Source organism: Natrix helvetica (assembly GCF_964273705.1).
Source record: "Natrix helvetica genome assembly, chromosome: 4".
Taxonomy (NCBI): Eukaryota; Metazoa; Chordata; class Lepidosauria; order Squamata; family Natricidae; genus Natrix; species Natrix helvetica.
This window is the reverse complement of record NC_138550.1, coordinates 88,708,522-88,996,879: the sequence shown is the minus strand read 5'-3', so window position 1 is coordinate 88,996,879 and position 288,358 is coordinate 88,708,522. Positions and strand designations below refer to the sequence as shown.

The 288,358-nt window shown below is 38.4% G+C and overlaps 1 protein-coding gene across 1 annotated transcript; it reads left to right on the top strand.

The window, feature by feature from the left end:
• Positions 1-93,312: 93,312 nt before the first annotated feature.
• On the top strand, positions 93,313-249,112 carry CDH9 (cadherin 9). Its single transcript, XM_081952082.1, has 12 exons — positions 93,313-93,583; positions 145,526-145,853; positions 171,175-171,469; positions 197,846-197,965; positions 199,401-199,568; positions 208,482-208,669; positions 214,007-214,260; positions 229,224-229,360; positions 231,749-231,870; positions 240,594-240,711; positions 240,808-241,059; positions 247,926-249,112. The coding sequence occupies exons 2-12, from the start codon at positions 145,626-145,628 to the stop codon at positions 248,414-248,416; spliced, it is 2,373 nt and encodes a 790-aa protein (XP_081808208.1). The 5' UTR covers positions 93,313-93,583; positions 145,526-145,625; the 3' UTR covers positions 248,417-249,112.
• Positions 249,113-288,358: the final 39,246 nt, after the last annotated feature.

The window sequence follows — 288,358 nt, the reverse complement described above, 5'->3', positions numbered from 1 at the left end:
GAAATAGAAGTAAACTCATATTAGAAACGAAGGCTTGGTGAAGGTTGTGAATGGACACTAAAGGACCAGGCAGGAAAGATTTAAAATGGCTAAACCAGCTTTATATTTTTCTTATCTTAAACAGTTTTTTTTCAAAAACATGGACTGAAATATTTATTATTAATATTTTAGAAAGGATCCACTCAATGGATAAACTTTCAGAAGATAATGAGAAAAACTTTAAAATACTTTTTCCTGACATTAGAGTTTGAAGATATGAAAGACAATAAAATTGAGATTATCAAAATTGGGATATAAAAGACAAATCAAGGAAAGTATTGGGACATGGAAGAGCTGCAAGAAGAAAACCTGGAAGATGCCTCTTTATGGGATTTATCAAATGGGCTTGTTCAAGATTTGAAGACTCCTCTTGAATGCCAAAAAATGATAAACTATCAAATCTGGCAATGCCATTGAATGATTTAAAGTCAAGATTGTGAAAACCAAAAAGAAAGAGCGTAAAGCTGGATTATTTTATTCAAGGATAAATTATATGTCTGATATTTCTGGTAACTCCTAATAAGTGTTTTGCTGAATTAGGATTGAAAAACACGATCATTTCTGAATTAATTATAGATAAATTTAGGCTATCAGAATATTTTTATTGCTTTAAAAAAGGGTCAAAAGTTAGCATATTAGCTTATGCACAGTGCGATAAAGTTTGGAAGCCACTTATTTGTGATGGTCTTTGTTGCCTTTTTGCTTTTCTACTTTTCTCTTTTTTGCCTTTTTTGCCTACACCTTCTGAATGTTTCTTTCTTTTTTTTGATCTAGTATAGTTTGAATTAGTTTGTATTATGTTGATTAAAAACTTTAATAAAATTATTAACCAAGAGGGGGGGGGAGCATATTGCCTTATAGTTGGCACTGTCTGCAATTCTCACCAGCTAATCATGCGTGAGGAGCTTTATTCTTTATTTTAAAAGGTTGGCAGCTAGTGCAGTTATAATGCCACAGCTTGGAATTATTTTGTGTTAAATTGTATTTTCCACTGAAATACTCCTGTGGGCGTCAATAGGATAATTGACCAAATATAATTCTCATTGCCCTTTGGCCTGCATCTATCTCAGTTAGACAGTTCTAGTCTCTTTATCAGCTTAGATTGCTGTTGCTCTCGCTCCAGGGTAGGAGCTGCTTCCCCTTGGTGTAAAGGTGATTTTTTTGTGATTGATATTGTTGCATATGGCAGCTGGCCCATAGCAATGTACTTCAGCACTTCCTATGATGTGTTTGTGTACAAAATGTATAATTCATGCATCCTTGTTACATTGTATGTTCTGTGATTATTATTTCCCTTGATATTTTAATTGCACTTTGATCATCTACTTACTGGTATGAAAGTAGAACGAATAATCAATAAATAAATGCATTCATTTTTATATGTAATTACTAGAAAAATCTATCGAGTTGTTATGCTAATAGTGGAATTCCTGAAAAAAAAGAAGATCAAATCATAATAAAGAGAAAGAATGGGTGAGAGAGGGGAATAGCAATAATAGAGTGCCCATTTTTCAGTTTATAAAGTTTTATTTGGAACTCCCAAGTTTATAGCTGAATTAAGCTTTGGGAAAATTATAAATATTGTATTATGCCAGTTGAAGACTATAACATGAGCTTTCATAATCAGTTTATGGCATCATTGTACAGCAGAGAAGTATCTAATATGCTTTGCTGATAGAAATTTTCACCATGTGTAAAAAGAAAAAAAAATATGTCAAAATCTCTGAATGCATCCACTGTCATGTGCTGCAAAGTATACCATATCAGCATCCCATGTCAGTTCAAAAACTCATTTCCTACTTGCCAATTTACAGTTTAAATATACATGTGAACATACTATAGATAGTCCTTGACTTGCAACCATTTGGATTACGAACATTATGACACTGCTGAAATACTACCGATTATCGCACTTTAAAAAAATCACAGTATTCTGGTGGTCACATGATAAAAATTGGGTTCTTGGCAATTGGTGTATATTGATAATGGTTGAAGCACCCCTGGGTCATGTGATCACCATTTGCAACCTTCACGGGGAGCTTCTGACAAGCAAAATCAATGGGGGAAATTGGATTCATTTAATGACTTAACAACTAAAGCAAGAGAGTTTGTAAACTTGTACACAAGCGTAACCTACTGAAGATCTTGGTTTTTTTTAAATTTCCAAATGTGGAATCTTCTGCCTTTGAAAATGGCCCCAGGGAGCAATAGGAATGAGATAGGAGGGATATGACCTGAGAATTTAACTTCAAATGGAAGAAAGAAAAATATTCCATGATCCTGATCTCAAGGAAATAAGATTCTCTTGTTAAAGATTTGTTAAGAATTAATTTTTGTGACATCCTTTCACAGAACAAGCTTGGTTTTCTGAGCCTTCTTTAATGGATTTTGGAAGCAACAGACACAAATATTATTCTCTTATTCTCTCTCTCTCTCTCTCTCTCTCTCTCTCTCTCTCTCTCTCTCTCTCTCACACACACACACACACACACACACACACACACACACTCACACACACACACACACACACACACACAATGGGAACATTTCAATGTTTCCAAAGTAAATTATATGTATTTACATAAATTATATCACAATGTAAATTACCTAATTACAAAACTGGAATAAACTGATGCGCATAATGCATTCTGGATTTAATAGACATCAACCCCTTTTTAAAAAAATGGTTCATGAAACCAAGATTTTACTGTACTTTGTGTTATCCCAAATCTTCTCTTTCTATACTCAATAAAATTTAAAAGCATTGCCCTTATGTCTTGAGGTGTAATTGAGTGTCAAATAAAGTAGCACTAATAATTTAATATTAACTGTGGTTAAACAAGCTTGAACATTAACTATTTCACTATTAATATTCATAGCTCAATTAAAACAGATACTGATTATAGCTCAGGTAAGTGCACATATCCCTATATATATAGTACATGAAGAATAGCTCTTACTATTTTCATTAATAATGTAATAAATTAAAAATGAAATTATAGAAAGTTAGAAAATGTGGGTAAATAGGATGACATTCATATTGTGCCATACTTTCAGAGATATTTTTATAAAATTACTTACTGTTGTTATGTGACATCAACCAGAAGTGTCCCTAGAAGGCAAAATCACGAAACTGCAACTCACATTTTTACCATGTTATTTGGGGAATTCACTGAAGAAAGCAATTATGTTTGGAAGAGTTAGTGGTAAAAGGAAACCAGGCTACCAAAGAACACAGTGGCTGAACACCATCAAAACAGGAAGATCATAGAGAACCTCAAAGAAATGATACAAGATTGGAAGATTTGGAGAGACTGGTCCATAGACTCACAAAGTGTTGGACTTGATTGAATGGATATCATCATCATCATCAGCATCAGCATCTGATATCAGAGAAATGATCAAAGATGTATAAGTCAACTTTGGAAATATGAAAAACATACAGAGACATGTTACTATGCATTGTGGACTTTTGAAAAACCCATTGGATACAACTATACACAAAGTTGCAAAGAATTATAAGACATAAACTTAGAAAAGACTCATGGAAGGGATATTTTATACAGGATAACTGCCACAAGTTTATTCTATTCACAACAGTGGAGGGATACTGAAATTTTCACAATGGAGGAATGAATTGTGAAGATATCACAATTGACAGAATTGGCAAAGCTACCTTCTTGGCCAGGGACAAAACTAGAAGTACTTTTATTAAAAAACTGGAAATTGTTTATACATTTTTAAGGACATAGAAGTTGTGGATACAATTCAAATAGAGCTCATGTCATTATTGGGTAATTGTTTAATTGCTTTTTTTAAAAAGAATAATTGTTATTATTTTGGATGTAAACTGCCTCCAATCGTTTGTGAAATTGGATAGACAAATAATTGTAGTGTGTGATGTGGTGTGTAGGCTTATGAATGCATATAGCATTTTATAAACTATACACATTGGCCATTTATTATTAAGTTCTTTATTAATCAATTCTCAATACAGATTTTTTGAGTACAAGATGGGTGGCAAATAAATTTTCTAAATAAATCAATAAACACAATGTAAAGCAATGGCAAAGAAGAATCATATCTTTCACCATTGTCCTTTGGAAATTTAAATTTCAGCTTGGAATCTAGAATTATCCAAGTAAAAAAAACTTAAAATATAACATGTATCTAGTATATTACTTTTTGTAAATGTACAATTGATGTAGCTGGAATATTTAGCTCTTGTAATAAATCATTTCGTATATTTGATATTCTGCCTTATGCTCCAATAAGTATAGGACTTTGCAAGATTGTTTCTATTTTGAACATTATTTCTTTTGTTATTGTTATTAGTGTAACAGATCCATTGTAAAATAGTATAGTCTTTATTGTCATTGTACAAAATAAATACAACAAAAATGTATTTCTTCCAGTTCTTCATTTAAGAATAGAGAATAATATAGTACAGGGTTGCAGATAAATATTTTTCACCTTCCCTGTTTATAGATAAGAGAACACACTTCCTCAAAGTCAGAGAGCTGCTTAACCACTACTCCATACTGCTTCTTCATACTGATTCTCCTAAGAGGTCAATATTCATCCAAAGGGGTCGTTAGGCCTATATCCATTATACTTGTTGTTATTATTAGTCATAGTACTATTAATTAAAGTAGCATTTATTATATTATTTTCATATAATAAATATTGTGGGGAGGGTGTTTATGAACAACTTGCAACTTCATGCAGTCATCAATGAGCTGAAGAATTTGGGGACTGCTGTCCCACACACATATTGCATTATAATGATATTACTGAGACAGTATTATATCAAAGATGAACATACTAAACAATTCACTTTTTTGATTTTAAAAGAAGGTTTAAAAAGGTTAATTAAAAATAAATGATTCTATGTGTCTGAAATGCTTTCTATGTATCATCTTTTGTTTGTAACACCTTGGCAATTTGTCTCCATGATGTGGCAGATGTATGTTAAGACAAGGACCATGCTGTGGTGTTAATCAAAAGACGGAGGTCCAGCTGAGAGTTAGTGTAATTACATTGGGACAGTTATCGCTTTTAGAACTCTCTCTACTCCTTCAGCTGACATAATAGCAAATATGATGCTAATTGAAAAGAAGAAGACAAAGGAAGCACGCAGGTGTTACTTGTTTCAGTTTACTATGTATTTCAATGTTAGATGGATTTTGTTTATTGATCTTGATAACTGAACAGAAATTCAATCTTTGAGAGCATCACCTTCTAGAACCTGCAATTTACGCATATCCCTTTAAGCGTTTTAATCTTCAAATGTGATTTAAAAAGAGAGAAAGACAAACTGAAATGAAGGGTTCACATCACTTCTCCACATGTAACTATTTTATCTTTATGTATAACTGACTAATTTCTAAGGTTTATTTTTCTCTACGATACCAGAACCATATTTTTGTATCAGCACTTTGTGGGAACGGTAGTTCAATTGAAGGGGTGTGGCTGAAAAGTTTAACACTTACTTACATAAAGTGTTAGACTAGGAATATATGTGCATGTATGGTATGTCTATTTGCAATCTATATAGCTATCCTTAAGTAAATTCCTTTAACATAAATTCTGTTCCATGTAGCAATAACAATAGCACTTAGACTTATATACCACTTCACGGTGCTTTACAGCCCTCTCTAAGTGGTTTTACAAAATGAAGACCCAACAATCTGGGTCTTCATTTTACTGACCTTGGAAGGATGGAAGACTGAGTCTATCTTGAGCCGATGAGACTCGAACTGATGAACTGCTGGCAACCAGTAGTTAGCAAAAGTAGCCGGCAGTACTGCATTCTAACCACTGTGCCACTATGGCTCAGTGGTGCAATGATCAAAATACATATTATGTATTTTGGATGCTGGGCGGTAGATCTTGAACTGTTGTTGAGTAGACAATTTGCCTGAAATAAAAATGAACAGTAAGGTCTCTGGTCTTTTACTAATCATTGCATCGCCCCCCCCCCCCAAAGTCTCACTCACTAGCCAATTTGCTTTTGCCCTTTTGCCCACCATAGAATGCCCCCAAATAGCTCAGCAAAATTGGAGCAAAGTTAGTTGACTTCTAGGCAGCTTGACCCCAAAAGTTGTAATGATTTCCCTTCTCATTAAGGCAAAAATAATTAGTAATAGTTCATAAGAAGAGGCAGGTTGTTAGGTTGTAGCACGTTTCCAAATTTAAAATGGTCTCATATTTTTAATTTTTAGGCTGCATCTTAAGTACAAAATTATTTTTTGCATGCCTTCTAGCCAACCTGGCTGATTGTTCTCATGTCCCATAGGCATGATCTTTAGCCTTGTTGCCTAATGGAGGTGCAGTTCAGCACATCTGTTAAACAGCTCAGTTGTAAAAAAAAAAAAACTACTGTAATTTACTACAAACTAGATTAATTAATGCTGCTCATTTTTTATCTTTCCCAAAGCATTTGAATACATTTTTACGAGTTTATTCTAAATTATCATAACTTGTAGCCATAACTTATTCATAAAAATTAAATATACGTTGGAGATTAAACACTTCATTTTCAATGACTAAGTTAAAACAGATATAAATCTAGATACAAATAAATAAAATCTCTAAATTTTCAAGACATTTCAACAAGTCAGCTAAAACCAAGTTGTATTTTCCCCATCAGTACAATTAGACATCACATTATTCTTATGTGTCAGTGCCTATTCAATTAGTACATCAGAATGAGAAATAAATCTTTGACTGTTTAAACTAGCACATAAAACAAAACTTTAAGAAAAAACAATAAAAGCATCACTGATCGATGCTAACCATCAAAGCTTTCTCAGATTGACTTGAAAGTACTCTAAAGTCTCATCTAACTACATAACAGAGGTGGCATTCTGCCGAATCACCTGGTTCGGGCTAACTGGTAGTGGCGGCATGGGAGGCAGACATTATCATGGATGCTCGGCACATGTGCAGATGTGCTCCATGCACTCCAAACCGGTAGTGAAGGTTAAAGCATTTCATCCCTGTTACAGAAGCTTCATTGACACATAAGAAACTGCTCAACAAATTTCTGAATTATCTACCCATAAGCATTTGTAGCTCAGCTACTAACTGGAAAAGGATTAGTCAAAAGGAAACAATGTGTTTCCACTGCTGATACTCTAAAACAGCTTAATTTCCATTACCTTCTGCCTTCTATTCCTTGAGGGTACCTGTGACAGGGGATCATCAAAATCTTCACTACTATTTTGCTACACATTTAGGTTTCTCATCTTCTCATGTCATCTGCTAGAGACTGATTCTACTTATCTCCTTAACGCCTCACAACAGCTTTGAAATATCCCTATCCAGAGGAGTGTAAATCACAGAATGTGAGTCCTGGAGATATTTTGATGATCAGCTCGTATAATCCACAGACCAGTGCAGGAATTCATTGCTATAGAATACTTGACAAAAGATTCTCCAGCTTCTGTTTAAAAGATTTTCCATGAAGGAGATTCCATCATCTTTTTTTTTTATATTAAGAAATGTACTTCCTTGTAAATTAAATCTGCTTTTTCTTGACCTGTACTTCTGGGGAAAGCCTGAATAATTCAGTTTACTTTCTCATAACATTATTTCAGATACTTGAAAACAGTTAGAGCTCCCCATAGTCTTCTCTTCTTCTAGTGAAACACATCCAACTTATCCATCCATTCCTCATAGATTTTCCTTTTACATCATTTATCATCTTGATTACACATCTTCATCCAGGCTTCATTTTTTTCATTGTCCTTACTAAAATGTGGTGGTCAGTATGTGATGTGCAAATATTCTAAAGTTTATCTGACCCAATGCAGTATTAATAGGGACAGTAAGGCTGCAGTAAAGCTACTTATTAGTTAACTACATAAATGTTTTGGCAGTTCCTTAGTTGATTTCCTCTAAGAGAAATATCCCAAATATGCTTTGTATTTTCATTCGATGGGAAATTTTGTAATATATATTGGCAATCAAAACCCCACTCAAGCAAGATAGCATTTTTTTTGTCAGGGTTCTGACCAATGCCCTAATTCGATGTGGGCGAATCTTTTTGGAAGCAAGTGTTGAAACAGAACCACATGTGTCCGGGGGAGCACCAGAAACCAGAAGAGCAGCTCCCCACATGTGCATGCTGAAAAGCTGAGCTTCCAGTTTCTGGCATGTGCATGCACGCCAGTCACCTGGTCTTCTGGCCTCTGGCATGAATGCATGTGCAAAGAGCATGGTCAGTGAGCATGTGCATATTAGATCACAGAAGAACAACAGGCAACAGCTGGCATACCCGGAGAGATGGCTATGTATGCCACCTCTGGCAAGCATGAAATAGGGTCACCATCATTGCCCTAATTAAATCATGAACCTCAAGCCAAGTTTCAAAAGAAATCCAGTTATTTATTAGTTCATGTTGGCACGATCCAAGTGAAACCAACTCTGACCTCACTTAATTCGTGCCTTGGCTCTGATCCTGTTTACCCCTTCCCCCAAGGTGTGTTATCAATCACATTCCCCAACGAAGCAATTTCACGGGTTGTAGAAGTCACTGTGGGTCCCCCTGGAGATGACCTTGATGTTGCCACTGGAATGTGCTTTATTTTGACTGAAATGCAAGTTCCTCGATTCAACTGCGAGCTGGGTTTTCCCATCCCCCTGCCTATGGCAACTCGAGAGCAGGTCAGGAATTCTTTGCGAGTTGACAGTTTTCATGTTTTCCAAACAAAAAGTAGAACTGAGGAACTGAACAGATTTTTCACACAGTAAACATCCATGTACACAAAAATGTTTAAAAAGTTAAATATCTTGCTAAATCTATAATTTTGTCCTGAAAAAAAGGATTTTGATAAATTGTTCTGCTAGGAAATATGGCACGAGACGAATAACTTCAACTGTATTAATCAAATCACATTTTTCTTTGTTATAGGCAACATGTTTGATCTTCCAATGTCAAGCATGTAAATAAAGCAGTTCAATTCCATTATCTGAGCCATAATGATGTAACAACCCCTCCCCCCACCAAAGTAGCTAGTATAGTAGGCCCACAAGATGAGATAACCTATTTCAAGTTCAAGTTACAGTGGTTTTAGGATTCAAATTTAAGGTTCAAACTTTAAGGCCCCTGAATTTTTAATTCTTCCTATTTGGCCAAAAAATTATATTTTTAATGTTTTAACAAGAGGTGGGATTAATAAATAAATGCAAAATAAAACTCATCCAGACCTTATCTATTCTTTGGAAGGAGATCCCCAGAAAAGATGAATACAGTTAGTCTGAAAAAAATATTGGACCCTTCCCTTTGCTGTTTCTAGCCTTGTTCTATCTTAAACAATGCAACAAACTGGCTCCTACAACTGACTTTAGTCCTTATAAAAAGAATTGAATAAATAAAAATCTGTACAGGGACAACCAAAACCTTAGACCCAATTCATGCTTGTTCATTATTTTACTGTTGTGCCAATTTAACAATTGAAGTTTATATATTGTTATATCTTAATATAGGTAATATATTAATATAGGTTCCTGTGGATTTTATTTTATAATAGGTCTTAATATAGCTCCCTGTGGATTTTATTCTGCAAGTCATTGCTAACTATAGGGGGCAGTGCTCACCTCTGCTTTGAGGCCATTGAGCCAGTGCTGTCCAAAGTTATTTCCATGTTCATATGGCCAGCATGATATCATGGAGCATTGTTATCTTCCCATTGAAATGGTATCTATTTATCTACTCGCATTTGCATGCTTTTGAACTCCTAGGTAGGCAGGACCAAGGAAGACAGGAGCTCACCCCATTGCATGGAGTTCAAGTCTCGAACCTAGGCTGCTGGCTTTCTGGCTGATGAGCCCAGCATCTTTAACTGCTGAGCCACCACGGTGTCCTATTTTAATGTAACTAATAAAAATGATTACACAATGATTACAGGATATGTGTGTGTGTGTGTGTGTGTGTGTGTGTGTGTGTGTAGATATGCCTCTGTTTTTCTCTCCTATACAGAAATATTTTTAGGTCTTGAGGCTATTTGACAGAGTTATTGGAGAAACATGCAGACAAATTGCAAAGAAAAAAATGAAATAAAATTTAATAAGGAACTCTTACTCAGCTTTCATCGTAAAACAGATATTTCTCAAGTGCAGATTATAAACTATTTGGCTTTTTAAAAATAGTATTAAATACTATTAGTTGAACACTTTAATAATAAAATCTGAAAAAAAAATCTGAACAAGAATAAATGCAAATCATAAGCTTCCTAGTTTTATATTTGTAATTACAATAGTATCAGAGTTACTGCTATTATATAAAATTGGTTCATTAGAAGTATGGAAACCTTACTCTAGGCTAAAGATATTTAAATATATTCCAGAAAGAGTGCAGCTGTTATCACTATGTTCAACACATGGATGATTTCCACCTACCTGCCTCAACAGTTTTTGTATGGAACACTGTAACTCCTAAAAGACTAAGATGTTTTTACAAGGAAAGAATATCTACCTCATTCCTAGCATTACCAATGTTAGTGGCAGGAACAAGAAAGCTCTTTTCTCAGCAGCATCTTTCCATGAACTGAAATTACTCTTCCTAATCCCAATAACATGACAATTGGACTTTAAATGATATACTAATGGAATTTCTAACTATTATGGAATGTCTGCTAGTGGGCACTAGAAGGTGTGTCTTCTCAGCCATACCCCCTGACATTCTCGTGTCATAGTTGAGAATGACACCAACTCTGCTGGTCTTGAAAACATAAATTTGTGCTCAGTAGTAGACCCCTAAGGGTGTGAAGGACTCTGTTTCCTGGCCATTTTGATACCTATGGTGATTTTCTTCAGCTTTTGTGTATATGTGAATACTACATCCAGTTTTAGTCACCATGATATGAAAAAAGATGTTGAGACTCTAGAAAGAGTACAGAGAAGAGCAACAAGATGATTAGGGAACTGGAGGCCAAAACATATGAAGAACAATTACTAGAATTGGGTAGGTCTAGTTTAATTAAAAGAAGGACCAGGGGTGACAGAATAGCAATGTTTGAATATTTGAGGGCTGCCATAAAGAAGAGGAAGTCAACCTATTCTCCAAAGCACTTGAAGGCATGACAAGAAGATAGGAATGGGAATTAATTAAGGAGAGAAGCAACCTAGAACTAAGGACAAATTTCTTGACTGTTAGAACAATTAATCAGTGAAACAACTTGCCTTCAGAAGTTATGGATGATCCAAGACTGAAGGTTTTTTTTAAGAATGGGACAATGATTTGTCTGAAATGGTATAGGTTTTCCTACTTGAGCAGGGGGTTAGACTAAAAGACCTCCAATGTCCTTTCCAACTCTGTTATTTTTTATTCTGTCATTCTATTATATGTAATTTGTATTACATTATAATTGTTTTTATAATTATTCACCACCCAGGGTCACTTGTTTGACACAGCAACTATATAAATTGAATAATGAAATAAATATTTCAAGGAGATCAGCATGTATGTATCAAGTTTTATAACACCCAATAATTTTTTTAAAGAGAAATTCCTAAGATTTTTGGATTGATAGATTTTTTTCCTACTGAGAAGATTATTGTCAGTGATAAGATTTACACTTGAATTGAGCTCTTTGATATTCAAATAATATTGAAAAGATATTTACATTACAATTCTTAGAAGGTTATCTCTTCTCAATTGCATGAATGTCAAAAACGACAGAAAAAGAAATACAGTACCAAAATGATAAACATCTCTCTTTCTCCTTATCTTATTCAAAACGTTCCCTCTGAACCTTCAAAAATATAAGCCATCCTTTTTAAAACTGCAAAAGGGACTTTACAAAAATCAACAACAGTGTGTAGGTAAATAACAATTTAAAATCTTTATTTCAGTGCAAGAAAGGAATGAGCTCATTCTTGTTTAATAGTACTCAAGGTTTTGATTACCAATCTCCCTGCCCTCCCCAGATTTAGCAGAAGTTCTTAAGTAGATCATTATTTAAATCAGACCTGTTTTCTTAGGGGGTGAGATATTTTTAGTTATTACTATATAGAAATACACAATTTATAATATGCAATTTCTAGTAATATATTTTTGTGGTTCCTTCCCAATTCGATAATTTCTATCAAGTGAGTGGATTGTAAAGTTTTAATGTAACACATGCAAATGAGCAACTGCATACAATCTGCCAACTATCAAAGTGAAAACTCTGAGAAAATAACATCTTCTGTTTCTATGACTTAACAATTATACAGTGTAAGGACATAAATGAAATCATTAGCATTATTAGATTCTCTCCAAATGCTCAGAAGGAATAGATGCTGAAATGTTTTCTTACTTTATTCTTGAATTGACAAAACAAAACAACACATATATTGCAGGCAGTTTGCCCCGGTAAGATGCTCTGGAGGGCCTACCCGCCCGCCCCCCTAACTTGCACAGAGTGTACAGCACCTGAGCAATGCTCCACCGAGCAACTGGAGCATCGCAGAGGTGTCGTGGAGCATCGCAGGAGGTAAGAATGCATGCATGTGCTGTGCGCGTGTGAAGAATGTTGCTTCATACTGGGAAAAAAAAATATTTGTTGTATTCCCAGTGATTCAGATCAATGTCACTTCTATAAAACATAGATATTTTTGGAAATGTCCTCAAAAATCCTAACTTGAGTGAAACTTTCTCCGCTTGTTTTTCCAAATTAGTACTACTCTGTTTCCCTGAAAATAAGACCTCTGGATAATAAACCCAATCAGGCTTTTGAGTGCATGCACTAAAATAAGCCCTACCCCAAAAAATAAGCCCTCCCTGAAAATATTGCAACATAGCAGCAACCATGAGGTTACCACGCTCACCATCTCCTGCACCTGAAAAATAATAAGACCCCCCCCCAAAAAAAATAAGCACAAGCGCTTATTTTGGGGGTCAAAAGAAAATAAGACCCTGACTTATTTTTGTGGAAACACGATAACCATTGATTGATGTATAGCAAGTATCATTATACATTAGATGCCAAAAGATGGCTTAACAGATTAATTTAATTTGATAATATTTCTTTTCTTTAATATAATCAAAGCATATTCAATGGATATAATAGAGGTAATTTTTTCCCATTCAATATTTTTTATTTTTTTTATTCAAATTATATATATTATAGGAACAAAGAGTTGTCTGGGTCCTTTCTTTTACATTCTCTCATTTACATAGTACTTTTTACATCATAGTTTTTTTTTCACTTTCTGCCAAATTATTCTCTTCCATTATTTTTCATCTTTATGGTTATTTTTTCTTAATACATAAACAATATGTTCAACTGCCCCTTCAAAGTTACCCCAAATTTTCCTTTCTTATTTTCTCCATTGGTATATTTGCTATAAACAGCATACATTCTTAATAGAGGTAAATTTGAAGGTTTTTTTTTGTTTTTTACCTTTGAACTTTTACGTCATAACACAACTACTTTTTGTAGTTATCTCTTGTCAGCAAGAGCTCTTAAATAAGTGAAGAAAGAAGCTGAACTCTTTTTGAATAGGCAATGCTGTTTGCATCCCATTTTTAATTTGAAATGTCAAAAATATCACATAAAGGTCTTTTTAATAAGTGCCTTTTGGACATCTAAGAAGTCTAGTAAAAGAGCTCAAGTTTAGTTCACTTATTAAATTAAACAATAAATTAAATCCATTTATTAAAGTGATTGTGACACCCAGGGATTCTTCATGTCATCGGAGAAATCTGATTTTAAAAACTAATTGTTTAATTACCAATTTTACTATATCATGGGCTAACGTATTTAAAGATGTGACTGCTCAAAGCAGATGCAGGAGAAAGAAATAGAAAAGAACAAATTGCTTGAGATCTAGAGTTCCGGTACCATGTGAATAAAAACAAATACAAGCATGCTTAATTATATGGGAATTAATTTCAGATAAATCAAAATATAAATGCAAATGCAATCTTCAATTTGTTTGCATATTTTTCTTTTTTAAAAAAAATCTATCTAGAACTCATACATGCTTAGTAGTTTCCAAAGAAACTATAATTACTCCTAAGTTTACAAAAAATGCTTATCAAATAATGAAACCAACTTTGAGTTGTATTAAATAAGATGGCTTTGCAGCAATCTGTAATTTTGAATAGATTAACTATGCCAAATGTCAGAAAAAAATGATTTCAGAAGATATAGGTGATACTATCAATGCATTGTCAACTTAAAGGAACCTAAATAGACTTCTTTGGCATCGAGGGACAGGTGGCTTTATCTACAGTAGTCTCATTAATTTAAGCAAGAGAAAAGATTAACAATACTTTTAGCTATGAATGCGCCAAAATAATGTAGTTTGGAAATCATGTTACATTTGAATGCATGAAATATTTCCTAAGATTTAAGGGAATTAAATGTGTTTCTATTGCAAATAATCTTTCCCATGTGTTAATTAGATATTTCTCTTGGCAAAGGATGTTATATCTGAATACATCTGTCACATAATCATAATAAGCTTATGCTACACAATACTAATTTTATTGTGCAATCTGACCAACTGTGGAAGGATTTCTTTCTATGGAAAATATTTAGGGCTACTAGATTGGTTTACTATTAGACAATAGACTCAAGAACCTGATTCAGAATGTATTTACTGTGTGTAAAATCAGTATTGCGCCAAATATTTTCACTGATAACAAAAGGCATCTAGGACATGCACTATAACTAAGTAATGTATTGTTCTTTGAATTAGGAAGAAGGATGGTTTCATGAAAATATTCTGAATCTTCTTGAGGAAAGTCACTTGGCTCTCTACTTGGGACAATTGAAAGAATGAATTTAGATGATCATGTAAACATGCACTCATGGTTCCAGAAGAAACAGAAGCATCCTCCGCCCAGAGTTTCCACACTTGCAGCTATCTTTTCTTAGGTTTATTCATCACTTTCAATTTGAACTGTTTCATTATTGTTCTCCATCTAAAAGTGGTCCATTGCACGTCTGGGATTTGCAGCTGCTACACAATAAGAAATCTCAGTTCTTGCATTTGCTAATTTTGGAGGCCTAACAACATGACTTGTTCATATCTACAGACTCCTTTCCTCTCTGTCATTTGATGGAATTCAGTATGATTATGAGGCAGTTGCCAGTACATATGCCACCTTGAAAAATTATGACTTTTTATCACTTCCTTTTGCATTGTGCTTTGAAAATGAAGAATTAGTTAAGGCATGCCATATAGCAGTGAAGGCGAACCTATGGCATGCGTGCCACAGGTGGCATGAGGAGCCATTTGTCAGGGCACGCGAGGCGCTTCCCTGTCAGCTGGCCAGCGCCCATGCAGCGCGCACACGCGCGCTGGCCAGCTGAGTTCACCGTTTTTAAAAGCCATTTTAAAACCAAAATCATTTCCAGTTTGCTCGGAGGATCATTTTAAGCATTCTGAAGGCTTCAGGGAAGCCTCCAGATGGTCCCTGAAGCCTCCAGAGGGCCTCCAGGGGGGTGGGGGAGGCTCTTTTCGCCCTCCCCAGGCTCCTATAAAGCCTCTGGAGCCTGGGGAGGGTGAGAAAAGCATGTAAAAATGGGGGGGGGTCGCGCCTGTTGTGCGTGCATGCACACTGGGGGGGGGGTCATGCATTGCATTATGGGCGTGGCACGCCTGCACACGACCCCCCTGCGCTCCCCCCACTTGTGGCACGCAAGCCACAAAAGGTTCGCCATCGCTGCCATATAGTATCCTGCTTCATGGTTTCGTTATTCATTAGGCATTCAATACTGAACAATTTTCAAGTTAGAGCTTAATAACAAAGTGAGTGTGTGCTTTGATGTAGAGTGGCTCAGACTCAATCCTTGGTTACAATCCATCTCAAAGTAGAGATGAAAAACTCATTTCTGAAATCATAGAGAGGAACTGCCCAGTAGTACTATTAAATCTACACTAGATGGACCAATTGCTTGACTCTGTGGAAAGCATTTTCCTTATTTCTTTTTATTGCTGTAAAGTCTGCATTATTCTGAAGGCATGCTATGTCAGGAAACTAATTAGGAGTAGAGTTTGGTATAACCTAATATGCAATTGTTCATCTCCTGATTATACTAATATAAGGGGATAAAACTGAGGATTTATATTAGAACCTGCTTACTTAGAAGTAAATCCCATTGAACACATGGAATTTACTTTTGAGTAACGTATTAGGTTATATTTCTCCTTCAAAAACTGTAAAATCTTAGTTCAGATTAGTATTTGACTATTGCAGTGTTTTCTGATATCAGCAGCTTCCAGATTTGTGGATTTCAAGTCCCAGAACTCTCAGTAATAGCCATGCTGTTTAGAAAATTATGACAACTGAGTCCAAACATCTGGAGTTGCTAAGGCTGGGAAACTATTACATTCAAACGGTTACTAAAAATTAACATTAGTCAACTATTTATTTAAAAAATACATTCCACATTTTTATTGGATAGAAGTTCGCAAGATGGAGAAAAGCATCATTCAATATATTAGTACAAAATAGGAAATTATTATATTGGTGTTTGCTATGTAGGCATCTTATCCTAATACAGTAGAACAATAGGAAGACAATTCCCAAACTGCAGACTTGACTCTTAAATGGAAATGAATTGCCATCTAAAACATTTACATTGGTGTCAGGGTCAGTCTGTATCTTAGTTAATATATTTCTGTCTTGACAATCTTAAGCTTCAGCCACATTTAATCAATTAAAGACCTTGGACACAAATTCAGAACTTGTCATATTGATTGTAGGGTAAGAATAAAAGAGAACTCAGTAATATCCACTTACTTCATTTATATCCACTTTACTATCCCGAATCTCTAAGGACTGGCTTATTGGAACTGAATGTTTACATGGTTTTTAAAAGTATCTATATGCTACAGTCATTTGCATGCATTTGCATGCACACACAGATTCTTCAATATAACTAAAGTATATTTTATCTATATAGAAATTGGAATTGCCTAGTGACAATTGAATATGTAAAAGAAAGTTACTGCAAAGTACTTCAAAGTTATAGGAAAGTTTTGTCAGGAATTAGATCTCTGATGATAGCATCACAGATGTAAAAATCCTAAATATAGAAATGTGAACCAGGCTCACTATTATGGTAATCTGCAAGTATAAAAGTTAGTGAAATAGTGAGGCAGAATCAGAAGTCCTGCATTGTTTATAGGAGGTTGAGTTTTTAATACCAGAAATCCATTTTTTTTCCTACATGGAAAATTGCAATCTAAAATCAGTTTGCAGCACTTTCAAAGTTAATAATAGGACCAACAGATGCAAAAACTGAATGATAAATGTTCATTTGGAGATCTTGCTGAAATGAAATAAATCTTCTCCCTGTATCTCCTGACACATGATGAAATATCTCTCATATCCTTTCCGCTTAATATTAACAGAAATGAATGGTTTTTTTTTTTTACAACCTTCAGCAGTGAAATGGACTTCTAATGGTTAAATTTTCCAAGCCACTGATGCCTTAATCCAGTAGTAGTTGACATAACCAGATGAGTTGAACCCGTTTTATTATGCAATCCCTATTCAATATGTACTGCATTTTACCCAGAATGATTTCTACTGTAAAATAATTTAATTTCTTTTTGCTTTAAGCTATACTGGAACAAATTCACAATAGTCCCTGTTAAGTCATTAGTCACAGTATAAATGTCAGTGGTATAAATGACTGTCAAATTGCTTGAATGTGAAAGAAAAATGCATGTATAATAATGCAACATTGCACATTCGAGAACACTATCTCTTTTTCAGCAGGAACCAGTAAATAGAATTCAGACCATCTCATTTCACTCCTGGTGAATTTACACAATTGTAAACTGGTTACCTAGTAACTAATCCAGCAATGCTGAGTCTAGGTTTTATCCACTTAATTTTTTCTGTTTTATATCTTTCTTTCTATCTTTCTTTCTTTCTTTCTTTCTTTCTTTCTTTCTTTCTTTCTTTCTTTCTTTCTTTCTTTCTTTCTTTCCTTCTTTCCTTCTTTCCTTCCTTCATTCTTCCTTCCTTCCTTCCTTTCTCTCTCTCTCTCTCTCTCTCTCATTTGTCCTCTTTCTTTCTTTCTTTCTTTCTTTCTTTCCTTCTTTCCTTCCTTCATTCTTCCTTTCTCTCTCTCTCTCTCTCTCTCTCTCTCTCTCTCTCTCTCTCTCTCTCTCTCTCTCTCTCTCTCTCTCTCTCTCTCTCTCTCTCTCTCATTTGTCTTCTTTCTTTCTTTCTTTCTTTCTTTCTTTCTTTCTTTCTTTCTTTCTTTCTTTCTTTCTTTCTTTCTTTCTCTTCTTAAAGAAATTGATCTGAGTGCTGTAGTTGGCTGCTTCTGGTAAAACAATTATTCTTTTGTAAAATATATTTCCCTTGCCAGCATATTTCAGAGCCACTCATAGTTATACCACTAGTATAGTTCAGAATTATACATAACATCAGCTGATATTTATTTTGCTCTAAAAAGGGGACAAGGATAGATAACCATAAACCATAGCCTTTGTGAAAGATGTGTTTTGCAAATGTCTGCTTGGAATCAAATGCATTTTTTTAAAAAAAAGACATTCCACTATTTTAACTAGTTTTGAATTATAAATGTGAAATACATATCTATAAGGGCCACCACCAAAGTAGCATTCTCCATGAATATCCCTTGATAATATACTAGAATGAATATGTGCATTAGCGCTTGGCTGGCATTTATGCAGACTAAAAAAAAAATGTGTGTATCAGTGGCAAAGGAATGGCATGCTTCTATTTTATCCTTCTTATGTTTGTTTTGTGTCAGTTCACATTTTTATATCAATCTTGGTGTAGCTATTTTATTAACTACATAATTTATATAGAACTGTTGCAGGAACTGGGTATGTCTAGTTTAATGAAAAGAAGGACTAGAGGAGACATGATAGCATTGTTCCAATATCTCAGAGGTTGCCACAAAGAAGAGGGAGTCAAACTATTCTCCAAAGCACCTGAGGGCAGAACAAGAAGCAATGGGTGGAAACTAATCAAGGAGAGAAGCAACTTAGAACTGAGGAGAAATTTCCTGACAGTTAGAACAATTAATCAGTGGAACAGCTTTCCTTCAGAAGTTGTGAATACCCCAACACTGGAAGTCTTTAAGAAGATGTTGGATAGCCATTTGTCTGAAATGGTATAGGGCAGTGATGGCGAACCTTTTTTGGCTCACGTGCCACAAGTGGGGGGAGTGCAGGGGGGTCATGTGCGGGTGTGCCGCACCCATAATGCAACCCGCGACCCCTCTCCCAGTGCGCATGCGCACACAACGCGCGACCTCCACCATTTTTACATGCTTTTTTCGCCCTCCCCAGGCTCCAGAGGCTTTATAGGAGCCTGGGGAGGGCAAAAAGAGCCTCCCTGCCCCCCCGGAGGCCCTCCGGAGGCTTCAGGGACCGTCCGGAGCCTTCCCTGAAGCCTTCAAAACGGTTAAATCCATCCTCCGAGCAAACCGGAAGTGACTTCCGGGTTGCTTGGAGGGTCGTTTTAAGCGCTCCGAAGGCGTCATGGAAGCCTCCGGACGGTCCCTGAAGCCTTCTGAACGTTTAAAACGACCCTCCGAGCTCTTTTCACCCTCCCCAGGCTCCTATAAAGCCTCTGGAGCCTGGGGAAGGTGAAGAATAGCTTTTAAAAAGGTGAACTCAGCTGGCCAGCACCCGTATGCACGCTGGCCAGCTGACAGGGCAGCACCTCGCGTGCCCTGACAAATGGCTCTGTGTGCCACTTGTGGCACGCGTGCCATAGGTTCGCCATCACTGGTATAGGGTTTCCTGCCTAGGCGGGGGGGGGGGAGGGGTTGGACTAGAAGACCTCCAAGATCTCTTCCAACTCTGCTATTGTATTGTATTGTATTATAGCTATATAGTTATTAGGACTTTTTATTGTGTGCTTATTTTTTCAGTACTTTGTCATAATGTTATTGGCTGCTTTGTGTGCATTTCCAAGAGAAAAAAAAAGTGGAATGGATTCTTAGAATCATAGAACTGTAGAGCTGGAATGGAGCACATGGATCAATCTGCAAGAACACCAATTAATCAATTTATGAGTGGCGCCTACCCAGACTCCTCCAAAACAAAAAATGGTACAGGGAGAGAAAACCCACAAACTCTTCTCTTCTTCTTCTTGTGCCATATCCATCATCAGATGTTGGTGATCATGTTGGCAATCCTATTTTTGTCAACAGCCGCATGAAAAAGTGCTGCTGAGTTTTGTCCAAACCAGTCCCTTAAGTTTTGAAGCCATGATGTTCTCCTTCTGCCTGGACTTCATTTGCCTTCAATCTTTCTCTGGAGGATTAAGTGAAGGATGCCGTATTTTTCCGGGTGTTGTATCACATGTCCAAAATATTCTAACTTTTGCTTTTTAATGGCTTTGATGATTTCCCTTTGCTTTCCCAGGCAGATTTTCCACAAAATCCTCATTTGTGATTTTGTCAACCCATCTTATGCATAACAACCATCTGTAAATCCACATTTCAAATGCTTTTAGTCTCTTCAAGTGGTTTTATGTCAGAGACCAACTCTCTACTCCAAAGAGGAGGATAGAAAAGATGTAACAACCCCCATAAACAGTTTCAATGTTAGACAGATCTTACTGAAATGATGTTTCCCCTTATGTTTCAATCCAATCTAGTAGCTGAAAATAACATCTACAGGTAGTCCTCAACTTATGACCGCAATTGAGCCCACAATTATTGTTGAGGGAATTTGGCTTCCCCTTTGACTTTGCTTGTCAGAAGATTGGAAAAGGGCATCACATGACCCAGGGACACTGCCACCATAATAAATGTGAGTCAGTTGTCAAGCATCCAAATGTAAATTGTGAAATTGTGGAGATGCTGCAACAGTCATAAGTGTCAATAATGGCCATAAGTCACTTTTTTCAGTGCTGCTGTAATGTTGAATGGTCACTAAGCAAATTGTTGTAAGTTGAGGACTACCTCTATTTATTCTGCTCCTGATTTCTGAGTCATGGAGACTAATTCTTGATCAGCTTTCATCTAGCTTCTTTTTATGTAAGTGGACACTGCTGTATTATGTAAATGTCTCAATCACTGATACTATAATACCTTCATTATAATGCCTAACGTTGTTTCCTATAGCACATTGTTATTATAATATCTTTCGTTTTCATTCATTTGGAAATGAAAGCCAAATAGCTTTCTTCCTAGCACCTTGATCATATTGTAATCAACTCTTGGACAGACAATAGCTGAAAGAGAGCTCTGCCTCTAACTGCAAATCTAGATAATCGGGATAGTTAGTGACACTGTGGTGAGAATTCGCAGCTCACATTCTTGAATGAAATAGTTCAATATCTAATAATGGCACAGAAGTACATGTAGTCTATTATGATGTATCTTCTTCTTCATCATTGTGGTCTTCCAGCGGCCTGTGGAGCCGGCATCACAGTCGGACAGCAAGGAGGTTGCGGGGGGAACATGAGCCAGTCCTGGAGTCTGTGGAAGGCTCAGACAAGGGCTCTGAGTTCAAAGCCATCTTGAAGTTATATGCTGCCCCCGGAGCCTCCAGAGTCAGACATCAGCGAGGTAGAGGAACAGGCTCCCACTATTCCCAATGCAAGTATGCGCAGACCTGCCAGAAGGCAAGAACAGTTAAGATAAAAGGGACGACTCAGGAGTAAGGCTTAGAAGTGATTTATCTTCAGAGAGAAAACAAATGCTCTGATTCTTACAAGTCCAAACAACAGTTTAAGAAACCAGGTTTTATTCTACATAAGTAGTTCCTGCTTGTCTTTGCAATGTCTTTCCAAAGGATACCAGGAGCAGCAGAGTGACTATATTTTCCAGTCAAAGTTTAAAACCCATTTGTTCAGCTTCAGTTATGTTTAGTGACAGCAATATGTATCTCTTGCTCGTGACATGAATACATGAAGGATACACTGTGGAGTTGGACAAAATTGCCTTGTACGGTAAATCTATATTCTCTTTCTCCATCTTTTTCCTACGGCAGTCAATACACTAATGGCAGTAATAAATAAGGCAATATTGTTGCCTTACTAAATCAAGGAAATGATTATATGATGTTAACATATTTAACCCACCTCCTACTCCTTACCAAATGGTACAGAAATAAAATGTCAGTGATGAATAATTAATGTGAAGTTAATTATCTTGATTTGTTTATGTATAAAATATACAAGGACACTGAGGTTTGAGTTTAAAAAGGCAATTTGATGATACAATTGCTTTTAAGGCTGTAATGGGACATTTCTTCTTTTGACGCTGAGTAAAGTTTTGCTGAAAACTTGGGGAAAAAGTACAGGGCAATATAACATTTCTTTTATGGAGTTGTAAAAGTGATGTTGTAAAAGTATTAACCAAATATGTTTTAACTGAGATCTGTTAGTCTCATTTTTGAAATGTGATGTCTCATCTGGAAGAATTCAAAGTAACCAATAATCACCATATCAAAACCTTTCACTTACTCTTTGATTTTCCATGCCTGGCATAGGGTTAAGTTCAGGGGTGAAATCACCTTACCTTCACTACCAGTTCGCAAAGGTGAGTGTGCGCATGTGCATAGGGTCAAAAATGGGACATGATGTTACCTGGCTGGGTGGATAGAGCCAGCTACCGAGCATGCCTGGTAAGGTAAGTAAAACAGGGAGGGGGGAATCCGCTGTGCCACTCGATTTAGATTAGCAAGAAAGCAGGATTCTTGCTAATATAAATCATGGGTCACTGCTGATCGTCAGAAATACCGGTTCACTTAGGAGGCAGGGCTGATGTCGCTACAAGATGACATGCAATCTTGGGGCTCCAGGATAGCTGTCGATATCTCTGCTGCTGGATGGTCCTTTTTGGACCTAAATCCTCCTACAGAGATGGTGATAGAGAAGGGCACATCCTTCTGATCTCAGGGGCATTGCAAAGCCCCTGATTGATCCAGGAGAAGCTATGTTTTCTGGCTACAAGAGAAGCAGCCATTGAAGCTGCACAATGTTGGGATAGCCCCCTACAATGGAAGCAGAGCAGCAGAGAGAGAGTGTCAAAACTGGTGAGAAAAAAATTAGTATTGGAGAAGAGAATACTCAAAAAGACTTAGAGAAAAATTAAAATTGAAGACATTAAAATTAGAGTGTTATCTTTTTTTTCTTAACTTCGTTTTCTTTTTTTGGATGGAATTCTTACAATGCCTCTTACTTTTTAAATTGGACTGGTCTTTTTTTTCCTTCTTCTTCTAATTTTCCTCACTTTTTGTATCTGTGGAGCAAGAATATATTTCTTTTTGGAACATCTGGGTGGATTTTACCTTTTAAACATTTTTTTCTCTCAAGTCCAGAACAAAGAAAAGGGTAAAAGTAGAAGAAAAAGAAGTAACACTGCCACTTAGAGGCTGGAGGCTTGGAAACACTAATTCCTATGAACATTTGACTTATATTTTATATCTCAAAGTCTTTGATTTTGTTTATTGAAAGGAACAGTGGGAAGAGCACAATTTGTTTATACAGGTGCTCTTTTGGAGTATTATCAGTAGCTGGACTGGAGTAAAGAGAAAGCCTAGACTTGAAAGATTATAGTGAATTTGTGTGAAATCTAGCAATAAGCCTTGGATGGTTCAGTGGCAGTGCTTACAACCTGGAAAAATGGCACAACATGAAGAAGAAAAGGAATTAACATTGCAAAATATTATGCTAGAAATTCAAACAATACTAATAAGTACAGAGAATGTTGAAAAGAGTCTTGAGATTATAAAACAAAGAACAGAAAGAATGGTGGGAAGAGTTAAGAATATTTACAAAATGATGATGAAAATTGAAGATAGAGTTTTTAAAAAATCCAGAAAAACATGAACAAAGTGATAAGAAAATTGTTGTCTTTGACAGCAAACCGAGAGTGGAGGGAGATGATACGTGTGGAATATTGAAAGGAGAGGTCTCTATCTCAGACCTCAAAACATGGAAGAAGAAAAGGGAGAAAATCTGGCAGAAAGAATGAGAGTAGTTTTGGCAGAAGCACAAGTGATAACCAAAGGCAAGCTGATTGAAGGAACAGATGGAGGGTTTTGAGTTCTTAAAAGATATGCAATGAACAACAAGTTGCCAAGAGAAGTTCACGTGAGATTTATCAAGAAAATAAATAGAATACAGATTTTACAAATGGCAAGAGATATTGGATGGCATTACTACTGGAAGGATACAGGATGATGAAATGAAATGTTACAATAAAAATTAAGTTAAACTTAGTTAAATTTTAGTTATAGTTCAATAAAAGATTAACAATTAAAATAATGCACTTATATACAATAGATTGATAATATGAAATTTTATATAAACTGTAAGTGAGAATATAAAGATGTAATACCATTGGATGATTTAAGGATGATGTAATGAAATGCCATAATATAAATCTATTCTAAATTTAGCATGCTTCACATAAAAGGGATGCAATAATAGTTATATTCAATGAATGTTTAATAATTATAATGTATACATATATTAGTTCGATGATATGAATAAAGGGATGTGCTGAAATGAGTAAATTGACATATGAAATTAGAGTGCAAGAAGATAAACAATTTTATAGGATATGGGATTTATTTTATCAGTGGTTAGATTTAAAAAAAAACATGGAACTGAAAATTATTAGAGAATGTTACCAATACCAAAATAATAATAATGATTTAGAATAGGATACAAAAATACTTTAGCATTGGATATATTGAAGATGATGTAATGAATTATGATAACATAAATGAACCCATATTTAGAATACCTCATTTAAAATGAAGAAATAATAGTGAAAGTCAAATAAATGAAGCACTATAATAATGCATATAAATATAGCCGATTGATAATATGTGACTTTATATAACGTTTAAGTGATGATTATAGAAAGGATGCACAAAATCTTGTAACCAATTGACACACTGTACATAATGGAAGATGTTTTTATGTTATATGTCTTGTCTGTCAATGTTTGTTTAAAAATATAAAATTATATTTTTTAAAAAAAGAAATATTGGTTCACCTGAACCAGAAACATTTTTTTACTACCAGTTTGGGTGAACTAGTAGCATTTCACTCCTGGTTAAGTTCATAGTTTTCTAAATTTAGGAAGATGTTAAAGCCTTAAATATTGATCATGTTCCTACCTCCAGCTATTCATGCTATCTTGTTTAATTTTTGTTTGCTATGTTTGAAGATCTTCTGCCCTCCCCTAGTTTATTTTCCTTTTACTAGTGCTTGATGAACATTATTTATAGTTCTGCATTTATGGAATGACACAAACAGTCAGAAATCATATACTAGTCGTGTTAATATTGGAATATTATAAAGTCAGACATACAGGCTAATCTCAGTTAATGTAAATCAAATCCATTTACTACGAGGGCACAATTTTTATACTTGTCTCATGAACAGCAAAAAAATCACATTTTCAAATGTTTTTTAATATTAAGTTTAAATGACTTCTGTGGAAATTGAATCCATTGCAAACATTCTCTCTCACTCTCTTGCTCTCTCTCTTTCATGCACATATACCAGACATACAATTCTCCTTCTACATAACTTCTTTTAATTGCATCCTTTCCTTCTAACAGCCATTGTCCTTTGTCATTATCCTTTGATCCCTGTGGCAAATCCTTTTCCTGAACTATATTAACCAAATATTGTGAAGCCCTGAAGGCTTTAATATAGACTTAATTTTTGCTCAGTCTTTCCTACATCAGCACAGTCTAACACAGCTGACAATAGCTTTGTATTGTGATCAGGAATGATCTTATTTACTTGGTGCAATTTTTTTTTCCACAAACACTATATTTCCATATTCATTTTTTCCTGCCATATTTGTCTCTACTGCTAATGCTAACCTGGCAGTCAAGTAGTGGTAGACTAATCTACTCATTCACTCATTTCATTTTACTAACATTTATGGGAAATAAATGTTTACATTTCAAGATCAAATCTGGGTTGATTACTGGGACCAGAGGTTTACTCTTTTGTGTTTTTGGACTTGTGCTGGAACCTATTGTCTGGGAACTTCTCTCCACTAGAATATTTCTCTTTGGACTATTCTGTGAGTTGTATTTATGTGGTTCCTTCCTACTAGTTGAATGGTGTGCTGATGGCTGGTGATTGGCTGTTGTTTCCTTGTGCTACCAAACCATTGATTCCTAAGTACCTGATAAGCTAGTGATAAATGAGCACTCCTGTTGACTGACAAGGGGCCATTTTCCAGCTTCAATTATTTCTCTGGCTATCTTTGTACCTGCGTGGCCAACAATCTTAGTAGCTATGAAATTGAATATGTGTCTTTGTACATTGCAATGTGAGGCTACCAATGAGTTCAGGTCTCCTCAATTGCTTGTTTTCTTGCAATCTGGTGGTTAGCTCCTTGCCATCTGTCCTACATAATTACAGGGGAAGTCCATGCAGGAGATCCAGTAGATTACATTAGAAGTATCTCTCACTATAAGCAATCTTTCCAATGTATGCTTTGCCCTCATATGGTAGCCTCTGGGCAGTGTGCGATGGGAGGATTTTATATTTCATTTCACAGTGCAGTTTATTTCCATTTTGCTAAAATTTTGTGTACAAATTAATACACTATGGTATTTCAGAAGCTCCAAGTTTATCAGGTTCCATATCAGTTGCTTTTTTTGATTCTCATTCAAAGGTCAAGGCACAGTCTATCATGAGCACTGTCTCAGAAGCAGAGTCTTTGAGATATATGTTGACGTGGCATTCAAAAGATTCCACTATTGTGGCACTTTAATTAACATCTCAGTGGCCTACCTTCACAGGGACACTTACATCATTTATTACATAATTTACTGCAGAAAATTCCTTTTGCTTGCTAGCAAACATCCTGCAGTAAAGTGCTCTCTGGAGAAATTTAAATTACAGTGGTAACTCCACACATAGTGGCTTAAACTGCTCAGCACAGCTGTTTTATCGCAGGTCATTTGCAGATGCACTTCTCAGAATAAGATGTACAATAAATTCTACTAGGTTGAGTGATGACAAGAAGGAGGTGGGTGGATGGGTATCCTTCCAGCCATGTTCTACTATGTCTACCTGTTCTGTTGCTTGTAATGCAGCAATAGGCTGGCTTGTTTAAGGATGCAAAAAATCTTTTGTGAGGATGAAGTTGTTTTATTTTATTATGCTTTTATTTGTTATCCACACAGAGTCATTGGGAGTTGGGTGGTGTACAAAGTAATTAAATAAACAAATAAATAAAAATGTTTCTCAGAGATTCCTCTCATGCCATCAAGATTCTTTTCCTTTAGGGTTATTTTAGGAGAAGTGCCTTCATTTTCTCTAGAGGCACGCAAGGTTTTTCTTAAAAATTATGATGTTAAATAAAAAGTCTCTGAATTTCCTTTGATATGGCTTAACTGAGGAAACAATGCACATAATGCCCTAGTATAACTTGCATTCTTTGCCATTATAAATAATGTAAATGAAATAAAGAATAAAACACTTGATGTGATGTATCCTACTGGAATGTTGGCAAACATTGGAGCAATGCTATCTTCCTTAGATAGTTTTGCATTATTAGCACTATTTTAAGAGCTGTGGTGGCACAGTGGTTAGAGTGCAGTACTGTAAACTACTTCTGCTGACTGCCAGCTGCCTGCAATTTGGCAGTTCAAATCTCACCAGGCTTAAGGTTGACTCAGCCGCCCATCTTTCTGAGGTCAGTAAAAGGTGGACCTAGATTGTTGGGTGCAATATGCTGAATCTGTAAACCACTTAGAGAGGGCTGTAAAGCACTGTGAAGCAGTATATAAGTCTAAGTGCTATTGTTATTACTATCCTAATCTTTGAATTATATGGGTTAAGGCCATATATGTGGCCATGACCAAATAAGAAGGAAGAATTGCTGTATAAATTAAAATAATCTGGAAATTTGGCCAATAAATATACCTTGAATCTCCCATGAAGGAATATAATCACATTCAGAACCCTATAAATTTACACTCCAGATTTGTAATTCTGCTGCATTTTCATTGCATCCTTTTCTCATATGGTAGTTTCCAAGGCTGCTGGTTATAAAGCTGACAGAAATCATTGAGGAAAATCACTCAGATGGTAGGTCTAAAACTGAGATGATGAGCTGCAGATGCTTGTCAGCTCATATGCCCAATGATTCATAGCATCGCCCACAGCACATCCTAAACTAATTGTCATTCATCATAAAAAGATCTCCAGTGGTCATAGATGGTAAGAGAAGAAGCATCAGGTAGCTCAGAGCCCTGTTGGTCTCTGTCAGCCAGTTCTAACAGAGGTTACTGTTTAATCTCCACTCAGTGATGTTATTTGTATTGCTGTCACATGTGTAATTAAAAAAAAATACAACCCCTTCAGAGATTTCAGAACCTAAAAAAGGAGCATTAAACCAGCTTTTAAGCAGACACAGCCTTTTTTTCCCATCTAGATCAGATGTGTCAAACTCACATCATCAAAGTGGTGTCACATGATGTATCAGTACTGTTTTCCCCTTTGCTAAATCAGGTGTGGGCATGGCCAGCACATGATACATCTGGCCCATGGGCCAGGAGCTTGACAAGCCTGATCTAGATACTTTGAGATTTCACTTATTTTACTTATTCATTTAATTTTTCTCATTACTTTCCCAGACCTCAGGACACTACAAGAGGAGTTACCCCACTCCTCAACTTAAACTCAAAACTGTGAGTTAAAGATAAATCAGGGGCACAACTTTATTGATTTTACACACCCAAACAAGAATTTATGATGGAACAACCTGCCATAGTATAAAGCTTTTGTGCTTGTTTAGACAGCTTTCCTTGTTAAGATTTTCTGAATCTGATATCCCTCAGATGTGTTACAGCTAAAATATTAGTCCGATCCAAAACATAATGAATAAATATAGACTCTCCTAGTTCAGGATGCTAAGCCTAATAAAACATCTCTCTCCATAATTTAATGTGGATTGGATACATTCCTGAGAACCTCTCAAACTTTTGTTTGTTTTATATCCCTGTAAATCTGTCTCATAGGTGCTGGATTTTATTATTAAACAGTCATTGATACCTTATCCTCTGGTTCATATTCACCCAATCCTAGTCAACACATAAGACCAGTACCTTTAATTATACCTGAAAGAACAGAATGCACTAGGCAAATATACTTATTGGCTTGGATAATTTGAGAAGATCTAAATGAAAGTGTGAATTCTAAATAGCAATCAGTTTATGATGCACTAATCTCTACATGGGTCAGGAAGTGTAAAGTGGTTCTCGTTTGAAACACACACACACACACTCACCCTACCATCTATGTAATGTGTCAGTGTCTGGCATTCAAAACAAGCTACTATGACAAGTTTTTTTCAATAAACCACATAGAAAAGAAGTAATTGTGTGTTAGAGTTACTTGTTATTGCAATATTAAGATAGGCAAACCTGAGATGCCAATTAAGGTAACGGTTCCCCTTGCACATATGTGCTAGTTGTTCCTGACTCTAGGAGGCAGTGCTCATCTCTGTTTCAAAGCCGAAGAGCCAGTGCTGTCTGAAGACATCTCCGTGGTCATGTGTTTGACATGACTAAATGCCGAAGGAACATAGAATGCTGTTACCTTCCCACCAAAGGTTGTCCCTGTTGTTTTATTTGCATTTTTACATGCTTTTGAACTGCTAGGTTGGCAGAAGCTGGGACAATTAACGGGAGCTCACTCCGTTACGCAGCACTAGGGATTCGAACTGCCGATCTTTCTGATTGACAAGCTCAGCAACTGAGCCACCACATCCCTTCTGAGATGCCCATATATCAGGGGTGGCGAACAAGTTCAACAAAAAGAGCCAAAATTTTAAACTGTGAGAGTCAGAGAGCCACACCACGCAGTGACCTGCCAAAACAGACCCGGAAGCAATGTTCCCTCTAAATTTTTTTCGATGTGAGCAGAAAAGTATAGTGTTTGAGCGGCACATTTTCATGCCTGAGCACCCGAATTTTTTTCACAGATGTCACCTAAGACAACAACGAAATCAGTATTATTTGAAACTCAAAGTTATGTTTCTTCAAGGTACCCGCTTAATTCAAAGTGTTATATAATATCAGTATCACTTAACAACGCTCCTGCTTAGCAACCAAAATGTTGGTTCAGAAACTCTGGCATTTGAAGCACGCAACTCTTAAAGCTGTCAAGTTACAAGACCCTTGCACCCCTAACCCTTTAGGGAAAAAAACCCCCAGGGGTCTTCAAACCTGACAGCTTTAACACTTGTGGACTTCAACTCCCAGAATTCCTCCTCCAGTCATGTTGCAGCGACGTCATCTGCGTGGATCTGCTCCATCTTTGCTTTCTTCATTGTGGGCAGGGCTTCTGCTGAAGATACCGACGAGTACGAGTTGCCACCAGAATAACTGCTGCTACCTCCTCCTCCTCCTCCTCCTCCTCCTCCTCCTCCTCCTCCTCCTCCTCCTCCAACAGAATCACCAGATTTGCTCCTGAGCTCAGCGCTGGGTTACCTCTGCCCCCTCCCCCTCCTCCGTGCTTTTGAGGAGCCATGAGGCTTTTTTTCCCCTGCTCCCCCCCGCCTTCCTACTGGCTCCTGCAGCCTCATGGCTCCTCAAAAGCACGGCGGAGGAGGAGGAGGGGGCAGGGGTAACCCAGTGCTGACTGAGCTCAGCTGCTCCGAGCGGAGGGGAGGCGCCGCTGCCACGCGCGGAGATGCCGGCTGGAGCTTTGGCGGCTTCATCTCAGCCGCAGCGCCGGGCGGCAAATCCGGCAGTGCTGCCTGTTAGAGGAGGATGAGGAGGAGGTGGCAGCAGTTCTTCCGGTGGCGGTGGTGGCTTTGGGGCTTCACAACTAGCCTCAGTCGCCCCGTGCTCCTCAAAGCAAGTCTGGGGAAGTCCTTTGCAGGCAGCCCGTTCTAGCTGCCTGCAAAGGACCTCCCCAGCTTCTGAAAGGGAGCGCGCGATCCGAGCCACAGTATACTAAATAATGATAAGAGGCAAAGAGCCTCATTTATTTTGGCCGGGAGCCGCATGCGGCTCGCGAGCCGCGTGTTCGCCACCCCTGCCATAGATCATGCTGAATAATTTGTCTAAATAGGAGCTGGAATCCAGGATTTTCTAATTTAAATCTAAATATTATACCACAAAATTAGATATAATTTTAGAATAAATATCCTGTTGCTCCAAATGAAGAGAAATATATTACTTAAAATTGATGGTAGGGAAAACGTTTCACTGGTTACTAGATTAAAGATCTATAGTTTCAAAATCAGGAAAAATATTTTCAGAATTTTCTCACTTCATTTTCACTCTTAAAAATGAAAATATTCAAATACAGAATCTACCATATTTGTTCTGAAATAATATATTGCAGCAACTAGATATATGAGACGGAGCTTTCATTTGTCAATACTAGATGAATCTTGATTTAAATTTCATGAAGCAAACAGCAAATTTGTACATCCAATATATCAGTTTTCAACTGACAGTTCCACTGAAGTCATTGCTGCAAATCTTAAGACCTGTCAACAATCACAAAGCTTTCAAATTTTATTTTCTAATGTAGAATTGTGCCCACAAATCATAAAATACCCCACTACCAGTTAGAACTTAGTGAAATTCTGTAGCGTCCTCTGATCTTTCATCTTTAAAATGAATCTTAATTTTCTATGCCCATCTGTCAATTCTGAAGAAATCTGTATGAGGAAGTTTGGAAAATTCATTTTTAAGAACTCAAGAAATGTAAGAAATACTATATGGTTTTCAAAAAAACAATAAAGAAATTGGCTAGCTTATCAAGACTTGTTAGAATAGAAACACTGAGAATATAAGATGAAATCAAGAGAGCAACTGGCTGCAGATATTTTAGTTTTCAATTACTTTTGTAAGATGCTTAAGCTAAAAATTTAAGGTGATAATGGGACATTTGGAACTGAGCTGCCAAAGAGAAACTTTGAAGTTGAGCTATGTGAAAATGATGAACAAGTAATTAATAAATGTATATCCTTTGATTGAAATTTGAAACAGAAGAATAAGTGAAAGACTGTGTGATAAAATGGGCTAAGAACTTTGGATACATTGCTCTGTTGAAACAGTGGGAAAATATTTGGCTAAAAGGACTGAATTTACATTATTATATAACCTGAAAGAGAATTTTTATAAAATGATATACCAACTCTAGAAAAAAAAATCAGAATATATAAAGGTACTTCAAATTTATGTTGGAAATCATTTTTTCTTTCATTTTTAAAGATCAAAATTTAATTGAAAAGAGAATTTTCTTGCTGGGATTAATGGCTTACCAATTAGAAAAGAGCCGTGGAAAATTATTTTTTGTAAATGATTATTGCGATGAAACTATTATATGAATAGAAATAGAAAGGCTCTGAAATATCCACAATGGATAAATGGTTGATGAAGACGGCAGAACTAGAAGAGATGACAGAATTAACTCAGTTGATTAGAGAAATCTAATCAACAACTAATTTTACCAATGACTGGAAACCCCTTAGGGACTTCTTGCCAGGAGAGAGTGAGAGAGAGGAAGAGAGAGGGAGAAAGGAAGAGGGAGGTTGGATACAGGGAGAAAGAGAGAGGGATAGGAGAGCTGGAGAGGGGAAGAGAGCAAGAAAAGGATATAGAAGAGGGAGAGAGGGAGAAAGGGAGAGGGGAAAGGGAGAGGAGAAAGGGAAAGGGGAAGAGAGGGAAGGAGGAAGAGAGGAAGAGAGAAAGAAATGAGCTGGTGTTTTATGGGTTTGAAGATTAGAAAGGGTAGCTCAGAAAGCTTTCTGTCTTGCCTCATAGCATACAGTCCCCTCTGAAGTATAGGATAGTAAATTAAAAAAAAGTTATAGGGACTGAAGTCTCTGCCCCTGTGATTCTGGAGACATGGAAACTAAAGAACATATTCTTCTCAGCTGCTCATTTTATAGAGACAGTCAAACCAGATACATACCTCCTCTGATTATTAAATATCTTGGTTGCCTAGATTCAGCCTATGTTTAGATGTCTTTGACTGCAATACATTGAAGTGAATCCTCTACTGGGGACGCTTGAAAAAAATTTCAGAAGAATGTGTGGCTTATGGAAAGAAGGAAATTATGATGTAACCTTACATTAGAGAGAAAGAAGGCAAAATATAAATGTAGTCATAACTTCTATTGAGAAAATCAGAAGCTGTTTCTTTATAATATTTCACTTTATTTACTTTTTTTCTTTTTTCACTATTTACTGTGTTTTCTTTATTTTCTTTATTTTTTATGGTTTTGTTTTGTTAACAATTTCTTCAGTAAAAATTATGGAGAGAGAGGGTGGGGAAGGAAGAAGAGAGAGAGAGAGACCGCAATAACCACAACATGGGATTTTTTGGGGAGGGCTTAGTTGAATTTGCAATTGAAGATTTGTCTTCTCTTTGATATTTTTGTATCTTATTTGAGTTCTTTTAAGATCCACACCTCCTACCTGATTCTGACTAACACTATAGAAGTGCGCAAATATGTTCCTTTCTTAATTTAAGTTTACCATATGGATAAACATATTGCTATACAGTGTAAAACAGGTTCATTAGCACTGGGATAAATTTTAAACAATTCATTGGATATAAGAAAGCCAGGTTCTAACTAAGTTGGAATAAGTGTGATATACACTTCTCTGGACCCAACTGAGCTAGCTAACTACCGTCCCGTCTCCAACCTTCCCTTTTTAGCGAAGGTTGTAGAGAGTGTGGTGGCGCAACAGTTCCCACGTCACCTGGAGGAAATTGATTATCTAGACCCGTGCCAGTCCGGCTTCCGGCCCGGTCACAGCACAGAGACGGCCTTGGTCGCGTTGGTGGATGATCTCTGGAGGGCCAGGGATAGGGGTTGTTCCTCTATCCTGGTCCTATTAGACCTCTCAGCAGCTTTTGATACCATCGACCATGGTATCCTATTGCGCCGGCTGGAGGGGCTGGGGGTGAGGGGCACTGTTTTGCAGTGGTTCTGCTCCTACCTCTCCGACCGGACGCAACGCGTGTTGGCAGGGGAGCAGAGGTCGACCCTGAGGCTGCTCACTTGTGGGGTGCCGCAGGGGTCGGTCCTCTCGCCTCTCCTGTTCAACACATATATGAAGCCGCTGGGTGAGATCATTCGTGGTTTTGGGGTTGGATACCATCTGTACGCTGATGATACGCAGCTGTACATCTCCACCCCGAACCACTCCAACGAGGCCATCGAAATGATGTCCCGGTGCTTGGAAGCCGTATGGGTCTGGATGGGAGGCAACAGACTCAAGCTCAACCCCTCCAAGACAGAGTGGCTGTGGCTACCGGCGCCCCGGTTCAACCAGTGGACTCCATCGCTGGCCATTGGGGGCGAGCAACTGGCCCCCGTGGAGCGGGCGCGCAATTTGGGCATCCTCCTAGATGCCCGGCTGTCGTTGGATGACCATGTGGCAGCCGTGGCGAGGGGGGCGTTCCACCAGGTTCGCCTGGTGCGCCAATTGCGCCCCCTATTGGACCAGGACGCCCTTCGCACAGTCACTCATGCACTGATGATGTCCCGTCTGGACTACTGCAACGCTCTCTACATGGGGCTCCCCTTGAGATGCACCCGGAGACTACAGCTGGTCCAGAATGCGGCCGCGCGGGCAATTATGGGGAGTACTAGATACTCCCATGTAACACCTCTCCTGCGTGAGCTGCACTGGCTCCCTGTGGTCTACCGGATGCATTTCAAGGTGTTGATTACCATCTTTAAAGCACTCCACGGCACAGGACCTAGTTACCTGCGGGATCGCATCCTACCCCATACATCCCTGCGACCAATCCGCTCTCACAGAGAGGGACTCCTCCGGGTGCCATCCACTAAGCAATGTCAGTGGGCGGTGCCCAGGAGTAGGGCCTTCTCTGTGAGGGGCCCAGCCCTCTGGAATGACCTCCCCCCCGATATTAGGACTACCATCGATCTCCGCTCCTTCTGCAAGAAACTCAAGACCCACCTGTTCCAACTAGCCGGCCTGGCCCAATTATAGTTTTATCCTCTAATCCTCCTGGCAGTTATTTTAAATTTTAGGGTAGTTTTTAATGTTATTTTAATTCTATTATTACTGTGTAGATTTTATGAAATTGGTTTTGTGAGTTTTTATGCCTCCTCCATGTAACATGTAATATGTAATATGTCTATGTAAATGTATATGTCCATGACGTTTTGACCTTTGATTGTACACCGCCCTGAGTCCCTTTGGGGAGAGGAAGCGGTTTATAAATCAAATCAAATCAAATCAAATACAGTTTAGAAAACTGAAGATTTGGAGATCACTTCCGGTCGCCGGAGGCAACGGACATTGCCGTCCACTGCTCGTCTGTCCGGTGGGCTCCTTTTAGGAGCACAGGGGGTCTTGGAGGGACCACCTGCGGTAGGGCGGCTTGCTAGACCCGCCGGAAGCAGCAGCAGCCATTAGGGGGGTCTCCAGTCTCGCCCCAGGAGCCGGGGAGTGAAGGGGGGCACATAGTGCAGCTGTCAGCTGTCTGCGCCTTCGCCGAATGGATTCCGGAAGGAAATAATTAATCAGAAGTTGCAGTAGAAGTGTTGGAGGTGAGAACTTTGCCCTAATCTCTTTTAACACCATTTAATTGATGAACAACAGCTTTTTGCAAGTTGTGGATTCAATCTATTTTAAGTTGCAAGATTGGAGGTTTTTTTTTTTTTTACCCCCCTCAGTTAAAGCGGCATTTGGATTATCTCTCGATCTCAGAATGGAGTGTTGAATTACCCCACTTGTGCTAACTATGAGAAAGATTTACATCACAATTGCAAGAAGTGATTCCTGAGCTGTTTTAAAAGCCTTATGGAAAGTTTGGATGCTTTGCTTCCTGGTTCCCTGTGAAAGGGGGAGCCAAGATGGCCCACTTCCGTCTTTTTCTCCACTCTTAAAAATGAAATTGGCCTTTTGAAACTACCTTTGAAGGAATTTCCAGCTTTATATTACTATTACCTCCCGAAGGTCTCCTGGAGCCCCCCTGTTTTGTGGTCCTTTTGGATTTGGATTATTTGATTTTCTTCTTCTGGCTTGGAACTGTGACTAAGGATTAACAGTCACTTCTGGGCTTGTCTGCCTCCTCGGCATCACCCAGCTGCGCATTCCACAGATGTCATTTCTTTTGTATAAGACTTACACTTATCTCTGAACTTAACAAATGGGGCCTAAAAAACCACCGCCGGGTAAGGCAGCTTCGGCACCCACCTCTTCTACATCCAGCCCAATGACCCAACAGACAAAAATTTCATCATTCTTACAACAAGAAGGGGCTGGGGAGAGTTCAAAGGACTTATCAGTTACCCAAATGTTCCAGGCTATTATGAAGGGACAAGAAGAACTGAAAAAATAGTTGACATATTTTACAGAACAACTCAGAGATGTACAGCAGCAAACAACAGAAAATAAACAGAGGGTTGGTGTACTGGAGGAGGGCATGGTTGGGTTGAGGGAGGAGGTGAAGGCAACTCAGAAGGGGAATAGAGAATTGGAAAACTGCATGGTAAAGATGGAACTTGAAAGACTGTCCCTTTTTCTCAGATTCCAGAACCTACCAGAGACAGAAGATGAAAATCTTAAGGATACTATGTGTACAATCTTAGCAGAATACATTAAGAGAGATAAAGAACAGATGTGGTGGGATATCGATCTGGTTTATAGAATCAATTCAGAATATGCCAGAACACATAATGTTCCAAGGGAAGTCCATTTCTTAGGAAGACCACGAGGGATGAGGTTTTTGGAGCCCAAAAGGGGGGGGGGACCACTAAATATAAAGATAAATAAATTGCCATTCTTAAACAAATTCCCAAAAAAAAAAAAAAAATAAGAGATAAGAGGAGGAAGTATTCCTCCTTATCAAAGAAATTATATAATAAAGGAGTTTGCTTTAGATGGTTATTGCCAGAAGGAATGTTGATCTTTTGGGAGGGAAACAGAATTAGAATCAATTCAGTTGTGGAGGCAGAGGCCTTCATGAAAAAACACAGTCTCCTCCTAGAGGACGAAACCATAAGAGGTAGTGAAAAAGGTGATAATACACAAGATATGAGGGAGGGAGGGGCTGTGGCTCTGCCAGAGGATAGGGGGGAGGGAGCAATATTGGAAAGGCTCAGGTCACAAAAATAAATGTATTTGAAATATTATTGTAACTGTTGATATATTAGAAAGTGGTAAAAGAGATGATTGAACATATGGTTGATACAATGTATAACAAGATGCTTCTTTTTGCTTATCTTTTATTTTTTGTTTTCCTTTCTGTAAAAGTTGTGAGATTTGGAGAGATTTCTACTTTCAGCACGAAGTAGCTGCCAAAATTTTTTGTATATCCACCAACCCTTCCCTATAAATGTTTAAAAACCAATAAAATTCTTATATAAAAAAAAGAAAACTGAAGATTCAGATTTAAGTATACTGGGATATGGGAAAGTCACTGGATAACTTTTTGAAAGTCATTTTTTTCTCTGTCCAGCCTATCACCCTAGTTGTTGTTGCTGTGATTAAAATTATTGCATGTGATGCCTTACTCTTATAGCAGGAGTGCAAAAAGTACAGTCCGGGACCTTCTTTGGGACCCCATCCCAAAAGTTGTGCCTCTTGGCACAAAGTTGGGCTTTAAGAAGCCAAAAGAGTGGCATAAACCATTCAGAATTTTTAGGCTACTTTACCCCTCAACAGTCCTGGACCTACTATCACAAATGGAGGCTCACATATTTTGGGCATGTGATCTTCAACATTTTGTATAAACCTGGCAAAGTCTATCCTAGAGGAAATATTGGAAATAAATAGGAAAATATTTAGATTCTATATTTGAGTATTTCTCATATAATTTCTGTTCAGTCAATACTACTTATTAGAATAATGCATGAAAGAAGTGTTCCAAGGCACTTTTGGGGGCCCATGTACTATCTTCATTATCAGTGCTTTCTCCTGAGCCTTGGAGTAGACAGGCGGTTTTTATGGTATGTGCAGATCATAGGATCTGGATCTCAATTCAAAGTCAAACAAAAACAGGTTGTTTCCCTTGGATAGATACAGAGATATGCAAATTTTACTCAGACCCTAAATCTTAAATGAGCGTGCACACATCCAATCTGAATGGATTCAAAACTATTGGAGTTTTGAATTGTCTTCAAGAAGTGGCTGTTTTCTGGTCTAGGACTGAATAAATACCAATTTGACAGAATCAAAGCTATAATCTGCAGCTGACTGAAAAATTTGGTCAAAACATACACAGGAAACTAGCAGGAAATCATATGTCTCTGTCTAGACTGGGAGGAGGAGGAGAAAGAGGAGGAGAATGACAAACCACTTTGTACTGTTGTCCAGAAAACATGCATGGACACGCCTCTGACATTATCAGGACCTGAGGATCTCTTTGCTTTTTAATGAAATTTGCAAGCCAATGTGACTTTCTTGAAAGGAACATGCCTGACTAATTTTAATGACATACCTAATCAAATTTAGGGAGAACATAATTTCCCAAACTTAAAATCAACTAGTATTTATTTCCAGAAATACTCTTCCAGATCTAGATGATTTATCTGTTCTTCAGAAGAGAGGCACTCTGTGCCCTGCAGAATTTGCAGTATTTCTGTTATGGGCCACTTGCATCCAGAATGCACATATTGCCTTATACAGTTTTCCTTACATGTCCTCTTTCTACTAAGTCTTCATTCAAAAATAAATCTGCCATCATATCACACTGAGAACAAATCATAAACACGAGCATCCAACAACATTTATATAAACTACTTCCCATTAAGCCACATAATACAGATTTTAGACAACACACTTGGAATGTGTACTTCCTACAAGTGTTGAAATGAATGAGCAGCCCTTGCTAAATGAAAATGCAATACTTTGAATTCTATCCATAGTGAAGACATTATAAGAATGCTGTTATTTTTTTTTTTGAAAGCCCTACTCTCAACTGTTTTCACTATGATTATGCTTGCATTGAATTTAATCTAGTAACAATGTACAATATACCGGGGTGCATCTAGTTTTTGAAACCAAAACTTAAAACTGTTTTGCAAATCAGGATTTTGAGGCAAACTTGAACTTGTGTTCAAAATGATTATAACTGCTCTGTGTCATTTCTCTTCAACAAGGTAAGGAATTTGGTCACAGGGACTATGTAGGGATAATGAAGAAATACTTCATCTAGTACATGATCTTGGCTATATGTTGGATGTTCTGGACTATATAGACATTTAGAGAATTGAAAAAATGTGTACTTATTTTTACTGAAGTTTTGGGGTTTGTATGTCATGGTAGTGATAGTAGATGATAAAATAGAATTCTTTACCTAGTCCTAGGAATGGAAGATAAATGTTTCCTGAAACAGCAAGATAAAACCCAGAGAGGTGCATCTAATTTTATTAAAACAAATTTCTACTTGCATAGTTTGATTTTTCCACAAATCTGATCCACGGAGACCCTGACATTTCAGGGATAATTTGAGCAACCTGTGGAGGATGAACAGGAAAGTGGTGGCAGATGTTATTCCTTCAGCAGAGGAATACAATTGGATACAACCCACATGATTCTTAATGTTGCTTTATTTGGTCCCACAACATAAACAACTTAATTATTTAATGAAGTGTGAGAAGAATTGTAGCAAATTAAAGAGCATGAACATTTTCCAGCTTTACCTTTGGACAAAATGTTCCCTTTCTAGCATTGTTCCCTAATTATTAGGATCATGAGCCTTCCTGTTCAATAATCAAGAATGAAAATCATTATTTTCTTTTTAATTGTTATTTTTTTTAAAGAAATAGAACCCGGTAAATCATAATTGTTTATTAATGCTGCATGAGATTAAATGAGCCCTGCTGTACTTCAGCTCTATTTTCATGGTCTTTGGGCAGCTGCTTCACAAAGCATCATTAATGAAGCATGAGAATGTCATGTTGCTTGGTCATCCAACTGGAGATATGTTTCACCCAATGGCAATTTTGTTTTTCCCTGTGCTTAAAACCCAGGGGGTTCTATGTGCTACCAGCTTATTAAATGCACAATGCAGATACAGTTTTTTGGTCTCCTTTCAATAGCATAAAAATCATCATCCTGTTTGTAAGAGTGACAGCTTGCAGTAAAGTGCTAGCTTATGAAATGAGAGTATAGAGTCATGCACTGTGAAGAGGAGGGAGAAAATACTGTAAAATTTAGAGTTTTGTAACACCTGTTATTCAAAAAGTTTTAAGACAGTACTAATACCAGAATTTTCTCTCTCTCAGCTAAGAAGTCAATAGTGCAAACAATTATATTTTATAACTAGTTAGTGCCAGATGGCTTCATAAAGAGTTTTTAACAATGTTGTGGTACAGTTTTCTATATAAATATAGATGTGCATACAATTGTCAGTTATATATTTTTTTAAAAAATAAAGCTCATGTTTTTTTTAAAGCTTTAAAATTTGAAGCTTTTAGCTAAAGATCCCTTCTCTTTATTACCAGAAATCTCTTGATATTATCCTACAGGTATTGTATATTGATGGCATGTTACACAAATACCATAAAAACCTGACCAAAAAACCCCCCATGATTGCTGTTTTACACATGTGAAGACTAATATTGGATAGAACAAAAAAGAATGGAGGCTTTTAGAGAATGGAATTCAAAAGTGAGGATGGTATACAATCCCCTTCACTGTTTAATAAAATATTCACTTTCACTTGTATCGTTACTCTTCCAAAAAAGAAAAGAAAAGAAAAAGAAAACATTACTAAAACTGTTCAACCTTCTAGCATGAAATGTAAAAAGAATTCTAAGTGGTTATCATAGCTTTCTATCAACTTGGGAAAAACAAATTAATCAAAATGAGCTACTGTTTATTTTATTTTATTTTAACAACCCTGTAATTCTTGGCATCGGGTTGCAGTCGGGGTGACTGAACAGAGCTCAGTCACTCCGAATGGCAGGATGCCCTTCCTGATGCCTATGTGGAATTCGCAGTAGACAGTTAGTTATTCTGCCCAGAGAAATATATACCTCTATCTAGTATTGAACCCACAATCACTTGATTGTGAGGTGAGAGCTCCACCTCTAAATCATTGCACTGCTTGAGCTACTGTTTGTTTAATCAGGGCCAAACAAACTTTGACCTTCTTGGTATTGTAAAATTACATCTCCCAATATCCAGTATCACTGGCAAAGCCAGCTTTTGGAATATGACTCAATAATTGTAAAGCCACAAGATCATTATCCTTGATTTAGTTCAATAGATGCCAAAGATTTGAAAAATGTACCTCATTCTCTGGGAAATATGCAACCTTGAAGGAAATTAAAAATCTGAGAAGTATCTATTTAAGAAGGATTTACTATAGAAGCATATTTCTTGCATCATGTTTTGTTTACAAATGAAGTTTAGAATATTGGTTGAAATGTTCCATTTCTTTATCCAGAGGGAATATTTTTTATCAATTATCTATAGACATTTTGCTATACCAATTTTACGTAATATCAAAGAGATTTCAACTATGGTGTGCGTGTGGTAGAGGTAAATAATTCAATATTGCAAATAGAAATGGAAAAAGTCCATAATGAATATTTATTCTGTTTGAAAAAGGTACGTTAAGGTATAAATAATTACATTTTAATGGATTACATATAGTTTATACATTTAAATTTTAATCACTGTGATGTGTTTGTTTTTGAGAAGCAGGGTAGAGGAATAAGCATATACCTGAACAACTGAGGTCATTCAAGAATCACAGAGATTTTTTTTTAATTACTTTAAAGTAATGTAGGTTTCAAATAATATAATTGAAATAAAGAAAACCTCACTAGTGAAATGTTCCACATTCTTTCCACAAATAGTTTTACATTATCCAATTAGTCTGATAATGTTTAGCTTTATATAACACAATTTTTAATCACAGAGACTAATTATTTTCCAGCTTTCTGAATTGTGAAACCATCTTAACATTAATTTGTCCAGTAATGATCATGTTCTTGGATATCTTAGCATCAATATATGCAGATATATTTTATGATAATCACAATATTATGCTGCATCAGCATTGTCTATAGCTACAAATAATATAGAACCCTGAAAAGATCTTCCCCTTACAGCACATTAGTTATGAGTCTTTACTTCAATTAATTTGTTGCAGCAGATTATTGTTCTCGGGAATCCACCCATGTGCAATGGTACCTTTTCTGAAGAGCTCTCTATATTATTTTCTTTAACAAATGTGCTCTAATGTTAATGACACAAACCAATGGCAAGGCATGAAAGCAGACTGAAAGGTTTGGAAGTGAACTGAACATTTTTTTCACCTGCATTATTCTTTCAAATTCAGGTAGTCCTCAACTTATGATCACAATTGAGCTTAACATTTATGTTGCTAAGTGGTACATTGGTTGAGTTTTGCCACATTTTATGTCCTTTCTTACCAAAGTTAAGTGAATCATTTCAGTTGTTAACCGCTAAGTGAATCTGGCTTCCACATAATAATAAATAATAATAAATATTTATTTCTTAGCCGCACCCTCTCCCGAAGGACTCGGGGCGGCGTACAATGAAACATATGAAATAAATATGTGGACAAAACAAACATATAGCAGAGACATATACCGAGACATACACAAGGAGGAGGTCGGCTGATAAATAAAACAATTAAAATACAGTATTTAAAAACCCCTAGATAATTAAATATAATTAAAATACCCAGTAAAAACCCGTCAGGAGCGATATGGTTAGATCAAAGTTGAGCCAGGCCAGCTGCTTGGAATAGGTGGGTCTTAAGCTTAATACGAAAGGAGCGGAGGTCAGAGGTATTCCTAATATCCGGAGGGAGGTCATTCCACAGGGCTGGGCCCGCCACAGAGAAGGCTCTATTCCTAGGCGCCGCCCCCCGACACTGTCTAGTGGACGGCACCTGGAGGAGGCCCTCTTTGTGCGAGCGGATTGGTCGCAGGGATGTATGGGGCAGAATACGATCCTGCAAGTAACTAGGTCCTGAGCCATGGAGCGCTTTAAAGATTATTATCAAAACCTTGAAACGCACCCGATAGACCACAGGAAGCCAGTGCAGCTCGCGCAGGAACGGTGTCACATGGGAGTACCTAGTACTCCCCATAATTACCCGCGCGGCTGCGTTCTGGACCAACTGTAGCCTCCGGGTGCATTTCAAGGGAAGCCCCATGTAGAGAGCGTTACAGTAGTCCAAGCGGGACGTCACCAGCGCATGAGTGACTGTGCGTAAAGCGTCCCGGTCCAGTAGGGGGCACAATTGGCGCACCAGGCGAACCTGGTGGAACGCCCCCCTTGCCACGGCTGTCACATGGTCATCCATGGACAGCCGGGCATCCAGGAGGACGCCCAAATTGCGCGCCCGCTCCACGGGGGCAAGTTGAATGCCCCCAATGGCCAATGATGGAATTAATTGGCTGAACCGGGGAGCTGGTACCCACAGCCACTCCGTCTTGGAGGGGTTGAGCTTGAGTCGGTTGTCATCCATCCAGATCCGTACGGCTTCCACACACCAGGACATCACTTCGATGGCCTCGTTGGGGTGGTTCGGGGTGGAAAAGTACAGCTGAGTATCATCAGCGTACAGATGGTATCCCACCCCAAAACCACGGATGATCTCACCCAGCGGCTTCATATATGTGTTGAAGAGGAGTGGCGAGAGGACCGACCCCTGTGGCACCCCACAAGTAAGGGGGCGTAGGGTCGACCTCTCTTCTCCTGCCAACACACGCTGCGTCCGGTCAGAAAGGTAGGAGCTGAACCACCGCAAAACGGTGCCCCGGACCCCCAACCCCTCCAGCCGGCGCAGCAGGTTACCATGGTCGATGGTATCAAAAGCCACCGAGAGGTCTAATAGGACCAGGATAGAGGAACAACCTCTGTCTCTGGCCCTCCAGAGATCATCCACCAACGCGACCAAGGCCGTCTCCGTGCTGTGACCGGGGCGGAAGCCGGACTGGCGCGGGTCTAGATAATCATTTTCCTCCAGATGTCGTGGAAACTGGTAGGCCACGACACTCTCTACAACCTTCGCCAAAAAGGGAAGGTTGGAGACAGGACGATAATTGGCCAGCTCCAAAGGGTCCAGGGAAGGCTTCTTGAGCAGGGGTCTCACCACCGCCTCTTTCAAGGCGGCCGGGAGAGACCCCTCGCTCAGCGAAGCATTCACTAGGCCCAGGAGCCAGTCTCGTGTAACCTCCCAGGATGCCAGTACAAGCCAGGAGGGGCACGGGTCCAATAAACATGTGGTGGGTCGCAGTCGTCCACGCAATCTGTCCAAATCCTCGATGGCAACCAAGTCAAACTCCTCCCAGATCGATACCTCAAGACTCGCCATGGACGTCTCCATTGGATCACTGACAGGAACCCAATCTTTCCGGATTTGAGCGATTTTATCCTGCAGATATTTACCAAATTCCTCTGCCCTACTCTGTAGGGGGGCCTCCCGCGGCCTCTGAAACAAGAGGGAGCGGGACACCCGAAACAGGGCGGCAGGGCGGTTCTCCGCGGATGCAATGAGAGTGGCACAATATTGGCATTTGGCCACTCTCAATGCCACAAGGTACGTCCTTAAATGGGCTCGTGCCTGTGTTCGATCAAATTCGGAGCGAGAGGATCTCCAACGACTCTCTAGACGTCTCTTGCGGCACTTCATCACCCTTAGCTCCTCGGTAAACCAAGGGGCTAGGGTGGATCGTTGCCGCCGGAGAGGCCGCAAAGGCGCCACCCGGTTCAAGGCCCCGGCAGTTGCATTATTCCACGCATAGTTGCATTATTCCACATTGACTTTGTTGGTCAGAAGGTGATCACTTAACCCCCGGAGCACTGCAATGACCATCAATATGAGCCCATTGTCAAGTGCTTAAATTTGGATCCATAGTGCCACAACAATCATGAGTGTGAAAAATGGTCATAAGTCACTTTTTTCAGTGTTGCTGTAACTCTGAATGGACACTAAACAAGCTGCTGTAAATCAAGGACTACCTGGATTTAAAAGGAAAGTTAAGTGTTTTAAAATATAATGATTGTTTTACATTGTTGAGAAATATTTGAAAATATTTTAAATTAATTAGGAATATATATGGACAATGTCTTCCATCTCCAACTCCTGCTATGCTACTCCATTGTAGCAGAAGAGACAGGGGGGATGTTTCTAAGCAAAGAAAACTGAAATCACATGTCCAAGAATATACACTCCCATCAGAATCATCCAGAATGCATAGATAGCTAAAACAAGCAGTAATATAGAAAGATGCGTAAGTAGATGATTACTATACATTTCATATTCTAAGTGAGGATGCAATAGCAAATCATTCTTATGATTTATCAATAAAACCACACGGATATCAAATGATTGATAATGCGGCAATGGAGATGAACATCTCTGAGGCCGTAAATAAATTGTTCGAGGAGACCCTCGTCAAGATCAGAAAATTCACAAGGGATGCCCGCTGCTCTGAGCGCAGCCATGTAATGGCTGATGGATTGGCCCTCAGTTTGGATGCAGTGGCAGAAAAATTGGTGCCGCACAAAACGGGAGGGAGCCGGCTCATAATGAGTCTTGAGCTTGGCCATCAGAACGTCCCACAGCATAGTGTGGACTGGTGTTGGGGCAGATAGAGCCCGTGCGGTGGCGAACATCTCCGGGCCGCAATAGTTGAGGAAGATGCCTCTCTTCCTGTCAAGCGTGAGGCTAGTCAGATCGTGTGCGAGAAGGAAACATTCGAAGCGCTCGATGAACGCTTCCCAGGATTCGGCCTCAGAGCGAAAAGGAGAAAACAGTGTAGAGGTAGAGGTGTAGAGGTAGCCATTGGATATGGTAGTTGTAGGTCAGTTTCGCCAGTCCTTGTCACCAGTTTTAATTTCTGAAGCAATGAATACGAGGAGGCTGCTGAACCTTAACTATTTATTAAAGACAGGAACAGAACAACGATAACCTGGCTGACAGCTATTTATACTGACAGCTGTCAGACCAGTAACCAATAGAATAACAGGATTTATCCTGCCGAAAGTCAGAGCGGCTGGGCCAATCAGAGGGGAGCTGGGACAGCGCCACCTGCTGGTGAATGCTCTTGGTACACAACAGCAATAGCAAATCATTCTTATGATTTATCAATAAAACCACATGGATATCAAATGATTGATAATGTTGTGCCAAGTAATGGTCCCTTAAGGTCGGATGGCTACTGAGGAAGAGTTTGGAATCCAGTGTGATGAAATTAAATTGGGACATCTATTTGCCAATGTTGGAATCTGGGAATATAAGAAGCATGAACATGGAAAAGTTCCAACAATTAAATGAATGAAGTCCACATCGATAACTTGGCATTAGGGAATTGAGATGGACTGGAACTGGAAACTTTCAATCAGAAGATTGCTTCTGCTTACTACTCAGGTTGTGAAAAATGAGTAAAGTGTGTTGTTTTGAAGAGGCTGAACCATTTTATGATCAAGTTTGATTTCAACTTGACAAAAATGCAATGTTTGTGCTGCTTCTAGTGAAAATGTGGACTAGTCAATATTAAGGACAGAAAAGAAATAGAACCATATGGCCTAGGGAACTAAAATGATGCAGGACAATGCATGATGAATTTGTATCAATTCAAATACTTCTTTGCTATAACAGGTCTTCAAACAAACATATTGATAATTCTATGCATGGACATCAACGGATGGAATATATTACAGTAAATCAAACTGTCTATATTATTGCTAAAAGAGGTCAAGGAGTAGTTACAGCATCAAAGACCTGACCAGGAACTGACTGTGGAATAGATAGGTCATATGTAAGTTCCAAATTAAGCTAAAGCAGGAGAAGAAAGCAAATCAATTTCCACTATATGATACTTAGCATAACCACCATTTTCAAGAAGAACATCAGGAATCACTTTGAGGTCCTGAACATTATTGATCAGCAACCAGAATAACTGTGAAATCAACCTAAGTAGGTAATTAAGGAGGAATATGAAATAGAGTGGCAAAATTCAAGACACAGGAAAAGACAGAGTGTATGTCAGAACTAATGCTGGGAATTCCCAGGAAGACAAGGAGACGTCAAAAGCTAAAAGGACAAAAATCTCAGACACACTTAACAAAGAGTTTAAGTTAGCTATTAGAAGAGACAAAAACAATATTACAGCATTTGTAAAGATATCAAAGATTAAAATGTACATGGGAAAAACAATGAGAATTTTCCAAAAGACCTCTGAACTCAGAAAGAGGTTTCAACATCAAATTGGTAAATTAAAAGATACTGAATAATAATTGATTCAAAATGGAAGGAGAATGCTGACATTTTGTACAATAAAGACAATCAACATCCAAGATATTGTAGGTACAAGTATAAATATTTATAAGAACATCTGGTATTGGTGGATGGAGTTTGGGCAGCATTCGATTTACTACCAAGTCAGAAAGCTACAGAAATCGGACTTCTGCTTCCGGGTCCAAATGGCGACGGACGTGTTGTCCGCCGTTCGCTTTCCCGGTGGGTTCCGAAAGGAACACAGGAGACTCTGGATGGGTCTCCTGCCAAAGGGCGGCTTGCTGGGGCACCCCGCAATCGGCGGCGGCCAGTGGGGGCACTTTTCCAGCCTCGCCTAGGTGCCGGGGAGCAGAGGGGGGCGAGTGACTTTGCCCTTTCGCCGAACGGCTCCGGAGGGTTTCAAAACACCAGGAAAAGTGCGGCTGGGGACTGGAGGTGTGGATCCTCCTGGTGCTCTCTATCTACTTAGAAGAAAACCAGCAGACATTCGTAAGTCTGTGTGTTTCGGCTTTTGGAATGTAAATTAGAGGGTGGTGGTTTTTCTATTACCCCCACCTCGGGCTAAGTGGCATTTAAATGAACTCTCTTGAAGAAAGAAAATAAAGGCTTGATTTGTCACTTGAGACAGTAAATAGAGAATGACTTCTCACAATTGCTGGAAGTGATTTCGGAGCCGATTTTCTAAAAAGGAAAAAAAAACTTTTTCTGACTTTTTTCCCTGCGGAAGGGAGGGCCAAGATGGCGCCCGCCCTCCTTCCTTTGTCTACATATGAATGAAGTCTGTCCTTTGAAACTACTCCGAAAGAGAAAATAAAGAAAGTGGATTGTCTGTTTTACTCTCTCGAAGGGAAACTGGGACTTCTTCCTGATGTGGCTCTTCTGAACTATGGTTATTTGAACTTTCCTCTTGGAGTATTTCTCTCTTGGAACTGTAAATTGGGTGCCTTTGTTCTTGTTTGTCCTTTGGAGACCAGTGTAGCTGCGAAATCCCCGGACACCACATTCTCTGGAAAAGACTTGCATCTCTGAATCTAAGTAAATGGCTTCATGGAAACCACCGACGGGCAAGTCCCACTCAGCACCCTCATCTGCCGCCCCCAGCCCCACAACACAACAGACTAAGATTACTTCAATGTTGCAGAAAGGAGGGCTGGAGAGGAATCAAAAGAACTATCTGTTACTGAAATGTTTAAAGAATTTATGAGGGGGCAAAATGAACTAAGAAAAGAAATGGCAGAGATTAAAGAAGAACTCAGAGAGGTTAAAGAACATATAGCTGGAAATAAACAGAGAATCTTGGCGCTAGAGGAAGGAGCGACAGAACTGGGGGAAGAAATTAAAACAATACGCAAGGGAAACATAGACATGGAAAATTTTCAGACAAAAATAGAATTTGAAAGAATGTCCTTTTTTCTTAGATTCCAAAACCTACCAGAGATAGAAAATGAAGATCTTAAAGATATTATGAGTACAATCTTAGCAGACTATTAAGAGAGACAAAAAACAATTATGGTGGGATATGGATCTAGTATATAGGATAAATTCAGCATATGCTAGAAGTCATAATGTTCCAAGGGAGATACATGTTAAATTTGTCAGGAGATCCACAAGGGGTGCTTGCGGCCCAAAGGGAGTGACCATTGATATATAAAGAGGAAGAGATCACCATTCTTAAACAGATCCCAAAAAAATAAGAGAAAGAAGGAGGAAATATTCCTCCTTATAAAAAAAAAAATTATATAATAAAGGGGTCTGGTTTCGATGGCTGTTACCAGAGGGGATGTTGGTCTTCTGGAAGGGAAATAGGATTAGAATTAATACAGTTCAGGAGGCGGAAGCCTTCATTAAAAAGAATATTTCCCTCCCAGAGGAGGAATTTAGTGGGAGTAGTGAAAATGACAGCAAGATGCGAGTTGGGACGGAGGGGGGGAGGCCTCTTCTGGGGGCAGGGAAGAAGGAGCAATTTCAAAAAGGCTCAGATCACAAAAATAGAGGTATTTGGAACAATAGCAATTGGTGATATTTTAGAAAGTGACAAATAAAAATGTAAAAACACATGATTGATAATATAGAGTAAGATCTGCTCTGCTGCTTTCTTTTATATTTGTTTTTTGAGATTGTTAAATCTGTGAGTACCCTGGAGGGATCTCCACCTCCAGTGTGGAAGCTGCCAAAATTTTGTATATCCCCTTACCTTTCCCTATACATTAAAAAAACCAATAAAACTTTGTAAAAAAAAAAAAGAAAGCTACAGAAATCTTTGGAGTATCTACAAAAATATGGTGAGCAACAGAAAAGAATCAGTAAAATCAGTAACAAAGATGCAGCAGCAACTCTGGCGAATGACACGTTGGCCAAGAGGCTGGAAGAAAACAATCTGTACACCTTAGCAAAGAAAGGAGACTTAATAGAATGTGCAAACTATTGTACAATATTCTTAATTTTATATGCTAGCAAAATAATGCTTAATATCATTTAATAACAAACACGTAAAGCTACATTAAAAGTGGGAACCTCATCATTTTTATGCAACAACTGTACATCAAACAGAAGTCATTACATAAACACTACATAGTACAAAGAGATTCTAGGTTGAAGAAGGAGTGAGAAAAGGCTGCATACTCACTCCTTGTTTATTCAATTTATTTGCAAAATATATCCCAAGGGAAGTAAGATTGGAAGAAGATGATTGAGGCTTTAAAATTAGAGGAGGAAACATCAATAACTTGTGATATGCTAATGATACTTCTCTGCTGAAAATGCAAATGATCTGCAAGGTCTAGCAATGAAAGTGAAGGAGCACAGTGGGGAAAAACAGGAGTAAAATTGAATGTTAAGAAGGCTGAATTAATCACAACATATATAGTAACCAGCAACAGAAATAAAAGTGAAGAGATTGAAGAGGTGGATAGCTGATGCCTTTAAGACCTGACTATCAACAGCAGTAAGGAACAAGCAGTCAAGAAACATGCACTTGTTAGGTCATCAATTAAAGTCTTGTAAAAATATTCAGATACCATGATGTGTCTATTTCTACAAAGATCTTGATCGTGTAATCCATGGTATTCCCTGTGACATTTTATGGAAGCAAGGATGAACTTGGAGAAAACTTCTGAGAACATCATGGATAGCCAAGTGAAAAAAAATGAACAAAATCAATGCTGAATTCTCATTCAAGACACAGATGACCAAACTCAAATGGCCATACTTTAAATGCATTATGTGAAGACCTAGCTCTCTAAGAAAGTCACTAGTGCTTTGAAAAGGTGAAAGGAAATAGAAGAGAATGAGCAGCAACAAGGTTGACAGACAATTACAATAGCAATAGGAACACTGGCTGGAAGAGGTGAAGGAAAAGGTTTAGAACAGTTCATCTTGGATAAAATATATGTAGTCACTAAGACTTGGCACTGAGTTGATAGTACATAACCAACCAATGCTTTATGTATTTGATTTGAGATGTTAATCTAAGTTAGGGTGAATATCCCCTATAGAACTAACCTTTGGGTAAGATTAGATATTTTCTTTTACATGCTGTATTAAATCTGTAATATACCAAGTCCAGAACATCTCAAGAAATGCTTCTCTTAAAAGAATCACAGAAAACCTTTCTCTGATTTCCTTTTTGCTTCACAAATAACATCTGTGAACATTAATGATGGAAACTTCTCTTTTGTAGTGATCAGAATGTAAAACAATCTTCAAAGATATAAATGCTCATAACTTTTCAGCAAGCAGAAAAAGCAATTTCATTTCTGTGGGTTGTTCTTGGAGGCTACACTTCATAAAGCTTCTGGCTTCTCCAGTGGTTTTTCAACTTTGCCAGGATATCTCTCTGATGTTGCTGCTTTAAACATTTGTGTTTTTATTTGGATGCATTAATTGCCCACTTGCTTGGGGTTTGTTTTGCTCAGACGTTTTAAGACATAAATGGGTGCAGCTATAACATAGCACATTTAGCATCAATCTTTCACTTAAGTTTTAACTATGTTTTTAAGTCCCTATTACACTTCTGGGACAAACTGGGCCAGTGGCTGCTTACTATATTTTGAACTCCTTCCAAATATTCAACTACATATTAAGGAGGCAGGGACAGACTCTGTAATGAAACGCTGCCTGTATACACTTATGCAAGAGTCTGAATTTTGTTCTCTTGAAGAAGCACAATCTGCAATCAGCAGAAGAAATCTTTTCACACCTCAGCTAATATTGTGAAGGTAAATCTTCCAAATGTACTCATGCATGGGTAAGACAGAATTTGAAAATAATAATGTTTCTTAAAAAAGCAGTCTGGTAAATAATAGGCTACATCAGCATTCTTTACACAATGAAATCTTTCTTGCAATAACTTCATTACATGAGACAATTCAACAAACCCAATCCCACTTAATAGGGATTGTACACCCATAATATTATCTATAAAGAAAGATAGTATTAACAATCTCAATGCTGTCTTATTTAGTACAGATAATAAAAAAAATCCTGAAACTCTGTTTAAAATGAAGCCTGGGTAGCATCTGCTTCAGACTTCAGTTTAATTGATGCTAAAAATCTCAGGAGATCTGCCATTTCCACAATTGTTCCTCACTGAGGTATGTGTAGAAAAGCCATATCACACGGTATTTTTTATTTTCCAGTAACACATTATTTATGGAACCAAATAGAAAAGCATCATGGTATTTCTCCTAGGCAAGTCTGCATTCTCTCATGATATTGATTTTGAAATGCCAGAGCTTCTGTACATTCATTTCAGGTAGCAATTGTTGTTTCTGCAGTTTCACTTCATGGTTGCAATATCAGGACATTAAACAGATGTGCTGGTATATACATTTAATATAGAAGGAAATAGAAATAAAAGACATTTTGGAAAGCAGCTGTGAAAGATGAGAAGGACACAAAAAGAAGGAGCTGATGATCTACAGTTAATTAAAAGGCTCAGCAATGAATGACAAAGATTTACATATCAGTTATAGGTTGAGAAAACGGAAAAATGTGTTGGTTCCCATTGTAATGTAAATGCACTTGAGCTTGTACACAGCACTTCCAAAATTTCCATACAAATAATACATTTCAACCATAAAATTTATCTTATCTGGACGTAAAAATCAAGGTCATCAAAGCAAAGAGAAAACTTTCTGTGGCTCTTTGTTGCCATCTAGTACTAACCCAGATTTTTGCAGCCAATATGTGGACGTTTTATTCTATAGCCCTACTTTTGTCTTACAAAGATTATAATGTAGTTTGCATAAAAACCAACAATTAATGCTAAAAAGATATTAGGAAAATTACTTGAAAAAAGTTAGCAATAAACATATTGGATCAAAACAGTGCAAAAGAAGCAAAAGAAAGGCTAAATATATTCAAGATAAAATGGCTTATCTCCCATTTTTAATATATGTTATTAGTCACATTAAAACTAAAGTGCTAATTAGGCAAAAGGTATTTCTTGCCCATTTCTCTTCTTTGCCATGTATCTATTCCCTATTGTTGTTGTCCCAAGAATCAGCTCCAAAGACTCTACCAAGTCTCTAGATTAAATTGTTGAGTGCCGGTGTTGAAACAAGGGAAGAAAGGCAGGATAAAATGTGCTCCGCTGAGGAATACTCTTCCAACTGCAGATGGGCTGTCTTTATATAGCATTCATTCAGTGACTGCTCAAACTTGCGATGATGCAGAATAAATCGTGGTTGTGACCAGTCCTCAAATTCTGGCTATCCCTACAATCAATTGATCATGATCTGGGAACTCAGCACTGTTTTTGACTGAGGTAGGGTCCCACAATACATGATCACAATTTGTGACCTTCCCTCTTAGCTTCCCACAAACAAAGACCATGGGGAAGTCGGCAAGAAGTCAAAAATCACGATCACATGACATTCTTGCTTACTGATCATGTGGTCCTCATTTAACAATGATATCTGGTGACTGCTAGAATTGCTATTGCTCAGTGCAAGGCCATGTGACATTGCACCAGAGGTGATATTCAGCCAGTTCTGACAGATTCTGGAGAACCAGTAACGGAAATCTTGAGTAGTTTGGAGAATCAGCAAATAGGCTGCCCCTACCCCCCACTGCCTCCCAGCTGACCTTCTTTTGTTGCACTGAATAGGAGAATGGAGCTGGAAAGCAGGTAAGTGGGGTGGAGAGGGAGTGGGGATTTTGCAGTATCTTTCCCCTACCATGCCCACAAAACCACACCCACAAAGCCATGCCATGCCCACAAAGTCACACCCATAGAACTGGTAGTAAAAAAAAAATTAACCCAACCATTGCATTGCACTCTATGACAGCATCACTTTGCAACTGAAATTCCAGTGCCAAATAGCTTTTGTTAAGTGAAGACTATATATATAAGGAGGCGAGCCTGTGGCTTAGTGGCTAAGACTCCTGCCTAAGATATAATACAGCCCAGGTTCAAATCCCAGTAAGGATATGGCTAGCTGATGAGAGCTAATTAGCTCGAAATAGATCTATACTAGTCTCCCTTTATTTATTTATCAGTACAAATACAACATATATATATATATATATATATATATAGATAGATAGATAGATAGATAGATAGATAGATAGATAGATAGATAGATAGATAGATAGATAGATAGATAGATTATATATATATATATGTTTTCGTAGATTTTCATGGGTGTAGGTATGCTGGTTTTGTTGTATTCGGGTCTTTTCCCGTGTAAGGTTGAATACAACAAAGAATACAACAAAACCAGCATACCTACACCCGTGAAAATCTACGAAAACATATATATATACCATAACTGTATACCATAACTGTAGATAAGCTTCCCTAATAGTTTGATCACCATCAATGTTTTGCTTGACCCTATGCTGGAGATGTTAGCAAGAAAATCAGAAAGAAATTAATTGTATAGCAGTGCTGAAAGACTGGAAACACAAGAAAAAGGCCTGAATTATTGCTTGGATTCTTTGCATTCAAAGAAAGGAATAGCTACAGAATTTCAATTGCCTCAGTGATGGCTGGCTGATTCTGCAAGATAATGTATTATCAGTGAAGAAATGGCTTCAGAAATGGCTGAGTCAGAGGAATAGTGTAGGGCACTTTAAAAGGATTCCTATTATTTTAAATAGGAACAGAGGAAGCAAAGGAGAATAAAGGTAAAGAACCATGTCTATGGAGATTCTCCATCATCCAGGTCATGGTTGTCATAAAGGTGCTTTTCCAAAAGGCAACTGGGCTTTCTTGGGTTTTTTCCTTGAAATTTTTCCTTCTCATCCAAGAAGCTTCTCCAGTTCATTTAAAGGTTCTTGAACTGAAGGAGCTTCTTGAATAAGAAGATAAATGTTTGCGAGGAAAACAAACAAACAAGAAAAACACTTTTGGTAGAAGAACCATCACGAGGAAAGTAAAGGTATTTCTTTTTTCACTTTGCTTATGCACGTAAAATATCTGTTAAGTCCTTTGGAAAGAAATGTTACAGAGGACATATATAGCCAGATCAATACAAAGTTCTACTGTTGACTTTAAAGTTCTGAATGACCTAAAATCTGCAATCTGTCAAAACAAAATAATCTGAATCATAAAAGTACTATCAAGGGTTGTTGTTTTTTGTCCCATTGATAAATAAAAGATTGATGGAATCCAGGTATAGAGCCTTGTCAACTGAGTATTGTAAACTTTCTCTTTGTGGAAATCTGTCAACCACTATTTTCCCATTTTAGATGCAGATTGGAAAATCTTTTTATTCCACTCAATGGAATACAATTTATCACTGAGTCCATACTTTTTGCTGAGTTTTTATATCATTTATTTTTTCTGAGTTTTGATGTGCTGTTTGTTGAATAATTTTACACTGTTGGGAGTTTTATAATTTTATTTTTTGCCATACTTTCTTTATTGTCTAGAAGCCATCTTACACTTTTAAGCAGAATAAGCAGCAGCAAAAGGCCAATGTTATGATACTTTGCCCATAGATGGAAGCCATTAACAGAATAATTCAATTCTCTTTTCACCGAAACATGTTGTTGACATTCTTATTCTGTCATTCTGAGTTTCTGAAGTCTGCAAGAAGAAGAAAAGAATGAAGAAAATATATCCAACAAACAGTTTTGTACAGAAAATTCAATTCAATCTTGTGCTTGATTGAAAATTGTACCCTGGTCTAATGGGGGGAGAAATGTACAGTTTTGCTTTTTTCTTCTTCCCTAAAACCTTATCTTTTCAGCTAATCATGAGACCACCAGACAACTTTTTAACAGCTTGTATAATGTCTGAATTGCTTACTTGTAAAAGGCACTGTAAATTAGACTCAGAATCACAAACTGATCAGCTGTCAGGCTTGCTACATTTTCTGATGTGGGAAAATCGGAGGGGGAATTATATGGAGTATAGGAGATATATAGTCTAAATAACATTCCTTTCTCAGAGAGTCAAGGACACCTTGCCCTGCACTGGAGTGGCATGACTGGGAGGCATCTCCAGTTGGGACTGTGCCTAATTGGACCATGTGATGGACATGTGGGTGCTGGGTAGGGGCTTGGACTTTGTTTTGAGTGGGGAAAACCTGGAAGCTTTCAGATTTGGGTTTTCCCAGATGTACCAATATGACATCTTTAATAAAATGGCCAAATCTGCCTGGTCAGGATTTTTTTTCCCCTTGTCATTTATTTATTATTTTAAATTATTTTTATTTTTTTAAAATTTCTGTCGGATTTTGGATATGTGTTTATCCCAAGCCTGTTTATACTCAGTTACTGATAATTGACCCACTACCTCCGCTAGAAGTTGATTCCAAATTTCTACTACTCTTTCTGTGAAGTAATACTTTCTAACATTATTTTTAAACTTCCCTCCTGTCAGTTTGAGGTTATGCCCCATGTTCTTAAGTTTTGCTTAATAGTGAAAATACTGCCTTCTAGAACCTTATTCACATGCTTAATATATTTAATGGTTTCAATCATGTCCCTCCCGCTTTTCCCTTCTGTCTTCCAGGCTGGACATATACACTTTCTTCAATCTCTTCTGATACATTTTGTCCCTCAGACTTTGTGTCATTTTTGTTGCCCATCTCTGAAAATTTAAGTGCATAGGGTTCAAGCTTCTGGAAGGAATAATACCATGTAAAACCAAATCCAGTTAGAACTATCTCTATCCAATATCTGTAAGAACATAATGAGAAGAGTTAAAGGACAATGAGGTTTCAGTGTGCATCCTGTGGCTTTCACATGTGAGTGTGTGCAGAGGAATATATTTAATGAACACTTAAAGAAAAAATAATTGAAATGGTAATCATGGTGCTTGTGATAACCACATATTTGATTATAGAATGTTTCCACATTAATGTTTGGCACCTTTAAATCAAATATTTCTTAAAAACATAAACTGTTATAGTGAACCTGTCCTTCACTCCTGCCACCTTTCTCTGGCCTTCTCATTCTGAAATCTTCATCACAATATTGGAAGCAGCCAAGGAATGCAATGCTTGTTATGATCTAGAGACTAAAACTGAATGCTTCCAGAAAGTTTTTGACAATCGGGTTATGAACTCTATGAAATTAAATATGGCTCTAAAGATACAGCTGTTAAGCCCTGCAACCAGTCAAAGCCAAGCAAAATAAAAGAATATAAATTTCCAGATAATTCATAATGAATTAAACATTCACCTTTTGAATATAGCTTTTATTATCTTTAAAAAATATAATTACATTTGTGTGTTGGGAGATCATTGTACTGTATTTGAAAGTAATAATTATGTTTGGAATGTGAAAAATAAACAGTACATAATGTATTGCATAAATACATGTAATATAGTGTGCACAGTTTCAAAAAAAGCTTTTGAAAAAGCTACAATGGGGAAAGAATGTTTTGGCCTGGGGAGAACTCAATTAATCCTTCCATGATTTAATTATTTTCTCTATTTCTTTCTAATTTGTTGCCCTGAATTGCAGACCTTGTGGGGTCTATAAGCTAGTAAGTTTGCTTTTGAAGAAAAGTAGCAAGGCAAGGAAACAGTTAAACCTCTTCTGACATTTTCTGATTTATTCTGCAACACAAAATGAATTACAATAACGTGTTGTTAGATAACATGTTGTTAAAATTTTTAGTCTTTATTGGGAAAGTTTGAAAGGGTTTATTGAATTTAAGCATGTAAGCTTTGGTTGTGCTAACCAGAATCAGGGCAGAGACCTAAGTAATTTCCTCACCTACTCTATATTCTACTAGATTTATCTTTGTCACAAGAGCAAGGTAGAATATTTGTGCATTGTGCCACAAGGATAACCTTAACCTTTGTTTAATGACTATCCACATCTATCACTGAAAAGCAGAAAACAAAACTTGACTAAACCTTTATTCCTACAGTTGCATGTCTATGGAGATTCTCAATCATCCAACTGAAGAAGCTTCTTGGATGAGAAACAAAACAATTTCAAAGAAAAAAAAACAGGAAAGTCCTGTTGTCTTCTTGAAAAGCATCTTTGGGATTTACAGCTGTATATTGCAGCTGTCCATTTTTTCCCCTGTGCTGTACTCTAATCAAGCACAAAAGACGTATGAGAACTTTCTAACATTGTGTATGAGCCATTCCTAATAAAAGGCCAATACATGCATTTGTAGTTTCAAGCACCACCAATTTTGAAATATGCACATAACCAGATAAACAACAATCCCTAAAATAATGATATGCTACCAACAGCAAAGACATAAGACTAATATCAATAAACCTCCAAGTTTATTTTAATAAATTGGATTATTCCTCCAAGTCATCCAGTTATAAGACAACTAATCATGCTTTTAATAAACAGAAAGAAAAAGAAATAACTCTCTAAATACTTATTAAAATGGGATTATGCTCACCTGGTTGAGTTGCTTGGCATTTTAAGTTGTTCTGACAGTTATAGGAATTTTATATCAGAGCCAAGATTTTTATACTATTCCCAGCTATGGGCTAGCATAAGTGCATATATGCGTAGAAAATTAGGAAGGGATTTGCCTTAAAAATAAAAGCACTTTAGCTTTCCCAGTTACCTTATTTTGAAAAGCTGTAATAGAAGAGGGGCTACTGATGTACAAACATTGCTCCCAATTACTTTATTACACATTTTAGGGTTGGGTGGAGAGGAGAGGGAAGAATCATATACTGGCTTTAGGGATTAGCTCTGTTGAATGCACATATTTAGATGCAAACGCTAAAGCTATGGGCATAAAAAGCTTCTGGTTATGTCAGCAATAGCTGGAAAAGGGCAGAAGGCTAGAGACAAATAGCTTAGGTGGTTAATAGAGGCTATATGTTAGGTGAACAGTCAATGCTTTAAATAGACATTTCTATGTGTGGGCAGAGCTCCATTCTATACTGCTGCTATTGCCTCACCTGATGCTTGCTCTGGAACTCTGCACACATACATGTATATCCATGTATGTGCTTGTGTGTTAAATAACCAGGGACATTGTATTAAAAGTCTCTGGTAAAAGTGTCATGGTAGAGATATTTCCTAACAACTGATTGGCAATTTCTCAGATATAACTGAGAAGACGTATTAAAGGTAACATAGCTGAACTTCTCTCTAATCAGATGGATTACTACTCTGTCAAGTTCTTAAGCAGTTATGCAAAAAAAACCACCTCCTGAGAGCAATGCCTGTTGCTAGTCCGTATGCAATCAGATCTGCATCAATTGAATTATACTGAAGGTCAGTGAATGTCAAGCTTTTTTGGACTTTCCCTCTTCTTTGGTCTACTTCATTCCACAGACTGTAATTTAATTTTGCTACACTACAGGACTCTTTGGTATATGAAATGTGGATGGTTGCCATAAATCACCACAACATTACAAATGGAATTTGAATGAAACATACAGCTACTCTATCAACTGAAGGTTCACAATATTAAAAAAAGGTAAGTGGGGATGGAGTTAGCTATAGTTATCAGTGTAACTCCCACATTGAACCTCAAATTGCTTATTTAGTTATATAATTTTATTTATCCCTGTGTGAAGATTTAACATTACCACACCATCATTCCCCAATCCTCAGACACCAACCAACCATCTTCAGATGATCATCATATCAATTGCGTATTGAAAGACTTGATAGCTGAATGAGTATTCTGAACAAATATATCCTGACATTATGTGTAAACATATTCAATGGCACGTACAGCAAATATGTGTTTAACTGAAGGCTGAGCTACTTATCTTTCTTATTCTCTGGCTCTGGATATGCATCCCATTCCAAATCTATGGGTATCTGAAGGAAATAAAGAGATTCAAGTAAAGACCATTAGGCCATGTGCAGGGATTTTCCTCTGCATGTCTTCAAAATACTGACAATACGCTGCAGTGCAGTTTTACTGAAAGTGGCTTTTAACACTGAAATCTAGAAAACACAGCTTCATTGCAAAATCAGCTTTTTCTTGTATCCCTATGTAAATGAACCAGGGATCAGGGGAGCAATACAAAACAGAATAATCATAATCAACGAAATTAAATACATAGGTTTGCAACATGTTGAGCATTTGGCTTCGTGCTCACTTTTCCCACCTTTGATCCTGATGCTAGATTCAATCACTGTCCTCTAAAGTCATCTTTTATTATTTTAAATCTATTTATAACCCTTCAGCATCAAGCATCCTGATCACCTCTGTCAAGACAAAATAGAATCTGAAGTTGAGCAGATACAAAACACAAATAAACGCATTGCAAGGCAAATTATATCAACTTGACTTGTCATGAAAATCAGCCTAATTAATTTAATTCAGAAAACAGATTTTTTTTCACATCTTGCAAAATAGTCCAATTGAAGTGCATTCAATCATACAATCTGAGAATTTTAAATGCTTTACCGTGGTTACTGGGAGTTGGTACTAATAACATGTACATATCTTCAGAAACTTGAACATATGAAGACACCAACTGATTTACTCTATTCTTGTTTAGAAGCAGTGGTGGGATTTACTTACCTTTCTTATCAGTTCGCAAATGCACTCGCATGCGCAGAAGATCATGCATTACATGTGACTGGTGGGCGGAGCCTCCCACAGTTGCCACTACTGGTTCACCCAAACTGGAGAGGACTGGCTGAATACCACCTTTGGGTAGAAGGAGTTATTTTATTAAGAAAGATAAACTTTTTCCAATTTTCCCACTTGTTTATGTCATTTCTATATCAGTGAAACAAACAAACTTGAATAATTGACTATATTATTTATAGTGTTGTGTGCATTTTGTATGTACTAATACAATTTTTTTGCAAATATTTATTTTGCAATCTAACACAGTTTTCTATCTGAATTTCTTTACAAATGTAATCTTTTAAGGCACATTTCTATGCATGCAACCCACTGCAATATTCGAAGAATGAGCCTGAAACTTAATTTCATACTTGATTGCATATTGATTAAAAAGTATAAAATTAGATAATTTTGTTGTAAAATCCAAGCCACAGCATTTACCTTCCCAAGCTATAGATAGTTTTGATCTTCTTACAATACATGGTAGAATGTAAATTTATTTTATTTAAATAAAGCATTTAAATAAATATGTATAAATATAAGAAATAGGCAAGATAGATTAAAAAATAATATTGACTAGGAATGCTTCTTCCTCTAAGAAACTGCACTTAGTCCCCTCTCTCCCCCCGCATTGATAATCCCTTAGCAAAATTTGAGGCATTGTGATATTGGGCAGGATTAAATTTAATGAAATGTTCTATTTCCTTTTCTCCTATTTTAAAAATTCACTTATTTATGTAAATATCACCATGTTGAAATGATTTATTTGTTTGGTCTCTTCCTACATTTCTAGATAGATACCTTTATCAATAGATAGACCAAATAAAGTTAAATGATATTATCAGTCCAGTTTAAGATTTTGTAAATGTAGTTCTTCTATTCTCTCCTCTCCTCTCCTCTCTTCTCTTCTACCACAGAATGAATGTTGGTTGCACTAGATGGCTACAGATCTAACTACTTCCATCCTTCCTTCCTTCCTTCCTTCCTTCCTTCCTTCCTTCCTTCCTTCCTTCCTTCCTTCCTTCCCTCTCTCCCTCCCTCTTTCTTTCTTTCTTTCTTTCTTTCTTTCTTTCTTTCTTTCTTTCTTTCTTTCAAAAAACAAAACAAAAAACCAGCTGCCAAATCTCCATCTGGGCTTGAGGATGCTCTAGGGAAGATATTTGTTTTCCTTCCATCTGTGGTACCCAATAAGAACAATATCCAATTCTCTAAGTATGAGTATAATAGAACACTTTATTATTTGAAATGGAAAAACAGAACCAATTCTATATAGCAGTACTTCTTAACCTTTGCAACTTTAAGATGGGCAAATTTCAACACTTTGGATTTGACGTCCACCCATCTTAAAGTTACTAAGGCTAAAAAACGCTGCTATATGGAAAGTGTATCACAGAGATATAAGAATAACTTTAAACCACAATAATTCAGATAGATGCATCTCATTTTGTTCTGGAAGGAGACTTTCTCAAGCCAGTTTGTAGTCAACATGCTAAGCCATTTCCTTAAATGTGGAGTGAGCTTAGAAGCATGATATGTATTTAAACAAGCCAACTCACTTCTTTACCTTGCAAAATGTCCATAGCAACTGATTTTGCCAAATCTGATAGGGCAGTTTCTTTCACTTTCCTCTTGGTAGCTTGATTGCTCTAGGCACTTGTCCATCCCAGCCCATTTAAATACAAATCCACTTGCATTTGTTGGCCCTTCAATCCACAACTATTAGCAATAGCACTTAGATTTATATACTGCCCAATAGTGCTTTTACAGCACTCTCAGAGCAGTTTACAATGTCAGCATATTGTCTCCAACAATCTGGGTTCTCACTTAACCAACCTCAGAAGGATGGAAGGCTGACACAACCTTGAGTCCCATTAGGATCAAACTCCTGGCTGAGGACAGAGTTTGCCTGAAATACTGCATTCTAAGCACTGTGCCACCAGGACTCCTCTTTCATCCATTTTCTTCATTACTCCTTTCTGTCACAGTCCTACTTTGAGAGATTTATTTAAAAATTAATAGAATAGGTATTTTACCTCTTTCTTCACACTTGCTAACTAAATCCCAGCTCTTCTTTTTATTGTACATTTTGTTGAATCAAGATCTCTTGACTGACCCATTTAAAATCTAGTTGTTAACATGCCTGGAGGGATAATTGAAATAATCACAACTATAAACATTATGTGGATAACCGAGTAGATTTTTCACCTCTTCCTCCCTTTTTACCCATTTTCTAAATAAGTCTCAGCTCTTGTTTTTAATCATATCTTCAATTGGATCAAGGTCTCTTGACAGACTCATTTAAAAATCTAGTTGTTGACATACTTGGAAGAATAATGGAAATATTATAGTTATAAACATTATATTGATTATACTGCAAAGACTTACAAATGCTTAACATTTAGAGCTGTAACACATTGCTTTATATGGCACAATGCTTTTTCTGCAAAGAGACAAACAAATCAATACATCACGCATAACTTCCCTGAACTACTAGCTACTTTTGATTCAAGAAGAACAAGGAGAAAAACTGAAGAGTTCAATGAAAGATAAGGACTTTACAAAGTCAAACAAGCAAATATGTTCCATTTGGATGGTTACTGAAGACAATTGTTGATTTTATAAGTTAACAATTTTTGTCATTGCCTATGTCTTGGAGTCTGGAAGACAGTAAGCAATGTTCCAAACAATGTGATGAAAACAAGCATAATTGGACTGGCTGATTTTATTTTTATTTATTTTGTTTATTTAAGAAAATTTATATGGCTGCCCAACTCACTCTCAGTAACTCCAGGCAAATTCTTTGAATAAAAAAACAATAAAAAAGCAATAACCCCTCATCCCTACTGTAACAACAATCATCACCATATATATATCCAAGTCTAAGAATGACTTACTTATGTGTGCTGTTATGAGTCTGTGTGTTTGCGACAAACTTAATGAATGATACAGTTTGAAGGAGAGATCAAGGCCATTCTATACAATCCAACACTCATTACAGGAATCGAAGTTAAAACATGCCAGAAAGATGTCTAAGGTCCCTATCTGATCACATATAGTGAGACTAAGTCCACTGTCTCCCCTGATAATTAATTTTAGTGTCAAATTCATTATAGAGTTTGTTTTCTAATATTAAATTGGAATCTGCCTTTCTGTAGACTAAATCCATTATTTTATGTCTCCTGAAATAATAGAGGCCTCAACCTTCTTTTGATCCATTTTTAGGTATTGAAAAGTAATACCATTTCTCCCTAAAGTCATTTTCCCCAACATTAAATAAACATCTCCTCATAACACATAGTTTCCAATTTGCTGATCATTCTTGTCACCTTTCTTTGTACCTATTTTAGAATAGAATAGAATTCTTTATTGGCCAAGTGTAAATTACACACACAAGGAATTTGTCTCAAATTTTGCTTTTTTCTTCTTCTAAATTATCAGGTATACCATCCAGTTTTCTGTAATAAAACTACAAAATTAATGAACAAGGAATTAACAAGGTAGAAATGGAAAATGAAACTCAATGGGGTAAAGGCACAAAGAGAGCAGAGAGGAAAAAAGGGAAACGACATCCGAAAAAGAGATTAGCCAAAAATGAGAAATTAGCCAAAAATGTTCTCCGTTTTCACAACCTGCAGCAATTTTTCTATACTTTGGTTCACATAATCATTCAAACTTCATTCTTCTTCTTCTACAGTTTGATGGATTTACAATAGCCCTCTGCCCCCTATTTTTCTTGGCAGGAACAACCTGTTGATGTCATTTCGTGGATGTAAAACGTGGTACATATTCAAAAGTTTGTGTGTTTTCCGGTCCAAATTTTCCAGTTCAGCCAAAGTCCAATTGATGATTCCAGCTGAGTAGCGTATCACTGGAACTGTCCATGTATTAATGGCTTTAATTATGTTTCCAGCATTCAGCTTTGATTTTAATATTTTGTGGATCCTCCTGACGTATTCCTTTTGCGTTGACTCTTTGATTTTTCCATTCAAGATGTTATCTGTTTCCAATATGCCTAGGTATTTGTAACCATTATCCTTTACTAATTATGATGATGATTATGATGATTGTGATTATGATTATTGTTGTTCATTAAACAGTCACCCAAATGTTTAGACTGGATCACCCATGGACTCCTTCGCCTCCTCTTCCAAATTAGAACAAGAATGGGTTTTTTTTTCATTATGTTTTTACACATACTATTACTTCAAGATGTTGGAGGAGGGGCAGGGTTTTTGGCAAAACAAATAATCCTACAGGCAATTAGTGATTTCTTAATGCTTTCTACATATTTTTTTTACATTTTAGCACTTTTATTTTAAAGTATTTAAAATATTCAGTGTGATTCTATTTATGCACAATACTGACTTAATAAACAGTCATTGTGATTATCTTTACATATAGCATAACATTTTAGGTAAATTGGACTCAGATATTTTAACACTGCTACTATTGCTGTTAATTTGAGTGGAAACAGTGTCATCTCTGGTATTGATTGTAAGATAACTGATTTGTACCAGTAGCACAGACAACAGTTGTATTGGCAAGGAAGATTAAGTGACATAGGCTTTTTTCCTATGCTTAGCTCTGTAAAATGGCTTCATGTTTGCCTGCTTGTGCATGCATTGCTAGTTAAAGCTTTAGATTCCCCCCCCTCTCCAAATAGACAATCTTCTATAGTTGTCCCTATTTATTTGGCCTTTTTTTTACATACTTTAGCTAAAGAGTGTCATGTATTCCTTTATAAGTGCTTTCAAAAGACCAGGCCCTTGACAGGGAGGGCAAGATGGATGAGCTGATGCTCATGATAAGTACTAGGCAAGAAGTATAAACAATAAATATGTGTAATTACAAGGATGAGTAATTGCAATGGAATGCTATGTAAGCTTTTAGAAACCTGAAAACTTGATACAAATTGACAGAGATAATATTTATCTTAGCACATGCTCCCTGATCCAACACCTGGGAAGACTTGATTGATGATGTTCAATTCTTATCCTGACATATGACAATTATTCCAATGTTTGGGTTTCACCCAAGTTGTACAGCCAATCCCCCTCCAGATGCTGTGTTATTTACAACCCCTGCATTTTGTAAAAAAAAGTATAAGAGTTGGCAACCCAAGTACTATGAGTCTCAATTTAGAGTTATTTGGGAAAGGTATTGTGCACTATCTGGAATAAATTGGAGAACCCAGCTACCAAAAGAATATGAGACTTACATATATTGTCGTGTACATGTATTTACACTCCTTTATTTAACCAAGCTATGTCTTGTTATATATATTATATATATTATATATTATATATATATTTGTTTCTTTTCTTTGATCCATCCAAAAATAATAATGGATAGGAAAAAGATGACAGAGATATATAGTGAGAGATATAAACTCAAGCATCTGGACAGTATTTCCTCACCATGAATGATTAAGGAGAGATGAAAACCTCTATTCATTTAGTTTTCCCACACTTTTCTTAAGAGAAAGGATTCTTGCATTACAGTTTGACAGGGTTACATAAAAAATTCACAGATTCCATGAGGATAAATATTTTTGGAATCTTTAAACCTCAGAACAGGTTGTAAACATGTCACTATAGATCTGAAGTTTAGTTCTAAATTTAAGTTTAAGTAAGTTTAAGTGTTGCCAAATTTCTGACACTTCTATATTTGTGGATTTCTCAGTTTCTGCATCTCAAAACTTTCAAGTTCTGTTGATAGTTACCTTAAGAAGAATGGTGAAGAGTTTTTACAGTCATCACTAAATTTTTGTGGAACAAATGTCAGATCAGTATGAAAAACTCATTTCAGTAGAATACCTGTCAGAATTAAAGGGAAACCGAAAAAAATAGTGAAATATTTTTTTTAAAAAAAAAACACCAAAGTTTGCATAGTTTTTAAATTAAAGAGTTGTAGCTTTGCTTACTTCCTTTTAAAGTCTTAGGTTATGAACATGAATGTTAGACAGATTTGATCAATGTAAAATACTCTCATTAGCTTTTCCCAACATATACAGTAGGTTTATTTGAACTAAGTGACTTTCATACTACCTCGTCATTTAAAGAATAGAATAGAATAGAATAGAATAGAATAGAATAGAATAGAATTCTTTATTGGCCAGGTGTGTTTGGACACACAAGGAATTTGTCTTTGGTGCATATGCTCTCAGTGTACATAAAAAGAAAAAATAAGAAAAAAGAGGAAAAATATATTCATCAAGAATCATAAGATACAACATTTAGTGATAGTCAGAGGTTACTAATAATCAATCAAATCATACTAGGAAACAAACAGAACAATATAAATGATAAAAATACAAGCAATATAGTTATAGTCGTAAGTGAGAGGAGATAGGTAATGGGAACGATGAGAATAATAATAGTAATACAGTCTTAGTAAATAGTTTGACAGTGTTGTGGGAATTAGTTATTTAGCAGGGTAATGGCATTTGGGGAAAAATGTTCTTGTGTCTAGTTGTTCTGGTATGTGGTGCTTTATAGCATCATTTCGAGGGTAGAAATTATTATGTCCAGGATGTGAGGGGTCTGTAGATACTTTCACATTCCTTTGCATCTGCAGTTCTTCCTCTTAGAAGCAAAATCATCCCTTCACCTTTAATGGAAATGTTATCTCCACACTTCCTCATTCATAAAAGTAATACACTTCTATTTGTAAATGATTCTGAAATGCTGTGGGTATTATTGTGTACCTGCTACATTTCAATACTTTACTAAACCAGTGGGAAGGTGATTACCTAACAGGTTAATGATTACCATGAGTGATTTATAGTAAAGCATGGGAATGATTGCATCATGTCAGAGCACATTGTGTATGGAGTTTCAAAGTTTTGGGCAACCTCAATTAAAAAAAAAACCAATTGACTGATCTCTGCTAGAGATTTTGGGTGTTGGTACCAGTCAAAATACATAGTATTTGGTTAATATACTTCTTAAACATCTACAGGACATGTGTCAAACTCACAATGACACATTGTCATCATGTGATGTATCAAAACTTTTTCCCCTTCACTAAAATGGGCATGGGTATGGCCAGCATTTGACGCATTCAGTCTGCGGGTTGCGAATTTCACACCTATATTATATATTACACACACACACACACACACACACACACACACACACACACATTATAATCCACATAATCTATGAAATATCAGATGACATATGAACACCATGTAATGAAGTGTATGAGTGATGAATCTAGTGATTTGTTTATTAAACATATGGCCCTGTCTGTGAGTAGTATTACTCTGACAATTATGAATCTAATTCCACAATAGTCAGTGGAATTAGTAACAAGGCATTGATTGCTGCATGTTATTTAAAAGTTACTCTAAACTATTGGATAATGGAAAGCACAGAGTGTTTCAGGGCAGACATATATGTCCTGTCAGACCTCTGAATTAGTTAATTGAAGGTTTCATCATGAATTTAATGACAACATGCTTGTTTTAATCAGAGGTACTGGAATCTGAGAAATTTCTTTCAACTAATTAGTAGAGGATGGCCCACATTCTTCCTTAATTCAATCAGTAGCATCAGGATATAAATAATAGTAATTACATCTCTTTTTCTGAAAGTTCCAGTAGCATTTCTTGCAGCTGTTTTGCATTCCCACATACATACACATACACACACACATGTAGACACACACCAAGAAATATATAATAGAGTAACAGAACACTACTATTTCTAAGCACCTGTATTATGGGCCAGGGAACTTCCTGGTGTTGTATATTGTATAAGAATTTATTCTTGGACCTTCCAACTCTGGTCCAACTTTCTAACTACTGAAAGATTAGAATTTATGACTGTTTCTCTACCAGAAGAATCTAAAGAGGGCCAGATATTTAGACCAAATGAGGGCATATCTAGATCAAGAAAATTTATAAAAGGACAAAGAAGGAATGTACTAAATTTTATTCCAAAAGCTGAAGCTTTTATGTTCATATTTAATTGCTATTCCATGAGTAAGATTTAAAATATATGGAAATTAGTTCTAAATCTTTTAAAGTCATATTTAGAAATGCTTTTTCTCTGCCCTTGAGAGGAAAAACCCAGAGATTTTTATATTCCATTCTAAGACTTATTTTAGAAGCTGCTTCAAATTTTGGTATTGCATATCTATCTATCTATGAGGGGTGGGTTCTGCCTGACTTTACTGCCCATTCGCTCATGTGCTTGTTCTGCACATGTGTAGAACTAAAAAATAAGATGGCAGCACCGACGGTGGCAACCAGTTTAGGGCCATGGCAGCGACCCAGGCCGCCATACCACTATAAGTTCGGCCGAACTGGTTCGAACTGGTAGGAACACACCACTGCTATCTATCTATCTATCTATCTATCTATCTATCTATCTATCTATCTATCTATCTATCTATCTATCTATCTTTCTATCTATCTATCTATCTATCATCATCTATCTATCATCCATCCATCCATCCATCCATCCATCCATCCATCCATCCATCCATCCATCCATCTATATATCTATCTATCTATCTATCTATCTATCTATCTATCTATCTATCTATCTATCTATCTATCTACCTATCTATCTGTCTATCAGGGGTGGGTTCCTGCCACTTATAACCTCTTCTATAGAAGAGGTTCCACAAATCTACAGTGTTCTTTAGAACCAGTTCCAGCTCCCTCCCCCCACCTGTCCGCACATCATCAAGATGAAGAGTGAGAGGAGGAATTCTGGGAGTTGAAGTCCACAGGTCTTAAAGCTGACAAGTTTGAATGCCTCTGGGTTTTTTTTCTAAAGGATTAGGGGTGCAAGGGTCTTGTAACTTGACAGCTTTAAGACTTGCATGCTTCAATGCCAGAGTTCCCGAGCCAACATGACTGGAGGAGGAATTCTGGGAGTTGAAGTCTACAAGTCTTAAAGCTGTCAAGTTTGAAAACCCCTGGTCTTTTTTCTAAAGGGTTAGGGGTGTAAGGGTCATGTAACTTGACAGCTTTAAGACTTGTATGCTTCAAATGCCAGAGTTTCTGAGCCAACATTTTGGCTGCTAAGCAAGAGCATTGTTAAGTGAGTTTCACCACATTTTACAAGTTGGCCATGCCCATCCAGTCACATGACTGGCAAGCCACCCTACATGGTCAGCAAGCCACTCCCATCCGGTCACATGGCTGCGAAGTCACTCCCACAAAGAAGGCCACATCTACAGAAGAGGTTGCAAAAAAATTTGAAATCCACCACTGCTTTCTATCTATCCATTTTTATCTATCCTATCTACAAATATAAAAGGATTTTTACCCAAATTAATTTTGGAAGAAATGTGTGGGTGGAAAGACAAAACAAAGTATAACTGTTATTCTTCAGTTTATAAAAGTAAATTTGCCTTTTTCATAGGCAAGAATAAATTCATAGGTAAGAATTAAAAGTAATCCATTGCATATAAACAATCAACACATTTTGTTTGTATTTCTTACATTTTAAGAAACAAACCTCATGTGGGATGAGTTCCCCACAACATGCATACCTTGCATTTTGACTGGAATAATATCATGCTAGTTTATATGGACATGTGCCCTTCTTTTAAGTATCTGAAGAGCCTTGAACAATTCAATTTTTGAGATAAATACAGTCTTATGTCCAAGGTCCCAGTGTGATGTTGTGGGAACAAACAGTGTTTTAGCTGTCTTCTGTTCCTTGGCTTTGTACATAAGAAACAAAAACCTCTGTAAGTTTTTGAGGCTTTGGTGGGTCACTTGAGACACTTTGGATTGGAGCAGTATATAACGTAAGTAAATAAATACGTCAATGGACAATACTGTTCATTTCATTAGTGTCTACTTGTTATATTTATATCCTTCCTTTTCTTGCAAGGCTCAAGGAGGCTTGCAAGATAATCTCCCTTTCAATTTATCCCCACAATCCTATTAGATAGACAGGGTTGAGAGAGGGAAATTGTCTCAAAGTCACCCAGTGGGCTTCTATGGCTTAAATTGGATTTGAACCCAAGCCTCCCCAGCCCTTACTACACATACTAATTAGTGCAACACACATATTCTACATATACTTCACTGATCAATTTCAGGTTCTGCTCAGCTCAGGATTCCCCCCCCCCTTTTAACAAAAAAGTATACCTAAATGTTCTTTAATATATTCATTTGCACAAACATTTCCTAATGTATACTTTTATTCACACATTTCCTGGATAATGATGATGATAAGTAATATTGCCATAATAAAGGGAATTTACCTCCCCTGTTTATAAAAGTAATGATTATTTTTGTCTTTTTTTAATTGCAAACTAGGTCAGTTATTCTACTGTTTTAAGTGCAGACTTGGTATGCATCTACATTTTGAGATTGTTGTTATTTTCTTACACATCCAGCAGGTCTGAAATTTGTATATTTATTTCAGTTTTATTATGCACTATACTTCTTATCCTATGGTATTGCCAACTACATTTTATTTTATCTGCTTTGGAACTGCTTCAGAATGAGCCAATGCACCAAGTTAGATAACTGTAAACAACTGCTAGGTAATTGATATAGATACAGGAATTGAAGAGATAGATAGGTAAAGGTAAAGGTTCCCCTCACATACAGTATATTCATTCCCAACTCTAGGGGGAGGTGCTCATCTCTGTTTCAAAGCTGAAGAACCAGCAGTATCCAAACACATCTCCATAGTCATGTGGCCGGAATGACTAAACACCGAAGGGGAATGGAATGCTCTTACCTTCGCATCAAAGGTGGTTCCTATTTTTCTACTTGCATTTTTACATGCTTTCAAACTGCTAGGTTGGTAGAAGCTGGGACAAGTAACAGAAGCTCACTCTGTTACGCGGCGCTAGGGATTCGAACCACCGAACTGCTGGCCTTTTTCAATGACAAGCTCATCATTTTAGCCACTGAGCCATTGTGTCCCAAGAGATATAGGAGTTTCTAATTTTCTGATGCCATCTAGAGACTCTCCAGATTCTTGCAGCTCAGACCTACTTACCTTTCATAATGACACACAACAGTATTGTGATCATAATGCCACAGAACAGCAGACAATGCTAGACAGAAGTTCCCTGAAGAGTCTGAAAGCTTGGAGGACAAAATATCTGATCCCCATGACCGACCCAGATTGGATCCTGCAGTATTATGGTATGATCCTCTGGATGGGACACAAAAAGATATACTAGAAACCTTTGTCAGTATGCTTCAGCACATATTATTATGTATGCATCATTTTGTAAACTCTTGACTTTGTATTATTTTAAAATCAATTGGATGTTATGATTAAAGTATCAAGCTAGAAACTAGGAAATTATAAAACCAGGTTAAAACTTGGGACTATTAACCAGGAAATCATCAGACCATAAATTTTAATTTTGTCTTAGACACAACTTTGTGACCTTGGGCCAGTCCATTTTTCTGAGCCCTGGGAAGAAGAAAGCAATGACATACCCCTTCCAAAATCTTGTCCAAAAATTGCAGGGTAACTAGTTACTAAGAGTCAATAGGGACTCAAAGGCATACATAGACAAGCCACATAGGGTCTATGGGATTGGGCAACTATAATACATTTAGATAAATAAAATGAAATAGTAATAAAATGAAATAAAATAATATAAGATACTTATCTTCTTTTTTAACCTACCTTGCTGACACCCCTGGTGCATATGTAATGACTGTGGAAAACCTAGTGAGAAATATTGCTAGTCCGTAGTGGAATTTCTGACATTAATTTCTGACACCTGGAAGAGCTGCTGGAGCTCTTCCTGGAATTACCATTGAATTGCCTGAATTCATCTGAATTTCATCTGAGACAGGTACTGTAAGCTTCCACCAAATGTTGTTGAATGGGGAGAGCCCAGTGTTTTATCTAGAATGTGGATAGGGAATACACGGAGATCTCGTTTTTCCCTAGTTTAAAGCTTTAAATAAATGGCTCCAGTTTTCCTTTTGCAAATGATTTGAAAGTATATGATCCTAGTGCAAATTCATCATTGGACTAGCAATGAGTTAAAGGTGTTCATTTTATTCACTGAAACAAGATGAATATTGGGTGGAACAAGATAGCAGAAGCAAGTTAAAGATGGCCTAAATTTACATATGTATAAGGGCTGACACTCACTTGTCAGCAAAACAAACCAACTAGAGCGGCAGAGAAAGTGGCCAAAGGTAGAGCTACACAACTGAAGAAAAGCAGGTCTCAAATCATGCAATGTGAGTCACACCATGCTTCTGCCTATACGTTCCCTGCCTACTTTGTTCTAGTTCAGGGGTCTGCAACCTTAAACATTCAAAGAGCCATTTGGACCCATTCCCCACAGAAAGCACACACACCAGGAGCCACAAAACCTGGGTAGGTGTGGCCAACTTGATGCCACTCAATCCCACCTAGTCACATGACCCCTAGCCACAAAACAATTCTCTCTCTCTATGTCTCTCACCCCATCTCCGTATCCTCCCCCTCTCTCACCCCCTCTATTTTTCTCTCCCTCTTTCCCCCTCTTTCTGTATCTGTGTCTGTCCCTCTCCTTATCTTCCCCTCTCTCCCCCTCTCCTCTCCCCCCACTCTGTCTGTCTCTCTCCATATGTCTCTCTCTCTCTCCCTATCTTCCTCTCTCTCTCTCTCCTCTCTTTGTGTATCACTCTATGTATCTCTGTCTCTCAACCCCTCTCTGTGTATCACTCTGTATGTGTCTATGTCTCTATCTCACTCTCTCACCCCATGTATCACTCTGATGTGTCTCTCTATGTTTCTCTCTCACCCCCTTTCTGTGTATCACTCTGTGTGTCTCTCTATGTCTGTTTCCCACCCCCTCTCTGGCTGAGGAATGATTGCCAGCAGTAGCGGAGGCTTCCCTTTGGGCGACCATCCTCCTCTTTCTCCCCTCCTTCTCATCACATGGCCATCTGGCTGGCTGTGTCTGAGCTGGGAGTATGCACACATGTGGGAAGACCATCCTCAAGTGAGCACCAAAGTGCAGGAAAGGCACATGCAGGGCAGACAGCTACTCACTTGAGGGTCTCCCCGTGTATGTGCACACTCCTGGCTCAGACACTGTTGGCCAGGGGGGTCACAAGATGAGAGGGGGAGGAGGGTAACTGGAGAGTGAGGGAGCAAAGCGGCCCTGTGCCTGCCTTTGTGCCACATTTACACATAAGGCAGCCTTCGCTTCCTGCCGCTTTGGGCTGGAATCCAAAAAAGAAATAAAACAGGCGATGGTCAGGGCCAATGGGCCTGTAAGACTTTATTCAAAGTTGACTTGAAATTCCCACAAATCCAGACAGCCTTAACAGGCGTGAGATAGGGGTTTCCCAGGGAGCGTGGTCTGCTGGCTCTAAAATGCCCTGGGAGACCTATTTGTCAAGTTCAGCATCTACCCTCCCCCGTAGTGCTAAAGGGATGTGCCTCGCCTTGAGGCGAATTGGTGCCACCTGGGGATTGAGGCTGAGGGAAATGGGAGTACCTTTATAGGAGCCCAAAGAGTCATTGAAAACATCAGCAAACTCACTCATTAGTGAGGAGAATAGATCCCCTTGGCCCAGAGAATGGATCCCCTCAATAATAAACCTCAGGGCCCTGAACCAATCCATCCCTAGAAGTGAAGCTAAAGGCTGGGACACTACAATCAAGGGTAGTTGACCCTTGAAAGTTCCATATTGCACATTAAATTGTCCACAACCCAAGATGGGGATGGCATTGCCTTAGTAGTCACGGAGACGGCAAGGACAGGAAACGAGATGGTCTCAGCGAACAGAAGGTAGAATCTTCTGGAGAGTCTGCCATGACACGATGGTCTTAGTGGAGCCCGTGTCCAATTCCATCTCACATTCATGGCCTTCGATCAAGACAACGAGATGGATCTTCGAATGGCCCCGCCGAGTAACAGAGGTGGAGCTCACAGACCATTCATCAAACTCGCAAGCATTTTCAGATAGGCAGTCACTATCGTTGTGGGCAGAGTAGACGCTGTCACTGTGGCGGGCCATGGGCTGGTGGGTAGCCAGGGTAGAACAGGGCAATGGAACCCTACAAACAGCGGCCAAATGCCCCTTCTTGCCGCAACAGTGGCAGATTGCAGCCATAAACTTGCACTGTGAGCGGAGGTGTTTGCCGCCACAGCTGAGGCAATTTTTTCCACTCCCGGGTTGAGATTGCGGAGGCCAGGCCGTTGTCCTGAGGCGGCTGACACCAGAGGCTCCCTCAGAGACAATATCGTCACCCCCATTCTGGTGGTGCACAGAGGACAGCTGGACAGACGGGGCATAACCCTGCTAGAACTTCTGCAGGATGGAAGTCGTGTGCTCAGCCATCTCTGAGGCTCATGCTTTGTCCATGGCCAGGGTAAGGGTCAATTCAGACCGGGACAGAAAATGCAATCACATGTCCCGAATGCCATAAATAAACTGCTCTAACAGGGCTTCCTTCAAATCAGAAAATTCACAGTGCACCACCGATGCCTATAGGGAAGCAATGTAATGGTTGACGGATTGGTCTTCCCGCTGTAGGCACTGGCAGAAAGCATGACACCGGGCAAAACAGGAGGGAGCGGGGGCATAGTGCCCCTTCAACCTGTTCAACAGAACCTTCCAGGTAACAGCATGCACTGGGGTCAGTGCAACTAGAGCACGGGCGGTCGCGAACATCTCAGACCTGCAGAAACTCAAAACAATTTCCCTTTTCCTGTCAGGGGAGAGGTCAGCTATATCTTGCGCCTGCAGGAAACATTCAAAATGCTCAAGGAAAGCATCCCATGATTTGCAGTCAGGGCTATACTCAGCGAACAAACATGTGGTCGAGAATCCAGCCATCCTCATCACCAATGCTTTGTTCGCAAGCTGAGGTACACAGATGCTGTGATGCAGTTGAACAGTTTATTTAACAGACCAACATCAGAACTATGAACAACAAACAGGGGCCACCTGACAGCTATTTATATGGCAGCTGTCAGGCAGGCAGCCAATCCGGGGCTGCAATTCACGTGCCTTTCGACAGGCGCACTTGAACCAATCAGTGAAGCCTGAGCGGAATTGGCCCGACTCAGGTCGTAAGTCCTCGGATTCGCTTAATAACTGAGGCAAGAAAGGTCATAAAATGGGGCAAAACTTAATTAACAAATGTATCACTTAATAACAAAACCTTTGGGCTCAGTTGCAGTGGTAAGTCAAGAATGACAATTCTTTAGACTTCATTCAAAACCAAAAACCAAAACCAAAATATTGCATTCATTTTATTGAGTTGCTCCAAATGACAAAGAGCAATTCATTGACAGTCATGTCCGTCCATCTATCTAGCATGTATCTATCCAGTGGTGAAATTCATTTTTTCCCCTACCGGTTCTGTGGGCGTGGCTTTGGTGGGGACGTCATGTGACTGAGTGGGCATGGTCAACTTTACGTCATCCACAGCAGCCCACCAAGTCACTCCCACAAAGCCATGTCCATAGAACCGACAGAAAAGTCAGCCAGTCAAGTCTTCTAACATTGAACCTGGCTGCTTCTCACCTCCTTCTCGTGTTTCTTCTGTGTGTATGCACCCGAGAAGGAGGAGGGAAGCAACCATGTTGAATGCTCCATCAGAGAGAAGCCAAACTTTTCTCCCTCTTCACAGCGGAGGGGCTCACAAGGCAGCCACCAACCCCACACATGCACCTTATTGTCTTCAGATGCCACTCATGGCTGGACCTGGCCAGGAGAATGGCAGCAGCCAGAGGGATGATGTTGCAGCGGAGCTGCTCAGAAGGTAGCTGAAAATGACTGCTGGCAGCTGCAGGTTTCTGAGTGCAAAAGGTGGCCGAGCCTCGCTGTATCCCCACACACACACCAAGGCGCGAAGTAGGTGAGTGAGGCAGGCAGAAAACAGGCAGATCCTCATTTTACTGATCTCAGAAGGATGGAAGGTTGAGTCAACCTTGAGCTGGTCAAGATAAAACTCCTGGGCAAAGTTAGCCTGCAATGCTGCATTCTGCCACCACAGCTAACTGATACAGGCAAAAGCAAAATTAAATGTTAAGAATTAAGTTCATTTTTGAGAATCCATTATTTCTATTGTTATAGGAAACAACAAAGTTTTGCCATTAACCATAATTACACTAATCTGTTCTCTAGTCGAGTTTGTCTTTAATTGAAGATTTGGGAATCATCTCCTAAAAGATTGAAGCTACAGAGACTTACCCTTCTACCGGCTGGGCCTTTGCAAATACATGTTATAAGTTGAAGCAATCAACATTTTAATAGGGATTGCATCCCTATATTCATCTGTCCATATCCTATCCACAAAGAAAGTAAAAAGACCATGAAGAAACGTCATGTTTTTAAAATATATTTTACATTTTCCTGCCATCGATTGCTTTGGTGTTTCTTCACTTCCTTCCAACCTTGTGTCACTCCATGGAAATGGAAGCCTGATCTAAATCAGATCTGTGTACAACATGCATCTAAGTATAGCTACCCTCTCTTGCTAGTGCACTTCTTAAATGGAAGATTCAATGAATTGATCTTTCAGCTCTTAAGAAGGCTACTGAGAGTTTAAAATAGAGATGGCTAACCTCTGGCTGACAATATTGCAAATATGGCAAATTTGCCCCAGCCTTGCTAATCAAATTCAGCAGCAACTACGGACATTTGAGGAAAGGGTTGGGTATGACAATATCCACCAAAATAAAACATTTATTTTATTTCAAGCTTGCTCAAAAGGGCACAGATTATATTTTTACAAAGTACTGAGGTATTTTTATCCCCAGTATGAAGATTGTGTGAACCTGGCAGCAAGCCCACATTCTAGCACAAACCTTTCCACACCCATGGTGCTGCGATGTCACTTGCAGAAATGAAGCATAACAGGTGCAACTTGTAAAAATTAGATGTGACTCCCAAGCAATTTGGATTGCCTTGTTGCAGAGTAAACTTGAAATGATCCCCCTTTTTCTGTGGGAAGGTTATAAAGCTGCTCAGGGAGAATATAGGCTATTTTCTCCAGTCACAAAGAGTGATTTGTCAAGTTATAGAACTGAATGAAGAGAAGGAGAAAAGGGGGACCTGTGCTAAGCATGCCCAGATCTTTCCTTAAAAGGATGTTCCTCAAGGGACAGGGCTGCAAGGAAATGTTCCTGCAGAGATCCTTCTTCTTATTTCCCTCAATAATAAGTGCAGTTCCGCCTGGCAACAGATAATTCCCTGCTTCAGAAGCAGAAAGAGAAGAGCCAATCTTTTTATGGAGATCTGTGACTAATACCTGTTCATAATTTGGAGCTGATGCATAACATTTTCTCTCTGTGGACATCTGTGCTGAAAGAAAATAGTGGTCCAGGGGAGGAGAAAGAAGAAATATTCTCCTTTGAAAAAGAAGAAAGGGAATGTCAATTTTTGCATAAAAATGTGTGTGTGTGTGTGTGTGTGTGTGTGTGTGCGTGCATGTGTGTAGATACATACACACACATACAGAGATAGATACACAGTCATTTAGGAGTGATGAGTATAACTTAAATATAATTATTGATGGTTTTTGAGTAGAATAAATTTCAAATATAGGAGACATTTTGAGATCCTATCTGCATGAGGGGATCATGCATATAGCACTTTAATGACTACATACTCTACATACATACAATTTTGGGTGTCTGTATATTAGCAATCTATCTATTGACACATACACACACACACACATGTATGAAATGCTCTAGTTTTTGCTACCGTTTTGGAACCGGGAGTGTGTGCATGCGCTCGCTCGCTTCGCTTATATGTGGAGCTTCTGCGCATGTGGAGAACCTCCTGCGCATGTGCAGAGGATCCATGATAATCCTACTCACGAGGGAGGCCACACGTTGGACCTTGTCTTTGTCTCTGGCCAGTGGACGAGTGATCTGGGAATAGGGGATCCAATTATTACTCCCCTGTCATGGTCAGATCACTCACTTCTCCGGCTTGACTTCCCCGGTGCTACCCCCCGCTGCGGGGAGGCGGAACCGGAAGGTATTAGATGGTTCCGCCCCAAGCGCCTGATGGAACCAGATAGGTTCCAGACGGAGCTTGGGCCACCTCCTGTGGACCTGACCCGCCCCCGAGTGGAGGACCTGGTAGACGCATGGAATAGTGCGACTGCCGGGGCCCTAGACCGGGTGGCGCCTTTGCGGCCTCTCCTGCGGCGACGAACCAACCTGGCCCCTTGGTTCACCGAGGAGCTAAGGTTGATGAAACGCCACAAGAGACGCCTAGAGAGTCGTTGGAGATCCTCCCGTTCCGAATTTGACCGAGCACAGGCACGAGCCTATTTGAGGACGTACCTTGTAGCATTAAGAGCGGCCAAACGTCAATATTGTGCCGCTCTTATTGCGTCCGCAGATAACCGCCCTGCCGCCCTGTTTCGGGTGACTCGCTCCCTCTTGTTTGAGAGACCGCGGGAAGCCCCTTTACAGGGCAGAGCAGAGGAGTTTGGGAAATATCTACAGGACAAAGTCGCTCAAATCCGGATGGGATGGGCCCCTTTCAGTGGTCCAGCTGAGACGCCCGCGGCGAGTCTTGAGGGACCGCTTTGGGAGGAGTTTGACTCGGTTGCCATCGAGGATTTGGACAGGTTGCGTGGACGTCTGCGACCTACCACATGTTTATTGGACCCGTGTCCCTCCTGGCTTGTACTGGCATCCTGGGAGGTTACACGCGACTGGCTCCTGGGCCTAGTGAACGCTTCGTTGGGTGAGGGGCTTCTACCGACCGCCTTGAAAGAGGCGGTGGTGAGGCCCCTGCTCAAGAAGCCTTCCCTGGACCCAATGGACCTAGTCAATTATTGTCCAGTCTCCAACCTTCCTTTTTTAGCGAAGGTTGTAGAGAGTGTGGTAGCACAACAGTTCCCACGTCACCTGGAGGAGAATGATTATCTAGACCCGTGCCAGTCCGGCTTCCGACCCGGGCACAGCACGGAGACGGCCTTGGTCGCATTGGTTGATGATCTCTGGAGGGCCAGAGATAGGGGCTGTTCCTCTATCCTGGTCCTATTAGATCTCTCGGCGGCGTTCGATACCATCGACCATGGTATCCTGTTGCACCGGCTAGAGGGGCTGGGAGTCAGGGGCACCGTTCTACGGTGGTTTGGCTCCTACCTCTCTGACCGGACGCAACGTGTGTTGGCAGGGGAGCAGAGATCGACCCAGAGGCCACTCACATGTGGGGTACCTCAGGGGTCGGTGCTCTCGCCTCTCCTGTTCAACACATACATGAAACCGCTGGGCGAGATCATCCGTGGTTTTGGGGTGGGATATCATCTGTATGCTGATGATACTCAGCTATACATTTCCACCCCGAACCACCCCAATGAGGCCGTCAAAATGATGTCCCGGTGTTTGGAGGCCGTACGGGTCTGGATGGATGGCAACCGACTAAAACTCAACCCTTCCAAGACGGAGTGGCTGTGGCTTCCGGCCTCCCGGTTCAACCAGTTGCATCCATCTCTGGCCATTGGGGGCGTGCAACTGGCCCCCATGGAGCAGGTGTGCAATTTGGGCGTCCTCCTAGATGCCCGGCTGTCCATGGATGACCATGTAACAGCCGTGGCAAGGGGGGCGTTCCATCAGGTTCACCTGATGCGCCAATTGCGCCCCTTATTGGACCGGGATGCCCTACGCACAGTCACCCATGCGCTAGTGACGTCTCGCCTGGACTACTGCAATGCTCTCTACATGGGGCTTCCCTTGAGATGCACTCGGAGACTACAGTTGGTCCAGAACGCGGCCGCGCGGGTGATTATGGGGAGGACTAGATACTCCCCTGTAACACCTCTCCTGCGCGAGCTGCACTGGCTTCCTGTAGTCTACCGAGTGCGTTTCAAGGTTTTGATTATGATCTTTAAAGCGCTTCATGGCACAGGACCTAGTTACATGCAGGATCGCATCCTGCCCCATACATCCCTATGACCAATCCGCTCACACAGAGAGGGACTTCTTCGGGTGCCGTCCACTAAACAGTGTCGGGGGGCGACACCCAGGAGCAGAGCCTTCTCTGTGATGGGCCCAGCCCTGTGGAATGACCTCCCCCGTGACATCAGGACTACTTCCGATCTCCGCTCCTTCCGTGTACAGCTGAAGACCCACCTCTTTCAATTATCTGGCCTGGCTCAACCGTAAATTTTTCTTACTCCTCCTGACAGTTCTTTTAAATTTTTAAATTTCAAATTGGGTTTTTACAATTGGGGTATTTTAATGGTGACTTTTAATTGTCCAATGTGATGTAATTTGTTACCTCCTCCATGCATGTATGTCCTGTATATATGTATGTTTATGTGTTTGTATATATGTTTTATGTTCTATATGCTCCATTGTACGCCGCCCCGAGTCCTGTCTGGAAAGGGAGCGGCTAATAAATTTAAATTTATTATTATTTATTATTATTAATGTCTGGGTGCGTGGGCAGAGCCTCCCACCACCGCCACTACCAGTACGTCTGGCAGAATACCTTCTGTGTGTGTGTGTGTGTGTGTGTGTGTGTGTGTGTGTAGGTGTGTGTGTACATATATATAGTTCTATAACATACACACACACACACACACACACACACAAATATATATCAATCAATATATGTATATATTGTTCTAAAACTTTCATTAGGTATATATGTACTGAAAAGTTAAAATTGCTGCTTTGTCATTATGTCTTTGTGGAGGCTCACAATGTTCTAATGCACCATTTGGTAATCAAAAAAACTTATTTTAAACCAGCCATAAATTTAGGGAGACAAACCTAATAGCACAGGAACAGGAAATTTTTAGCATAAGCACAATGGGATAGGAACTTTATTATTTAAGGTATTTTGATCTTCTTCGCTTAAAAAAAGCCTCAGTGGCGTAAGACCATAAATATAGGTGCATTTTACATTTGGAAGCGCCACAAATATGTGCTTAAAAACACACTTGAGTGCCTAAGAAGCTGCTGTAGCTTTTATTCAGGCAGCCAGGAGATAAATAAATAAAAGCTGAATTTCATACCCACAAAATATGAAAAATAGTGAAGGACAGCCTTTAGTGTCTTTTTGTTCTTCCTCTGTGTTTGGCAAACCATGTTTCCCTTGCCCTTCAATAACAATTAGCAGCCCATTTAAAAAAACAAGAAAAAAAACTTATTGCCTGATATTTTATTTATTGTATTAAGGATGGATTTCATTAGAGGTGTTTTCCTCTTCTCCATTTATTAGGAAGTTATGAAAAAAAAATGGAGTTAAAGAGATGGTGCCTCAAAATCACTTAGTATGACTCTTTGGAATAGTATACCGGTAGTGGGTGCCTACTGGTTCGGATTGTTTTGGATGAACTGGCAGTGGTTTGGCAGTCTAGGTCACTGGAACTGTCAGTGACCCAGGCCTGGCACACCTCTGAACTGGTTCCCCCGACAGCGCCATAGGCAGCGCCATCTTGTTTTTTGGTTATGAGCATGCACAGAACAATTTTAATTGCATTGCGCCAGGCACACACATGGCACACACCCATACTGCACGCACAGATGCACAGTATGCATGTGAGTAAACTGGCACTAGTGCCTGTCAGAACCCACCCCTAGTATACATACTGCTGATGGTTGATCAGCAACCATGCAAATTGCTAGGAGTGCCTTGCTTTCTTTGTATGTTATTTACCTCTCTCCATATTCAGTATATAAACATGCCAAGAAAACAATCTAAAAAGTTTGATAACATGATTGCCAGTTATAACATATAAAGCCTACACTTAACTTTGCATTGCCTGGAACAGAAGGCATTTGCCACTTTGTGTATTTATGTGAAAGGTACAAATGACGGAGGTGTGGAGAGATGGTACATGCTGAAGGAAGATTGAGATGGCCAGCAAATTTTCCCCTAAGTTAAATCTGCTTTAATTTAGTAAGATATTCTGACTTTAAATGATTTCATTTCATTTTTTTTTAATTTCATGTTTTTAAAATTTAGAAAATTTATATTGCCGCTTTCTCGCACATGGCAACTCAAGGCGGCTTCCATGGATAAAAAATAAACATTAAAAAGAAAAATAATAAAATAATAACCCACCACCCTGGTGACAACACACATTCATACAAGCCATTTAATGGGTTCCGTCCCGCTCTGCATTCCACAGGCACACTGGCAGAACCACACTTTCCTCTACTTCCTTGAGTATCACCAATTCTGTCTCTTGCTATCCACAACCGCGGTGGAGGAAGCTATATTTATGTCCACTTGTAGCATTGAAAAATGCTATACTGTATTGGATCAAATAGAGAGTTGTACTCACACTGAGAGTTGTACTTGGTGACTCAATGACTAAGACACTGAGCTTGTTGATCAGAAAGGTCAGCACTTCGGCAGTTCAAATCCCTATCACCACATAACAGAGTGAACTCCTGTTACTTGTTCCAGTTTCTATCAACCTAGCAGTTCAAAATCATGTAAACATGCAAGTAGAAAAGTAGGAACTATCTTTGGTGGGAAGATAACAGCATTCTGTGTGCTTTCGACATTTAGCCATGCCGGCCGTATGACCACAGACGTCTTCAGACAGTGCTGGCTCTTCGGCTTTGAAATGGAGATGAGCACCGTTCCCTAGAGTCAGGAACGACTAGCATGTATGGACAAGGAGAACCTTTACCTTTACCTTACACACACTGAATTATAGTTCATTCTCAGACCCAGCAGCAAACTTGTGGAACAAAAGGTGAGAATGTAGGATGTTAAGATGCAGAGGGCCAGACAAATGTTGCACTTGCTCAAAGCAACAAATGATTGCATATATCTAAGAAGAAAATGTTTAAAGATCCTCCAAAATGTACCAGGTTGTGAAAAAGTACAGAATTGGTGAATTCATCATTTTGATAAGTTTCTTGAATTTCCTGAGATTATAATGAAGTCTTGATACAGGCCCATTAACAGGACATTGACATTTGCTTCAGGAGTACAAGACAATGCATAGAGCACTTCCTCCTCTATTTTTTCAACATAACAATAAACTGTGGGTAGGCTAGGTTGAGAGAAGTAACTGTTCCAAAGCCAATCCATGAGTTTCTTTGGTTCAAGCAGGGCTGTATTCTATGTTTTCACCACACTAGCACTAGTTAATTTATACATGGATCATGTCTCCTTAAAGATTAAGAAAATGAATAGGGGGGGGGGGATACATAAAGGGATTTATTGTAGAAAAAGACACCATGAAAAAAAAGGTGTATTTCTGTTTTTGTTTTGTTTTTGTTTTTTGTTTTGCAGGCCAGTTCATAAATTAATGTAGAAAGGGACCAATCATATTTTTAGCAAATAAAATGTGAAACTGAACAAACCTAAAACTGATTCCCATTACTCAGAGTAGGGCAATAGGTTCTGTATCTGAAGAATTTATATGCAGATACAACATCAGGAAAACATAATCCTCTAATCTTGTTATTGCAGATCAGATGTTTTAAAGAGAGTCTAAATATTTATTAATATTCTCAAACGTATTTGAATAATCATGTTTCAGGGTATTAAAATTGCTGAGTTTATGCCCAAAGCAGTCATAATGAAGATAATTTCCAGGTAATAAGCAAAATGGCTTAAAATGTCATTTTGCCTTGTAGCAAAATCCCACTGTTCAGATATGGGAACCAGAAATTCTTATTGAAATTTTTAATATTTGCAACTTTTTTTTTGTTCTGGGAAGAATATAGAGTTAATGATAAAAATGAAAAATCTTTTTACAAGATTGTAGTGGAAAATACAATAATACTGAGAAAATGTGGAAATTATTAAGGGGGAAAATTGCAGTTGATAATTTTATAGTTAACTCACATTTTTTTGATAGAAAAATTGAAATAATAAAACCAACTCTGCTGATTATTAAGGTTTATAATTTGCCTTTTAGCTCTGGGAGTTAGAACAACAATATTTTTATCTATTTTTTTCTCCCTCTAATAATCTATTTCTGTTTCTTGTTTACATATGTGTACATATTTAGAACTACTAGGTACATAGGATGAAACTACTTTCTATTTTTTAAATTGATAAATTAAAATTGATCATTAGTAAAATGTCAATATTGGGCAAAAATTCACTACAAAAGTCAAAGGGAAACCATTCATTTTTGAACCAGAAGAAGGAATTGAGATTTATTTCTAAGATTAAAAAAGGGACTATTATAATATTCAGAAAACTCCTATATTCTACCATGGATAGTTTCTATAGATTCAACAAATCCATTCTACTTAGTTTCTTAGTACTTTGTTCATTTAAAAAAATTGTAATTTGTAAGCAATCAATGCCCCCAACTTGTTCTCAGCAAGTTCTGTGATGTAGTCCTTTCTTGAGACCAACCAATTCATCTTTTTACACATCTCTCTCTGTGTATATTAGTTTTCAGAAATTCTGCAGGGTTTCATCTAGTTATCCAATTATTCACTACAGACAATTTCCAATATGCACGGTAGCTTAATATGTAAGACATTTCTTCCCAAATACTGTATGAAATAGAATGTTATACATATGTGTTTTAATGGGAAGAATCTGCCTTTATAACCATAGATTCTAAGAGCTACAGTGTAGCTATTCTACCAAGGTATCTGCATAAATCTCATTTGATCCATTGCACATATAATAGAGTAGAAGCGTCTCTTGCAATAAATAACAAGGAAGGAATTTATAAGATGCTTTTCGTTCATTAAATTTTCCCAGAAAGAAGAAAACAAAACTTTAAGTCATCCAGGTTGTGAAGTTTTCTTAAGCTTTCAGGGAGTCAGAAATCTAGCACTATAATGTCTCTATATAGTGAACATATTAGCATTTTGATTTGAGTTGGATGTGCTTAAAGCCTTGACCACCTTATTACAAAACTAATTTTGCAGTTCAATCTCCAATTTAGATGCCTTTGAATTTCTTGGAATTTTAATCATCTTCTTTATGACTAACACCCAACTGCACTTCTCTTTGCTACACTGTGCCTTAATAAACCCTAAATATGATTTTAAACAGGTATTTGGTGCCAGTTTATGTTTTGGGGATTGTGATCCAGTAATGCATTTTAAAAGGCTTAGGCCCATGCAGATTAACTAAACTGCCTAACTGTAAGTGTATGTGGTTGTGTGTGCTTTAATTAGCAGACAAGAAAAAAAAACACATTCTTTTTTTCAGACTTGCTCTTATATTTCTGGTAGGTGAGTAAAATAAGATGGTACCATTTAGCAGTTTTCAACTAACATTTATTTTTATTTTTATTGCACATTTTTTCTTTACCTGTCTATATCATATATTTAACAGATCTGTGGCATTATTCAGACAATTAGAATCAATATTGAATACATTATATACATTTTGTAACCCTATGCACATTTCTATTTCTTATTTCTATTGCCTATCCATTCATACCATTTCTCCCATACCACATAGTATTCCAAATCATCATTTTCCTTTAACTCTAAAGTGAGTTTTTTTTTCCATTTCTGCACAATCAATTACTTTTTGGATGACTAATCCCTCTGGAAGAATACTATCTTTCTTCCAATATTGCGCAAAAGCAATCCTTGCCGCCATTATTATGTTTAACATTAAGTACTTTAACTTTCTATTGTTTTTTTTTTTTTTTTGCCCTAATTATCCCCAGGAGAAAAATAATTCTGGATTGAATTCTATCTGACATTTAGTTAATTCCAGCAGCCAATTCTGTATATTCAAACAATATCATGAGTTAAAGAAGATACCTTGTCTCTGCTTGCATTTCCAACATTTTGGGTTTAAATTTGGATACATTTTGGCCAATCTCGCTGGCGCCAAATGCCAATGGTAAAACATCTTATATTGATTTTCCTTATAGGCCATGGATTTTGTGATTCTATACTTTTTGTTCCAATTTTTTTCCCAGTTTTATAATTCTATGTTATGTCCAAAATGTTTGGCCCAGGCAATCATGGGTTCTTTTGCAACCCCTTCTGCCTTTTTTATTAAAAAGCATAAGCTTTTGTGAGCTACCTCTCACTTTGTCCAATTTATGGAGTGAGTAAATTGATGTTGGATTTAAATGGAGAGGTGGAGAGAGAGACAAATAGATTATCAGATCCAAGTTACATGTGAAAGAGATGAAAACTTTGCAGATTAACTACTGTAATATTTAAAAACCTGTTTGTTAAGACTTTTTGAGATACCCTGAATTTTTTTGATATATTGTACAGATATTTCTCATGTTACAGCCATTCATTGAGCAACCATTTGAAGTTATAACAGCACTGAAAAACATGACTTACAGTTGCACTTAAAACCATTGCAGCATCCCCATAGTCATGTGATCAATCAGCATGTATTTATGATGGTTGCAGTTATTCATGACCTTTCCAGCTGGCTTAGCAGTGGAAATTATAATCCTACTTGCGGTCATAAATCAAGAACTACCTGTATTTAAATTTAACAATATTGTATAACAGATTAACAGAGTTGGAAGGGACTTTGTAGGTCATCTAGTCCAACCCTCCACCCAAGCTTAAAATGGTTGTCCACTCTCTTCTTTTAATAACCGCCAGTGTTGGAGCACCCAAAACTTCTGGAGAAAATCCACTGATTAACTATTCTCACTGTCAGGAAATTTATTCTTAGTTCTAGGTTGGTTCTCTCCTTGGCTAGTTTCCATCCATTGCTTCTTGTTCAACCTTCAAGTGCTTTGGAGAATAGGCTGCCTCCTCTTCTTTGCCCCTCAAATATTGGAGGACTGCTACAATGTCATCCTTAGTCCTTCTTTTCACCCAATTCCTGCAATTGTTCTTCCTATCTTTTAGGCTCCAGCCCCCATCTTGGCCATTGTTGGGATGATCTTGCTCAACTCTATTGCTAAAGTTTCTTGTTTCAAAATAACTATGCTGAAATTGCAATAAATATTGTAATAGAGTGATCAAGAACTAGAGTACTAGAGTAGTCTGGGTGGTACAAGTCCTATTATTACTTTACTTTTGCTTAAAGTATTGATGTCATGTTACCACCATTTCTATTCATTCATTCTTTTGCACAAAGTCTGTTCTATTTTTCATATGTAGAATCCAGATGGCACATTTGAATGGTTTGAACTGAGAGCTGTAGGTGACAACCAGTGATGCCACATTGTTCTGTTCTTATGGTCTGTCTTTTAATAGGTCTCCCTGGAAATTGATTTGGTTCTATTGATTTATCTCCTCATCTTACTGGTGGATGGTTCAGCATCTTGAATGCCTGCTTTATTTCTACCAATTAAGCATCTCAGTCAAATGGATCAGAGCAAATGCAATTGTAGTCTGGAAATTCATATTTTTGGTGTTGTGTCCTGAATGGAAGCAGCAAGTATATAGATATGCATGGTAACCTATTAGTAACCTATTGGTGATGCTGTATTGATTGTGAAGTTTTGCTGTGACATCAGGGAAGTGGATTCATCCTCTAGCTAAAATGAGGTTGTTAGTTCATGGAAGTTGTTAAAAACATGATAAAATTGATGAGAGATTCATTTCCATGGATCCAGACGATGAAAATGTTATGAATGAATCTTAATCAGACTCCTCCTGACTTATTGTGATTTAAAAAAAAAAAAAACACCTGCTTTCTGGTATTTCATAGATTTTGCAGCTTTATAGAGACTATCCAATCTATGCCTAAATTAAAATTAAAGAAAAAGGTTACATAGTTCTTCATCACAGTGAACAATCACGTAGGCATCTAAATATTATTTTGTCAGATTATATTTTATTTAATTAGCAATAGTTTGATTTTTCATTAGTTTTCATTAGTTTTCTATCATTTAATAGAAACTTTTTATGCAGATTTCAGTATTTTTAATGATGGAGATGGTAACCAATGGTTGAAGCCTTCTATGAACACATTGTTAATGACTGAGCACTGGGCTTTCTCACAGTTCTTTATTTCAGTTTCAGTTATGTAGTACGTTGAAAAATTTCTAAGAAAAAAGATAGATCCTCCTCCTCCTCTTCCTCCTCCCTCCCTCCCTCCCTCCCTCTCCCTTCATTTGTTGGTAGCAGCAGATCCTGCTGAGGGTTAGTTTCTAGTCTTTTTTGTGTTATAGGATTTCATCAATGTATAGGAAGCAAATATATATGATGATAGATGATGATAGATAGATAGATGATAGATAGATAGATAGATAAATAGATAGATGATAGATAGATAGATAGATAGATAGATAGATAGATAGATAGATAGATAGATAGATGATAGATAGATGCATACAAACAAACAGGATGCAATGGTTTGTGTTCTTGTCTTTCCATGGTACTTTCAGGGGTCTTCCCCAAAACCAAAGTTTAAAAGTGTCAATACTCTTCCTGCCTTGCTTCTTAAAAATCTAACTTTCATTTCATTGGAATGTCACAAGGAATACCGTGGCTTGTATGAATCTGATCTTTGGAGGGATAGGAACATCATGGCATTTTTTCAAAGTCTTCATGGCTGCTCTACTAAATGCTTGTCTGAAATCCTGTACATATAAAAAATATACCACAAGACTGAAAGTTAGGATTACTGCCTCTCTTCCTTCTATATGTCTTCTAAACATTCTTCTCTAAATGGCATTTTTGCTGATTTTAGTAATTTCAATGAGGTTGGTACCTTTTTGAAGTATAATGGACATTCTATACTGAACTCCTGAGTAAGCTTTTTGGAGTTCAGAGGCTTACTAATTGTTCACTGTTGTATATTTTCTTTAATTGCTTGATATGGAAGTGTTATACTACTTTAGACTCTACATCAGAGGTGGGATTCCGCCCGTTCGCCCTGGATCAGGCAAACCAGTAGTGGAGACGTCGGAATGCTCTGCCCAGCCTCCCAGACGCTTCTGCGCATACCAGTTTGCATACAAGCAAACCATTAGTAAAATAAATTGAAACCCACCACTGAGGTTTATAAAGAAGATAGTTTCAGGATTATGCCCCTAAATAAAACCAGGTTGCTGGTCATAAGAAAATACAGAAGCAGTTAAAGCTACATAACAATTAAGACAAAGCAAACCTAAAGAAAGAAACACAACATAAAACCCAAGAGTGCAGGACAGTGTTGGAATAAAAGCAAACCCAAGTAAAACTTTTTAGCACATTTGCCTTATTTTCTCTATTTCCTTCTTTTTCTTACCTCATGGGATTTTCTTCAGCAACACAAATCACCCATGTTTTCCTCTTCTTGATGTTCAGTTACAATAGCTGTGACATTATCACATTGGTATTTTGTTTTTAACAAAACATCTTTTTGATCCATACTTATCGCTTTTATGACAAGTTGCATTTCCTTGTGTTCTTAAGAATGAAAAATTTGTCTGAATATTGTCTCACCTTACTTCAAAAATAGTAAAATATACCTGTATTTTTTTCCTCTTGTTCCTTATATACTACTTACTGTAATATTGTTTAATACAATATTTCTATAAGGAGGAGGACTATATAAATTATGTCTGCTTTATTTCGTCATATACATAGCATCATAAAAGCAGTAGCTAAATTTTCAAGTGAAAAATGCTAGTCTTTAAAACTGTCATTAAATCATGTAGTTATGCTCAGGAATTTTTCCGAATAATCCTCAATATATATAGCATGTCTGTAAAACAGATTGTTCTTGAAAGAAGAAATGTGAGTTTCTGAGACTGACTTTATGGCAGCATCTTCCATTAAGATTACATAATTAATTTGCTTTGGGAATTCTAGTGAGAGGTCCAGTACAAATACTGCCAATTTAAAACAAAGAGAATGGGAACTCCTGACTTACTTACAGCTCTTTTATTGACCCATTAAGAACCAATTAAAATATTGCAAAGCATGGGCTTTCAAATCAAAAACTCTTCCCTGAAACAAGACTATTCATCAAAACTGGGCTTTTCATCAAAACTGCACCAATTAAAACTCATTAAAACTGCACTATGAAAAGAGTGCAAAGAAGAGCAACAAAAATGATTAGAGAGCTGGAGGCTAAAACATATGAAGAATGGTTGCAGGAATTGGATATGTCTATTCTAGTGAAAAAAAAAAGATTTTTCTTTAGAGGAGATATGATGGCAGTGTTCCAATATTCAAGGAGCTGCCACAAAGATGAGGGGGGCAGGGAATTATTTTCCAAAGCATCAGAAGGCAAAACAAGAAGCAATTGATAGAAACTAATCAAAGAGAGAAACAACATAGGAGAAATGTCCTAATAGTGAGAACAATGAACCAGTGGAATGGCTTGCATTCAGAAGTTGTGGGCGTCCCATCATTGGAGGCTTTCAAGAAGAGACTGGACAGCCATTTGTCTTAAATAGTATTGACTCTCCTGCTGAGCTTGGGGTTGGACAAGATGACCTCCAAGGTTCCTTCCAACTCTGTTATTCTACCCTCTATTATAGAAGGAATGAGCAAGCTTAAATGGAAAATAGCTTGATGCCAGTTTTTGTTTTGCTTTGCTTATAGAGATATGTATATTCGTCATCATGTGAAACCAATATTCTGGTGGTTATATTGGATGTATTTGAAGATGCAGTTGCAATTGATGCCATACAGTAGTAGAATGGCAAGCAAAGAAGAGGGTCAGCTAAAATCTAAGTAAAAATAACATCCTCTCAAAAATATCTCCAAATCTTTTGCTGAGATTTCATACAAGACTGTTGAAAGGTTTTTTAAAAAAGGTAATACACTTTGATTGGTGTTTATGAAGACAGGGTTTAAAAAGTTATCTTTGAAATCCACTTGTTCTCTATCCACAATGCATTTGGAATTAAGAAGTAAATACCAGTACAATCTTAATTTTAAGTGCAAGTAAGGATATTGATTGAAATGAAATTTATCTCCAAAGTTGTAATGTAAATATTCTGAAAAAAGGCTTAACTGATTACTTTTTAAAAAATATTTCAAAGAATAATAATAATAATAATAATAATAATAATAATAATAATAATAATAATAATAATAATAATAATAATAATGTTTGTGCAGAATAATATAATGGAAAGTACTCCTCTTCGCCCAAGTTTTATTCTTGAAATTTCTTTTCATTAGGAAGAACAGGGAATTAAATAAAAATATGGATGTATGAATAAATCTGTTTTGACCTGTTATGTTGAATTATACAATTGTGTTGAATAGATGTATTATATCATACTTTCGCTCTAAGCCAGGATAGGTTGATGTCCCATCTCACAATTTTTAACAAGTATTTTTAAGTTTGACTTTGAAATGAGATCATCCTATAGTGATTTACAATGATGTAGTTACATTTTGGCTACTATGCAAGATCATTCTGAACCATCATAAGAGTAGATATTTGATTGAGTCTATGTTGTCTGAAAGATATCTGTCCCAAAATGCAGACATGCCATCTGAAGCAGAATTAATAGACCACTTCCAATTAATTTAAAAGGTGGAGATGTTAGGGAGAATGAAACTATGCCCTTCCCAACAAATATGAAAATCCATTCAAGTTTCAAGACTGCCAGAAAGTCCTACCATATGATATGGAAGTTGACAATACAACTCAGAGCTTGTGCTGAAAATTTTACTTTAAATAATAAGATGTACTATTCCAATATATTATAACATCTCCTAGGTTCTTGGGGAAAGCTTGTTGCAATGAAGGCCAACCCATCTAAAGAACTGGCAGCTACACCAAACAGATAAAGAATAAAAAAAGGCATTGGAAGAATATTTGAAGGACAGTGAAGAAGATGCACTAAAGCTATATATGATGAAGGCTTACTGAGTACTAAAGATAACAAATTTCTCTCAAGGGAGGCCAAATTAAGAATGCTAACAATAATAAAACATAGCAAAGCAATATATTACATGGCCAATACATTAAAAATATTTTTAAAAGCTAGCAAACAAAGCAGATGGCCAGTCCTGGCAATAGTTAAGAGCAGGAAAGTTGACAAAAGAGGCAACAAGGCTAATTCTGGATGCAAAAGACCAATCTTAAGAACAAATGCATAGAAAGCCAGAATTGAGCAGACAGCAACAGGCACCTCTGCAAAGAAGCTGAAGAAACAACGGCATGACAAATTAGCAACAATGGTGAATTGGAAGAACTGCAAGAAATACCATTTGCTTGCAAGAAAAAAATTGTAGGGACTACAAAATAGACAAAGTAATAAGCAATGTAGGTGTTGAAATGCTCTGAGATTTCAGAAGTCAAACAGATAAGCACCTGCCACTGAAGACTCCATCCTTGACAATACTGTCAGTAAGGAAGACGAAAAAGTCTGGATAGTAGATGTGGCAATACCCAGAGACAGCAGAAGAGAAGACAAATCACAAAATATAAAGACCTGCCAATAGAAGTCGAACGACCATGGCAAAAGAAAGCAAAGATAGCATAAAGAGTAATAGGAGCTTTGGGTACAATTCCAAAGCAACTGGAACACCATTTGAACATCGTCAGCATTGACAAATTCACCATCAGTCAATTGCAAAAGCAGCTTTACTTGGAACTGCTTACATCCTGTGATGATACCTTTAACACTATATGCAACAATATTTACCTATTCCACATCCTTGGAAAGGGCTATGACAGGTGGATAAAAATGCCATCTGATTGACTGTTGGGCTTTCTTAAATGTAGGCATTGTGCAAAAGGTACAATCATGAACAAAGGTTTCAATAGGTCAGGTGATTTCATTGAAAACCAAACCTATTCTAAGTTTACAAAATCCACTCCTCTTAGTTTGTAAGAGGATTACTTTTGTCCAGTTAGCATGTTTCCAGTGTTTTAATATCTGGTGCCTCTTTTTTTAAAAAAAAAAATCACAGTGGCATCTTAAATTTTAATATGCTGATTGCAGAGGGCAATGCAACTATGTAAGGTGATGGGTATGTACTCAGTTGACATTAAATCACAGTAAAAGGGACCAGCGTAATCAACAAATCTCCCACACAGCTAATTTACAGACTGCATACATTGGTGTCCCTTATTTCAGGATTGAACATGAAATGAAACTCTTTGATTGAGGTTTCTTTTTAGTAATGAGTAGCTCTTGTCAAAGCCCTCCTGAGTATGCCCTCCTCCTTCATTCACTTGCAAATCACTGGGTGTTTGCTACAGCCAAACCCCCCTCCTCCTCTTTCCCTCCCAACGTCCACATTCCTTCACACCTTCCGCCCCTGTTCCCCAAAGCCTCAGATCCAGCACTGGCTACTGCTTCATCAGTAGCAAGAGCTCTTAGCCTAGGAAGGATGGTGCTTTTTTAAGCAGAGGTTCTGAACCCAAATCAATCAGACCGAGGAGGTTGGGGAGTCTACGGCTTCAGTTTGCTACTTGCTGAAGTTAAAAGTGATGCAGAAGGAGGGAGGCAGGGACAAGGAAAGGGAGTGGGAGAAAGATCGCGAGCGGGGGAGGAAGGTCGGTGTAGACACAGCGTTGGAGCTAAGATCCACAGGCAGATGAGGAACTAAAGCAACCTTGAACAGCGTTAGCTGGAAGTAAAGCTTCAGCCGCTTTCACCAGCAAGAAGGAGGTGAGTGCTCCCTCTCGGTTCGTCTTAGATTCTCGAACAACAGGCTTCATTTGAATGTTAGACACTGTATTTTTTTAATCCCCTCCCCCCCCCTCTTATATTTTTGCGGCGGGATGGAGAGGATGCATGAAGACAGAAATAAAAGGCGTGCGCGGAGAAATGGGTAGTCAGCGACAAGAGCTACTACACATTTTTGAAACTTGAACTCCGATTTAAAGTGTTTCCTTGCGCACTTGCATGCAAATTCACACAGGAAGGACATGCATGGAATCCATTGGACAGTTTGCCAACAGGAATGGAGCTGGATTCATGATGTTGACAGAGCTGTTTTAGCCAAGCGGGATTTTAAACTTCCACTTATTCATTTCTTGCATTCAATATTGCTATAGAGATATTACTTGATCTGCTTAGGGAGCAAGCTATAAATGAACAAATCTTAATAAATTATTAATAAGTAACAAGTCTATATTATTTTAATTAGCCAAATAAGGAAAAGATGTATCTAGTATTTTCTGTAAAATAAAATTAAAATAAAATCATTAATCTGTAAGGACTATAGTTACTTTCAAGGGGCAAAAAAATGGGTTCGTGCTTATTCTGATTTTACAAAACATTTATTAGTTTGACTTGCTTTGCTGGCAGAGTTCAAGCTTCCAAATATCATAGAACTCTGCTTCAGCATTATTTTTGTTCACAGTGAAAGATGGTATGGGTTGAATGCACAGTTGGCAAATTTGAGAGTGGAATAGCTAGGCAAACTTCTTTGCCAACTCATAATCTCCTTCTGGACTAGCAATTCTGATCAACAAAACCCCTGAAAGGAAGTAGGAATTCAGGAAGAATATCCTAATCAAGATATTTCATTTTACGGATCTGACTCATCTGAAAGGGTAATTCACTGACAGTTCTCTCACCAGCAATTTCTGTTTGCTTGGTATTGTTTTCCACCTACATTTTCAGTTATGCATGCCAAGAATTCACAGAACATCCAGATCCTCAACTCTGAAATGATGAATGTGAACTGTAAAGGAAATCAATATTCCTCAATTGTATGGACTGTCTGTGTACTAAACCCATTCATCCTTTGCCAGGTAGATTTAAATAATGGCTCCAAATAGAAATGGACAAGGATCCTGGTATGAGGTAATTTACATTTGTGTTTACCATGTTAGAACTATGAGGGGATCATCTGGGAGTTGATAAAGGACTTGATTTTTACCCCAAAATATCCCATTTATCTTTTTCGCAGAAAGGGAGATCCGCTTTAATTTATGCTGATATATTTTTTTTCTCAAGCACAACTGCTTGTGATTCTATTGATGTTTGGGAATTATGGCACTTTCAGGAGATCTAAGAAGATACTTTTGCTTTTGATGTCGGTAGTATTGTTCAATATGTAAGTTTTAACTTCCTAGCCCAAGGGATGCTTTCAATCTTACATTAAGAATCAACTGTGTAAGTCAGATATTCTTTCATTTTGTTTTATATGTGTACTGTCGTACTTTCAGTAAATGTACATTCTTATCCGCATGTAGACAGTGAAGTGCATTTGAGTGAACAATCCACTGAATATGAAAAAAAGATGATTTCCTCACTATGATGAGCATTTGATTTATGGGGGGGGGGAGTCATAATAGCTGAGCATCAGTTGGATTTTTATGCACATCATTTTCTGAATATCATAGTGATCCCCTATTGAGATCCATCAGTCTAGTGTACATTTCCTCCTGAAGAATTTCCTGACATTCTGAAGCAATACTAAGCTAGTGAAACACCAGTTCCTAAAAATGGGCATATTGACAGTAAACAAATGTGATTTGAGCATGGAACTAGATAAGCTATTGGCAAGCAATACGGTCAGTATTTATTAGAAATAAGGCAAACTTTTATATTCAAAAGCATGTAGGTAGCATGGACTAGGTTAAATGGTCCTACAAACAACATCAAATCCATTGAAGTAGAATAACTTTCAAACAAAGCACACTGTGTTAGTATTTAAAACAGTGCATTATGTGAAAAATGGCTTGATTTTGATTGTTTGCTGGTTCTTTCATTATGGAATAAAAAAATCTGGATTGCAGAGACAAAACAACTTCAGAAAAGCCAATGGAGAGCTTTGTTCTTTGGTTAAGAGATGCAGCACTCCACAGAGTGGCAAAATAAAACCAAGATGAAATCTGAGAATCCCCCCCACCCCTTTCTGCATTTAATCTATTATTTTTGAGGTAGAACATTTGTTTATTCCTTAAATAGTTTTATTACAGATAAGTAGTACAATATTTCACAAGCTTGCAGATGCCTTGTCAAGCTAAACTTAAATTTTGAAAAGGTTGTTAACATGTTTAATTGATTATTCTGAGAACCGAGGAGGCAGAAATTCTGCAGTAAATTAGATCAGCTTGAGAGAGAAAGGAAGGAGGAAAGGATTCTAACAAAACCTGGCATAGAGTTGATGAGTACCAATCACTCAATCCCCTAGAATGATAAACCTGGCAGGTACTAAGTGAAATCATGTGCTGCCATCTCCTGTGAGCCAGGTTCTTTGATATCTAAAGTATCCTTGGCAGATGCCTGTCTGAAATCTTCCAAACAGATTTCACAATATCCCTGTTTAACATATTCTGTTTGAAAGCACTCCCCCCCCCCCCCGTATTTGTAAGATCCGTGAGAGTACTGTACCTACAGGATACCACACTGTGATTACTTGTGTCAAAACAAGGATGCATTCTTTGAAGGAGACTGTATAGTAATATATGGGCAGTTTACCCAGTTGCATCTAACTAAATTGAAACTACAGACCCAAACACTTATTCCAGAATTGATGCTGGACATCAGCAAATAAAATTGACCATCATTAACCAACATCATCTTTTTATTATTATTGAGATTTACCGGTTGAGAGCCAATGGAAAGCTTAGTTGCTTTTTTTGTAGCAATTAATTATTAGCAATTCATTGCTAATGATTATGAAGTGAGTAATTATCATAAAATTTGGTATTGCTCCTTTATATGGGTCTTGTTATGGAGAAAAGGATAGCTTATAGAATATATTTGAACTTATAGTATTATTATATAATATAGTATTATTCATAAGAATTATTTGGTTTTTTAAATGAAAGGAAATTAGCGTTCTTTCACCGGATGAATCTTTTCATGTATATTCTTGAAGCATCTCTATTGAGTTTTTCTACCTTCATTGTGTACTCAAGTTTGGAAAATCCATAACTACAAACTAATAAGTCACATTTTAGGTTCGTGATGTGCCCAGCTTGATAGTTGTGACTCAGAAGATCATAATCCCATAAAATTAAATTAAACAAGCAAACAATGATTCAGTTACCCATGTATAAATATGTCAGGAAAAAAATGCTACAAATTTATACTGGGATTTTCTTGCTTCAAACTGACAGACAGAAACTTTATTTTTATCCTTGACTATTTAATAGTTATACCTGATATGTGTAACACTTCTTATTCTGTATTAATTTTGTAATTTTTATAACACTATCAGCTTTTTGAGACTGTAAATACTTTACCACAAAATGAATTTACAATTTTTTCAGCTTTCTGAGGCTGTTGGGTATGATCATGGTAAATAGTGTAACACATTTCCTGTGAATGAATATTATGCATAATAGACATCATTCTTACTGTCTGAAATAGTGACTTCTGAATAAGCATGCACAAAATCACAGATACACTTTCTTATAAGACATTCCACTGGCAAATTTAGAGTTACCAAATTTCAACTACAGCAATTCAGTCAACGAAAAATGGCTGCAAAAATGACTTTAACCTTCTGCTACTCTCTAGTGGTTGTCTGGGTATTTGCAGCCCAGATCTTTACAAATGTCACAACTTGGTGATCTAGAGATCTGCTTTTAGGAATTTTTTTTTAATGACATCAGAAGCCCCCACTATAAAATTATTCCAGTTTCCTTCTCTTTGTTCCCCCACAATAATGTAAAATGTGTAAAATCTCATCAGAAATATAAATTTGCTTAGGCAAAGACATTGGCAATAGGCAAGTTTATTAGAAGCATCCCAGAGTGTGACATTAGGAAATTGGAGTTAGGAGGAAACCAAACTCCAATGCGCATAAGGGCATGAAATAATAAGAACCTGACTTTTATGAAATGTGCCTGGAAGAAGAAGGAGTGCAGCTGACATTATTTTTCAATCATTCAATAGGTGTTTGATTTCCTCCTCCTCCTCCTCCTCCTCCTCCTCCTCCTCCTCCTCCTCCTCCTCCTCCTCCTCCTCCTCCTCCTCCTCCTCCTCCTCCTCTTCTTCTTCTTCTTCTTCTTCTTCTTCTCTGTCTCTCTCGTTGTATGGCTTGTATGGTCCTCAGTAATGTCTAGAGATGCACAAATACTTGGATATGAATAATGATATCTGAGTGGGGACAGAGAACATTTCACATTCCCTGAAAAGGTTTATGGAGACATTAACATTAAAAAAAAAAAAAACTAAAGCCCATTTTGCTACTAAAGGGCAACACAAAAGCAAGCCAAGGGAAATGAATCACAATTCTGGACCATCAAAATTCTTGGCATCATCAGTATTTAATAAAAAAAAAAATGAAGGGTTCCTTTCCCCTTAGCTGTTTTTTCTTCCCAGCTATTTCCCAATAAAATTGGGTCATTTTGGGTAGCAATTTTGTACAAATTTAAGCAAACTTTAGGAAATGTGTATTAGCTTGAGTTCCTTATCGAACTTCCATAGCACTTTGATCAAGCCTATGATTAAAGCATTTCCAATATTGATCACCCTTTAAAATATTGTCAGTGTTCTTGTAGCAATTCATACAATATATTACATAATTCATTTTATTTATTTATTTATTTATTTATTTATTTAATTTTTTTGAATTGGTGGAATTTTTCCCAACTGCTGCAACTTTTCCCAATAAACATTGCTTTGTGCTCACCTTATATGAGAAAATAAAGGGGAATATATTAAGCTGTAGATACAACCATATTTCGCAAATTCAGTTCTTTCTAAATACAACCATTTCAGAAACTCAGCTTTCTCAGATTTACTCTTATTTCTGAACATATAGTCTTCCCCAAAAAACAAAAGTCCACAACTTTTATGTGAATTTCTAAGCAGAGAATAATGGCAATGCATTCTACTCATTGTTATTCACTTGAGATCATTAGTACTGTTAGAAACAGTCTAACTACTTATAAAGAATTGCCTTGGGATTAGGCTGGAAAGCCACTGTCCAGGAGAAAATACCAACTTGGATATTCAGTGAGATCAACCCATTCTGATTCTAGGTAGAAAGTCTGCAGTTTTTGTTCTGCTACGAATCCCAAGCTAAGGTTTAGCAAGCTCTAACAGAGACTATTGTAAATGATCTAAGACTGGAGGTAGAGGGGTTTAAGAGCTGAACATAAATTCTAATTTGCTTCTTGACTGAAACCTGGATTTTTTTTAAAAAAATGCAGATGTACATAGTATTGCATTTCTAACCAAATAAGACTGATATTTTGAACAAGTAGAATTGAGTGAATCTGTTTGCACATCCATCCTTTCCCACATTTTAGCCACAAATGTATTTCCTTCCTTCCTTCCTTCCTTCCTTCCTTCCTTCCTTCCTTCCTTCCTTCCTTCCTTCCTTCCTTCCTTCCTTCCTTCTCAAAGATTCCATATGTGCATTTTTCTAATGTATGTATATTTTCAAATGTCAACTTTTTGGTCTCTGTATTTTTGGTGCCCACTTTTTGAATAGAGACTTCTATACAAAGACAAATACTCCAAATATATCTGCTGAGTTTAGATAAAAATATTAAAATGTGTACATTTCTAAGCTATTTTCTTATATGTTTTATTGGTTTAAACACATTTCCTTTGTGTATCACTGATTTGGGATGGTTATCTCTGTTGCCCGTGAACTGGTAGTTTGTCCTGACTTTGTATTTGTCCCGACATAGTATTTGTTAACCAGAAAGTAGTTTTGCCCAAAGTTTAAATGCTTTTGTGAATTTGCCTTTTCAAGCTCAGTACAAACAATTTATGCCAAATACTTCTGGAAAGGAGATTTTAGATTTAAGGAAATAAGGTTTGAACTTGGCTAACACTCTAAAGAAAAATACTTTTTATGTGTTAATAATATATACTAATTTGAATTTCTAATTATTCCCACTAACGTAGTATGTGACAACTAAAAGAGAAATCAATTGCTTCATCACATAACAGGGAAACAAATTTATGACTTGACTTTGGAAAGGGATAAAATAATTTGTCCAAAATATACTAATATACGCTTTCTTACTTCCAGTGGTATTTGGGTGGGGAGACTTTAATCTTGAGAGTAGAAGCTGGAATAAGTTGTTTGTATTTATTTTAAAAAGTCATAAAAACACTAAAACTGAGATATGAGCCAGCAGACTAAATTATTTGAAGATGACTAGAAAAAGTAGTATAACAAGCAGAGTCAAGGATACTTTAGCTCAAGTCTATTTACCTTTTTGTACCTATAAGTAAGGAAAAGGAAAAAGAAACTACTTATGAATGAGCCATGGACAGAAAGGAAGAGCTGAGGAGGCTGCATATGCTGTCATGAATACAAGGAGCAAGGAGAGGAACAAAACTCATCTTTGTCAACTCTCTTCTTTCTGTGATCATGAGGAATTGCTTTGGTATCAGAGAGCAGGAAGGTAGCTGCCAATCATTTCCAATCTCCTTCAATAGATAATGAAAGTAGTGAATAGGGAGGAGGTAGGGCATTGTGTGCTTAATATTGCCAGGTTAGATGTGTCTGGAATAGTGGATGAGACAAACCAATTTTAAATCTCTGCAGAGCCTTGAAGCTTCATGAATAGATTTACAGTATGTATAGCATTAATAACCCATCTGCCAGCCTGAAAGGATAACCTTGTCTGTAGGGACACTGTTGTCTGTAACCTAGGCTGTTCAACTTGTGGTTAGCCTAGTTGTACACAATTGTTACTATGCTATCCCCACACCCCCAAAAATAGAGAAATGTTCTTATTCTGTGAAGATTTCTTCCCTCTGTAGTTCGTGGCTCTATTGCTATAAGATAGACATCACAAGGATAGCAATGAATTCTAACCATATTCATAATCACACATGGTTCCTTTTATATAAGCATCCTGGGTTATACCTCTTGCTTACATTGGAATGCAGGGCCAGTGTTGAAACAATTTGGGGTATCATCTTATATATAGCCAGATAAGAATAAAAGATACCTATGGAACTACTTAATTAACACATGAATAATTAACACATTTTTGTGTGTAGGCCTTCAAGACAATGTTGATTCCTGACAACTGCCTGGACAAGACCCTGCAGTTTTCTTGGCAAAATTTCAGAAATGGCTTTCCATTGCCTGTTTTCTAGGGGTGAGGGACAACGATTGACTAATGTCACCCAGCTGGCTTTAAAGGCAGGACTAGAACTCATCGTTCCTGGTTACTAAACTGTCTTAACCACTTCACCAGACTGGTTAATAAATAAGTCCATGAAAATCAAAAGGATTAAACAAAAATCAGCAGCAAGTATGCCACTGCACTTTTTGATATGTGTAGCAGTGATAAACAACAAATATTCAGTTCTATTCATTTTGAAAATTGAAATAAATTGTAGGTAACAAACAGCCAACAAGCACATATTTTATTCTCATGAATAATGCATGCCGTCAGTCTGTGTCAATCAATGAAACATAAATGTGCCTGATTGCTTTATTAGTGTTTGCATTTTTTTAAAAAATGGCATTCATGTTGTCTTTTGCTCCAAAACATAACAAGTATAGTTAATTTATTTACTTTATTCTTTCTTTTCTCTCCTTGTGGCAAGTGGCATATGATTCAGCAGACAAGGACAAGATAAAAAATATAACAACAGTGAATTCATTTAAATCACACACACTCTAAATACACAGTAAATATATTTCTAATTTGTGTGGGCAGATTGGAACTTCTTATTGAAATAAAGACTATCCATTACAAGCTTTTATTTAAATCCCACTTTAGTGGAAGTGTGAATACGTTAAAAAAATATTTCACCAAAGCTTCAGTTGGATACTTTTTCACCACTCTTCTTTATTAAAATACACAAAGAATTAGAAATAACAATTCTCAGTATAGCATCCATAAATACATCCTCATGTTCCAAAACATGTTCCAATACAAGAATGTGTCTCTTATATTTCAGAAGCACTTCGTTTTATTCCCCCCCCCCCCCCCGCATACTGCACTTTCAATTTTGCCCTTTTGTTTTGTGAATCATTCTTCCTTCATTTCTGCAACATCAACAGACAGAAGAGTGGAACAGAGACAATAGAATCTGCTCAGGTTCACATTATCTCCTGTTCAGGTGATCCTGAACATAGACATTGTTCAGTGACACTGTTTCCATTATTAGGTCAAATGCAGTCTTTTTCATATGCACAAAACAAATATTGTAGTCACTCCAGAAACAACCCACATTCTTATTTTAACATTACACTTTAGTTAACGCCATCTGCACTTGCACCTTTCTATTGTTCATGGTCTATGTGTCCCATCCACAGAATCCATCTGAGATAGACAATTTATTCATGAACATTGCTTTAATAATTCTAGCATTCTATCAATATTTTGGCAAGGTTCTTCTCCTAGGGGAAGCCAACACTCCCAGGGAATTTGAATCCTTATTATCATCATTAACCTCTTTATTCATTCAGATCAAACAACCATGGCTTATTCAGCAAAGTTACCAAATATTAACCTTGGCAGATTTTGATGACAATTCACCTGAAAATAAAAATGATTCAATTAAAAACATACAGAGGTTTGCAGCAAATAATCTACATATGAAGATACCATTTAAAATGTATTATCCTCTAAATAACTAATTTCAACCATTCACTGACACCCATATAGTCTGATTATTTACGCTACTTCCCAGCTCAGCAAACTTCTTATCATGGATTTTTGGGCTGCCAGAATATTCTTATATCCCCAATCGTGGTTGTTTTGATGATATTAAATATATCATATAGCATATACAAACACAAAGCACAAAAAAAAAAATTCTAACTGTATTCAATTTCTCTGCTATTACCTGCTGATCAAACATGAAATAAAATGTTCCATTTAATTCAGGAAAAAGTTTCTGTACTTTTTATTCAGGGTGAAATTACATAGGGGAGGCAGTCCTTAGTTAACGGACACTTGTTTAGTGTCCATTTAAGCTTATGGTGGCACTGTAAAAGTAGATTTATGACTGGCCCTCAAACTTACAATTCTTACACAGCTGCATGGTCATATGATCACAATTTAGCTGTCACACATTTATGACAATCTCAGCATCTCTCGGTCCCTTGATTTACAGCTGGCTTTTGACATGCAAAGTCAATGGGAAACCAACAGGAATGAATAACTCACAGTAATATGATGTCATGAATAATGACTTCAGGTGATTTGCTTAATGACAAATTGGAACTGGGTATAGTCACATGATGTTTCATTTAATGACTGCATTGCTTAGTGACAGAGTGGCCAGTCTCAATTGTGGTCATTAAGTTAAGGGATGACTACATATTCTAGTTTTTTCTTCTGTTTGTAAATTTGTTTTGAAAAAAGAATTAAAATTAAGTATTGTTTGTTTGTGAGTTTACAACAGTCTATTTTATGGTACATCTGAACTTTATGGTGCATTTTTTTTTCAGATTTTTCTCCCTATTTGATGGGAGAAATGATTCACAAGAATATTGTATATTTTAATGAAGTTGCTAGGAAAAATAAGAACAATATTGTGTTCAAACATGCTTAAGTGAAAAGAAAAAGAAAAGAACTAAAATAATAATTTTATAAAGCACTTGGCATATTCTATTGAGAGAAATAAGAAAAAGAGGAAACTTTTTACCAACATAATTCAGGTTGTTGTTTAAAAAGAAAACATTGAAATGTTTCATAGTCAGATAACTATGAGCCAGAAACCTTTAAATTAACACCAAAAATAAGAGTATTTATTGTGTGAGGGTTCTTTGCAAGCAGTGGTGGTATTCAAATAATTTAACAACTGGTTCTCTGCCGTAATGATTTCTTCCAACAACCAGTTCACCAAACTGCTCAGAAAGTTAACATCCGGTTCTTCCAAAGTGGTGCAAACTGACTGAATCCCACCACTGTTTGCAAAGTCAGTCATGGACATTTGGTTTGAGTAAGATTTTTCCTTACTGCCAATCTTCTTATGGTAGTCTTTTACCTCACAGCCATTAAAGCAATTAATATAACTATATACATTTTGATATACTAGAGATAGTATGGAGATTTTGATATTATTTGATTAATAATTGAACCTGTTAATAGAATATTTGTATTCTTGATATTGATTGTTGCTTGTGTATTTATTGGATTTTAGAATGGTTCTATTCATTTTTTGACTATCCTGGGATTGATTCTGCAATGCAGGGCAGAATACAACCTGTTGAATACTGTTTTTAGCAGCAGACAAAAAGTTCAGCATCCTTTATTTATGTCATTACATTTTCCCCTTTATTTGATCTGCATATTTACAAAGCATGCATCATTTCTTTGTTAAATATCTTGACTCTTCAGTGTTCATGAACAATCCTCTCGGGTTGAATTGAGTGAATTGCTGGAATACTTTTAACATTCTACTTACTTTATTCTATTTCATATTTATGTCCAACTTTTATTATTTGGGACAGGTTACAGCATAAGAATGCAAGATCAAAATCTTGGTCTTGTCGAGTTTATGCACAGTAACATGTCTGCAATTCTGTGAATTCAGTTTTTAAAAAAATGAGAAGAAAGAGAAAGAAATATGTAGTTTTACTTAAATGGCACTGCATTTTTTCAAGCAGAGATCACAGAAATGTTCCCATTAAGCTAATGTGAATATAAGCATGATGCAATTACAGTACTTTTGAGGAGAAAAAAAATCCTTATAGTTATCACAGCAACTATTTTAGCTAGTATTACACAGCCATATAATTTATGTTCTACGAGATTCTATTGGTAAACAGTGGTTGTCATAAATGTTCACATTCAGAACATGGAATATCTAATCAAATGTCTTCAGAACACTAGTTCCTTAAATGAGTGTTGACACTTCCAAAATGAATAACTACAGAAGCAAAACAACTCTGCTGTTCTTCAGGATGTTAATACTCCTTACGGAGTATGGCAGAATGTATGAATGAAAATTTCTCACAAGTTCCATTTAAAAAACAACAACACATGCTTCTGGTTGTATTAATGAGCCACTTTAAATGAAGGGGTGGGTCCTACTTTCCCTTCATCTCTATCAAAGGGATTAAAAAATACCACATTATATTGCAGTAGATTCTGTTACTTGGCTAAAATCAATTTTGGCTATGTGAATGTTCAAAAGTACAATATCTAAGGCTGATTTGATCATCTTCAAAGAATTATCTAACATTTATATTTTATGTATGTGTTTGTATTGCTAGGGAGACTTTTAAGTACAGAAATCGTATGAGATACGGACACATGCACACACACACACACACACACACACACATATTACACATACAGAAAGAATACAGTAGAGGAAGAAGAAAACAAGTCATTTGCCTGGCCAAATATGGGAAAATCTGACTTTAAAAAAGAAAAAAGGGAGGAAAAATCCAGTGGCACAAAACACTGAAAACCCCAATTGAGTTTCTTTGTTTTGTATTTCAAGTCAGCTCTTCTGATCACTTGGGCAGACTGATATCAGACTAGTCATTATCTGATGGGACCATGAACCTCCACACTGTCTGAACAGACATTCAGGAAAGCAACTAGTAAGGTTTCAGAAGGTAATGAAAGGATGGCATGGAATCCACCAGTTGCTACCAATTTATTCTTTGCCTTTGAACCAGTCTTGATTCTTTGCATTTGCCTGAAAAAAAAATCCCTGCATTTTTCTTGACGTTATATATCGGAAATGATTTGCCCTTGCCATCTTCCTAGGGATGAGACTGAATGATTGGCCAATGTCACCTAGTTGGCTTTATACCTAAGGTAAGAACTAGAATTCATAGTATCTTGATTTCCAGCCTGTTGCCTTGACTGCTACACCAAACTGACACTCACAGTTTGCCCTAAAACTATCCCACATTACATTGTTTAATGACAGCAATACTGTCCAGACTCATAGGTGATCCGCTTTACAGATAGACTGTGGGGCAGTGCTGGAAATATTGCAGTCTTGCCCTCTTGTGTCCAGACCAGGAAAATGAATATTAAGGTGGCAATGAGGAACAGCCAGCAGGATGGAGTCTGGGCAACTGAATGTTTACTGGCCATCTGTCCTTCTTATCGCTGGTATGGAGCTTAGTTCAGCAGATATATTCTCATTGTGCTCAGAGAGAGAAATATCTGCCTCTACCTAGGATCAAACCCACAGCCTCCTGATTGTGAGGCAAGAGTTCTACCTCTAGGCTACCGCACTCTTCCCACACCCAAGAAGTAGGAAAACACCACTTCCAATTTGGAAAACTGAAGATATAGTAGATTAACATTACTCAGAACTGGAGCTGAGGATGAGGTAGTAGTAGTGACATTATGGGAACATACTTCTCAAAAAAGGGTTGTGACACAGTATGCAGGGCATTTACCCAATATAGGCATAATAATGAAACAAGTTTGACTTCAATGCAGTACTTAAATGGTTTGCTATAAGTTTTCTATCTCTTCTTCAGCTTCTCATTTGAATTCTTTGTGATTCTTCTCCATATTCATGAGGGATAAAGCTGCACTGAAAGATTAAATAACTTATTGAGTAATATAAATAAACTAAACCCCAGTAAATACAGAGAAAATAATATCTCATAGCTTCATATGGGGTTATTCTAAATAAAATATTTCAAACTTTTATCTGTGAGAGAAATAGTTATAGAAAACCCAAACACAAGAACAGCAGGGTTGGGAAAAAGTTAACATAAGCTATCCCAAAAGTGCTTTTTCAGGAGGCAACTGGACTTTCTTATTTTTTCTTTGAAGATGTTTCACTTCTCATCCAAGAAGCTTCTTCAGCTCTGCCTGGATGATGGGAAATGGAAGGTTTTATATTCATACAGCTGGTGATTTGCATTCTTTTAGAACAATGATGGCAAACCAGGCAAATCTGGTGTGCATGCGTGCATGGTGATCAGTTGTCCTTTGTATGCGGGGCAGTGCCAAAAACCAGTGTGTGTATGCACACCAGCCAGCTGATTGTCGGGTGCGCATGCATGCCAAAACCCAGAAGTTCAGCTTTTCTGGAACGTGATTCCTTCGCGCGTGCAGCAGTGCCAAAAACCAGCCTGCACATGAACACCAGACAGCTGATTGTTGGGCATGCATGTGCGCTAGAACCCAGGAGTTTGGCATTTCTGAAGCGTGGTCCCCAACAAGTACGTGCATATGCGTGCAATGTTTCTGCATGACCTTTTCGGCACTCAGTGCTGAAAAGGTTGGCCATCACTGTTTTAGAGAGTCGTTGAGGCCACTTGGAGGTTTATCTGTGTCCTCAGGGTCACCTGAGTAGTGCAAATGTGTGTGAAGCCTTCTTGGCTGTGGGTTGTTTTCAGCCCTGTGTCCCTTGACTGTTGAAGACAGGCACAGTCTGTTGGGAATGAGCCTGTGTTGTCTACATCTCAAACTGAAGTGCAAATGGTTCCTGTAGTCTGCAATGTTTTCTGGAAATCCGTTCATACTCCTGCACCATTCAAAGGTATTCATCCCAAAGTGCATAGCTCTCTGTGACCTTAAGACACAAGTAAACCTCCAAGTGGCTCAATGACTCTATAAAAGAATGCAAATAACCAGCTATCTGCAAGGTATATAAATCCTTCCATTTCCCACCATCCAATCAGAGCTGAAGAAGCTTCTCGGATGAGAATTGAAATGCCTTCAAAGAAAAAAAGAAGAAAGTCCAATTGCCTCCTGTAAAAGCACCTTTGGAACCACTATGCCCTGGATGACTGAGAATCTCCATAGACATTTAAAATAAGCTACTTAAGAAAAATTCAAGATTTATCATAATAATTCACTCTTTTGGACTGCACATACATGGAATTCCATAGTATTCAAATACTCTTTCAAGCACACACTAAAATACATATTCTCAGAATTCTAAGCAAGATCAATTATTTATCCAAAGTGGCAAGCAGAGTGAAAAAAAAATTGCATTCATAACTGTGTCTTGTAACGTATAATTATTCTGCAACGGAAATATATGTCTTATATAAAAGTAAATATTCTTTTTTTACTTGCTGCATCGATATAATGTTCTGAGGCAAAAGTAGCTTGTAATAACAACAACAAAAAAAAAAAAAGCCTGGAAAGGGAATAGATGAGAAAATGATATTATAAAGGACACTGTTTTATTTATTTTCAAGTAGATCTGCATATATTTTTTTAAAGAAATAAGCCAGATTAAAAAGTGGTGCATGCCCTGTAAGAGTTTTAAAAGCAGTGAGTAGCTTTTCACACCTATAGGGACAGATACATTACAATGCTTCAAATTAGATTAGAGTTATTTCTACCTCAGAAGCAAAATTTGTCAGCTAGCTTTGGAACACAACTATTCCGGTCTGTGAAATAGAATCAGAACTTTTTAATATCTATATTCTGAAATGCTAGGAAAAATATATATAATAGATTCAGTGTAACTGCTTTTATTTTTTATGAGTGATGAATGGAGTTTCTCCTTGTTGGTTTTTTTTTGGTGTGTGTGTATTTGTTTTTCCAGTCTAGGTTTGGCATCTGTTTCTGATTGCTTACATTCACATGAACATTAGTATATATGTTTATTCTTCTAGAATGCACATTTTTGCACGCTGTTTTATAATGTTTTATGCCCCCCTTCACACACAATTGTATGCATTCTCCCTAATCAGGATTGGGATTCAGCTGGTTCAGACCGGATGCTAATTTTACATCTGGTTCGCTGAGCCGGTCGTTGCAAGGACTGGCTGGCCTTGCCCACTCCACCCCTCCCCTCCCAGGATGTCCATGTGGTCCATTTTGGATGCCAGGTAAGTGTAGGGCCTCTGCAGAGGCTCTGGGACAGTGAAAAACGGGCCTTTTGGAAGTTCCAGGAGTCCAGAAATAGGCCCATTTCTAGCTTCCAGAGCCCAGGGGAAGCCATTTCACCCTCTCAAAGGCTTGAGGAAAGCTTCTGGAGCCTAGGGAGGGTGAGAATGCCCCCACCACCATTATAGTGCAGGAGGCCAAGTATCTCCTACTATTTCTTTATATGGAAAGTTTCCAAGGAGCCTCAAATGTTCCTTGGTCTTTGCTGTAGTCATCAGCTCCAGTTTTGCAGAACTTTTTTCAATTTGCCATGCCTCAGTCCCCAAAATTCAATATTCAGCACATGCTCTGCTTTGCTTTTTAGGTCCACCCCATTACAATTTATAATTGTCATTCTGTTTAACATTTGTGCCATGGTAATATAATAGTTCAAAGTATAGTTCATATGACATTTGTTCTCCAAGAAAAGAAAATATCTATAAATTTATGGTGAAATCATCATTAGTCTGGCAGAATAAGAAGGTATTTAGAAAATCAATTTGGAATAGATTAGCACTGTCCTCAAATATTAATCCTAAGGAGGGTTTTGCCTGCTCATGTATACAATCTGATTAGGTTGGGCCAGTGACGTGCGGTAAGGTTTATGGATGGTGAGGCTGGTGATGTCATCAGCGCAAGCCACGGTCCCCTTCATGTTGACTCAGAAAGGCGGGGAATGGGACCACGTGTGCAGGAGGCTGAAGCTGCCTCAGTCTCCTGCACATGTGGTCCCATTCCCCACCTTCCTGAGTCAACATGAAGGGGACCGTGGCTCGCGCTCCGTGTCCCGCGGCTCACCCTCTGCGGTCCCGCAGCTCGCGCTCCATGGTCGCGGCTCATGCTCCATGGTTCCCTTCATGTTGACTCAGGAAGGCGGGGAATAGGAGCACGTGTGCAGGAGGCTGAAGCTGCCTCAGCCTCCTGCACACGTGGTCCCATTCCCCTCCTTCCTGACTCCTGAGTCAACATGAAGGGGACCACAGAGCGCGCTCCGCAGAATCGTGGCTCACACTCCACAGTCCCCTTCATGTTGACTCATGAAGGCAGGGAATGGGACCACATGTTCAGGAGGGATGCTGAGGCTAGAGGAGCCTCCTGCACATGTGGTCCCATTCCCGGACCACGTGTGCAGAAGGCTCCTCAGCGCCTTTTCCCTTTTCCCTTTTTTATTTTAATGATGAGAGCGGTGAGGCTCTGCCTCCCCTTCCTCCCCTGACTGCACGTCCCTGGGTTGGGCCCCACATACATATCAGGCCTCCCAACTTCTTTCAATATTCTCCATAAACTGTTGTTTCAATCTTTTTACATTCTGTTTTTAGTTTACCTTGATAATTGTCCCTGAACTCAATCTGGTTGTTACAATTATTGTTATAGTTAGCCTTGACAAATTTGAAGAGGCTTCTGGATCCTCTAAAACTTTGCCAATTTTATGAGGATATTTTTTTAATAGTTGTGAAACAATAAGTCCTGATGAGAGCTGCACTAAATATTGTGTGCATTAATAAGTAAACATGTTTTGTGTAGGAAGGGTGAGATTTTGTGGGGTTTCTTATCATAGCAAAAATTCCCAAAATTACAAATTGTTTCCTCAGCAATATAGAAGATTTTTTGCCGGTTTAATGATGGAGAATGAAAGACAGGAGACAGAAAGCGTATTTTTCTACAGTGTAAGAATGTTTGGATTATAAATGTTAGGTTTGTAAATATTAGTAAGCAATCTCTACTTGAAAAATGAACATTGTAAATGTGATCAGATCATCTGATAGCTGGTAAATTGAAAGAAATAGGCAGAAATACTGAAAAAATAATTATGAAATTTGTTTTTATATTGGATTTAATTCTAGGAAATAACTGAAGAATGCTACCTGAATAGTTCTAGAAATTGAAGTACAGACATCTTAAAGTTGCCTGAATTGAGAGGCAAAGGGTCAAAAGCAAAACAGTTTTAAGTCCATGAAAGATGCAACTCATGTTTCATTCTTAAGTATAAGTCAACAGGTTTACAGATTGTCAAATGGCATAATGTTATTGGTGAGAACAGCAATAAGTTACCAGATGCTTTCTAGAAGGTGAAGAAGAGATAGAGGTGACAGCCAGCAGCCAATTGGTAAAAAAGAACATTACACTAGCAAACTGACAGGAGATAGAAATCAAGTTGCTTAGAAAATAGCTAGTAAAAAGTGAATATGGAGTCCATGTTGCTTTCTTGGAGGTGATACAGAAATGGGATGCTTTTCAGCTTCTCCTGGTGGCCTAGATCCCTTCTATGCCCATTGGCCCATACTTTCTGGACCTCAACTTGCTTTGTTCCTGAGCCAAACATTATCTGTCAGGTGCTTTCCTTTCTTAGACAGAAAAAATATTTTCCTTGACATTTAAAAAAATTGAACTCATTATATAAGTATATAAATGATTATATCATTAAAAATTGGCTTTGCAAATTTGGTATCACCAAAATTAATAATTCTCACAATCATAATTACATCTGAACATCTAGAAAGGAGTTGGCTTATAGTCTAAGAAGATCTTATGACACAGGTAGTCCGGTATGGGAAGAAGCTTCAAGTAGATGGGGCTGCAAGGATGATGGGTCTTTTAAAGGGACAAGGAAAGTTTGAGCCTGCACAATTAGTTGAAGATGTTTATTAATTCTACATATTTGGAAGTCCTAAAGTCTGTCTGTCTGTCTGTCTGAAAGTTCTAACTGGTCAGATTTCTCATCAGTTGCACTGTAACAAGTGCTAGATAGAGAAGATTCTTTAAAAAACGCAATTTTATTGTTTTCGCTAAGAAATCTAAATTTACAGGAATATGAGTTCCTTTAAAATAAAAGCACAATTTCAGCAAACAATGAATCACAGTTTTAAAAGCTAAGCTCTCAAAGAACTGAACTATAAGGCCATTAATATAACTAATATAATTTTAACTCTTTTAAAAAAATCAACCAATCTGCTTATAGCAGTCTTTGCCCAGGATGCAATTGAGTATATAAACTGAGGGAATGGGATTGAATTTAAATTATTAGAAGAAATGGTTGATAACATTGAAATGAAATGATAAGTTCAATAGGCATCACCCTTCAATGATGTAAAATTCATCTGATAAAAAGACCTGTTGTCACATGTAATATTATTTTTTTTAAAAAAAGTCTAGAGTTTTCCCCAAACACTTGACCTTTAAACTAGTAATCTTAAATGATTCTTAGCTGAGACTATGGTAAAACAGATAGATGAATGGAGCTGGGCAAATGTTAAGACTGTGGGCTATTTTAAATATGATCACTACAAGATGCTTCAGAATGCACAGGAGCATAAGTTTTCTATTTTTTCCAGCAACTATCCAAAAGCAAGAAAAGGGAATAGATTTGAATCCAAAGCAAAATACTTTACCACTGAAGTCTCTGCATTTAATCTCATGCCATTGGGATGGTGAAAGTGGAATCCTTCCCATTTTTTCCTGCAGACTTGTTTCTAGCAAATAACTGCAGAATGCTAGCTGAAGAATTCTGGAACTTGAAGCCTAGACATCTTAAAGTTCTCCAAATTGAGAAACTCTCTTAAGTGTATCAGACCATTATTGAAATTAATAATGCCACCCATCTCTCTGTGCCATTTATTTTAGCATTTGTCAGGGAGAAAGTTATGGGGTTTATGAAAGATTTTGATCAGTGGTGAGTTCCCATTTTTTTTACTACCGGTTCACTTGTGTATGTGCTCATCTGCCATCCAGGCAGGTGGGCGGAGCCTCCCGCCACCGCCACTACCAGTTCGCCTGATCAGGGCCGAACCGGGAGCAACTCACCTCTGATCTCGATCTCCATAACCTCGAGTAGCAATATTAAAAAAATCAGCTAATGAAGATAAAGGTTGCTACATTAAATAAAAACTTTTCTATATAGGAAATAATAAATTGCAGTGAGAGAAGGTAATAGATTTGTCTGTTATGAGCTCATCTGTTTAGCTAACTTTGTAAACAGAGGATGACATACTTATTTGTGTAGAGATAATATTCTTTACAGCCAAAAGGGATAGAATTGGGGGGGGGGAATTTCCCTTGCTGCATCTCTGTCTGGTTTTGTGAAAAGAAACCAAGTTTGTTCTACAGTTTGCCCTTCTAATTACTCTATAAATATGCAAAAGGCTTTTTGTGGATGTGATCATATTCACACTCACATTTCTGGATGTGATCATATTGCTGTCTTTGGGAGTAGCTGGAGAAGTAGGACCAAGCTTTATAGCAACTAATTAGTTCACCTTCTGCAAAGAAATGACTGTCCTCAGATGCACCATGGCAAAGCTGGTTTTTGGGCTTTCCAAAGGTGTTAAATACACAATAACAAATGACCATGTTGGCTGCTGAGCTGGGTGGAATAAATCCAACTCTAATTTTGTTATCAGAATAAATGGTTAGCAGCTGTTGAAGTTTGGACCATTTTAAAATGCAATGATAATTAAATCATTGGGGAATTATTTCAAAGCAGTTGCTTTGATCTCCATTCTACTGAAGTGGTAAGATTCCCCAGACATCAAATGTACAAAGAAGGGGCATATTAAATGTATGATAGTTTGTTAATCTTTAAAAGGCCTTCATGAGAATTTCTCTATTTAAGTTGATGTTGGTGACTATGTGAATTATTAGAAATTTATCTTCTTTATTCATCTAAATATATCAGTAACAGATGCATAGGTGGTAGCAATTAGGAATCATCTAACTATCCCAGCTACTTTTATAAAGTAAGTAGTGATTGACTTGATTAGTATTTGAAACAAGGACATCTTAGGATTATAGATCCTGTTATTCTGTGCCTTAAAAAAACAAAAATATGATAATGACAAACTATTTTACTAGCATATTAAACATACTACACATTCAAAATAATTTGCTTTCCTACATATTATTATAAAACTCTTTAACACCTATTATTCCTCCATTTGCTGCCACTCAGGAAAAGTAAGAATGGAAACAGACATGACATTTCCCCCCTGAATAATGTACATTTCAATGTGAGGATTGTCATAATTCTCTATTTTCCTCTTTTTAATCTTTCACAAACTGCATCCTTATGTTAAAGATAAAGTGCTTCCTGTAAAATATATACCATTAAATGGAGTTTGGCTCTACTGGCACATGTTCCTTAAAATTAAGGTTTAGCGAGATCCTACATCTAATATGTATAAAGGAAAAACAAAAGGGGGAGAGAATGACATAAATTCTTAGGGTAGAACTTCATAGTGCCTGGAAATTATCCTTGCCTGCCAATAGAGTACTTGGAATATTATCAACGTAGAAGCATTTAGGATTAAGCTCTTCTGGAAGGCCTTGCATAGAAATTACTGGTCAAAATGAAGATCTTCCAGTTGAAAGACCTCAGAAGGCTTGGAATATCACAAGTAAGGCATGATTGCATTTCTCCAACAATTACTTCATTCCAATCTCATCTCCACCTATCTGCTGGCTATTAGAGGGATGGGCTGGCTCCTTCATAGCAGTGATTATGAAACTTAGTAGCCTCTTAGCCAAAGGAAATAACCAAGACTTACATGTCCAAAGGTTACACAATTTTGGGGTTTTAAATCCATTCTAATGCTTCACTTCAGCACAAACAATTGTTTAGAAACCTGACTTTCAGGTCCCAAGGTTCCTGAAACCCTGTTGTTCCAATATCGGAAGCACTTTCTCCTTGTTTAGAAAGGAATGTTATCATTTGTACTTGATGCTCTATGCAATGTTTTCAAGTTGTTTATGATTAGAAGAAGCTCCATAACAATGTTGCCAGTTCATGCAGAACTAATTAAAGACATTACCTTGAGACTTCCTGTAAGTGCCATGATGTGCTACACCTTGCTGAGTTTCAATGGCTAGCAAGATAGCATTTGTGAGGGTAATCAGAGCACATTGGATCTGAGCTAGCATAAAATGTCTGGAACAAAGAGATTGTTGAGATAATCCACATGATTCCAGCAGTCTCTCCTCATGACTAGACCACAAAAACAGCCATTTTTATGATTAATTTATCAGTGGAGTGACTGATAGTCTGGACTATATCAACACCACACTTGCAAAGCAGCCTTTATAAACATAATGTTCTAAAACTTGACTGAATATAAACTTTTTTGGATCATTTTGATGAGTGTTTGTCACTTAGTCAGACAATTATTTACACTGAATTAGGCATCATTACCCACCATTCTTCCCAAGGACATGAGATAGGTATATTTTCTTGTTTGAGGGTGTTAAAGGTATAATCACAGGATATAATCTGTTCCAAGTATATTTGGGATAGGTAAATATCTTTTTCTTCCAGTAGTCCTGCAACTATTGACCCTTCTTGCTCAGTGTTAAGTCTTGCAGCCCATTTGTTACCAGAGGTCAAGATCTGCAATACCTAAATCAGTCCTCGATGAATGGATGACAATTTATCTTATTTGTGAGTTTCTATAAATTAGGAGTCACCATATTTTGGGATAGACGCTCTTCAGGTTTTCTATCCAGGGCTTTCCATTCTGTTTGAATTCAATCCACCATTTCAGCTGTGTATTCAATGCCTGGAATTGCCCAGATGTTAATTGCCTTGATGGTATTTCCTCCACTGAGATTGGACTTTAAGATCATCTTCACTCTTTTGATGTATTCCCTTATAAACTTGTTCTTGACTTTAATGTGTTTGATTCAGCTTGAAGGATGCCCAGATATTTATAGTGATCATCTTCTTCGAAACATGCGATGTCATTTCCATGAGACATGTTGATTTCTATCCATTTTCAATATTGTTTCCCAGTGTTTGATAAGCAGGCATATTTTTCCAGTCCAAACTCTACTGCGATGTCTTAGCTGTATGTATGTACAATGTTGAACAGTGATTCTATTTCAGATGGTATTTTTCCATGCAGCTTTCAGATCATCCCTGTAAAGAAATGGGATAGCCTGGCAGATGTTTTTGGTGTTTGACAGGCATGGCTTGACTTGTTTAGTATTATTGCCAGATGATTCAATGCAGTGACAAAAAATAGTTGTGAAAATGAGTCTCTTTGAAACATATCTCTGTTGACATAAATCTCTTCCATTCAATCGCCTCCTTGCAGTTTGTTGTTAAACTGCTTGAGTGGGTGTAGACCAGTCAAATGTATCAGCAAATTATTTTGCATATTAGAGTGATTAAGACCCTTCAGACTAGCAAGGTTTTATTGTATTCATCTGTTGGGTTTCCACCTCCTTAAAAGACAATGGCATAAGTTTGATTTTAAAAGTTTTTAAAATGCATGATTTTTGGAGTATGCAGCATAAGAGTACTTGATGTATGGATTTCAGAAAATGAATAATAATTAAGAGCCAGAGAGAATTAGAATTATAGTTTTAATAAAAATCACTTATTTGTGCTAAATGGTTTTGAATAATTTTGAATCGTTTAGGAAATATTTTCTCATGAAAAATTTAGATTAAAAAAAATGATAAGGAGATCATGAAAGCTGGGGACACTAGAGCTAGACGATAAAGAAAATGAACATGAAATCCATAGTGCAAACTTTTGAATACCTTTAACCTATGTTTTGGGATGGAATGGATCAAATGCTTGATACAATTGACAGAGCTTGTTCTAATAAAGTTGTAAAACAAGAATGAGCTGCAATATCTATGAAATTAATTTGAAGGGAAATTTAAATATAATACTAATGAATCCATTGAATGACTCATTCACTAAAGGAGCTAAACAGATACTAAAAGAGGAAAGTGATCTGGATACCCCCCTCCCCCTTTCTGGATAGATAAAAAAAACTACACTAAGACTTTTTAGCAGTGACTAAAGGGTAAACGTACCTATTGATACAAAATAAATTGTTGATTATTTGGTCTAACATTCCAAAGCTCCATCCTCCCACCAAGGGAGTCAAGCTGAGAAATGGAGAAAATGGCTGCGACAGGCTGAAACCATTTTGAAGTTGACAAGTATTTTATTACTTTATTTTATCCTTCCTTCCTTTTTTCTTTCTTCTTTCCTTCTTTCCTTCCTCCCCTTCCCTCCTCCCTTCCCTTCCTCCCTTCTCTTCTTTTTCTGTTGATATATTTTGTAATTTCTATGGACTCTTAATAAAAATATTTGAAAATAATATAAAATAATGGCAAATAGCTTAAACATAGAAACATTCTTTTGATATCATAACTTGATATGGTAATACTTACAGTGGCATAGTAGCTAACAACTCACCATTGATCTCAGCAGATTTGTTACATGATCGGATTTTCTACAAAGCTAAACTGAAACTTCAGCCTTCAGTGTTTTTGAAGAATATTTCAGGAAGATACATGGATTCCAATAACAAGGCACATCAAATAACCTCACTGGTATACCTCTTCCAAGAGCACAGTGTTGAATTTGCTCTATGCTAAAGTCCCACAAGCTTGCTATTAGGTAGGACAAAATAGAGCAGTGCAGCACAATGAAAGATTTTACAGCAGCTCCAAGATTGGCCTACATGACCTCCATTGTTGCAAGAATGGAGCACTTTGATTCTTGAATATCAGAAGACCATCTTAGTTCAATTCCTGACATTGTTCTTTTCTCCTTACTATTGCTATGGCTCTAGCAGCAAATACCCAAGATTAGCAGGAGATTTCCAAAGATTGATCTTTTTCTCTGCTCAGAAATCATAGCCCATGTCTTGAATCCATCTCACATAGACTCTTAAAGTAATTTAATTTGTCACTAAAATGTAAGAGGCATCCAATTAAAATTAATTAGAAGAAATAAATAAAATATTTGAGTATTTGGGTACTTACTTGCACTTTTTTATATTAAAATATTCTTTTCAGCATTCTTTTACGCTTGTAAATTTAGAGCTAGGAATAGTTGACGCAAATAATGGTATTTGGGTTATGGTCTTCTAGGTCACTACTAAAGGCAAGGGGGAAAATATTTCTTGAAATATCTCACATGTGCTCAAAGATAGTCAATGTGAATGCAATTGGTTATCATCCTTTATCTGTGTACCAGGTTGCCAGGTTGGCTGGCTGGTTGAACAGACTGATGTATAGGGAGTTTCACTTTTTTCTGATTTTTTGAAAGAGTATGAAATGTACAACTTGTCCATCTGAAGTGTTATGATAAAAGCTTACCACTTGATTCTGGTGATTTTTTCATCTTCACTAATGCAAAAATGCATGTTCAATTTTTAGTTCATTATCCTGGACTTTCAAGATGCAGGGAATACAAATATTCTTATTCAAAGGCTATAACATCAAAATGATGTCAAAAATAGGGGAAAATAGAGTGGTTTAATATATAGATAGACCACAAAGTTTACTACATATAAACTGGCCATGTTACCATTGTAGAACTGTTTACAGTAGATGGTCTCGTCCACAGCAATTGCAGAGCAAGTTGGGAGAAAAAGTGTTCAGTTAAATACAAACATGTAAAATTGCTTTCTGATTATTTAGAAGAGGATATTGAGGATCTATGAAAAGAAAATATTCATGTTCTTATTACCCTAAGAACTAAATTTGGTTTTTTTTTTAATATTCTAGGACAACCTTGGGGAATCATACAATACAATACAATAGCAGAGTTGGAAGGGACCTTGGAGGTCTTCTAGTCCAACCCACTGCCTAGGCAGGAAACCCTATACCGTTTCAGACAAATGGCTACCCAACATTTTAAAGACTTCCAGTGTTGGGGCATTCACAATTTCTGGGGCAAGCTGTTCCACTGATTAATTGTTCTAACTGTCAGGAAATTTCTCCTCAGTTCTAAGTTGCTTCTCTCTTTGATGAGTTTCCACCCATTACTTTTTGTTCTACCCTCAGGTGCCTTGGAGAACAGTTTGACTCCCTCTTCTTTGTGGCAACCCCTGAGATATTGGAACACTGCTATCATGTCTCCCCTAGTCCTTCTTTTCATTAAACTAGACATACCTGGTTCCTGCAACCATTCCTCATATGTTTTAGCCTCCTGTCCCCTAATCATCTTTGTTGCTCTTTTCTGCACTCTTTCTAGAGTCTCCACATCTTTTTTTACATCATGGCGACCAAAACTGAATGCAGTACTTCAAGTATGGCCTTACCAAGGCATTATAAAGTGGTATTAACACTTCACATGATCTTGATTCTATCCCTCTGTTTATGCAGCCTAGAACTGTGTTGGCTTTTTTGGCAGCTGCTGCACACTGCTGGCTCATATTTAAATGATTGTCCACTAGGACTCCATGATTCTTCTCACACTTACTACTATTGAGCAAGGTACTACCTACACTGTACCTGTGCATTTTGTTTTTCTTGCCTAAATGTAAAACCTTACTCTTTTCACCATTGAATTTCATTTTGTTAGATAGTGCCCAATGTTCAAGTTTGTCAAGATCATCACAGATGACAGTGCTTACTAGGGTCATCTTAATTCTTCCATCAAGATTTTTAACAGGGTGGTATTGAGGATAGTAAGATATCATGTCACCTATAGTCCTTCATTAGAGTAGACATAGTGAATTCCTGAAACTGTTCTTCATATGTTTTAGCCTCTAGTACCCTAATCATTTTGGTTGTTCTTCTTTAAGAACAAGATATGGCTAGGAGTTGGTGAGTTAGCCGGGAGAGACCAACTAGAGGTGGCTATGGCGGCGGGTGAGGGAAAGGAAGGTCGCCATTGCCTGGACTTCTGCTGTTTTTTCCATCATACCCTGGCTGCTCCCAACGCCCCTATGCCCCCCCCAGGCCCTGTCAACGCCAGCAGGGGACACCAAACTCTAACTGTAAGTCTCTGTGGACCTCTAGGAAGGAACCACCCTGAACCAGCGCGAATAATCTCGCACTTTTGGGTCACCCTGCCATGGAACATCCTGAACACCTTGAACAATCTCTCACCTTGTGGTCACCTTCGTCGTTTTATGCAATTTTATGTAATTGGGGGTATTCGATCATTCCCACCCCCTTCTTCTCTATCTAAACATTTTAAAATCTCCTTCCTCCCTCTAAGACCCCGACTCATTAGCCATCAATTTTTATGAACTTTTATCAACTTTTTATCAACCTTTATTAGCATCCTGATTCCATTGGACTTTTAACGAACTATTTATTCGAGGTTGGACCTGCTCTGCCTGCGGGAGGCCCCTCTTTCGCAGGTATGGCCCTTGGCGCTCTCAAGGGCCTGCCTTGATGACGGGTTTGTGAACCCCGAGAGGTGGAAGAAACGGAGGCTGAGGGGCTTTTTATCCAGAAGTTTTTTATTGTTATTAAGGGGTTCCAGGGAGGGGGGGTGTGATAACCAGGCCGGGAGAGGCGCCAGTGCCAGTGCCAGACGGACAGGTGAGTCCGGGAAGGAAGTGAGCGGAGCGGGGGGGGAGAGGGAACAAGTGATTCCAATAGAGGGTTGTTTGATTACAACGGTCGCGGGGAGGGGGGATGCGAGGACAAGAGAAGATCACAAGGTCGGTTGGGAGACCGTGGTTGTTGGCTATGCCCAGTCGTTTGCACCAACCCCCGCAACCTAGGTGGCCAGGAACTACAGAGCCCGGGCCTACGGCTGATGCTTTGCAACGCAAGGTCCGTAACCTACAAGGCCCCCCTCATTAATGAGTTGATCTCTGAGGGGGAGCTAGACCTTGCAGGGATAACGGAAACCTGGTTGGGACACGAGGGTGGTTTACCCCTCATGGAAATGTGCCCACCAGGTTTCCGTGCATTCCATCAGCCTCGGGCCCTGGGTAAGGGTGGTGGGGTGGCGGTAGTTATACTGGAAGGTCTAGAGCCGAGGGAGTTCACTGTTCCTCAGATATCCGGGTGTGAGTCCCTCGGTGTGAAATGGGGCCCAGGGAGGCAGTTGGGTTTGCTGATTGTATACTTGGCTCCTCGCTATACATCAGCAGCCCTGCCCGAGCTCCTCGAGCTGATCTCGGAGATGGCGGTTGAGATCCCCAGGCTTGTGGTTATGGGGGATTTCAACCTGCCATCGACGGGAACAGCGTCTGAGGTAGCTCGGGAGTTCATGGCTTCCATGACAGCCATGGGCCTGACCCAGTTAATTCAGGGCCCCACACAGAAGGAGGCCACACATTGGACCTTGTTTTTGTATCTGAGCAGTGGACGAGTGATCTGGGTAGAGGGGATTTTACTGTTACACCCCTGTCATGGTCAGATCACTCAAGTCTCCGGCTTGACTTCCCTGGTGCTACCCCCCACCGCGAGGAGGTGGGACCAGACGGTCCACGCTGGTACCGCCCCAAGCACCTGATGGAGCCGGAAAGGTTCCAGACGGAGCTTGGGCCATTACCTGTAGCCCTGACCCGCGTTCGGTCGGAGGACCTAGCGGCCGCCTGGAATAGGGCGGCGGCTGGGGCCTTGGACCGGGTTGCGACTTTGCTACCTCTCCTGCGGCAGCGACCCACCCGGGCTCCTTGGTATACCGAGGACCTGAGGGTGATGAAGCGCCACAGGAGACGTCTAGAGAGCAGGTGGAGGTCCTCACGCTCCGAATCTGATCGAACACAGGTAAGATCCTACTTGCGGACCTACCTTGTGGCATTAGGGGCGGCCAAACGTAGATATTGTGCCACCCTTATTGTGTCCGTGGATAACCGCCCTGCCGCCCTGTTTAGGGTGACCCGCTCCCTCTTGTCACAGAGGACACAGGGGGCACCCTTACAGGGCAGAGCAGAGGAATTTGGGGAATATCTGCAGGACAAAGTCGCTCAGATCCGGAGAGGATGGGCCCCACTCAGTGGACCAGACGGGCCGCCAACAGCGAGTCTTGTGAGACCATCCTGGGAGGAGTTTGATTCTGTTGCCCCCGAGGATTTAGATAGGTTGCGTGGACGGCTGCGACCCACCACATGTTTAATGGACCCGTGTCCCTCCTGGTTGGTACTGGCATCTTGGGAGGTGACCCGAGGCTGGCTTCTGGGCCTGGTGAATGCCTCATTGGGTGAGGGATCCTTACCAACCGCCTTGAAAGAGGCGGTGGTGAGGCCCTTACTTAAGAGGCCTTCACTCGACCCAATGGAGCTAGCTAATTATCGTCCAGTCTCCAACCTTCCGTTTCTAGCGAAGGTTGTTGAGAATGTGGTGGCACAGCAGTTTCCATGACACCTTGACGAATCCGAGTATCTAGACTCACGCCAGTCCGGCTTCCGACCCGGGCACAGCACAGAGACAGCCTTGGTCGCGTTGGTTGATGATCTCTGGAGGGCCAGAGATAGAGGTTGTTCCTCTATCCTGGTCCTATTAGACCTCTCGGCGGCTTTTGATACCATCGACCATGGTATCCTATTGCGCCGGTTGGAGGGGATAGGAGTCGGAGGTACCATTTTGCGGTGGTTCGGCTCCTACCTCTCCGACCGGAGGCAATGTGTGTTGACAGGGGGACAGAGGTCGACCCCGAGGCCACTCACTTGTGGAGTGCCACAGGGGTCGGTCCTCTCGCCTCTCCTGTTCAACACATATATGAAGCCGCTGGGTGAGATCATCCGTGGTTTTGGGGTTGAGTATCACTTCTATGCTGATGATACTCAGCTGTATATTTCAACTCCAAACCACCCCAACGAGGCTGTCGAAGTGATGTCCCGGTGTTTGGAGGCCGTCGGGGTCTGGATGGGGGACAACAGACTTAAACTCAACCCCTCCAAGACTGAGTGGCTATGGCTACCGGCACCTCGGTTCAGCCAGCTGATCCCATCGCTGGCCATAGGGGGCGAACAATTGCCCCCTGTGGAATGGGCGCGCTATTTGGGCGTCCTCCTTGATGCCCGGCTGTCAATGGATGACCATGTGGCAGCCGTGGCAAGGGGGGCGTTCCACCATGTTCGCCTGGTGCGCCAATTGCGCCCCCTACTGGACCGGGATGCCCTACGCACGGTCACTCATGCGCTGGTGACGTCCCCCCTGGATTACTGCAACGCTCTCTACATGGGGCTGCCCTTGGGACGCGCCCGGAGACTGCAGTTAGTTCAGATTGCAGCCGCGCGGGCTGTGTTGGGGAGTACGAGGTACTCCTACGTAACACCTCTCCTGCGCGAGCTGCACTGGCTGCCTGTGGTTTTCCGGGTGCGTTTCAAGGTGCTGATTACCATCTTTAAAGCGCTCCATGGCACGGGACCTAGTTACTTGCGGGATCGCATCCTCCCACATACATCCCTGCAGCCAATACGCTCACACAGGGAGGGACTTCTCCTGGTGCCGTCCACTAGGCAATGCCAGGGGGCGACACCGAGGAGTAGGGCCTTCTCTGTGATGGGCCCAACCCTCTGGAATGACCTCCCCCCCGACATTAGAACTACTTCTGACCTCCGCTCCTTCTGGCAAAAACTGAAGACCCACCTGTTCCGATTAGCAGGCCTGGCATAATTCAACTGTCCCTCCTGGCAAATGTATTATATCTGGTTATTTTAGGGGTTTTTTAATTTACTGTATTTGTTTTTAGGGTTTGAATTTATTTTATATCTGCTTTGTACAGTTCTTTTAACTGCTTTTTAACCTCCTCCATGTCAATTGTCAACTGTACATATTTAATTTTATTGTATCTTGTTATATTTTGTATGAACTGTACACCGCCCCGAGTCCCTTTCGGGAGAGGGGGTGGTCTAGAAGCATTAAATATTATTATTATTATTGCATCAACAGAAGTGTATCACAGCGGCCAGTTGTTTCGCCGGATTTGGCATTAATTACTAGTCGGGCCCCACCCAGGGACATAGGACGTCGTAACGTATTTTCGTAATATGTGTGTGGATCCAAGCAGTGCAGCCTTTTGCATTTGACTGATGGTGATTTTGTCAATTTTTAACTGTTTTAAATGTAATTCCAGTGCTTTTGGAATAGCACCCAGTATGCCGATTACCACTGGAATTACCACTGCTGGTTTGTGCCATAATCGTTGGATTTCAATTTTTAAGTCCTGGTATTTCGCAATTTTTTCATATTCCTTCTCGGCGACCCTGCTATCACCTGGTATTGCGATGTCTATGATTGTAACCTTATTTTTCTCAACCAGTGTGATGTCTGGTGTATTATGCACCAGTATTTTATCCGTTTGTATGCGAAAATCCCACAAGATCTTGACCATCTGACTCTCGACAACTTTTTCAGGCTTATGTTCCCACCAGTTTGCTGCTGTTTTAATATTATAATTTTTGCACAAATTCCAGTGGATCATTTGTGCCACTGAATTGTGCCGCATTTTATAGTCAGTCTGTGCGATTTTTTTACAGCAGCTGAGTATGTGGTCAACAGTTTCATCAACTTCTTTGCAGAGTCTGCATTTGGCATCATCAGAGGATTTTTCGATTTTGGCCTTAATGGCATTTGTTCGGATAGCTTGTGCTTGCGCAGACAGGATTAGTGACTCTGTTTCTTTCTTTAATGTACCTGCTGTTAACCATAACCAAGTTTTTTCACTGTCCACTTTATCTTTTATTTTTTCCAGAAATTGGCCATGCAATGCTTTGTTCTGCCAACTCTCCATTCTTAATTTTATCACATCTTTTTTGTATTCTTGTTTCGTCTGTTGGGCCTTCAATAGATTTTTGTTCTTTACTTCGATTAATAGATGTTCTTGACTTTCTTTTAAATAATCAGCCAGTGCATGTTTTTCTTCTTCAACTATTTGCTTCACTTGTAATAATCCTCTGCCACCTGATTTTCGGGGCAGGTATAGTCTACCAGTGTCACCACGTGGATGTAAACTGTAGTGCATTGTCATTAGTTTCCTGGTTTTTCGGTCCAAAATGTCCAAATCAGTTTGTGTCCAGTTAACTATACCAGCTGTGTATCTTATAACTGGTATTGCCCAGGTATTTATGGCCTTGATTGTATTTCCACCATTTAATTTAGATTTCAAAATTTTCCTAACTCTGTTGGTGTACTCTCTCCTGACAATAGTTTTTACTTCTCCATGTTTGATGTTATCCAACTGTAAAATGCCTAAGTATTTGTAGGCTTCATTTTCATTGCATTTAATTAGTTGGCCATTGGGCATTTCAATTCCCTCACACGTAGTGATTTTGCCCCTTTTTATGGATACAGTGGCGCATTTTTCCATGCCAAACTGCATTGAAATATCGTTGCTGAATACTCGGACTGTGTTTGTCAGTGATTGGATTTCTATTTCTGACTTTCCATAGAGTTTCAAATCATCCATATATAATAAATGTGAAATTTTTTCAGCTTCTTTGGCTGTTTGGTAGCCTAATTTCATTTTTTTTAAGATTACTGATAGTGGGATCATCGCGATGATGAAGAGAAGCGGTGAAAGTGAATCACCCTGGAAAATTCCTCGCTTGATATTGACCATTCCGTAGTTCTCATTCCCTACTGCCAACTCAGTTCTCCATTGTTTCATCGCCTTTTCAGTGAAGGATGTAATATTTTTACTAATGCCAGTTGTTTCTAAGCATTTTATGATCCAACTATGTGGCAATGAGTCGAATGCTTTTTTATAATTAATCCAGACCATATTCAAGTTCGTTTTTCTTTTCTTACAATTTTCTAATATCATTTTATCAATTAGGAGCTGATCTTTTGTGCCCCTACTCCTTCTTTTGTTGCCTTTTTGCTCTACTGGCAAGATGTTGTTTGTTTCCAAATAATCCATAATGTTATCTGCAATAATGCCTGTGAGTAATTTAAAGGTTGTTGGCAAGCATGTTATTGGTCTGTAGTTTTCAGGTATTGTTCCTTTAGTTGCATCTTTCTGAATCAAGTATGTTTTTCCAGTTGTCAACCATTCATCAATTTGGCCATTTTGTAACATCTCATTCAGTTGCCTGGCCAATATTGCATGTAAACTGGTCAGATATTTGAGCCAGAAACCATGTAATTGGTCCTTTCCAGGTGATGTCCAATTCTTTACTTTTTTTACTCGATTTTTGACCATCTCAGTTGTTATTTCTAATACTTGCATTTGTTTGTTGCCAATGCTTTTCTCAAAGTCATGTATCCACTTTGCTTCCTTATTGTAGTCCTTTGCATTTTCCCACAATTCTTTCCAGAATTCAACTGTGGCCTGCTTTTCTGGTTTTTGACTTTTGGTGTCATCATTCACATTAAGACTTTGATAAAAACGCCGTTGGTCTGATCGAAATTGCTGATTTTGTTTATACTGGATGATTCGTGCCTCATATCTTTCAATTTTCCTAGCTGTTGCTGTTATCTGCTGTTTTACAATCTCTACAGCTTCATTGATGTTTCTTGTATCCAATCTATACCTTCTGATTAGCTGACCTATAATTTTGTTATTTCTAAGCCGTTGCTCACGCATGTTCTTCAAATTGCTAGCATCTGCCCTTAATTTTTTGACTTTTTGTTCCAATCGGATTTTCCACTTTGGCTTTGATGCTTTTTCTGTTGTGTAACTAGGTGCTTTGATTTTAATGCCTAGTTCATTAGTGACTATTGCGGCTGCGCTGTACATTAACTGGTTCGTTTCCAAGATGGATCCCGATTCAATTGTTGAAAGCACTGCATTAACCATTTTCATGATAGGGGCCCAAATTTTCTTAGGCACAGTTTTTAATGATGGTAAACGTTGCCGTTCCTTATTAAGCAGAAAATGCTCCATGATCTTGTCCTTCAATTCTTTTTGTTTCTGAGTTAGTTCATCAGTTGGTTCAGTAATAACTGGTTCTGGTGATAGTGTTGTTATTTCCTCCCCGACAGCTTCTTCTGGGAGTTCTACTACAATGTCTTTAGGTGTGTCTTGAGTATCTGTTATTTCTGCTTGTGATGTTGTTTTCTTAGTTTTGCAATTTGCTTGAATTTCCTCAAGTTCAACTTCACTAAACACTTTATTCCGTGTAATAAATCGCCTTTGATCTGCAAGTCGTTGTTCACTAACATTTGAATCTGGATGTTGTTGTTTCCATAATTCATACATTCGCTTTAAATAACCTCTTTTCCCAGGCTCTGAGTTGTAATAACAGGCCATTATGGCACGGTTTTCATCTGCACTATATTTTTGTTGTTTTGTTGGCTGGTCCACTTGTAGCCCACTTGTCGACGGATGTCCAGGGACCTCAACATCCACCGCGGCCCTTGTTAACCCGCGCGACGACCGATGCGGTATAGAATTTTTATTTGTTTCTTTCACCATGTTATATGGGTTGGCGGATTTTTTTTATGGGGCCAGGTTGCCAACCTGACCCCAACCCTCCTCCTTTCTCATCCAGGCTTGGGACAGGCAACGGCGGAGTTGTTGTTGTTGTTGTTGTTGTTGTTGTTGTTGTTGTTGTTGTTATTATTATTATTATTATTATTATTATTATTATTATTATTATTATTCTCTTAATCTCTTTACTCTGTAATCTCCCAGTAGGTTAGGCAATCACATCACCATCAAGGCTAACAGTCATTGATCCATTGGTCCAAACCTTTTCAGGAGTTAGCCAAGAGGTAACTAGAACAATATCTTACGCTAATGAATTCCAAAGTTTAATTGTGCCTTGGCCTCTGCTTGCTTTGTTTATATTATGGAAACCATATTTAGGTACTCAAGAACATGATATGCACCAGGTCAATTACTAGGATTTTTGTTTATAAAGTCCCTACTAATCCAAGTGCTTATAAAGCCTGTTTTTGAATTGTTTTGTTCTGTGATCCTGTATTCCTTTTTACTGGGTTGGTCGAGACATTTGAATACCAGTTTATTATTTCATAACTGGTATAAAATAGTTTTATGTTGACAGAGAAGAACAAGCAAGGACCTTTTCTATGTATATAAACTGATGGGGTGGCATAACTGTTTCATAGTAAATAGATTATGGGGAAAAAATCCTCCTCCTTCTCTTCCTGGACCATGTATTTATTTATTATTTATCTCTCAATCAAATTGTATGTCACTCAAATCGTTGAAGCAATTTTAGGTTATTTTATTTGAATTACTTCTCTGAATGAATCCTATGACTGACATAGGCAATCCATACATTATTTTACTATTTGCATAGTTTAATTCAAGTCATATATTACAATAACCTTATGATTAAGACTTAAATAGGTATAAGCATCAGAGTTTCTAAACATGTTTGATATGAACTGAATGTAGCATGACAAAGAGCTAACCAGAAAAACTATTTTTCTCTGTAATGCTAAAGCTGCCAGATGCAATAGGAAGATAAGTAAACAAGGGTGATAAATGCACCACAGTGTAATCCTTCAGAATGGAATTTGATCCCCAGATAAAGAAAAATAGAAATGCTCCAACTCAAGCTTTGGCTTCTATTGTCCATTAAATTTCAAGAGATCCAAATTGCATTAAGAATTAAGGGTGCTGTGAATATAGCATTTAATTTAAAAAAGAAATGAAGAGTATGGAAAACAAGGAAAGGAAAGGAGAGAAAAAATCTGGTACCAACAACAATGATTTTTAGATAAGGTCCTTTAAAATGGATCCTATAAAGTAAAACTGTTAAATGATTATGTATGTATGTATGTATGCATGTACTGTATGTATGTATGTATGTATGTATGTATGTACCCTGTTTCCCCGAAAATAAGACCTCCCCGGATAATAAGCCCAATCGGACTTTTGAGTGCATGCAATAAAATAAACCATCCCCTGAAAATAAGTCCTCCCCAAAAATATTCCAACAGAGCAGCAGCCATGAGGTAGCCACACTCACCTCCTCCTGCACCTCAAAAATAATAAGACATCCCTGAAAATAAGGCCAAGTGCTTATTTCAGGGTTCAAAAGAAAATAAGATCCTGTCTTATTTTCGGGGAAACACGGTATGTATGTATGTATGTATGTATCCCATTTGAATAAAAATTGAATGATAATGAGGCACTGTATTGTTTGGTATACAATAATGAACAAACATATGTTTTAGTAAAGAATCCTCCTCCTCCTCCTCCTCCTCCTCCTCCTCCTCCTCCTCCTCCTCCTCCTCCTCCTCCTCCTCTTCTTCTTCTTCTTCTTCTTCTTCTTCTTCTTCTTCTTCTTCTTCTTCTTCTCTTCCTCTTTACTGCTAGATACAAAGTTCTGGCTTTTGCTGCATTAATTGATGTTGTAGTATGTCTTTGGTGTTGTCTTTCCATCTTCTTCTGGGTCTCTCTCATGTTCTTTGACTTTCTTCTCTTTATGTATATGCCTTGTATGTTATAGAATTACAAACATAATTTGCAAAATAATGCTAACTAATAATGCTTATGTTAGTAAGGTTAACACATATCTAATAGAAACTGATTAGCAGAAACTATTTATCCTAAGGAGACATGACCACTTGAGAAGGATAAATAATAATATTAGTTTAGTGAAAACTATCAATGCTTACTATTGACTCTGGGAGTCACAGTGTTTTCTACTTTGCCCTTTTCTTCTCCTTATTTTCCTTCCCACCCCATTTAAGATATTACAATAACTATTCATTATTTCATTCAGCCAGTCTTATTAGATCTTGTTCTCACTAAGAATAATACTTCTGCAAAGGTGAAAAAGACTCTGTTAATGTTCCCAGTTAAAACAGTTAACAACTTCAATCTACAATATTTTAACCGGCTTATAGAAGGAAGAAAAGCATTATGTTTTCATCTCTGGTCTTAGTAAACAAGTAAATAGCAAAAAACTGTATGTGCTAAATGTCAGAGAAATTGTGAGAATGTTAAAGTGCAATTTAACATTATATTTCAAGTTTGGTTCCACTGCAATAAGTGAGTATTGCAGTAAAGTAAATCATATGATTCATTAGGTTTCTCAGTCCATATAGAAATTATGTTTATACTATAATGTAATCTATTGAGTTTGCAATAACATTCCATCTTAAAAACCAATATACATATCTTAATTAAAAAACAAATACTTTAGTGCTAAAAATGCTAATCATCTAAGCCGTTAGCAAGTCACAATCCTTTTGCTCATGGAGAGTCTTGTAAAAAAAATGCAATAACTGCAAAGTGCAATAATGTGAAGCACAATAAAAGGAGGTAGGCTTATATATGGAAGTATAAAATGAACCAATTATTTTCAACAAGAATTATCATGTCTTTTCCTTCTCATTTGTACAGTTTCTTTTTTCTTTTTGTTAGTTTGTTTTTCTTTACAATTGTATTGTTTATCACAAATGCAGGTGATTATACATGTCCCAGGATAATGTTGCAAGATCCAATCTGGATCGATCATAGGGAGTTTTAATCTTCTGAGCTTTCAGACTTATGCTGGTGCCCATTTTCAAGAGTGGGCTTCACGAGTTCAAAAGCTTGGAAGACTGAACATCTGGTCACGGTGATCAACCCAAATTGAATCCTTGTATTGTTTTTATTTCCGAAAACACTTCTTTCATATAAAAAAAAAAATAGATGAAAAAAATACAAACAGCTTCTGTTTCAGCCCTAGGCTACTGCACTCTGTTTAGCTTTTTAGAAATAATGTAAGCATTTTAAGTTTTGGTTTACAATATTCATTTTGCTGTATAACAACTAATTTAAAACGTGTCACCTATTTTCATGTTTTACTTGAATAGATTAATATGTAAAAAAGGGCCAGTTGTTTTACACAATCTTGTTTTGTAGTGGTCTTGACAAAGAATTTTATACGAAACTTATCAGACATTTATATAATCAAATATTTTCACCAGCAATTGAGACTAATGCATTCATCCAAACTGAGCGATGTTGAGAAGGTATAGAAGAAGGCGTAAGTATTTCTTTAAAGTCTAGAATAAAAATTGCATCAGCAACACGAAACAAGTTTAAATGCCCATCAAGGCCAACTTCCATTGTAGAAACTTTGTATGCAATCTTAGAAACAGACCTGCTAGATTGATAGATCAAAACTCTATTTCATCCACAGATAGTACTTGACCTACTGCCGTTTGCTCAGCAATTATGGTAAATTATGATGACACTGAAAAAAAAAATGGTTGAGTCAACCTTGAGCTGGTCAGAATCATACTCCTGGCAGTGGGCAGAGTTAGTTTGCAATACTGCAATTTAACCAATAGGCCACCAAGTCACCAAGGTGTGGCAAAGCCTGTTGAGTACAAGTCAGTGGTGTCAACTGGTGTTTTGTGCAATGTTGCTGGTATGGCTAGTCATGGTGTGGAGAATGAAGTATTTTTTTTTACTGGTAGCACAGGCACTAGAGCTAAGGTAGAGGGCTCTACATCAGGCCCAGCCTCAATGTTGCTTTCACTGAATGCTGCTTTATAGGATGGCCAAAATGGGGGAGGAGATAGGTAGGTGAAGTTACAGTTGTCAGCGTTCCAAATATCATGCAGAATTAAATCATTGTCCAAGGCAAAGTAGTCCTTAAAACTCCAATTTAATAAGACAGGCATGTTGGCATTAAGCTGGTGAAATTTCAACTCTAAGGTACATCCGGTGAATTCCCCAAGTTAAAAGTTCATCATCTATCCCCACACCCCATAATTCATCACATGGTCCAATCTTCATCTTCCACTCTGGCATGTACACCCCTCTTCTTCCGGCCAGGTGTCGAGGTGCGGAGACAAAAGACGACCTTGAGCTTCTAAGAAATCCATAACAATACATTCCACAATCCTACTCCTTTCTATTCCCCCCTCCCAACTACTATACCAATGAAACAGCATAATATGTATGTTTTAATTATGTGGCAGGCCAAAGATCCTAAAAGGAACAGAATTACAGGCCTGACAGGCGGCCTCTCCTCAAGAGAAAAACGTTTCCTGAAAAGAGAATAACATAAATGTTAACTATCAAAATTTAACCACCTCTTCCTTCCCCAGGGGGACCCTTTGGCTTATCAGGGAATTTCTCATGGAATTGCTTCACTAATTTATCTGCTTTCAGATCCCAACTTTTCACCCACGTAGCTTCTGACAAAGGGTATCCCTTCCAATGCACTAAATATTGTAAACGACCTCTATACAGCCTGGAATCTAATATTTTTTTCACTTCATAATGTGTTTCCCCTTCTACCACTACGGGAGGAGGTGGAGTTTGGGTGGATGGTCTCGTGCTAGACTCCCTTACCGGCTTCAATAAGCTACAATGGAATACCGGGTAAATTTTCCCTAAGAGTCTGGGTAGGCTGAGTCGAACTGTAACTGGGTTAATTATCTTTTCTATTGGGAAAGGACCTAGAAATTTTGGACCTAATTTCTTACTAGGCATCTTTAATCTTATGTATTTAGTAGACAAAAAAACTTTGTCCCCCACTCGAAAGGGGGGTTGTAGGGAACGATGTTTATCAGCTTGCTTCTTGTAGGCTTCTGCCGCATCTGTTAGCGCCTTTTTGGTATTCTCCCATCCCTTCTTTAGTGCCTCCAGCCATTCATTCAGGGACATGGATGAGGGAGGTTCCTTAGGTAGTTCAGGCATGGGAACGAATTCCATGCCACTGGTAATCTGGAAAGGAGTTAATCCGGTACTGCTGTGAACCGTATTATTATATGCTACTTCAGCGAAAGGTAGCAAGTCCGACCAATTGTCTTGCTGATAGTCCACATAACACCGGATATACTGTTCCACCATCGCATTGGCCCTCTCTGCTGCCCCATTTGTGCTGGGATGAAATGCTGAGCTGAGTCCCTGCGTGGACCCGATCGATTTTAGGAATTCTCTCCAGAACTTGGCGGTGAATTGAACTCCGCGATCTGAAATGATCCTTTTTGGAACTCCATGTAGGCGATAAATGTGTTTCACAAACATTTTCGCTAATTTCTTTGCGGATGGTAGGCTTGAACAAGCGATAAAGTGTGCTTGCTTGGAAAACAAATCAATAACTGTCCAGATTACTTTATTACCACTGCTATCTGGAAGTTCGACAATGAAGTCCATTGCTATCTCTTCCCATGGTCGGCTAGGGTTGGCCACTTGTTGTAGTAGTCCAGGGGGCTTTCCCGGATGGGTTTTCATTGTTGCACAAGTAGCACAGCTTTTTACATAATCTTCCACCTCCGACCTCATCTTTGGCCACCAAAATTGACGTCTAGCGAGGTGGAGAGTTTTCAGGAATCCGAAATGACCTCCTAGTTTCGCATCATGACTCCGCTGTAGCACTTGCAATCTCATTTCTGCAGGGACGTACAGTTTGGATCCCTTCCAGGCTACGCCATCATTAATCGTTAGGATGTCTTTGTTGTTGTTGAACCATGGGTCTGTCTGGAGGGCTGCTTTCAGTTCGGTTCTCAGTTTATCTTGGCTTCGACTGGTGACTTGAGCTGCCTTTTGGTGAGAAGGAGATATGATGGGGTGGAAAATTTCTTCCTTCTTACTGTCAAACTGGGGTTTTCTCGACAGTGCATCTGCTAATAAGTTCTTCCCTGCGGGGATGTGTTTAATTTCAAATTTGAACCTTTGGAAATATTGGGCCCAACGGACCTGTTTGGGGGATAACTTTCGATGGGCAAGGAGAGTTTCGAGGTTTTTATGATCAGTCCATACCTCGAATGGTATATCCCCCCCTTCCAGGAGATGCCTCCAGGTGAGCATGCTCCATCTGATCGCGAATGCCTCCTTCTCCCAAATGGGCCACCTTCTTTCCGTAGTGGTGAGTTTCTTGGAGATGTAAGCGCATGGTAAGAGGTGGCCTTCTTTATTCTTTTGTAGTAGCACCGCAGCTATCGCGACATCACTGGCATCCGTTTGGATTATGAAAGGTCGCTCTGGATCGGGGTGTTGCAATATGGGTTCTTGGGCAAAGAGCCGTTTTAATTTCTCAAAAGCCTTTTGACAGTCGATTGTCCATTTTAATGGTTGGTTTGCTTTTGGTTTAGTAGGGGAAGGCCCCGTTCTTAATAGGTCAGTCAATGGTAGGGCAATTTCAGCAAAGGTTGGAATAAACTGCCTATAAAAGTTTGCAAATCCAAGGAAGCTTTGTAATTGTTTGCGAGTGCTTGGAGGTTTCCAATCTAACACCGCTTTCACTTTTTCTGGGTCCATTTCTACTCCTTCATTGGAGATACGATATCCCAGATAATCTAGCGAGGTCTTGTGGAATTCACACTTTGACAATTTTGCATAAAGTTTGGCAGCTAGAAGTTTTTTCAGGACTTGCCGTACCAGTTTCACATGTTCTTCCATGGTCTCAGAGAAGATCAAGATGTCATCTAAATAAACGAGTACTCCGCGGTACAGGTGGTCGTGTAGCACTTCATTTATGTACTGCATGAATACTGCGGGTGCTCCTTGTAGTCCGAAAGGCATGACTTTATATTGGAAGCTGCCTAAGGGAGTATTAAAAGCGGTCTTCCACTCATCCCCTTTCCGGATTCGTATACGGTAATACGCCTCTCTCAAATCCAGCTTGGTGAAGATCTTTCCCTTAGCCAAGTGGTTCAACATATCTTTCATGAGAGGGAGGGGATAGGTATTCTTTTCGCATACCGCATTCAAAGCTTGTAAGTCCACACAGAGGCGAACCCCCCCATCTTTCTTTTCCCTGAAGAGCACTGGGGCTGCTACTTTTGATTTTGCTGGTTCAATAAACCCTCTTTTCAAATTGGTGTCGATGTACTTCCTCAATTCTATCATCTCTTTAGGCGTCATAGAGTACATTTTGGGCTTTGGTAAGGTTACCCCAGGTTTGAACTCTATGGCACAATCTGTGGCGCGGTGAGGTGGAAGGTAGTTTCCGTCTTCCTCACTGAACACCTCCGCCAGATCCCAATAGATCTTTGGGACTCGTTGGATTCCCGGAAGTTTAGTGTCTGCTGCGGTTGCTGCAGGTTCTGGATGGGTTGGGCTGTTAGGTTCCAATGTTCCTGGGTGGCCTTTTGGTTCCACTGGTGGTAACGGCCCAAGTCCAATAGTCACCTTTCTAACGCCATCCTCCCACTTTATGGTAGGTTCCCACTTGTCCAACCATGCAAGCCCTAGGATAACTGACTCCTGCATTCCAGGGGCCACGATGAATCTGAGGAACTCATAGTGGCGGCCTATCACCAGTTTTACTAACTCAGTGATCTTTGTAGCCGGAGCTCCCCCAATTAGGGTTCCATCCACTTGCTCAAACGGAATGGGTTGTTTCAGGGGTCTGGTGCGTATACCTAGTTGCTCCACTATTGACATGCTGATTAAGCATCGGGTGCAGCCGGTATCTATAATCACCCCAACTTCCCCTTCTACCCCCGTTTTCGGTATTTGGAGTTTGGCTTTTATTTGGAAGGGGCGGATAGGTGCACTCACCATTGGGTCGTCTTCTGGGTTTCCTTCCCCTTCCTCCTCTGAAGTGTCCAGGGCGTTTTCAGTGGCTCCGCTCTCTGCCCCTGCTGGCTGTTGTGCCAGACGACTTTTTTCTGGGGGTTTTCTGGGGGTTTTCTTGACTGTGCTGGCAGGTGGTTGGCGTGGTTGTGGAACTGGGGCTGGAGCCCAGCATGTAGATGCCCGGTGGCCAAGCTGACCACAACGGTAGCACTTTATTTTGGGGGCCCAGGAACGAGGGGTTGGCGGGAGCTTTTCAGTTTGCTGCCTCTGCATTCGGTGGGCTAACGGTTTTTTTTCAGGGGTTCTGGTACCAGGCTTTGGATAGGTATTAATCTCGTGGTCCAGTATGATTGCAGTGGTGTACCATTCTTGGATACGATCTGGGGTCCCCCTTATGGCACAAGCTTGTTTCAGTTTGGGATCTAAGGCCTTTTTGAACGTATAGACCAATAGTCTCTCTGGCCAGTAACGTAGTCTTCCAGCTATTCTCCGGAATTCCCAAACTAATTCTTTGACCGGCCGACCCCCCTGTCGTAATTCCTGGATCTGGTCTTCAGCATCTACCTGTTGGGCCACATCGTAAAATCGGGCCCGCATCAGTTGGATGAACCCCGTTATGTCATCTAACTCAGTAGCTGCTTCTTCATGGAGTTCCGCTATCCATTGTGCTGCCTCTCCTTCATTCATCCCCTCTGCTATTTCTTGGATCAGTTCTCGATCCGTCAGGTATTGTGGGCCTACTTGGTCAACGTATGCCAACACTCGATTCATAAAGTAAGCTAGTTTGTCTCGGCTGCCATCATAGGTTGCACGGAACCTTGGGGGTGTGGGAGGAGGAGGGGGTGCTTGTGGTTGAACCTGAGCAACCTGTTGGCCTGCTGCTTGGGGTGGTAAGCTTCTTTGTGGGGCCACATCCATCGGTTGGGCAAAAGCCTGCTGAGGCATTGGTGGGGGGGCTGGGCCCTGTGGTGGTCCCATTCCTTGGCTCTGCCTCTGAGCAGCTATTTGGGGTGGCGCCATTGGTTGGGAAGGGGCAGGCGTCCACTGGCATTGAGCCCATCCATGACCCGGGAAGAAAGCCCAACCTGAATTGGCTTGATTGATGGGTCCAGAGCCATCGCTTTGCAGAGGGGGGGAGGTGAAAGTGTTCCAGGCCCCTTTCGGCTGGTTAAGTTTTACTTCCCAACTTTTTTTCACTCCAAGAGGGGAGGGTGCTGATTCGCTGATGGCTGTGTGGAAAGACCCAAGGTCTCCGCTCCACTGCGCAGCAGTTTCTCTGCTGGGGAAGGATAATGTGGGCTTTGCTAGCCTCCACCCGGGTGGTTCTGGGGGCCCCAGGGGTTTTTGTTCACTCACATTTAGGCGTCGGAATTGGTCCTGAAGGCCCATCAAAGACTGGCTGCGTGAGAGTGACTGAGATCTCCATTCATTTGCTCTTCTCCCCATGCTCCAGCCGTCTGTCAGAGTTCCCTTGGGGGGCCCCCCTCCTTCCAGCAGGCATTCCTGAGAAGCAATAAATCCCGAAACTTCCTCTCGCAGGTCTAACTCCGTCTGTGAGGAAAATCTTGGTTTCGGTTCCTTTTCCCTCGCCTCTGCCTGTTGAACTATTTCTTTAGAAGGTGCATAGATAGTCTCGACAAAAATAAGCGATCCATCATCCTTAGCTTTCTCTGCTGCATTCTTTCCCTCCTCCATCTTCACTGAAATTTCGTCCTGCCCAGGGTTGGGTCAGAACTGGGATTCAGTACCCCGATGAAAGAAAAAAATTTATGGGAGAGTTGAAATAATGTCAGCGTTCCAAATATCATGCAGAATTAAATCATTGTCCAAGGCAAAGTAGTCCTTAAAACTCCAATTTAATAAGACAGGCATGTTGGCATTAAGCTGGTGAAATTTCAACTCTAAGGTACATCCGGTGAATTCCCCAAGTTAAAAGTTCATCATCTATCCCCACACCCCATAATTCATCACATGGTCCAATCTTCATCTTCCACTCTGGCATGTACACCCCTCTTCTTCCGGCCAGGTGTCGAGGTGCGGAGACAAAAGACGACCTTGAGCTTCTAAGAAATCCATAACAATACATTCCACAATGCTACTCCTTTCTATTCCCCCCTCCCAACTACTATACCAATGAAACAGCATAATATGTATGTTTTAATTATGTGGCAGGCCAAAGATCCTAAAAGGAACAGAATTACAGGCCTGACAACAGTGTCCTTACAGATGTACATGTTGTGGCCCATATGAGCAGTTGAGGCTTCTCAGAGGTGGCTGTAGCTTTGTGCCACCCTGTGTCCTCTCCCAACAAACTCACACCTAACCTGCATCAGTTTTCCCAAGACCTGTCCTGTGAGGCACCCCCAAATTCCTTACCTGGAACTTTCTCTGCTGCACTTCTCAGTTAACAACAGCAGCTGGAACTGCTAGGATTATAGTTGCTAAGTGAGGTGGTCATGTGACATCTCACTTTATGATCAGATAATTTAGTTACAGAAATTCTGGCCCAATTATGGTTATAACTCAAGGACTACTTATAGTTGCCTGTTTCTCAAATGGTTAAGCGGATGCCTCTGTGTTATTGACTGGCATGTTAGGAAATTTTTGTTTTACACTGCTGTTTATCTCCAAGCAACTGGTACCTAGTGGCATATTGCCTGTAAGATTAAAGATGCAATATGTACTAATGCTGAATAGTGAAAATTGACTTATTTTTTATTTCATTTAATATGGAATTATGTTAATTACTATTCAACAAGACACAGTAAATTCCATATACTATGTAAGCATGGCAGGAGATCCTTTTTTTATATAACAAAAGTTTTATTGGTTTTTTTTCAAATATTTTGGGGAAAAGGGTACATAAATGTGGGGGGGGGGGAATTGACAGCTACATCATACGGAAGGTGGTACTTCCCCGGAATCTTGCATCTCTTTCATATTTTATATATATCAAAATATCATTGTTACATTCATATTAGCAGATATTTTACTCAATTCTTTGACATCTTCAACCATACTTTATATCACTTCTACATTTCATTATATTAGCAATTGCGATATGTTTTTAATTCATTTCTGTGACCTAAGTTTCATTGCTGTCTCCTCTCCCCTGTCTGTTGGCTGAGCCAAGGCTCCTCCCCCCTTCATGTCTTGTGTGCCGTCTCTTGTTTCACCTAGGAGGTCCTTATGTTTTCCCATGAAGGCTTCTGCCTCCACCACTGTGTTAATTCTCACTCTACCCCCTCCCAAAAAAATCAACAAGCCTTCTGGAATTAACCACCGAAACCAGATATTTTTTTCATATAACTTCTTAGTTAGAAAGAAGAATTTCTTCCTCTTATCTCTTATTCTTTTTGGTATCTGTTTCAAAATGATTATTTCTTTGTCCTTATATCTTAGAGGTTCCCCCCTTTGAACTCCTAGAATCTCATCTCTTGTAGTCTTTCTAAAAAACATAACATGTACCTCCCTTGGAACATTGTGTATTCTAGCATATGCTGAATTGATTCTGTATATCAGGTCAATATCCCACCCTAGCTGCTGTTTATCTCTTTTAATATAATCTGCTAGCATTGTTATCATGGTCTCTCTTATGTCTTCACCCTCTGTTTCAGGTATATTTTGAAATCTAAGAAAAAAAGACATCCTTTCAAATTCCCTTTTTTCCATGTAGCTCTCAAATCCAACATTTTTTTTTGTAAAGCCTTCATCTCTTCTCCCACCCCCACAGGACCCTCCTCCAGAGCATTTGTTTTTTGACTATTTTGAAAAGTCTGTTGTTGATTCTGTCTGAGTTCTTCCTTTAAGTCCGCCAGTTGTTTTTTTATTTTGTCCTGTCCCTTTAAGAGTGTCTGAAACATTTGGTGGAACATTTCTTGAGACTGCTGTTCCCCCTCGGGGGCTTTTGGTTGCAGAAAAGAAGTTAATTGCATTTGCGGGGGAACCGGGCTTGAGACAGCAGAAGATGGAGCCGAGGCTGGTTTGGGTGGAGGCTTTTTTGCAGGCATTTCAAAGTTCAGAAAAAGTTATCGCGCTGTCAGGGGGGCCACAAGACAGGCAAAGTCCAGTGTGGGATATCGATCTTCAATAAAGCTCCCCTCTGGTTAAGATCAATTTTTCCCAATCCAAGGAAGAGTTGTACAAGGAGATTCCTCTAGGGCTCACCTGGGTTTTATAATTCCAGCCCAAAAAGTTTTTCAGAGACGACAGTTCATTTGTAACGACAACAGAAACGGGGGAAGAAACGCCATTTTGGCTCAGCCTTTCCCAGGGATCAGAGAAGAGTCATTTAGAAAGTTTCCATTCATAGCTTTTTAGGTCAGCTCACTTTCTTTCTTCCGCAATTGTTAAAAAGGGTCGTTACCCCATTGTTTGAAAGAAGTGAATATCAAAGGTTTTTTTCCCCCCAATTCTCCCTCTCTAGAGAGAGAGAAAGATTGTGTAAAGCCGCTTTTCCGAGGGGGGGGGAGAACAAACCCCCCTCTCCAATCTTAACACTTCACAAAGATCAAAGACTCTTAAGGATGCTGCTAATCCTCATTTACTTGGTTGTTCAAAGAAAGTAAAAAGAAAGACACTGGGGGGGGGAAACCCCCCCCCCCACCGCATTTCTGCTGTTGCCTTCAAGTGGAGCATTTTCTTCCGATCTCCTCCAGACGAAAGCGCGCGTGGCAGGCGCCCCCCCCAAAAGCCTCCCAGTGCCTAGGGCAAAGCTGGCAGCCCCCCTGCAGCCGCCGCTGCTCCAGGGGGCCCCAGCAAGCCGCCCCCTCGGCAGGACGCCCCTACAAGGCATCCCGTGCCCCCCCGTAGATCAGGGGGGGCCACCGGGACGGCGAGCGGCGGACAGCATGTCCGTCGTCCACAGAAACAGGAAGTAGAATCCAGCATGGCAGGAGATCCTTTTATAGCTTTCATTCTTCTGCCAATCATTTTCACTTAATATTCTTGACTCTAATATTGTTAGAAAAAGAGAATTATTTTATTCCCTGTTTAACAGAATTTCTTCCCTATCCAATTCATTCCATCTTGCATTTATTTGAATATAAAAACTTTCTGTGTAGGTGTTTGGGGAGCAGATTGTATCAGGAATGTACCAGTGTAATATGATGTATTAAATAGAATGTTTTACCCAAATATGAAGTAAAACTTCCATATAACAATCCACATTTATGTTCATTCCCAATTTTCTCCAACTCGTACATCTTGTATGCAGGTTTTCCAAATGTATTGTATACAGGGTCCCCATGTATGATATTTGTTTATGCAACCTCTCTAAATATGCACAATTTATTGCACAATCTCTTAAACTTAGAAATATTTCAGCAGACCCTCATGAATTCCATTAATTATGTTCCTCTTTATACCACAATCTATCACATCATTTCTCTCAAAAGAAGTCTGTGATATATTTTTTGCAGCTTCCATACTTCTAACTCATAGAAGTGTATCTGAAAAGAAAGGAAGAATCTCTACACAAAAGAATAGATGGACACACAGTTGACATCAAAACTAATAATGTTCAATAAAACAGTGAAGAACCATTTCACCTTAACAGGATATATTAAACACTTATCTAATACCCTACTATGATGCATCTGGTAAAAAGAACAATTCACTTAACATTATGATTTTTTTAAAAAAAATATTTCAAGTACTGTTTATGGAAATAGCAAGCAGTTAGTGTAGCCAAGAAATTGCAAGCACTATAGAAAAGGTGAAACCATGAAAAATTATGAGTTTCAAAACTCTAGCCATCTGGAGTGATTTATTAATATGAGCAGCCATATAAATTTTCTAAATGAAAAAGAGGAAAGACTCACAGTGATTTGTATGTATAATTATGGGGATTCCTACTCTCTCTGATAGAGTCATGTTGTCTTCTGCTCATTATCCTGCACATGATAATTTGTAAATCTTTCAAAAGTGATGTATGGAGGCTTTTTACTCCCCACAAAGCAACTCTGTATATACATTTGTGTAGAGACAGTCGAGAAAAGTGTCTGAAACCCTAGTACAAGATTTTTTTTTAAAAAATGTGACTTTCAATGGTTTTAAAGATTACATTTCAAACACCCTCCTGTAAAATCTAAATCACCTGTGTCATCGGATTTATAAAGTTCTAATAAGGGCCACTAACACAACATAACACAAGTAGTGGTAGTATATATTTATTTATTACACGTGTATTTTACCTTTTTTATTGAGTGTACAAACAGCATTCCTGAGGACTTTTCCAATTTTTTCACAAGTCTGTGAGCTAATTGAGTCAGAGAATGATTGACTAAACCATCCTAAGAGTTCTGTGATTTGATAGAGACTGGCATTTCTCCAATAAAAATAAAACTCTTTATGTCCCCCAAAGACTAATCTCATGTATTAATTGGTTGCTTTAAGATATAATTTTTAACTAGGGAAAAGTATAAAATCACATTAAACACCAGATTAAGAGATTTACAGCCGGAAGAGAATCCGGAAACCACCCAGTCTATGTAATAAGTTTATGTTCCTTGAAAAAGTACAATGTGAAGCTAATGCTCTGTTTAGCTAGAGGCCAGTCCTTCCAAAGTAGAAACTAAAGGATGGCTAGAGGCAATTAGTTATTGGGGTAAACTTAACTGAACTCCAATGGATTTGATGATCCCTCTCATTCCAAGTGATAACTTCTAAATGGAAGAAGGTCCTTAATTAGAAAATAACATCATGTGGCCTACTCTTATTTCTAAATATGAATTGGGGAGTAGGCTAAGGAATTGATTACACATCACCTCCTGAAATCTAAAATTGTGGTTTAGCATGCTCATCTGCCCAGAAAGAGACCAACTTTATTGGATGAAAGACTCATGGCATGTTGTCTTTATACACAACCCTATTCCATTATAATCTCTGTCCTTACACTACTCTAAATATCACTGGGCTTTTACAAAGGCATATGTCAGCACCTGTCCCTCTGTAGCATTTCAAGGGAATGCTATAATATTCTTCCAGTTTAGCATTTCGGCCCCTCTGACACTAGGAAGCTATTACACATATGCTACTATGCTGCAATTATATTGCAATTTATATTAAAATTAATCCTTTTCTAGCAACAATTCCAGAGCAGTTAGATGATTGCCATGTAATTTTCCTACCAGGCAATGAAAACATCCAGGTCACCTGAAATATTCCTAATTGTTGCTATTTAGCATCAAGAGTATGACAAAAGCCACTTTCTAAAAATCATGGGCATGTCACAAATATAAACCTTACTTCCTCTTTCCTTTTCTTCTTCTTTTTTGGCTTTAAAAAATTATCATGCATTTTGAGAGGCATATTGTAGCCCCCCACACACACACACATTCCAATTGTTGGATTCATTTTTGAAGTTGCCACTATCTGAGTTTTCAGATAAAATCACATGATTCCACACAATCAGTTAGACTCACTGCTATCCAAGTAATATTTTCCTCTCGCTAAATACTAATTTCCAGTGGGGAATTCTGAAACAATTAGGAGCATTAATTTAATTTTTAAGGCACGTAGCTAAGTATAAATAAATTCTGTGCGGGTGCAGAACGTCCACGATGATGTCTGTGTCAGGCCTGCAGCGGTTCCTTTACGAATCTTTGGCCTGCCACACTTCCTTTCATTTCACTATACTGTTTCATTATTGTAGTAATTGGGGGGGGGGGAATAGAAAGGAGTAAAATTGTGGAATGTGTTGCTGTCATTCCTTTATAGAAGCCAAGGTCATATTTTGTCTTCGCACCTCGACACCTGACCAGAATCAGTGGGGTGGGGTTGTCAGGGTCGAAGAAGAAGATTGGACCATGTGATGGATTTATAGGAGTGGGCATAAGATTATGAACTTTCAACTGGGTGGAATTCCAGGAAGTTCTTCAGAGTTGGAATTTCACAGATGTGCCAACATGTCTGTTTTATTAAATTGGAACTTTAAGGATAACTCTGCCTTGGACTTTGATTTATTTCTGCATGCTCTTTGGAATGCTGACAGTCTGGGTGGATGGGCAGAGCCTCCCACCACTGCTGCTACTAGTTTGCCAAAACCAGGGTGAACTGGCAGAATACCACCTCTGTGCTGCATAGACTATCATGCAATATAGTATATTTAGTAAATATGCCTAGATTAACAGTCTTTCATCTCTAGCTAAAGAATATGCTGTGTCTGTTAATTTGCTGCAATCTGAATTCTGTTTTATTGTATGTAAATGGGTGCAAATCTGAAAATCTGTTTTATGAAACAATAATAGGAATATAAATAAATGTTTAATTTGTCAAATTTTGTCCAGTCCAGGAATGATCTAAAGGCCTCAATAGGCATGACCCTTTTTAAATAGTCCCCTGAGATTGTGGGTTCATTAAAAATTATTTGCATTAGAATAAAATATGTGTTTAGTAACAAAGAGATTTATGGATTCATGTTAACAAAAAGTCTCCTAACTGAATAACAACACTCTTTGTGGATTTTTTTAAAAAGAATGTCTGTATGTTTGTAGCATTTGTATATTTTTCATTCAAGTCCCTGCAAGGTTTTCTTTGGATGGGAGTGGGCAATGTTTTTCAGAACTGGTTTGTCATTCCTGCCTTCCGAGAAGTAAGACAGAGTGATTGGTTCAAGATCATCCAACTGACTTTGTGCCTAACTCATGATTTTCTAGTTTCTAATCTGATGCCTTAACCACTCTAGCTCCAAACTAATCCTCAAGCCGTACTTACAGTTTATTAAAAAGCAGGTCACTGAGATTATATGAGTATTGTTTCTTTATCATTCTTATTGTTGGCAAACTTGTGAAGGGCAGCAGTGTTTAGATTGCAGATAAAACTAACCAATTTAAAGCTACAGCATTTGCTTGCATGTTATTTCCCAAGCAATTTTTTTTTGTCCATATGCTGTCACTATAGTGGTCGAGCACCTGCTACTATCACTGGTGTTAAAGTTTTGGAGAGAGGCATTGAGAACCCTCCCTCTTTTTTTGTAACCACTACTCTGGGGGAAAAAAACCTCATAGAGGCACAGCATTCTTTTAAGTCATAGCATGGCTGCCAGAAATCCAAATGCAAGATGGACTTTATACTTTTTGTTATCTGGATGGCATCAACCCTAGATTAACATGATGACATCCAAACCTGCATTGGAGGGGTGAAATTCAGCAGGTTCGGGCAGGTTCTATAGAACCGGTGACGGCAATTATGCAGAGTTTGTAGAAGTGGTAAATCACACCACTGACTGGCCCCACCCCTCCCACTCTCTCCTTTTTACACTTTGCCTGCCTAGAGTCACACCTGAGTCGTAGCTGCTGCTGCTCCCTGGTTCCTTCGTTTGCCTTGACCATGTGGTTCAGCCTGGTGAGTCTTCCTTTGCTTCTCACCTAGCTACCTCCCCCACAGTTTTTCTCCTCCTCAGCAGCAGGGTCTGGACCGTCCACGGAAATCCTTCCTGAATCCTGCCCTAGCGCAGTGAATTCTGGTGGGCTGGATGCGGGTATGAAGAGCCTGGCTCTGCAGTGCTTCCTCACTGGCCATGCCCACTCAGTCACATGCCCCCCCCACCAAGCCATGCCCACCAAGCCACACCCACAAAACTGGTAGGGAAAAAATTTGAACTTCACCCCTGCTGCATTGTTTGAAAAGCTTGTGAAACCTAAGACTGAAAATAATAATAATAGAATAACTATATAACAAGTAGCTTGTTTATGAAACCCAGGTTTTTTTTTTCAAAAGTATGCAACCTGTGGCTTTAAGAAAGGACAGTGTACATCTTCCCAGAACTCTTGGCTAAGTCTCTTGAATCAAATGACACCAAAATTTCCATCCCAAAGTTTCGGATGAAGGCTTAAGGGACAAAATATGTGCCTTAAGACTTGCAAAGTCTGATGACATTCACTGAAAGAGTCACTAAATTTCAACTTAAAATATCAACTAGGCCCCTTATGACATTCATTCAAATAGTTTCTAAACCTCAGGCTTAAAATATCAAGAGCCCCTTAAAAATGGCTTGCCACTCCCCCTACCAAAAATAGAAACGAAAAAGAAATGAGCTAGAACCTATCTACAAAAAAATCTTGAGCCTGCAGAAGCAGTGCTAAGAATTGCAAGCAATCTATTCATTGACAAGACCTGATTAGAATAATAGGTTTTTCATTCCTTCATTCCTTCATTCAGGTGTTCATTTTGTGATCTGAGGTGATTCTGAGTGGCTCAATTTTACCATTTAAAATCATTGACCATAGTCTCTGCAGTCTCTGAGATTTTTTTTAAAAAAAGCTTTCTTTTAAAGTGCAGTTCCCCATAGAGGAAAGTTAAACAACCTTGCTTTACTGCAGACATAATTTATTCCTTGGCATAAATATTGAATGACTTAAATGATATCCTGTTCTAGATTTTAGGAAGATCAGTCTGTGTCAATATTGGCAGACTGTTGTTTAAAAGGGATGGGGGGATATTTGAAAGATGCGCAGAGGAGAATTATAATTATATCTGAAAAAGTGGGAGGAGAGGAATGGTGTTAGTACTCCTGAGTAAAATTGCTACTCCACTATGATACATTCTCTTCTGTTAGAGTAAGCCAGAGCAAAAAAGTTGTGTCTAGGTAATTTATGACTTTTCATTTAGGTTGGCTTTGCATATTATCCTATTAGAATATGATTTATATGAACTGCAGCAGATGTTTCTCAGTCCTTTCTTGAATGTATATAGTATCCTCTGAAGGTTGAAAAAATGTAACATACATGCACAAATGATGTGGAGTGGGGGTTACATCAAGATATATAAACTTAAAGCTCATCTAAATATTTATCTAATTTACAGATTATTTCAAAGAGGAATACAACAACATTTGCAGAAGATTCTTCTGGTTAAAGGAAAGCCATACCAAGTTCAGCAGACTTCTCTGCGGAAGGCCCAAAGAATGAAAACTTGCAACTGCTTGTCATTTCTAATGTGGACTTGTATTTTTTACGAGATTCCTACTTTATTATCACCGAAGAGGACTAGCGTGTATTTGCAAGCTAAAAGGATAATGGGGCTGGCTAAGGATCAGGGAAAAGCCATGCATCGGACAAAGCGTGGATGGATGTGGAATCAATTTTTTTTGTTGGAGGAATATACTGGTCCAGATACTCAATATGTGGGCAAGGTAAGAACTACAATGAAAAGACCATTTAGAAACATGATACAATTCATTAAGACCCAGGACGACCCGGGTGGTGGTGGAATTTCTCATTAATATGGAATGTAGACTTTAGCAGGGAAGAAATGAGATTTCACACCTAATAGCTTTGTGAATTATTCCTGTTTTAGCACTGAATGGTCCTCTAATGCTAGGTTTTAGAGGGTTCTACAGGGGATACTAGGTAGGTAGTTCTTCACTTATGATCACAACTGAGCCCACAATTTATGTTGCTAAATGAGGTCATTGTTAAGTGAGTTTTGTCTCATTTTATGAACTTTCTTGCCACACTTGTTAAATGAATCACTTTGCTTGGCAGAAGGTTGCAAAAAGGGATCACATGATCCCGCAACTCTACAATCATCATAAATATGAACCAGTTGCTAAGCATATGAATTTTGATCGCATGGCTATGGGGATGCTGCAATGGTCCTAAGTGTGAAAAACACTCATAAGTCACTTTATTCAGTGCTGTTGTAACCTTGAACGGTCACTAAATGAACAGTTGTAAATCAAGGATTATCTATATCCTTTTTGTAAAAAAATAATCTTCATTGTTAGATTCATCAGCAAAGTCAGATGGAAAAAAGTACTTCTAGAAATGAGAATTTATCCAATTTTATCACAGCATTAGTTCAGCCTTTTAAAGTCCAAAATGTGCAATTCCTACTAATTTGCAAAGTATAATTGGGAAGAAGGCTTTTAAGCTAATCTGCAGTGAAATCAGGAGCAATTTACTTAAGAAAGTGGAAGTTCTGATGTCACAGTTTTTCCTGGGAACATAAAATAGCTTAAATATAGTATGGTAACAATGAATATGACATGCCAAGGATGGGGACTGGAAACTACCTACTGGCCAGCAAGGGTATCCTCTTTTTTTCACTACTGGTTCCATAGTGGCAGCGTGCATGTCTGGGCATGTGCAGAAGGTTCATGATGACGTCTTAGTGGGTAGGCAGAACCTTGCGCCACAGCCACTACAAGTTTGCCTGAACCAGTGCAAACCAGTAGAATACCACCTCTTCTTCTGACTGAAGGATATGTTCATTCATTCACTTGTATGTGGTGAGGAGTGAGGACGAGAGAGAGATATGGGAAAGATATATGAAATGTTCTATCTATATAAAATGAAAATAACAAACCCTAATCAATATTATATTTGGGCCAGAATAGAATAGTACAGCATTAGAGACATTTCAATGGGTATCTGTAATATAAAAATCATAGTTACCTTTCTCTACTTTACCATATATCTGGAAGAAACAGCACTTAATTATCTCCTGTCATTGTCAGAGATATTTGTGAGTTCATCCTCATTGTGGTTGCATTAGATCTATGATAGCTAGGCTCTTTGGTCACTTGAAAGAGCTGTAATTCTGGGGAAACGACTTTCAGAGTTTAAAAGCAGTTTTTTTTTAAAAAATCAATTGATAGAAAAATAGTACTGTAAGAGGAACACAAGTAAGAATGACATGGATCCGAAGCTAATGAACCTAGCCATGCCTAAATAGCACATTACCCTGACATTAAATTTGAAATCACATGCAGTTTCTATTATCTCCTTGCCAATGGCATTATATTAATGGATAGAGTATGCGCTTCAGAAATGAGAATATTTCACTGCTGTGGGAGGGCAGTACATACTCTTATTGGAAGAAATTCTTGGCTGAATTGGGAGTAGCATGTTGTCATGAGTAGGTGATGGAGTCCAAATTCAGGACAGCTGGCTTGTCAGTATGAAGAGTTTTGAAAACAATAGAGGCTTGCCATCATGAAAAGTACAGAACCACAGAGCTGTGGTGGGATGTAGTCTGGATTCCCATGAAGGAGGGGATGTTTTCTAAAGTGCAAAGAACCTTTGGAACTTGGAAAGTTTGGTTGGTAGGAAGAGGATTAAAATGGCTTTCCCCTAGATATTGCCAGACCATATCTGTGGTTATACAAATAGTTGCTTTAATGTGGCAAGATTATGCCTATAAGTGAAGAACACTAAAATAAACTAACTTAACTAACTCCATGTGTCTTTCTTAGTTCTTGGGTCCTGACATGGGCAATATAACACTTTATTCTCTTGTATTTGGGGGAAGGGGAAGGGACATGAGTGTAGGTATTGTATTAAATTGTAGGATTATACCCCTATGCCTTGTGGATCTTTCACTCACGCAATCACAGTTTTCATGCTTCTAAAATGCTTGTCCTCATTCTTGGGTTCAAAACAAGAAACACTGGGAAGTATAGCACAACAGAATTTACATTATCTGATTTTAATTCTTAGTCAACATTTTCTTTTTCAATTGCATCAAAAAGTCAGGCAAGACCATTGTTTTCACATATAAGTAAGTGTCGCAATACAGTGGTGGTTTTTACTGAGCACTGAATGAAAGGTAGGAAGTAGAAGATGAGGCAGGGAGGCAGGAAGCTGCAGAAGATCAAACATGTCTCAGCAAACTACATATAGAGAAAGTAAGTCTTCTAGCTTTTGTCCCCAAGCTAAATCATTCTATACTTGGAGTCCAGGCTTCAGGTCCATGCTCTCAGGTTAAGGTATACCCATTGCTGTGTCTCCACAACTGATCCTGGCCAATCGCTCCAGGCAGATTACACACTGAAGTTATGTATGGTATATAACCAGTTATGAATTGAGGTCTTGGGTATTTGTTTATCAGCTCCTTCAGGACGTGTGCCTCATGGTGTTGCCTCTGCTCAGCTCACCATAGGTTGCCTGTCCAGTCTGCAAAAATCTTCTGTACCTATGTGGCTTCATATTTTTCCCCTGCCTCATAGATGGGATAAGTCATAAACTTCAGGCTCTTATAGTAAATTTATTTTTTCGTAAAAAATGCACCCAGTCATGCTGTAAATTAAACAACTGTAAATATTAAGCAATGCTCTACATAAATTGTATTTGTGTGTGCGTGCGCACATATATACATACATACATGCATGCATGCATACATACATACATACATATACACAATACATAAATCATACATACACACACATATCACACATATGTATCAATGGAACTGATGGGTGGGATGGTACACTGAGTTACTCTCTGGCTAGTGAACAAGCATTGGCTGACAGTTTTCCCCCATGCTCAACGGTTGAAAAAATGATGAGTTTTTGATCTTTTGTATCCTCAAGACAGATAAACAAGGCTATGCATCTACTGTTCTGATATCCAAATAAGTCTGTCCAGTCTAAACAGTTGTAGTAGTCCAGGGGGCTTCCCCGGCTGTGTTTTCATCATTGCGCAAGTAGCACAGCTTTTTACGTAATCTTCCACCTCCAATCTCATTTTTGGCCACCAAAATTGATGCTTGGTGAGGTGGTGTTTAGGATTCCAAAGTGGCCTCCTAGTTTCGCATCATGGCTTTGCTGTAGTACCTCCAACCTTAACCCCGCAGGAACGTACAGTTTGGACCCCTTCCAGGCTAAGCCACCGCTCATTGTTAGGATGTCCTTGTTATTGTTGAACCATGGTCTGCCGGGAGTGCTGCTTTGAACTCTGTAATCAGCTTATCCTGGCTTTGGGTGGTGACCTGGGCCACCTGTTGGTGGGAGGAAGAAATGATGGGTTGAACAACTTCTTCCTTCTTACTGTCATACTGCGGTTTTCTCAACTAAGCATCCACCAACAAGTTCTTCCCTGCAGGGATGTGTTTAATTCCAAATTTAAACCTTTGGAAGTTTTGTGCCCAGCGAACTTGTTTGGGGGATAGTCTTTGATGGGCGTGGATAGCTTCGAGATTTTTATAATCAGTTCAGACCACGAATGGCATATCCCCCCCCTTCCAGGAGATGTCTCCACATGAGCAGGCTCCACCTGATCGCAAACTCTTCTTTCTCCCAAATGGCCCACCTCCTTTCAGTAGTGGCGGGTTTCTTGGAGATGTAAGCTCACGACAAGAGGTGGCCCTCCCTATTCTTTTGTAGTAGCACTGCAGCTATTGTTACATCATTGGCATCCGTCTGGATTATGAATGGTTGCTTGGGGTAGGGGTGTTGCAGTATGGGCTCTTGGGCAAAGAGCCGTTTTAATTTCTCAAAGGCTTTTTGACAGTCCAGTGTCCATTTCAGGGGTTGGTTTGCTTTTGGCTTCGTTGGGGAAGGCCCCATTTTTAATAGCTCAGTCAATGGGAGGGCAATTTCCTCAAAAGTCAGAATGACCTGCCTGTAGAAATTGGCAAATTCAAGGAAGCTTTGTAGTTGTCTGCAAGTACTTGGAGGTTTCCAGTCTAATACAGCTTTCACTTTTCCTGGATCCATTTTTATCCCCTCGTTGAAGATGCGATAATCAAAGTAATTCAGTGAAGTCTTGTGAAACTCACACTTTGACAACTTTGTGTATAGCTTGGCAGCCAAAAGTTTTTTCAGGACTTGCCGTACCAGCTTCACATGTTGTTCTAGGGTTTCAGAGAAGATCAACATGTCATCTAGATAAATGAGCACTCCGCGGTACAGATGCTCATGTAGCACCTCATTTATGTACTGCATGAAGACTGCAGGTGCTCCTTGTAGCCCAAATGACATGACTTTGAACTGAAAACTGCCAAGGGGGGTGTTAAAAGTGGTCTTCCATTCATCTCTCTCTCTGATCTGTATGCGGTAATAGGGTTCACTCAAGTCCAGCTTGGTGAAGATCTTGCCTTTTGCCAAGTGGTTCAAAATATCTTTCATGAGGGGAAGGGGATAAGTGTTCTTTTCGCATACCACATTCAAAGCTCGCAGATCAACAAAGAGACAAACCCCACCATCTTTCATTTCTCTGAAGAGCACTGGGGCTGCTACTTTTGACTTTGCTGGTTCAATAAAGCCCTGTTTCAAATTGATGTCAATGTAGTTCCTCAATTCAACCATCTCTTTGGGAGTCATGGAGTACATTTTCAGCTTCGGTAAAGTAGCCCCAGGTTTGAAGTTTATTGCACAATCTGTGGGCCGGTGAGGGGGAAGATAGTTGCAATCTTCCTCACTGAACACCCCCGCTAAGTCCCAGTAGTCTTTTGGTACTCGTTGGATCCCTGGGGGTTTGGTGTCTGCTGCAGGTGCTGCAGGTTCCGGACAGTCTGGGCTGTTGGGTTCCATCATTCCTGGGTGGCCTTTTGGCTCCACTGGTGATAACAGCCCAAAGCCGATAATCAATTTTCTAACGCCGTCCTCCCACTTTATTGTAGGCGCTCACTTGTCCAGCCATGCAAGTCCCAATATAATTGATTCCTGCATTCTTGGAGCTATGGTGAATCTGAAGAATTCATAGTGGCAGCCTATCATCAACTTTACCAACTCGGTAATTTTAGTGGCTGGGGCCCCTCCAATCAGTGCTCCATCCACTTGCTTGAACCGAATGGGATGGTTTAGGGGTCTTGTGCATACACCTAGTTGCTCCACAATCGACATGCTGATTAAGCATCGGGTGCAGCCGGTGTCAACAGTTGCCCCAACTTCCACTCCCATTTCTGGCACTTGGAGGTTGCATTTTATTGTAAAGGGGTGGATGGTTGCACTAACCATTGGGTCGGCTTTGGCATTTTCCTCCTCCAAGGCCTCCCCATTGGTTGGACTTTTTGTCACCTTAGGTTGGGGATCCTCTTCCATAGGTTGTTGACCCAGATGACTCTTCTGTGGTAGCTTCTGGGGTCTTTACTGCTCTGGCGGTTGGTGCACACATTTGTGATATTGGGGCTGGAGCCAAGCACTCTGATGCTATGTGGCCAAATTGACAGCAACACTGGCACTTTTTGGCCCCTCTGAGGGACGGAACCCAGTTGCAGCTCTAAACTTAGGAATCATCTCATCATATTGTTCCGCTATCCATCCTGCAGTTTCCCTCTCATTCATCCCTTCTTCCATTGTCGAGAACTCTTCTTTGTAGGAAGGTGAGGTAAGAACCTGTTGGCGCATTGCAGGTGAGATTTGAACCGGTGGGTGGTCAATCCCTGGTTTGGCCACTGCACAGTTATCTGCCATGGTGCCATCTGCTGAGGGAGAGCAGGTGCCCATTGGCATCTCTCCCATCCATGACCTGGGGTTGCTTGATTAATTGGTTGCAGTTCAACCATCAATGGCTGGCAGAGGGGGGGGGGGTTAAGGGCCAAGGTCCCCTCTGCTGACTTGGAGGATTTTCCCATGTTGCCCAGTGGCATCTCTGCCATCCATGACCTGGGAAGAAAGCTCAATTTGGTGGTGCTTGATTAGTGAGAGATGCTTTCCAAATCTATTCTTGCTGGCTCAGCTCATTAATCATTGCATGGAAAGAGTAATTATCTCCACTCCAGTATTTTTTCCCGAGCTTTGGCTGGAGAAGGAGCAGGGGGAGTATGCACTCACGTTTAACTGTAAAAGTTGGTCTGGGAGCCCCCTCCAGCCATCCCCCTCCGGCTGTGCGTGCATCTTCCCAGATGCTATAAAGATGAAAAATTCCCCCCATGCAAATTCTTTTGTACTTCGGAACAACTTCAGAGAAGCAATTCATCATTAGCTTCTTTTCTCTTAATTGTTCGCTGATATTTTACACTTACCAGAACAGGTCAAGTGTTGGGAATCAGGACCTCTTGCCAGCCCCTGTGCCGGGTTGCTGGTGATTTATTTTAAGGGAGGGTTCAGGTTAATGCCAGCATTCCAAATATCATCCAGAATTAAATCAGAGTTCAAGACATAACTTTCATCAAAGTTCCAATTTAATAAGACAGACATGTTGGCACATCTGTGGCAACCCGAATCTAAAAACTTCCTGGGTTTCCACCCAGTTGAAAGTTCATGATCTTGTCTCCACACCCACAAGTCCATCACATGGTCCAATCTTCCTCTGCCATGCTGGCATTTCCACCCATCTAGTTCCAGTCAGATGCAGAGGTGCAGAGACAAAGAATGACCTTGGGCTTCTAGAAAGGAATGTTCTATTATGACAACAATAGATTCTACAATTCCACTCCTTACTATTCCCCCTCCCAATTACTACATTAATGAAACAGCACAGAAAAATAATAGAGAGTGTGACAGGCCTAAGACCCTAAAAGGAATATAACTGCAGGCCTGACACCTGCACTCCTTCCATGCATGCACCCGGTCTCAAAAACGTGCCAAAATAGGACGGCATAGAGCCAGGGCGGGTGAACAGACCCACCCATGATTTGTGTTACTGGTTCAGGCAAACCAGTCCGAATTGGCTGAAGACCACTGAATTAAATAAGAGATTCTTCTTTGGAATTCTATGCACTATGCTAGTTAGTGTCATGTAGAACAGTAGAAAAATGTGAGTCAGTTGAAAAAAATGCAAGTGGGGTAAAAGTACGTTTAGAATTTTAGAAATTTTACTAGTAATTCTAAATTCCAAATTATAAAAGCCCAAATGAAGTCGTAGAAAGGAACTATGTACCCATATCTTGGTAATCTCTGGGTAACAACAACCTAAGCAATCTAAAATTAAGGAGAAACTGCCTAACAGTGAGAACAATTAACCAGTGGAACAGCTTGCCTTCAGAAGTTGTGAGTACTTCATTACTGGAGGTTTTTAAGAATAGACAGGACAGCTATTTGCTGAAATGGTATATGGTTTCCTGTTTGAGCAGAGGGGTTGGACTGGAAGACCTCTGAGGTCCCTTCCAACTCTATTCTGTATGTATATGTAGACAAGAAACAATTTTCTTACTGTATACTTTTCCAAGCAAGATTTTTTTTTTTACTATTGGAAATATTTTTACATATAAAATAGAATGAACCAAAGGCCATTGATTAGATGCAGTTCAATGAACAGAAGAGATTCTGAGGCTGTTGTAACTATCATGAGAACCATTTTTATTTTAATGTGGTTATTATGGTTCATTGCACAATCAGCCAGATATTTAGATTAGATTTAGCATTTTTATCTACCTAACAAATCTTTTTCCAAGAACCCAGGACACATAGAAGCTGTTATTTAGCAATATTAGAGATATCATCACAGAATATGAGCTGTTCAAAGTAAAGCTGTTCTTTGCAATTAACAGATAGTGATTTGCCAATACTGAAGGTGCTCAAGCAGTGCTCCAGATGTTTTTGGGATTGTACCCAAGGTGCCTGTTACTATAGGCATTACTTTTGCCTTCTTTTGCCATAGTTGTTCCATTTCTATTTTCAGGTCTTTGTATTTTGTGGTTTTCTCTAGTTCTTTCTCTTCTATTCTGTTGTCCCCAGGTACTGCCATATCCAGACATTTTTTTTGTTATCAACAGTTTTTTTTCTTATCAACAGTTGTTAACTCTGGCATGTTATATACAGTGAATGCAGTGATAAAAAAGAGTTCTAGCAATACAATACAATACAGACAAGGTCACTAATTGAAATCATGACTATACTTACAATATAATACAATACAATAGTAGAGTTGGAAGGGACCTTGGAGGTCTTCTAGTCCAACCCCCTGCCTAGGCAGGAAACCCTATACCATTTCAGACAGATGGCTATCCAACATCTTCTTAAAGACTTCCAGTGTTGGGGCATTCACAACTTCTGGAGGCAAGCTGTTCCACTGATTAATTGTTCTAACTGTCAGGAAATTTCTCCTCAGTTCTAAGTTGCTTCTCTCCTTGATTAGTTTCCACCCATTGCTTCTTGTTCTACCCTCAGGTGCCTTGGAGAATAGTTTGACTCCCTCTTCTTTTTGGCAACCCCTGAGATATTGAAACACTGCTATCATGTCTCCCCTAGTCCTTCTTTCTCTTAAGCTAGACATACCTAGTTCCTGCAACCGTTCTTCATATGTTTTAGTCTCCAGTCCCCTAATCATCTTTGTTGCTCTTCTCTATACACTTTCTAGAATCTTCACATCTTTTTTACATCGTGGCGACCAGAACTGAATGCAGTATTCCAAGTGTGGCCTTACCAAGGCATTATAAAGTGGTATTAACACTTCATGTGATCTTGATTCTATCCCTCTGTTGATGCAGCCTAGGACTGTGTAGCAAAGACAGCATATTTTTTTTAATCTGAAATAACCTGAAATGAGGACTATCAATAGGTTAGAAAAGCTGAAGGACTCTGTTGAGGTTTGTAAACATTTAATTGCAATTGTCATTGTCATCGCATTGAGAAGTTGGAGTTATGATGAGCTAGGGCATAGCACGAAAGCAACACAGCCAGAGAACAGGTCTAGCTCTCCTTTATTGCTCCAACTTTGCCCCCAAACATCCCCACATTTACTACAAGTCTTGGGGCAAAGCTGTCACATGCACTTTCAACAGCCTCTTCTTGCGAGTAGTCCAGTAAGCAAGGTGAGAAAACTTACATTTACCTTGCCCCTGTTCCTCCCTGTCTACAAGCTGTTCTAATCCTGAAACACCTTGGCCTGACTGGCCTTGACCTTTCTCATTTTTATGCAGTCACTCCCTCATTCTCTGTCGGCTCAGGGTCCAGCTCGTCTTCTCTCGCTCCGACGGGAGCATGACAAGAGCTGTGCTTTGTGCAGGATGTTTTCTGCCCTGTGTCCCTTTATTGTTGAGCATAGGTGCAGGCTGTTGGGGAGAGCCTGTACCTTCTGCATCTAAAACTGAAGCACCAATGGTTCCTCTTGTCAACGATGACCTGGATGAGTGAGAATCTCCATAGACATTTAATTCCAATGTGTTCAATTTGCCTTTCTATAGATAACCTTGCAATGATACCATATAACTACATTGCTTTCTTACCCAAAGGGAAGTGGAAAATATCCTAAGCATTCTTTTTCCACTTTCTAAGCTTCTTCCAGACAACAGATGAAATTTTCAATGCATGACCGTTTTTTCACCATGGAACAAGCTACATGGTTTAGTAAACACACAAATTATCTAATCTAACACATTGGGACTCAGAGCACATCTCCTAGAGGTACATGGTTACTAAGGTTACTATATGTACCAGGTGGTACCAAATGTGTAGGGCACCCATATGTAATATGCCATATAAATGTGAAATAGCTGCTAAGTAAAAAGTGTACAATTCAAATTCAGATTTACAATTTAACATGCAAAGATTAGACTTTTAAGAGTGAAGAGTAAAAATAGTTCTCACTAGCTGTATGCAGTAGGTTTCCCCCCCCCCTCATATTGTAATATCTTGTTTTGACTTTCTACCCTCTTTTGAAATAGTTCATCTGTTCTGCCAAATCCTTCTTGAATAAAGTATCACACATAATTCTCAATCATCCCTCATAGACATTGAGGCATAACAGCAAATACAGTACATGACAGATCACTCTAACGTGTGGTGAGAAAACATGATGGTTTGAGGCTTGCCGAGGCTTTATAACTAGTGGCCTTGAAGAGGAAATGAAACAGTGTCAACAAGCAGTATCACAAACAACAAGCTTTCCCTCATTCTTAGAAATGCCTGGTACTTCTACTCTTTTCCACAAGTAATCTGCAGCTTCAGCTCTAGAATAAAACTGAAATAAAAGCAAAACTGAAAGGCAAGCACAGCTTTTCTCAGAAATAAAATGCTCTCTTCTCCTGTCAAAATGACTCTTATGAATAAATACCACTTATGTTTCACCTATGTCCTTTCATAGGTTTGTTTGTTTATTTTAGTCAATTTATCTGGCTGCATTCCTTGCAACAGCAACTCAAGGGGACTATCATGAAATTAAAAATTTTAAAAACCCATCACCGCAATTAATAATATTCATCATAATCACTTGAACATCATTGGCGTTGACAAAATTGCCAGCAGTAAATTGTGAAAGGCAGATTTACTTGTAACAGCATGCATCCTTTGATGATCCCTTTGACACCATCAAAAACAACATCTGCCTATCCCAGGACCTTAGGAAGGACTCAATAAGTGGATAAAAATGCCAAATTCAGTCTAAATATCTGGATGACTATGCAACCAACCATAATATAAATAACGGCACTTGAGGAAAACTACAAGTGTCGCTACAATATCATCCAACTCTTCAGCCTCCCAACTCCTATAACTGGGAAAACATCCATGTTTTTGGATGCCAGCAGAATTAAGGCTGGGCAGATGTGTTGATGTCAGCCTTTTTAAGTAGGCCAGGTTGAGAAAATGACTCCACATATTTCACTGAAACTATATTTATTGATATAAGTGATAGTAATTGAATCTTGAAATCTTGAGTGCATTTATCCTTTCCTCCCTCTTTGGGACACATTGGGTGATCTAGGACAGTGATGGCAAAACTTTTTTTCAAAAGAAGGCCGAAGTCAGCTGGCCAGCGCGCACATCACCTCGCGTGCCCTGACAAGTGGCTCCACGTGCCATAGGTTCGCCATCATGGATCTAGAGGAGCTGTGGCTATAAGACTTGCCTTCTGATGTTGGCACACTACAGCCTTCTATTGATGGTCTGGACAATGCTTTGAAAATCACTGCTTCAAAGGGATTGCATAAGGCTGTGAGGAAGGGAAATTATAAAAACACAATGCCTAAAGTATATTTCAGTGGCCTGCCTAAAGATATGATTTTACTTATTCTTCTATTTTTCTTTTTAAGTACTGGAATCATAAATATTTAAATCATCATGTAATCCATGTTGATGGCTCCCCTTTAAAAAGAATATTAGAAGTAAGACCGAGGAGAAAAATATGTTTTGCTGGGGAAGAGCAGCAAGAAGGCTTTGTCCTTAGGACTAGGTTGATGTATCAAACTCTAATCTATCCTACTGTGCATAGGTTGGACACACACATGCCCATAAACACACACACTTATGTGCATACACATTTACGCTACCAGCAGTGTGATACTTAAAATGTTCTGATAGATTATACAGATCTGTCTAGATCAGTGGTGTCAAGCCCACATTGTCCCTGTGGCATCACATGATGCACTGGGATTTTTTCCCCCCTTCGCTAAACGGGACCTGAGTGTGGCCAGCAAATGATGCATCTGGCACGCGGGCCACAAGTTTGACAGCCTTGGTCTAGATAGAACCACTGTCCTGTACCTACATTGGTCTTTGAGCAATCTTTGATTACTTACTTCTTTAGTAAGTAATATTCAGTATATGTGCAGTAATTTTGATTTCTTCCATACTGCAAAGTTTTAAGCAGCAGGTGGTAGAAATTGTATGATGTTACATGCAGCAGTACAGAGGGAAGAACACTGTAATTTTCCCTTCAAAAGTTTATTGGTGTATACAATTGACCAGTTTATAAAGATATGTTGCCATGACTCTCCCATCAAATATGGTTTGGCGCCTATAAAAACTAGGTAGCCAACCTAGATTGAAATGCAACTGTTCAGATGGCATTATATAGTAAAACACTCTAGTCACTATTTAATTTAGATAAATTAGTTGAAAGTAGGCACAATATGTGATTTTCTAAATATCTGTCTTCCTTATTGTTAATATATGATTTTTATTGTCATTTTTTAAATAAGATAAAAGCTAATATAAACTAAGGAAGAAAAAAGAAAAAAAGAGAGCAAAAAGTCCAAGAAAAGAAAGTTGGAAAATACAAAAGATAGATATAAAGAAGTTATTTCTGATTTTCTTCACAGCAATTATAAGTACAATTATATGTTAAGATCTCCCTCTAAAATAATATCAAATGTTCTTCCTTTTATAATCTGTCTTGTCTAATCATCAAAGCCATAAATCAAAAGTTCATTCGCTTCATTTTTATACAAAAATCTATAAGGGGTTACCAGTCACTAATAAATGTGGTTAGTGTCTTTTATCAAATCAAAGAAGTTAATTTATCCATCTCAGCAAGATCTCTCAATTTCACCATCTATTCTTCCATAGTGAGTGCATAAAATCATCTCACCACAGTAATCATATATTAAAATAATATTCTGTCTTTTTTCTATTTATTTGTTAGTCCTAAAAGGAAATGTGCTGGCTTCAATGGAATATTAATCTTTAAAATTCTCTGTTTCAAAGTACAAATTTAAATCCATCTTTTTAGCTTCTTTTATAGCTTCACCAAGTATGATAAAATGTCCCTTCATGTTATTCAATTACCAAGATACATTTGAAGTGCCTTTATATACAATATTTGTGGTCATTTCTATGGTGTTATGTACCAATAATGCATCATTTAATAAAAAAAATTCTTTAAGATCATAAGACAATGTAAACTTCAACTTTTTAACATGTTTTTATGGATCCACTTGTTTATTATAACCAAAATTCTTAGCCCACTTTTCAGACATTCTTAAACCTGTTGTTCGAGTATTTCAAATTTTACCAAAACTATATAAATGTTATCATTTACATGTTTATCATCAGTGCACGATTGTATTTCAAATTCAGACTGACACTCCGTACCATTTCAAATAGAAGATGTGCCAAAGTATTTTCAGTTTGATATCAGCAGGCAGAAAATTAATATTTTTTTGCTGGAATGGCACTTGGAAAATAGCTGAGGTACTGCTTATACAACATGAACAAGGTTTCTTGCATTGATACCAAATATCTGAAGGTGTTAATTTACTCGACTATATGGTTGTTGATAGCCCTATATAGACCATGGACTTTTAGAGAAGACCATTGTTTTGTTTATTTGGTAATTGATCATCAGTTTTCTCTCCAATGAATGAGTCATGCTTTCCCAAATATGCATATTAAGAATCTTCTGTATGAAGGTGCCCTCGGAAGCCTAGTATGTGTGAACAAGGTTTTTCATATAATCTTGGACTAGATTTAAGGTTCAGAGGTTGGGATCGGGATTTCTTGCAGAATATACTGGATACAGGTGTTTCAGAACCTTTAAAGGAAGTGATTTGCAATACATGGAAGCAGATTCTTGCTGAATCAAGTAGTTGTTCATTTTATTGTGTACGTTGCTGCTTTGGAAGCTGCTGCCAGTTGTTTTCAGTGATTTGAAAATAGGTGCTTTTTACCTGCTCGTTGTTGTGCATCTTGTGGAACTCAAGGACGTACCTCTGAAAAATCCAGAAGCAGGGCAAATAGAAATACAAGGAAGTGTATTTAATAGCAACATATTTAGTATACACAAACAAGTTAAACAATATACAGTTACAGGAACATCACAATATTTTAGACTCATATGCCACAATATACACATTAATATAAACTCAGTGCAATACTGCTTTTTCTGGACCTTTCTATATACTATGTTTCATTCATGAGGCTTGCAAATATGATTTCTTCCTACTGAATATATGTATATTGCACTGTGTGGTGCTTCAGATTCAATCACCATTGGTCAGTATAACCAATCTCCAAAAGGTGTTTCAGACCATGTAGCAACATAATGGTTTTCAGTTTCTTAAATGCATCCATGCCTTTCCTAATACCTTCCAACTTTTTTTCTATAGCTGCTGTGCACTCCCAGGAAAAGACACAGAGACTATATATGCATTAAAGTATTGCTGATTTAGAATAACATTAGTAAAGAAATACAACACTAATCCTTATGTCTTATTATGAATTAATGTAGTTCAGTGTTTTATTTTCTCTTTAAATTCACATATAAAACATATGTGTTCATTACCAGAACCCAAAATTTATTTTATTTATTCAAATTTAGTTCATATAGTTGAAGAGTAAAACTATATATTATTTTGGCTATTTGGGAATAATGCATAATTTGTAAGCTAAAACGTTTTAAAATTATGGAACATATAAAGAGCATCTCTCCTCTACCCACAAACTTCCAAGTCCTGGAACAGAAACAGATTTTCTGTTATTCAGCACTATATGTTAATGGGTTGTTTGCCAAGATTTAAATTACTAGTGTACCAAAGCATAGCTTCTTTGTAGCGAATGAAGAAAAAGTAGCAGTTAATTTTGCAGACTAAAATATTGAAATATTTTGACTGGGATTTTAATATTTTAAACATTCCAGCCAGTTATTCTTAAACACATCCTGACAATTGCAGTTTTGTGGAACAATCACTAGCTCTAATTTACCATGTAGAAGTTACATTACTATTCAATCCATCATCTTAGTACCAAAATATTCATATACTGTAAATCATTTTTTAAAGTACCTGGGAGTTCATCAAATTTGAAAGCTATCTATCAAAGTGTAGTAGAAAGGCCAACACAGAAAATTAAGCAGTTGTTCTCTGCTTACAGTCCTCATTTTTTAAACATGTTTTTTTTTCATTTTCCAAGGACATTATTTTAATTTGGAAAACTGCAACTAAATGTCCAGCGTAAAGTGCAACCCTTTTTGAAAATAAGAGAATAGAAAATTCAGAGGAATATTATTCAGGCCTTTTGTTAACAACAGCACTGGAGAGAGCAATACGCAGTTTGATTAATCCTCATATTTTGAATTGTGTCCCATTAGGCTAATTCAAAAGCTGATTTAATATCTCAGCCTGAACGGTGGCTTATTACTATTTAAATATTTTTATATATTACAAATTCATTAGAAGACCGTTCTTGTACTGACATAGTATTGTATTGTAAATGTATTTTTAAAATGTATTATTTTAAAAATAATAAAGTTGATACCTTTAAAACTTCAGTGCATTTGGTCTTAATACGTTCTCACTCATTCAAAGTATTCCAGTGTTCCATGTGGGGAAAACAGTCAAGAGACCATTACCATTATAAGAAATAGACACACAGTTATGCAAAATCAAACATATATTTAAACCTATGTTTTTCCCCCCCCCCCATATAATGTCTAACAGGCAATACTAAAATTAACAAAAATATTAAGGGGAAAAACATTTCACAGAGATTCGGTTTCTTCATAATCTTTGGATATACCATATTTTTCAGAGTATAAGACACACCAAGATTTTGAAGAGGCAAATTAAAAAAAATGTTTTTGCACTCTACAGACTTCCCAAAAATGGCCCATTTTTCATGAAACAGGCCCTTTTTGTCAAAAAGAAGGGCATGCATAGCCTTTAGGAGGCTTGTAGAGTGCTCCTGGGAGTGGGGGGGGGGGCAGAAACAAGCAAAAAACAGCCGGTTTTTCATGAAAATGGGCCCATTTTTGTCAAAAAAGGGGCATGCATAGCTTTTAGGAGGCTTATAGAGTGCTGCTGGGGGCTGGGGGATACAAAAAACGGCCCCGTGTTCTGCTCATTTTTGCCCTCCCTAGCCCCCAGGAGCAGTCTGGAAGCCTCCTAAAGGCTATGCACAGCCATTTTTGCAAAGTGGGTGGGGTTTCGGGAGGCCAAAAATGCTGTATTCAGTGTATAAGATTTTGTGTACCCATATTTTCAGCCTCTTTTTTGAGGGAAAAAAAGATGTGTCTTATAGTCTGAAAAATACAGTATGTAGCCCTTGACTTGCAACATAATATAATGGACTGTCATGATGGACATGAAGCAGGTCACCCACATAATGGACTCAATTTAAGACCTTTTTTGTGACAATCATTAAGTGATCCAATGGTTTGTTAAACATAGATTTTTCTGAAAACTGGAAGTAAATGCTCGTTTTCAGAAAAATCATCATCATAAATGCAATCATGTGACTGGAGTGCTATAAAAACAACTGTAAATCCAGGCCAGTTGCCAATTGCCTGACATGCGACCATGTGACCATATGACTGGTGGCCATTAGAAAGTCATAAGTACCACCTGGGAGATCTATCATAACTTCAAACAATAATAAGCAAGTGGTTATAAATTGAGGACTGTCTGAATTCCCACATTTAACCCATGTTAAATGTGATCTTGCTTTGCCTTTTTTCTATCGGGTCTAAAGAAAGATGAAAAAGTGTGGTTCAAAAATTGAAATTTTCTTAAAGAAAACAAAAATATTTCATGGAGAAGTACAATGCTGGTGTGAAAAATATGATCCAATGTCGATTTCAACAGTCAAGCAGGAGTTTCTCTGTGCACTACTTGTTGGAGTCCTGTTATTGCTTAGCTGAAATTTCATTGTACTGAATTGCTTCAAATCATTGTTTTTTACTATTAACAGGCACATTATATCCCATTTGGGGGCCAAAATGCATGGTTATGAACAATGTTTTGGGGAAAACATAGTAATAATATTCATTTTGGTTGTTTGAAGACTGTGTTAGCAATGGCAAAGTCATTGAACTGGCAGAAATGAATAAGTAATTCTCTGGTTTCATTGTTGGGTCCTAGATGTTCAAATTACATTTTCCTTCTTGATATTTACAAACATTGACATTCCTCTCTTCAATCATAAGCAGCATGTCTTGCTTATATGTCTTGTTGCTTTCACATTGAGCCTAACCATAAAATTCACCAGCCTTCATTTTTTTCCTACATGATAAGTTTGAGCATTAGATAATCACTATATTAGATTGGCTGATTTATATTATTCACTAATTTCCATTGTACCAAAGTACTGTGCTCCATGGCTATGGAAGCAATTCTATTCCTTTGTTTTTGTGTCCTGAATAGTGATGCTAGTAATAACAACTAAATTCTGTTTTGTGTCAGTTTTTTTAATGAATTAGAGCAGAATTGATTCCCAAAATTTACATATATACAAAACAAAGAACAAAATGACTGTGTGGGTGGGTGGGTGGGTGGGTGGGGGACTTTATAAGTTTCTTTGGCATTATCTGCATGTCAATTATATTGACACTGTTCTTCAATGCTAGGTGGATAATGTTAAATTCAACCTTTCTTTTAATGCATAGGAAGTGATTTCCTTATGTCAGGCAAGCCGATGGGCAAATACACAGTAACTAAGCTCTGCTGACAAAATAGCAGTGGTGATACAATGTACAATTAAGTATCTTTGATCAGCTGGAAATAACAGGAGAAGAAATGCAATGTGGGTATTCCTCAGCTTATAACTTATTGCTTAGCAACTGTCTGAAGCCACAACAGACACTTCCTGCCCCCAAAAGCTACTTACAATATGATTTTGAAATGATAGTGGCCATCAACATAGCACGCAGTCCTGTGATTGCATTTTGGACACTTGGTAACCAGCTCACCTTTATGGCAATATCCCACAGTTGTGTGACCATGATTCTGGGCAACTGATAACCAAACTGGAAGGAGATGTCAAGTCAGGAACAAGCTTGGAATTCTTGTACAGCTGCACCTTCCCAGGGAAGGGAAACAGTCTGGTGACTTTCTTGTTAAGACAGGTGATGGATAATAAAGTTACTGACTTTCACTGTTTTACAGTCATAATTTGGGGCTGGGTTATGGTTGTAAGTAGAGGACTATCTGTAATGTTTGCAAGTGACCACTGTAGCAGTGGAAGTAAGCGAAACAGTAATTGGAAAAATATAGTTTGAGAAGAGTGTTTAAAAGGAGATGCCATTTAATTTGAAGCTAGAGTAAAGTCAGTACTCTGGGACCAAAATCATTGAAGCATGTTTTGTATTTAAATCACTTTCTCTTTGTTGCAACCCTCTGAAATAGCATACCCTCTAAGATAGGTATGGTTTTTTTTACCCTGCAAAGATTCTGGAAACTAATTGACAACAAGTTATATTTTTTGAATCTTCTTGTCTTGTCTGGAAAGTCATGTTTTGTTATGGTATGTTTCTAATAGTAATTTTAAGGGTATTTCAATTATACATTTGATATTTTGTAAGCTACCCATAGTCTCTGTGAAGCCAGCTGGTCCTGAAACGCAGAAGGGAAGGAGGAAAGTGTAATGACAAACAAATAATTTTGTTTCAAGTAAAGGAAATCTTGTGAAGACATAACTTGTATTCTCTTTGATAAGGCAGACAGTGCTAAACTCAAAATTTGAAGCCAGCTCTACTTGAAGGCAGAGCTTTACAAATTAATTTACAGATTATTGAAGGAGGATAACCATGAAGGAATTAGAAAAGAATGTAGATCAAAAACAGTTGTACCTTATCATTACCCGAGTAATCCCTCCTAACAATCCCTCCTCTCACTGTTAGCAAAGGAAGAGTTTGGATGCAGACTATGTTTCCAGTTCTGCTGAAATCCATTTTGATGTGGTGCTTAAACTTTCCAGAGGCATGAATGTCTGTTTCATCATGGTGAAGAATTGCTCGAAATTTTCCCTCTTGACTGTTAAAATAATATTCACCCATCTTTGAGAAAAAAAGTATTTTACCATACAACATGTATGGTTCTAAGTAATTCCCCACTAAATATATGTGCAGCCCGAGCAAGGAGTAAATGTAGGTATTTCTATTCTAATTTCCCTTCTTACTTCTTACTTACAAATAAGGGGTTGGTTGGGTGGTTGATTATGTGCCACCAAGTGGTTGTTGAATCTTAGCCATCCTAGATTTTCTCTGTGAGGGGAGTAAACAAAGGAGTTACTTATGTTGACTGGCATTCACTGGTGGGCTGTTCATCTCTTTTTGTGGCTGACAGTATATGGACTTCCTCTTTGTTGTGGCTTTCGCAGTAGTCATTTGTATTGGATTTTCCATTAGTGGGTTCTTTGGACCTTTCACTCATAATGACTTCAAAAGTCTTTCCCTGACCTCTTCTAGAACAAATAAAAAGCCATCAGCTGTCAGTGCTGTCTAGAATTCATGCTGGCCTACCAGACATTGTACTTCTCTCTCCTCTTCTTCCAGAAGCCTTTCCTTTGTTTACAGTTTTCCTTTCTTTCTTGCCAGCACAGCAGAGCCCCCTTCCCTTTTCTTATGGGGAATTATACTATGTCTTTTCTTTCTGGAGTTGCTATCAGCTAAGAACAATTTGTTTGCCAACCCCCATTTCTCTCTCTCTCTCTCTCTCTCTCTCTCTCTCTCTCTTTCTCTGTGTGTGTGTGTGTGTGTGTCTGTCTCTCTCTCTCTCTCTCACACACACACACACACACACACACAGGGAGGGAGGGAAGGAGGGAGGAGGAAGAGGAGAAGGAGGAGAGAGAGAGAGAGAGACAGAGAAAATCATGAAAATTGCAGATTGTCGCAATGCAAGTTCAAACATTTTCTGTTATAAATTCTTGCCTTCTTTTTGATTATGGACACATTTACTCTGTCATGGTACCCAGTTGTGAGTATGGGATGCTAACCACTTTTGAAGGGCATCAGTGACCCCAATGGGGCTCAAACTAAATAGCAATGCTTGAGCTGATATACTTTCAATGTGAAGCAGGAAAATATGGGTAGAGGTTGCTTTTGCAGTGGACAAGTCTGCTTCACATTGAAAGCAGTATTGTTTTAAATTGTGTAAATTCAAACATTGCTTTCTTATTTGAGCTCCACATTTTGATAGTGGAAAGGGGCAATAATATCCCCCCACTTGGATGAATCCAACAAAATATATCTTACAATCTATTTAGACTGAGGTAGAGATGTAAAAGTGTGCATCATTAGCATACTGATTATAGTAAACTCTGGAATGATAGATGGCCCTAACCATCTAGACATTAAATGGGAATTAATGGAAAGCGAAATCTTCTGGGTGGGTGGTCTTCTAACCCAACCTGCTACCCAGACCAGAAATTCTCAGACTGGCCTGTTCAATTAAATTTAATCAGAATTGCTTCTGATAAGGAGGAGAGACTTTGACTGACACTCATAAATGGACTGTTTTACAGTATGCAATCATCTCTCCAGTGCCTTCCTTATGTCCCATGATTTACTTAAACATTAAACTTAAACATCAGAAGAAGACATCATAAGGATCTCTCTCTCTCTCTCTCTCTCTCTCTCTCTCTCTCTCTCTCTCTCTCTCTCTCTCTCTCTCTCTCTCTCTCTCGTTCTCTCTCTCCTTCCTTCCTTCCTTCCTTTTGTCTCCCTCTCCCTTTATCTATCTATCTTTCTTTTATCTCCCTCTCCCACTTTCTTTTTCTTTTTTTCTTTCTCTTTCTCTTTCTCTCTTTCTCTTTCTGTTTCTCTCTGTCTCTGTCTCTGTCTCTCTCTCTCTCTGTCTGTTTGTCTCTCACTCTCTGTGTGGCTCTTTGCCTCTATCTCCCTCCCTCCTTCTGTGTCTCTCTCTGTCATTCTGTCTCTGTCTCTGTCTCTGTCTCTCTCTCTCTCTCTCTCTCTCTGTATCTCCTCCCTCCCTCTGTGTATGTGTGTGTGTGTGTGTTTTTCACTCTGTGTGTGTGTCTCTCTGTCTGTCTGTCTGTCTGTCTCTGCCTGTCTCCCCCCCCTCTCTCTGTCTGTAAGCCACTGTCGTGCCTGTCGTCCTGGATCAGGCTAAGCTGCCTGTCCTTCTTCAACACCTTCCAGGGATGCACGTCCATCGTAAAATCCATCAGGTTGTCCAAAGTAGCGGGGCTCAGCAGGACCTTGGCTGAATGCGTGCAAATGCTGTTGCCACCACTGTGCAGTGAGGTGAGTAGTGGGCCATGCTGCACAGCACAGGAGAGCCCGCTCTGCACAGGGGAGCCAGAGACTCTTCCCTCCCTGCATCCGGTGGCAGTGGCTTCTCCTCCCCATTTCCCTCCTTCCTGAGCTGACACTAAGGGGACTGTGGCTGGCTTAGCTGCTCACAAAGGACAATTAGGAATTGCAAGCAGCTGCACAGACTTCAGAATAATGAAAAACTGAGCAACAGAGAGCAATAGTACCTGCATTAGCTCCCTCTACTGCTTCCAACAATAAAATAAGCTCCAGAACAGCATTAAGAGGAATTAAAATTAACCCTTGGGACTCTGAGAATATGGTAGAAAAACAAAACCTTCTTTTTGAGGGAAGAAAACTATCGAGGAAACAACTAAGAGGAAATTTCAAGATAGTTTTATCTGAAATATCAAATATTGTAATTTTTTCTTTTACTTCATAGGTCTTTGACAGCAACTGTGACAGAAATTTGCAAGGGAATAGAGAATCTCAAGGGTTCAGATGAAATAAATTTTCCTTTCAATCTAATAATGCCTATTTCTTCATATGTTCTTTTAACAAAAACAATCCCTTTATGTGAGGCAACATAATGAAATACATTAAAGTATAAACTCAGAATACTCTGTCTCTGACAGTAAATATACAGCTACCAAGTGCATCATATAAATGCACTGTACAGGTAGGTGTCAGTGTATGTCCTTTTGTTCAGAGAGTGTTCAAAGATATAGTGGCACTGAAAATAAATGCTTTATGTTCAGTCCTTGGAGTTTCAGCCAACACAGTATCCCTGCAGTCACATGCTCACAATCTGGGTTCTGTGGTCTCCAGATCATAACTATGATATTGCACCAAACACCAGTTATGTAATCACCATTTGCAATATTCCCTGCTGGCTTCCCACAAGCAAAATCAATTGGAATGTTGTCAAGGGAGGTTGCAAATCACACCAGTAACTTGATCTCCCCCCCCAAGAAACCCGCTATGGAATCTGAGATCCCAAGTATCTCATGGTGTGTATTATCCCTTTACACACTCTCATTACCCATAGTGCCTCCCTGCAGCACCACCATTACCCACCGGTTTTATTTTTATCTCCATTCTCAAAAATGTCTATATTAAAATATGAACCATACTCCATTTTTTATTTTGCTTTATCACATGTCCACCATAGATGATAAAAAAGTCCCTTCTTTGTTTTTACACTTCCAACATTCATTTGACATACCTTTATGCATCTTAGATAACTGGGGTTCAATATCAGCAATACATCATCTTATATAAATTTTCTATTAGATTATAATTTAATATAAATTTTAAACTCTTCGTCCATATATTTTCCCATTGTTCAAGCATCACACTATATCCGAAATTCTTTGCCCACTGAATCAAATTTACATGGAAGTTCTTCTGAACTTCATGCTCGATGTGGATAAGAATGAAACTCTGATTTTGGGTTCTACAGATTGGACTGATAGATCTTTATTGAAATGGCTTGTTTATACTATTATGGAAAAGCAAAAAGTTGTGATTTGATGTTAATGCCTTATTTTACTATAACGGAGAGAGTTAGAAGTCAATGCTTCTTTTTCTTCCCCCCTATCTTTCCTCACTTATCTTCCCCCTTTCCCTTCTCCCCCTCACTGCTCTTCTATTTACTTTTTTTTACTTTTGTATTTTATAACACTCTATAACTCAATTAAAACATCTTTACTCAACCAGATTCATGATCAAACTTTGACACTTCCCAGCTTAGCATCAATTCTTGATGCAGCAAAAGATTCATTGAGTTAGCTCAACAAGATTTTTTTTTTTTACTGAAGACAAAAATTAAACCATACACATAGGTGTTTACATATCCCCAGTCAGTGGTGGGTTCCTACCAGTTTGGCCCAGTTCAGCTGAACCGGTAGTGGTATGGCAGTCTCGGTCACTGGAACTGGCAGCGACCCAGGATTACCAGATCCCTGAATCGGTTCCCTCATCACCGCCATCACCTCTGCCATCTTGTTTTTCTAGTTCTGTGCATGTGCAGAACAATTTAATTGAACTGTGCACAAGTGCACAGCGCACATCCAGTGCAAAGAGCACACAAAACATGTGCACAAGTGAACCAACAGTAAAGCCAAGCAGAACCTACCACTGTCACCAGTGTAAAGATGTAAAATGTTTTTGTACCAACTTTAGATGTTGGTTTCTTTTCCAAATGGCCAAGTACTTATATTAACTTTTTAAAGACTCTTCCCCCCCCCACTATATATTCAAGATGGATTGTGATTAATACACATATGTATATATTTATGTGTGCTTGTGTATGTGTGTATGTGTATATATGTATATAGTATATGCATATGTGTGTGCATGTATGTGTATGATTATATATTTATTTTCTTTTGAGAGAAGGCATCACAATTTCATCTTTCAGTATGTGCCAGTGTGTTCACAGAAAAAAAATACAATAATGATTATCTTATCTTATCTCTTATCTTTTGGTCTGGAGGTAGTGTTTTATAAAATTCGTTAGTAGTAAGGCTCTTCTAGCTACCATTTTGTAACAATATTCACAGTAAGTTCTCAATTTTTTAAAGGTGTCCAACTGCCTAAGAACTATTCCTATAAGTGATGAACGGGGGAAGGAGAGAGGTGAAAGATCAAAAGAAGCAAGATAGAAAAAATGATCTCAAAATCCAAACCACAACTCCTTTGTGCACACATTATCACATACAAAAGGGGTGGAGTTTGGTTTGTGCGATTGTTCCCAAAACTTTGGCTGTTTTTACCATTGTGGGCTTCAATGGTGGTAAGCCATTTTGAAAGGAATTCAAAACTAAATAAACTATATGACAGATAGACCCTGACTTATAATCACAATTGGGACTGAAACCTTCATCATTAAATGTTGCAATTATTAAGTGAGTCATACCTGATATTACTACCTGTACCCATTTGCTGCAGTGATTAACCAAAACATGCAGTTGTTAAGTGAATACAGCTCTCCCCTTTGACTTTACTTATTGGAAGACCCCGAGGAAGATTGCAATGCAATCCAATGACCAAAATGCTGCAACTGTTGTAAATACATGCCAGTTCCAATTACCTGAATCTTGAGCATTTGACATGGGAAAGATGCAATAGTTGTAAGTACAAGGCCTAGCCCTAAGTCATTGCTTTCAGCACTGTTGTAACTTAAAAGATTGTTAAACAAATGTGGTAAGTAAAAGACTACTTGTATAGAGAACTGTGGTGGCACAGTGGTTAGAATGCAGTATTGCAGCATTGCGGGCTACTTCTGCTGACTGCTGGCTGTAGATTTGGCAGTACGATTCTCATCGTCTCAAGGTTGACTAAACCTTCCATCCTTCTGAGGGCGATATATGTATATATAATTTCAGTAATAGTTGTTAAGTACATCATTGATAAATAATAGTAGATAAAGCCATTTATGCATGCATACATAAAAGAATAAATATATGTTTAATTTTCGTATAAATCTCATCTCAGTCCTATTATTCATTAGTTCTCCATATCCAAGGGACCTTTGCATTTGAGGTCTTCAAAAGGTAACTTGCACTGTGTTATGACAGATATATTTCAATTTGTTTAGCAGGATTCTGGACTAGATTTTCTATATTTGATTTTAAGTAGGCATATGTTATACTTTCTTTTCTTTATTACTTATTTAAAAAGAAACACTTCACCTCATTTAAAAAGAAATAACTTTATACACATAATGATTCGGAAAAACAATATAGCTATTGGCAATATACTTAAACAGTAGAAAGGTTACTAATTGCTATCAATAGGATGCTTTTCTGTTTAAAAACTCTGTAGGTACAAGTCAACCTGGGAAAGAAACTACATTTGCCATCTCACTTTAGTTTTACTAACAGTAAACGTTCCTTCTATACTTTCCTTCTATACTTTCTTTATCCATTTGCTAAAACATTTTGCTTGTGTGACCAAAATCTTAAGTTTTTTCACTTTATTTCTCCATCAATGAAAGAGATGATAACCACTGCTGACCTCAATTACAGAAAAGATTTGTGAAGTCCTATTCATATCTGCTGAAATAGATTGTCTTTAATAACAATGCAGCTATTTATAAAATTTGCTCTCTCTGTCTGTCCCTTTCTTTTTATTTTCTTAAAGCTACACACTGACCAAGATAAAGGAGATGGAAATTTAAAATACATATTAACAGGAGATGGAGCTGGCAGCGTATTCGTTATAGATGAAAACACAGGCGATATTCATGCAGCAAAAAGACTGGACAGAGAAGAAAGGTCTCTGTATGTGTTACGTGCCAAGGCTATAGATCGAAATACTGGAAGACAGGTGGAACCAGAATCGGAATTTATCATTAAAATCCATGACATCAATGACAATGAGCCCAAATTTACCAAGGATATTTATACAGCCAATGTTCCTGAAAAGTCTGCAGTTGGTAAGTATAATTTATCATAATGTAAATGTAGAAGAATGTTGAAAGGCAATTGAGAACTCAGTCACTTTTCAATAGTCAATTGTATTCCAGAGGCTGTTTGGAGAATTTAAAACAGTAATAAATCCTTTCAAATTTATTACTTGAACTGCTCCAGGTTGTCAGCAGTATCTACCGTACTTTTTTCCACCCTATTGATTACCATATTGTTTTCGTTCATCATTAACAGTCAAATGGAAACATATCAGACGTTGTCTTAGAAATTATGCTCATGCAGCAGTGCGCCAATGTTTAATTGAACCATGTTTATTCATATTCAGTAATAATTATACATGTTTCACATTCAGATTTTGGAAGCCAGAACATTTTTATTTTCTCTTAAAGCTTTCAAACATCTGAACCTAAGAGCCATAGTGGTGCAACGGTTAGAATGCAGTACGGCAGGCTAACTCATTGCTCACTCCACCAGTTCAGTTCTCACCGGCTCAAGGTTGACTCACCTTTCCATCCTTCCGAGGTCAGAAAAATGAGGACCCAGGTTGTTGGGAGCAATATGATGACTCTGTAACCCACTTAGAGAGGGCTGTAAAGCACTGTGAAACAATATATAAGTCTAAGTGCATTGCTATTACTAAGGAGATATAGGTTCATCCTTTTGAAAAAGCATGTGTTGTAAATAAATGCACTTGTTTGTGACATTAATCACACTATGTAAATCCAACATCATTAAATTGTGGCATATGCTTAAAATTACGCAATTTTGCATAATTTGCAAAAATCCCCTTCTATTTCTAGAGTTTGCTTTAACCCTAGTTTACTGTTTTATCCATATTGCTGTTAATCACTCTTAGTCAAAGTTAACCACTGGTTTTTATTTAAAATGCTTTGAAAATGAAATTTAAACAGGCAATCCAGATTGTAGTTAATGATGGTTAATTCCAAACAAATGTGACATAATGTATGAATGAAAGAAAACGATAAGGGAAAAATAAAGAATTTGGAGAAATTAAAAATCAGCCTCCACAATCTATGTGGGTAAGTGAAACAAAACGGTAACTTATAAAACCAAAAAAGTAAATTTAAGGAAAGCCTCTATGAATGTATCATCTAAATGCACATAACACACTAAGTCTCAAACCCCAGGTTAATGAAGGACAGCAATTATGACAATGTAAGGTTCTATATCAGTGATTCTTAAATTGCCTGACCCCCATTACTCCTTTGCCTGGTCTCAAATAATGTAATTAATCCCCCCCCCCAAATATCTTACATAACTGTCTCCACGGTACCAAGTTGCATCCTCAACTCAGAAACAAGCAATTACAAATTGCTCTATTACCCTCAGTATATGTTCAAATTACAGTTTTACAATCACTGTTCTATATCAAAATGAACCATGTTTTGCATTGATGTGATGACCTGGTACACAAAACAATAGCTGGATTCTCAAACCCATCGACCCACAAACTCCCCAACCACACTTAATCCTAATCTAGCTATACCCAAGCAACATGAAGAATTGTTAATAGTTTACATAATCTTCATATTATATATCTTCATAATAATTTAAAAGAATAAATACTGTTTTCAGGACAAAATCTCTGAAATCCTACACTGTCAAAGCTACTTTCAGTTCTTGGATCTTCTTGGATACTTAGAGGTATACTTTCCATAATGACATAAAGCCATAATGTACAGTATCTGTATCTGAAAAAAAAAGATTGACATTCTGTTTGCTTTTGAAACTCAAGAAATTGTGCAAATATGCACTTCCAGAATCATTAAAAAATAGCTTGTGTTTCTCTGCTTGCCAGGAAAGGGAATACATCATTAGGGTACCCCTTAAGGATGAACAACTGGATATGTTTTAGTAACCAAAGAAAATTGTTGATTTGACAGACCTACATTCTAGTTTGTATCTGAAATTGGCTGTGATTAAAGGTCTGCACCAATACAAGCAGAGCTCCTACTTCTTGGAGACCCAGGTGGAAACAAAGAGAGGAAAAATTAGTTGAACAATTAGTTTTCACAGTTGATATTTTTGACAGGCAGAGAGTGTCAGTTGTTTTGATTATCGTGTTCATAAAGAAGTAGCATTACCATTAAGAAGTACTGAAAGTTCTGGGTATCTTGATAAGGGACTATAGCCGTGATAGCGAACCTATGTCACGCGGAGCCATATCTGAGGGCACGCAAGGCATTGTCCTATGTCAGCTCCAACACACTTGCACACTCTAGCCAGCTGATTTTCGGCCTTTTGGAGGGTGGAGGGGGGCATTTTTGCCCTCCCCAGACTTTAGGAAAACCTCTGGAGCCTGTGGATGGCAAAAAAATAGACCAAATGAACCTACCAGAAGTTCAGAAATGAACTTCTGGTAGTTCCCGTTGGGCCGGTTTTTGCCCTCCCCAGGCTTCAGGAGGCTTTCCTGAAACCTGGGGAAAGCAAAAAATGGCCCAATGGGCCTACCGGAAGTCTGGAGACTTCAGTGGGGCATGCACGCATGCACAGGAGGGAGTACGGGGGGGGGGGTTTGTTGTGCATGCATGTACGGGTATAGCATTGCATTCTGGGTGTGGGCATGTACACGTGCACTATTGCACACACATCCTTTTGGCACCCAACTAGAAAAACGTTCGCCATCACTGGACTATAGCATGGTAGAACATGTGATGAAGAAGGTCCCAGGTTCAGTCCTTGGCAAGTCCAATTATACCTGAAAAAAACCTATTCTTGACAGTTGCTATTAATGCTAGTTTAGATGACCTAGAATTTGCTTTTGATGTATGGAAACTTTCTATGTTGCCTTGTCTTGTAAACTTCTAGCAACATCTGAAATTATTGTATTGGATTGTTAGGCAAACCTCAAGAAAGGGACAGGCTAAAGTTTTGCTCTTTTAGATGAAAGTTAACTGGAAAAGAGTTGTAATGTAGGTTCTAACTAGCACCCCTCTGTCCCTGATTGTTTTATAGGTAGCTGAAAAGTCTCTGGCAATAACTGAAAAGTTTCAAAGATCACAGTACACAGCATTTAGATGTCGGTGATATCAATATTGGAGATGAACAATTTCAGATATTGAATCCCTTTTTCCATCTAAACATACTGGATATGATATGGCAGCTATACCTATTGTGTAGCTAAATCATCCTAACAGCAACCAGCATGAAATCAGATAGGCAGGCATATAGTAGTTTGACATTCTAAATTACTGTTTATTGAAATGCCTGTATTCATGTTACACAAAATACAGTTTCAGCAATTCAGCCATGAAAGGAAGTACGGTAGTTTAGGCAACCAATACTGAACCACACGATAAATCTGTTTTCTCAAGGACAAACTACAAACTAAAAGATTTTCTAGGCATCATTTAAAAGAAAAGGCAGAAAAGTTGAAATACCATCTAGACCTGAAATACAGTAATAAGTTTCATGAGCTTACAAATGTATTTGTAAGCAAGTATTTGCTTGTCCTTCAGTAGATAAATAACACAATAAGGAAGTTCATCACAAGCTGTTTATCAGAAACTTCATTTCATTAATAATGCACATTAAAATTATAGTGTCCAGAAATCAATCAGAGGGAAATGTGTTATCCAAATGTGTTCATTCACTATGAATGCTTTTGAATTGAATAATCATTTTGTATATTGTAAGAAAGCAAATGCATATCCACCAGGAAAGCGTGGTCAATCCTTATTTTGGTTGATATACCCCAACTGTACCTACAGTTTTTAATATTAAAGAATATGAAATCAATATTATTGGTAGTGTGGATCTAACATCCTAATTTCAGGTAGTTCTGAGTATCTCTATATCAGCATTGAAACATTAGGAGATTACCTATTTATTGGATCAGATTCAATATTCATCAAGTCTAATAAAATATTTATTTCTTGGCCAATATAAGTCAACAAAGGAACTGCTGATGAGCCAGAGAAGTGACACATTTTTTTTTAAAAAAAATCTAACATAGTTTTATTAAAGATATGTCAGACCAGTATTATTAGTTGATAAATACTATGGAAGGGAGATTTAGAAGTATTGGATATAATTCAATGATTGATAAGCTTGATAAGATATTAGGCAGGAAAATACAGGTCCATCATAGTTGTATAGATGGTTATTTACTCTTTTTTATTTCTTAATTTTCTTTGAAAGTATTTAAACTGTATCACTGTCCATCAACTATTTTTTATTATTATGGCAACCTTAAGGTAACCTAATGTAACCTAATGTAATTGTAAGGCTTCATGTTAGGATTATGTTCTAGATTCTGACAAAGCCTGAATTAGTCTAACTTTTCTCTTTTACATTTCCTTGAATGGATTCGAAATCCTTTGTAAAGTTCCAGTCCAGTCTCTTGTCTGGAGTTCTGGAATCCAGAAAACAGTATTTGTGCACAATGCTCCAAAAAATAAAAAATAGAAAATAATAATAATAAAGTGAAAGATACTATGGAAGGGAGATTTAGGAGTATTGGATATAATTCAATGATTGATAAGCTTGTTTTTAAATCAAGTAATCATTAATTGAATCTTGTGAGAGAAAGTCTTGGTTTTACTGTTCAGCCTATCTCAATGTTTACTAGTTGCTTAACTTTAACACTTATGTGATTATGGCTTGTGAGCAGCCTTGGCTCGTTGACTAGATTGTTTACTTTTATGGAAAAGAACAATGACTGAATCTCTTAAACTACTCATTTCCTTCAGCTTTTATGGAAAAGAACAGTGACTGAGCCTCCTTTCCTTCAGCTATACGCAATGAACACATTGATTTTGTCCCTTTCACAAAAACTCTTTAAGATATCACTCTGGATATTTCTTTTAACAGAAGATATCTGGGCGTACTGATTACAGGGTTTTGTGTGTCTATGTGTGTGTATTATCTATCTATCTATCTATCTATCTATCTATCTATCTATCTATCTATCTATCATCTATCTATCTATCTATCTATCTATCTATCATCTATCTATCCATCCATCCATCCATCCATCCATCCATCCATCCATCCATCCACACACACACACACACACACACATTACAACCTCAACTTACAACCACAATTTAGCCCAAAATGTCTGTTGCATAAGACATTTGTTAAGTGACTTTTGTATTTTATAACCTTTCTTGCCACAGTTGTTAAGTGAATCACTGCAGTTGTTATGTTAGTAACATGGTTGCTAAGTGAATCTGGCTTCCCCATTAATTTTGCTTGTCAGAAGGTCACAAAAGAGGACCACATGCCCCTAGACACTGCAACTGTTATAAATATAAGTCAGTTGCCAAGCATAAGGATTTTGAACTCCTGACCACTGGGATGCCGCCATGATCCCAAGTGCGAAGAATGGCACTTCCAGTACTCAGTAAGCCTTCGTGGTATGCTAGTTTCAGTACATCTTCTTCATTGTCCGTCAGAAATTCTTCCAATACCTTTTTTTCCTTCTTCTACTGTCTGGTGTACTTTCAATATTCCATGCCCACCTATATTCCTTGGTAAGAAGTCTGTCAAGATTGCTGTTAAAATGAAGGTCATGATTCATTGTCATTACTTTTTGGTCTTCCTATCCAGAATTTTTAGTTCTTCTTGAGTCCAGTCCACTATTCCAGCAGTGTATCTAATAACTATCTAATGACTAGAATTGCCCAGGTGTTCAATGCCTTGATGGCAAGAGTCTAATACTGTGGAATAAAATAAGTACTAAATTGTGCATGGATGGATGGATGGATGGATATTCTTTGACACTCTTTGATTCCATCCTGATTCCATTGGACTTTTAACGAACTATTTATTCGAGGTTGGACCTGCTCGGCCTGCGGGAGGCCCCTCTCTCGCAGGTATGGCCCTTGGCTCTCTCAAGGGCCTGCCTTGATGACGGGTTTGTGAACCCCGAGAGGTGGAAGAAACGGAGGCTGAGGGGCTTTTTATCCAGAAGTTTTTTATTGTTATTAAGGAGTTCCAGGGAGGGGGGGTGTGATAACCAGGCCGGGAGAGGCGCCAGTGCCAGTGCTAGATGGACAGGTGAGTCCGGGAAGGAAGTGAGCGGAGCGGGGGGGGGGAGAGGGAACAAGTGATTCCAACAGAGGGTTGTTTGATTACAACGGTCGCGGGGAGGGGGGGATGCAAGGACAAGAGAAGATCACAAGGTCGGTTGGGAGACCGTGGTTGTTGGCTATGCCCGGTCGTTTGCACCAACCCCCGCAACCTAGGTGGCCAGGAACTACAGAGCCCGGGCCTACGGCTGATGCTTTGCAATGCAAGGTCCGTAACCAACAAGGCCCCCCTCATTAATGAGTTGATCTCTGAGGGGGAGCTAGACCTTGCAGGGATAACGGAAACCTGGTTGGGCCACGAGGGTGGTTTACCCCTCGTGGAAATGTGCCCACCAGGTTTCCGTGCATTCCATCAGCCTCGGGCCCTGGGTAAGGGTGGTGGGGTGGCAGTAGTTATACGGGAAGGTCTAGAGCCGAGGGAGTTCACTGTTCCTCAGATATCCGGGTGTGAGTCCCTTGGTGTGAAATGGGGCCCAGGGAGGCAGTTGGGTTTGCTGATTGTATACTTGGCTCCTCGCTATACATCAGCAGCCCTGCCCGAGCTCCTCGAGCTGATCTCGGAGACGGCGGTTGAGATCCCCAGGCTTGTGGTTATGGGGGATTTCAACCTGCCGTCGACGGGAGCAACGTCTGAGGTAGCTCGGGAGTTCATGGCTTCCATAACAGCCATGGGCCTGACCCAGTTAATTCAGGGCCCCACACATGAAGGAGGCCACACATTGGACCTTGTCTTTGTATCTGAGCAGTGGACGAGTGATCTGGTTAGAGGGGATTTTACTGTTACAACCCTGTCATGGTCAGATCACTCATGTCTCCGGCTTGACTTCCCTGGCGCTACCCCCCACCGCGAGGAGGCGGGACCAGACGTTCCACGCTGGTACCGCCCCAAGCACCTGATGGAGCCGGATAGGTTCCAGATGGAGCTTGGGCCATTACCTGTAGCCCTGACCCGCGCTCGGTCGGAGGACCTAGCGGCCGCCTGGAATAGGGCGGCGGCTGGGGCCTTGGACCGGGTTGCGCCGTTGCGACCTCTCCTGTGGCAGCGATCCACCCGGGCTCCTTGGTATACCGAGGAGCTGAGGGTGATGAAGCGCCACAGGAGACGTCTAGAGAGCAGGTGGAGGTCCTCACGCTCCGAATCTGATCGAACACAGGCAAGATCCTACTTGCGGACCTACCTTGTGGCATTAAGGGCGGCCAAACGTAGATATTGCGCCACCCTTATTGCGTCCGCGGATAACCGCCCTGCCACCCTGTTTAGGGTGACCCGCTCCCTCTTGTCACAGAGGACACAGGGGGCACCCTTACAGGGCAGAGCAGAGGAATTTGGGGAATATCTGCAGGACAAAGTCGCTCAGATCCGGAGCGGATGGGCCCCACTCAGTGGACCAGACGGGCCGCCAACAGTGAGTCTTGTGAGACCATCCTGGGAGGAGTTTGATTCTGTTGCCCCCGAGGATTTAGATAGGTTGCGTGGACGGCTGCGACCCACCACATGTTTAATGGACCCGTGTCCCTCCTGGTTGGTACTGGCATCTTGGGAGGTGACCCGAGGCTGGCTTCTGGGCCTGGTGAATGCCTCATTGGGTGAGGGATCCTTACCAACCGCCTTGAAAGAGGCGGTGGTGAGGCCCTTACTTAAGAGGCCTTCACTCGACCCAATGGAGCTAGCTAATTATCGTCCAGTCTCCAACCTTCCGTTTCTAGTGAAGGTTGTAGAGAATGTGGTGGCGCAGCAGTTTCCACAACACCTTGACGAATCCGAGTATCTAGACTCACGCCAGTCCAGCTTCCGACCCGGGCACAGCACAGAGACAGCCTTGGTCGCGTTGGTTGATGATCTCTGGAGGGCCAGAGATAGAGGTTGTTCCTCTATCCTGGTCCTATTAGACCTCTCGGCGGCTTTTGATACCATCGACCATGGTATCCTATTGCGCCGGTTGGAGGGGATAGGAGTCGGAGGTACCGTTTTGCGGTGGTTCGGCTCCTACCTCTCCGACCGGAGGCAATGTGTGTTGACAGGGGGACAGAGGTCGACCCCGAGGCCACTCACTTGTGAAGTGCCACAGGGGTCGGTCCTCTCGCCTCTCCTGTTCAACACATATGTGAAGCCGCTGGGTGAGATCATCCGTGATTTTGGGGTTGAGTATCACTTCTACGCTGATGATACTCAGCTGTATATTTCAACTCCAAACCACCCCAACGAGGCTGTCGAAGTGATGTCCCGGTGTTTGGAGGCCGTCGGGGTCTGGATGGGGGACAACAGACTTAAACTCAACCCCTCCAAGACTGAGTGGCTGTGGCTACCGGCACCTCGGTTCAGCCAGCTGATCCCATCACTGGCCATAGGGGGCGAACAATTGCCCCCTGTGGAACGGGCGCACAATTTGGGCGTCCTCCTAGATGCCCGGCTGTCAATGGATGACCATGTGGCAGCCGTGGCAAGGGGGGGCGTTCCACCAGGTTCGCCTGGTGCACCAATTGCGCCCCCTACTGGACCGGGATGCCCTACGCACGGTCACTCATGCGCTGGTGACGTCCCGCCTGGATTACTGCAACACTCTCTACATGGGGCTGCCCTTGGGACGCGCCCGGAGACTGCAGTTAGTTCAGAATGCAGCCGCGCGGGCTGTGATGGGGAGTACGAGATACTCCCACGTAACACCTCTCCTGCGCGAGCACTGGCTGCCTGTGGTTTTCCGAGTGCGTTTCAAGGTGCTGATTACCATCTTTAAAGCGCTCCATGGCACGGGACCTAGTTACTTGCGGGATCGCATCCTCCCACATACATCCCTGCGGCCAATACGCTCACACAGGGAGGGACTTCTCCTGGTGCCGTCCACTAGGCAATGCCAGCGGGCGACACCGAGGAGTAGGGCCTTCTCTGTGATGGGCCCAACCCTCTGGAATGACCTCCCCCCCGACATTAGAACCACTTCTGACCTCCGCTCCTTCCGGCAAAAACTGAAGACCCACCTGTTCCAATTAGCAGGCCTGGCATAATTCAACTGTCCCTCCTGGCAAATGTATTATATCTGGTTATTTTACGGGTTTTTTAATTTACTGTATTTGTTTTTAGGGGTTTTGAATTTATTTTATATCCGCTTTGTACAGTTCTTTTAACTGCATTTTAACCTCCTCCATGTCAATTGTCAACTGTACATATTTAATTTTATTGTATTTTGGTATATTTTGTATTTTGTATGAACTGTACACCGCCCCGAGTCCCTTTCGGGAGAGGGGGCGGTCTAGAAGCATTAAATATTATTATTATTATTATTATTATTATTATTATTATTATTATTATTATTATTATTATTATTATTATTATTATTATTATGATTCAAAATGATTGGATGAGACCTTTCACACAGTCCTTAAACTGGTCCTTGAATGCATGGGCAATCTTTGTTGATAGTGTGACATAGCATAATATGGTATTATATTTTCTAAGTTATTGAAGAAATGTAATTCTTTTCAGAGTCAGATATTTCTTAAACCCCAGATAATTCTTAAAGCCAAGTGAAGACATTCTTTAAAATCTTTCCCTTTCCACTGAAGTTGGGTTTTTTTCTTATCTTCAATGTATAGCATCAAAAGAACAAGCATTATCACAGCTGACTCATTCATATTAGAAGTGACCTTTAAATTAACACCAAAACTGTATCTTTTTAATCATACTTTGAAATTTATTTGACAGATTCATTTTCCTATTCACTTTTCCTAGAATATTTTATCTTCTTTCCTCAACTGTAGCTCTTTAATCTCTAGGAATATATATTTATATAGTCTTAAAAGTCCATACCTCAGCACATTTCACTCATACCTAATGCTTACACTGCAGTGTTTTGCTTAGTTAGAGTTGTCCTCCTTCAGATAAGTGATTAAAGTCAAGGTCTCTTCCATTCAGCTAGGAAATGGATGCACAGAGCAAATTAAGCAACTCAGTGGCATCGTAGAAAGAAAGAAACACATATGTATTGGATGGCATGACATGATAATTATTCTCTTTTTCAATGTAGAAGCAGCTTGTATGAAAGCCATTTTAGCCAGGAATGAAAAAGAATAAAACAGTTCCACAACTCTTTTGGAATGGACAAGTATTTTTTTAAATAAACCATTGTTTAATAAATGAATTTTAATAAGAAATATTACAATAACTCTCATACTTTCCTCTTTGTGGGATTTTTTTTAAAGTTCAACTTATCTACCAAGACTCTTGGTTATAATTCTTGAATATGGAAATGATGATCTAGTTGTATTACAGGACCATATAGCTTAGAAAATAAGGAATATTTTCTGATACCATAGTACTAAGTACTAATAAACTAATAGAAGAAAAAGTGGGTATTCAAAATTTAGGCATTCAAAACAGGAGAGGGAGAGAGGGAAGAGAAATAAAAGAAAAAAGAAAGAGAAAGAGAAAGAGAAAGAGAAAGAGAAAGAGAAAGGAAGGAAGGAAGGAAGGAAGGAAGGAAGGAAGGAAGGAAGGAAGGAAGGAAGGAAGGAAGGAAGGAAGGATGAAGAACTGCATTAAAACTTAGTGGAAACATCAAATCCTGCTTTGGTTGTGCTTTCTCAACAAGGCAGTGGTTTCCACAAGGCAATTATGAACTAATAATGAAGAAGCATAACTGAAGCTTCATGCCCGTCTCATTGTTGTCAGAACTTGTTCCTCTTTCTTAACCTATTCTAGATACAACCTACAGACACTTTTAGGCTCTGTCTATAGAGGCAGACATTTGTAAATAACTTCTAGGACCTTTGTCCAAAAGTATATTTCAATATGTTCAATATTAAAATATTTTCTTCATTCTTTAATTGTAAGTTAAATCCAATTACTTTCTCCTTATTGTGATCTTTAGTTTCCTCTAGTGTCCAATTTATTAAATCTTATGTGATTTAATTTTTTTAAAACATTCAAAACAAAAGCATTTCCCTACAGGAAGGATTCTTTTATAATTAAAATAATTTTTAAGTTCTTAACTTTTTAGTTGTTTCCTCTCTAAAAATTGAATGAAATTCAACCAATGCTCTCAGACTTATAAATCCAAAGATTCTTAATTTATTCAAACACATACACACAATACAAACAAGCAATTTCCAGTAGTGATTGCAAAAGGAATTTTGCAAACTTAGTGTCCTTTCAAAGGTGCCAACTATATTTTGAGATAGTTATTCCCTCATCTTCCAGAGCTCTAAATCCTCCAGGAACCACTTTCTTGTGATCTCCCCATGAGGAAAAGCTCTCTGGAACACTTGTGGGTGATCTCAAGTCCTCTTCTTGTGCAGAAAGGAATGATCAAAGAGCCTGTCTACTCATTGGCTCTTCATTCTGTTGAGATTGTTTTTCAGAGCCATCTTTAGTCTGCTATTCCTTCCTCAGAAGTCCAAATTTATAAAGTAAAATTAAATGGTATAACTAATATCCTAAAACACAGGAATAAAATTTTAAACAGCTTCATAAATTGACAAGTGAAAACAAATGAATAAATTAAAATATTGAATACAATTTAGCAGTCACAAATGCAAATATCTTCATTTAAGGAAGCAGAAATAAAATACAATGGTAGAATAGGGACACCTAATTTAGTACTAGTCGTTATGAAAAAAAAATATTTTGGAATAGTAATTGATTAGAAACTGAATTGAAGTTTATATGTGATATGACCATTTCAGTTTTAGGGTGCCTTGGGAGTAATTAAAATCATAGGAAGGAAGAGTTTCACTTTATTATTTCAGACTTTATTACAAGTAATGTGTCCAGTTCTGGGTAAAACAATTTTTAGAATATCTCCAAAACTGGAAGAAATTCATAAAAGGGCAATATAAAATAAAAACTAAATGGGAAATGTAGTCCAGAAAGTAAATTTTCTAAGAGAGTTTGAATAAACTGAGAATGTTTAACATTGAAAAGCAACATTGAGTGAGTACTATTCAACACTTTTCCATATCTGAAGGATATTTTACAGAAGTAGGTCAAGTCCTGTTCTCTGTCAAACCATAGTGCAGGCCATGGTTTAATGATTTTAGTTACAAAAGGCAGAATCTAATTGGATAATTCCAAATAATAACTCTACTTCAACATTGAAATAAATTTCCAAGGGGGAAGCGAACCTACTTCCACTGATTAAGAGGTTGGTGAGATGACCTACATGTCCTCTATCACTCATACAGTCTAGAGTGTAAGGGAAGATCAAGTAAAATGAAAATGAATATCTCTGTGTAGGACAATTTAAAGAAAACCTATTTTCAATTTTATGTAGACCTTAAAGAAATTTGTATTGGAATATAATTTCAAAATCATTGTCATTGCTGAACTTGCCATTCTGTTTAGCATATAATACTGAAAAGATAATGTGGTATAAATGGAAAATATATTTCTTTCAAGCCATTCTCAACTCACTCTTTTATTTTTGCCCCCAAATAAAGCAATGCTGGAGAAGAGAAAAATATTGGAACTGACTTTATTTCATCCAATTTATCATGAAAAGTGAAATTTGGCATACATAATCAATTTCTGTTTATTGTTAATCAAATGAAACTAAAGTTTCAATTATTAAACTTGACTTTGGATGATTTGGAATTGATCTGGTTTCTACTGAAATGGACAGACCTGAAGGAGAATAGTTTGTCTTCAATTCAGGAGTGAGCCTAGTATTAATTGTCATTTATTACGACCTATTCTTTTTTTTTAACCATAATTACCATAATATTTTTGTACATAATTGGCACTTATTCTTAGATCAGAAGAATCAAATGCATAGTTTATCTTAGCCTGAGCAATGCTGATATGAATGCTTATCTATTCCTGTTGGGGCACATACTGTATACACTGATAACTATGTACATAAGAACTCAGTAATCAATTAAACAGAGGTTACCAGCAACTGGAGCAATTGAGTTGTAAGTTATTTAAGTACAGGGACCCTGGAATAGTATACTGCACTGAACACTTGGGAACTGCACAAAAAAATCAGAGTAGGGGATGAACTTTATATGGTGATCTAGGCACAAGAAAGGTGCAGTGAGACAAAGGAACTTTGCAACCCCAAATAATTTCACGTGAAATTATTGCTCAGAACTGATGTACTCATTTAGGAGATCTTATGAAAAGTTATAGTTTCTTTTTCCATTACTACTTTAAAATCAGCCATGCAATCATCATAACTTCTGCTGACTTTGGAATACTGAGAAGAGTTAAAAAGGAACATGAAGAAATCTTACTGCCCATTGAGCCATGACATTGCCTAGTGTAATACTTTCCTTTCCTTACTCTATTCTACAAATGAATAAGGAGAAGAAAGGGAAAGAGGGATTAGGAAGGGAAGGAGGAAGGAAGGAAGATAAATTATATATGCCCTCTGAGTTTTAAATATATTTTGGGTTTGGTTATTCCACAAACAAACTATTTATTTGAACAAAAAGCTGCTGCGCCTTTAAGACTTTTGAATATAGTGGTTAAGGTATCAGGCACCAGGACACTGTGAGTTCTGATCCCACCTTAGGCATGAAAGCTGGTTGGGTGACTTTAGGCCAGCCATTCTCTCTCTCAGTCCAATTCAACTCACAGGGTGGTTATTGTTGTGAGGGAAATAGTTGGGGAAAGGAACACTGTGTGAATTTGTGTTCTTTATAAGAAATAACAAAGGTGGGGTATTAATAAAAGAATGAAGAATAAATAATAATTTCCAGCTAAAAAGTGTTGCACCTGGGCACTTTTCTTAGCTCCTGTGACCACTTTTCTTAGGTCCTGTGACCACTTTTCTTAGCTCCTGTGACCATGGTTGTGGAATTTTCTAAAAAAGCTTTATATTTGATTATACGGGAAAACAAAATGATTTGCTTGAGCCCAGGGAATGGAAAGTGAGGACGATGCAAGAGTTCAATGTATGTGGCTTATATAAACAGATAAAGTCAAGCTGGGAAGTTTATTAACAGGCATTGTGAATTGATTAAGAATAAGTAGACTTAGTAGAAATCTATTAAAAACTCTTAGTTAAAACCAAATGAAGCAAGCGTTCTTGCAAATGAGAGAATCACTCAACTCAAGCCTTACATAGCACCCAGGATCACATATCATAAACTAAAGGTTTTGCAATTTAAGTTGTGAGCAGCCAGGTCAGAAAATAACTGACTTCAGTGTCATGGAGATAGCTAGTGCTGTGTCAGCAATATCAAATTGATGCAAATGCCTCTTTACAAGAACCCTGAGAAAGAAATATACATGTATATGTTGTCACTGCTCAATGAGTCTTGGTGAAACAGCATAACAAAGTTTAGTGATTTCAGCATGGAAAAAATAGACTCCTATTAAGAGGAGAAAAGATATGAATGGGGGAATAAATGTAAAGTATTTATTATATGCATGATTGTGCAGGAAATTATGCAAATTTATACTGCATATATTCCATCCAGAGCAGTGATGGCTAATCTTTTCCGGACTGAGTGTCCAAAGCGTGCGCTAGAACCCCCAAATTGCAATGTGTTCATGGCCCCTGTGCATATTTCCCATCCCCACACATGCACCCCTTGTGTACCCCATCCCTGCACATGTGCATGCACCCCTTGCACATGCCCCATGCCCTGCATATGCATGGCAGAGACCCAAAAACCAGCTGGCCAGTAAGAGGCACACATGCATACGCGGTGGAGTTGAACCGAAGCAACAGCTCGCATGCCCATAAGGGAGGGTGCTGCGTGCCACCTCACTGATCTAGAGCTTTGCAGAAAATGTATCTGCTTCCTCCCCCATCACTTCTTATTCAACACCTGACTACTACTGTCTGAATATCCTGTCTTATGTTTGCAATATTCTCTCCAGTGTGTTGTGTTTTCCCAGATGTGCCTCCCATAAGAGTTCAAGAGAAGACTTTATGTAGTAAACTTCCTATGGAACTTTTTCATATTGAGAAATGAGCTCTGGTGGTGCAGTGCTTAGAGTGCAGTACTGCAGGCCACTTCTGCTGACTGCTGGCTGCCTGCAATTTAGCAGTTCGAATCTCACCAGGCTCAAGGTTGACTCAGCCTTCCATCCTTCTGAGGTTGGTAAAATGAGGACCCATATTGTTGGGGGCAATATGCTAATTCTGTAAAACCATTTAGAGAGGGCTGTAAAGCACTGTAAAGTGGTATAGAAGTCTGTGCTATTGCTATTGGAAGGTGGGCAACTCTGGAGGTTCAGAGTAATGGAAACCTAAGTAGCAATTTCAACAGGATTGCTGCAAAACATTATCAAGATAATGAAGAATATTGAAAATAAGATATAAGAACAAATGTGCTTTGGGGGTGCAAGAGAAAAACCTTTTAAAAATTATAGAGCAGATTTTGGCACCATGTTAATTCCATCACTATTGTGAATAGACCTCATCAATTTAAATTATTGTGGGAAATAATTTACCATCTTTTAGTTATAAAAAGGAAGGAAACATCATTTCCTTTAGCTGTTTTAAAAATTAAGAGCAAAATTACATTTAAAAAAAATAAGTTTCTACAAGAGGTCCAAACATTTTGTCAATCTGTGAGTATCTGTAATTTGCAGACAAATGTCCATATTTGAAATCAAATGAACCTATAATTAAATTCTTCTGTCAGTTTAAGAACAAAAATAGTAATATACATTTCCAATGGATAAAGATTTTAGATGTTGGTGAATTCCAAAATACTTTGATAGAAGTGACATAATTGTTTCTCTGTGTATCTCAATAGTAACATTAGAAGATTGGGGGGAAGGGACCCTCCCTGCTCCAATTAACATTGTACTTTGTTTAGTAATAGCAGGTGATATTAAATTAAAATTGCATTTGTTTATGCTCTGCAGAGGGATGGGAGAAAGAGTCAGTATTCAATTTTTATGTCCACTTTCACTTGAAGTAGAATAAAACTTTAGTACTCATATGTTCACTAACTTGTAAAAAATGCAAGGATATTAAACTGAAGTTGTTCATATATAGAGCACATAGATAATATTGTTCTTCAGAGAAACACAAACTATTTCCAAAAATGGAAATTCTGTTTAAGCAAAATCTCTCTAAATTCTATTCTTAGAATTTCGATTTCTAATATAATCACTATTCTATTCAAATAGCACCTTATTCACTGGAGCACTGAAAAATGGAATTTGTGTAGTATTTTGAAATGCATCTCTGATGTCTTCTTCCCAAAAGCAACCTAGAGAGGTAATTTAACTTTCTTATCCTAGAAAATCTGAGCTGTCAATCACTCCTTGATAAACAGGGATAATCAGGACAGATGAGATTTGTGCTCAGAGAAAACTTGTCATTTTACAGCAATGGCCAACTGTGCAGTACTATTTCTGACCATATTAAAATTTCAAAATGACACCCAGATGCCCATTTCTGGCAATATCCTATAATAGCAATTTTGTTCCTTCCATGTATTTTTGGATACATTTAATTTTATTTCAAGACACATGAGATCATCCATACACATCAGGTCAGTGTTTTTGCCAGAAAAGCATACTTTAATTTATTTTATTGAAGAATTATAGAGGAATATTGCTTGGGTCACAAAGAACACTTTTATTCGTATTCAGCAATATTTGGTTGAAGATTGTTTCCATTAAAGCATCAGATTCAATAAGCCAAGACAGAAATTGAAACAAATATAACATCAATTGTATAAGAAAGACAGTTTGGGAATACTATATTGAATTTATTTATTTTTTTTAAAACACCTCCCATCTATCCAGATTGATCCTAGGGTTGAATAGTAAAAGTTCTAGTCTTGCAATCATACATGTCAGTTAGACAGACACTTTCTCGCTAGAGCTATTTTTACATTCTGAAATGTGATACATTCAGAAAATGTATACCTGGTTATTACCTTCAGATCAAAGTGATACCAAGTTAATTACTATCTTGAATAGCTTAGCATTATCTATAATAATTGGCAACAGTTCTCTAGAATCTTTCTTGATCCTAACTGGAGGTGGTTGAGCTTGAAAATGAGTCTTTGGGTACATAGAATATTTTTTCTTCTTCTACTAAGCTCCAACCTAACATCATTGGAATGGGAATATTGGACATTCTCCCTCTCCCTTTCCCAGCAAGCGGTTGTGGTCTCTAGCAATAATTATTTCACGTTATGGGACTTAAATCAAATAAAGAACAGAATGCTTTACCTAAAGCTTTAGCTTACACATTGGGGCAGAGAAAATAAGAGAAGCTAAATCACTTTGCAGGGACGTAGTGGATCAATGGCTAAGATGCTGAGCTTGTCGATCAGAAAGGTTGGCAGTTTGACGGTTCAAAACCCTAGCACCATGTAACAGTAAGCTCCTGCTACTTGTCCCAGCTTCTGCCAACCTAGCAGTTCGAAAGCATGTAAAAATGCAAGTAGAAAAATAGGAAGTACCTTTAGTGGGAAGGTAACAGACTTCCATGTGCCTTTGGTGTTTTTCATGCTTGCCACATGACTACTGAGATTCTTTGGAAAATGCTGGCTCTTTGGCTTTGAAATGGAGATGAGCATTGCCTCCTAGAGTCGGGAACGACTAGCATATATGTGCAAGGAGAACCTTTACCTTTACCTTAAGTATGACGTCTGAATCCTGTAACTATAAAACATGAGTTCAAAGCCAGTAGTTCTCTGGCCAGAGTTGGCATATATAAGCTTGGCAATTACTCTCTTCAAGGCCATGCAGAAATGGAGATGAGCATTGCCCCCTAGATTCAGGAATGCCTTGCACATATGTGCGAGGGGAACCTTAACCTTTGCCTTTAAATCACTTTGCAGCAATTTGCTGAAAGGTGAATTTACCTCTTCAAGCATAGAATCACAGAATATACATGTAGAATGGGACAATTTGCCTAAATATAGGAATCCACTATTACAACATGGCCAATAGATGGGGCATATCCAGAAAATGAGAGCCTATTGTTTCCTGTGGCAATCTATTCCATAGTTGAGCAGCTCTGCCATTAGGCATTTCTTTCAGTTATCCAACCAAAATCTATTCTTTCTCAGTTTAACCTATTCTTTCTTGTCTTTTCTTCTGGAGCAACTCCTGAATAATTCTGCACCGTCCTCCACAAGACCTGTCTTCAGATACTGTAGTACAGTTTTCATGTTGTTCCTTCTCCATTCTGAATAACTTATTTATTGCATAATTATTTCATTTGACTAGCGTAGCACTAACTCACCACATCAAACATAAACAGGAATGTACAATAAGATAAACTAAAGACTGAATAAGCTACTTCCAACTATTTTGCACAGATGTTTATTCTCCCAGGCCCCTTATTCCCTTAATCGAACACTTCTGGACCTGCTCCACTTTGTCAACATTTTTCCAAAAATCCATGCCCAGAATAGGACTTGATATTTTAACCAATGCAGAATAGAGATGAACAATGACTTCTTCTCACCCTGACACTCCCAAACAATATAATAAGCATAAGCTTGGTATATTCTGTGAATCAGACTTCAGGATTTCTCTTTTAACTGACAATTCTTTTTAACCTTCATCTACTAGGGCCATAAAATATCAAACTACAGCTGCAACCAGATGCTTCCTTGAAGACTGGCATGTTAAATTAATAGACGTTTTCTTTCCATTTGGAAATCACGCTTCAATTTGACTGTTGTCATGACAATTTGCCACCACCATAGAAATGCTTTATTAACAGAAGGGCAGGAGTCTCCTATGCTGACTAAATCAAATTCAGTTCACAATAAGTGCATTGTGGAGTAATAATAGCAGCTTGTTTTAGTCACACCACCATGTCAGTTCCAATTTTAAAAAATAGGCTCTGATACACAGAACAGACAAAACATTAGAAGACTGTAAACATTTCGGCATGTTTGTTGCTGTGCATGTCTGAGGGTAAAATGTTTATCACTTTTACAGAAATACAGAGTTGGAAGAAACCTAGCCCTACTTTTCATTACACTAGATATACTCAATTCTTGCAACTGTTCTTCATGTTTTATTTTCCAGTCCCCTAATCATCTTTGTTGCTCTTCTCTGTACACTTTCTAGAATTTCAACAACTTTTTTATATCATGGTGACCAAAACTGGATCCAATATTCCAAATGTGGTCTTACTAAGACATTGTAAAGTGGTACTAGCACTTCACATGACCTTGATTCTGCCCCTCTATTAATACAGCCTAGGATTGTATTAATGTACCATACTGCTGGCTCAAATGATTGTTTAGGACTCCAAGATTCTCTCACAGTTACTACAATTGAGTCAGGCACCAGATACTCTATATTTGAGCATTTGGTTTTTCTTGCCTAAATGTAAAACCTTACTTTTCTCTATTTTGAATTTCATTTTGTTAGATAGGGCACAGGGTTCAAATCTGTCAAGTTCCTTCTGTATCTTGGAGTATTGGCTGTTCCTGCCATCTTGGTGTTGTCTGCACATTTGATGAGTTCCCCTTATATCCCCTTGTTTAAACCATTGATTAAGATATTGAAGAGTGTTGAACCTCTGACAGAGTCTTGGGTCATCCCACTGCATGTTTCACCCATGAAGATACAGTTCCATTAAGGACTACATGTTGAATGCAGTTGGTGGTCCAGTTACAAATCCATCTGATGGTGATACTGTCTAACCCACATTTTTCTATTTTTTTCAGGTAGTAGGTTGTTGTCTATAAATGCCTTACTTCTGTCCAAATAAAGTCAACATAAATTATATCCACAGCATTTCGCTGGTCTACTCATTTTGTCACTTTGTCAAATAATGCAATATTTTTTTCCACATGTTTTTATAAACCCATGGTGACTTCCGGTTGTGATTTTGTTTGCAGGTGTTTGCAGATTCATTGCTTAATTATCTTTCGAGGTCTAGAAGCCAGGCTGACTGGTCTGTAATTTTTCTTGATAGGTTGGACTTGTAAAGGCAGATGCAAAATGAGGAGTTAAACAGTTAAACAGTGCTTTCTTTCGACTGTTCGTCACCTTCTTGCCATTTTCTCCCATTAATGAATCAATCATTTCTTTGGCTTTTTTCTTGCTTTTTACATGTTGAAAGAAGCTCTTTTTTGTTATCTTTGACTTTTGTAGCAAGCCTTAGTTCATTCTGGGCCTTACCTTTCCTTCGCAGGCTCGGCTATTTGCTGATATTCTGCTTTAGTTATGTGCTCCTCTTTCTACTTTTTATACGTGCCCTTTTTGTGTTTCAGTTCATCAGAGAGTTCTTTGTACAGTCATGCTAGTTTCTTTTAACATTTCTTATTTTTCTTCTTCATTGTAATTTTGCCAGCCTGGGCTTTCATAATTTCCCTTTTCAAAATTTTCCAAGCTTCTTAGGTTGTTTTCCTCCTGAGGATTCTCATCCATTGAATCAGTGGTGCGATTCAAATTTTTTTACCACTGGTTCTGTGGATGTGGCTTGGTGGCATGACATGGCTTGGTGAGCATGGCTTGGTGGGCGTGGCAAGGGAAGGATACTATAAATGCTCCATTCCCACCCCACTAAAGGGGAAGGTTACTGAAAATCCCCATTTCCTCCCCATCAGCTGGGATTCAGGAGGCAGAGAATAGATGGGGGTAAGGCCAGTCAGAGGTTGTATTTACGGTTCTCCAAACTACTCAAAATTTCTGCTACCAGTTCTCCAGAACTGATCAGAACCTGATGAATACCACCTCTGCATGGAATCCAAAACAAACTCCGTCTAAATTTATTGAAATCAACTCTCTTGAAGTGCAAGACTTTAGTTTGACTTTGTACTTTGTTACAAGCTCAGAATAAGTAATAATCATTTTGGATTCTTTGTTGGTAAAATTGTAAAAAGACAGAAACAATTTAGAACTGTAGTTACTTCTTTAAAATCAACATGTGGATCCTGGATAGGTAGAAGAAAGATCACTATGTTAAAGCTTAAATTTGATATGCTGTCAATTGGGTCAGTCACTCAATAGTATAGATTATTATACTAAACTAGAATTTAAATAAATGAGATTGCTATTGGAACTTAATTGGAACACTATTCATATGCCATTCTCTTTGGGGAAAAGAAACGTTGAAAGATATGATGGAGATTAACAGCATTATGAGTTTGGTTGAGAGAAAAAAATGTTTCTTCTCTTATAATATCCACTGGAAGTTGCAGTAATTTTTCACTGACAACATGTAGAAAAGGCCTTGAACTCCATCTTGAAATGACCTTACCAAGATGAGAAAATTAAAGTAGTCCACCTCATTGTCTGCCTAGAGAACATTCCATCCAAAGGAATTATCTTTAATCTCCTCAGGGAGAGATGAAATCTGTTCACAGAAAACTAAGAAGAAATTTACAGCATAGTTGTGAGGAGGGCAGGAGTATATATCTCCACAACCAAAATGGAAAGAAACTGCAAAAATCTCTCACTTTTTGTAACTGAGATATTTACTTCATAAAAAAAAAAATGATTGTATTATAGACAAATTTTCATGACAGTACCTTCAAACTGAAAGGGAAAATAGCATTGGCATAAATAAATGACAACACTATTATAATTTTCACTGTTAATAAAAGGCCGCAAGTGGAACTTGAGGTTTTTGAGGGCCGAAACTCTATCATAGAATTCAGACTACAGCAAAGAGTAGTCTATTAAAATTGTCTCTTTGTATTCCCTCTAAATGCAAGTCAAGTGCAAAATTATGTTGTGTTGATTTTAACATCTTAAAAATATAAGAAAACAAAGTGAAAATAAAACCTGATGTCTAAGGAATATAGTAAATATTTGTTGTTACATTTTATCTTTTGGAACGCATGCTAAATTAGTCCTCATTACTGATTGAATCCTGAGTAACTATCAACACAGGTCATATGCATTTGAGTTTATCATTTTAAGTAAATGATGTATGGCATTAAATTATAAAATTACCATTTGACTTTATCATTACCATTATCATAAACCACTAATAGAAAAGGAGCATGTGACATGAAATTTGGGCTTGAAGTTTGTTGACATTGGATTAAATCACAAAGTCAACTACAAATACAGCTTCAGTACAACTAGCATCAGAATTAAAATAAGAATGATCATGGTAAAGTTAGTGTGTGGACAAATAAGAAGCAAAAATGATAGGTATAAACAGATTAAAAAATTGAAATTGTGATATAGTCATTGTTGACCCCTGGAACTGCCTAGAACCAGTGATGGCTAACCTTTTCAGTGCCAAGTGTTGAAAGCGCGTCCACGCACACCCAGACCCATAATGCAATGTGTGCGCAAACCCCTATGTGTCCTGCCCCCGCACATGCATGCACAACCCCCTACATGCATCCACCTCCATGCATGCATGCAACCCCCCATGCATGTGTGTGACTCCTAAATACATGTGCGAACCCCCACATGTGACCCATGCATGCCCCCTGCCCCCTGCACATGCATGTGCATCTCCTGCATGCGCCTTGCCACCCACATATGCACAGCGGAGACCCCAAAACCAGCTTGCCAGCAGGAGGTATGCATGCATGCACAGTGGAGCTGAGCTGGGGCAATGGCTCGTATGCCCACAGAGAGGGCTCTGCATGCCACCTGAGGCACATGTGCCATAGGTTTGCCATCATGGGCCTAGACTTTACCTGCACTTTTTTTTGCTAAGATTTCAAAAATGGTTTGTCATTTTCTCTTTCCTATGGCTGAGTCATAGTGAATAGCCCAAGGACATTGCTGGCTTTTGTCTAAGGTGGGACTAGAACTCCTGTTTCTACCCTGATGTCTTAATCACTACACCAACTTGTATATAAGATTACCGGAGCTTGAAACTAAAAAAAAATGTATGTGGCTTCATCTGATTGGTTTTTGATTTGTCAGTAGTATCTGTGGATACAAACCATCATACATTACTGAATAATGTTAGGCTTACATGCACATGATTGCTATTTAATGGGTGTTGTGTTATAGCCTAACTTGCACATGTGATTGAGCTACTAAAAATTGGTATTACTGAGAATTCTGAATCTTCCATACCACTTCTATACCACTTCAAATAAATTGTTTTTCACTGCAGACTATTCACATTTTAAAGTGTTAGTCACCAAGTATGCAATAAATGTTGGTAGAAAAAATTAAGAGGGTTAATTTATACGGGAAGAGCACATCTTCCTTCCCCTCATTATCTCATTATCACCTTCTATAGAAAGACTATTGAAAGCATCCTGTCATATTGTGTCATTGTGTGATTTGGAAGTTCTACTGTTTCAGACAGGAAGGCTGTGCAGAGAGTAGTGAGGACGGTATAAAAGATTAGTGGAGGTTCACTCCCTTTTATCCCAGACATAGCTTGACCAGGGTCCATGGTATTGTCGGAAACACTACACATCCTTTCCATGGCTGGTATTCTTTGTTACCTTCTTGGAAGAGACTTTGTGGTGTCCAAAGCAAGACACCTCAATTTTGTAATAGCTTTGTGCCATATAGTATCAACTTTGTTAACACTCAAGACTTTGTTATGCTTTGTATTCAAAATGGACTATAGTTAGTGTGTGTGTGTGTGTGTGTGTATGTGTGTATGTGTAGGCATCAAAAATGTCATTTTTAATGTCTGCCAGTATATGTTGAAAATATATTGCAACATATTGCCACATAAATTATGTCTTTTATTAGCCACATTTAAAAAAAAACAGATTTATACTTCACAACCTTTATTTATTATTTACAATTATGCCTAACATATAAAAGTTTTGCATGTACAGTAGTAATATCCAGTACCATGTGTGTGTTTCATGTAAGTTAGTCAAATTTATGATAATTTCCTCTAGATCCTTGTTGTTTTGTATAATTGTCTCTGACGGTTTCAGTTTTAATGTACCAGATGAAAACTATTTTTGTACTTTAAACAACTCTAATATATGCTTCTTCGTTCAACTATAAGCATTCATATTCAGAAGAAAGGTACAGGAAGAATATTTCTTAGGAAACAGGACAACTTGAAGTGGTGCCCTTTGGCTTAAAAAATGGGTAACCCATAATGTTAGATACTTCTGTGTGCCGTCAATTCCAGAATAATAATTTCATACTCTAATTACTCAAGCCATAGAACCATCAGAAGAATTACACTTAAAATAAAGTCAGTTGTTTACTAAATAGTGTGTGATATTGGGATTTGTTCTTCTTTAGCTACCCCCACAGAAATAACAGGTTTGGAATTTATCTGAACAGGATTTTGCTCATTTTTTAAAAAAAAATACTAAAATATTAGTAATGTTCTTATAAGAAAATGACAACAATTCATACTAGATACATCCAGATGTCCATTTTGTTGTTATGGGGAAAAATGCCTTTCCCAAGCCGTTTCAGACAAGTTTAATTACATATCTCAACCCATTTGGGATCCTCCACTTTAGGTCAGTAGTTTTGCTCTTTTCTGAAGCTAAAACTCAATTATGCCATTCTCTCTCAAGGGAGTTTAAAGTAGCTTCATCCATAATGATATTTAGGGAAGCAGCAAAAAGCATTTCTTTGCTTCAGTTGGCTTTGAATGACTTTTAATATAAGATTGGTTTAATTCCTGTTGTTTTTATTAGTTACTTCTATTAATGTTTAATTGGGATTTTTTTTACATTCTTTTTGTGGAATGCAAAATAACTTTTTGTGGAATGCAAAATAACAAAAATGCAAAATAATAATACACACACACACACACACGTACAGTGTGTATACATACATACATACATACATACATACATACATACATACATACATACATACATACATACATACATACATACATACATATATATATATATATATATATATATATATATATATATATATATAATTTGTTTTTGTAGATTTTCACGGGTGTAGGTATGCTGGCCTTGTTGTATTCGGGTCTTTTCCCATGTAAGATTGAGATTGTCTTGGCAACTTTTCGGTGAGGTGCCACTCACCATCTTCAGGCTGGTGTTTTCGGCTTCGTGCTTGTGCAAGTAAAACATGGTCGGAGCTTCTGTCTTTCTATAAATCTTGGTGGGGGTGGGTGGAGTGCTAGCTTTGTTGCTGTAAGTGGGTTGATTGGCTGTGTAGTTGCATCCTGATTGGTAGATGGACTCCATCTACTCCATCTACCAATCAGGATTCAACTACACACACACACATACACACACACACTTATACATAACAACTACTGGCAGTTGATGACAATGTTGATGGTTTTCCTGAAAGTGCAGACAGTCATAACTAAGCCCATATTCCAACTGTTAGGAATGTTGCCCAAGAATTCCTCCAATGTGCCCAGTAAATAGGAGTGTATAATTAGCAGCATCTTTAAAAGTGAATTGTCTCAAAGTTTAGTGCCTGCAAACATTGCTATACACTTTTGGCCATTTTTACTGCAAAATCTTCTGGATGGTTATAGATATCACACAACCTATCTACAACCTTTAAACTAACTTGCTGTTTTCAGTGGTAGGGAAAATGTTGTCTTTTGTTGAAATAAAGATCTTCAATCTGCTTCATATGAAATTGAGAGAATTGTTCTATGTTATATTTTTAACCTTATATTGCAAAGTTTTTTGGTTGTAACCAAGGTAGTATACAGAACTTTTTAAAGGTCATCTAGTGGTTTGGAAATGTCTTTCCAAATACATGTGTAAATAAATGCACTTTTTTAAACAATGGCATAGAGCCGAGATAGTGCAGTGGTTAGAGTGCAGTGCTACAGGCTACTTCAGCTGACTGCTAGCTGCAGTTCAGCAGTTCTAATCTCACTGGCTCAGGCTTCCATCATTCCGAGATGGGTAAAATGAGGACCCAGATTGTTGTGGGCAATATGCTGACTCTGTAAACTGCTTAGAGAGAGCTGTAAAGCATTGTGAATCGATATATAAATCTAAGTGCTATTGCTATTGTTATAGCTAATATCCATTTCCCATTTTGTCATCATGATTTCCATAAATGATTAAATGTTACGTACCCAAAGAAATTGTTGCAAATATATTGTAACCTATTGCCACATCAATTATGTATTTTATTAGCCCCATTTTTTTTTTAAAAAAAAAACAGATTCTTAAAGCAGCCACTTAATACTGAAGGAAAACAACTGCAATTAGAACTTTAGAACTCTTCAGTCTAGCACGTGATCTTGATTCAGACATAGGCTCTGTATCAACTCCTTCCAAATTGTTTTTTGTGTAACAACATACCATAATTGCTATTGGACCCTCAACTAGATCTTGAATACACTCTGGTAGATAGATGGATGGATGGATGGATGAATAGATGTAGAGACAGACAGACAGACAGAGGATCCATTTACTTATTTATATTAAAGTATAAATAATTTCATTCCTCCAATGGCTTTATATCAACACAACTTTTTTTCCCTTTAATTTTGTTTTTTTCCTCTTCTCGTTATTCAGGCACTTCTGTCATTCAAATAACAGCGACTGATGCTGATGACTCGAACTATGGCAACAGTGCCAAAATTGTATATAGCATCCTCCAGGGTCAGCCATATTTCTCAGTGGATCCCGACACAGGTTAGAATATCCATTGACTTGCTTTGTTCTGGTTATCTGAGTTTTGCATTGTTCCAGTAATGTATAGGAACTGACAGCTTTAATGAGTTTTTCAAAATTTTGCACCTTTTGTTTTGAATGATTTATTCAAATATGGTAATACATGCTTGTTCAGCTGGAATGTTGACTGTTAATTTCAAGATATGGGGTGGAATATTGTTCGTAAAAAATGTTAAGTGTTTCTTCTTAGCTTGGGGATGCAGGTAAGCAAATTGAAATTTTTTTGATGGTGCTTTTTCTGGAACAATAGTTTGTCAATTTTGAGACTTCAGCAAATGCCATCCTTATCAGCCTGTTTAACTGGCTGTGGAAATAATCTCTAAGATAAGCCAAACTGAAAACTTTCCATGAATTACAGGAGAGCAGCTGATTTATCAACCTGGTCCTCTACCATAATTTGCAAATAGTTTACATGAGCATGGTGAATGTGAAGCTACAGCTGATGGATGAATTAAGTTGTATGAGTTGCAGGATATTTTGGAATAGCAAATGTGCCACAAAAGACCAAAACAAAATATTCAGCTCCCACATAACCCAGTTCTGAGCCAGTTCACTTAAAAATGTAAAACTGTTTTATATATAATGATGTTTTGGGGTGACAAAGTAAGAGAAGTTTGAGTAATAGCAATCTTGGCTTTCCCATGGTTAATTTTTGCATCTGCATAAAAATAATGAAAAAGATAATGGGAAGAAGGGTAGAACTAGGTGGATAAACATGTTGTCTCTTTCCTTATTGTCTAAAGTGTCATGTTTGATTTTTCACCCTGGAAATTAAAAATAATGAAAAAGATAATGGGGAGAAGGGTAGAACTAGGTGGATAAAACATGTTGTCTCTTTTCTTAACAATGAACTAGGAAGGAATTGTTCACATACAACAAGGACAACAGTATAATAAATTGATAAGTTGGATTGTGCCATTAGAGTTTGCAAATGGTTACTGCTACATTTCCTCTCCTCTATGTAATATATACATTAATATAGTTCTCTTTTCTCGTGTGATAACTTAATATTTACATACAGGATTGATTTAGAAAGTGCTTTTGTATATTGAAATGATACATCTGATTCATCTATAGATCATGTTCCTCTGGGATTTTGGAGAAGATTGTAAATGCCTACATTATGTCCTCTAAGATTTGCTTTAAAATCTGTCTGTCTGTCTGTCTGTCTGTCTGTCTGTCTCTTTGACTTATCTCACACACAAGCACACCTTTTATTCTAATATATGTAGCACTTTTAGTCTGTTTTCTGTTTTTCTAGAAAGATAATTATATTGATTTTAATGCCAGGACTCCCCTGATTTTCACTCACTGTAACATTAAACTGGTCAAATCCACTTTAATACTCTTTTTCATATTTCCTTTTGCCTCTATTTTCAATTCCCCCCCCCCCAAGGTATAATCAAGACTGCTTTACCAGACATGAGCCGAGAAAATCGAGAACAGTATCAAGTGGTCATCCAAGCCAAGGATATGGGAGGCCAGATGGGTGGATTATCAGGAACTACCACAGTAAACATCACCCTGACTGATGTCAATGACAATCCACCTCGATTCCCTCAGAGTATGAAATATTTATAATTCTGTTATCTTCAAAAAGTCACTATATTCATTCACCATCTGTGACAGCATTGCAAGTGAATTGATACTATAACTGTTTAAAGTCATAGCAGAATTAATATGTTTGTATGCCTAAAAAAAATCTTGCTTTAAACTAAAGCCTTTGAATTAGGGTATTTTAGTCATATGAGACTGAACAACTTGAAATACTAAAAACACAATCATCTTTTCTACTTGTAACATGTTCTATTTGTCAGTGTAGTGAGTGCTATAAAATAGAGATGGGTTCTCAGCTCCACTTGGTTATGGCTGGCTTGAGGTTTTCTCTATTAGTGACCTGAAATGGAAGGGTAATGTTCCTATTTTCTCAGGTACCAAAAAGGCTTTATGCAATTGTGCTTGATGTTTTAAATATCTTCCAACCCATTTTGTACCTCAAGGGCCCCAATTAATTAGACAGTTTCATGAATTAATCAAACAGAATGGATGTTAGAAGTGATGATGTTAGAAAATCCTCTCCTCTTTCCAGAAGAGTTAGGGATGTATCTGAAACTGCCACTCATAAAAGCTAGAAAAAGTATCCAATGTGGTCAAGGAACCACCAACACAACTAACATTGCCAAACATTATCATTTCTTTCTAGTTCATCATCCACTCTTATCACAGGCTGAATGAATATAAATTCATGTGCTAAATAATCAAAACTAAATGTAGGCAGTCAACTAATCATATTATCATATAGAGAACAGTGGAGTCACGAATGAATAGGACATCAATGTGCTGTCCTTTGCTGTTTGCTGCATTAAAGAAACTTGTAGGAATAATTATGAATGATGGAAACTATCACTTATATTACACAGGTTTCAATAATAATAGGCTACAGGTAGCCCTCAACTTATGACCTAAATTGAACCCAGAATTATGGCTGTAAGTCATGGCAGTTATTAAGTCAGGTGCCTACATTTGGATTTCCACATTGAGGTCATTACTTGGAGCACAGGGTATCACAAGGTGAAAGGCCCCAGGAGGGCCTGGCACAGGCCCACTCTGCAGCATCTCCCCAGCTCATACATGGCTAACAGGGTCTTCCCAATCCTCTAAAATGCCCCTCACATTGTTTCCCACTCCACTGGGTCCCACACACTTGGGCATCTCCCCCCTCATGCCTCACACCACTGATGTTTACTGAATATCACCTTTCCCAAGGGGAAGATCCAAAGCACCACTTACCTTTCCTATACAGAACCCATGTGGTATCATCTCAGGAGCAGGCCTGATTTTAGAAGCAGGCACAGTTCTCAAGTTCTTCTGGAGAATAAAATCACTAACATGGAGTTAGATGACAGCTGGACCAATCCAATGGGATGACTAAGGCTGGAATGGGATAACTCACCATGGCCAATCTGCCATTGGCCAACTCACCACAGGAAAACTCGGTTTGGGACAATTCAACAAAAAAGTTACATTAATTTTGATGGAACCGTATCCAATAATAATAAAATAAAGCCAATCCAGAAATATAAGAGTTACAATACTTTTTATGAAAACATGTTCACTAATAATAAAAGTATCTGAATGAAAGGTGCTTTTTCAAGAGACAATTGGACTTTCTGGTTTTTCTTTGAAGACATTTCACTTTCCATCCAAGAAGATTCTTCAACTCTGACTGGATGGTGAGAACGGAAGGATTTATATTCCTTGCAGACAGCTGGTCATTTGTATTCTTTTAGAGAGTTGTTGAGGCCACTTGAAGATATCTCTGTATCCTCGGGGTCACTTGAGTAATGCAAATGGGTGTGGAGCCTTCTTGGAACTGCTGGAAGGACTGAATTGTGGAGTTGTGCTTTCTGAAGGGTGTACTATTTGGGACAACTATGACCTGGATAACTGACAATCTCCATAGACATTTAGCTATGAACTTTGGGATGAACATCCTTCAAATGGTGCAGCAATACAAACAGATTTCTAGAAAAAAATGCAGACTACAGGACCATTTGTGTTTCACTTTGAGATGCAGACAACACAGACTCACCCCCACAGCCTGTGCCTGTGTTCAACAGTGAAGGAACACAGAACTTCTCCACCCAATGTAATCTATTTTTCTAGATAACTGATCAAGTGCTATGGATTCCTATACTGATTCATTATTGTTTATCATCTAATATTCCACTCTTTTAAAAAAGGTTGGTTTCCTATATGTTTACAGGATTTTCCATAGAAAACATTGTTGGAAAAGCCATCCATTTTTGTAGTTATTTTTACAATCATGGTTTTCATAATAATATGCATCTTCCTTTGTTCCAAGATACCATTGCCTGGCAAAGCATAAGAGGTTACATTGCTTCATGTATAGGTTCCTGTACCTAGAAACAAGTTCAAAAGTAATGCAGTTGAGCTATAAGACAGGCTGCATAGCAATGTGATTCCAAAATGCCACATACCGCGGAACATTCTGTCCACTAATTCTAGTCTGAGTTCATTTTTTGTAACACTTGTGTAATATATGTATTGATTTTCATTCATCACTTGGGTAAGAGGTCTACTTAAGATGCAGGGATGTGATAGGGTAATAAATCAAACAAGCTTCTGAAGTCAGAGTAAGGTGATGTGCTATAAAATATATGCTACTTGGTGGCAATATCATAATGAGAATGAAAGAATCATAATGGAAGAAGAAGTGTTTGGTAATGATTTTTCAGCTCTTATTATTTCATAAAGAACTTATGTGGACAAAAACATGCAAGGGCATTTAGTAGACCTTCTTCAAAATGAGGTATTATAATTACCATCTGCTCTAATGTATTTGTAATTTGTCAACAAATAAATAAAAATTAACTGTAAAATTAACATAATATTAAGAAATAGTCACTTAGAGCTACCATATCTGGGCTGTAAATAGTCAAGAGAACAACTAGATGGGAGGAAAGAGAAACAGAAAATGATTACTGCCTTTTTATGGCTAGCTGGACTTTTGAGCCCAGATAAAATTATCTTAACTAAATTTTCATCCATTAAATGGCATAAAGAATTTCTAAGACAACTAAGGCCAATAATTCTCAAGATTTCATATCTAACATCACATCAATCTGTCAAACATAATTCTTGGACCTGCAAAGATAAAAACAATATTTTGTTTTTGGGTTTTTTGAGGAAGTACACAACTTAATTTCACACTGTCATGAATCAGAACCTCTACATCAAGGACCAGATAACTATAACGTAGTTGAAATTATTCCTTGTTTTTAAATGCCATGCTTAATTACCACTTCTTCGCTAGATGAAAAATAATGGCTTGTGTGAGAATAAATTGGAGGATAAAATGAGTGGTGGGTGAGGAACTAACATTAGCAGATATAAAACATCCACAACTATATTTGAATCAATCGGATTCACTCAATTAGGCAAATCTATCTTGATTCAATAATCTCTCCCTCTCTAGCTCTCTTCTCCCTCCCTCCTTCCCTCCCCCTCTCTCAAATGTGTATGTGAATATGGTCAAATAATATACCAATTTTATGAATCAGTTAAAAGACATGTGATATTTGAGGCAACACATCAAGCTTATTTGGCAATTAAATTCAAATGTACCAATCCATTATTGGATTAAAATATACTGTGTGTTTTGCAGGTAATTCGGTCAAATCATTTTCAAATTGAACCATTGAATCCATTCTTTTTATGGCTTTATTAAATATAGCTTCCTTCTGCCCCCTTCTCATTTTATATTGGCAGACTAATTGCTCAATTAAATAAGCCCATGCTGCAGTGTTTAATATTCTGTTTATCTCTTAACCAATAAAATACTACAAGAAAAAAAGTAGAGCAGAAAAATGGTTGGCCTCATTCTTTTTGTATATTCCACCCAGGTGGGAGTAAAAAAAAATTACTGAAAGCATATTGTGTCATTTTATATTAACTGTGACTCTCATGTTGCCAAAGTAAGTTACAATCCAAGCTTTTATGTTTATGCAAAAACAACATAATGTGGCTTTGTGTTTTGAACCAACCATTAAAGTGTTGTCCTTGTCACTTAAAATTTATCCTTGCTTATTAACTGATGACTGTATCAATATACCTGTGACTGTCTAAGCAATGTGGGAACACAATTAATAAATGCATCATGATTTGGCAAGTTCTTTTCTCTCTTTCTTCAAATTTTGCCTGTCTGTTGGCTAGTTATGATCCTGGATTGCCTGAGCTCCCTGCCTCAGTTTGGATTGGAGCCATTCTGAAAATGCTTCTATTCCCTAATCATCCTATTTCTACAGGTGTGACATTTCAAAATTGGATAGACACACATACTTCTCCCAAAACTAAAATTTCCACAACAGAGACATGGCCAGTGATTGTTTTAAATTTTAGACATTGGTTTGGAATCACTTACCCTGTTTCTGTGAAAATAAGACCTAACCAGATAATAAGCCCAGACTTGTACATTAGACAGAATGTGGTAGCAAACTAAAATGATAGAATTCAAACTTATTACAGTTTTGGCTGCATGTGGGTGATGGGAATCTTATGTTAAGAAAACAATTTCAATGTACAAATGAACATTCATTTACAACTCGGAATGTCACTACAAAATTAATTAGTCAAGTCTGTAACCATCTGTTAGACTTTAGGATATTGGAAGGAAATTTGTGTTAGTGTTTCTATGGATTGTGTGGGAGGAAAGATTTAAAATAATGGATCACTGATGATGATGATGATGATGATGATGATGATGATGATAATAATAATAATAATAATAATAATAATAATAATAATAATAATAATAATAATAATGGCAGCATATAAGGAAAAACAGATGGCTGACAGATTAAATAGATGGAAAACCAAAGCTTTGCATGGACAGCACTTGAAAAACGCTGAAGGAAAATGTGTTGACAACTTGATATGGACATGGCTTAAGATGGGAACTATCAAGAAAGAAATGGAAGGTTTAATACTGGCTGCTCAAGAACAAGCACTACAAACTAATGCCATTAAAGCAAAGAAACAAAAATCCACTGACAACCCAAACTGCCGATTTTGCAATAACAAAGTCGAAACTGCTTCACAAAGCTAGACATGAGCTAGACAGTTGCTAAATTAATCCACTGGTCATTATGTAAAAAATATGATTTACCTGTATCCAGAAAGTCATGGGAACATAAAGTGGAAAAAGTTATTGAAAATGAGAAGGTGAAGATATTGTGGGACTTTCAAATACAAACAGATCGTCATTTGGAGCACAACACGCCAGATATCACGGTTGTAGAGGGCCGAAGTGTACAGTTTATTGATATCGCTGTTCCTGGAGATGTCAGAGTCAAAAAAAAAGAACTAGAAAAAATAATGAAATATCGCGACCTGGCCATTGAAACTACACAGCTATGGATGAAGCATGTAACAGTGATACCCATTGTCATTGGGGCGCATGGCACCATGTCCAAAAATTTTACAAGATACATCAACAAATTGCAGCTTCCTGCGATAACACCAGCGGAACTGCAAAAAACTGTGCTACTCGGATTATTGTATATTTTAAGAAGGTACTTGGTTGATACCTAGGATGCTGGCAGCAAATCGTATCAACCATTAGCACCAGTCAATAGTATTTGTGATGCATTGGTGAATGTTCAGTTGGCTGAGTTTCATGTTTAATGAATAAAGTATAAAGAATAATAATAATAAAAATATCTCTAGCATAATTAAAGTCTGTGAAGTCTTTAATTTTTCAGACTTTTGCTCTTCAAAAAGTACTCTGACTGCATCAATGTAAATTGTTCCATACGAGAACGGAGAATCTTTGGTGTTTTTTAAATGTCTTTCCTATGTTTTAAAGACAAATCCCAAAGACAACCTTAGGTCTCTTCCAGTAGAGACTACTGCTGTTTGCTCAGGAATGTGCCACGTGTTCACTTAATGTGTACTGTGTGCTCATGCGCAGTACAACTAAAATTGCTCTGCGCATGCCACAGAAGGAAAAAACAAGATGGTGCCACCTATGGTGCCGCCGGGAGAACCAGTTCGGGGGCGTAGTAGGCCTGGATTGCTGCCAATTCCAGCGACCCAGGCCACCAAGTTACTACTGTTTCGTCCAAACTGGTCCAAACCAGTACAAACTCACCACTGGTCTCAAGTACCTGTGCAATAAATTCCACATGGATCTGCCCTTTATGACAGTTCAAGAACTTCTTAATAGTTAGAAAAGGACACAGCAATGTACTTTTTCTGCTGACTTTGAAGACCATACCTGAAATTATCAAAAACAGAAATAGGCAAGCTGGTATCATACAAGAATTTAAACTTCCATCAGCTCTTGCCACCACAGTCAATTATATAAGATTGTAATACTTATGGTATAAAACAAGCTTTATTTTCCCTTGTGGTGTTACATCCAGCAGTATATACTTTTTTGTTGCAGTTTTAGAAGGAGCCCTAGTGTCTATCTAACAAAATTTATTAAATTAAAAGGATAAAATAATCAAGGTATAGAAAGTCAGACTTTTGATCCATTTACCCGAGAATGGTCTATACTAATTGTCAAAGATTTTAGAGAGAATCTTCTGAAATCCTGCTTAGGAATGCCAAAAGATTCAATATGAGTCATGTTGGATATAACAGAGTCCTTTATCATTGAGTTATATAATAAAAAAACAGAAATTATTTTTCTTCTGTGACAATAAATGCAGTGTTTACTATCTGTACTGTGGATCAAAGTCTCCGGGTTGCTTATAAAAATCACTAAGGAGAGATACAGATATAATTTAATTTAATTTAATTTAATTTAATTTAATTAATATAAAGTAGTCCTTGACGTAAAACCACAATTCAGCCCTGAATTTTGGTAGTAGATTGTTGTGGTTGAAAGTTGAGTCATCATGTGACTGGATTCAATTTTACAACTATTTTTACAGTGATCATTAGGTAGGTCACTGAAGTTGTTAAGCAAATCATGTGGATGTAACATGAATCATGTGGTCATAAATAATAAAATGGATGTTTTTTTGGTGGAGAATACAATCACATGACATGGGATGCTGCAACCAGTCATAAATATGAGCACCCAAAATGTGATAATGTAGCTTGTGGGTGGTACAACAGTCATAATTTGAGGATAGGTTGTAAGTCACTTGTTCTTCACTCTGTTATAATTTCAAACATCTGTTAAGTGACCAGTCATAAATTCAGGACTACCTTGCATGAATTTCCCTGCAAGCACTAGATTCCTTTATCCCAACATCACAAGCAAGTAATCAGTTTCTAAAAGAGTCCAGCATCTATGTCGGGATCTTGAAAATCTTCCTCCAAATGAGCCTATTAGTTTAAGAAGTAGCTACTTTATTATCTATTCACCAACTTTTCTATGGTCACGTTTGGCAAAGCATCCACATAAATCTATGGACCACCCTAAAATAAATAACATTATTTACAAATAGGTTCCAATAATTACTTGATTTTTTTAATATCACCTTTCAACCCAGAAGTATCCTCATGAAACTTTCTTCGAGATACTATTATGCTATATTACAGTATACAGTAATTAGCCATCCAGTTAAAATGTGCAGTTAAAAGTATTCCATTCTTGTGTGTACTTCATATTAGCTATTGAAAATAAGTAGGATATCCCAATAGCCAATATCAGCAAGTAAGCCAACCTTTTAACTGAATTAAGAAATATATTTTGTTTTGTTTTTTTAAAAACTTCCTAAAACAAGAAGAGAGAGTTCTCCTATTCTACAAAGACAATTAATTCGGGACGACTTGGACCTTGAGTCTTTTCACTGTTAATCCATACTAGCTCATAATACAGAAGTGTTTACCATTGCCACCTTCTTCCATATTTTAACCCCCTTGCCTTGCCTATAGCTCAGGCATTAAATCCTATTACCTTCACTGCCAGTTTGGAACCGGGAGCACCCCCCACCCTCCGTGTGTTAGCTTCGCTCACATGCAACGCTTCTGCGTATGGGCAGAGCATCTGTGATGACATCTGGGCAGGTGGGCAGGGCTGCTACTGGTTTGCCCAAACCAGGTCAAACTGGCAGAATATCACCCCTGCTTTAGCCCTAGTATATCTTGATGATATTTCATCTAACCAATAGCCAGATTATGTAGATAAAATACCAGATATCATCCAGATGAAATACCAGATTGCCAGATTTTATCCTGTTTGGTTTCTAAAGCATCTCCAGCTTCACCTAGATGCTACCAAGTTTTCTTTAAGACATTGAACTTGACAGTCCAGCTTGCTCTTTAAATGTTACAGTGTATACAATACAGTCATTTGGGTTTTTATTTGTTTATTATTTAATTGCTATAACAATTTGTGGGCTGGCAGGGTGCCAGCATACAATTTAGTTGATTATTACTTTTACCCTCAAAATGCCCTCCCTCCAAGTATACCAGTCTTATTAAAATTCTTTGAAACTTGCTTCAAAAATTATAACAGATGTCATGTCTCAACAACCCTCTGGAGTCATTGCAAGTTTAGCTTCAGGCAAATTTCAGTGACATTTTTATCCAAAGATTGACTACTTTGCAATCTGTTATAAACTAAAAAATTAATACACGTTGATTTCAGAAATTATATTTCAATAGAAACACCTGTATACTTTCCAGGGTAAGAATACAAACACTGGATTGGGCCATTAGTGCTGTCCAGTATCTACTGTTTACACCTATAATTTAAAACTTATAGGTAATAGAGCAAAGAAGATTAGCATCAGCATTCTATTTTTTTTTATAACTTTTCTTTCACAAGTATTAGCTCTGTGTTATGTTGTTTTTTCCTTGTACTCAGAAGCTAAGGAATTTGTTTCTGTTGATTTTTTAAAAAAATATTAATATAGTTGAATAACTAGGAGCACATGTATATACACTCACACATATACACACGTACGCTTCTAATTTTTTTAATTTTATTTTCCAGGCACATATCAGTTCAGCTCTCTAGAGTCTGCACCACTTGGGACTTCGCTTGGCAGAATAAAAGCCAATGACCCCGATGTGGGTGAAAATGCTGCAATTGAGTACAACATTGCTGCCGGCGATGGATCTGACATGTTTGATATCATCACTGACAAGGACACACAAGAAGGGATTTTAACAGTCAAAAAGGTTTATTTTCCTCTCTCTCTTTTATTGGATTTGGCACTTCAGGTTTTAAATTTCCTTTTCCATCTGGAGGATGGATCAGATTCATGAAAGGTCAACTGCAGAGAAACTGGCAGGTGTTAAGCTTCAAACCTTCCTTCCTTCCTTCCCTCTTTCCTTCCTTCCCTCCTTCCTTCTTTTAAATTGTTCTCGCTTGTCAGATACTTGGAAATTTATGGTCATGTAAGTTTAGAAATATTGATGTAAAAGTTCTATTGAACATGTAAAAGAAGTTATGTTAACTTTCTAAGGGTTATATAACAATTTGGTGCAGCCAACTTGCCACAGCCAATTTGCCATGGCCAACTCTCTGAGGGACAACTAACCATGGCCAACTCACTATGGGACAACTTGCTGTGGGACAAGAGTTACACTAACATCAAAGAAATAATGGAATAGAATCATTAAGGAAAGGATGCAAAAGGACGGAGAGAATGAATTGCGAATGACAAAAATTAAAATATTTTTAATTTATTTTAAATAATTAAATTGAATTGTTAAATTGTCCTGTGGCGAGTTGACCGTGGTGAGTTGGCTGCAGGGAATTGACCACAGCAAATTGGCTCTAGCAAGTTGGCCGTAGCGATTTGGCTATAGCAAGTTGTCCCATTCCACTTTGCAAGCTGGCTGATTAGCTGAAGTCTACTATTTCCCTTCCAAAGGCTAGAAATAGTCAAATGTTTATGTGGTATCCTGAAACTAGGATGCAAAGGAAGTCCAGTTTCTAATGAGATATTTGTTCAGAGACCCTTACTAGATATCTCCCCACACTCTTATAGCACTTATTTTATTGAGTTCTATAAAGATAAACCAAACAAAAAAATTGAAGTTATTCTTGTCAGGAGTACTTGGGTTCTGAAGATGAAATGATTCTTGTCAGGAGTACTTGGGTTCTGAAGTTTCCGCTTGAAGTATTATGATAGAATCTGAAAACTTGTGACTTTATGAGATGTCTTTTTAGGTTTGGCATACATTATGTCAGCTTTGTTTAAGTAAATTGGGAAATCAGCTGCAGGCCAAGAAATTTATTGGATAAATTAGAGTTCCAATAAGGAATTGCTGGCTCTAGGCATCTGCTTCACATATCTCTTGATGGCCCATCCACCAGTAGCAGATGGTCTCTGCCTAGAAATCATCTTTAAAAAGAGAGAAAATCAGTATGTATGCTGATCTGCAAATACAGTATATATTGTAGTTATCCCTAGTGTCAAAGGGTAGTGAATAGGAAAAAATATGCACTTGGAATGGTGTATACTGTATATGTGTGCATAAAATTACATAAATATTATAAACTTAGGATGCTTTCTTCTGTGTAACCAGTACAGTTCAGGAACAGCTTCAGTAGTAGTCCAAATCAAGACTGGTATTTCTTCTAGGCTAGATTGACAGAAGTAAGACCCACCTCTCTCCTATTATTAATCAGGACAATAATGCAGTATAACAAACCAGGATAGCGTGATAATAGTATGAGAGTTTTCTCTCTTCATGTAATTTTAGTTTCAATCATATCTTTCCTATGAATTAGGTTCCTCAACAAAAAGCCTGAATAGATAATTTTAGTAGAGAAAATTATCCTTTTTATCTTCATCAGGTCTTTTGTGGAGGGGTAGATTTATATTGGTGGAGCCTTTTGCATTTTTAATTCCCTACAATTTGTCATCTTACCTAAAGTAGACTTCAAGATAATTTAAACCAGAGGTAGGCAATCTGTCTTCCTGATATTTTGGTTTCTCACATTTCCTTGCTATTAGTAATAATCAACAGACTGATGGAAGTTAATGTTCAAAGTATCTGGAAAGAATTAGATTGACTATTTCTTATTAAAGTGTGGTTAATTCAAAGAAGCCTGAAACAGAAACCATGATTTGCATTGAACTTAGTTTTCATTAGCTACAAATGAACCTAAGGGCACTAATTCAGTCCATAGGTCAGATGTAAGAGATCACGTTTATTTTCATTAAAATTCAAAATGTATCTTGATTCATTAACTCATTCCAAAAAAGCAACACAGATAACATTTGCATACATAAACTTTGGATACTTCCAAATGGCCTTAGATCTATTCCTACAACCAGTGATCGCCCTAACAGCAGCTGTTGCAGGAATATGTTTCATCAGGCCAGATGCGTCATGCACAGGCCATGCTCACCCCAGTTCCACAAAGGGAAAAAAACATCACAAAGTGTCATGTGACGGCAACGTGATGCTGTGAGTTTGAAACCCATGTGCGTCATTAAAACTTTAATTAGCACTCCTGACATATGTAGCCTACTTTGTTTATTCACAGGGAGAAAAAAGACAGGGGAAATCCAAATGTTGTGGCTGGTAAAAGATTCTACAGTTATGTGCAAGGACACTATTAAGGCTAGGCCCAGGGAGAACTGGGTTCAAGGGTCAGCCATTGGAGCTCCCTGACTTGTTTTCTTTAACTTTCAATTTCTTTTTGAGGATATCTGCAATCCAACCACTAGTTCTTTTAACCCCTTAACTTTTTCTCCGTAAATATCTTTTGCACTTCCATCCTCGTTCCTTTTCTTGACATGACCGAATAGTCCCAATGAATATCATTCCCTTTTGTATGTAACACCACATTCATTCAGTGTCCAGTCATTCTTGATCAGTCTTCTTGTTTCCTATTTCTTAGGTACCCAAGTCCAATTATCACTCCGGTTCCCTTCACTTGTTTCCATTGCCATTCTTCTCCTCAGGATTTATTTTTGGCCCCACCAAACAGGGATCTGCCTTATATTCAATATTTTTCATTATTTTTGTAACCTTCAATAATTCTCTCAGTCTTTCTTATAAGCTAACCAGTCATGCTTTTAATTTGTATTCATTCCTTACCATGTCTGCATATGAAAAGACTTGTACTTAAACCATGTATTCAAAACAAGTGGACATTTTCGAAGAAGTTAATCACCAATAAGTCAGTATCCTGATGCATTGTTGGTTCTTCAAATGACCCATTCATTTTTTTTCTACATGGTCTTGCCTCATCCCCAGCTAGCTTTATTGCTACCTAGCAAAATATTTTCTTCCTGATCTGCATTAATTTAAAATGTTGCACTATTTCTCTTCCCCAAGTCATCACTGCTCTCTTACAATTCCCTGTAAGTATCACCTATGGTTTCCTATTTTTCCCATACACACACAACAGTCTGTTTGGCAACAGTTCCTACTTCCTGAATTATTTCTTCCAAATTTAACCTACATCTTCATTTTCATGATATGATTTATTAGTTCCATTTCAGAAGATTCAACACCTCAGTATCAGTCTATTTATCAGTCCATTTTCTCTTGGTTTCAGTGTCATAAAAGATTTCTATTATTTTTCTTTTAGTGCATCCATCAATTCATACTATTTACCATTTATTCCCTTTATATTCCAAGTTACAATCTTCCATATGATATGTCCATTCCTATATGTCTATTCCTAAATGGCCTGTGGATATTGACTTCTGTTGCCCATCATGACTTTGATTAATCAAGGCTTTCACATAAAACTTTTTAGAAGTATTGCCCTTAGTTATAGCTGTTTTATATGGCACATTTCCTGCTAACCAAAGGGTAATACTTTCAAATATCAGTCCATTGTAGCCAGTGTGACTTATTGCAGCAAAGTCCACATTTACTCCAAGCATACCTGCATGCATTTAATTTATACATCCCACAATCAGCTACAAGATGTTTGTCTTATTCAATATGAGCTATGATAGTTAGCCATGAAAGGCAATATACAATTGCCAATATTTCACCTGTATACTAACACATACTCTTCAGCATCTAGTGCTTTGATTTTTAAATTTAAGCTTGTAAAAAAAAAAAGTATGTTACTTATATCACAGTATATCCTTAGAGAAACTGCTGAGTCGAGATTAATTTGAAATGATTTTTGAAAGATTTGTACCAAAGAAGAACAATTTCTGGCTGACCTATATTTAGCATTCATTTGTGAAGAGCTCCTTTGGAATAATTGTAATTCTGATTCACCCAAACCAACAGCAATGTAACCATTGATCTCAGCGAGATGCAGATTGAACCTAATGATTCATGCCAAATGTAGCATGTTTCAGCACTTTTGAAATGAAACACTGATTTGTATTGATTGATAGAGCAAGCCCAGAATGATATAGCACTGCAACAGACAAAGTTCAATAGATAAAGTAACTGCATTGTTTTAAAGTTGTAAATGCAGTCACAAACTCTCTTCTGTTGTTTTCAATGGAACTGGTTGTTGAAATAACTATACAAATTGTATATGAGCTTGGGATGCTCATGTATATGTAAAAACTTTCTATGGTGTGTTATCTCACTGATTCATACTGACACTTGAAAGACAAGACCATTGAAATTTGGTTGTATATGAGCCAACACTTCCTATCTGAAAATAGAATATGATTCGATGCTCTGCTTTGAAATTTGAGGCATGACATCTTTTTTAAATAGTATTTAGCTGCCAGTAATAGAATAACCAAACTCTGGGATGAAATAGAATGTTAATTTATAAGAGTTTCATTTTCCATGTTATTTATTTAAAACTAAAACTCTGTAAGTATTTTCTTATTGAAAGAAACAATTTTTCAAATGAATTTTTAAAATTGCTTTTCTAACCATATTGGCACACACTAAAAATAAAGGGCTATTAAAGTGCTATATGTTTAAATTATACCAAGTATTTATCAAGTTGTTTAAAAAATCCCTGAAAAAGCATTTGCAGAATGCTAAAAGGATACCATTAAAATCATTTTAAAAAATCATTCAATTGATGGAAAATACATGATTGAATACAGAAAATATAAACATAGGTATTTGAAAAAGCTATTAAGAATGTAATCCTAAGTAAAACTCATTGAGTTCAGTGAAACAAACAAATATCTACAACAGTTGTCTTTTTCAAGTTCTAATTTCATTTCCTAAGTTTCTGTGTTTAAACAAATGCATTTTCCTGGTTCATTAAATCTTACAAGATTTCCACAATCTTCCTTTTCCCCAAGATCTCATATGTCGTAGTTTGAAATATCTTAAGATGGTTTATTTAAACCATGCCATTCATGACAGTTACTGTCAGATTGCTAAAAATGGTGAGATGATTGATGCTGTGAGATTTGGTATAATTTTAAATTGGCTTTAATTTAGGGCATTACTGTGCCAACCTCTGATGTATAGAACTGCAGCACAACTCAGAAGTACGGTTTTCCAAAAATGCTTAATCCTTTTTTTATTTATTTAAAAAGTACTTAGATAATTATTATTATTTTTTCTCCCTTTCTCTCTTCCTTACCTTCTATATTTGGATACAAGCAATTAGATTTTGAAAAGAAGAATCAATATAACCTAAAAGTAGAAGCAACTAACATTCATCCTGACCCACGATTTTTCTACTTGGGACCATTCAGAGATTCAGCTTTGGTCAAAGTTTACGTGGAAGATGTAGATGAGCCACCTGTTTTTAATTTACCATCTCATTTAATAGAAGTTGATGAAGATGTCAGAGAAGGCAGTATCATTGGGCAAGTGATAGCCCAGGATCCAGATGCAACGAAGAACCTAATCAAGTATGTTATCTTGCATGAATATCAGAAAAGACTACATTGAAAGTATGTGATCTTGCCTATAAGGTGCTTCTAAGTTCAGTCTTACTATTGGTAGCATTAGTAGACTTTAACAATATATATTATATTAATATCCAAGTCTGGACCCACCACAGTTTTCTAAGTTCAACTTTTGTTCATGCTTGGTCCAAAGTAGTTAATAATAATAATAATAATAATAATAATAATAATAATAATAATAATAATAATAATAATAATAATAATAATAATAATAATATTTAATGCTTCTAGACCGCCCCCTCTCCCGAAAGGGACTCGGGGCGGTGTACAGTTCATACAAAATACAAAATATACCAAGAACAATAAAATTAAATATGTACAGTTGACAATTGACATGGAGGAGGTTAAAATGCTGTTAAAAGAACTGTACAAAGCAGATATAAAATAAATTCAAAACCCCTAAAAACAAATACAGTAAATTAAAAAACCCCTAAAATAACCAGATATACATTTGCCAGGAGGGACAGTTGAATTATGCCAGGCCTGCTAATCAGAACAGGTGGGTCTTCAGTTTTTGCCGGAAGGAGCGGAGGAAGCAGTGGAGGATCTGTAAGACTGTTTTGGTAAAATAATTGTCAATTGTATTAATATGTGCATAACTATGTATTATGCATCTTTTTAAATGTTTTGATTGTTTATGTTTTTTTGAAGCTGGTAAAATATGTCTCTCCCTCTCCCTTCCTCCCTCCCTCCCTCCCTCCCTCCCTCTCTCTCATATCTATCTATTATCTATCTATCATAATCTATAATATGTCTATCATATATCTATCTCTCATATATCTGCTTATATAAAGCTGTAATAATAAACCTTACTTTGCTACTGCTTTGCATCACTTTGAAATCAATTCCATTCAAAACTAACCTAACATTATCATCTGTTTGGAGAGAGAAGCTAGTTCCTCTCCCAATCCTGCTTCTACTCCTGTTTAATGGAAGCATCATCATGGCCATGTTTTTTCATTCTATCTGTGCAGTTCTCAATAACACCATTGGACAATTTTTCCACTAGTCATTACTATGCTCTTCTGTCATCTCATGTCATCTCTCTTGTCTCCTGAAATTCAAGCCAGCTATTGCTTCACTGCTCCTTCAAAACATCAGTATTCTCTTCTTGGACTTCCTCTCCTCCTTGACTCAAGCCAGCTGCTATAGTAATATGCAACAAAAAGCTATATTGCATTCAAATTTACAATTCAATTAAAATGAATTAATTCACAATTCAGACCAGAGGTTTTTATGTTAAGATTTTTGGATAAAATGCTGGAAATGGCACTATTCCTATACAAAATAACCGTAACACAACGTTTATATGCTCAGTCCTGGGACACCTACAATAGACGTATAGCTAGTAAAAATGATGGAACTGGCAGAGATGGCTAAATTATCAGCTCTTTTAAGAGAAACATCACTGAAGAGATTCATTTACAATTGGACACTTTTATGGATTTTCTGCAGGAAATGGTGGGGAGAAATCAAGCTACGATATAGTGCAATTTTATGACTATTGTAGCATTCCCATGGTCATGTGATAAAAATTTAGATGCTTGGCAACTGATATTTATGATGGTTGCAGTGTCCCACAATCATGTAATCATTGTTTGTGACCTTCTGACCATAATAGTCAAAGGGTAAGCTGATTCACTTAACAATCATTTTACTAACTTAGCAACTGTAGCGATTCATTTAACAACTGTGGCAAGAAAGGAAACTAAGGGTTGAATTTTAAATGCTTTTTATATCCACGGAAGACATTGGAAATCACACACACACACACACACACACACACACACACATATATATATATGCTGGTTTTGTTGTATTCGGGTCTTTTCCCGTGTAAGGTTGAGATTGTCTTTGCAACGTTTCGGCATAATCACACCTGCCATCTTCAAGCTGTGGGCTTAAAATGGGAACGGAGCTGCCGTCTTTCTGTAAGTCTTGGTGGCAGGGGATGGGGTGCTGGCTTTGTTTCAGTAAGTGGAATGATTGGTTGTGTGGTTGTATCATGATTGGTAGATTGGTGCTGATTGGTGCAGGTTGTGTGTGCATTGTTGTTTTGTATTTTAATGGATTGGGTGGTGGGTGGTGTTCGTTTGTTGGCTAGGGCTGGTTTCCAGATGTTTGGTAGGCGGGAGGTATCATCACGTTTGTTCATGCTGTGGGGGTGTTTCTCTATTTCGATGGCTTCCATGATTATTCTCTTGTGGAGGTGTTCTGTTTTGGAGATTAACCTGGCTCCTTCAAAGTTGATTTCGTGTCCTGTAGCTTTAAGGTGCTGGAAAAGGGAAGGAGTTTTTTCTTTTTTTCTTACTGCATTTTTGTGTTCTGTGATGCATGCATTTATTCTCCTGTTTGTTTGTCCTATGTATATTACTGGGCAGATTTTGCATGGTATTTCGTAGACTCCTTGGTTTTCTAGCTGGATTTTGTCTTTGGGGTTTCTTAAGATGTTGGCTATTTTTTGGTCAGTGGTGAAGGCTGTCCTGATATTGTGCTTGTGGAGAATTTTGCTGATTTTATCTGTGGTGCCTTTGATGTAAGGGAGGAGGGCGATGCCATTTTCCTGTTCTGTATCTTGGTTTTTTGGGGGAGTCTCCTTTTGGATTAGGTTGGTGATTGTTTTTCTTTGGAATCCATTGGAGATTAATACATTTGTGAGTTTGTGTAATTCAGTTTTCAGGTGGTCTTTGTCGGCTAGGCGTTTGGTTCTGGAGATGAGGGTCTTGGCTACAGAGTTGATCTGTGCAGGGTGGTGATGGGATTGTGCATTTAAGTAGCGGTTGGTGTGTGTTTTTTTCTGGTAGATGGTGTGTCCTAGGGAGCCATTGGGTTTTTTGTAGATTAGGACATCCAGAAAGGGAAGTTGGTTGTTTGCTTCTATTTCCATGGTGAATTGTATTTTGTGGTGTAGGTTGTTGAGATGTGTGAGGAAGTTGTCCAGTTTTTCTTTTCCATGTGGCCATTTCCATTGAAGATGGCAGGTGTGATCCTGCCGAAACGTTGCAAAGACAATCTCAACCTTACACGGGAAAAGACCCGAATACAACAAAACCAGCAATACCTGCACCCGTGAAAATCTACGAATATATATATATATATATATATATATATATATATATATATATATATATATATATGTGTGTGTGTGTGTGTGTGTGTGTGTGTGTGTGTGTGTGTGTGTGTGTGTGTGTTATATTTGTACTGATAAATAAATAAAGGGAGACTTATTTATCAGTACAAATATAACACAAATATAAAAAGACAATATTAAAAATAAAAATATGGTTTACTGCCTGCATGGTCTTCTGTGATAAGCCGAAGGACAGAAAGAGGGAGTAGTGACCTTCCTCCCATATTTAGTCATACCAGAGGTTGTAACAGAAATACATATATACATATACATATACATATACATATACATATACATATACGTGTGTGTGTGTGTGTGTGTGTGTGTGTGTGTGTGTGTGTGTTGTATTTGTACTGATAAATAAAAATAAAGGGATTATTTATCAGTACAAATACAACACAAATATAAAAAGCAACAGTAAAAATAAAAATATGGTTTTCTGCCTGCATGGTCTTCTGTGATAAGCCGAAGGACAGAAAGAGGGAGTAGTGACCTTCCTCCCATATTTAGTCATACCAGGGGTTGTAACACAAACACACACACACACACACACACACACACACACGTATGTATGTATGTATGTATGTATGTATGTATGTATGTATGTACATACGTACAGTGGGGCAAAAAAGTATTTAGTCAGCCACCAATTGTGCAAGTTCTCCCACTTAAAAAGATGAGAGAGGCCTGTAATTGGCATCATAGGTAGACGTCAACTATGAGAGACAAAATGTAAAAAAAAAACAAAAACAATCACATTGGCTGATTTGAAAAGAATTTATTTGCAAATTATGGTGGAAAATAAGTATTTGGTCAATATCAAAAGTTCCTCTCAATACTGTGTTATATATCCTTTGTTGGCAATGACGGAGGTCAAACGTTTCCTGTAAGTGTTCACAAGGTTGGCACACACTGTTGCTGGTATGTTGGCCCATTCTTCCATGCAGATCTCCTTTAGAGCAGTGATGTTTTGGGGCTGTCACTGGGCAACACGGACTTTCAACTCCCTCCAAAGGTTTTCTATGGGGTTGAGATCTGGAGACTGGCTAGGCCACTCCAGGACCTTGAAATGCTTCTTACGAAGCCACTCCTTCATTGCCCGGATGGTATGTTTGGGACCATTGTCATGTTGAAAGACCCAGCCACGTTTCATCTTCAATGCCCTTGCTGATGGAAGGAGGTTTGCACCCAAAATCTCACAATACATGGCCCCATTCATTCTGTCCTGTACATGGATCAGTCGTCCTGGTCCCTTTGCAAAGAAACAGCCCCAAAGCATGATGTTGCCACCCCCATGCTTCACAGTAGGTATGGTGTTCTTTGGATACAACTCAGCATTCTCTCTCCTCCAAACATGACGAGTTGTGTTTCTACCAAACAGTTGTATTTTGGTTTCATCTGACCATATGACATTCTCCCAATCCTCTTCTGGATCATCCAAATGCTCTCTAGCAAACTTCAGATGGGCCCGGACATGTACTGGCTTAAGCAGGGGGACACGTCTGGCACTGCAGGATCTGAGTCCCTGGCGGCGTAGTGTGTTACTGATGGTAGCCTTTGTTACGTTGGTCCCAGCTTTTTGCAGGTCATTCACTAGGTCCCCCCGTGTGGTCCTGGGATTTTTGCTCACCATTCTTGTGATCATTTTGACCCCACGGGGTGAGATCTTGCATGGAGCCCCAGATCAAGGGAGATTATCAGTGGTCTTTTATGTGTTCCATTTTCTAATTACTGCTCCCACAGTTGATTTGTTCACACCAAGCTGCTTGCCTATTGCAGATTCAATCTTCCCAGCCTGGTGCAGGTCTACAATTTTGTTTCTGGTGTCCTTCGACAGCTCTTTGGTCTTCACCATAGTGGAGTTTGGAGTGTGACTGAGATTGTGGACAGGTGTCTTTTATACTGATAACAATTTCAAACAGGTGCCATTGATACAGGTAATGAGTGCAGGACAGAGGAGCCTCTTAAAGAAGAAGGTGCAGGTCTATGAGAGCCAGAAATCTTGCTTGTTTGTAGGTGACCAAATACTTATTTTCCACCATAATTTGCAAATAAATTCTTTCCAAATCAGCCAATATGATTGTTTGGGTTGTTTTTTTTTACATTTTGTCTCTCATAGTTGAGGTCTACCTATGATGCCAATTACAGGCCTCTCCCATCTTTTTAAGTGGGAGAACTTGCACAATTGGTGGCTGACTAAATACTTTTTTGCCCCACTGTATGTATGTATGTATGTATGTATGTATGTATATATATATGTGTGTGTGTGTGTGTGTGTGTGTGTGTGTGTGTGTGTGTGTGTGTGATTTGTACTGATAAATAAATAAAGGGAGACTAGTATAGATCTATTTCGAGCTAATTAGCTCTCATCAGCTAGCCATACCCTTACTGGGATTCGAACCTGGGCTGTATTATATCTTAGGCAGAAGTCTTAGCCACTAAGCCACAGGCTCGACTCCTTATCAGTTGAGCCAGGGAAATAGGTATTTATTTGTGTTACAACCCCTGGTATGCCTAAATATGGGAGGAAGGTCACTCCTCCCTCTTTCTGTCCTTCGGCTCATCTCAGAAAACCATGCAGGCAGAAAACCATATTTTTATTTTTAATGTTGCCTTTTTATATTTGTGTTGTATTTGTACTGATAAATAATATCAGTAATATATATATATATATATATCACAGCTTTTTTTAGTTTTTAATTTGTATATTTTCTGAAAAAATACCAATATGAAAATATGAAAAAGGTATTGAGTAAAACACATGATAGTAAAATCATCATCCAATCCTTTTGACTTCACTCTTCACAGGGCTCTTTAAATGCATCAGAGAAATGGTGGCAAGGCAACCAGAAAACCTATGGAAGATTTGTATTACTTTTATTCTGCATTTTTTATAATAATATAGTTTCACTTCACAGTATGCACTCAGATTTTATTCCATCTATCAGAATAAATGCACACATGTGCACGCACTGAAAAGTATGGAGGAAGGCATTAGCAATTTATTTTGTTTCGGGTTTGGGATGGAGGAATTGAAATGATTTTTTTATTCCACTTTGTGAAGCATAACACTGATTGGATAATTCATTATTATTTATCTGTTTCTTTGATTTAGAGGAATGTTCAACTCTGAAATGACTCTGGGCAGCCTATGTAGTTAAAAACAAAAATTAAAAGAGAAAAAGACATGATATAACAAAGAAAAAAATGTGTGGTTAAACTTAGGCTTAGATTTAAAATAACTTTATTGTCACTTTGAATGTACACAAATTGGCATACATTAAAATGAAATTTCATTGCATACAGCTCTTAAAGGGTCTGTTGTGGCCCATCAGCAGCCAGCAGAGTTGTCAGTGTTGACAGTGAAAAGGTTGGGGAGGAACATGGGCCAGGAATAGAGTCAGGGAAAGGCTCTGATGAGGGCTCTGTGTCAGAGGCAGAGAGGGGTCCAGAGGCGTATGCCAGTTATCAATTGCCTTCAGAGTCAGACATCAGTGAGGCAGACGAACAGCTGGAGCATGTTCCCAGTATGAAGGGAACAGCTAAAGAACAGGGGTCGACTTTGAAGTAAGGACACTGGTGGATGATGAATGGCTCCTCCCAGAGAAGCTAAAGGGGAGTGGAGTTTAGCAGGAGGCAATTAGTTCACTTAATTGGTTCGTGACTCTCCAAGACTCCTTGCCAGGTTTTGCAGATATTGGCCTGGCAGCTCTCCAAGACAGATAAGGACTGTGACTAGAAATCCTCCCTTGAAAGACTGTGCTGGGTGTGAATGAGCAGAATTCACAGTAAATTAATAAAAGGGTTTTTTGTGAGACAAGGAGTTTGCTTCATTCTCTTGGGAAGCCTAGGTCAGAACAGGGTCACCGCCTCCAATATACACTACATAAACATGACAAAATAAATACATAAATAAATAAATAAATAAATAAATAAATAAATAAATAAATAAATAAATACAATATAATACATATACCCACACATATTGTGTGACACAGAATAACAACATGGTCTAGTTATTTTGTATACATGTACATGGCGAGAAAAATGAATCTTGTGAATTTACCAGATGGATGGCCACAAAGCTGTTACAGAGTCTGGTAGTCCAGCTAGAAATACTTCGAAACTTCCTCCCAGAGGGGAGCAACAGAAACAGTTTATAAAGTGGGAGTGTGGGGTCTCTAACAATGCTTTGAGCTCTAAGCACATAGTTCTTATAAGCAGTTTCCTGAATAATAGGAAATGAGCTTCCTATAATCTTCTCAGCTATCCTTACCTGTATGGACTTTCTATCTGAGGCACTGCTTCCACCAAACCAAACAGGGATGCAGTTTGTTAAAACATGCTTGATTGTGCCTCTGTAAAAAGTGGCCAGGACAGAAGGAGAAAGATGTGCTCTCCTCACCCAATGCAGGAAATGCAGGTGCTGATTTGCATGCTTCACTAAGGATGATGTGTGGAGAGACCAATTCAGATTGTTAATTATCTGCACCCCCAGATACTTAAGACTGTTGACCACCTCTACAGCTGCATCCTTGATACTGAGTGGAATATGACTATGCTGGCTCTTTCTAAAAGCTACAATGATCTCCTTTGTTTTATTAACATTTAGAACCAGGTTACTTTTATTACACCAGTCCACCAGAGCCTTCACCTCTTTCCTATAAGTATCTTCCCTGTCATCCCAGGTAAATCCACCACTGCCGTGTCACCCAAATACTTCACAATATGATTCATAGCACCGAGAGAGTTCGCTGTGCCGCAGATATCTGGCTGTGAGTCCCTTGGTGTGAAATGGGGCCCCGGGAGGCAGTTGGGCTTGCTGATTGTATACTTGGCTCCTCGCTATACATCAGCGGCCCTGCCTGAGCTCCTCGAGCTGATCGTGGAGACGGCGGTTGATACCCCCAAACTTGTGGTTATGGGGGATTTCAACCTGCCGTCGACAGGTGAAGCATCCGAGGTGGCTCGGGAGTTCATGGCTTCCATGACAGCCATGGACCTGACCCAATTAATTCAGGGCCCCACACACGAAGGTGGGCACACACTGGACCTTGTTTTTGTCTCTGGACAGTGGACGAGTGATCTGGGAATAGGGGATTTGGATATTACACCCCTGTCATGGTCAGATCACTCATTTCTCCGGCTCGACTTCCCCGGCGCTACCCCCCACCGCGGGGAGGTGGAACCTGATTGTCCCAGATGGTTCCGCCCCAGGCAACTGATGGAACCTGACAGGTTCCAGACGGAGCTTGGGTCACTTCCTGTAGCCCTGACCCACTCCCGGACGGAGGACCTAGTGGCCGCTTGGAATAGGGCGGCTGCTGGGGCCTTGGACCGGGTAGTGCCTTTGTGGACTCTCCTGCGGCAATGAACCACCCTGGCTCCTTGGTTTACCGAGGAGCTGAGGGTGATGAAACGCCACAAGAGACGCCTAGAAAGCAGGTGGAGGTCCTCACGCTCCGAATCTGACCGAACACAGGTAAGATCCTATTTACGGACCTACCTTGTGGCACTGAGAGCGGCCAAACGTAGACACTGTGCCACTCTTATTGCATCCGCAGATAACCGCCCTGCCATCCTGTTTCGGGTGACCCGCTCCCTCCTATCACAGAGGCCGCGGGAAGCCCCTTTACAGGGTAGAGCAGAGGAGTTTGGGGAATATCTGCAGGATAAAATCGCTCAGATCCGGAGTGGATGGGCCCCCGTCAGTGGCCCAGGGGAGACGTCGGAAGCAAGTCTTGAGGTACCACGCTGGGAGGAGTTTGACTCTGTTGCCCCTGAGGATTTGGACAGGTTACGTGGGCGACTGCGAGCCACTACATGTTTATTGGACCCATGTCCCTCTTGGCTTGTACTGGCATCCTGGGAGGTCACACGAGGCTGGCTCCTGGGTCTTGTGAACGCTTCACTGGAGGAGGGGTCCTTGCCGGTCGCCTTGAAAGAGGCGGTGGTGAGGCCCCTACTCAAGAGGCCTTCCCTGGACCCGGTGGACCTAGCTAATTATCGTCCCGTCTCCAACCTTCCCTTTTTAGCGAAGGTTGTAGAGAGTGTGGTGGCACAACAGTTCCCACGTCACCTGGAAGAGGCCGACTATCTAGACCCGCGCCAGTCCGGCTTCCGGCCGGGTCAAAGGACGGAGACGGCCTTGGTCGCGTTGGTGGATGATCTCTGGAGGGCCAGAGATAGGGGTTGTTCCTCTATCCTGGTCCTATTAGATCTATCAGCGGCCTTCGATACCATCGACCATGGTATCCTATTGCGCCGGCTGGAGGGGTTGGGAGTAGGGGGCACCGTTTTGCGGTGGTTCTGCTCCTACCTCTCCGACCAGACGCAATGTGTGTTGGCAGGGGAGCAGAGGTCGACCCTGAGGTCACTCACTTGTGGGGTGCCGCAGGGGTCGGTCCTCTCGCCCCTCCTGTTCAACACATACATGAAGCCGCTGGGTGAGATCATCCGTGGTTTTGGGGTTGGATGCCATCTGTATGCTGATGACACGCAGCTGTACATTTCCACGCCAAACCACCCCAACGAGGCCGTCGAAATGATGTCCCGGTGCTTGGAAGCCGTTCGGGTCTGGATGGGGGACAACAGACTCAGACTCAACCCCTCCAAGACTGAGTGGCTGTGGCTTCCGGCGCCCCGGTTCAACCAGTGGATTCCATCGCTGGCCATAGGGGGCGAACAACTGCCCCCTGTGGAACAGGCGCGCAATTTGGGCGTCCTCCTTGATGCCTGGCTGTCGATGGATGACCATGTGGCAGCCGTGGCAAGGGGGGCGTTCCACCAGGTTCGCCTGGTGTGCCAATTGCGCCCCCTATTGGATCGGGACGCCTTACGCACGGTCACTCATGCGCTGGTGACGTCTCGCCTGGACTACTGCAACGCTCTCTACATGGGGCTCCCCTTGAGATGCACCTGAAGACTACAGCTAGTTCAGAATGCGGTCGCGCGGGCCATCATGGGAGGGACAAGATACTCCCATATAACACCACTCCTGCGCGATCTGCACTGGCTGCCTGTGGTTTTTCGGGTGCGTTTCAAGGTGTTGGTTACTATCTTCAAAGCGCTCCATGGCACGGGACCTAGTTACCTGCGGGATCGCATCTCACCTCATACATCCCTGCGACCACGACCAATCCGCTCTCACAGGGAGGGACTCCTCCGGGTGCCGTCCACTAAGCAGTGTCAACGGGCGGCGCCCAGGAACAGAGCCTTCTCTGTGATGGGCCCAACCCTCTGGAATGACCTCCCCCCCGATATTAGAACTACCACAGACCTCCGCTCCTTCCGACAGAAGCTTAAGACCCACCTGTTCCAGTTAGCTGGCTTAACCGATTCATAATCCCATTTACCTCCTGGCAAACATCTTATTGGGCAGTTTTTTAAGGGTATTTTAATGTTTATTTGTATTTTATTTTATACATTGTACAGTCTACATCCTACCTCCTCCGCGTACCTATTTGTATATTTGTATATTGAATGTATATCTATATTTTGTACTATACTGTTTTAACATGACTGTACACCGCCCCGAGTCCTGTTTTGGAAAGGGCGCGGTTTAAAAATTTAATTAAATAAATAATTAAATAAAATAAATAGCAGATTTGGCACAGTAGTTGTGGGTCATCAAGCTGAATAGTAATGGACTCAAGTCACAGCCTTAAAGAGATGGAGCTGGAAATTTTTCTTCCAACTCGCACAAACTGGGGCCCTGTCAATAATTCCCCTCCCCCCCAGTTGCCCTACTGATTAGCTACAGGTAAAGCAAATAAAAAAAATGTTGATTTTGAAAATAGACAGCTGTGGATCAAATTTAGATTTCCCCCCAGAGGTTGAGGATGAAAACACTGGTAGAGCGTAATACATGAAAATTCTGTCAATTTGTTTTATAGTTTCTCTGCGAAAGAGGCGTTGGTTTATCTTCCTCATTCCAGGATGTTTAAGAATTTATTTTTGTGACTAATTTATTATCTCAAGGTGGCAGAGAGTGCAGAGGTTTTCCTTTTTTTCTGCTATATGTACTGCTATTCCTTTGCACTGATATATGCCAAGGCTCTTTATGACTGCAAATGTTAGCTTACTCTGCGGAAAAAGAAATCAGAGAGACTTGGAATGGGACAACTTAGTGCAGCCAACTAGCCACAGCCAACTCGCCATGGCAATCTTGATGCAGCCAACTCACCACAGCCAACTCACTGAGACAATTCAATTTAACAACAACTCAATTTAAATAATTTAAATAATATTCTAATTTTTATCATTCATATTTCATTTTGTTCCCCCTTTTGTATTCTTTCTTTGATGATTATATTCCACCATTTCTTGGACATTAGTGTGACTCTTGTCCTGCGACCAAGTTGTCCTATGGCAAGTTGGCCATCGTGAGTTCTCCAGCAGTGAGTTGGCTGCAGCAAGTTGACTGTGGCCTGTTCGTGCTGGTGAGTTGGCTGTGGTGAGTTGCCCATACTGAGTTGTCTAGACCTCATAGTTCTGGATTTTTTTATCAATGTTAAAGGATTTCTGACCAGAAAAAAGAACAAACTCCCAGATTTTGCTTTCATAGCATGGGTTGGGATTTGCTGATTTCAGGTAGGAAAAGGCTCAGTTGGAATCCAGGTTCTAAGACAAGTTTAATTGCCACCCAAATGAGGTGAGTATTTTATTGCATTCAGCTCTGCTAGGATTAAATATGAAGCACAGAAGAACCTTCATTACTACCAACACAAGCCCATCAGAAATAAAAAGTCTTGCAGGAACAATATTTATAGCCGTGACTCATAGTTATTTCCAAACTGCTCTCATGATAGTTTCTAATTGTGATATCCAACAAGCTTTCTCCAAACAGCCCAAGGCTTTTAGCAGTCTAAATCTCTCCATAGTTATGACTGTCTTTGTCAGCTGTAATCTTTGAAGGCTACATACCCACATAAGACCTTTTAAGTGGAATAAGGTAAAATAGCTTCATTCATGAAAAGTAGACTGTTTTCCCCATTGCCCCTTTGGAAATTATGAATCTCATCACCATCAATGCTCCAGCCTATTTAATTTAATAATGATGTTTCATTTTATTTATGAACCCATCTGATGCCAACCACGGGTGATCTATATATCTCTGTTTAATTTTGGGTAGAGCAGAAGAACTGTTGGATTAAAAATGAATGCCCTGCAGTATTTCATAATGAATCATAATTATATTTAATATAATACACATCACAGACCAGGTACAGTAACGTGAAGGGTAATACTGTGGATTTTGATGTTCTTTAGATGTAACTAAACATAATATGACATGACCAAAATTTGGACCAGAATTTTCATTGCTATGCAAAGCAATTCTTAAATGCACCTGATTTTTTTTTTGATTTTTTTCCCCAATGGTTGTTAGGCAAATCACTGTACTTGCTAAGTGAAATGTGCCACCTTAAGAAAATCTGGCTTACTGTGCTTGTTGGAAGCCTACTGGGGATGTTGCAAATGGTGATCTTATGTTCCTGGGACATGGCACACATCATAAATATATGCCAGTTGCCAAGTGCCCAAATTTTGATCACATCACTAAGGATGCTGCAAATGTCATAAGTACAAGGACCAGTCAAAAGTCACTTTTTCAATACTGTTGTAACTTCAAATGCTTACTAAATAAATGGTTGTAAATTGAGAACGACCTGAATGTTATGTATTTGTTAATTGCAATGTGTCATATAAGTATGAAAATGCAAATGTGGCACATTGCATGGGTAATTATTCTATATGATCTACATGTCCAAAGAGAAATCATATTGATGAAATAGGAGAAAGCTACATCATTTAATATCCTGTTTTTTTGTTTTCTTACTAAATAGGTGTGGGTTATTGTGTTTACAGTATATAAACAAATTTTAGTTTTGTTTAGTTTTTAAGTTGTTATCAGTCATCTTACATTTTTTTTGCTTTAAGGTTTTAAAATCTTTTCTGCTGCCTATGTGTTTGTTTTATTTTTTTGTTATATCTTTTATGTTATGCTATGTATAGGTATATTGCTGCATGAGTATATAGAATTAGATTTTCTCCTTAAAATATATTGTGTTATATACCTATAAATATATAATTTTTTATAATGATGCAAACTATTATCCAATTGTTGTCAAGAAATGTTAACTGTAATATTTTTAAAAGTTTTATATTTTAAAAAAATAGTCTTCAAAGGCATAAAACTTGGAAACATACTTTAAAATGATAATAAAATAATGTATCATTTATTAAAATCATTATATATATATATATATATATATATATATATATATATATATATATATATATGTGTGTGTGTGTGTGTGTGTGTGTGTGTGTGTGTATGTGTGTGTGTATGTATGTATGTATGTGTGTATGTGTATATATATATATATATATGTGTGTGTTGTATTTGTGCTGATAAATAAATAAAGGGAGACTAGTATAGATCTACTTCAAGCTATTTAGCTCTCATCAGCTAGCCATACTCTTACTGGGATTCAAACCAGGGCTGTATTACATATTAGGCAGTTGTATTAACCACTAAACCACAGGCTCTCCTCCTTATCAGCTGAGCCAGGGAAATAGGTATGTATTTGTGTTACAACCAAATTACAGTTACAGCTCATTTGTGTAATGAGCCAAAGGACAGAAAGGGGGAGTAGTGAGCTCCCTCCCATATTTGGGCATACCAGGGTTTGTAACATTGGGTGGTCACATTTTGGGTAGATTAAAACAATGTACATTACTCTACAATATAAAGTACCATAGTTCTTGTCTAAGATGGGATTGATAAGAAATATATATACAGTATATATACTGTATGTATGTATGTATGTATGTATGTATGTATGTATGTATGTATGTATGTACATCTTAGACAAGAACTATGGTACTTTATATTGTAGAGTAATGTACATTGTTTTAATCTACCCAAAATGTGACCCATCAATCATAATTTGCTTACTAAAAGATAGAAAGTAAACATTGCAAATAAAGAAACAACTTAGACAAATCCATTAAAAACATGTGAGGAAACAATTTTTCTCTCTGGCTTCTCAAAACCTCAGGAAATTTCCCATTAAAACTGAACTTGTCACTCTGCAAATGAATTAGGTTAGCATTAATTAGAGTCAAAACTCCAATCACCAGAATTATTGAGCACATCTTTTTACTGTTTTTGTATGTTGTCATTACAACTGTTTGGGAAGTAAATTAGAATAAGAGAAAGATTTATGAAAAATACAAAAATACATCCTAAACTAGACACTGGCGCACTTCTGACATCTAATGGCAGTATCAAAATTAGTATCCATAACAACATTGCATACACATATGATATTTTGACAGGGCTGTATAAGAGTACAAATACAACAGAATGGCTTCGGTTTTTAAAATGCTTGAGTTCTTTCTTTTCTGTTGTTCTGTGGAAGGATACATTTAAAAAATACATGGGTGGGGGCAATATTAGATATATTTATGTTGACTTTTCTTCTGTTTCCTTACATTTTCTTCTGTTTTATGTTTGTTCCAGGAAATTGCCAAGAGCCATTTGAGTTGAACAGTAAATAAATTTCTGAACAGTAAATAAATTTCTGCAAATCAATCAATAAATACATTTTATTTCTTTAAATTAAAATGGGAACAGTCTCCATTGCTAACACTATACTATTAAATGCATGATCTTTTGCAGCTGTACAGTATCTTAAGCCTTTCTTAAAACAACAAAGATCAAAACAGTGTTGCAATAGAAGATAGCAAGATTTGTTTTATTATTTGGTAGATATTCTTTGGATCGCCACACTGATTTTGACAGAATATTCAACATCTACTCAGGAAATGGTTCCATATTTGTTTCTAAGACCCTTGATCGAGAAGCAGCCCCATGGCATAACCTCACTGTCGTTGCAACTGAAATTAGTAAGTTGTATGTACACTATAAAGTCAGCTTAAAAGAAAGAGAAGGAAATCCTATGTTTAAAGGTGAAATTTTATGCATGCATTATTTGTTTATGTGATCTATGACTTTATACCCAGTAACCAAAAATGTATGCTCCACTATTTCTGCTTACATGACATGACACCCAATGCAATTATACTTACAGGTTTTACAAATGTACCTACAATACAATATGTATGAAATAAGATATTAGTGCATTTTAAATGCTAATGAAGATGGAAAATAAACATTTTTAAGGCTACCAAATATGGGTTTCAAAAATCCAGGCTGCAACTAGATGGCAGCCCAGACTTCTGGAAAACAAATCCTTGCGTACTTTTTTCTGCAAGATATGCTAGGTTTGTTTGTTTTGTTAGTTTTTACGGCATTTGCTAATAATCCTGAATTTTTAAAAAAATAAATAAATAAGGAAAGTAAGAATACACGATATAGCCATAAATCTAGTGAGAAAATAAGTAATAGTTTTAAACTAGCTTTAACCGGTCTTTTACTGGTCAGTGCTAAATAGAGAACACATAATGATTTTGCTTGAACAATTTATTGTGGCAAACATGGTGAGCAATTTTCCATGGTTTCTCAACACCTTGCCAGAATGTCCCACCCATCTGTTTTAAATTGAACAGTTTCTCTGACTTATTATATGCAACTACCCACAGTTTCAAAGTGGAACTTTACTCATGTGAATTGAAAATAATTGAAAATTGAACCAGTGATCATTTTCTGTAGAGATTCTCAGCCATCCAGGTCATGGTTCTCCCAAAGGTGCTTTTTCTAGAGGCAACTGGACTTTCTTGTTTTTTCCTTTGAAGTCGTTTCACTTCTCATCGAAGAAGCGTCTTCATCTCTCACGGGATAGTGGGGAATGGGAGGATTTATACTCCTTGCAAACAGCTGGTCATTTGCATCCTTTTAAAAGGTTGTTGAAGCACTTGGAGGCTTAACTGTGCCCTCAGGGTCACCTGAGTAGTGCTCCTGGTTCCTGTAGTATGCAATTCCCCCTCCCCCAGAAATCTATTCCTACTCCCACACCATTCATAGGCTGTTCATCCCAAATTGTATAGCTAAAAGTCTATAGAGATTCTCAGTCCTCCAGGTCATGGAAGGATTCAATTCCTCACTATCCTGTCAGAGTTGAAGAAGCTTCTTGGATGAGAAGTGAAACATCTTCAAAGAAAAAAGAAGAAAGTCCAATTGGCTCCTGAAAAAGCACCTTTGGGAAAGTGATCTTTTTCTTGCAAAGTACATCTGCCGTGCTGAGCATTACATCTTGTCTTGCAATTTTGCATGAAAGTTAATAGGCTGTCTCTCTAATCTATGAGAGTAAAAAAAAATGGATTGCTTCAATTAGAAAAAGTTTCTAAAAAGTGATGACAAAGTCTAGCCCCTGTTATTTGGAAGAAAGCTCTATGTAGTCAATGGGAAAGTGTGTTGGATTTCAGCTTCAATATGAAATGTTAATATTGCTTTTTTCATGTATTAAATTTATATATTGCTACAATCAAAACAGTTTTGGTAGGATAACTGTAGGAATACCTTAATTGCACAGAGCCTTTCACAGCCAAGGCCAAAACAAAAGTTTTATTATCTTTAGTCCTATGTACACTATTTTTTTTTAATTTGGTAAGACATTCAGTTGAAAACAGAAATATCTGAATTGAGATATACAGGATTGTACTGGATCAAGGAGAGAAGCAACTTAGAACTGAGGAGAAACTTCCTGACAGTTAGAACAATTAATCAGTGGAAGAGCTTGCCTCCAGAAGTTGTGAATGCCCCAACACTGGAAGTCTTTAAGAAGAAGTTGGATAGCCATCTGTCTGAAACAGTATAGGGTTTCCTGCCTAGGCAGGGGGTTGGACTAGAAGACCTCCAAGGTCCCTTCCAACTCTGCTATTGTATTGTATTGTATTATCTGTATATACTGTCTCCTTCTGCCAAAGAAATAGTTTGAAGTCCCCATAGGCAACTCTAGCAAATGGAGCTTTTGACAAAATGACAGAGCAGCATTATGATATCATAATGCAAGCTCTGCCCCCTACCTACTTGCATGAAACTCATGATTTAAGAAAAATGAAGTTTGTGTCAAGATGTCATGAAGCATATTTCATATTTCATAATTTACTCCTCTGTATCCCTCAGTAGATGGCAATGAAAGTACTCCTAATTCTTGGAATACATTGTTTGTTTGTTTTTATTTTGCTATTATATTATTTCAGAATGACATTTCCAAAACAAATTTTGAGTTGTGCCATGCTTCCAACATAGGCCCTGATATTTATTCTTGAATCTCAGAAAATAGAAGTGATGCAATATTGTGATCAAATTCCATCTTGTCTGTTTTGTTTCAGGCAATCCAAAACAAAGTACTCAGACTCCCATCTTCATTCGGATTTTGGATATAAATGATCATGCCCCAGAGTTTGCCAAATTATATGAAACTTTTGTTTGCGAGAATGCAAAGGCAGGACAGGTAATACTGCAATATTATCATGGCTGATTAACTGTGTCAGCATTTTGCTATGTCTTAATTATAAAAATGAATTTATTATTTTTAAAAAATACGCTGTTTCAGTAATCTCTAGTGTAACAACTATTTTGCTTCACCAAAATTCTGAGTAAAAGAAAGCAGATGTGGTCCCCATGCTATTGATTGATTGATTTCATGGTAATACATTACAGTTTTCAAAAGATGGCAGTAATATAACCACACACATATAATTATGTGTGTCCTTAGCAATAAAAAAACTAATAATGTACAGTTCAAAAATAGAACTATGGACTAAACACCATTATAATAATTTCAAAGCTAGACTACACAAAAGATCCGATTTAGCCAATTGACATCTATCATTGAAGAAACTAATTAATACAATTATTAGAGGGATGAGGTACCCCCAAAAAACAGGGCTACTACTCTAATTATTTTATGCCTGAGAAACTGTGTTTGGGCCTCAGATTCCCATACTTCAGTGAGAAATCATCAGCCGAGTAGACAAGTTGATTTCAAGTGGGAAAGACAGTCCTGTAATTACATCTGGAATGCATTCTATCTGGGACTACCTGAAAAAAAATTGAGCTAGTCCAAAATACAATAGTGTGCTGTTGAAAAATACTTGCTGACAGGAACACATTACAACTGTGTTTTGAACCTTATATTAGCTTTCTATTGGCTTCCAAGTGCAATTCAAATGAGTTTTGACCTTTGAAATCCTAGATGACTTAGGTATGAGGTATTCCGGGACAACCTTCTTCAATCCATCTCAATCTTCCTGATATACAGTAGGTGTCCTAGAAGACCCTGCTTGGGACCCCTCAGTTATGCAGCTCACAGGTTCTAATAGATAATTCACACACATTTTCCAGATTTATTGTATGTCATTTTAATGCACTGGATAATTTACTGGATCTAAGCTGTGAAAAGATTTGATTGCAGTGAGTATCCAAATAAATAACAATTAAATCCTACTTTACATGGCAAGCTTCTATGGATTGATGCTATTTCTTCTGCTGCTATGTTCAGTGTTCAGTCTACTGATAGGATTTCCAATGCCATCCATCCAGTGCAGGGTCTTGCATTGTCATGGCACTTCCCTTGCTTGATCTTTCACCCATGGCTGGTGCTACCTCAGGCATTTTTTCAGCTCTTTTGGTGTCATCTTGCCAAGGCATTACAGATGCTCTGGGTTTCATCCAGGATGGTGGCTTTGACACTCACAAGATCCTGCCCACGTTCTTTCTGGCTGATGTACAGTTTCTGAGTATTGGACTTGGGATGGATACTCTGTACGTTGTGAGGAACCTCTGGATTTTCACATCAGCAGCCTCTATGTTCTCCTTTGGCCAATTCACTATACCGACAGGGAATCTGATGATTGACATGGCATGCATGTTAATGACATGGAACTTGTTGTTCCCATTGTGCTGACTCTTCATGACATGTGTATCCTTTGTTGGTACTTGGATGTTGCTAACTTCCTGCCCTTCTCATCATGGTTCCCAAGGTATTAGTGATTTCTTGGTATTTGAGGGATACTAACAAATTTTGGGATACCAAGGTATTTGAAGATGGTCTATATGTCTGCTATGTGGCCTGATGGTAATTCCACCCCATCAGTCTTAATATTCTCTCTCTATTGACTAACATCTAGCATACTTCTCTAGTCCAAATAAGATTTCAATGAGTGTGTCCGTGTGTGCATACACATATACGTACATACTGTATGTACTGGTACATACATGCACTATGTTTGTTGAAGTCACACAATCTATTAGCCTTTGTGTGTCTTTCTCCAGTTTGTTTTCTCTTTCTCTTTTTAATTTTTCTCTTTCTCTGTGTGGTCATTTGAAATCTTATCAGGCTTACACAGAATCCTGAACAAAGACATGTGTGCTGAGTAGCACAGTGGGTTCTTGAGCTTCCAAAAGACTTCTAAATCATTTTCAAAGCATGCACAGCCTTAAAAATTTCATTACTAAGGAAAAGAGAAAGACATGATTAAAGCTTCTTTTAATTATACATTTCTATACATGTGTACTCAAAAGTTCAATTGGCCTCCCCCCCCCAAGTTTTTTTTTCTAATAAAACCTCAAATGCTTTTTAAAAATTGCACTTTTATTACCACTTTTCATGCAAATTGACATTCAAGAATGGATCACACCCTCGCCTTTTCCTACCTATATTTATGAGATACAAGCCCCGGGAAAGGAACAAAATTTCATTTAAAGATGTTGTAAAAAAAAAATCAATGAGATCATTACCACTTCTGTAGTGAATGATCTTTTCCTTCTGTCATATTAAACATTGTAATTTGGCTGTCAACTGGCTCAATGAGGGTTCAACTGGCTCAGTGAGGGTCAGCAATGTGTTTGGGACACAGTTTGTACTCTCTGCATACAAGTACTTGCACCAGGTCGACTGAGAATGCTTTGCAACAGGGGAAAAGAAAGTCTTCTTTTTTAAGGGTATTACATATGGAGCAGAAAATCAATAGCTAGTTCAGGGTAGATAGGAAGAATTATATGCTTGGCTGATTACTAATGCACACTTACATACAAACAAATGTCCTTTTTTAGAGTAGGGCTGTCAGTTGGTAAAGGATTGTTCAGTTATTTAGCTTGCTTCTGATTAATTAATTGATTTTGTACACGCAAAATTTATGTTCAGGCAACCTCAGTGAAGTTGCCCCACTAAGAATTCTGAAGGAGATAAACAGGCCTTTGCACTCCTCAGCTGCATTTTCAATAGCTTCCTCCATATGCTGTCACTTGACTTAACTCTCCACTTTCTTAGCTCAGGCTGACTGAACTGACTTGAAAGCTTCCCCTTAGTCAGAGTTCAGATATTATTTAGAGCTTGGCTCTATTTACAGCCAGCACAATGCAACTCAACTTAGAGAGAGTAGAATGTAAGTATTGTGGCCTAACAAATCTTATGTTTTCTGACGTTACTCAAAGTTTAATATTATTTTTTAGAAAAATACAGGAACCATTATTTGAAGGAAAAGGATGGCGATTTACTTATTTCTGACAAACAACATGTGCAGAATACACAATCATATATTTTGTGTTGTGATGTCATGAGACATAAATCATCATTTTAATCAGTGATGGGCTCCTATCGGTTTAGACCAGTTCGACTGAACCCATAGTGGTTTGACTGTTTGGGTCGCTGGAACCAGCAGCAACCCAGGCCTGCCATGCCCCCAAACTGGTTCTCCAGGCGCTGCTGTAGGTGCCACCATCTTGTTTTTTTTTTGCTTCTTCACATGCGCAGAACAATTTCTATTGCACTGTACATGTACACACAGCACGCACGAGCAAACCAGCAGTAGTGCCTGTTGGAACCCAACCCTGATTTTAATGTTACTATAACTTGTAACATGAAACCTTTCATTTTCTACCAATATTCAAAACACTGGAACGTAAAGCTTTCCTAGTTCTTATTTAAGATAAAGACAACATTTACCAAAAAGGCAACTAAATACATAAATGGATGGTGTAACTACCTTGTGTAAAGGCACTTACACCAAGTCCCTATTTTTATAACTTATGTAGAGACAGATTTTATAATTTAGAATTCCTATTACACTTTGTCTTTTTGTATTACTTACACTGCCCTCCTAATATTGCTTTTATAGGGAACTTTAACCAGTCCCTCCCCTCTGTCTTAGATTGCTCCCTGAGGTGGCCTTATCAAGGCTTTACCAAGAGGTGAGAGCAAAAAGTTGGATTGGTCAAATTATCTTTGAATCAAAGTAAACTGAAGTTTTCCCCCTCAATGACACAATAGAAGCAGCATATTTGAGAGTACAATGACCCATCTTCCAATATATCCTCTTATACAAAAAGTTCAGAAACTTTCATTCCATCTCAAATCTAAACTTTGAGATTTTTTTTCAGTTAAATATGTTGGCTTCCTTTCTTTCAAAATATGTTTGCCATTACTTGAAAGAGTTTTTATTATAAAATGTCCAGATTCCATTCATATTTCTGCTATTTATATCCTTTGATTTGCAGTAATGGTGTCATCTTTGTATATCTGCAAAGCCTATGGGCTTGCAGCTGGCTATATACTTTATATCATTTTACTTTTTTATTTCACTTTGTTAAAAAAAACCACAAAAATGTCTCAACAGAGGAATGTTCTTCTGTAAGGATACTTCATCAAAGATTATTAGGACAGTGATATGAAAGTCTGGCATTTATATAATCAGTTCCCTTTAATGTGTATTTTATATATTGTCATGATCATCCAGTTCAATCCAATTGTTATGGTACTTATTAAAAAAACCCAGAAGACTGTGAGTTCTATTCCTGATTTAGGCATCAAAACCATTTTGGTGACTTTGCACCAGTCACTCTCTCTCAACCTAGCTCACTTGATGGGTTTGTTGTGGGAAAAATAGGAGGAAGAAGGCATGTTGATTATGTTCACTGCCTGACTTATTTCTAAAAATCATGAAGGCAGGAATGAAACATTTTAAAAAAGCTATCAATAAAAAAAAAATTCAAAGTCATTTCAACAAAACCTGAAAGAATTGATATTTGGTAACATGGACCTAATTTTCTTAATACAAATAGATAAAATTTAACTTCTAGGACAATTCCTTCTTACATTCTCTGGAATTGTAAGTGATCTTATTACTAGTCTCCCTAATTCACTTGCTTATCTTGTTTTTTGTGATCATCTATACATTGGTAAATAGTTGATTTGATATATGTATGGAAGAACTTTTCTTATACAGTGGTTCAGAAAAGGTTGTAAAGCTTTGTCTTGACAAAGGAATTAAAATGGTTGACAGTTTTTAGACTCCTATCTGGCTTATTGTGCCTGCAGATGTCAACCTAAGCTGAATTAAAGCAGTAACAGCAATTCTGAAAAGCAAAACCACCAATTTAAAGCAAAAATAATCTTTCACAACATGGTTCTTTTGTGAACAATGGAAGTACTGTATAGTATGTTCAAAATTTAGAGTGCTTATTGCCATATCTTTATTCATAGTCTTTCCATAACTCTAGTAAGTGGGAGAGTGAATGAGAATTTTATTCCATCAGAAGACTTACACATAAAAACAGTGTTACTATAGGCAGAAAGGGACAGTGCATTTATACAGTAAATTATATAAAGATTGAAAAGGTAAAATATTGTTAATACCTAAGAATGACTGTTATTCAGAAACCAATAATTTTGACTGATGATATATCACTTTTTCTAGTCCTTGTGGTTACAAAAAGCTAGCATTGACGTTTTCCAAGCAAATGGGAAAAATCCTAATAAGAAGGTATACTACATTACAGTGGCTTCTGCAACAAGCAGCAATGGTATTAAAAGAACAACATGTATGCAGTGACATAATGTTACTATTATATATTAGTGCCAGGACACTCATATTGTTATTTACCCACTTTGGTTCACCATCCTTCCTCCATAGTTGCCCATCTATCAATATATATGACCTATGAAACATGCTGTTTATCTATTCAGTGTGAGCTTATGCACTGGAGACAAATTCCTTATGTGTCTGATCACACTTGGCCATGCATAATTTTGTTCTGTTCTGTTCTATTCTAATGATTTAGATGTGCTATAACATCTTAGAAGAGGAGTTTCCATGACAATTCGTTAGATCTAAGGACATTTCTTGTGTAGCTGAGACTAGAAGAACCAATCTTGTTGTAAACTAGGAACTAAATCTCTTCATGTTTTAAAATGAAAAGTGGGTGAGAGGCATGTTGTAGGGTGCAAGTGGTATGTGAAAAGTGCAGCATGAGTTGGGGAGTGTGCAAGGAGTACATGTGAGGGGAGAGTCCAAGAGCCTACACAATAGACATAGTGCAGGTCAGGGAATGTGCAAGATATTGCGCAAGAAGTGCAGTTGAGGTCAGTGAAGGGGAATGAGGGTGTGAGGGAGATGTGCCAGAGACAGATTTTGTGTTAGCCAAAACAACACAATAAAATCAAATAAACAGATCATTGGGCAAATCAATGAGTATCTCAAAATATATTATTTATATTGTGGTAAGACCTAGCTCTCTTGAGAAATCTGTAATGCATATTATCTTGAAGAACATATATCTACTGTATATTGTGGCATCATGGTGGTGTCACATGATGTATCATGACTTTTCCCCCCTTCACTAAACTGGGATTGGTTGTGGCCAGTATGCCACGCATTTGGCCTGCAGATTGTGAGTTTGATAGCCCTGATCAATATGATTGCTAAATCAGCATCAACTTAATGGCATATAATCATTCAATCAATGAAGGATTGTATCTTTGCCCCAAATATCATTCTCATTAAAAAGAAATAGATCATTAAAATAGATCCAGTGGCACACCAATCATGAAGGAGATAGGATGGGGGAATCCCTTTTCTTAAAAAAAAGGAAAGAGTAAAAATAGTAATTAAACAATCTGCCAGCTTTATAATCAGCAACGTTCTATTTAAAAGGCAAGTGTTGCAAGCATTTTGTTATTGCAGAATTAGTGAAGGCAGATTTATAAGGGAAAGGGAAAGCATGGTAAGCACAGTGTCTGTTGAAGAGGCATCATTTTCTCCACAGAGTAGTCAATGAATGCCAACATGTGTTCTCTGAAATGCACTTGAGGCAACATAAAATGGAAAAGTGTACTTTAGAACAAACAATCAAGTCCTGGGATCATTTTAACAGAGAGCAGAGGATTAATAGAGGACAATGTTATTGGATGCTGTCCTCTAGAAATAGTTGCCTTCCCATTCTGCCAGTAGGGACTGTGTGGAGCAGGAGATCCAAGAGTCCTTTCCTTCTGGAGTAAGTGAGACAGTTGATGCTCTCACCCAATATTTGGACAAAGCAAAGGGCTGAATTGGAGCCATTAATCTGGGGCGCAGTACAGACAGAGAGTGAGAGTCAATCTATTATTATCACCAGTAGCATTGTGGATGGAGTGCTGATTAATTTAGTGTTCTATACCAACCAGTTAGCTACTTATCAGAGAGAATCTTTTCAATAGTTCAGCACATAACCCATTTGATTTATTTTAATGTGTTAAGCATGGGACTGTCTTCAAAATCTGAAAATTTCAAGTTGTTTTTGGGGGAGGGAGTGGTGATGTTTTGTTAAGTAGGGAAAAAACACCCTAAACTGTTAAATGGAATGAGGTGAGTTGATTGCACTTTGCTCTGAGTTGGACAACTGCACTAACCATAAGTTTGAATTGGTATGAAAGATGGTGCTGGTTTTTATCTGAAAGACATAACTGGCTTGGATCCAGACTGCCAGTTTATCCTGCAATTTAAGATAAGTTTATCTTAACATTGGCATATTAAGTCATTCTTCTTCCTCTGTCTAAAGTTCCTGCTACTGTAGATCTTGGATATCTTTAGTAGAATGCCTTCCTAAGAAAAAACTGGCCTAATATTCAAGTCTTTGGAGCACTAATGATTTTTCCCCCTCTCCCAATCCTCTAATATCCTTGCTTGTATATTCTTAAGTCTTTTTTTTTCCCCGCAGCTGCCGCTGGTTTTAAATAGTATAGTCTTTATTGTCATTGTACAAAATAAATACAATGAAATTGGTTAAATTTGGTTTATGTGTTGCTGGTGGTTTCTAGCTCCTATTGTTAATTTTTTTTCCTACAGTTTTTCTGTCATTGTTTTATAATTTTGCATTATATATATATTTCATCCACCTGCAAACCACTCACCCACATAAGCTCAATTATTATATATGGAAAGTACAATGGCTTTTAAAAAGAAGAAAGGAATATCTATCAGACACATCCTGCACACTTCAAAATATTCTGGGAATAATTCACATGAAGGATGCTAGCTTAATGCTAGGTTTCCTTGTTGCTCCACTTGAACTGTAAATATGGCTTCTGCTATACCAAAACTTTCCTGTGATTATACATTTTGGAACTTTGGTACAGCTAAAATTGGGCATTTGTTACTTTAAAAAAAAATCTTATTAGTGTTTAGCAACCGGGGTGGGTTCATGCCAGTTCTAACCTCTTCTATAGAAGAGGTTCCACAAATCTACGGTGCCATTTAGAACCAGTTCCAGCCCCCCGCCCATCCGCACATCATCAAGATGAAGAGCGAGAGGAGGAATTCTGGGAGTTGAAGTCCACAAGTCTTAAAGTTGTCAAGTTTGAACACCCCTGGGTTTTTTTTTTTCTAAAGGGTTAGGGGTGCAAGGGTCTTGTAATTTAACAGCTTTAAGACTTGCACACTTCAATGCCAGAGTTCCTGAGCCAACATTTTGGTTGCTAAGCAAGTGCGTTGTTAAGTGAGTTTCACAACATTTTACAAGTTAGCCACACTCACCCAGTCACATGGCTGGCAAGCCACTCCCACCCGGTCACATGGCCAGCAAGCCACTCCAACAAAACAGGCCATACCTACAGAAGAAGTTCTAAAAAATTTTGAAACCCACCACTGTTAGCAACCACCAAAATTATCTAACCCTTTGCTTGAAAGCTATTATATTTGAGCAACAGATGGATAACCACAAGGAACAGTCCCTCACAGTGGTGGGAAATTGTGCTAGAGCCCTTTGTACATAGATCTGTTAAACTCAGTAAAACCATAGTAAAAGTTCATTCATGTGGTTCTTTCTAAACTGCTACAAGTATTTATCTGAACAGATTATGCTACAAGGCAAAAGATGTAACATTTATATGCCTGACGACATATAATTATTTCCTTGCAGCTGATACAAACTGTTAGTGCTGTGGATAAAGATGAGCCACCACGTGGGCACAAATTTTTTTTTGAACTAGTGCCAGAATACACAGTCCATCCAAACTTCTCTATTGTGGATAACAAAGGTGGGCTTTAATTATTGTCTCTCTATGTTACATTTTGAGTGCTTTGCTGACAAGTTTGAAACATAATTTTCCGTGTCTTTGGTTCTTCTGGTACAGATAACACAGCAGGCGTGGTAACCAGACGGAATGGATATAGCCGCAGTAAAATGAGCACCTATCTCCTGCCAGTAATAATATTTGACAATGACTACCCCATCCAGAGTAGTACGGGCACACTGAGCATCAGAGTGTGTGCCTGTGACAGCAGGGGAAATATGCAGTCTTGTAATGCTGAAGCTTTGCTCCTTCCGGCAGGCCTTAGCACAGGTGCACTCATTGCCATTCTGCTCTGCATTATGATTCTGTTAAGTAAGTGGACCATTTCCTTTTTCCTTCTTTGTACCTGGAAATTGTTTCAAGGAGACTACATTGACAGAAGAATCTCCTTGATACAGGCTTTAACAAATGGTAAATTCTCCAGCAATTAGGTGCTGGAGAACTCTCAGTCTTGTAAAGCCAAGGATGCAGCCCGATCCAAAGATTGACTGAGATACTGGTGGACTACCATGCATCACCATTGGGCTGCATTTAGCTTGTTGCCTTAGTTATTTAAAGGTTGGTTTTAAAATGGAATATTTCTAAAAACTATTTCTGATACTGATGATGGCATGATTTGATTTTTATATTCAACAGTAATGTAGTACATCTTATTTCTGATAGATATCTCATTTCAAATCTCTACAGTTTAAAAAAAAAACATTTGGAGATTCTACCAGATACTTAATGAGTAAACAATTTTGCTCATTAGTACTGCATGTTCTGAGGTCCCTTGCAGATGGGAACTGCTGTTGATAGCAATACATTGCTAATTGCTAGGGATTAAAGTTAATATTTTAAAGGTTTTTTTTTTAAATCTACTTATTTAGATTTATCACCTCCCATTTCTCTAAAGGTTCAAGGTGACTTATGTCAGGATCTCCTTTCAACTCATGAGGATAGTTTTACTCAGTGGTAAATGTACCAAAATCAGCTGTTTATCACACTGGTGATATTTGTATTACTAAAATCAAAACCCCACCATTATTCTTATTGAAAAACAGACATTTACTTACTCCTTAAAATAATCACGTGTTATATACCATGTTTCATCTAAAAATGACCTATCCTGAAAATGAGCCCTAAGTTGATTTTTACACATGTGCCCAATATAAGCCCTATCCCCAAAATAAGCCATAATTAAGACCCACCCATTCCAGGGTGCACTGGGTGGGATGAGGTGCAGGGGTAAAAATTAAGATGGGGATGGGGGGTAGAGTGTTCTACTACTTATCTTCAGACAGTTGCAGCCAGGTCTCGCACACTCCAACACCTGCCTTGCTGGCCCACTTATTCTGCAGCTGGCAAGATTTTCCTAAAGGCCTCTACAGCCAATAACAGAGCTCTGGCTCAATCCAGAGCTCTGTTATGCAGTAGCCTTCAGGAAAGCCTTGATGGCCTTGCTGGTCACAGAAAAAGTTCCTAAAGGCTTCTGACAGCAAAAAAGAGATTAGAGGCAATGTGCGCAGATGAGGTGAGTCAGTGGAATACCTCCCTGAAAATAAGACCTGTTGCCTTTTTTGGTGGCAATAATAATAATAAGACTGGGTCTTATTTTCTGGAAAACATGGGTGCAGTACAATTCTTAAACTTCAAGATCCCATCCGGTTAGCTGGTATCAATATTCACTTTGTCACATTGAATTTGACAAAGCGAGATCATCCGTGATCTCGCGAGATCATCCGTGGTTTTGGGGTGGGATACCACCTGTACGCTGATGATACCCAGCTGTACATTTCCACCCCAAACCACCCCAACGAGGCCGTTAAAGGGATGTCCCGTTGTCTGGAAGCCGTGTGGGTCTGGATGGGTGACAACAGGCTCAGGCTCAACCCCTCCAAGACAGAGTGGCTGTGGCTCCCGGCTCCCCGATACAACCAGCACATTCCATCGCTGGCCATCGGGGATGAACAATTAGCCCCGGTGGAACGGGCACGCAATTTGGGCATCTTCCTTGATGCCCGGCTGACTATAGAAGATCATGTGGCAGCCGTGGCGAGGGGGACGTTCCACCAGGTTCGCCTGGTGCGCCAATTGCGTCCCCTTTTGGACCGGGGGGCCCTGCGCACAGTCACTCACATGCTGGTGACGTCTCGTCTGGACTACTGTAATGCTCTCTACATGGGGCTCCCCTTGAGGTGCACCCGGAGACTGCAGTTGGTCCAGAATGCAGCCGCGCGGGTAATCATGGGGAGATCGAGGTTCTCCCATATAACACCTCTCCTGCGCGAGCTGCACTGGCTTCCTGTGGCCTACCGGGTGCGCTTCAAGGTGTTAGTCACCATCTTTAAAGCGCTCCATGGCATAGGGCCTAGTTATCTGCGGGATCGTGTCCTGCCCCATACATCCCTGCAGCCCATTCGCTCACACAGAGAGGGCCTTCTCCGGGTGCCGTCCTCTAGAGACTGTCAGAGGGCGGTGCCCAGGAGTAGGTCCTTCTCTGTGGCGGGTCCCACCCTTTGGAACGACCTCCCCCCAGACATCAGGACAACAACCGATCTCCGCTCCTTCCGCAGTAAACTGAAGACCCACCTGTTTCGGCTAGCCGGCCTGGCATAATCTCGACAACTGTTCCACCCCTTGGTTAATTTTAATTGTCAATGTTAGCTTTTAAACTTTTATTCTTATTGGGGTTTTTAACTTCTCTGATTATTGTATTTATTTATTTTTACCTCCTCCTTTGTAGTCCGTAGACCGTTGCTTGTGTACGTCGCCCCGAGTCCCTGTGGGGAGAGGGGGCGACTAATAAGTCTGATAAAATAAATAAATAAATAAATAAATAAATAAATAAATAAATAAATAAATAAATAAATAAATAAATTATTGCACCTCAGATTATTGTGAATAGAAAATGGAATACACCTGAATTTTAATTCAGGTATATTCCATTTTCATCTTTACCTCCATGAATTCAACCAACATATTTCACTATGTAATCTGAGAGTTTGGTTTATTAAAATATCAGATGACACCCAAATTGATTCTCACACTCAGAAGTTTTAAATATAATTTTTCATGTCTTTGGTTTCTCTGGTTTGTTGACATTTAAAGTTCATTTTCTGTAAATATAAAATTTTAATGGGAAAAGTTAAAAGGTATACTCAAAAAGAGAAAAAAAAATACTAGAGGGAGAATAGAATCAAAACAGTTTGAATTGTGTTGTGATGATGTTGATAGTGTTGTGTATTGGATGGACAGACATGAGACACATGGTGGCTCAGTGGTTTAATGACGCTAGCGATGATTTCAGCTTTGGTAGTTCAAACCCAGACATTGCATGGCAGGGTAGGTTCCTGTCACTTGCATACATCTAACAGTTTCAAAGTATGTTCTATGCAAGTAGATAGATAGATAACACTTCAGTAGGGAGATGAGCTGGTGCTCTATTCAGGAAATCAGATTCCTGATGGTTTCTGATGGTTCTGAATTTTCCTGGTTGCAGTGCCCTCTTCCAAGACAGCTCTGGAAAGGGAGGGGGCCTTGATGGATGCTACAGGAAGATCTTTCTCTCTGGTGTGAAACTATCCTCCTGTGGTGCACCTTGGGAAGCATGCAAACCAGGGGTGGGTTCCGGCAGTCACTACTGCCGGTTCCCTCGTGGGTGTGCCATGCGTGCATGCACAGTACAATAAAATTGTTCTGCACATGCACAGAAGCAAAAAACAAGATGGTGATGCCTACGGTGCACAAAAAACTGGTTCGGGGGCATGACAGGCTTGGGTCACTGCTGGTTCTAGCGACCCAGGCCACCAAACCACTATTGGTTTGGCCAAACCGGTCTGAACCAATAGGAACCCACCACTGATGCAAACATGTCCTATGACAGGTCTGATCCCTTGGCAAGCCAGATTACTATTTTACCTTAGCATTGTGGTATCCTGGCTACTGTAACGATATACACCAATAATAATGATGATGGAAATGCCTAGCAACAACCAATTACTTAAAATATATATTTTAGGTAACTGTTGAAGGATTTTAAAATATGCTGTCAGATTACATTTATGGAGATCATGCAAAAGTTCATAAAGCATCCAAATAGTAGAGATAGCATGCTTTTTTAATTAAAAAAAAACCCCAAGCTGTTAAATCCTGTTCTTTAAATAAAGTGCCAGTCTTTAAGTGTGACACTTGATGTTATTTCTCCTTATAAACAACAATGAAAAATACTAGAGGAAGCTGACTGTGGAAACTGAAAAGCTGCTGTGAACCCTCTTTGTAGATAAGGCAGAAAAAGAATCCTGCTATTATTCCAACAAGCATTGTGAGGGTTTTTTTCCTTCTCTGAAATCAGTGCTGCATTCAAACATTCTGAACAGAATAGACCAGACCAGATAAGCCACCTGCATTTACTAGTCAATTTATTTCTGAAACATTTTAAAGGATTCTCAGTACAATGAAAGCTTTCTTTGGGCATTTGGTATCTGTTCTGTCCCGTGATTCCAATGAATATGCAGACACAGGCTTGGCTGTCTGCCACAACTAATTACATAGATAAAGCCACCCCTTGGCTAGGAGCCTAGAAAGTTATCTTCACGAACCCAAGATTAAACTTACAGGATGCTTTCTCAACAGCTTGTATAATGGACTGTTGTTTCCTGCAAAGATTCCTCTCCCGTCGCTCCACCTATAAACTCTTTGGGAGGGGCCACACCCTTAGCCAGCTGTCCTTACTTCCTTCTATGATGTCTTCTCCACAGCTGTTCCTTTCTCCTATCAATTCTGTGCATACACACATCAGGGACAACCTCCCTCTGTTCCTCCTCACTGCTCCCTGACTCAGATGCCACCTGGTGGCCAACAGGCCTCTCTAGTTCCTGCTCTGACTCCAAACACCCTTCAGAGTCTTCCTCATCCTCCAGAGCAGTTCCATAATGGTCTGAGCTGTCAGAGTCCACCAACAGCTCAGCCGGCCGCTACTGGGCCACAATAGGTATCCATGGATACAAAATATGTAAAAGGGCTTTCAAGAATGTGGCACCTAGGGTTATTGTCTAAATACACAAATGTGCCACCATAATTATGGATGACCTGACCACTAGTGTTTCCAGGATGCTCCTTTTGCCCTAATGGGAAAGGTTATGAGGGAAATTGCTAGGAAGATTGGGGAAAACAAGGAAATTAAGAAGATCCAGACAAGGAATGTGAATGAATGGGAAAAAGGGTGGAAAACTACTTTAGGAATTTTGCTTTAGAAAAGAATTGATAAAAAGCAAAGCTAGGCCAAAGTTTATATATTGATATTTGGGGAAAATTGAAAACAGGTTGTAAGGGAGCTTAACCCCAAATAAAACAAATGATTTTATATACATAAATTAGACAAACTTTATCCATTCTTTTGTATGGAATGGGAAGAATAGGCAGCATATAACAATTGACAAAATGTTGAATGGAAAAAGGAATACACTAAGTCCATTTTGATATGGATTGTTTTCATAATTTAATTTTAAAGCTAAGATTTCAAAAGAGATGGCCCTTATTATCCAGATAATAAGCATATCTCATTATCTGTTGATAATGAGACCTTGAAAAAGTATTCTTTCCCACCATTTTGCACATTTATATAATATATAAACAGCACTCCAAAAGAGTCCTTCAAACAGAATCACATAACAAAAATGCAGGTAAACAACATGTTTTAATCATAGCTACAGTATGGTCTGCATTTACTAATTAACTGTGTACACTAACAGCTAACAGCACCATATATAATATATGAGAAAATTGGAGAAACAATCATGTCATTCTGTGTATTTCTTTTAAAAAGAGAGGAATATGGACTGGAGAGGTGTAATTCACCTGGTTAAGATGAGAATATGTCATTTATTTTAGAAAAAGGGAAAAAGTCAATTTATTTATAGGTCAGTAGAGAAAATATATAGTCTTTTAAAAAGTTATCTATGTCTTAAAATGCTTGTATTGCTTTTCTTTTAATTAATTTAATTCCCTGGCTTGGATTTATCCCATTTTCTGAATTGCCCTACTCATCCCATGGCAGTACTTATAGTAGTACTTCTGACATTCCCCAGAATTTCAAATATGCCTTCAGAACCAAAAAGTTGTCTGTCTTTAGGTTCTGGGATATGTTGCTCACCATTCATGCCTGATCAGCATCAGACTGAAACAAAATCCTATGCATGTATTAAGATGTATAACTCTTCCCATGAAAGTAGGAATCTGGCTTAAAGATTAAAGTTCTTGCTCCTATGGATAATCATAACATACATGACAATCTCCTTTACACAGGGCTCAAATATACAGTGCATTCAGAAAGTATTCAGACTCCCTTCACTTTTGTCAATTTTGTTATGCCAGTCTGATTCTACAGTTGTTGAAATTCATTTTTTTCTCTCATTAATCTACACTCAGTACCTCATAATGACAAAGTGAAAACAGAATTTTAGAAATCATGCTGCAGCATAATAAAATTGATAAAAGTGAAGGGGGTCTGAATACTTTCTGAATACACTGTAAATATATCCTTGTTAGATTAATCATTTTAACTAGGCTAACGAGGCTCCCGATTAATAAGCGGCTGTGCCCTTGTGACAGAGCCGAGGTTGAGACAGCGGAGCATTTCCTTCTATTTTGCTCTATGTATAGCGCGGACAGATCTAGGTTACTGTCTCTTCCTGAAATCGTCCCTTCTGGTCCTGATGACCGTGATTTGTTTGTGCATTGCCTTGGGGATGTCTCCTCGTACATCACCTCTCACGTTTCCAGGTTTTTCTTGAGAGCTGTGACCATTAGAGGAGAGAGCTGTAACCTCCCTTAGTTGGGCTTTTGGTGACTGGCTGCTGTGTCTCTTTTGTACTGTTCGTGTTTTGGTCTGTGACTATAAATAAAGTATTATTGTTATAATCATTTTAACAAGCCCCTTCATTTGTTGGCCATCATATCCCTAAACAATATATCAAGAATAATTCCTTCACTTCATTCTATATTGACAAAGAAGCTCTTTTCAATGAGATTTTCCTTTTAACTTCCTTCATTTAATTCAATGTGTAATATTTATCTTAATCTTACCTACTGCAATTAATGAATGTTAGAGTTTCTTAGCTTTGCCAGCATTGTTCCTAATCCATGAATTTCCTATTCAGTGCTCATCACCCATCTATATTGTTACTGTTGTCTTCCAGTTTTGGTTGTGCTGTTTGCTGCAATGAAGCACCAGCGGAAAAAAGAGCCCTTGATCATTTCAAAAGATGATGTCCGAGACAACGTTGTCACCTATAATGATGAAGGAGGTGGGGAGGAAGATACCCAAGCCTTTGATATTGGCACACTAAGGAACCCTGAAGCCAGAGAGGAAAGCAAAATGAGAAGAGATGTGATGCCAGAAACTATTTTCCAGATAAGGAGGACAGCATCTTTGTGGGAAAACATTGATATTCAAGATTTTATCCATCGAAGACTAAAGGAAAATGACTTGGATCCAACTGCACCCCCTTATGACTCTTTGGCAACATATGCCTATGAAGGGAATGATTCTCTAGCAAATTCACTTAGTTCTTTGGAGTCACTTACTGTCGATGGTGGAAATCAAGACTATGACTATCTGAGTGACTGGGGGCCACGATTTAAAAAATTAGCAGATATGTATGGTGGAGATGAGAGTGACCAGGACTAACTCCCTCCTTCAAGATTTCTGATGCAGCTCCAGCATTCCTGTGCATGAGCAGGGACCTCCTCCCCTTTCCTCCCCTCCCCATTTTTTTTATCTAAATGAGGAGGCCAGGCAGTGGCCTTGTGAAGACAGCTGCATGATATGCACATGGAATATTCCTTATAACTATAGACGCGGATAGGGGGAGATGTCCTACATGGAAGGCACATCTCATTAATGTTGGAGATTCTTGGAACATGGCCTGAAAAATAGTATTTTGTGACTGGGTGATGAGATCAATGCCTCTGTAATTAGATTAAAGTGGCCTATATTCTCTTACTTGGAAAACAAACAAACAAACAAAACATAAGTGTATGTTTTAGTAAAAGTTTGCTTAATATGTCAGTGTGAATGAAAATGACTGTTTTTTAAAACAGAAGTAATATCTCATCCTTTTTGTCTAAGAGGTTAGAAAGAGGATATTCAATACAATATTAATTGGGGGTGTGGGGGTATAATATATTTTAAAAGGCTTTTTGTGCCTTTCAGGAGGACTTTGGGAACACATTTTTTTTAAAAAAAACACTTTACTTCACTTTTCTTGCTACTGTCCCCTATACTGTCCCGTATCCTACAATATAAATGGATTACTCCTTAAAAAAATAAGAATGAATATTACTGCCATATTTATTGAGTTTAAAATGTCTGTGTTGATTCATATTTTTCTATCTATCTAAATATATATATATATACAAATATAAATATGTATATTTATATTTTTGTATTTTTACTAAATAAATTAATTTATGAATAAATTATGTTTTCATTTAGTCTGGCTTTGTGTGGCCTTTCGTCAAACCTGTGGAGCATGTTTCAAGTTGAGTGAAACGGTGTTTCCATGCAGACCTTATTTTTGGCCTGAAAACCATTTTCAAAGTGAGTAGTGGTTCTCCTTACAATGGTCTTCCTCAAAGCATTTGATGAGGGAAGCATGACTTGAAATCCAACAGCACCGTATCTTATCTCTATCAATGGATCTGATCACTTTTCATGTTACCTTCTGTGATTTCCAAGTCATGCAGAAGTCCATTATAAAGATGTTTTCAAAGCCACTCACTCCTGTTGCTCATTTTAAAGATAATGCACATAATCTTGGTTTGGGACTGGCAATTTGGTGTCCAAGCAAAGTGGTTCCTATATGAAACTCCAACTGTGCTTCTGGTCCCACTTTAGTTTTCATTTACTTTCCAGACCTGCAAATATCGTAAATGCAAGAATTGGTTGCAGATTTACATTCTCATCACCATTGCAACTGTAAATGGTCAGCAAGTGAGGCAGTCACTAAACGAAGATTACCTACATGAAATGGTAGCACTGGCCCTGCTCTTGAGACAGAGAGGAGAGAAAGTACTTTGGCAGCAATTCAATAAAGTGAAGTGGAGACAGAAATTAATTTTGCTGCCAGTAGAGATAGAGGATATGATCACATGACCTCAGGAACAGTGCTGGGGTGGCAATATTTCTGAAATGGAAAGACCTTAGCTATGCTTAGAGATTACAGGGACGTGCGGTCAGGGGAGGCAGGGGAGGCAGAGCCTCACCTCTCATCGTGAAATAATATATAATATATAATAATAAATTATAATATATATTTCCTCCCATCCCTTTTACATGGTTCCCGCTAAGCTCCAGTAAGGAGAAGAGCTTTTGGGGAGTGAAGAGGAGGGAGGAGGAGGAGGAGGAGGAGGAGATGCGCGCGTGGGGCGGTGCCAGCTGGGCAACCGGCGGAGGCAGGAGGGTTCTCGGAAGCGCCAATAACCTTCCTGCCTCCGCTGTACTTTGCGCGCTCCTCGCAACTGCAATAGATGTCCAGAAGTGGCAGGGGCTGTTGGGCTGGAAGCCCAAACCCCATTAGCCACAAAAGTAACTTCTGGACGTATATTGCAGTCGCGAGGAGCGCGCGAAGTCCAGCAGAGGCAGGAAGGTTCTCATCGTTCCCCAGTCGCTTTCGTGGCTTCGTCATCAAGACGAAGTCTGGGAGCGCCGACAACATTTCTGCCTCCACTGGACTTCGGCTTGATGATATCGCCGCAGCTCCCGGGATGGACGGAGGTAGCCAGAGTGGCGCTGAGGCAGTCCAGCGGGCGAGCGAACAAGGATCAGGCTGCCTGATCCCCCATCGCTCGCTCACTCGCTCTTTCGGCCGCCCGGACCGCCTCAGCGCCGCTCTGGAGGTCCGGCCGCGCCCAGCCGCTGGGGTGACGTCATCAAGACGAAGTGGCTTGGAGGCGATGTGCTTTCAGTGCTTTTCTCTGCGTCTGGCGTTTAGGTAGATAGCTGGATGTCCTAAACGCCAGACGCTCAGAAAAGCACTGAAAAGCAGCTGCTGTTGGGGACTGCGGAGCGCGAGCCAGCGGAGCGCGCTCAGGAAGGCGGGGAATGGGATCACGTGTGCTGGAGGCTGAGGCAGCCTCAGCCTCCAGCACACGTGGTCCCATTCCCCGCCTTCCTGATGATGTCACCAGCCTCACCAGCCATAAACCTCACTGCACGTCACTGTTAGAGAACTTTCCTGACAAATATTAAGATTTAAATTAATCAAATCTAATTAGTAAGGGACAGAGTGAAACAACTTTCCCACTTCCATGAATCAATGTAATTACAATCATTACTAGGCTAAAAACAAAGGCTCTTTTAATAGATGTTTGATGATGAACATTCAGATAGGTTCCAGTACATTTATTACATTTTGATTGACATTTCTGGTACAGAGTTTAAAACGGCATAGATAGTTCTCCATCTGCTCCCCATCCCATAATTCTCCCACCAGTTGAAAATTTGGAGGGCGTTTGAAGACTGCATTTCTTCTCTTTTATCATTTAACGTGCATACCCCAACAACCAGAATGTGGGGGTTAGATTGCAAAATTGTTTCAAAATTTTAAAACAACAATAAAACAGTAAAACATTTGCCTATATTAATGAAGAACACAGAAAGGATTTCCGAATATGTATGTATGTATGCATGTTTTTGTGTTTGTGTGTGCAAAAAGATGCACAAGCTTCCCAGAACAATATGAAATCAAACCTCAGTGTAGGTTCCTCCTTGTGACTTAGCTCTATTAGTTGCAATTATGCTGATATGTATATATACTAGTAATCACTTCTCTTCCAATTTTAGAGGGAGGGACACCTTCCTTCCTTCCTTCCTTCCTTCCTTCCTTCCTTCCTTCCTTCCTTCCTTCCTTCCTTCCTTCCTTCCTTCCTTCCTTCCTTCCTTCCTTCCTTCCCTGGCCAATAATAATGTAGAATTACCAGAGCCAGTATTTTCAGTCTTTCAGATGACAAGAAGCATTTGGAAGCACAATGTTTAAAACACTCATTCCTTTTCTTTAAAATCTCCTTAATATCTTCTTTAATAAATGTAAAAACACCTACAAATTGATACCAACTATTGGAGACTTTTGTGGGGCACAGAAAAAAAAAAAACCTAGAGGCTGTACAATATAGTGTTTTTCAGATCAGTTGGACTATAGCTCCCCAAATTCCTTCCTTCTTCAAACTGAAAAATTATATGTTGTACATATAACCTTTACATTTGGATGATACTGACATTTGGGAACACTAGATTTCCAGTAAGTGTCATGAATACATCCCTAAATTAAAAGCAGAAACACAGATTGTTCTGCTATCTGCAATATCCAGAAGACATTTGATTGCCTGTCTCCGATATGACACTAAGAATGACTCACCCTTATGGTGGCCTGCTCTATGTTATTGTGAAGATACTGCTATTGTGAGATTGTATCCTAATTAACTGGCAATTCTACAGCAGCTAGTTATGGACAAATATCATTGACTACCTTCTGCAGCTTTGGGAGTTATCCCTGTAATTACCATGTTTCTCTGCACACAAGTGTTAGTATTATTAACACTAGGTCCAAAAGTGAAACATAGTTATCCGGATTTTGCAATGGCAGTAACCAAGAATGCAAGTATAAGTTGACTTCTTTGAAAATGTTTCAGACTTATGGAAACCTGGCTGCCTGTTTATACCTATTTATTTATTAACTTGCAGGCATTCTGGCTATGGAAGGAAAAACTAATTCTAATGTGATTAGAGGGATTATTTATTTAATTATTTCAAGCATTTATACAGCTGCTCAACTCAAACACAGTTACTCTGAATGGTGTGTACCAAAATAAACATCCAGCAAAGAACAAGAGAAAGCATAACCATGCAATAGCAGTAGCCCACAAACCCACAGCCACACTCTGCCAGGAATTATCCAGAACCAAAGACAAGATACAGAAAGATGAAAGAAATGATGTAATTTACAAAATTAAATGTAACAATTGCTGCCAATTCTAGGTGGCAGAAACATCACATCAATTAAAAACTAGGATCCATAAACACAGGCTGGCAGTCAAATGTCATGATCCCAAATCATCAATCTCTACCCACATTGACACCAAATACCACCAGTTCGAAATCAGCACAAAACAGCACAAAAATCATTGGCTACACTACCAGCTGCCATATTTGAAGTTTATTGAAGCCTGGCACTCCACAAGCAATTCCATCAACAGACACAATGACCTACAACCAGCCTACAAACCTCTCAGAATTCAAATCAACCACACAGCCAACCAGAGACAACATCAATCCTCAACCCACCCACCCCTAACCAGCACATCATCTCCCAAGGAGCCTCACCTGATGTAACCTACCCATCAGAAGGCCCACCACAACAACCTAACCTGATGGGACCCTCATCTGATGTGACCTTACCATCACAAGCCTACTGACCACACAAAGCCCTTATAAACAGAACAACACTGAAACTAACATCTCCTAAACTCCACTGAAAATGTTACCTAGCCTGGTGATGAAATGTTTGGAAACCCATCCACAAGCTCAGAGAATTAACCTTCACTGTCATCCTACACCTGCACTACAGATATTCAGCACTATTGCAAAATACAACAGTATTATATGCTGCTCAAATTCACTTTTTAAAATGTGTGTGAGATAGGCAGCCATACAAATTTGACAAATAGGTTGGAGATTGCATTAAAATTAGCCAGATAAGCTGGATCTCTCAAGAAGAGGATGGAGCACTGCCTCTTTCAGGCCATAGGAACCACCTCTTCTCCAACCTCAGAAAAACATTTACTACCCTGTTACCCTGAAAATAAGACCTCCCTGGATAATAAGCCCAATCAAGTTTTTGAGCGCATGCACTCAAAAATAAGCTCTCTCTGGACTTCCGGTGGCTCCGTGGTTCTTGGAAGAGGCTCTTTTAGAGAGCCAGCCCCGAGATTGAGTAACAAACTGCTAGAACAGCGTTAATCAGCTGTCTAACAGTTTGACCCCCCCCCCCCCGGGCAAAGAAGGGGAGGTGAGCCCGCTGACTCAGGATAGAGATTCCTAGCAACCGCAGAAGTAATTCTGTGGTATGAAAGGTTTGATCTCTCCAGGGAGTCAGACATTCTCCTCGCCTCGGGACTCAACTGCAGTTTGCAGAACAAAAGGCTATGTCCACACTTGCTGCTCTATCAGTTAATCTACATTTGAACAAAATGCAAGCAGAGCAAACCAGGAGTTCTACTTAACAGCAAGTACAAACCTTAACTCCTTAGTTTATATTTCCTTCTATAAATCAAATGAAGTTAAAGAACATGGCGCCAGAATAATGGGTGTGGTGAAAAATGAAAGTGAAGCAGGAAGCAGAATAACACTCGCTAAGTGCCTGCTAACGTTGCTGGAATATTTGAGAGAATAGCTGGATTTCCCAGGCTGAATATCAGTTGTAAAAAAAGCCTGATTTGAACACTTTGAAATGGCTTCAAAACAAGTTAAACTAAATGCTTCCAAGAGTGCGGGGAATTCCCCTGCACAGGGGCAAAAATTACAAGCTTTATTGCCCCCGGGGGAAACACAACCACAAACTCTGACACTGGAGGCCCTGCAGAAAGCATTAAAAGATCAAGCAGTTGTCCTGGAGGGGAAAATCTCAAACACTTTTAAAGATGTTTCTGAGGAAATATCTGGAATCAAGGACTTAATCCAAACACGTAACCAAGAGATAAGAGGATATTGTTGATGCACTTAAAGGACTATTTGGCTATGTAGCATCTCTTGATGAGAAGGTGGAAGAAATTAGTGAGTCTAATATAAAGCTGGACAATAAACTTATGGAGGCACAAAGCAAAATTGACAACTCTGCGGCGGAGCTTACAATGATACAATACAGATCAATGGAATTTGCCCTGAGGATAAGGGGTTTGAAGGAACATACCCAAGAAAATTTAAGAGAAATCTTTGCTGATGCTTTTGCTCAACTAACTGGGGAATCAAAGGTTGAATGTGCCTGACAATTGGACAAAATTTATTGTGTTAACTCATGGATTGCCAGACAAAGACAACTGCCAAAAGATATTGTAATCTATTTCGTTTCCAGGAAAACTAGGAATGCAATATTACAAGCAACCTATAAAAATAAGTTACAAGTGGCAGATCAAGAAGTGATAGTACTGAAAGAAATTCCCCCCAAAATGCTGAGATCCAGAAAGGACTATGCGTTTCTAGTGGATGAACTTAAAAGTCATCAGATTCAATTCAGATGGGAGGCTCCAGTAGGATTGGTGGTGAACTATCTGGGAGAAAGACATCGACTCAACACAGTTTGGAAAGCAAGAGATTTCTACAGCAGAGTATTAAAGGCAGGATGCCCTCCATCTCCAGGATCCAAAGAAAGAAAAGATACAGAAGATCCCAGGCAGCAAGGCTCACAGACACAGACTGGGGCTGTGAGCTTACTGGAGGAGACAGAAGGAATTATAGAACAAAGACAAACCCGTGCGGTTACTAAACGTAAAGAGCAAGAACTAAAGCTTCAACAAATCCAGATGACAGAAGCTGTGGGGGGAGTGAGACCGAAGGTGAAATCTCATCAAGGTTTCCAGGCAGCTCTTAAAAAGCTTCAGCGTGCTGAAGATGACAACTAAATTTTTAACCTGTAATGTTAATGGTTTAAATTCACCACAAAAAAGGAAAAAAATATTTCATTATCTGAAACAATTTAAAAATGATGTAATTTGCTTACAAGAAACACACATTAGAACACAAGATCAGAAATACTCAATGAATGCAAAATTGGGACCACATTTCGTTGCATCTGCTCCGGAGAAGAAAAATGATATAGTTATATATTTAAGAAGAGATTTAAAGGCAGAATTAATCGAAGCTGATCCTCAAGGAAGATATATTGCAATTGAACTATTAATAGAAGGCAAGAAAATACTCTTAACAGGAGTATATGCTCCCAATCAACAACAAGAAAAAATTTATAAGTTGCTTCATACTAAATTAACACAATGGGGTTACAGATCGTGTGTTTTATTGGGTGACTGGAATGGAGTACTGGATCTGGTTCAAGATAAGAAGAGGCTCCGAACACGATCAAGACTACCTAAATGAACACGATCAAGACTACCTAAATCTTTTTTTGATATGATAGATGATTTTGAGCTGAGAAATATTTGGAGAGAGCGGAATGTTACAGAATGGAGTTTTACTTTTTTTCAGATAGGCATCAATCTTTTTCTAGAATTGACTTTATATTAATTACAAATGATCTTTTTTCTAGAGTGAAGAAGACTAAGATGTGCTCGAGAACTTTAACAGATCATAATCCAGTTTGGATTGAAGTTCAAAATGGAGAGTGACCAAGGAGGTTGTGAAGATTGAATGAAAATCTATTTAGATACGAGAAAAATGTTATGGAATGTAAAAAATTATTGAAAGAATATTTTGCTTTTAATATGTGCAAAGGGATATCTATAGATATGGTTTGGGATGCAAGTAGGGCATATATGAGGGGTGTCTTAATAAATTTGAATAATATCTATAGACACAAACAAGAGGAGAAACGTAGGGAACTAGAGACAGAGATTAAAAAGAAGGAACAGGAGTTAATGTCCAAGCCACAGGATAAAAAGACAAAGGAGGTAATTAGCTTGTTGCGAGGGCAGTTTAACATGTTGATATCAGACCAGGTAGCTACTAACCTTCTATATGCTAAACATAATACCTTTTGTAACGCCAATAAACCAGGTAGATGGTTAGCATACATGCTTAGGAAAAAACAAAGGTCTTGTATAATAGAAAAAGTAGAATATAAAGGTAAAGAAGCTTTTCAACAGGATATGATTAAAAAGACTTTTTTTAGAATTTTACACTAGATTGTACGCTGGTGATAAAATACAAGGTTTGGATATTGACAGATATTTGGAGAAAGAGAAAACCTCTAAACTTACAGATCAGCAAAGAGGAAGACTCAATCAACCTGTAACCACAGAAGAGATTCTCCTGGCAATTAAGCAGTTAAAAATGGGTAAGGTTCCTGGTACAGATGGTTTGCCTGCAGTTTATTATAAAAAGCTACAACTAGAGATGGTGGAACCTCTCAAGGAATTATTTAACAAAATCCAAGTGGAAGGCAGGGTTCCACCATCTTGGAGAACTGCTTTTATTTCTTTGATTCCTAAAGAGGAACAGGATTCTACCCAGCCAAAAAATTATAGGCCTATCTCACTACTTAATACAGACTACAAATTTTTTGCTAAAATACTGGCAAATAGGTTGATGCCAATCATGCAACAAATGATTCATAATGATCAGTCTGGTTTTATTCAGGGGAGACAAATGAAAAATAATGTAAGACAAATCATTAATATAATGGAATATCTTGGAAAGAACAACCAAGTCCCGGCAGTGCTCTTATTTTTAGATGCGGAGAAAGCATTCGACCAAGTGAATTGGCAATTTTAAATAAATTTTTTACAAAAGATGCAGTTTGGAGAGCACTTTATACAATCTATTACAGCAATATACCAGAAACAGACAGCTCAAATTATAGTTAATGGGGGTCTAACAGAATCTTTCCAAATTGAGAAAGGAACAAGACAGGGATGTTCCCTGTCTCCATTATTATTTATTTTAACCTTGGAGTTGTTGCTGAATAGAATACATGGGTCCGATGAGCTTCGAGGAATTAGGATCAGACAGTATGAATACAGAGTAAGACCATTTGCGGATGACCTGGTTGTAACTTTAACTCAGCCGGGGGAGTCTGTTATAGGCTTAATGAATGTAATTAATCAATACGGTCAAGTATCTGGGTTCAAAATAAATTTAGGAAAGACAAAGATGATAGTTAAAAACATATCTACAAATCAAAAAGAAGAACTACAAAGAGTAACAGGATGTGAGATAGTAAAAAAGGTCAAATATTTAGGAATTTACATTACAACTTCAAATGGGAAATTATATAAATATAATTATGAACCATTATGGCAAAAAATACAGATAGAAATGAAGACGTGGGAAAAATTACAACTGTCCTGGTTGGGAAGGATAGCAGCAATTAAAATGAACATCTTGCCAAAGTTTTTATTTCTTTTTCAAATGATACCAATACTTTAAAAAGATGCAAACTTGGAAGAATGGCAGAAAGGTATTAATAAATTTGTTTGGGCAGGGAAGAAACCGAGAATAAAACTTAAAATAATGCAAGATACATGTGAAAGAGGAAAGAATGCCCAATTTAAAATTATATTATGAAGCAGTAGTTTTAACAACAATTAGTGACTGGATTAATCTAACAGAGAATAGAATACTGAACGTTGAGGGCCATGATTTGCTATATGGCTGGCATGCTTACTTAATATATGATAAAAAAGTAGACAAGAGCTTCAAAAGTCATATCTTAAGGAATGCTTTGCTGTGTGTTTGGAAAAAATATCAATATAAACTAAACGACAAGATACCTATGTGGGGGGTGCCCAGACATGCAATAGAGAATATAAGTATAGAACAAAAACAAGATGTGACTACATATAGAGAACTTCTGAGTATAGATAGAGGTGTATTACAGTTAAAATCCTTGAATGTACTAAGAGAGGAAAGGATAATTCAAACGTGGTTCCAGTATGGACAGCTGCAGGCTAGATGGCAAAAAGATCAGAAAAATTGTATTATTCAAAATGGGGATAACTTGGTAAAACAAATTAGGGACCAGGGTCAAATGCACATAAAAAAGTTGTATAATGTATTGATAGAAATAGACTCCGAAACAGAGTTAGTTAAAGATTGCATGATAAAATGGGCACAAAACTTTGAAGAACCAATAATGATGGAAACATGGGAAAAGATCTCGGTAAGAAACGTAAAATTTTCACAAGCTCAGAACTTGAGAGAGAATTTTTATAAGATGTTTTATAGATGGCACCTTGATCCAAAAAAACTAGCGTGTACGTACCCGAACTTACAATCTAAATGCTGGAGATGTGATTGTGTTGATGCCATGTATTATCATATTTGGTGGACTTGTAAAAAAGTTAAAGCATTCTGGATAAAAATATGGTGGATCATTCAAAATATTTTGAAAAAGAGGATAAAATTCTTGCCCTAATTGTTTTTGTTAGGCATAGTTCCAGATTCTACTGTTATAGAGACTAACTTGATTTTGAATTTAATGACGGCAGCGAGACTGTTGGTGGCACAGTACTGGAAAAAGGAAGAGTTGCCTACTGTTCAAGAATGGACGTTAAAAGTAGTAAACCTAGCTGAGATGGCCAAAATTTCAGCGTATTTGAAGGACCACTCAGATGAGAAATACAAGTTGGACTGGAGAAGATGGATTGATTATATTCAAAACAAATTCCAGACTAAAAAACTTCAATTGGCTTATGAATGAAGGCATAAAGAATATTACAATTTATTCAAAGTTAGTTTGAGAAAGGGGGAGTTAAAGCACAAGAATGGTTGAATGTTAAAATTAGTTAGCTTATGTTAGCATATGATTGTTAAATGATTATACCCTGTACTTTGCTCTGGGAGGTCAGGGGGAGGGAGGGATGGAGGAGTGGTAGGGTTGGGGGGAGAGGGAGGGAAGAGAGAAAACAATTGTAAAACTTATTAAAACTCTAATAAAAAAATAAGCTCTCTCTGAAACTATTGCAATACAGCAGCAGACATGAGGTGATGATGCTTGATGCCTCTTGCACCTCAAAAATAATAAGATCTCCCCAAAAATAAGGCCAAACACTTGTTTTGGATATCAAAAGAAAATAAGACCCTGTCTTATTTTTGGGGAGAGTGCCATATAGATCCACCCACATGTTTATTCCATTGAGTCTTTGACCAATCTGGAGGGACATGGATCTAATATACAGGTAGCCACTCCTACAGCTGTGTTCACTTCCTAAGGACTCTCAGCTCAAAGTTTTCTCAGATAACATGACAGCACCTCCATAGTGGATCTATCTCAGAGCAATTCTATCTACCATATATTGAGAACAAACTTCACAATCATCCTAAAGATGCTCCACCAGCCCTTCCTTATCCGAAAGAGATTGGTTCATCCTGAATGGAACTGCTGATCAACACTCAGAAGACATAATAAAAGTTAGGAAGAAAGCACTCTGCCACTGTCTACGCTGTCCAAAGGGTCTTAGCTAAGTCAGATCAGATTCACTGTTAGTTTTCCTCAATCAATATTCTAAGCATCCCTTCTATTGTTTTATAATCAGTTGCTTTTTGAAAACCAGGGAGCACATCATAGACTAAGGACAGAGAATCGACATGGTCATGATCTCATCTAATGCCACCACTTCATTCCAGGTGGTAACCAAAGACTCATGCAGACCATATATGAAAAGTTCAAGCAAAACCACAAGTTCCTTTTCAAATCTAGAAGGTTCATTAAGTGCTTGAAGTGGGTCACCCAAATATTATCCACATCTGTATGCTGTATGTGTGTTTCTGTGCATGTGCACATATATGCTACAGTAGTATGAACAGTGCTTTCAAGCTCAACAGACAATGATCTGCCCATGACAGAGGGAGATGTTAATGTCCTGTAACTCCAAATCACATCACCATCACTACATCAAGACAAAGCATGTAACCTACTGTGAATCCATTAAACCTTGTGCTGTTTTCAAATCTACCTACAGATTGAAGTCTCCTAGACCCATACACCTGAATAAAAACATTGTCAAGCTGAAACAGCATCAAGACACATATTCAGGGAGACTGTAACATAGCAGGGAGGCTAGCACAGTAACACAATTCTCAGCTGATCCTCATGTACTGACAAAATCATCCTCAAGATGTTCATAACCACCATCTTTGGAGGGATGAGCTTACTTATTTTGTCATTAGGTACCCAAGTTCCTTCTTTGTGATAGCTATTTTCAAAGAAGATTTAAAAATTCTACGTGGAGTGCCAGATTGTCACTTTTGAAGGACGTAACTGCTGGAGAATATTATAGTTCACTAGGAATATTGCATTGAGAAGGAGAAGGAGAAATAATGAAGGACATCTCTTATTTTTTTTTAAAAAATAAACTGCACAATGGTAAGAACTTAGGGTCAATAATGGCATGTACATAGAATTATTGCTGTTTGCTGAAAAAGACAGGGCAGCTTTGAAATGCAGATAAAAAACTTAATATTAGCAGACAGCAATAAACATTCAAGAGTCTTTTCTTCAGTATAGACATTACTGTACAATAATTCATAGTCTTAACTGAAATTCAGGAAGCAGTACCAATGCTTTTAGAGTAAGTCATTGCTAATGATAATGCTTGTCTCAGTTATCTGGTCCCCAGACTTAGATGCCTGAAAGCAAAAAGTCAAATCCTTAGGTTATAAGGGTTGGAGACAGTCAATATTCCAGGAAATGTTGGAGACCAGATGGATGATTATAGGTTGTCAAAAGTAATAACCTCAAGGGAAGAGAGATGGGGTATGCTGGTAAACCTGAAACTAAGAAGTATCTGAAATAGTCTCCTTCTCACTCACTTTCGAATATGGAGGAAGATAAGCAAATTGTATTCATAGTGGCTGACAGTGAATTGGGTTGCCTCTGAGACAACACAGAAGGCTCCAATGTCTTATACAAAAGCACATGACTGAAACATCCTAGCCATCACTACCGTATTCTCAGAACTCGAAGTTTTCATTCATACTTCTACATTAGGATTTCAGTTAAGTAAGTATAAGTAAGTAAGTAAGTAAGTAAGTAAGTAAGTAAGTAAGTAAGTAAGTAAGGCCCCCAATGGTACATTGAATGCACATGAGGAATGTCATTTTACTGATGCCCCAACAATAGATTAAATAAGGAAGGTTATTTTATGCTACAAGATTCTTTTATCATTGACTGAGGCAACAGCTTCAGACAATTTATTTTGGATATTATGAGCTGCAGGAAGAGGAAAAAAAACATTATGCTATTCTGACTCTCAGAGTTTAATCTTGACAAAGGTTGCAAATAGGCCATTCTCTGTTTCACTTAAGCCACAAAGGAATCCTGGGATAAGTTTGTAGACCTGCAAACCTGCAACAAACCCCAAACAAAATGAACAGAACCAGCTCACTATACTAAAGGCTTCCATGCACAAATTTCAACTGGATAAGTAGAGTGTCCTTTGAGGTTAGTGTGACCTGGTTAGCTCATGAAAACAATCTTGGCAACACAATATGGAAGCATTTTGGCATGTCTTTTTCTGGCTTATTGTTCAACTTCAATATGGGAGTGAACCTAACACATGAGCAGTCAATATGTCTGAACTTGTTTAGCCAGATAAAATTATCCAAGTAAGAGAAACGCCATGCTCATTCATCAATTTAAAAGTTGAGACTTTAAAAAAAAAATCATTACTCAGAACTAATTCAGGAACAAGTATCTAGTACTAGATCCAGATTTTTATTTCAATAGGAAAGATAGGGTTGAACTGCAGGACCAAGTCAAGGAACTTGTAACTAAACAGGAGAAAGCAAATGTCCACTTCAGAGCCTGGAAGATGAGGGTGTGCAAATATGCATAGTATTGATCTAACATTATTACAAAATAATGTTTATTCCCAATAAAGTTGTGATAAATCCAATACAATAACATAGTCTAAGATCTCAGATGTCTATGTCTATTCAGCCTTTCAAGAAGCTTATAGCTTGAACACTCATCTTATTGAAGTATTTGGGGTGATTGGGTGGAAATGTAAATCATTAATGCATAATCTTCTATTTTGTTATGTCATCTTTTGTTACAATAATTTAATCCCATTTCATTCTGATTTTTTTTAATCAGCATGTGATAAAATTAGTTCCGTGATGAAAAGCAAAGCAGTTTCACAAAAGCTGGTTCAGCACAAGATGCCTGTTTTCACAAGATTCATGGCTAATAGGAAATGTGAAATGCCATATTCCTTGTTTGTCCAACTAGATGATAGTACTTAATTGACCTTGGCTGATCCTGAAATCTGATCGAGACCTGAATATGCTTCCTCTCCTCTTCCTATGCTTTTTTTTCCCAAGCAAGAGGGAGCTGCAAGACCCATCCCAAAAACCCAATTATGTATTTTTCACAGTACAGTCTAGCCACTGGCTGTCTTACTATTCCTTGCCCTTTCTTGTCAGTATATTCCTCAGACATCATGGATGTCCAGTTCTGCAAGGTGGAAAGGGAAGGGAAAGGAAGAAAATGACAGGACAGGACAGGACAGGACAGGACAGGACAGCAAAGCAAAGCAAAGCAAAGCAAGCAAAGCATACATAAAGTGTTTCTTCCCTTACATTTCATAGAAATGCTAATTTTATAGAATGCTATTTCTTTTATGAGCTGATATGATTAATAGAAACATTAGATTTGTCAGTATGCAAAAATGCTAAATACAAGAAAAAGTTGAAGATGCCTTGTTGTTTCTGCTCCTCTCTTCTTCCCTCTTCTCGTATTATCCCTTCAAAACAACCCTGAGGGCAATACTTAGCTAAGAGTTCATTAATAGCTCTAAGTCAGTGAACATTATGTTTAAATTGGGATTTGGACCGGGGTCTCCCCGTTAGATCACTGCTTTCTTTATAGTTCAGAAATTCAATTCAGCATCAGTCTTCCAATGGTGACCCCTTCATCTATGTAATCAAATTCATCCATCTCACTGTTAGTGGTCCTCCTCTTTTCCTTTCACCTTTCCCAGTATTGTAGACCAATCCAAAGAGCTAAGTCATCATAACATGTGTCCAAAATAAGATAATTAGAGCCTGATCATTAGCAGCCATAAAAGAAATTCTAGCAAAAATAATGAAGCAAATGAAACATTATCATTAATACTTCATGCTAATGCAGACATCTCCAGTAAAATCATACAAGAGAGTCAATAACTTTGCTGTAGCCCTCATTTTAGTGTCATTTGGTACTGATCTCCATAGAATAGAAATATGAAATATTAGAATTGAAGGTCTCATACATCCTCCAGAAATCTTGGATAAGCTTCCATAGTTCCCACAAAATTGCTGACAAACTGAAACCAGGAGACACTATTAAGCACACAGACTGGTTTAAATTAAATTATTAAATGCAATCAAAGTTTCCTTTGGTCAAGGTCTACCCACTTCTTTCTCCTAGGTATATCTGCTTTTGGAGGGTCTTCTGACCTATTCAAAGTTCAAGCCTCTTTGTTTGTGGTCCTCCCTTAGAACAAACATCAGCAAAAACAGGAGAGGGCAAGTGTTGCACTTGAACACTGATCCTCAAACTATGGCCCATAGGCCAAATACGGCCCACCAATGCAAAATATCTGGCCCACGGAGTCATGGGATTCAGCTCCACCCCTCACCCCACCCCTCATCTCACCCCTCGCTGTTGGCCTTATCTTCCAGCAAGCATCCATCCAGCTTCACTTCTGGCTAGTTATTTCACCGGTTGAGCTGCACTTCTGATTATACCACTGCTACCAAAGGTAAGGCTGAAGGGTGTGGTGGAGGGCCAGCTGACCGGGGGAGGGGGAGGTTGTAGCTAATGCAGCCATGTGATCCAGGGATGGTGGGTGAGTAGGGGAGGGGCAAGTACAGCAACGACAAATACAAAATGGACTGCTATAAAGGGCCATGCCTACCCAGCAGTCCGCTGCCCCCCAACAGTCTGAGGGACTGTGAATTGGTCCCATTTAGAAACTTTGAGGATCCCTGCACTAGATTTTTGAGATCATGCTCCACAGGTTTTTTTTTCCAGATAAACATTGTAACTTATGTCTGTACCACCTTCCTTAATATTTTCTAGTGATCTATATCTATATCTATCAATCTAATTCTTGATGATCAGCAAAGTAGAGACTGAAAGTTATTGTGCTGACCCAATGTTTGAAATAAGATTGGGAAAGTCATATCACTATAACCAATTGAGTGGTTCAGTGGTTGAGCACAACATTCCAGTGAGCATGGAGAAGCAACTGATAATTCTCTCCATTCATTGCTGTTGCAGTTCTTAGAATCAACTGCCTTGCAACACAGCAGCTGAACCATCTGCTGAGGTCATTGCATGGGCCACTCTGAATGAACAATTTCTATTCTAACTGGCCTTTTAGGAATAATAATTCCTACAAAATTTGGCCTGCTCTACATTACTTGTTTTGTTTTACTCATGCTCTCCCCCCCATCATGCCTTTTTTATATTAATAGACTGAAGGCCAGTCAGTCATATTTCTCAAATTTTGGTAAACTATTCCCTAAAACGTCCAGGCTAGAGAGCAGTGGGTAAATGTCAATCATATCAGTCAATCAAGTAAGAAGTTAGATGCAAGACCACTTCAGAATTGACTTTACATATCCAAAACTGTGCACTTTCCCCCTTTTAAAGAGTAGAATTCAGTACAATTTAATGTTTGAATATGAAGCATGATGTTCTTATCAGGAGTGAAAGCTTGGATCAGGAAATGCATTCATACAATCCAAGTGATTTTTAATATCATTTCAGACATAATGGCAAACAGATAGTTAAGAACCAAACAAATGCATACTGCAAAAGTGAGGGTAATGTTTGACAGAATTGCTTTTCCTGTTTGGTTAGAAACTGTATATATTTTGAGAGCAATCAAACATTTAAAATATCTAATTTTCTTGGGAGAAAAATGAGCAAAAACACCCATAACATTGTCTACAACTTCCTCTTAAATCAATTACATTAGAACAATTACAATTACATGGGGTTAGAATATATTGTTGGTAAGAACAGAGTAGTATATAAACCTCTAAACATACTGGATATATTAATATTGCACTTTCCGTTCAATGGCAGTTAGAAAAGATACATTGTGTGACAGTTCAAGATGCCATAGGTAGAGTTTCCTATTTGTGTTCTCAGGCAGAATTTTCTCTTTACCCCAATTCTTTGACTCCTCATGCTAAAGTAACATTTTCCATGGCTCTCATCCTTCCCAGTGGCTCTGAAACAGATTTTGATTTCAGAAAGTTACACAACTACATTTAAAAAGAATGTATTGCTTCATAGTTCATAGTTTTGCAAGAGATCACTTTTGTAGCATTACTAAAGGTATAAGTGGATTTAAATATGAGGAAAAATAATAATCTAAGCCATTCTGAAGAAGCATCTAGATTCCATCTCATTACCAATTTATAACTCTGAATAGGGTGTGGATTTTGCAAGGTAATCTGATTTATCCTATCACAGAGAATCTTCTTTACAGTGATAAATATAATTAATCTTCAGACAAATAATACTATTGTTTTTATATTAGCCAAAATAAAACTTGATTTGCCGTATCATTTCTTTTTGCCCAATGGGGGCTGCCCAGATTTCAATAGCTATGAACTTTCCATCATGCTTTTTGAAGCAGAGAGTCAATGTCCATCAGAACATTTTCTTAGCTAAGAATATAAGTTCCTTTGACACTTTATTTCTCCCAAGAGGTTTTGGGTTAAAGTGTCTCCACAGTGCAGCATATTAATCATGGCTTCATCTTGGGGAAAGGAAATCCTATTCTGTTTCAATTTCTATTTTGCTGAAGAATTTTCGTTGCTAGAAATTGGCTCATTTTTTTAAAAAAGAAAATACCCTCTAAAGATGTCTTGTTTTCGAATTCCCTAGCTAGACTTCTACTATATTAGGCTATTTTGCTGTCTAAAAATGGATAATATAAATAAGAACTATAGAGCTGTATATGCTCCCTTCATAAATCATATTATCCTGACCTCAACTCGTCTTCTCAACTTTTTTATATTGAGCAGGAAGTCCTGTTTGGGGACATCATATCCATGTTTACTGGAATGCTAGTAGAAAAAATAATGAATAATGAATTGTCACACCCATCTCCTTCCTAGTAGGAAGGTTAGAGTTTAGACTGTGCTGATAGCTAGCAAGTGGAAGTGAACCATTTAAGAAAGGTTGGAGCTTTCCTGCTCCTCTCCCTAAAATATTTATGGAAATAAAAGGGCAAGGGGCAAGATGAACGGATGTTTGAGACAGAAGTCTTGCAAGATAAGGAATTCATGCAATTATGAACATCTAGATCCTAGAAATCAAACTGAGTGTAGCATTTATTGTTGCATTCATGTATTGTTGCTGCCTTAAACAATATCCTTCAATGAGGATTCGGACCTCTTTGATGTGTATTCATTCAATGCAAAGCTTGATTTTTCTCAGTTACTTGGCTTTCATTTATTTTGTATGATATTATTCTGCTGTTCATTTATCTTGATTTCATTGATGCTTGATTCTTGTCATCCTGTAAATGGCTTACTTTTGGTGTGACTATAAACAGAACAGAAACCCCATTAAAGCAAGCTTTCTTAAATCAGAATAGGACAACTTGCCACAGCCAACTCACCACTGCTAACTTGCTGCAGGACAACTCACCACAGACAACTTGCCATGGGGACAAGTTGCTGCAAGACAATTTAACAATTCTATTCAATGATTTAAAAGAAATTAAAACATATTTTTATTTTTGCCATTCACACCTCATTCTGTCCCTCCTTTTGCATCCTTTCTTTAATGATACTATTCCAATATTGCTTTCATATTAGTGTAACTCTTGTCCTACAGTGATGGCAAATTGTTTCACAGTAAGTTGGCCATGACAAGTTGGCTATGGTGAATTGTCATAGATTCTTCCTAGATATCTGAAAGCTTCTGTCCACATTCAGCTGAATGGAAACTAAAGTTTCCTCCATGTTTAACATAAGGAGGCAAATAAATTGTTATGTCTCTTAAACATCATGCAAAACCAGTTTCCTAATGGTAGCTTACTATATGTCGGTGGAACTGACCCATAGAATCATATTTCTCATGGGATAAATACTTAGGTGAAGTGTGGAGAAGGTTTTTCAGTAATGACCTTTGCCTATACACAAGATTGGTTTCTTAAGGGCCAGTGGCACCCATTCTGAGAACAGCTTTCTCAAAAGTTTATAAAGTTACAATTGTTCTTCAGAGGTGAGCAATTGTAGATTGGGTTATCATTCTATTTATATTTGATACAAATTGATATTTTATATTTAGATTTGTGTGTGTGCCACGAACAATATTAGAGTTTCATAATTTTCCTAAAATGTTATATGAACTTGAAACGACATACTGAGAATTCACTAAAATGGTTGTAATAGCATGCAGTCTCAAACATTGATATCCAAAGTATAATTAACCAGCAGCAAAGGTAGTTTCAAAATTGTTAAAACACAGTCATATCACTCTTACTCAGCAAACACTTTTCAAGGATAATCACCTCCACAGGGCTTCCTTGCCAATTATTTTTGGAAGTTACTTAACACAGTCCTGTTTAAGCACACATCTGCAAATCCTGATGGCTGATGATTATATTTTTTTAAAAAAAAATCTATACCATTGGTTTCAATTCTACATATTATATACTGTATTGCAATACTATTAAGGTTCCTTGAATATGTATTGTCATCACAACTACACAAATAATAAATCTTCAAACTATTTTTAAAAAAACATTTTTTTCAGCACACAGTCACCTATCTGATTACTTGAACAAAGTTCCATAATAATACTATTTCTAATTGTACATGGGGAAATCATTGTATAATTAGCCATTAACTACTCTTGTTTTTCTTCTAAACTGCCCCAACCAAGATATGCTTGCCTTTTTAAATTTTATCTTTATCCCTCAGGTGGCATATCTTCCCTAGCAGTTGGTGAAAACATTTTGGGCAATTACCTGAATAGGTATCTGAAGCCTCTTCAATTTTTTTGGTGCAGACAAAATAAGTCTCCAAAATTCTAAAAAGGCAAGGCAGGATATTGTAGCTCCTATCTCTGTCATTTGTTAGCTAAAAGCTCATACTTTATTTCTGTTTCACAAACAACTCATGCAAACCAATTCTAGATTTAAAAGTGCCACGACAAGGATCTTTCTTTGTGTCACCTGCCTGTACTTTTGAGGACTTTATTTTGTAATGCATTCATGCCAGTTTGACAATATCGATGCATGAGATGTATGTGTGATTTACTAAAGTTTTGCAAGAACCAAACAACATGTAATGTTAACAATTATGGCTTTAAATAGCAGGCATATGGGGGATAATGAGGAGAATGGCATTCAGAGAAATAATCAATACTTTCTGTCCAGAGATTCCCTGTATTCTGATCACTGTCAAACCATTGTGATTTGTTATAAAAGACAAAATGTAAAGCTTCCTTCCAGAGATTTATATCAGCTACTGGGAGAAAGTAGTTTTGCTGATAATACCTAGAACTACTATGGCAGAAGTAAGGTTTTACAAATATTGATGGAGAAAAAATGATGCATCTGCTCTTTAATTAAAAATGGATAGATAGATAGATAGATAGATAGATAGATAGATAGATGATAGATGATAGATAGATAGATAGATAGATAGATAGATAGATAGATAGATAGATAGATAGATAGATAGATAGATAGATAGGCAGGCAGGCAGGCAGGCAGGCAGGCAGGCAGGCAGACAGACAGACAGACAGATGGTAGATACCATGTTTCTTCAAAAATACAACAGGGTCTTATTTTCTTTTGACCCCTGAAAAAACAGCCAGGCCTTCTTTTTGAGGGGTATCCTAATTTTCCCCAATATGCCTTACCTAGCTGCCAGGCCACTTCTTTCATGGCCGAAAGGAGTGCCTCATACCCCTCACATGGCCATTTTTTCATGTCCAAAAAGAGTGAGTGATACGTCTCACCTAGCCACTGGGTCACTTCTTTCATGGCTGAAAAGAGCAAACGATGCGCCTCACCTGGCTGCTGGGCCACTTCTTTTGCAGACCTGCTGCCCATGTGCTTAAATAAGGCTAAATTTTGGGAGTAGGCCTTAATTTTAACCCATGCCCAAAAACCAGTGTGGGGCCTTCTTTTGGGGCTGGGTCATGTTTTAGGAGAAACACGGTAGGTAGGTAGGTAGGTAGGTAGGTAGGTAGGTAGGTAGGTAGGTAGGTAGGTAGGTAGATGATAGATGGGTAGATGGGTAGGTAGATAATATGCATGTAAAATTATATTTATGTTTATGTCCCACTATCCTCTATGCACTTAAGAGTATGAACATGGGAATCTCCCTACATATAGCCCAACAATAGCAACAACTTTAGAATGTAGGGTGGGCTGACAAAGACTAACTGACTGGCAAGACACACAGTAGGGACTAAATCATGACTCTCCTAATCCAAGTCTATTTGATCTATTAAGAGATTATTTTATTATTTGTTCCAGCTGAGAGAGTTGAGTAGATAGTTCAGAATATAAAATACACATTGTTTAGATATTGGGAACATAATACCTAGACTTCCTTGCCATTGCCCTTAAGATATTCCATGTATGATCTTCTAAATCCAGCTTCTTTAAAAATGACCTTTGAGGCTTGGTTACCTGCTTCTAACTGAATTCAGTCCATGGATCAATGGGATATCACTATTAAGAAAAATGGCCACATAAACCAGGAAATCTGAGAGAAACAGAGACATGTTTATTAACTTTACAAAGCAATCTAAGTAAACCAACTTGAAACTCTTCAAAGAATTCTCTGGGGATCTCAGAAAGAATAAACTTCTGAATTTATTTTAAAAAGTAATTATATGGAAATAGAACTAATATTTATATAGTTTTCCATATGGCGGGTAGCTCTAACCCAATATTCTTGGGAGTAGTGTGATTTCAGTTTGTAAATATATATTGCTGCAGAAAAAGAGTATGTTACCCTTTGGTATTGCAGTGGCAAATTTACAATCCCACTGTGTTTTTTATGCATTTGTTTTCTAAAGAAACTCTTTATGTTCATGTAGGGAAATGCTTGAATCAACTTATTATGTGGCAGAATGTGTACTGCTGCACCTCCAAGAAACATCAACATATAATGCTTTGTAGTCTTTAATTTCAGTAGTATATGGGGGAAAATGCAAAAAGAAAAACACAGAAACAATTTGATTACCTCTGGACATTATTAAACATGGCATTTTCTAAAAGTTCTCTTAGAAGTTTACATTTAATGTCTCATTTCTTAGGATACAATCAAAGTAAAACAAATCAATACTGTGTCAGATATGGAAATGTTAAAATCTCAGTAGTGAACGCACATTCTGCATTACTTATAGAGTCACACACATATAAATATTAGCACTTTCCCAACAGGATTTTTCTCTTTTATTATTTTGGAATATATTAGTATAATGTGCATCATGCATATTTGATGCATTACTACTATTGTGCTAAGAAGTTCAGAGAATAAATAAATACCAAAGGAAAATGTAATAAAATGTCTTTGTATTAAGAGGGATGCTTATGCCCTGTATTCTTCTTTTTATGTCCTCCAACTTGTCCCTAGGTTCCATGGGACTGTGTAATTGAAGCAAAAGCCAAAAATCATTATCTGGACTCATACTAACTTTCCTTTGAAAATCATAATAACATTGGTAGTTATTTTATAGGACCATAAACATGTTCAAAGGAACATTTTGCTTCAGTAAAAGTTCAAGTGCCTTACTCTGTAAGAGTTCTTTTGCAAAGCAAGAAAAATCATACCATCGCTTCTCCAAGGGTATCCACCATATTTCTTGACTTTCCTCTGATCAACTGGATACCTCTTCTGACATTCACAAGAACAGAACCAATTACTGCCTGTGAATACTACAGCATCTGTCCAGAAGCCTTTTCTGTTTTCACAAGTGACAGAGGGAAAAATATGAGGAAGCTTTTGAACCACAGATAATCATTTGAATTGAAGTTGCTTTGCAGAAATCTACTCTTTCAATTGGCCTATAATATTTAGTAGAACAGTGTTCCTCCAATCCCTGAAGTCACATGCGAAATAAAACATAAAGTTATAAAAGTGAAGACTGATTTTGTAGATGTTGCATGCTGAAGAGTTAATAGCTATGTATGTAAGATATGGGAAGATGGTCAGGCAATATTCCATTTTCCCTTAAGAATTGGTCCTTCTTTTCCAGAAGTTTAAAGTTATGCACAAATATCTGTTTGAAATACATCATATACTGTAGCCAGTGCAAAGTTTCAAAATTCAGCTCCCACTTTCTGCCTATCCAGATAGACAAATATTTATATCCAGCTGCAATATTAAATTAATATATAATTTATCACATATTTGAGGATAAATCATAATCTCTCTATGTGCTTTTCTACAGTTCAGTCTCAGTTCCTGTGCATGAACTTGCAAGAAATGAAGTCAGTTTAAGAAAATCCTTTCTAGATTTCAGCCTCTTTCTTACTTAGTAGTATGGTATGGTATTGTATTATGTCTGCAGCATGTTTATCACAGTATCCATCTAGTCAATTCTCTTGCTTTTTCCTCTTTCCCATGATGCCAAAAAGTCAAGCACCAGGGAAGGGAAGGGAGAAAGGAAGGGAAGGGAAAGGAAATGAAGGGACTTTACAGCTTTATCATTCTTTCTGTCACTTGGATAAGAAGTGAAACTGATACAATTCTTATCAATTTCATCTGATCAGAATACAGAAAAAGAGTTGGAAGGGACCTTGGAGTCTTCTTGTCAAAACCACTGCTCAATCAGGAGACCCTATAACATTCCAGACAAATGATTTTCCAATCCCTTCTAAAACCTGTGATGCAGTGATGGAGCATCCATAACTTCTGGAAGCAAGGCGTTCCATTGACTAATTATTCTCATTGTCAACAAAATTCTCCTTAGTTCTAGATTGGATCTTTCCTTGATAGGTTTCCACCTGTTCTGGCCTTAGGTGCTTTGGAGAATAAGTTGAGTCCCTCTTCTCAATGACAGCCTTTCAGTATTAGAAGACTGCTAGCTAGTCCCTCTCTTCTTTAGACTGGACATATTTGGTTCCTGCAGACATTATGTTTAGCCTCCAGTCTTCTAATCAGGGGTGGGTGTGGCTGCCACTACTGCCGGTTCACTCAGGGACGCTCCTGCCCTTGTGTCATAGGCAATGGGTTATTCTCAGGATTGGATAGGTTCAGGAATATGCTGATGAGCCTTAAGAACACCAAAATGACAAGAACCTGAAAGGGTTAGGGATAGGCTAGGTCCCAATTTAAAAACAAAATGAAAGCAACAATGATGCCAACTTTGTTCTTGAGAGCAAGAAGAATGCCTTGTTCTTTTGTAACAGAAGGACTGGAAGAGAATTCCTTTCACATGCTTGAAAGTTTGAATGGACTTGTGAAGAAAAATGTCCCAGCTAAGACAATCAATTCTTCAGATTTTTCTTGGCTCTTGTGTGATCATGAGAGAGGGAAGTTCAGGATTACTGGGGTATTATTGTGCATTGGGGTATCAAATATTTTTCATGGTACTTATGGTTCATTAACCTTCAAGCTCCCTCTTGCTCAACTTCTGGGAATTTTAGGTGATCTGGTGATGTGATACAAAAGGAATTGATGACACAGTCTTTCAGAAGGATAAGTAACAAAGACTTCACAAAGTGAGTGATTTATAGTAACAGAGTTGGAAGGGACCTTGGAGGTCATCTAGTCCAACCCCAATTATGCAGGAGACCTGTACTAGGGATTCAAACTGCCGAACTGCTGACCTTTCCGATCGACAAGCTCAGTGTCTTAGCCATTGGGCCACCTTAGTGGAGTTTGTAAAGATTCAGAAAGTTGGCTGAAGATATAAATAATTTAATGGTGTTGGAATTAGGAATTGTGATTAGTTATCTCATTTCAGTCATTCAGTTATGGATCAACACCTGTGTTTCCTGAATACCTAGAATGCAAAAATGTAGCAGGCTCAGCTTTACCCATCAGGAATCTTCATTGCTTAAAAAATTGCTCCTTTTGGGTTTCTTCTTCTTCTGATGCTAAATACTTCATTAGATACCACATCAGGTTTTAAAATAATGACTAAAAAGCATGAAGATAGATAATTGGAGCTTTTTTTCCCTTTCTTCAAAAACTAATAACCATGAACAAGTGTGATTTCTTTTGGGATCGCTACATAGTTCTGCTGACTATGTTTCCTAATTCTCCTATGAGTGTTGCCTTATCTTCTAATAATACTGAATGTGAAAAAATAAAAATAAAACAAAAACAGTAGCCAAACTGGTCATTTGAAAAAGGTAAACAAAACAAATTATGCCCTCAAATTGCAACTAATTCTTGAACACTACACAGATACAGCAATGGATTTGGGGGCATTAATATGGAAATTGTTTTCTGCTATTTTCCATTGTTTTCATCCGATGTTTCCAACTTTACAGCCTACTCTATGACCATTGAAATCTCCCATTCTAGAATAACATTGCATAGCTTCTACACTGAGACAAAGTCAACTACATGCTTTTTTCTGCTGAAACATTCATGTAAATTACATTGTACTAACATTTATAATGTATACTGATCATACATTTTTAGATACAAATGCTACAAAGTTAATTACACAATAGGAGAAAATAATCTACTAACACAGGACATATGTGGTTACCTCTGTTTAACTCCTGTTATATGATTATTATGTTACCTGATTTCATGAACTTCAGTCCTTTCACAATACATGATGAGATCTACGTAGAATAGCACGTAGGTATATTTAGAGTCCAATTGATTTTGTATTATTGAGAGAATGGATTGGATGCTAAATCTAAGTATGATTTATAAAGGTCATGATAAATGGTTCCAATAACAAATATTGTATTTCTTTCACTTTGGGATTAAATTCAGAACCTATTACATGTTTAAACTAGTTGCAATCAATGGTCTCAAATATATTCAACTCTGTAGACGTGAATATATTATATGTGCAAATAATTTATAAAATATTACTCTCATAAGGAAATAAAACCTATAACTCCTTATTTATAAGGTCATTAAAGACTGAAATTCATTGATTAATCTCTATTTTTAAAGTATCCTATTTCAAATATCCTAGCAAATACATTTCAAACCAAAAAATATTGCATAATGGATGTATAAACAATACAAAACAGAACCATTGATAGTTCAAGTCAAAGCTTTGGGCATGAAATCATAAATATAAATATAAACATTTATTAACGCACACTTTAGCAGTATAAACTTCACAGTGATGGCAAAGAAGAAGAGACAGAACATTTGAAGAGGTTCAGGTCAGACTGGTGACAGAAAATGAGACATTGCAAGATTTGAAGACTGGAAAGTCATTGTTAAGGACAGAAGTGATTTGGAAGAAGTGAGTGAAAAATGTGGTGTCTGGAGTGAGGTCAACATGTCTTCATTAAAAGAAAGAACATAGCCAGTATGACACTGGGCATTATGGTTACCATGGTAACTGAAGCACAGCCCAAACCAATATGGGTCAAGGGTGCTATAACAACACAGATAAATGGACAAACAACTAGGTACCACTCTGTCTGTGATAAAAGAAAGAACAACAATTTTCAGTATCAGAAGCTGACATTTAACAATATGATGAGTAACTCACTGAAGCTGAACACTCATGGGTAATTGTACTATTGAAAGAACAAATCAACAGGATCCAGGCATGTATTTGCTCTCCTAGATGGAAAAGAATGGTTGATATTGATGTTATTAATGTAAAAAGCAAAGTAAGACTTGTGATTACTTACAGAAAAGATCTTGGGGTCAAAGTGGGAAAGACATTGAAAATGTCAACAGAAAATTCGTAATTTTAGGAAAGAGTCTAAAATCAAGCCACTAATGTCATTATGCCTTTAAGTGATCCAGGACATTGGTATGATGACATCCTTAGTGTTCCCAACACTTCCTCCCCAGACTGACTATTTTTAAAGAAATGTGCTTTTAATTAATGCATAGAAATGTATCAATTAAAAACTCTCTAAAAGCAAAGCACTGTGATAAACAAGATCATCCTCAGGATCAAATTTTATCTTCTCATCTATGGCTGCTTTGTGATTGGCCAAACCATTATGGTAACAGCCTTTTTATAAACAAGAATTTTTTGGCAGCCATTTTGTGACTGTACACACCACATCTTAAAATTCCAAATGTATTGTCCATCTATGAAATAATTAATGTACACAAAAGGAAAAAAGAAACCTGTTCCATTTTTTAACTTAATGGGATTTTTCATGCTCATATTGTAAAGTGCTTTAGGAAATAAAATGGGCAATGTAAAAGAAGAAACAAATACTTTACATACTTGATCATTAGCCACTAGACCAGGGAAAAGCATTAAAACAAAACAAAAAAAAATATTTTTACTGTAATCGAAATTTGCCTCAAGCAACTGTACCAATTTTATAATAATGAGATTTCTTGTCATTTTAAAGCTGCTTGAGAATTCCAATGTTAAGAAGTTGTCCTGCAGTGAAGTCTTCAAGTATGTATTAAAATATTTATCGAATTGCAGAGGAATAAGAAAAATGACAAAAAACGCTTTGGTTTCTAGTCTGTGTTTCTACATGCATGCTAAAAAGATATCAAAGCCTTGAAAAGAAAAGAAAAATACTATCAGCTCTACAGAAAAATAAATGATAAAATGTTGAACAATCTTTACTAGCATTTTCATTCAGCGTAATTTCTGACAACAGTGTTTATGTTTTATCACACTGTTGCTTCATTTTATAGTTGGGTTTGTCACGATGTTAACAAGTTTGCTAGGCCTGAACTGAATGAATTGACACTCAAGAGTTAAACTAAGAAAGAGTTATTGCGCAGGTCATAAAAGTTCTTATCTGAAAGTGATTTATTGCGCATGCGTTTACACATTCCAGATCCTAATTCCTCTCTTCTTTGTTCGGCTGCCAACTTGGCAACCGGAGATTTTTATTATCAAAATGTAACCAATTAGTTATTTTCTGTTTCATTTACTTTTATTATTTTCGTATTAAAGTTTGTTTATTAATTAGAATATACTTGTTAAAGACTTATTTCTTTTCTTAATATCTCAAAAGATATGCGGAAGGGAATCAGCCTCGGTCCATTGATCTCAGATTTCCCCAGGGCGTTTTTCCCCTGACAACTTGGTATGCAGAGGTTGGTCGACAACTTATCAGCTGAGATGACTACAATTTACGGCTGTTTTTTTCCCTTCACGCTATCTAAAGATAACCGACTACGCTAATTAGCAATGTCAGAGAAAAAAGAAAAAAGAAGAAAAATGGAAAGAGCTTTTTCTGACAAGGAGGCTCCCTCGGACACAGAGAAGCAAAAACCTTCAAACGTATTCCAGGAGCAACAAAGTGCCGAGCCAGATGTGGGGGAAGGAGCTACAGGACGCGACATCCACGAAACGAGGTCAGTGGTTCCTCCTTCTAAAATATCTCCAGGAGATTATGAATTTTTGGGGGCCAAGCCAAAACTTCCCACTCTGCCAGAGCCACTCCATTCCCAGAACCTCGCAGATTATCAAACAATTGATGAATGGCCGGCTAAAAAAAAATCCTCCCACGCATAAAGCAGATTTTATGAAATCTACCCAGATGATGAGCAAGAAATGCAAAGCTATCTTGATCAAATAGAACGTTTCGAAAAATATGCTAGGGACGCGAGAGTGTGCTTTGAGGAGATAAAGCGAAGCAGGAGAAGCTCCCCCATTCCCAAAATGTCTGAGGACGCCATCTTGTCTTCAAAACAACAGCCTAAGACACACCCCACAGAGTTCATTGGTCAATTAGAACAAAGAGACATGTACACGTCACCGAGGTCACGTGGTCCCTTTGAGTCAACTGAACTTCCGCATACGTATAGAAAGGTGAGGCAGCCAAAAAGTGAAGCTGTACTGTCATCTGCTGGCGGAGAAAAATTATTACAGCAAAAGATGAAGCAGTTGCACCAGATTTTTAGAGATCTGTCTATGAGTTTTACAGAAGCCCAAACTTTGCCCCCAAAGGTTAAGTCTTCAACACCCCCTGACGGTGTCGAATCCTCCCTAGATGGAAAAAGGCAAAGCGAAAGGCGAATTCGAGGAAGCCAATTTGATGTTGCCACGCAAAGGCCAATGATGCAACCCCAGCATCCCCTGGTTCAACAACCAGATTTGCAACCAGAGCAACAAATTGTTCCTCAGCAGGTATTCACAGTCACCCCCTTGACTGGTGAGTCCAAATTAAAGGAGTCAGGAGAGAATTATAAAGCCTGGGTCAGTGAAATTGCGCTCTTGCTTCGAAGAGAAGGCACACATTCCATGGTTTTTAATCCTCCCCCTCAGCCCTGGACGCCTGCAATGAGAGACCTCGAAAACAGAGCAATCACGACTTTACTCATGTCAATGGAAATTGAGATCCAAGGTATCTTTCCACCTGATGCAACTGCCCAAGAAATATGGGCTATTTTTGGAAGATTGCTACAGGCCCGTTTCAACTGAATCTTCATGTTTGCTCATGTCTGAGTTCCATGGTTCGAAGTTGAAACCTGGTGAACGAATTGGTGGACATTTGACCAAACTGAAAAGAATGAGAAGTGAATTGAGACAAAATGGCCATGTAATCGATGATATCCAAATGATTAGCATCATCATTAACTCATTGAATTATGAATGGAAAGATGCTGTTGCAAAGATTAACTACGTGCCTATTGCTCAACGCACAGTTAACCACGTTTGCAGACTTTTAGTGGAAGACGAAGCTATCAGGTTAGCTACACCACATCTGCAACGGCCTCCAGCATCAAAGGCTCCAGCCAGACGTCCCTTCCGAGGAAGAGGCTACGCTCCAAGGATGCCAAAATGCTACACCTGCAACCGTGTGGGACATGACACCCGGGATTGTCCCCAACGAGTTCCAGCTCCCGCCACGTACCAGCCCAGAGGAACAGACTCCAGAGGCAGAGGTAGAGGCAGAAGACAAGGTTGTCGTAGTCCAAGGCGTGATTCACAAGCTCCACTTGTGACACTGGCCATAACCAACGTTCCACAACCTGATCCAAAGTTCGACAGACGTCTTTTGTGGACTTTAGACAGTGGAGCAGCTGTGCACGTTACCCACAGAAGGGAACTTTTCATAGAGATGGGCGAACCAGAGCCCGAGTATCGAGAACTGTATTCCTTCACCAACCACACTTGCAAGGTTATGGGAAAAGGAACTGTTTACATTGAAGAGCTCGATACACACATCCCTGATGTTTATTATATACCTTCAGCAACCAGTAATTTGCTTTGTCAAAGTCACTTGTCTAGAGATTTAAAGTTCCAGGTTCACCACCTCGAAAAAGCAAGTTACTTAGTTAAAGATGGAGATATTATTGCTGAAACCATGCTGATTGGTGGTGTTTATTACTTAAAGCCAAAGCCTAAAGGGCAAGCACAGGCAAGTATGCAAACTCCAAAAAGGCACAACGTAGACCCAGAGAGAGTTGTCCCAGAGAGAGAAAACGTTACTGTGCCAAAGGCTCCTAAAGCCAACAAACAAAGAAAACAAAAACGGGTTGCTCAGAGCAAGCCTGAGGGTCCTTATGAAACTGTTAATGTTGAGAATTCACTAACTGGTAAACCTTTACATTCCAGGTGTATTCACAAGTGGCACAGAAGATTGGGGCATGCCAGTTTCCGTGTTCTTAGAAAGATGCCGGAGTTCGCAAAAGGTTTGGATCTAAAGAGGTGTAAGGTGTTTTTGGATTGTGCGGTTTGCAAAAAGGCTAAATCCAAGGCGGCTCCAATTCCAAAACATGCTACACGCCGGTCAACACGCATTTTTGATTTGGTACACACTGACATAGTGGGTCCTTTCCCACCAACACTTGGTGGCAGAAAGTATTTTTTAACAATTGTAGATAATCATTCTAGATATGGATTTGTATATCCTATGAGAGAGAAATCTGAGACCTTTCAGATCTTTAAAGACTTTGCAGCTTTTGTTTCTACACAATACCAAGTTCGCATCGCCAGAATCCAAAGTGACCATGGTGCAGAATTCATGTCTCAGCGTTTCCAGGACTGAATGCTTAAGAATGGAATTTTCACAACTTAACACATGAACCAAGTCCTGAGTTTGAGGATCAAACACTTTATCGTTCAGTCATTGGTTCACTATTATACATTAGTAGTTGGACCAGACCTGACATCGCACTTAGTGTTAATCTTTTATCACGACGCGTAGGTAAGGCAACACAATTTCATTGGTCATGCATTAAGAAGTTATTGAAATACCTAAAACACACTAAACACATGAAGTTATTGCTAGAACCAACACACGCTGATCAACCAAAGTTGATTTGTTTTGCTGATTCCGACTGGGCGAGCGACAAGAAGTCATGCAAAAGCATTCTGGTTACATGATGTTCCTAAATGGTTGTCCTGTTTACTGGCAAGTGAGAAAACAGAGTTTTGTTTCATGTTCGTCTACTGAAGCTGAATATGCTTGTGTTTCAGATGCTTGTAATTCTCTAACGTGGTTTGATGCTTTGATCACAGATATCTGGACACGTCCGATTCGACCAATCACCGTGATGGAAGATAATGTATCTGTTGTTTATATTTCTGAGTCACATTTCACAGGTTCTAGGTCCAGACACATTGACATTCGTTATCAAAACACAAAGCAATTAGTTAAGCAAGGTTTTGTTAAATTGCAATATGTTTCTACAAATGATCAGATTGCAGACATGCTTAACAAACCACTTGCCGCAAATCAACACGAGTATCTGCGAAAGAAGATGTGCCTTAATTGATGATTTGATGACGTCAGCCCAGACTAGCAAAAGAAGGGGTGTCACGATGTTAAAAAGTTTGCTAGGCCTGAACTGAATGAATTGACACTCAAGAGTTAAACTAAGAAAGAGTTATTGCGCAGGTCATAAAAGTTCTTATCTGAAAGTGATTTATTGCGCATGCGTTTACACATTCCAGATCCTAATTCCTCTCTTCTTTGTTCGGCTGCCAACTTGGCAACCGGAGATTTTTATTATCAAAATGTAACCAATTAGTTATTTTCTGTTTCATTTACTTTTATTATTTTCGTATTAAAGTTTGTTTATTAATTAGAATATACTTGTTAAAGACTTATTTCTTTTCTTAATATCTCAAAAGATATGCGGAAGGGAATCAGCCTCGGTCCATTGATCTCAGATTTCCCCAGGGCGTTTTTCCCCTGACAGGGTTCATCATGGCTCCCAAAAGTATTATAAGGTACAAATTCTTGTCTGCCTCAGATCTATACTTTAAATAATTTTATTTCTAAATTGAGCAACTATTGGAACTAAATAATGTAACATTTCCAAAAAGCTTTTTTTAAAAAAAGCCCTCTAAATTTGGCTTTTTATACTTTAAAATGAAATAACTGGCTGTAAAGGAACCAGATTAAAGCATCAGGATAGAAACCAGGAGTCTGTGAGTTCTAGCCCTGCCTTATACACAAAACTTGCTGGGTGAACTTGGGACAGTTACTCTCTCTGTCTCTCTGCTCTAGGAAACAGGAAATGGTAAACCACATCTGAAAATCTTGCCAGGAAAACTGCAGGAATGACTCAAAAGTGTTGTAAGGACTATCCTACGAAGTAAAGGAAATGGGAATATTTTTTTAAAAAAACTTTATTTGTAATTCCATATTGGTTGTTTTTCCCTGAAATATTCTCAGAAATAATATGTGAATCTATTCTTACTACAGGTGGGTTATGAGCTATTTTCGTCATAATAAAATAGTTTAGATATTTTTCTGGTCCAGCTAGTTAAAATCTGTTGAATTGGCATGCCAGCAACTTCCCACTGGCAAATATGTAGTCTTGATCAAAATGGAAGATCAAGTATATGTCAAACACTTCAGTGACAAAATTAGGGACTTGGAAGTATTTAGTTTATATTTTAATTAGCATTTGTCAGATCTTCACTTTTTCTTCAGATATGTCAGGCCACATGCCAGTATCCTTTAGTGTTCCTACTCATCGGAAATAAAACTGAAGAAAGAACAGAACAGAAAAGAAATTTTGACAAAAAAAGAAAAGAAATAAACAGAGAAAAAAATTATGGACAAGATATAATATACCAAAGGTTGATGAAGGGGGAGAAAAAAAATCAAGGATGTGAAATGGAGTCTCTTACTTTCTGATGACTTCATAGAGACATCCATGTAGGGTTTTTTGGCAACAATATTATTTCTATTATTTCTCAACTCTATGATCAGGTGGTCTGTCTCAATTTTCCTTCTTCATCTTGCAAAGTCTGCCAATTGTCTCTTCACTAAACATCTAAACAATCTGTGTTCCCATGAAGGTATTATTTTATTAACTTAATTTCAAAAATACTTCAGAAAAAGTTATGAGATTTCAAATTTGACTGGTCCTTTACGTCATTTAAATGTTCCCAAACTGAATTCTTATCAAGCTTTTTGCCATTGATCTTACGTTCTTTGAATTCCTAAAATATGTATTTAACTTTTCTTATTGTGTTTATTCAAAGATATCAATCTGCCATTGCTTTATCTAGAAGTCCCCCCCCCCAGCCTTGGTATTCAAATATAATACCATTCGAATACTAGGTACCCAAATACCAGATAACCAAATACCCTGCAGATCTTTCAAAATCAATCAAACACCTCCATGTAGTTTGACAGTAAATGTCCTTAATGACGGATCTTGGGATCCCGAGAGGTGGCATGCAAAGAATAGACTTCTTAAGGGGTTTTTACAGGGGCTTTTAAACCAAATTTTAAGGGGGGGAGGGGGGGTTGATTCGGATGGCTCAGACAGGCTTGGGGGGAGTCTGCCAGGGCACAGGCCAGCGCTAACTAATGGGCGCGGGTTGGTAGGGCTAGGAAGGGTTGGGATTCTGGGGGAGACATTAAGCCATTCCATTGGGGAGTTCACCATCTCTACTGTTTGTGGGAGAGGCAGATATGGTGGGGGTCGAGGGCCAAATGATGTTCGGAGGACGCGGGTTTGCTGTTTGAGAGCAATCACACGTTCCGACCCTCATCGCCCTTCTTGCACCCCCGGGTGCTCGGGATTACAGGCCCCTGGTCTTTGGCTGGTGTTGCTTAACGCCAGGTCTGTGGTACATAAGGCTCCCCTCATTTACGACCTCATACAGGAGGGTAGAGCGGACCTGGCGTGCATTACGGAGACCTGGTTGGGCCATGAGGGGGGTGTGCCCCTTAGCGAACTATGCCCACCAGGCTTCCGGGTGTTTAACCAGCCGAGAGCCCAGGGCAGGGGCGGGGGGGGGGGTAGCGGTGGTTATTAGGGAAAGTCTCAGACCTCATGAGGTCACTGTGCCTCAGATAGGCGGGTGTGAGTCCCTCTTTGTGAAGTGGGGCCTTGGAGCTCAGGTGGGCCTTTTTGTTACATACCTGTCTCCCTGCTATGTTTCATCAGCCCTGCCGGAGCTGCTGGATATATTAGCTGGATTGGCGGTTGATTTCCCCAGGCTCATGGTCCTGGGGGATTTCAATCTGCCCTCCATTGGCGAGACATCCGAGTCAGCTCGGGAGTTCATGGCTTCTATGACAGCTATGGACCTAACTCAGTTAATTCAAGACCCCACCCATAATGGGGGACACACGCTCGACCTGTTTTTTGTCTCTGGGCAGTGGATGAATGATCTAGATTTAGGGGATATTTCTATTCAACCCTTGTCATGGTCTGATCATTTCCTCATCAGGCTTGACTTCCATACCGCTACCCCTCGCCGCAGGGGTAGACTAGATGGTTCTGCCCCAGGCACCTGATGGACCCCGAAAGGTTCCTGATGGAGCTTGGGACTTTTCCTGAATCCCTTGCTCACAACTCGACCGAAGCCCTAGTGGGAGCCTGGGATAGGGCTGCCACTGGGGCTTTGGATCGTGTTGTGCCTTTGCGACCTCTGACCCGGTGTCGATCCCGGATGGCTTCCTGGTTTACCAGGGAGCTCCGGGAGATGAAATGCCGGAAAAGACACCTAGAGAGTGGTTGGAGGGCCAGCCGGTCTGAACCTGATCGAACACTAGTAAGAATTTATATTAAATCCTACTTAGTGGCGATAGAAGCGGCAAAACGGCAATATTTTTCCGCTCTTATCGCGTCCGCAGATAACCGCCCAGCCGCCCTGTTTAGGGTGACCCGCTCCTTACTTAACCAAGGAACTGGGGAAGACCCCTTGCAGGGTAGGGCTGAAGAATTTGTTCAGTATCTGCAGGATAAAATCGCTCAGATACGGACAGGCTTGGACTCTGACTGGGTAGATTCGGGCGAGCCGACGGGGATGAATCTTGAGGAGACTATCTGGGATGGGTTTGACCCTGTGACCCCCGAAGGCATGGACAGGATTATGGGGAGACTCAGTGCCGCCACTTGTATGCTGGACCCGTGTCCCTCTTTCTCTTGGTTAGTTTCGGCTTCCCGGGAGGTGACACGAGGCTGGCTCCAGGCGATTACCAACGCTTCATTGAGAGAGGGGTTCTTTCCCACCGCCTTGAAGGAGGTGGTGGTGAGGCCCCTCCTCAAGAAGCCTTCCCTGGACCCAGCTTCTTTAGCCAACTATCGTCCGGTCTCCAACCTTCGCTTTGTAGCGAAGGTTGTCGAGAGTGTGGTAGCACGTCCACTTCCCCAGTACCTGGATGAAGCTGTCTACCTGGATCCATTTCAGTCGGGTTTCAGGCCCGGGTACAGCACGGAGACGGCATTGGTCGCATTTGTCAATGATCTCTGGCGGGCCCGGGACAGGGGCTGTTCCTCTGTCCTGGTCCTATTAGACCTCTCGGCGGCTTTCGATACCATCGACCATGGTATCCTACTGCGACGGCTCGGGGGGTTGGGAGTGGGGGGCACCGTTTTATGGTGGTTCTCCTCCTACCTGTTGGATCGGTCGCAGTTTGTGTTGACTGGAGGGCAGAGATCGACCCCCAGGCGCGTCACTTGTGGGGTGCCCTAGGGGTAGGTTCTCTCACCCCTCCTGTTCAACATATACATGAAACCGCTGGGCGAGATCATCCGTGGTTTTGGGGTATGGTATCATAAATATGCTGATGATACCCAACTTTTCATCTCTACCCCAAACCACCCAAACGATGCCCTCGACGTGATGTCCCGATGCCTGGAGGCTGTGCGGATCTGGATGGGGAGGAACAGACTCAAGCTCAATCCCTCCAAGGCTGGGTGGCTGTGGTTCCCATCATCCCAATTTGTACATCTTGTTCCATCTTTGACGATAGGGAGAGAAATTTTAGCCCCCTCAGAGAAGGCTCGCAATCTGGGAGTCCTCCTGGATACGCAGCTTAGTTTAGAAGAACACCTGACAGCCGTGACCAGGATGGACTTTTACCAGGTTCGCCTGGTACACCAGTTGCACCCCTTCCTGGATCGGGATGCTCTGTGCACAGTCACTCATGCCCTCGTCCTTTCTCGCCTGGACTACTGCAATGCTCTCTACATGGGGCTGCCCTTGAAGAGCACCCGGAGGCTTCAGCTGTGGCCGCGCGGGTTGTCATGGGGGTACCTAGGTGCTCCCATGTCACACCCCTTTTAGATGGCCTGCACTGGTTGCCGGTTGTTTTCCGGGTGCGATTCAAGGTATTAATTATGACCTTTAAAGCGCTCCATGGCTTAGGCCCAGGGTACCTGTGAGACCACCTACTGCCACCAGTAGCCTCCCACCGTCCAGTACGATCCCACAGAGTTGGCCTCCTCAGGGTGCCGTTGGCCAAGTAGTGTCGGCTGGTGACCCCCAGGGGGAGAGCCTTCTCTGTGGGAGCGCCTTCCCTCTGGAATGAGCTGCCCCCAGAGCTCCACATAATCCCTGACCTCCGGTCCTTCCGATGCGCCCTAAAAAGTTGGCTTTTCCAGCAAGCCAGCCTGGCCTGTTAATGTTAATGTTAATTTTAATTTATTTTAAATGTATTGTTTCTTTTTAAAAAAAAATCGGTTTGGACTTTTTGGAAATGGGTTTAATCTTTTTTTTAACTTTTGTGATGTGTGTTTTTAATGTTGTACGCCACCCTGAGTCCTTTTGGAGAAGGGCGGCATATAAATCCAAATAAACCTAAATCTAAACCTATAAATTACATTACATTAAAAGAGGGAGATACAGTATGTCCCTCCTTAATTGAACTAAGGATTTAAATATGTAAAATTATGCTTATGGATACAAATGCACTTGCAAAACATGTCTCTTGGAACTTACTAGTCTCCCAGGTCACCTGACTTCTGGGAAAATGGAGAGAGGAGAGGAGAGGACCTCCTTTTTAAAAGAAAAAAATGAAAATTTAAATGGGAAATAGCTGCAGATTGTCATCTCATTTCCAAGAATTCCTTAATTTAAGAAATTAAAGATGCCTGTTGTCTTTGGAATTCCCAGGGAAAAAAGGAGTAAAATCATGGGTAAACTGAAGTATAACAAGAGAGAGAAAATGGGAGGAACATTTTACCATTTTTTTTATTTCTGATTGGCAATTGGTTATGCCTCTGTGATAGCATATATATAATTAGACAAAACTCCTCCATGTTGATTATTCTATGAGTTGATAAAGCATCCTTTCCATGTTCAAAATGCATCTAGGGACTCAAAAAAGTGAATGTCCTTCCCCTGATTCCATTTTCTGTCTTGAGGAAAAAATGGATTCAGTTGCTTCCAATATCTGGGGTACAAAAATTGAGGTCATTATTCATTGGCAAACCAGAGCCTGACTTTCTGTGTTGCTACCATCTATTGCTCACCCACAATTATGCATCTTATTGTGTTAGCTGTAACCTCCATTCAATCCACATAAAGGAGTTAATTAAAGACCTTCATTCCTACAGCCAATGCTGCCATGCAATCATTTCTTAAAATCTGTATGATGGCATTTGGTTCATGGAAAAACAAAATATTTTAAGGTAGAAAAAAAATCATGTTTTCTATTATTACAAACTGGTAAAAATTTACAAACTGATAAAAATATAGGCAGCATGCCTATAAATGATAATGTTCTGAACTTTATATGGATTTACTAATTTCTGTTAATGCTTTGCAATCACACCCTATCAAGAAGGGGGTTACATGTGTCTATTAACACTTGGGATTGCATATTTCCAATATCCTTTCTAAGCATTCAACACTTCCACCTACATTATTCCACTTACAATATAGTAAGTCATTACAGGAATTGAAATGTACTATAGAGCCCACATCTTGTTTTCAAGGACAATATAATGGATTATTTAAATGTGCCGCCTTTCTCCATATGACACTGATGCAGACAGAAATGTGGAGGTGGTGCCACAAAGTTCTTTCCACTTTTACTACTTTCCCTCCACTTTCTCTCTTCCCCCCATCTCTTAAGACAACCTGTCATTATCAAACACTTAATGTAGTGTTTTAAATGGAGACAAATCTTTAAAACCTTTCATCACTTAGTAAATTTGGGAACAATATAGGTAACATAGATGTAGAGTTTTATTGGCACTCTCCATCTTTTAACTGTAAAATGGAGAAAAATAGCATTCCCACAGAGTATAACTTTAGGTAAAAGACAGAAAAAATATTCTTCTAACCCCACCATTCACAATATTTTGATTTTTTTTTAAAAAAAGCCTCTTTGATCTGGAAACAGAATTTCTAGATATGTATTGTTGCTAATACTGTTGATGTGGGTAACTTTAGTGCTGCTGCTCTCCATTGTAACTTGGGAAATTATGACACATTTTATCTTTTAAGTGCATGCATTAAGATAGCAATTTGTTTTTGGAGTTGCAATCTCTGTACAATTATGACTATTTAGATGCAATTTATTTTAAAGAGATAAGTACAGTCTATTGGCTCATTTTTTAAATGTATTTATTTGGAAGTAGTCCCATTCTATTCTATTCCAACTGAATTTATTATTTCTAGTTAAATCCTGATTCAGAGGTAATCCCGTTAATATCTGGGGGGGGGAGGGGAGAATCAATGTTGGTTTCTCACATATAATAGTTCCCTGGTAGAACACAAAGAAAATCTGAATCCAAATCCCATTTATTCCACAATTTCCCAATTGAGCGCCAAGAGGTTATTGCTCACTACTTTAGTTTACCCACTGACATAACTCAGGATCTGTTTAATTAATATATATTAACTAAATCACAAATAGCTGGCTTCTCACTATTGCCTGAGTCAGAAACCAAATACAGCCTTTGGTATAATTCATAGTACTAATATTATTAATGTTAATAATTAAAAAAAATATTACTAGTATAGGATAAGTACTGTTTGTTCATGGCTCCTACTAATCAAATCAATTCTGGGCTAAGGAGGTTTACAAAATTCTGTATTATCTGTTGGGAACTAATGGAATAGTAATACGAGCAATATTACTTTCTACATGTGTATATTTTAGAAATTTCATCGTATAAATGCTTATCCAATTGACTTGATTTAAAGTATTCATTCATATTGGCCTTTTGATACCAAGATGGGGAAAAAATGCAAAGATTTCAGCTCCATTGTCATTGGTTATGAAATATTCTTATATAGAAAAGGAATACCACATTATACTTTCCACTTGAGTAAATCAATCACAGGTTATGATTACACGCTATATTTTTCTCTGTCATTGAACCAGGCAAAGATTTTAATTGAAGGCATGCACAATTAAATGGCATTCTTCACACAAATCAAGTAATATGAGAGATGACCTTGGCAAAGCAAGTGAAGAATCAAGCAGAAGTGACCAGAGATAATCCATGAAGAAAACAATCTACAATAGCAAATAAGTGGAATGAAACCTAGAAAATATAATCAGGATAGCTGCATCAAATTAATAAGAATATTTTTTTACCCAACTTCTGTTGTGCATAACTTTGTTTATA

What these genes read in the sequence shown, in the direction of transcription:
- CDH9 (XM_081952082.1), top strand. Translation starts at nt 145,626, where the DNA reads ATGAAAACTTGCAACTGCTTGTCATTTCTAATGTGGACTTGTATTTTT. An exon ending in GCAACGAAGAACCTAATCAA is followed by an intron (nt 214,261 to 229,223) that starts GTATGTTATCTT and finishes ATTATTTGGTAG; the next exon opens with ATATTCTTTGGATCGCCACA. An exon ending in AGAATGCAAAGGCAGGACAG is followed by an intron (nt 231,871 to 240,593) that starts GTAATACTGCAA and finishes ATTTCCTTGCAG; the next exon opens with CTGATACAAACTGTTAGTGC.